The sequence below is a fragment of the Eutrigla gurnardus genome (assembly GCF_963514095.1).
Source record: "Eutrigla gurnardus genome assembly, chromosome: 8".
Lineage (NCBI taxonomy): Eukaryota > Metazoa > Chordata > Actinopteri > Perciformes > Triglidae > Eutrigla > Eutrigla gurnardus.
The window spans coordinates 20,958,926-21,246,250 of record NC_139922.1 but is presented as its reverse complement, the minus strand read 5'-3'; the positions used below and the strand labels follow the sequence as shown (position 1 = coordinate 21,246,250).

Sequence of the window (287,325 nt, the reverse complement as noted above, 5' to 3'; positions counted from 1 at the left end):
GTCCTTTTTGAATTTTATATCAAGAATTAGGCATTACCTGCCACATCCTACCAGAGTGCATCTATACATTTGCAAGTCCAAACACTGTGAATAAAACAGCCTCAGCATTATATTTCATACAGAACTCCGATTTGTTGCGATCCATTTCATGTCTAAACTAGGGGATAATCTGTACGCATCTAACCTCCTTTGTCGTATTACAAATTGAAATGTTATTTAATGGTTTCCATACGTCATCAGTGTCTATATTTAGGTCATTATTCCAAACTTTGGGCCTGAATGCAGGTTTGCTTTATCACATTTGGAAAGTTGTCTGTATCCAAGCCCCAGCTGTTCCACAGTCACTACTTCAACTGGAGGGTTCTCCCCGAACCTGGGGCCTATACTACGAAGTGAGTTCAACATACCCAGGGTATCTTTCAGTTATCCAGCTTAAGTAACCCTAACAAAGGCAATCGGAGATAAGAGATCACACGAAGCTGGTTATCAACTCGTTAACTCAACCCAGGGTTCACCTGTCCAGCTATGAGCACGTGCACATGAAAGAGGCGGCGTTTGCAGCATTTGACCAATCACATACATGGATCAGTCTACGGGCAGCGGAGCAGCATATTTCACGTACCAGAGTAACAGTGAACCTAACCTGCTCGCTGGTAGGTTTGCTTCAACATACCCTGAGTTTCTCCCTACATGTCTCTGCCTTTTTCCGGAATCTGAACCAACTCTGAAAAAAATTGCCGTCCTCGTCCTTTCTCCGGCGTTTTTAACATTTCATATCACGGACATAATGCGCGACCAGATTCTTTGCAGAGCTTTTTTTGCGAATTATGAAATGTTTAAGAACATTTCTGTGTTGAAATAGACGCTTAAATGTACTGTTTAATATGTGAAATATGATTGAAATCATATGCCTTAGTCTACGTATTTGCGCAATATTCTTATGCTTAATATTCAACTGAAGCCACTTTCTTTTTGTGCCCCTAACACCTATAGGAAAATGATTATTTGTTCACTGCGCCACTTTGTGAACTACAGGAGTTGAACCCCTGTTGCCTGTTCCGTAGGCAGCATTGCTAACCGTTACACTACAGTGTCTCTCTACAGAGAAAATAAAGACACTCAGTAATATCTAATAACGCTCTCCCGGTCGCCATGGTGAATCGTAGAATCGGAGCTCCATTGATGATGGCTTTGTAGAGTCGGCAGGCATGCGCAAAACTCAGAGTATCCCTCTTCTCAGGGTTAACAAACTCAGAGTTTCAGGAAAAACTGCTTTCTGGAACGGCCACCTGGTAAGTGACTTATGAACCAGTATTAAAGCCGTAAATTACATCTTCACAAAGGGTGTCTTATTGGAAAGTCGTGCCAACACAAAGCTCATTATCAGTTGTTATTAGGGTGCTTTGACTTATCTCCACACACAAACACACACACACACACACACACACACACACACACACACACACACACAGAGGAGCCCTGAATCTGTGTGGTGCAGATGCTTATCAATTTGTAACAATCAGCCATTATGAAAGTGACTGCCTTTAGTCGTACGTGCAGCGCATGTATACAGGAGTCAAAGTCAGCTCCTTCTGAAAACACTCCCAACACACACTGCCCTCATTTCCATCGCCATCTCCACCCAAGCTGCAGGCCTATTGTTCGTGTTTCTGTTTCTTTACTTCTCAGTGCAAAATTCATGAGAAACTGACAAACATGAAAAGGTTCTCAGCAGGTAATTTTCCTAAATAATTGAAATAGCTCATTTGTCTAATTTGTCCGGCGCTCTTTTCATTGCTTCACGATCAAATCCGTTCCACTTTATCAGTAAGCCAATACCCACAGCAGTAAGAATTCACTCCGTGTTTTCCTGGTTTCCTACACACACACACACGTGCACCAAAGTTATATTCCTGCAGCTACTTGGTCAACCAGTTAACACCAGCAACAGGGACGGACTGCACATTGGTCATATTTTAATTTCAGATGTTACATGAATCATGGACGTATTAAAACAGGTGACGTTACGGCCCTCAGCCACATGACATGAGATAATTTCAGAGGACATTATGACATCTGTGTTCTGTACATCTTGACTTTGTAAGATAGGACATGACCCGTCTTTTGTCTACAGTATTATTCCTCCCTCTTTAAAGGGAGATTCCTGCTAGGCTCAGGGTCGTTCCTGCTGACTCTGAGCCTTTTGCATGAGAAGGCAGGGGTGAACTTTTTTGGTCTACAGATGAAAATACTTTTTCCGAATAAACCTCGGAGAAAAAGCTGAAGAATGGGCAGATATTGTGCAAATATGTTACTTGGTGACACCAGCACTTTACAGAACATCTGTCAAGATTTCAATTGAGGCGTTTCAAGGAGTTCAGGTGCAGAGTTTCTGTCCCTTTGAGCCTGGACTTTAGGCTTTGCAACTCTGGATTTGCATGTAAAACCCTTTTACATGCACAACAGCAGAAGAGAAATAGATCCTCTTTAATCAACTTCTACTGTACGATTTTTCTTTCTTTTTGCCATTTGTAACAGTATTATATTCAAATATCATGTCGCTGTCAACACTTCCTCAGTTTGTGATTCAACACAGGTTTATATACGGTTAATTTATCAAAGCACGTGACGTTTAATTTTTAATTCCCACCTCTCAGCGAGTCTGCAGCAAAGAGCGTTAAGGCAAGTATCTTCCCGTTGCCATTCATCATGAGTACAGTAAGTCTCAAAGGACTTCACAGGGATCGAGCCCACCAATTAATCACACATTGTGTAAAACAGTTATGCAGCAAAATAAAACACAACCGGTACAAAGCACAAGACGCACACACAAAACACATAGAAAAGACATGACCAGACAGGAAAGTGGTAATATACCATATATATCAATGTGTTAACGCTTTTAAATGCACTGTGGGGAACCGTTTATCTGCTTATTCTACAGCACGGCATGCTGGCTTTAGGCAGCGAGACAGTTTGGACAAATGGCCAATATATGACACAGTATATTTGTTATTAAAGTGATTCATAGCATTGTTTTCTTTTAAAATGTTTCTTGTTGGGTAAGTTTCCATCAGTCACTGCTGTATTCTTGTGGGAGTCATTTCACTTCACCTGATTTGCTTGAAGACATTTATTACTTTAAACCGGTTTTAAAACAATTACTGAATTCATTGATTGACAGGAAATCAATCCCTAACTTTTTGGATAATCAACTAATCATTTGAGTAATTTTTTCTAGTAGAGATGCCAAACATTTAGCTGATTCCAAACTCTTGACTGTGAGAATATGCTGCTCTTTTGTTCATTTGTTTCATATAATTGTAAAATGATTATTGCTGAGTTATGTACGGTCACTCAGTCAAAGCCGAACTGAATTTGTCACCTTGTGGTCTGCGGAAGTAGCAGAATAGTCAGTGTATGTAATTCTGATATAGTGCAGACCTCATGCATTTGGATGAGCAACAATAACCAAACTAAAATGCTTCATCTCTTTAAGTGAGCAAATAGCTGTGGGGCTAAAGTGCAAAGCATAATGTGCATTAACATGGAAACGCTGTTTCACTTTAAATTATACATTCTGGCCATTTCTGAGTCGTATAAGCTTTAAAATTCCCTTTGCTCCTTTCGCACACATCAACCTGTTCACTAACCCAGACAGGTTGAGTCCAACGGCTTTAATGTATTTTAATGTATTAATTATGCTACTTGGCCTCAAGAAAATAAGTATTGATAAAACTTGGCTGAAATTAAATACTTCTTACATTCAGGTCTGGCCTGTGAATTGGCCAAAACCTAATGACTGGCAAAAATACAGTCGCAGTGTAAAAGTTTGATTTTATGATATTTATAGAGGGAACCACTAACTCATGATTTAAGTTATTATTATTTTTTTCCGGCTTAAAGAATAAATCAACATTTTGGGAAATTTTAAATCTATCTTTCTGAGAGTGAGACGAGAAGATTGATACCACTCATGTGTGTGTGTGTGTGTGTGTGTGTCTCTTTGATGTGAAGCTACAGCTGGTTGGCGTAGCTTAGCATAAAGAATTGACGTTTGGAACACCTATAAAGTTAACTTATTAGCATGTCATGAATTAAACGTTTTAAACCCGTACAAAAAGCCATATAGGACCCCTTGTTTCCAGTCTTTATGCTAAGCTAAGTTAGCCGTCACCTCACTGTAGCTTCACATTAAATCTACAGGTATGACATTTGCAAGAAAGCAAAAAAATCAAGCTTATTTTGACTAAATAAATCCCATACTCGGTAAGTAGACGTTACACTCCTATAAACAGTGAGCTTGCAGACTTCCAATTTAATTTGGAAAATGAATCATCACTCCTGCCCTCGGAGATGTGCTTTTCTGCTTCCTCTTTATCCGTTGCCGCAGTTTATCTCGGATCAGAGTTTTGCCTACCACACATTGTGTGAATGTAATCCATTTCAGAGAAATGTTTGCAGCTGCAGCCAAGAATCATTGTTACACACTGAGACACCCTATCTGGAAAAAGGCACCAAACCGCCTTTACAATCACAGTGCGCGGGATAAGTCATGTTTGGTTTTAATCTTCGGAAGCAGCTGCAGTCGGGAACACAACTACAATGCATTTCGCAGCAGATGAACCTGCATCTTGTGGGAGAGGAGGCTGCCTAAGATGAACCCACGGAGGTATTTACACATGAAAATGATGTTTATTCAACAGGATTATCAATGGCTAGCCACAGGGGAGGGAGGGGGGAACCTTTGAGGTTATATTAGTAAAATATGCACAGATTTAGCTACTGTCAAAATGCAAATGTAGGTGCTGTAGAATTTGCATGTAGCATCCTGTTAGAATGTACACATCATGGTCACAAAGGCAGAGTTATGGCTTGGTCTGAACACGCAAAAAATATAAAAGTACACCGAGCATCTCTCCGCTTATCTTAATTGCTTTTGCCGGTGATATTCCTCAACAGTTCAACAAAACGAAACCGCGTGTACAGTTGGGCGGCTCGGTTTGTGTTCTTGCCACATCTGCTTCTATGGGGATTAAAAACAGCTCAAGTGTGTGTTTGGTGTGCGCCAGATAAACCTGCAAACTGTGTGAGAAGGAAGCGGTGAACCTGCAAGATATTTTATTTACTCATGAAAATGTTTATTCATCCGAAATTCATGATAGCCACCAGAAACAGAAAACCCCCTCTGATCTTTGGCTTTTGCTGATCCCCCATAGCACTTAAACTGGCTATCGCTGGAAGCTGTTGGTGGAAAGCATGTGTGTGTGTAAAAGTTGTAAGGTGACACAAATTAATAATATATGAAACGAAATATGTCCATCTCAAGTTAACATCGACACAAAAATGTTTAGCTTTCTTAAGAAACCATGCTGTGATGTAAAGGTGTTCTGCACCATTAATATTATTTGGTAAATTATGTTTAAAATGTGGTGTAAATGTATGATACTATTATATCCATCCGCTTATCATTTGATAAAATATCAAACAGTGAATTACTCTGAAGAGTCTCTCAGATCACCATATGCCTTGATTTTTTTCTATATTATTTATTTATTTGTGTGTGTGTGTGTGTGTGTGTGTGTGTGTGTGTGTGTGTGTGTGTGTGTGTGTGTGTGTGTGTGTGTGTGTGTGTGTGTGTGTGTGTTTTCAAACTCTAATTAGCCCAGCTGTTCTTTTGTCTCATATAAATAGAAACGGGGATACATTTGTATGTTCACCAGCTTGTGTTCATCAATAAGAATGAATGGTTGAAACGGAAAAAAACATACATAATTTAAATGCACTATTAAATGTGTATCATCAAGTTATTATGAATCCAGGACAGATTCTAAACATGCTTTCATGAAACGTTTTCACCGCTTTTCTTCTTGAGCTCTGGAAAAGCCTGTCCAGTAGAGAAGCAATGTTATGTCAGTACAGTAGTCAACTATGAGAGACAATATTTTTATATTTGAGTTGCTCCGGGAATTGCACACGTGATTTTCGCAACTTTAAAATATAGTTTTGCGAGTTAAGAAAGTCACAGTTTGACGCACAAAGTACGTATGTAAGTATGGCCACGTTGAGAGCTGCAGCTATGTGAATGCTTCTGCAACTTTGGGTGTGTAGTCTTTGGGCGTGTAGTCTTTCACAGTAGGTATCACATTTTTATACTTAAATACTTTTACGACAAACTGTGACTTTCTTGTCTTGCAAAATTATCTTTCAAATGTACCACCAAATGGCTAAATTCTTACTCATATCGGTAATATATACCCTTCAGAATAGATGTAATATAGATATAGAAATTAGAATTATTTTGAAAAATGGTTATTAATTCAGGTATAACTAAATGTATAGGACTAGTTTGACATAAAGACTGGAAACCGCTACCTTTGCTCTGTCTGAAGGACAATTTAAAAATTCAGATATAACGTGTTAATTAGTGAGCTCCAGAGATGTTTGGGCAGAGCCAAGCTAGCCGTTTCCCCCTGATTCCAATCTAAATCCTTAAGCTAAGCTAAGTGGCAGCTAGAGAGTGGTATTAATCTGCTCATCAAACTATTTTAAGCCTGTAGACGCTCTGCCAACAAACACAACATAATTTCCAGGCTTATAAATGTAAATTATCACACACGGTAAGCAAACAAATGGTGACTCCAGTAGGCCAAACGTACTAATAGAGGAATGTGCCATTTTAATTGAATAAACATGCTCTATTTTGAACCTCATTAAATATCATTTCTATGTTAATTGTCTGTTTGTTGTTACTTACTTGCCACTGCTGTGAAGAAAAAAAATGAACAGACTTTAGCTATATTTGTTTTGTTGTTTGAAAGAAAGTCGCTGAAAGGTCCAACGTATTCCGAACCATCTGGAAGGCGACTTCTCTACCTTAAACCGAGAAGTCTTAAAGATCTGGTCTACGATTTGAAAGATTTGTCAATTGAGCCAAAATTTACGTTCTGCAGTCGGGGTGAGAGAGAAATCCGGCCGGCACCCGCTGCATTTACACCGATAATGTGTAATCATTCGTGGCCGTAATAAACACTATTACTGCTTTGTACATGTTGTGGAAGTCCCGGACACACCGGGAAACTAGACGGTGTCCTGCCTGAGTTCATACCGTTACCCGGAGGGGATGTTCCCGTTCATTGTCTATGTAAGAAGCCGTGCAATGCCATCGCGTCGCGGCGGGTTTTAAACTGAGCGTTGTCGATCTAAAATAAAGGCGGATTCAGCAACTGCATAGCCTATTTCTTGCATAAAATGTTTTCAGAAACACATTTCGGTGAACTATTTTCGTAAAATAAGAGGGAGGTGGGAGGCTGCGAGGGGAGAACGATATGAGCTCGGAGGAGCACAGAGGGGAGGGGTGTGTGTGTGTGTGGGGGGATGCTTTTTTCAAACCTTTCAACCATAGCTTTAACTCTGAAACTGAATGAAACCTTAAAACTGAAGTTAGAAATGTCACATCCAGGTTTGCCTTCACTCTGTCGCCGTAGTAACACGGGCCACACACATGCGGGCGATATAAAGAGAGAGTTTGTGATGTTCTGCACCGCCACATCTTAGATTTGAGATCGGTAAAGACTTCACAATGGCTGGTCAGCGGTTCTCCCGTTGACCAAACCCTCCAATTACTTCCTTGTCTCTCCCGTTCCTCGATTCTCATTTGTTGCATGACCTTTCTATTGAATGTGGCAGCAGTCAAACGTCAATGTGTGGGCATATCATTGATAGAAGGATGGAGGTCGTTACCAGCCGTTGTCTTGGAGAGGGCTGTAATCCCCCAGAAAGCCAAGGCCAAAGCCCGGCTGCTGGAGTTGGCTTAATTACTGACCGGGCCTAATTGGCTCCTTGTACTGGCTGTGATGAAAGCAGGATCTGACACTTAAGGCTAGACTTCCTCTGCCATCTGCCCTTTGTGTCAGTCCCATTAACCTTTCCCTTCCAGCTTCTCCTCTGCCTATTTATGTTAAATTAAAGGCACTATTTAAATGAGCTGGAGTAGTAAGACTAAGAGCTTTGTCACGGGCCATGTAAAGGAAATAATTGCATCCTAAATTACTATTACAGGCACACTTGGCATCTAGGTCTGATTGAAACCATGGAGGAGGGTGGAGGGTGGGTTCCTGTAGAGCGCAACCAGAACGCCGATTGCTCTGCTCTCTACCTTCTCAATGCACTAGCTGGTTCTGGCTGTTATGGTTGAGGACTTGTGGATGTCCATCGGGACAGTTCATGCACACATATTTGGATAATGTGAATTTCTGCCAAGGCACCTGGCAGCCAAAGCCGAGATTTGTTTCCAGTATCCAAAGCGGCTCTCCAGCATCATGACATTATTAGTGTCAGTGGATGTGGAATTGCTTGTTAGAAGCGAGCTCACTTTGTTAAGGTTAAAATGGCACACATTTCCGATTTGCCAATATAAAGCTTAGCAATTAGTTATCGCAGTTTGCCCCACTAATGGTGGAACAATTTGAATCTGTCAAAAGAGTGAGTTAAATCATTCTAATAATCCAATGCATGGCCAGTGAACAGGACAAAAAGTAACTATGTAGAACTGTGCCTGTTCTACAATGATCTAGGCGTACATCGGCTTTCCTGTCATGCTTTACAGGAACACATCAAGCCAAAGTGCAAAACTGAAGTGTGAATTTTCGCACCCAAGTCTGAAACGTGTGCACGTATGCGTTTGCTTGTTTGTGGGCGTGTGTGTGATTCGACCACTTTCATGGACACTTCATTAGCTGCTCTGTGTCAGAAAAAAACAACTTCCGATAATTACTTTGTACATTCAAAGCAAACAATACATCCAGGGGAAGCTAAGATCCGCGAAGTAAAGCTGTGCTCGATGTTTGCCCTTTGGGATAGCGCGAGCTTTGCTGTCTATTGTCAGTTCTGTGTAATTAATCATACCGCCTAACTGCATTCACAGTGTCCCCTTTGGTTAATTGGACTGCAGCTGCAGAATGAACTGAGGGATGATTTATTCAGCAGGTGGAACACCACTCTCCCCCCTTCGTCTTCCAGGTACCAGGGATGGATGGCTCACTCCTGCACCTGGCTTCTCCCTGTCCTCCTCCATCCCTCAGGCCAATCGACACCGAGGGCATATTTACAAGACGGGCTGCAAGGTGACAAATTGAGAGGAGGAAAGGTACAGTGGAATCAATTCCCCCCCCTCCTCTTTTCCTCCGACTCAAGACTAAGCAGCAGATAAAGGTATCGACCATCTGTAGAAAGATGAACAAGTAACTTCCTCACGAACCACCCCCAACCAAAGGCGAAGCCAGTTTTGCAGCCCTCCCGACTTCAAGGCCCTTTGTTTCATCTTCTGGCCACGCTGTGAAGCAGGCCGGTGGTGACTGTAACATTTCAGGCTTGTTGGCAAGCGGAGCCTCTGTGCCGAGCTCTGTTACTCTGTTTTATCTGAGGTCGTGATTATTTGGTCCCACCGAGTGGAGAGGAAAGTGTGTGTTAAAAAAAAAGAGGTCCTTTACAGGTGGAGTAACCAACTGTGAAGAGTCTTAATTGAATCGTTTAGTAAACTCAAAGCAATAGCCAATAGCACTTAACATTAACGTTTAAACACTCAAACTCATTTAAATCCAACTAGTGTTTAAGGGGAGACGCCCCCAGGTGAGTAGGGTAAAAAGATTTAACTGATAAATATCGCCATGAAATTTCCCCAGTTCACGACTTAAACTAAGAATTAACAATACTTTTTTATTTATTTTTATCTAACACACACACACCTACTGTATATACTGTATGTGTGTTTAAAAATGCATTTCTTATTAAACCTATGCTCATTTTTGCATTTGCATTTATTTCCAGAACAGAAATGTGAATGTTGCATAAAACCCGGTTCAAAATTCTTGTTTCATTTTGACAACATATAAAGAGTCAACGAAGAGGGTCCCGGGTTCGATTCCCAGGTCGGGTTCGGGTTCCTTCTGTGTGGAGTTTGCATGTTCTCCCCGTGTAAGAGGGGGTTCTCTCCGGGTTCCCCGGCTTCCTCCCACAGTCCAAAGACATGCAGGATGGGGATAGGTTAATTGGTGACTCTTAATTGCCCGTAGGTGTGAATGTGAGCGTGAATGGTTGTTTGTCTCTACATGTCTGCCCTGTGATAGACTGGCGTCCTGTCCAGGGTGAACCCTGCCTTCGCACAATGACAGCTGGGATCGGCTCCAGCCCCCCCTAGACCCTGAATACAGGATAAGCGGTAGACGATGGATGGATAAAGAGTCAACAGTTTTTACTGGGGTGATTTTGAATATTTCTTTTTATCACTCAATATATCAAAAAATACTGTCAACGGCTATAAGAAATACCAAATATAAGGAATAAAAATGATACCCTTCGGTAAAAACCTTCAGAATATAGCTATGGAATAAATTGATATATGTAGATGCTACTGAAGTAGAGATTTCTATCCTAGAAAATAATTAGAAAATACTCATTCTGAAAATTGGCTTTTGAAGATATGTATTATAAAATCCCATACTTCTTGGAAGACACTACAGGTGATTTAAGGTGATAAAATTGAATAGTCATCACCATGAAACTTCCTAAGTTGATAACTTACGTTGAGACAGTTATTTTTTGTATTACAAGTTTTCTAAAATGCTGTTTTTTATTTGCACATAATGCTAACTTTTGTTGAATGTAGTAACACAAACACCTAAAACACTGTTTTACTGTAGTGTCTTCCCTTAAAGGTGTAGCGCTCCTTTATATGAGAATACAGTGTGTAATTATTGTTCCTATGATTCCAGGCATCCATCATCACATAGATCAATGAAAACGAGTGTACTATATGTTGACCATAAAATAGTTTCATACCCGGATTACATTGTTTGAATTGATTTCCCTGTTCAAACACATGTGACGTTTCACAGATAATCAGTGCGATTGGAGAATGGACCCTATAATCTACAGAGGCAGAGCCCATATATCAACATTAGGATTACTCCACTCTCCCTGTAGTTTGTTTCAGTGCTGCCGGCGTACCATTACCCTGAGATAACCACACTTAAATAGTTAATGCAGCTGTGGGGCCCCCTCTGCATTACAAATGGGCCCATCCGTCTCAGCTACACCCCCGCGGGTGGCAGTGCCACAGTCCATCTTGGAGCAACTCAAATCATTCATCAATAGGCAGCAATGTGACACCCGCTTCCACAGGATACCGAACACGATGTGGTCAAGGCCAGAGACGGACATCCTGGTGTCAGAGAGGGGATCTGTCAACCGATATTCCTCCGGGCACCCCTACGGGGCTTCCCGGCTACAACAGTTGGATCGCAGGCTCCAAGTATAATCTAAAATGTTTTAAACTGTCTCTTGTGAGGAGTGCCTCTGTAAATTATAATTAAAGTGCCTAGATTCCTTTTCCTCTATGTTTTTTGTTGTGGTGATTTTCTTGAAAATGTCACCTGGGGAATGCCAGTCTCAATGCAATCAGTAAGACAAAGAAGTGACTCCACAGCGGAACCAAGATCCTAGTGTTGTCGAGGAGTTTGTAAACCTTTTATCCTCGACTGTAAAGCCTGGTTCTTGTTTGTTGTTTTTGGTCATCACATCAGCTTTCGGCCAGGGAGAATCTGCTCTTTCGTTCCCAATGGAAATAAAAAAAACGGTGATAAAACTGAGCCCGGATCGCCTCTGTGAGTAACCAGTGCAGATGCAGCCCAGGCTAGACGCCGTCTCCAGGGACAGCGGCTGCCACGCAGAGCTTTGACAGGCCCGAAATGGTCAGGCAGGCCCCTTCCCTATTGATCAATCGGGGAAGACAGAGAAGGGGAAAGTGTGAATTCTAAAACTCCGGATGCGGCATCACCAAGGTGACTCTCATCTGTTACCCCTCCCAACCGCTCTGAATGCACGCTCATCAGTCAGGGTGACAGAGCTCCTTTCCTTCTCTACTTTAGTTGGATTCAGACCCGGCGAGGGGGTCAGTTGAATTAAGTGGAAACTTAATTCATCTGCCGCTGATTGTCATTTCTGCAGGACAGGCTTTAAATCACACTGTCGAGTGTGGACTAATGAGGAAATGGGGGACTACTTGCAAAGCCGTGTTCCTGGGAATTGCATTAATTGTATATTAATATTAACTCCGTCAACCTTCCAGGGGTGTCGAGAGAGTGTTTTTTTTTAGTTGGAACCACTTTAACTACAATGATGCCTCGATGAATGCGCTATTGCTTCGTGTTTACTGCATCGTCTTCATTTCTCTGTGATGGCAAAACTGCTCCACCTCTACCTCAGGTGAGTAATCAGTGCCGAAACAGCTTTCCTCAGAGTAAGACTGCCCTCTGCTGGACGTAATCAGCAATGTGCTTCGACCAGAGCTGAGGTGGGACTATTAACTTTAACACATTTCACCAGAGAGTCTTCAGATAAAATCCATTCACGGTTATGTGTCATGGAAATAACCAGCGAGAAATGTTTTAAAGGGAAGGAAATTATTATTTTCTCACTCAAACATACAACTGATCATGTCCAAGTATCACCACAAGATGGTGGTATTTCTCTGGGATGTCACATTGTGTTGGCCTCAGTGTTGATTGGCAAATGTGATGTCTGTCTGCCACCTATTGGTACAGACAGCAGTGTGACTACACATACTTACTATACATCTACAGGTGCCTCAATAGTTCCACTTTAGGACATGAATTTTGCAGAGCAAAATTGTGTCTGCGCTGTCAAATATATTATGAAAAAAACGCTGCTGTGGTGAAAAATAAAAAGAATTGTCATCACATGATTGCTGTCAAGTGAAGAGGTTCTGCGCTACAGCTGACCTCTGACCTCCCCACCGAACAAAGACAGTTTGACTTCAGGGGTAAATAGATTTTATGGTAATGATGCTGAGGAAGGAGTGGAAAGCTCCACTGTATGCATGATTCTTCACATTAATATCCACGAGTGATTGGACTGGATGCGATTCAGAATCAGAATTCCTTTATTGTCCCGGGGAAATTTGTTTGCCACAGCAGCCAAAGGACAGTATGTTACAAAAAACACAATAGTAATAATAACAATAGCAAAAATTAACAATATAAATAAAAAAAAATTAAAAAATAGAATAGAAATAAGAGTAGACTTGTTATATACATATAAACATGATATTGTACAAAAAATTACCAGCAGTGAATTTTGTTTTTATTTACAATTTACAATAAAGTATAGAGTGCAGAATGAGGTCTATTGGGAGCATAAACATGATATTGTACAAGAATTACCAGCAGTGAATTTTGTTTTTATATACAATTTGTTTTTATATACAATTTGACACGATTTAACGAATAAGAAGAACAACAAATAATAATACATATGAAAAAGAGCTCTGCTGGCATGTTACGACTGCTTTTGCCAAAGGAAGTTTCAAATATGGCACTGTTTACACCCGTACAAATTTCACATGCTTGAGTCACAGTATGACTGATGCGTCCGCTAGATCTCAGTCCAAGAAATCCCAGGATGTGGATATGAAACTATTTGAAAGGGAGAGTGGAGCGCTGACTCAGTGGCCGGCGTGCAGAGGTGAAATTAGGTAAGCCTACGAGCTCCTTATGATTCCCTGCATATAAGAGTATCACATAAATACAGTGCTGGGTTCACTAAACAAGCAGCACGCGCTGCTTCCTGTGTTTGTGTGAGTCAGATACTACTCATGAGCAGACTGAATCAGCCGGGGCCCCATCCCTCCGCCCACTAACCTCCATCCGCCCCCTCGCAGAAATATAAAAGACACCCACACAAATATTCCCATCTCCGCCCACCTTGCCTTTCAACTGCTCCCACACTTTTCCTCTCCCTTCCCGATGGATTTTCTCTCTACGTCTCTCTCTCTCGTGCTCCGTTCCCCCCCCCCCTCCTCTTCAGAGGGAGGATGTGAATGCCGTGTGTGTGTGTGTATATATGTGTGTGTTAGTCATGTTCAGGCTCATCCAGGGCCAACAGCAGCACAAGCAGGGGGAAACCCAGGCGCAGGCAGGAATAGGATGTTTTGTCCACATCTGTTAGTTGGTTTGGCTGCAGCACTCTTGCGGTTTACACAGAGCCTAAAAATGGATTGCTAGAATGAGCTGGAGAGCGTGCTGGAGGGACAGACGGATGAGCGTATTGGAGGAGGGGGGGGGGAAAGGGCGGGAGGACATACGTTGGGGGAGGGGGGAGCATGCCAAAGTGGGCCAAGACCCCCCTGATGGTTAATAGGATTCTGTCTGCCCTGAGCCGCTGCAGAGTTCACGAGCCGGGAGATGGCTCTGAAGAGGGCGTCTGGCGTGGAAGTGTTTGTCTCTTGAAAGTTTTGATTGGTATTTAAATTCAAACGGACTCACCGCCGGTGTGTTTCTGTGAGTTCTCTTGATGCCACGGGTTAAACTGGTCATTCACAGAACAGAAAACGATGCATTCATCAGTCTGTGATAAGAAGCAGTTCTCTCATTCAGCCTAACTGGTGTAAATCTGTTTGATGATCCCGATATAAATGATCTCAGAATGAACGTCGTCACTTAACTTAACTGGAGGAGGAGTATTGATTGAGAATTATTTCACCAACATGTCGACCTGATTACACATAAGATAAGGCGGCCATCTCCGGGGACATTCAATTCCGTCCTGCAAATGATTCTGTCCTTGAGAGTGACAGGCAAGGCAAGAGCGTATTATATTTAAATCGCTGACTTGACCTTCAGTGATAATGCACAGTTCTCATCGTTGGGCATCATCAGAATGAAGAAAAATTATATATATATATATATATATATATATATATATATATATATATATATATATATATATATATATATAAAATTATGAGAAACGCTGCTTGGTTATCAGTTTCCAGTGACAGCACTGACTCTGCAACAGTTTAGCTTCACGGCTCAATTTTAAAAATGCTAAAATTGGTTTTGTTTAATCTCAGCTCCGTCTCATAATCCAGTCCCCTCATTGGTCTCCAGGTGGTGCCAGTGGTTGAGAAGGACAGCATTCCTCACTTAAACAGACACACACACACACACACACACACACAGAGTGGACCTACTTTCCTGTCTCCATCCCCATACTGAAGGGCTGGGTATGGCAGAGATGTGTGAGGGTGTGGGGGATGGGGCTGAAGTAGTTGTGGAAGATAGAGAGGAAGGAAGTGAATAGAGTGAGAAATAGGGAGGGAACGGGGTGGCATGCAAGGCGAGCACATGCTGAGCAGAACATTGGACTCATTGAGAAAAGCGCTCTCCCCATTCATACCCCATCCAATCCCCTTTTCAGCAATCTCCCACCCTTCTCGTCGTGTACGTACAGTGTGTTGATATCTATCTGCCGATGACAAAGGTTTCTGGCTGACAAAGTAATTGAATGTTTTTTGTGAACAAGTTATCTGAGATAAGTCCCGACACCGCGGATGGAGAGGTGAAATGCACACAGATGACGGCAAATTATCTGTTTGGACCATTTTCATGTCCCTCCTACATGATCTGTTTTCAATTGCATAGTAGAGGCAGGTCATTTACATCAGAAAACCCTCGTGTGAAAGTACCAGGGGGCGGTTTGATCAGAGGACAGTTAGGAGAGTCTACATCTCCTTGTCTCCTCTGTCTTGACCACACCCGTGCAATAGACATCCGACCCAGCAGCAACCGGGAGGCAATAACAAGAAGGGTTGTCTATATGAGGTTTCACTGTAGCAGCCCCCGATCAATATAGTCCTTAACCCCATGGTCAAATAAAAGATATGCAAGGAATATTTATTTGACGTTCATTTCTGAATTGATCATTTTTCTTTTTATTTTCTTCTTTTGTACAAATGTGTTTGTTTTATTTTGTTAATTCTCTATCTGTACATATATACATTGATCTATTTATAAATCTTATTTTGTACAAATATATTTGCTTTTGTTAATTCTCTATCTATACATATATACATTGTTCTATTTATATATATTCTTTTGAATGAATATATTTGTGGATTATTTGTATAAGAGAGGGAACATAGCTGCATCATGCTACCTTATACCTCTACCCCATTTAATGGGAAATATTGTACTTTTTACTCCTATAAGTACATTTTGCTGCCTAAAACTTACGTTCACTTACTTCCTTTGTGTTATTGTTACTTTTACGCGAGCAGAGGATCTGACTCCGTCTTCCACCACACTAGAAGATAACACCCTCAGAGGAAAAATCACAAGAAATACCCTCTTTGTGTTTCAAACCGGTTTGTGTTTACATTGGGGGAGGTCATAGTTCACTCCCCACCACCTGGAGCACACAACCGTATGCACTGAGCACACGCATACAAATAGTACAGTGTATTTTAATAATAACTATTGCTGAAACTTTTACACATGCTTTTTGGTGTTTTGTTATCAAGCCTGGGGAGTAAGAGCCTCCCACCCATGTCCTCCCACTCCCCCCGTGCTGTTGGTGGCCCATTTATCATATCTCCGCCCTCCCATGAGGGCGGCTCTTTAAATTGCCTCAAAACTCCTCCTGGCTGGCGCCTTTTTCCGTTATCTGAAGGAGACAAGACACACGTGCTATTTATAGGACGTCGTGGAAACAAACTTCTCAACCTGCTGGTAAGAATTTAAACGCGTATTTCTCTCTTCCTCGTGCCTGTGTGCTCGCGGGCTTTCTGTCGCTGCATGCGCCGGGACGTAAAAGGGGCGTGCTGCGTGTCGTCTGACGAGGAAAAGCTGGAGCCTATAGATCCGTTCAAGGCTTTTTAACCGGGTACAACCAGCCAGGCTTAAAGGAAACATTTGCGCCTAAATTCAGAGCCGAGATTACAGCCCGAGCGAGGAAAAGGGGTGAGTGCAAGGGACGCGACGGTGAGCCGGCGAAACTTTGCATGCTCGAGCGTATAGAAGCGGGGTTTTAATGCATTTTACAGAGCTGGAGCTCCGGCGAGGCAGAGAGGGGGGTGCATGCTTTAAACGTGAAGCCTTTTGTTGGAGGGGAGGGGGGTCCCGGGCTTTTTAACCCAACGCACCTCGCTTGCTCGTGTTATTTAAGCGGTCGTGCAGGCTCGGTGGAGCCCGGGAACCCGAGCGAGCGCGGCCATTGTGCGGCTCGGCGGATGCGTTCACGGCCCCGGCGTGCAGACATGCCGGGGAGATAGGCCCCGGTCGCCGGGCACAACAACTACAGCAAAAAAAATGGAGGGAGGGGGGGCCCCTAGACATGGTCCGTGCGGGTAGGGAGCGTCGGGTCTGGTTCGTGTTGCAGATTTGTGCGGCCTCCGACCGCCTGCGGAGTCCCCGGCTATATCATGCGAGCCGATTTGGTGTCAATCCCTTGTTTGTGCCGCACCGTCGGCGGTGTAACGGAGCACAGATGAGACCGAAATAGACCTGGAAATAAGCGCGGATTAATTTGAGTTAAATTCGTTACCGGTGTGCGGTCGGCGCGTTCATTTTTTTGTTTTGTTGTCGCGGCCATTGAGTGTAATTTATAGCGCTCGTGTTTTTGTGTTTGTGTGTCTGTGAGAGCACTTCACCTCGCAGCTCATCGGTGTGCTTTATCTCCCCCAGGTCTGAAAAGCTGAGAAAACATGAGCGACAAGTCAGTCTCAGAGAAGGAGCCGACGGAGAAGAGGGGGCGTGGAAGACCCCGTAAGCAGCCCCAGGTAAAGACCTCTGACGTAAGTAGTGACTCTTCTTCTTTCGTACAAGTCTGTCTTACGAGTATATCCGGTTTGTGTTTCGTGGGAATATCCCTGAGCTAAAGCAGGCATATATGTGCACGAAGATAAGGAAGCACCCTTGAGGGCCCGACACAGAAACAAAGCCCTTACATCACAGCTGTTCCGGCCCCTGCTCTGGTAGATGTTGTTGCAGGTAGAAGTGCTCATGCATATCTATAACATAAGCCCCCTGCTATTCCAGTAAGCCCCCGGTGAATCAAGATAAGGCTGCAACAAGCCCCTGTGACCTTTCACTCACCCGCATCGGCGTGAGCATGGAAGTCCACGACAAACTTCCTGTGTGCCTCACCAGTTTGTAAGCAACCTGTAACCCAACACCTTTAAACCAGCATTAACCCCCCCCCCTTCCACCCCACCCTCCCTTCAGGACCCACCTCCCGCCCGTCATGTAATGGAGGATGACAGTGTGGTAGGAGCGCTCGTATAGCTGTCGCTCAGCTGCACATGGCGCGTTTTAGTGTTGGGTTGCTCGGTTGCTATGAGCCACGGTTGTAAACACGCTCGCAATGCAAAAGGAGACAGATCTGCCATGACGGGGCTCGAGACCGCAAAAATGATTCGCACGAACAAGATGCCGACTGCACCTTTTTCATTGTGGAGTTGATGGTAATCCCCCTCGGTGTTATCTTGGACATTCCCCTTTCTGCACCTCTACTTTCGTTTCAGCGTCAAAACGAGACGCGTTTTGTCTTCCTGAACATTTTAGCTGATAACGGTTGACACAGTTTGTTTCCTATATTAGACCACGGCAACACTCCGAGCACCTGTCGGCTTTTAAAGTTCACATCGGCTGCACTGACCTTGAAGAGTGAACTTGCACATAGAGGTGTATCCGTGCTTGTGTTATTGTTGTACAAAGATCAGGCTCCTCTGCATGCTGTGCTCCGAAAAAGAAATTCAGTGTGTAAAACTTTATGTTGTGTTTTTTTTGTTTTCTGATCAACAGGAACCAAGTGGGTCCCCTGCTCCAAAGAGGTCCAGAGGGCGGCCGAAGGGCAGCAAAAACAAGGGCGCCAAGGGCAAAGTAAGTTGGTCGCTGTCTGCTTGCCGTGTTTTTCCATCATGTCGCCAAGGTTGCAATTTCAGCTAACGCACATGCTGAATCGCTACCATGCCGATAAAAAGGAAGGCACAGCTTCACAATCTTTTTTTCTTTTCTTCAAACCCTTAATTCCTTTTGGTTGATGAACGCTACGGTAGCTAACCCGCATCCTCTTAAAAGGACGTCCTGCTGCTGCTTGTGATATATTGCTTGGCTACAATTTAGCTGCTTCCCCCTCCTGGTGTCAGAAATAGCCAGGGTTTCCCATTGTAAGGACCTTGGTTTATTGCCTTTTTTTCTTTCTTTTTTTTTTTTTTTTTTTTTAAGAAAATGTTCTTCTGAGTGATGCTCACCCTGTACTTCCTGTCCTCCAGCTTCCTGCAGCTTGTCATACACTGTTTGCTGCAGGTGCAGAGGCTGCAAGACTGTTTCCAAGCTGACACTAAGCACCCCCTCCACCCCCACCCAGCACACAGCCCTAGTTCTTCTCTGCTCGTCGTCTCCATAGCAACAACTGATTTTCTCCCCCGCCCCAACCCTCCAGCTCCCCCATGCGCTCAGTCTTTTACTGCTATGTATGGGAAAGGGAGCCGGAGAGGACAAACTAATACATGTATGATATAGGTTTAGCAGCGAGGGCCGAGCCGCAGAAGGTTTGTGTCTCCGCTCACTTCCACCAGCTGTCTCTGAGCCTCAGACCAGGTGGCCAGCGAACTGGAGTGCCCTGTGTGCAGTTCCTGTCGGCCTTCCAGATAATGGCCAATGAACCCAATGCCCCCTTTCTATCCGACTCATTACAGAGGTACTACTGCCATCTGCAGGCAGTTAGCAGCAGAGCAACGTGAAGAATTGGATTGTTTATACCACAGGTTTTTGCATCCCCCCCCCCCCCCCCCCCCCCTATCCTGAAAGTCGTTGTTGTAACTGCAGCTCACCAAGCATTAAATATCCCAACGTTATGCACGCTCATGCCCCGACCACAGCTCTGTTAATGGTGTACACGCTTCCTTTGCAGAAGGCAGCGGCAGCAGCAGCCCCGGCTGCAGGGGCGAAGCGCAGGGGACGACCTAAGAAGGAGGTAAGAGTCCCTTGACAAACTGTACCATCAGTGCTCCTTTTGTTTAAACCACTCCTCCTCCCAATTGAATTATGATTGGTATGACTGTCTGCACTCCGAAATTGCATTTTCCTAATTCCCCCTGCCTGCCTCCTTCCTCCTCTGATGAGTAATTGTTACTCATCACAGCTATTTGTGTCGTGCCCCAGTGTTCATTTTAGAGCAGCTCTTTTGGCTGCATTAAGTCCATCTGGCCAAGTTTTAAAGGCATATCTGAACCTACGCGCATATTTTCCCTTTTTCCCTCCTTGTAGTAACATTCTGTCATGTGCATGAGTGGTTAGGGCGTGCTCTCGAAACGAGTCTGGATTGAATTAGTCACAGAAAGGAATGACCCGAAGTTACCCTCCTAACCAGCCCTCTCATTTTTATGAATGAACATCTTGGGCAGTAGTGAGTGTGAGGAGGAAAGGCAAAGGAGCAAAAACAGGATGCCTCATTGTGACTCACCACTCCTTATGAATCACTTTTCACTACAGATGGCTCACCCTTCCCCTGGGCGTTCTTCATGCCACAGTGGTTTATCCAATCATTTATAATAACAATTCTTTTTGTTTGGGGTTATTTAAAAGTAAGACCAGTCATGTTGAGACATCAATCACAGGCAGTTATTGGTGCTGAATGCTAATGTTTGTGTTTCTCGTGTCGCAGGAGAAGGAAGAAAAGGCATCCCAGGAATCATCTGAGGAAGAGGAGGAGGATGAAGACGACCAGTAATTCGCAACGCATGCTACCTCACTCAACATACTGACTTACTGTTAACCAGAACTGGGCTGTATCTCCAACACCAGGTGCCACCACATGACCACTGTTCACGACAAAGCCCTCTTTGCCAAGAGGAGGGTTAACACAGTACAAATATCATGCAACAGCACTGGATAGAACGATGGACCTTGCTCAAGCATAGATTTCAGAATTACATGAAAGGTAACAGCCCTTTTTCTCTACATGTCTGTTATCACAAGTCTTTTATACTGGACAAGAGTGTGCTCGAAAGGGCCTGGACATTTCTGTTTTTTCCCCTAAAGATGGTTTGTAGGACAATTTTCTCTGCTTAATGTTACTTATTTGTTGTACCTGCATCTGAGATGGTAGGGCATATAGATTTTTCTTCATGTTTTGTACTGGACAAAGGTGAATTTTACCTATACTTGCATTTTTATTTTTTTTTGTGTGTTTGCGTGAAGTGGTTAGACTATCCTTTTGCATCGTATTATCGATGGAGTTGAGCTTCAGCGTTTAGGATGAGATAACAAGCGGTAGAATTTATTTTTTTTAATTTTCATTCTCTGCATAACTGATTTTGCCCCATCCCACCAGTAGAGCAGAATCTTCACCTTTTACCCCCATCCTGTCGGGACAGATAGATAGTTGCGTTTCTCTCATTTCCATCGCGGCCCTCAGCGCGCAGTGGGGAGATGTTAAATTGTATCGTTCTGAATACTTACTGTATTGTTCCTTCGGGTTAAATATCATTTTAAACAAAAAAAAAACCAACAAAAAAAAACGTGTGCTGCTTTCATGTTATAATAAAACTCAAATCATTTTTTGTTGGTGTTTTTAAGAATAGAGTCGGCAGAATTCTAGGCAGAGAGCATCAGTGTCATTTCTTCAGGGAGCTTTTACAAATGTTACATCGCCGTCTGTCTTCACATGGTCCTCGGTTTCCCAAGCGCTCGCCCAATCAGTCGTAAGGCAAAATTGCAATCGGTCCAAAAAGGAGTTTGATTGTAATCGAGGATAGTCGGTGGCACTGCTGTCCTAACGGGGCTGTACGTCTTTTCATTCCATCTTAGCTCTCACTGCTTCACCTAGCTTGGCCCTTCTGTCATCACAGTACAGTATGCTTTCTTAGTCTTTCTTTTTTTTATGTGTGTTGTTTGCCGTCTGCTACAAGGAAAAAAAGTTGTTTGTGTATTTCTAAGTGTCAGGGAACCCGCAGTCACAGTCCACTTAACTGGGTTTTTCCACACACCTAAGCTGCTACAACCTCAGTTACGAACCCGGAAAACTGCAAGCAGGCGATACATGGCCTGGAATTTCATACCTCACTCAACAGCTTACTTAACCATATAATTGCATATAACTGGTTTTCTGTTTTTAAATGTAACGTGGCATGAGTTGGAAGACGTTATTACAAGTCGTTTTTTTTTTTTTTTTTTGTTAACCTGACTGTAATGAGGTATCTTAGATGCCGAAGTGTGCGACTGCATGTACGCAGCACACACCTTGGCTCATTCATAACCGGAGCTCGCAGACGGTTTGGGTTGAAATGTGTGAAGCAAGTCAGGGAGACCTGTCAGCTTGGCAACTGTGTTCGCTGACTGTGGTAGATTTAGCAGGTGTGTTTTTAATTCTTCTGGTGCACTGAAATGTCGGCTCGGATCATCACGGACAAACGTTTGTGATAGACTGGGCGCTCTTTCCATGTAAACCGTTCCGTTGGCCGCCGTGTGTTTTTGGCACTACCACACAAAGCCACCCTCGCCATACTCATACAACAGTCATTTCATGATTGTTTTATCTCCCCCAACTACTCTGGACAATATCTGTATCATTCTACATGCCAACATCTTGCATCCGTTCATTTATATACTGTAAACTCAATAGGATGGGATCATTCTTTTTAATGTACACCATATATAAATGTACAATGTCTATATTTCTATGGTGCCCTACAACAATTTGTATCAGAAATGGTCAATAAAGAATTTTCTTTGTCATCTTTCTGTCACCGCATTCTCATTGTAATTTCATCTAAAACGCTCGACCAAACATGCATAGTTACTTCTGGGACGGCGAGTCCTAATTTGAAGAAAATGACCACAAAGAAAAAGTCTTAGAACTTTATTAGTTTAAATCGACTCCCAAAGCGACAAATGGGTACAACAGTCTGAAGGTGAAGCCTTTTAACGGTTGCTGCCAATTTCACATTTACATCAGTAGTTCTTTCCATGTGTTTACTAGTGCAAATGTATGTAATGGTTGGATATTTGCGTATAGGTAAACTTGTGACGGCCCTATTTAAATTCTCATCGTTTAACATGAAATTAAGTCTCCAGATAATGTATGGAAAATGAATTATGTGTTGTAAAGATGACTGGGGAGCACACGGGATCATGTTCTGGAATCAACGTTTAGGTCCAGAAATGAAAAGTGAAAACATAAAAACACTTCTAGATTTCCTACCTGATATCAAGTCTAGACTTGTATAATTACAACCAATACCCTGAAAGAACGGCTCTTTTGTATTTTAGCTTGCGTTCACAAATCCAAATGGTTACAATTCAAGAAAAAAGGTTTCCTGAGTGCTTGATACAGTCAGAGCTATGGCATTTGTCTTCAGCTGGAGGTGAATTTGCGTTGGTGCCATGCTATGTAGACCGGACATATTTAGGGCACTAGTCACGGCTTGTTTAGGGGATGAGGAGGTTGGTGTTCTTAAATCCATATCTGACGTTTCATGCCATCGTTAAGAGTCATAGGATATAGTTTAACCACAAAAAGCCCCGGCTGTGTGGTGGCTAGTTAAACTCTGAGAGGGAGTTGAAAGCAAACAGGGCGCAATCAACTTTTTGACTCAAAATGAAACTGAAAATTCAACCAGTCTATCATATAAACTTCATAAATCTTAATGTGAAATTTAAAAAGCCATACTGCATTGTTCCATGTCAACAAATGTTACTATTCAAAACTAAAAGCATATATTGGTTTTTAATGGACTGCAAACAACCTCTTCACAACAACTTATCCAAGTAACAATCACAAACCCTCCCACAGCAAAGAGTGATGATTTAAAGTGGAGCAGAGCATTCATACTCTCACCACACTGTGAACACTGCCCCCAAATTAAAGCCAGTACAAATGCCTACAGCAGCCCACAGGAACACAACCGCCTGCCACACGTCGCCCACGACAACATTATGAGAGCAAACTACGGCGTAAACCCACAAGAAACTCAACTTTAGAAAGATTCCATAATTCATAATGTCATATCAGTGAATACCACAGTAAAAAAAAAAAAAAAAAAAAGTTAGAATAAATATTTTCAAATAAATAAATGGTGCTGTGTCTATTAGGCACACAGGATTGGCATCGTCACCACACAGGTGAACAACCCGTCTTCTCGTCAACAGGAAAGATAACGGCGAAGGGTAGCATAGAAAAAATCGTCTTGACTTCCAACATGGCCGATAATGTTCTATGCCACGGTTTACTGTCATCATGCATCGACATCTTTGGTCAGGAGGGGGCGTCGCTGTTGATAACTTCGGGCCCAGCCTTGTACAATCTGAGGACACAAAATGAAAAGTGCAAGCACGGTTCAGTTAGGCATGGTCATTTTCTTTTTAAGGCATAACTTAAGCACAATACTGATTATGTACAACTGTAAATCACAAAAACAAAACAGTCACCTTCCAATATCTCATGTTTCAGCTTGCTTATAAATGCAAGTGTGGTAAAGTATGGACAAACTGTCATTGAGTTATGGCCAAATTCGCCCAATGCACATATTTGGAACGAGCGATATTGAGCAATTTCAAATAAGTTTTACACATTTGGATCAACTTGGTTTTGAATTGATTGGACAAACAATTTCTGATTCATAGTCTGATTTCTGCTTGCTTTTTTGCAGTTGTAGCACCCCCTACTGGTTAGAAAAATAAAACAGAAAAATGAATTCTGTGAAATATTTGAGAGGCAAAATTCTGTGTAGAATGAAAAGTGACAGTCGGCACCACAATATATTTCATCACTTGAAAGAAACCACAACTAGGCACTACGAAGAGGGATTTGAGGCTTGCAATTAAAACAAGCAGTGCAACTTTTCTACTGCCTTACTACGGCCACTACTATTACTATACTTTTTTTGTTTTTTACTATACTTTCTACTGTACTTCCTGAACCAAGTTTCTATGTGAGGGAGGAAGTAACTGACAAATTGAGGAACTGCTGTGCAGTTAGAGTGGATGTTGCAACCAAGGACAAATACAGTTAAAAAAAAAAAAATACACTGAGAGAAAACAAGTCTACAGTAAACGTGCCTTTGGTGAAAAACATGGTCAGTTGTATTATAGATCTGGCTCGATCTTAAAATCTAACCCTTTACATTTAAAAAAAAAAAAAAAACTCCCTTATTACAATTAAAAGGTTTCTCTCATGCTAACTTGACTTAGAAAAAGAAAACTACATCTTCTAGCTGATGATTTGGCGATTGTCAATCTCATTTCACAATGACTTGTCCCACTTGCAGTAAAAAAATAAATAAATAAATAAAAAAATCAATAGTGCATCGTACCCTTGTGTCCTCTTCTCTCCACAACATCTCTTGCTCGACCTCATTCAGCTCCTCCGATGGGTCGTATGTGTAAACTGGCAACAGCTGATGCCGGAGTCTGTCAATTCTGCGGGACAAAAAATGAAAGGGGCCAAATATTGATTGAATGACTTACACCGAGTCACAGAGGTGAAGCAATCAACTTTATCACAGACAGCCACTGTGCCATGAAATCAGTGCAGGTAAGATTAAAAGCCGTACCTCCTTCTCTTACGAATATACATGACCTGAAAACAGATCCAATGGAGAGCGTTAAACACACGTACTGTGTCCACGCAGGTTATGCCATGTTTTGTCAGCAAAGTCAACAAACCCAACTGGCCACTCACCACAGCTGCAGCTATTCCAATAATGGTGATGAGGAAGAATGGCACCAACACGTAGCTGACTGCCACATCTCCATCTATGATGGCAGGGGACTCAGTGGTGCTGTTCATTGCATATGTTCAGTCAGGAGGGGGCCTTTACAAGCAGCAAACCCCCTCCCTCTGACAGACGTGCAGCGGCTCTCTCCTCAGGCTGCCCCCTAGTTGTTTACGCCTCATCCTCGTCGTTCATGTGACTACCACGTGGTGCCGCTGCCCTAATCAGCGGCCAGTCTGATGGGACACGGAATGAAAAGAATTTAGCACGCAGCGATATAACCGCATCGGGGGAAGCAGTGAGGTCGCACACACAGCTCGGTTGGTTGGATGAATGGCTTTTTTTCACAACGTATGCAACACTGAGAATGACGTGAATGCACAATCCGCCACAATACCGTTTTAATGTCACTTTTATTATTGTTGGCTTCCTGGTATTTCCACACTAAAACGTACCTACCTTTACACACAGTATATGCTTTTAACCTTAACGTATTAGCATTACTAGCTAGCTATGACGTTGTAATCCTAGCTAATGTTCCCGTTAGCCGCTCTGGTAGATGACACCGGCACCGCGCTGACAAGTTGTTTTATTGCACACAAACAAGCCGAAGCCCTCTGTGTCGAGGCGAGGTGTACTCCCATCGAGCTAATATCAACCCGTTTGTCGTTTTTGATCAATTTGAATAAATTCTCACTCACTTTGCGATGCGGGGGGGAGAAAAAACCCCGTTTGAGTGTCGTTGTGTTGTGATTGTGGCTCGTTACACGCAGGGACAGTTGTCTTCCGTTAGCAGGTAGTTCAGTGTGGGAGCACCCGCCAACAGCGCTTCCTCTCGGAGTCTGTCAGAATAAAAGCGCCGTCGAACACGCTCGTATTATTTCGTGTATGTGTGTCGAGAACGCACACAAATCGATTTAGTTCCGCTCGCGCTGCATTTGAGGTCATGGGAGATTCCAAATCCCGTTGAAACCACATCTGGAGCTAGCGTCGCATCGATTTACTCCAAGTGTCACATTGGAACACATTACATTCGGTGGGGTTTCCGCCGCCCCCCTCACTGATCGATAATTAAAAGAGATTAGATCTCACATAGCGGACTGTATCTAGACAGACGGTTAAAGACCCATCTGCTGGCAGCAAAGACGTGTAGATGTAATTATTGAATAACGTACATGCATGACTTTAAAAATGGCGGCTGCTGTTATTTATCATTATTCGACAATGTAAGGTCAGTGGTCGTTTATGATCGTTTTTAAATGGTGTTTGCGCATGCCGAAAGCTGATTGCCTGTTTCTGCAATTTGATTGGCTCTTTCCCATCCCTGTCGTGATTGGCTCATAGTATATATTCTATCTTCTAGCACAGATGTCTGTCGTTAGAAGATAAACCATAAACTGCTGGTAAGAAAATAAGCATATTGAACGTTAAGTGGTTCTCCTGTTTCAATTAAATGAAGTCTTGAAATCAGCATACTAAGGGCGCGGCCACTTTGAGTGACAGGAGTTAGCTGTTATTTGAGCTGTCTGCTGGGCGTCACTTTAACTCCAGTCACTGAATTTAACCTCACGGTTCGTGGTGTTTGGTGCTTCATTTCACCTGTGACTCCTTTAATATGTATATTGGTCTGAAGAAAAGAGGATTCTGATAAAGGAATGTGAATAGCTGTCAACAATGTTAACGTCAGTGCAAACAATTGAAGGAGTTGATTATTTTGAGTTGTAGCTTGCTACCTTGTACCTTTTCATGTGGGAAATTAAAACAACTGATTGTTATAAGAATCTTGTATAACCACATGATTTAGTGTTCTCTGTGTATGTTAGAGCTTTGGGGGTCTCAGTATTTTTACGACTTTAGCATCCACGGTGACCTCTGAGGTCCCATGTCTTAGGAGGCCCCCTTTCTTGAACTGTTAATGACTTTAGTATTTCCACTGATGACCTAAACAGGCCCTAAAGCCATCCTGTAGAACAGCTAACCGTTATCAGGGGCCCTGTGCATATGATGTCTTTGTATTCAATGACGCGTTATCTCCTGTGCCTTTAAAAGACTCAAGTCACAACAGTGATTTGAGCACTTCCTCTGTAGCATCCTCACACGTTGTTGCATTGTAACTGCTCCTCTTGTACAAGATTAAAGTCAGACATCGACTTTATGTCTCCGATCTCCTCCTTGGGTGAATTTATTCGTTTACGGGAAAATTCTTTTAACACTGATAAGTTTAGATTCCTGTTTAGATTCGTCAGTGGGTGAAATGCTAACAATACTGTTGTTTTATATGTATGTTATCACGGGGCGTACAAGACCTAATCTGGCCTCTTAGCTAGCTTGTAGCTAAGTGAGCTTGTTTCAGTCCTTTACCATTTTGGATTTGCTGGTGTCGTCACTACCAAGATGGCAACGGTGGGAGCAGCCCACTTTGGTCAAAGTACAAACCTACGGGTGGGGTCAAGGAGACTACATCCAGCTTTTTAAAAAAATAGAATTGTGTAATTGAGTGTCTGTCCAAAGTAATTGCTGTCACATCATTTTTACAAGGAGGGAAAGCAGGTTTTGAAGGGAAAAGCAGGACCTTCTGAGATCAACATCCTGCCATCCAATGAGGTCAACAACATCAACAACCTAAGAAGGTGCAGCTGCTGTGGACAGAAAGGGCCATATGGTAAGAACCACAAACACAAATGTACCATTGAAGAATTTTATGAAGAGTAATAAAGGTATATTTAAGGGTTTGTAAACCAAGTTAGGCTGTTTTTGAAAGTTGTGCAGCACTAAAAATCATTTAAATCCTTGAATACCATGTCTTCGAACATATGTCATCAATGGCACCAACATTTGTGCAACTTTTCTCTCTCAGAATTCAGAGTTTGAAGATGTTACCTCTGGCAACCATAATCGAGCATGTTTCATCCACTCAGCCATCCACGTAAGATTAATCTCTTTTCAAAAAGTGTCAAATGCTCTACAACTCTTCAGCAGCCTTTTATTTTACCCTAATCTGAGGAAGCAGTGTTACCTAATTTGGGACTAACCAATTCCCCTTTGCGTGCTGAGTTGATAGTAAACGTTTTCAACTGATACTGCCAAAAAATATGTCCTATCTACCGCACATAAAAAGCAAAAATAAATCATCAGCTACCTGTCATCAACCTTGGTCCCTGCGGTGTCTTTGTCGTTGACTGCTTGGCTCCAAGTGCTTCAGTGGCTGCAGTTTCATTGCTACCAAAGGATGAATTTAAAAACCCCTTTATGATCATGTTCATACTGCATAATGTGCATTGTGCACATTCCACCAGCCGGTAAGGGAATCTACAATGCCTCCTGTTGTCGGATAACCTGGGTGTTATGAATTATACTGTATCTTAAAGACTCATGCAGACACACTTAGAGTGCTGCTGAGGTTGAGGTAGCTCCTTGTTATGAATCGATGGAACAGGATTGTATTTGGGGTAATGCTGAGACATTTTTGCTTTGATTGAAATGTCTCAATAAGGGCCGAATTGAAAACTCAAAGTGTGAATATGTTATATTTCCAATAGATGTTACTGTGATGGCCAAATGTGCTTCAAACTCATATTGTGCTTAGTATATAGATACATTGTGCTATGCATATGAACATTTAACAACAACAACAAAAGATTGGTGTAATAAAAAATGTTGCACAATTCAGAATGAGCAACTTGACCCGTTTGCAGCAGGTCTGCTGTAAACTGTCTGTTGCCACTAGATGTCAGCAAACACCTTTCAGTATAAGAAGGAAGCATCGTTGAGGATAGAATTTGAGATTTTTCATGATCATTCAGTTTTTCATTGGACATTCAGTTAAAGTCTGTGTGTTTTAATGTAACCTAATTATCTGTCAGATGAAGTTGGTTATCAGTAGATCAAATATAAACCATAGACACAGTGGATGGCAAATCGATCACAGCCTCAGGCTCCTTCCTCAGAATGCTTGAATTCAAAGAGAATGTGAGCAGAAAGGAAGGGAAGAAGAAAAGCCTCCAATGATTTGATTTGCTTCACATTTGTTGGAGCTGCCAGTGTTTAATTGTTTGAATATACTGTAGATTTGAATGAAATAATATGCATGTGATTGTTTTGTTTCGATTGTGAGTGTTTTCTGGAGGTGAGGGGGTCAATAGCTTGTGCATGCATGGAGACGGTCACTGAGTATTTCCACATTTACTGTATATGTAACAAGAGACGGAGGTCATCCACACGTGCATCGAAGCATTTACGTGCAGCTCCGATAATGAGGTAATTTCCCCTAAGAGTCACAACAAAACCAGCATCCAGCTAATCTGGTTGAGGGCATTTGCTCCTCCAGCATCCTCGCTAAACAAACGCCTCCACTCTCTTCACCCTGTCACACTGTTTGTGTTAGAGGCCGAGTGGCGTTCGCACGGCGCTTCGCTTCACAGAGAATTGAGAGGACCATCTCAAAGAGGAGATGTTTGCTTCGGTGTTCTCATCTCTTTTTGGAGGAAACTAGATAAAGCAGATAGTGTTTTAGTCGGTTTGGACATCAATGCAAAGTGCAGTAAAAAGGGAAGGGTGAAATGGAAAGAGCCTGCACTGTGAGCATCTGTTATTTATGTGCTGCTTGTGCGTTGTCATTTCTTTACACATAGCAATCAGGAATCAGTCAATCATATTTAATTGTTCTTCTCTTTATTAAGTTCATACACAAAACTGGATTTTATTTACTAGATTTAAGAAGCAGACGTAGGATTAAAACGCTTTACAAATACATAAAACACCGTTTTTGGTGATTTTAGCCAAATTCTCACATCACAACCAGCTTTTTATCATGTATTTAAGCAAGCTGACAACTCTGAGAATACATTATTTTAGTGCTACACACCTCTTTGACTTCACCGCATTACCTAAACCATAGATTATGTTTCTGTTGCCCACCTATGGGTATCTTGGTACTCTGTTTACAATACTTTTGGCCCTTTTAAGGTCATAATGTGCCGTCATTGAGAGAGCAAATATAAGAATTTTGCATGTAAACCAGCAGACGAACAGTCAGACCTTCCTGATGTACTTGAAACAGCGGATGGAGATTCAGTAGGCCTGATAGGCAGCTGAAGGACAAAAACAATCCTAGCCCCCCCCCCCCCCCAGCCCCAGCCCCCCACCCACCGCAGTGTAGTGCAACGGGGGCGTGATTGACAAGAACAAGCGGCCACGCCCCCTCTTACATCCTCTCTCCTTATTGGTTGGAAAGTGGAAATCACAAACGGGGCTCTCCCCATTATTGGAACTGCCATATTACTTTAGAAGTCGTCCATATCTATGATGAAAAATATTTTCCCACAGACTCGAATGTGATCCAAAGTTGACTTGAGACGCTGACACGTCCGGCAAAGCTCCCCTAAGCTCGTGTCGGGCGGTGGAATTTCGAAAAGTCCTCTTTTCCAAGTTGCGTCTGCTCCCTCGTTTCCCTGCAGCCTATTTTTGTCGTCCATTGAAAGGAAATCGCTGGGCCATCCCCCCGACGTGCGCCTGTGCCGTGGAGCTCCCCCTCGCTGCGCGCGTCGTGATCTAGTGGATGCAGAGTCTTGCAGAGAGAACGCAGGGTCACCTTCTGTCACTGCAAGGGGGAATACTGAGTAAATTGCAGCACGGGCTATTGGGCAGTAGTGCACCTAAGCAGCAGCAGCGGCAGCATCTCTGGTAAGTCAACCTGTGTGCGTGTGTGTGCCGTGTTGATGCCACATTGCTGCACTGGGAAGACGAGCTGAGCATCCTTTCCAGCGAAGGGCGACGCAGGGATAAAGGAATCTCGCGTCTTTTCCCCATCCTTTGGATAATGTCTCATCCGCTCTCTGCTGCGAGACCGACCAAGTACTAAAGGTCCACCAGCAATACCATAGCCATGGCGAATTTTTTTTGAATTATGCATGCGTCATTTTAAATGGTGTACCGTTGGTGGCATACCTTTTAAAGGGTGAAGTGGACCATCTTGCATCATCTTGGTTTACTACTGCATGCTTTGCTCGCCAGCGGAAACACTATTCTTGAGTCGTTCAGTTAGGTTTTGCACAGGGGAGCTCATGTTCTCGCTTCCTTTGGAAATGATGCAGGATGTTGTGTTTACTGTGCAGCTGCTGCCCTTCGAATAGACGGATTTGAATTTGACCTCAGTGTCCGAGGTGTATTAGCAATGCCATACGAGCACATACATATATATCTACACGAAGAACACGCCATGTCTGTTGCCATGGTATGTAGGCTACACTATAGTAGATGGAGATGGTGGTCAAGGCTGGGGAGGGAATGCCATTTTCTGTTCCATCCCATGCGTCAAATGGGTAAACAAGACCTGCAGCGTGAGGTATGACGACGGAAGGTGTCCACGCTTTGTGCATATATGCTGGGCTTTATCGGTACAAAATACACTGGATGTGAGCCAGGAATCGCTCCCGTTGTATGTTTGAGGATTTCTCGGTGTTAATGGACGCGAATGTTAATGAGAGCGCTCCGCGCTGACGTTATGTAATTGGTCGTCAGAGCAGCACCATCGCTCGCGTCATTGTTTTTTTCCTTCTCTGGCAAACATAGCGGCACCACAGAGGAGGAGCGTCCTGTTTCCTACACGGGATTAGGTGCATGTGGTCTTTTTAATCATTCAGCGAAATCTGCCCCCTTGAGCTGACATGCATATGGGCTTACAGCCGACTAAAGCCCCCTCTCATAGCCACGTTTATGCGTTTAGAGATGTTTTTGTTATCGCTGCCGTTTCCGCGGCCAGTTAATGGAAGCCGAGGCGTCACGTAATCTTCTATCAACAGAGAATGATGAGAGATTTAAAGGGCTGTTATGAGCGTTTTTTTTTTGTATCCGTCGCTAATGGTGACGTTGCAGATGACAGGCAGGTCGCCTCAGCTTGTTTCGGAGTTGTCCATGGTGCTGAATTCACTGTTTGCTGGAGTGCATTTGCTGTCAGCAGCCAAGGTGCCCCCAAGAGAGCCTGACCCACGGGCTGCAGAGAGGAAGATGATGATGATACTGTCAGGGCTAATCCGATTGTCTTGCCGAAAGGAGAGTCAAAGAGTTGTTGCTATTTATTAGCAAGGCTCCACTGTGGAGACACGTTAAAAGTGCATCACCAGGATCTCCACGATGTAGAGAAATCTATCCATCTAATCAATCTGTGTTTTTAAAATATTCACTATTTCTCAAAGAGAAAAGCTAAAAGAAAAAGTAAAGAAAGTCAAACAATTATTTGGTTTTCTTTCTTGTCCTTTTAATCATTCATTCAGATTTATCATCAGAATTATTCAGATTGGGAGCCATGATCCGTAGTAACCTAATAAGTAAAGCTCAGTAGCAAACCTTAATACCTATTTGTTACAGATGGAAGTTTGTCCGCAGCACCATGAAAAATGGTCAGTTATCAAAGGCTGTCATTGAATGTCTGAGCAGAAATGTAAATCTTGTTTACTGATTATTATTTTATGAGCTATAATAATAATCCTTTATTTCAGACCCAGGGGGATCCATATCCCAACATACAGAGGAACAAACAGACAGACAACACAGAGTTACACAGCTTTCGACTATAGTTACTGATGGGTTATACTCTGGGAAAAGGAATTGTATAGAGCTGCTTGTGTTTTGGTACCAATACTGAAACAGGGCTTTAAAAAAAAATCAAAATATCCACCTGTACAAGCCTAACGGGGCCTATCACAACCGTACCTCTCTATTCCTGTGCATTTGCTTGTGTCTGACTGTGTGCAGTGCGAATACTTGTACAGTACAGAAGTGCTGGTCTGTATCCTTGAGAAGCATCAAGCTGTTAACTAAGTCAAGATATTCTCCTTCTGAAGTAAAGCCACGAGTATCTCCTCTCATGCTTCCAGCGCTTACAGTGTTTGCGGTGCTGTTCACTTCGTGTTTCCACGCTTGACTTGTTTTTTTTTATTATTATGGTGAGGCCGCTATGGCTTGGCTGTCAGAAATTAATTACCATTTTGCACTCACTCATCCGCTAGCTTGATCTGTGGTTATCTTTATCCATTATTAGAAAACAGTATGACATTAACGTTATCTACCACAGGGGACGTAGTGATCGTGGGCAGCGAGCTTAACCCAGGGGAGTGAAACCCTAATAGTGTTGAGCAGTTTTGCTAAATGGTTTTTAGCTAGTTTTTTTTTTTTTTTTTTTAATCCGACTCCTCTTCAATTTGGTTTCTTTTTAGCCATGTCCATAATAACTGACAAAGGATTAACAGCGGCGTGGGATTTGTGGGAAGCACTGCAGTTCAAGCTATTGTCATTTGGTCATTTGTTCTTCTATTTAATGTGAGATGTCAAAAATAGGCGCAGCACTTCTGACAAGGTCGCTTTGTTCGGATCACAGTGCATGGCAGTTAAAACTCTGATTTATTTTTAGCCCAGCTTTCCCTTCTCTTTGTCTATTATGTTTCATTGCAGTGCATCAAGACAAAAGCGAGGGCTAACGTAGAAACTGGTGCCGAATAGCAATGTGTGCAAATTGCTGTTCAGATTTCAAACCTGCCTCCCAAGTAATCCAAAATAGGTTTCAGTTCGATCTGATTCTTCCCGCGTTGCTCTGAAAATATCTCGCATGGAGGAATGTGTTGTTTCCTCATGTGGGTGACCTTTGTGTTGCTTTGTTGCAATGTCAGTACTTGGTGTTTGTTGATGGTCCTGAAACACAGTGTGTGAGGGAGAGATGACAGTGTGTGAAATAGTGTGGGTTGTTTTTTTTAATATATATATCCTTTTTGACTGTGTTTGTTGAGGGAAGTGTTAAAGGCTGCTGTTCCACCGTTAAAAGAGGAGATAGTGGTGTCTGACAAGGTGTTAGAAAAGAGGCAACGTAAGAACAGAGAGTCTGAAGGGCAGCTGGAGTGTCTCATTTCTCTGAGTGAATAGGAGAACACACACACAAGTCTCTATTCTTGGTGGAAGATTCATGACATTGGAGATGTTCAAAAGGATCCGCGGCGCCTTTTAATGTAGCAGACAAGAATCTCATGATGTTTTCTACCCGTGGATCTTTTCTTCATGTGTGCGGCTACACGCCAGGGAGGTAAATGAAAGTAAGATTCTGTTAGCTTTCTATTTCTTTTACGGGATGGGATACTAGCTTTAACATTTTTTGTAGCACGGTATGAACGAGGTTTGTGTTTACCAGCTGGTTTCCATGCAGCGTCACCCCCAACGTGTCACCGCTCAACCATGATCATGTAGCTGTGGCTTGGCCTGAAGCAGAGCACTGAGTCATGATCTTTTGGGCTAATTCAAAATGGAGTCCCAGCGCGCCGGTCGTGAATCGCGTGCTATATAGAGGTTGATCAATACCGGTGTGGAATGTTAAACATCAACATCAATGGGGACATTCGAATGCACCTGTGAATGCAGCAGTTTCAGGTCATGGCTGTGAACACTAGAGGGTGTGTTCCTCATGGACATATTCAAGTTGCCTTCTTGACTGGATCGTAAAGCGGTTCGTCGTGGTATTTGTATACATTTTGCAATTACTGAAAATCCTCATCAGAATCTAGCTGCATTATTCAACTGATTTATCTTTTGGTCTCTGAAGAGTCAACAGGCTTATTTTGCCTGACCGACAATTAAAACCCAAAGATATTGAATTTTGTTTATTATATATGACGAAGAAAACAAGCAAATATTCACTTTTTAGAAGCTGGCGCCAGATCATTTTGGGCTTGTTTAATTTAAAATATGATCACTTGGCAATAAATGAATGGCTACATAATGATATAACAGTCAGAGGAAATACAGCATGAAGTGATTGTGACTCAGCATTTTGACATGACTGTGCCAGAATCTGTTGCACGTGGTCATTGTCAGGCATCCCATCGTGCCCACATCCGGGTTGCTTCATGTGATGGCTTGGCTGCTTCATTGTGGGTTTTTCTTTTCTTTTCTTTTTTTTTTTTCCTGAAATCCAGAACGTCCATCTGTTACCTTAACTGCTCGTCCTGTTGGTCGGCTGCAGCAGGAGCATATCCTACATGCAGTCAAAATGACTAGAAACAGACTTCTGCTTGGTTTATGCTTGCCTTCATGACACCGGCGCATAGGGGCACGTGCCAGAATATGCCACGTCATCGCTGCTGTCATGCGGAGCGCGAAGGCACCCCGAGTTGTCGAGCTGCTTGGTCGTGCACCTCTGAATTTGTCTAACTAGGCGCCTGCTGCACGCTCAGGGCTTTTCAGACTTGACTGTCACAAGTTGTTTACTGACTATTAGTACTATTAAAATGTTTGTTTCAACCTTTGTTTCCTTATAATACATTAAATTCTTGACTGCTCTCTTTACATGACTGTTTCAAGGTGATTCAATTACCTTATTTAAGTACATGAATATGAGATTTGAGTATACTATCGATGACGAGTCCACCTCAGTTGTGGCGTTTTGCATCTTCACGGTATATTTTGTTGTGTGCCCTCTGCAGTTTTGGTTAATAGTTTCACAGAGCCCAGTGACGCCTTCAGAATGCTTGGTATTTCCTTCAAACTGTGTAATACCTAAAGGTATTCCTTTAATAATGATGTAAAATAGAGAAAAGCAGCTAGTTGGAGGGTTTTGCAATGTGACAATGATCCAAAATTCTTCTTTGAAGAATTCTTCGTCGATCAATGAATCAAATAATTGTTTTTGCAGAAGATGAATCTACAGTCCGAGCGTATCAAAGTGCATCAAACCGAAGATTATTTCAATGTAGAGTCTAGGTTTATTTTATGGAAAATCAATATTTCAAACCAACGCCAGCAATGGAATAATCAATGTAGAAAATGAGCGCTACAATCCACTGGATGATCCCACTACAAGTGCATTAAAAGCATGTCATAAAAACAATCCTGGTGTCGGGGAGTTGCACAGTATCATTTGTTGAGTTTTTCACCCTAGATTTGTCACATTTTTATCTTTACAATCCAATGAATCCTCCGTCTATTATAATACAAAACAGTGCAACAGTCGTGCAATAAGGACGCTATTATATTTTTATTCTGATCTATTACATGTGTAATATACTTCTCTCTAATACTGATTATATTGCTGTTTTGTAGTGTGGGGGATCAGTATGTGCTGATATTTGTGTGCTGTGTGGGCTGCACTCCGTTAGAATGTGGTATGTGTTGGTGAATATATACATTCTACATGATGGTACTTAGAGCAGTGCATGTGTTATCTGCTGACATTGTTCAAATATCATTGCAGAAATCCACACCCCAATCATTGCCCTTTCACTCTATTAAGTACATAATTACCTCTTACTGGATTTGAACAGCACATATAACCTTGATCCATTTTATTTTCTACACAAATACAACTGATGTATTAATAAAGAGAAACTATAAAGAAACAGAAGGGACTGACATTGTTAAATATTTTACTTCCCACAGTGCCAGAGTCTCTTACTATAATTGGTGTTTTGGCACGTGTTGGGCTGATTTCCATTTTTGGCCCATTCCATTTGAACTTACGGATACTTGATGCTCAAAAGGCCGATTCCAACATCTCATGTTTTATTTCCACAGGTGATCTCCCGCAGGGGACCAACAGCTCTCTCTAAGGTTTATGGAAACCTGACCTCCCATTGGTGGAGAAGGTAAGTTCCTGTTTGTACTTTCCCCAAAAATCTTCCCGCTGTGTAGTTTCAGGTTTCACCAGTATTTTTAGATGAGCCATCAAGTACTTTTTAAGGACCTTTTGTGTAATTTATAAGGTTAAACACACCACTTGAGGTAATTCATAGCTCTTTGTCAGCGGTGTTAATTTTTCATGAGTCAGTGAGCCAACTGGAGGTCATTTTTGTTTCTTAATTGAGGCTTTTATGTTGAATTGTTCTTTATGTGGTTTACCCTGTACAGGATTAACGTTGCGTATAGGATTTAAACGCTATACATTTCAGCTTCTCTTTGGGTCGCAACAACATTTAGACTGTCTTGGTAATTTTATGTTTTTTTTAGGGGAGGTTATCTCAGAATTTACCTTTTATTACCTCACTAAGAGCAGCTCTCAATGGAGAGAATAGTAACACTGGGGTGATTATTGATTTCCTGGTGTGACGTCTTTGTTTTGTGTGCATTACGATGGAACCTCACTGCGGCGTGAAGGTTAAGCAGCCGTTTGACGAGCAGAGACATTGTTTGAATGTGCAAGAAGGCTCATCAGATCATGATGGCCCAGTTCAGCCTTCTCCAGGGATCCTGTGTAATTCTGACTGGGAGATGAAGCTGCGTCAGAATTACATAGCCTGAGTGTTTGTACTGTTCTCTTTATTGTCAAATTCATTGGTTTAGAAAACCACAAAATGGCTCATCAGATCATGGGACGATATGATATTTTACGGACAAAATAATTGCGATTCATGATGTTATCCTGATAATTATGAAAATATGCTTAAAATGGCATTTAAACATACTGGAATCACTTAACATTTCATGAAGAACTAAAGATTTTTATTGCACACAATCAAAAAATCTTTAAAAAGATGATTATAAGGTTTGCCTGCTTAAATACAGGATAAATACTTGTATTTTTGTTTTAATGTATTTTAGTTTTAGGTCTTTTTTTTAAATCAGGCTCTATTTTTTACTTCTCTACCATGATAGCGAGCTAGACCACTTTTTCAAGTCACTCGTGATGATATTTACCATTATCCTGATAATGGAACAACTTATTTTTAGTGTTTTTTCTATTGCGAACCGCAATAAAATGTATTTTTCCTAATCTAAACGATATCTTTCTCAACTAGGAAGTCTCTTTACTTAGAACAAGCCTCTATCCAGTCATTGTCATTTACAAAATAACAGCTCTATTGAGAAAAAGGAAGTCAGGAGGAAGTTAAGAAGGTATGTGTAACAATCTGTGGTTTAAAGAGCAGGCAATCAAATAAAACCTGCCATTTTATTTAATGTATTGGTTATCTGTAAGCCACACTTTGCAGCTCGGCCTATAAAAAAGAATCTTCTAAATTCTAAAGTCAGATTTAGAGCCGATCACTGCTACATTCTCGTGCCAGCTGAGGAGGCCGGCCAGGTTTGGTGGCTTGTTTATGCCTTCAGGCTGGTTAGCCAACTCCTACATGGAATCATCTACACCGGGCTTATTTATTTTTCTTCCTTCTTTATTTGACAAACGGCAGCACTAGTTTGGCTCCTGATTAGACAAAATCAATCCATCACTCTCCACAGCAAACTAGGCAATATCTGTTGTGGAGAGTGTTATAAATAACTTCGACACAGTCTTGAGTTTTTGCTTTAAAGTGCTGAGTGCTGAGATTGCTCACCGTAAACAAGTATTGGTTCGATTTGCGACCCACCACAGTGGAACCAGTCAGTTGCACTACTTAAATGGCCTCCGGGTATTATAGGTATAAATAGGGATTTAAGGTGATTATAGTCTGGACATCCAGTTGGCGTATATCTCTGGGTTTTGTTGCTCGTATTCTCCTGTCGGTCTCATGTTATCACCATCATATTTAACTGAATCAAAGACGTTCCCATTGCATTGACACTGTGTCCAACACACCAGTTTATTTCCCTTTATACAATGGCTTGTAGGGAGATAGTTGGTGGTCAGTGTTATAAGGATCTAAGCATCTTAGATTTTGGACATTATAATATCATGATATGGTAGAAGTGTTGACCCAGGATGAAGTAATTAGTCTCCGGTGAATATATGAAGAGAAGTTAACCCTGTTAGCGCAGGGCTACCCAGAGTGTTGCACTCTATGCCACGTTCTATTTTTCTTGCTTCACGCTTTCTGTCCAAGAATGTCACAACATCTGGTTGAAAGGCACAGAAAAATAGAGCAGTTAAGCCACTGTGAGGGATTCACACTCCCGGAAATCTATTAATCTCTGTTTGGCTTTGTTTAGTTTAGTCAGTAAGACTTAGTGTATATCAGCAGCATCATCGCACCTAAGATAAAACTATGAAATTGGCGCGACTGACGTTTTTGACTCAACGTGGGAACGGGCCTTTCCTCTCTTCCATCTCACGTAGAAACAAATGCAAGGACGCATTCTTTCAAGTGCCGTCATTTCTCAAAAGGAAATTACATTTAAGTTCCGCTGTTCATAAAGGCAATAACATTTAAAAAAATATATTATTTTTTTTAAATGAAGATATATGTTTTTTGTGTTCTAATCTATGTAGTTAAAATAATCTGTAGCACTCTCTCCTTTTCAATAACTGCACCTCCCACTCGCCACACTTCCCATGGATTCACACATAGCGTGCATTTGAAGGCAGCCCATCAGTATTCAGTGCAGCATCAGGCAGCTAAACGGTAAGAAGGCGAAAAGCCTGTGTGTTTGAAGAGCAGCATTTCCAGAGTGACTGTTGCCTTGCTCATTTACTCCCTCCCTTCCTCTGTTCCCTCGTTCGGCCCCGGCCATCGGGAAAAACTGGACTGGAACCAGAGCCTTCATCTTCTCTGCTCCATCTCACAGCCACTACATTCCTTCCTCACTACCCATCACAATATGCCTGTCTCCCCCTCCCCCGCTCTGCTCTGCCTCCCTTGTCCGTCTCTTTCTCTCTGCCCTCCCCCGTTTTTTTTAACCCTGTCTTCTGTCACCAGGAGGCTTGTGGCAAGTTACATAACAACTGCAGCAGCGCTCGGGACGCTGTGTTAAATCACAGCTCGGTCGCAAGTGTGTGTGTGTGTGTGTGTGTGTGTGTGTGTGTGTGTGTGTGTGTGTGTGTGTGTGTGTGTGTGTGCATGTTTATAGGTGCTGCCTGTTGCAGAAACCTTTCTGCTCAGCAGTCAAATTGGGAGATGGATCTCTCACTCTGAATCTGTTCTGGAAGAAGGATTTTTGGTGCATGTCTGACATTGAAGGTTCAGCACGATAGCTACATGTACAAATTTACATTATTCCAAAAAACACAGGGGTCTCCTGGGTAATGTTACAGTTGGGCAGTTATTTTTTCAAGAAATTGTGTGTGTGTTTTTTTTTTTAAGAAATTGGTTTGTCATGGTGAATGTGTCTAAACAAAACCGTCAACAGCCATGTTGACCCTGTTAGCTTCGTGAGGCTCTACTTAGGCAGCTAAATGGTAACATGTTGATGTCTGAAACGCATACTGAACATACTCATTATGTGTAGTATTGTTCAGCATACTTGTGTTTTAATAAACTGTAGTATGTATGTTTTTTCGCACACACTGAATTGTAATTACCACGTCTCTTCCTTCCATGCTGATTGGAGACCAGTAACCACGGTAACCTGTGCCAACCTCATGTCATTTTTTTAAAGTATATATCATGCCTTGCCTAGCAAAGTGAAATTAGTCATTTATGATATTAATTCCAACTGCGTTCACCCTGCCTTGACATGTCAAAGTGGCTGCTGTTGGTTTAACGTGTTCACCATCGTAGTTTAGCATGTTAGCATGCTAACATCTGCTGATTAGCACGAAACACAGAGTACATCCGAGGGATTGGGAATTAGCTTTGCAGCTATTTGCTAATGAAGTGAGATTTCTCACGGATGCTTGGGATTTGTAATTCCGACATGACGTTTTAATGACCTCCTTAATGTCATCTCTGACTCTCGTCAGTGAATTGCAAAGTTCGGTCTCTGTAGTATCACTCACGTTAGTTTGACCTTGATATTTCAGTCTTTAGCAATGCTATCTGCTTGAATCCAGGCATCGCAATGACTGTGTCGACGCTTGTCCAGTGATCATTGCTGAATGCAGTGTAAAAGCTGGTCGTTTTATTTTCACATTATTATATTTTAAATGGAATGCGCGGCCACACATTTCTCCATTTATGATTATTATAATGTGTATTTTATTTTGTCCTGGTAACTATACTCTGACTTCCTGGTGGTACTTTTTCTCTTTTCAATACCCTTTTTTCTGTCTTTTCTGGGGTGATTTATCGATTGATTAGGCTCATTCTCTTGAAGAGACATTAAGAAATGATTGTGATAAATTATTTTTTGACAAACCTTTAAGAAACAAGCTTGATTAGTTCCTGTTTTCTTTCTGCTGTTTTTATCCGTCCTGTAGCAGACCATGACGTCTAACCTCCAGAAATCTTTTTTGTTGTTTACATCCCAGTGCTAATGAATTAGTGTGTGCTCTGTTGTTCTGCGAGCTGAGCAATAGCACACCTGGCTAACTGACATAGCTGCGCAACGTCGATATTGATTGAAAATAGGCAAGAGACACACACAAGGAACCAACAATGATGCAGAAACCTGATTCTTGTGCAGCCGCCCTGAGCTCCTGGCACTCTGGAGGCATTCATAATCAGAAGGCTGAGTCATCCTGCGTTTGTTTACTTGAAATCATGACCCACACAGTTGGCCTGCACAGGCAAGGGCCTCTTTGGACAAGATCTCTTCATCAAAATACCTGGCAGCTCATTAAAGGATCTGACGGTAATGCGTGTTTGATTAGTCGCTTTTGTTTTTTGTTACATATTCATATGCAGAATATCGGAGGAGTTTGATTGAAATTAACATCGTGCTAGAAATTAAAATAATCCCACACTCATCTATTCATGTATGCAATGGTGGAATATGCATGTGATGTACTTAAGTACAGATTGATGGTATTGTTATTCCCATCATGTTTACGTTGAGCATTTCCTTACCATGGAAATCCACACGGCATTGGGCAGCACATTTATCTTCCTTGCTCGGATCAGTTTTTTACTTGTTTTGCTCATCGCAATATTACTTGTAACATGTACGGCTGTTTCAGGGCCCTCTGTTGCATTGGCCAGTCGTAGAGAGAGAAGATGACACCCTATTTGGATCAACACATCAGTTTGGATTTGACTCTCCTGCTCCATGCCCCAACGAGCAGTGAAGAGGGCTCACGGCACAACACAGCTGATAAATACATCACAAGACCACCCTCAGCCTCCACCCTCCCTGGTTCCCCTTCACTTCCCCTCTGTCTCCTGTGCTGCCTCCTTTTTTTTTTTATCTAGCTCAGATCGCTGCATCTTTTTTGGATGTGTCTCTCCTCGTCTCTCGACCTCTCTATTTCGCACTCGTACGTCTCAACTTCCCCTCGTGTGTGCTGGTTGTGGTATTGACTGTCACTGCGCCACCCAACCAGCTTCTTGCTGCTGTCTACGGCATCGGTCACATGGGCGGCTTAATGACGGGCTTCGGCTGTTACGGTGCGTGTTAAATCTGCAACAGGCAGCTCTGTCTCCTGGCAACATCCAGCAGCCTGCTTATTCCGCGCTGCACCGTGAGATGAATCACATCTCTGTCCTGATGTGTTCAGCTGCCGTTCTGCCCCCGTGGCGCTCTCTCTCTCTCCCCCTCTCTCTCTCCCTCTCCCGAGCTGCCGCCTCCCAACCTTCGTCCCTCCTCTTCTCTCTCACCTCCTCTCCTGTCACGTCCCACCCTGCCTCCATCTCTGCCTTCATCTCATCTCCCCTCCCCTTCCCCTTGCTGTCTCACTCGGCTCCTCTTTGTCACTCCCTTCTTGCTCATATCTCAATGAAAGACGTCCCTCTGTCTTTCTCCTTGTGTGTCCTCTTTGACTCCGTCAGGAGACGAGGAGGACATGCTGCGCTTATCAAACACAATCCACAGAATGCATCGTAGACAAACTTTATATCAAAACATAAACCGGGGGCCATGTCACATTGATTTTTAAAGGCAGGTTACGTTGATTTCTGTGATTACTAAAAAGAATAACTGTAGTAAGTTGTGTTCAGCAACCTCTTTGAATTGCTGTTGTCTAATCAGTCAGAAGCTAGTGAGTGCTTGGTAATGTGCCGGTGTAAAGTTAGTTCATCTCTCTGAAATCTTCTTACAGTAACAAGATTACATGTTTGTTGTGGTTCCTTGTCAACGCTGGGCCTTCTGACTATGCCAGGAACAGTTGTCTCCCCTGGATCAGGGGCTCTCTTTGCCTCTCTCAAGAGCATTCATTGTTCGTCATGCAGGTAACTTCAGTATTTAGTTGAAATGGTTGCTGTGAAGTCGGTTTTAGCATCGCAGTGTATTTGTGATGAAATCTAGGCCCTTTCATTCACCGCCGCACAAACTCTCACAGATGTGTCCCCCGTGCAAAAACGAAGAGTACAACATTTGTATAATGTCATAATTGGTTTCGTATCAACATCACATTCATGTTTCCGCTGTTTGTCTACTCGTCTCACGCGTCCTATCCGCTTCTTCGCTCGTCTTCCCAGCTAGCACCCTCCCCCTCTAAAGCTATTCAAGTGGCACACTGCAGGATTATCCCTCAGCCTCTGAGACATGCTGGTTTGCTCAGACTTATCGTCCTCTCTGGCTTCACTTCGGCCACAGAGGTCAAAGCTGCAAAAATACAATTCATAATACATTAACCGTTTAAAGTAGCAGCTAGAAAGGGCACCTCTTGGATTACAAATTCACACATCCAGTCATCTTTCCAAGGAGTTTTGTTTGATTTTGGGATTGTTGTTTGGGTTTTTTTTTCAAAGATGGAGCCAACTATGGTAAGTGAATGTGCAGAAAAATATGTTTAGTCACTTACTAATGTGTCAAAGTTTGAATAATAGTATTTTGTCAGCTTCAGGCAACAATGCCGCCTCTGCAATCACAACAGACTCCTAAAAGACTTTCAATTACAAACGGGATCACTTTGACAGCAGCACATTTTGTGGTCAGGGCGTGGGTAGTTAACAGCTTCCAACTGAGAGATGCATCCCAATGGATGAATGAGAAACCAGCTGTTTCATTTATATTTGACTTATTTATGCAATATTTTTGTTTTTTGTATTCTACACAAGCCTATCTCATTATTCGGTCCAATATATATCAAATTTGTTTCCGTCTTCACCATGACTTCCTCATCACTTAATACAGAAGGGAATGGGAGGAGTGATCACAGCCATGAGGTGGATTCACCACAATCATGATATGTATAAGCCCTTCTCGTATCCCCCACCCTTATCATCTAATAGGACACACAACAATCTCCCACTATGGACCAAGACTGAGACTCATCTGTCTTTTTCTCTCAGCTAATGAGCCACACTGTCTTTGCACAAACTCAAACCTTCTTCAGATCTCATCCATCATCTCTTTCGACGTTCATACAATTAACCATGCTGCAGAATGATTCGACTACGCTCTAGTTACGCTCTAGTTGTAGATGGTCGACTTAAGAAAATGTGAGGGCGGCCATCAGGGAATTATCGTGTTAATCCAGATGCTCTCTAGACATCAATCCAGTGTCTGTTGGTTTAAATGTGTGGGGTTTTTGGTTAAACTAAGCCTCTGGATGCGTTGGTTTTTGCTACGAGCTGAGATCCTGGCAGTGTGCCGGAGATTAAGTGGCTTTGATGTCACCAGGTGTTGTAGTCACGAATGCAGAAGCTTATTGGAGGACAGGACTGATGGACAGGCAGCCGGACCAATGGCGTTTGTTTGTTGCTGGGATTAACACATGCCACTTTAGGGCCACTTAGCTACATGTTTGTTGCATCACATATTTGTTGATTTTTCACCTATAAGGTATGGAATTGAGGCTGTTGTTTCGCGTCTGTATTTGACTAATCTCACCAAGTGGAACCATTGTCGTCATCTAAATTGGGCCAACATTTTTAAATGTTCTTGTTTATTAAATGCAATCCGAATAAAAAAATGTGTAAACCAAGTAGGAGCCAGTTTATTTAACCACAATTCTCCACTACATATCATCGCAAAAGGCTTTTATTATAAGCATATAATTGGTCCCTTTGGTTTCACATGTACTGTAGAAAACACAAGCTCACCACATCCAAAGAATCTCATCATCAATGGGGGAGTCCAACTGAGGAGAATGTTGATTTGTAAAGTAATGGTTCAACATTTTGGGAATTTGTTTTCTTAATAAGCGTTGGATGCAAACATCAATACCACCCTCATGTCTCTACGGTAAATATACGGAGCAGCTAGCATACACATAGCACTTTGCTCACACTTTGTACGGATTTATCAAACAATATTGAATGTCTTAATGAATGAGCTTTATAGGTGCTGTTTGGCAGATTGTGTTATCTTCAAACAGACAGACTGTAGGCGAGTGTTATCTAGCTCCTGATCGACTTCTCAGGGTCAAAGCAAATAAGTACCTTGAGCAGAATGTCAAACATTTCCTTTACATAAGGAAAGAATGTTTCTTAACTGCCTCAAATTGTCTCTATTGATGCCAAGTGTGGGCTCTTGAATTTGCCGGGGCAGGTTATGAGGGTGGCAAACTTGCCTCCTTGTTGTGTGCTTTGGCAGAAAGTTGTCGTGTATCAACATTTTCAAGAAGTTTATTGAGAGTTGTGCCATCGGATGAAGCTGTGATGATGGTCAATAAAGTAATAGAGACCTATATATAACTACATTAGGACATTGTCGGACAATTTTTCCATTAGCAAAACCTCCAGTATTCCTCCATGTTCAATTGAATTGTCTATTAAGAGAGACCATTTCCTATACTACAAGACCCTGTAGGTATTGTAGAAGAGTACAAGACCCTGTAGGTATTGTAGAAGAGTACACAAAACCATTACCTTTTTGGCGGTTAAGCTGCCAAATCAAGAAACTGTTCTTTGGTATTTTGTGTTGTGCACTCTTGAAATAGCCTAAATAGACTGTTGGGAGCAACATAGACTGGTGTCGTGGCTGGCGACTGGAACCAAGACCCTTTGATAAAATACAGCTTGGCTAAATCAGTCAGTGCTCTGTAGAAACACTGAGTTAGCAGGAATAGATTGCCTATTCTGCAGCTGAAACCAGAACCAGTCACACTGCGCATGAATGTTCCCCTCCATGAAAACAGGGGGTGCATTACAGGAGCTGCGACTGAAAATGTTTTCCCTTCTGCAAGCTTACCTTGTACTTTCAGCACTCTTATTTTCGTCGCAAGGACAATTATGTGGTTATATGGTGTAGAAGGAAAGTGCAGCCTCAGATTGAGCCTAACGCAGAGAGTCATTTTTCATGACTCATTCCAGGGATGAAGGATGTTGCAGGAATTAGTGTGCACTTGACTGCAGAGGGAAGTCGAAGGGTGAAGCACGGAGGGTTCTGGTAATATTTGAACTAAAATATATTCCCCCCGTGCTGCAGCAGACTGTAGAGTGCAGACTCAGCTTCCAATCCGAAATGGCCACGAGTCATACTTCATCTGAATTGACCTCTATCCAGCACGCTAAACCAACACGTCATCTTGCATTGTACATTTAGGAATCAATCATGTTTGCACTCTGCTCTGAATAACATTTAAAAAAAAAAACATTTTAATTAAAAGCTATAATAAGATTTTGCAGTATTGGGCCATGTAGATAATAACCGCAATCAACTTGCAACCATGTCAGAGCAGGAACCTTATTAACAGAATGTCTTTACTATTAGGCCCATACAGTATATTTTGTTGTCTTATTGGTTGGTGCAGTGCAATGAAGAGCTCTCTGTCAAGGGAAAGCCATTAGTCATGTGAACAAAATGGATTAGGCCTCAGACAGAGTTCAATACCGATAAAGCGCCTTGCAGTCTCTTTTAACCATGGTGGTAAGATATCGACCGGACATCAAACAAATACATATTAATCACCTTGAGCGCTGGAGGAAATCTTACAAGGAACTGTATTCTGTAGTGTTTCCAGATAAAAAGCTGATGAAGCCACGTCATTAAGGGCGTAATCTGAAAACAAATCTAATGGACCGTTTAGGAGAGAATTGTTTTGTAAGTCTGTTTGTTGGGGTTATTTTTCTTTTTAAATGATACGATTTAGCATTGAATAAAGATTTCAGTAATATGACAAATATAGATGGAGCTGCTGTGTGTGTGTGTGTGTGTGTGTGTGTGTGTGTGTGTGTGTGTGTGTGTGTGTGTGTGTGTGTGTGTGTGTGTGTGTGATATGTAATGTGTCTAATGAACGAGTATTTGCACAGTGGAAGGATTTGGGGTCATGGCTGCCGTGGTGCTCCACTCTCTCTCTCTGGTATCTTTTCTAGGACACGCCAATATAAGATGCCCTCTCTCGTTCCTCAGGGCATGGCGCTGTATGCATGGCAGAGGAGACTATTTTTATCTCATTATTATAAACGTCTCGAATGGAAAACCCATGCGCGGAAAGGTTTCCTCCCGTGACCAGGAATGTTCCCCTACACATCTTCTCCGCGGCGTTGCACAGTATGGCCGTCTAATGTCTGCCCATGCACACTCACTGTACTCCTTTGTTCTCGTGTTTGTGTAACGTGTTGTTCTCTTTGTTGTCTTTCAGTGCATGAGGAACCCAGCTCTGCGGCAGAGGACAGGTTTAGTCATTAGAGTGCTTTGCCACATCCAGGAAAATGTCTGGCTCCTACGATGAATGTGCAGGTGCTGACGACACCATGGACAGCTTCTGGGAGGTACACACCAAACCGTCGTGGCTGTTCTGATGGGTTTTCAACCCAAACTCGTACCCTTTTCTTTGACTCGTGTTGATCATCCTGTGGTACTTTCTGGTCACCACTGAAATCATGAAAATGAGATCGGCTTCACCACTGAGGCTCACACAGAGGGTTGATCTGCCAGGGCTTATACAAAAATAAGCATGGCCTTACGCTTTAAAGCAAAAGCAAACTTGCCAGTAGTAAGATCTGCCTTGTTTTCAACACTTAATGCTAAGCTACGCTAACTAGCTGCTGGATGAGCTTCGTGTTTAAGAGACAGATATTAGAGCGGGATTAATCTTCTCATCCGAGCATATTTCCCAAAATGAAGGTGACCTGGTAAAGAATTCCTCCATCTCATTAAGAAGAAGTGCAGCTAAAAACTCGACTGTAAAACAGTTGCCATTTGGCAGCAGTGCCTTTATAGCTAGCTGGTTTGACACATTCAGCTTTAAATAGGGTAATAAATAGAGAGTCATTATCCAGACGCTCTTGCATTATCCTCATTTTCACATCTAAATTTGTGAACATGCTTATGCTTTTCCAGTGACTTGATGAAGCTCATTCCTGCCAGGGGGAAAAAAATACATTAAAGTGTGAAGAGATAAATATACTTATAGTACGTTAAAAGTATGAGCTAAAAATTCCAATAAATTGGATTTCTGTTAAAAGAAATCTATCAAAAACGAATTTAGTGACTAGTGTAAAAGAACTTTGTCACAGAGGTGAGTGCATAATAAGATGCTATTACAGACACTTCTTCAACACAGCCCTTTTCTTATTTAATATATTGCAGTTATTTTGTCATTATATTGTAAATCATATTTGTGCCCCAAAAACACAACATCATACAAGTTCAGTCCGTCTCCGCTTCTTGTGCTGAGATGCAGTGTGTGTGCTTTTTACCCACGGCAAATTAGTGGCAATGAATTCCCTCAGTACAGAGTCTTCTTTGTATTGTGGCTCGTCTGCCACAGAGACGGAGACAAAGAGCCTCAGTAATCAGTCGCTCTGAGGCGGCCTTTCACCACATGCACCTGCCTATCGCATCTGTGTACTAGCAACACAGCTCAGGTCAGCTCTCGGCTTATAAATGTTACCAAACATGTTCATATTTGATACAATTGGGCTCAAAACTCAACAAAACCATGATGTAATCGCCACAGCGTGCAAAATACAGGCGCTCAAGTGTGTTTTCATGTATGTAGAACCAGTCCACCTGTGTGTTGTTGTGGGTGCGACTTGGCTGTCACACAGGCCAAAACGCATGCCGTCACACACCCGTCTCACTGCCCTCCCTGCAGCTCTCTCATCTCAAACAGTAACCACACATGCTCGTGTCGGGACCAATCGCAGCGCCGCAGACAGCCAACGCATCACACAGGCTCTCATCACGAGTTATGTATTTGATGATGCGTATGACTGTATGTGTTTGCAGCGTAACGCAGTCTGTGGATTGTATGTATTTCTGTCTCTACATCGACGTTCTTCCCTGAGAATGTGTCTGCCTGCATTACACCACTCGAGAGGATTAAAGTAGTCACACACACACACACACAGTCATACACACACAAACACAAGCCCATGTCATTGCATAACTACACATGCACAGGCACGAGCAACCCCCACCCCCTCCTCACTACCCTCCCTTCATCATGCACCATGAGCTCACGCCCCCTGCAGGCACTGAGGAGGCGGAGCCACACGGCTCTGCTCTGCTCTTTTAAGGCCGCATCACTTAAGGTAGTGAGAAAAATCCGAAAGAAAAGTAAAATAAGTTATAAGCAGTAACTCTGGTATGTTTGACTGAGCAGGAAAACAAAAAAACATTTTATATTTCAGGACATATATTTATAAATATATCCAAAACAGTGCTGGTTAACATGCATTATAGGAATAATGTATTATATTATATTATTGTGTTATAAAATGGGACAATGTCAAACAAAGGAAGTAAGGGTTGCCAATTTCCATCTTACCTGCTTCTGCTTCCAAAGTACCATTTAGGTTATCAGTAAGGAAATGAATGTCAGGAACTATTAGAGCAAAATATAAACAGGTTTTTTCTGTTAATTATAAAGATGTAAAATCATTAACATCTCCCTCCACACGTATATTTTTTAACATATATAGTTTATATATATTATAATAACATTCTTGAAGCATATAATCCTATATTTTAAGTAGTATACCACTGATATATAAAAATAAAATGTATCAGTTTTAAAATATATATATATATATTGATGTAGATATGTATTTTGTTTTGTTTTTTCTCCTGTAATATAAATAAAGACAGGTTTGCTTTCTGTTCCTCTAACCTCTTTGATTCGGTGTTCTCAGGTGGGGAACTACAAACGTGCTGTCAAGAGATTTGATGATGGCCATCGGCTCTGCAATGACCTCATGGGCTGCCTGCAGGAACGTGCCAAGATAGAAAAAGCATACGGTGATCAGCTTACCGGTTGGTCCAAGAGATGGAGACAGCTCATTGAGAAAGGTGAGCACGTGGGAGTCAATAAAACCAAATAGCTAAATAACACATGAACGGACTTACGCTGTCTTTCAATTTGCACAGTTTACACAGTTTGATGTTTGCTCTCCGGTAATATCTGGCCGCGTGTCGCTGCACTAAATATTTGATCTGGAATGAATGATTTTGTGCCGCCACCAGGCCCACAGTACGGCTCCGTGGAGAGAGCCTGGCTGGGTGTGATGACCGAGGCAGAAAAGGTGAGTGAGATGCACCAGGAGGTGAAGAACGGCCTGGTGAACGAGGACGTGGAGAAGGTGAAGAACTGGCAGAAGGAAGCCTATCACAAGCAAATGATCGGAGGCTTCAAAGAGGCCAAGGAGGCGGATGAGGGCTTCAAGAAGGCTCAGAAACCGTGGGCCAAAAAGCTCAAGGAGGTGAGGGGGGTGGAAACACATTTTTCTATGAGTCATCATCCGTGTAACAGAACAGCTTGTGTTCACTTCATAACCGTTGTGATACCTATGCTCTGTCTCGATGCACTGATGTAGCAGGTTGTTTGTTCAGTGCCTTGGGGCTGGATCTGTATGGACTTAGACCCCATTAGACACAGGCCTGACTGGGTTGTCTCAACTCTCTATTGAAGACATGTCACATGGGTCTGTTGAGGAAATTGGTATTTCCCCTTGGGAAGTGTTCAAAATAAATAAAATGACATGAACTCAGTTGTTTTGTATGTTTGTACTCATTCTAGTCTTTTACCCTAATTAGCTTTAAAAAAAAGGCTCCGGTCGTGGACATAATGCTATATTTACTGATGACATTAAAATGTAGTATCGTGTCTGGGCAAGGTCACTCCTACTTTGAGATACGTCGAAGTGACTTCCTTCCTCATGTTCCCTTTTGGTCAAATTAGATAATGTATGCGAGATGCTGACGGTGCCTGTGTTTGGACCTACAGATGGAGGCAGCTAAGAAGTCGTACCACATGGCCTGCAAGGAGGAGAAGCTGGCTGCCGCCCGAGAGGCCAACGGCAAGACCGAGGCTTCTGTCACGGCGGACCAGCAGAAGAAACTCCACGAGAAGGTGGACAAATGCAAACAGGATGTGCAGAAGGTGAGAACGAGGCTGGGACAATAAGATAAAAGTCTTTAGTTCTTGAGTTTGAAAAATCAAGTTATTGCTTTTTGTACAAGAAAACAACAAAAGAATAATCTTGTCGTATCTTACTAGGCTCTTTGTCACAGCAGCTTTATATTGGTGACCTGGCAGGGGGTTAAATGGCTATTGATCAGGCTAATTAATCAGGTCATTTTGACATATTCTTATTCAAATAACCGGTTTATGGTGTTGTGTTATGATAGACTTATGCAGCGTAAAGGCAAAAGATGGTTTTCGCCTTTTATAACGTGATGTTTTCGGTTATAGAATCCGATATTTAGCCCTTTTAAAGATGAGTACATGAAACCATGGTGTTTTCTTTTCCACGGAGGCTTCAGTTATCGTTATGTGATTTTGTTTGTTTTTGTTGTCGTCTCAGGCTAAAGAAAAGTATGAGAAGTCTCTGGAGGAGCTGAATAAGTGCACCCCGCAGTACATGGAGTGCATGGAGCAGGTGTTTGACCAGTGCCAGCAGCATGAAGTCAAGAGGCTGACCTTCCTCAAGGAGGCCTTGCTGGACATCAAACGGCATCTTAACCTCACCGAGAACCAAAGGTTAGCCGGGCGGAGGCGTACCGGTTTATTTCTGTTTCATAGAGCTGCTGGTTTAGGAGCTTCAGTTTAGGACTTATGATTTAGTTCAATAAAGGTAAAACAGAAGTATTGCATATTTTACCACCATCTATATACGTTTCTTGCTACAGCATCAATTCCCTGCATTATCGCCCCTCAATCTGATGTAAATTCATAGTTTTACTGCATGCGACATACTGTGTCTTTGCTTTTAATCAGAAATAGCAACATTGCAAACACATTTTCTAATGGATGAGTTTGATTTGTTGTGTCACATTCAGCCCGCTTTGCTTCAAATTGATTCATCTCAACACACTTCTCAACCAGGCATGCATTTCTCATTAGCGTTCACTAATTGATTGATTATTACGTCAGTGACGTTTCTGCCAAACTGAATTTTGTTTGAGTTGAATGCTTGTCATATTCCGGGCTGTTTTTTAACCTGCGTGTAACAACAAAGCAGCAACCCTCGACAGAGTGATTTTCAGGGTCTCTAACCAAACCTGCCTACCTTTGGTTGGTTGGTTTGTTTATGTAGCACATTTCAGCAACAAGGCAATTCAAAGTACTTTGCATAAAGCATCAAAAGACAAAGTGCAAAAGAAATACAATATGAAAGGACATTTAAATACAATTTAAAACAATAATTTAAGAAACCAAGAGAATAGAAAAAACATATAAGCTATAATAGAATCAGACAGTTTTTAACATGCAAGAATAAAAGATACTGTAAGAAATAATTTGATAAATGGCAGAAAAGTATTAAACCAGTTCATTTAAAAGATGTAATATTAAAATGCAGCTGACCTGCAGGTTTCTGGGACTTTCTTTTCAGATATATGGAGCATAAAAAATGAACGTTGCTTCCTCATGTTAAGTTTGACTCTGGAGACAGAAAGCAGACCTCTCCCAGACTGTAATTTGGCCCTAAACCATTCGGTCATTAAAAACCGACAGAAGCATTTTGTAGTGGAGAAGAACTGGAGTGATGTGATCCACTTTCTTGCTCTCAGTGAGGACTCGAGCAGCAGCAGCAGTGCTGTGAATCAGCTGCAGCTGTCTAATTGTGTGTCCAGGACCTGTGAAGGCACAGTTACAGTAGTCGAGTGGACTGGGGATGAATGCATGGACAAGTGTTTCCAAATCCTGCTGCCACAGAAGTCCTTGATATATTTAAAGATTACTTTGTAATTGTCTTACAAACAGGCCCAGACCTGATGCCAGGGATCATTCAAGCTGGTGTACTTCATCCTGACTGGTGTCATAACGCACTTCGGATTTGTTTGATTAGAGATCTCTTCATTTACTATTCATGACCTCATTTGTCGTCTGGATTTTTCCAGTGAAACTAGGAGAAGAAATGATGACTTACTCTCCTTAATCACTCTGAATACATTATTTCCAGATTCCACTTATAAGAAGACAAATTCAGATTATTTTCTGTGAATGAATATAATTTGTTAAAACCTTAATGACTCGTATGTCAGATTTAATTTCAAATTCAACTTCAGTATGATCGTGGTCACCACCAATATGTATTCATGTACTGGCTTGAATTTAATTCCATTAAACATCAGACAGTACAATATATCATTGGCTTTTACAGAGAACATCTTTCCGAAATGTTGTTATGAAAATTGCATTTTCTGTTTTGTTTAAAATGGCCTGTATAACTCAAACCAATACAGCATCTATTTATTTAATGTTCAAGCTTTGGGGAAAAAACAATCATTTTTATGTCATTAAACAATTTCTTACTGCATTTATATATGAAAACTAGGTGGATTATTATCCTGTAATTTAATGAAAATTACATATTGCAGAGATTTGGAAGGCTCACAGCATGAACAATAATATCCTCTCAAAGGATTATTAGGAATATTCCGGCCAAATACTTCAGCTGTTGAGGACTTCGGCAGAAAACTCAGGGAGACACTTCATTCTTGTCGTGACCCCAATGTTGGATCTCTCTCAACCCAGAATTTGAACTACATTTTGGGTTCCGTTGCCAAGTTGGCAGCAGGCCCCGGGTCTCTTCTGGCACTTTTCATCCTCACCATTTGTTCCACTTTTCCCCTCTCCTCAGCTACGGAAATATATACAGAGAACTGGAGCGCACGATCCTGGGGGCAAACACACAAGAGGACCTGAAGTGGTTCAGCAACAACCACGGCCCCGGGATGCATATGAACTGGCCTGCGTTTGAGGTACCGAGCGTACACCTCCATACACAAACATTAGAAAACCTCTCCTCTTAAGTTAGTACTCTATTCTACTTCTCCTTTCATTCTCATCTCCAGGAATACAACCCAGACCAGGCCAGTGCTCCTCCAAAGAAGAAGAAACCAGACGGAGCCCCACCCACTCCGAGCACTGACCATGTGGCTCCACCTGGTGACCGCAGCAGGTTATTAATCAGTTGTTGACAGTCCCATCCCATTGGAGCACACTCTTATTTCATCATGAAATAATATTTTGTGACAAATGTCATCAGTAAATTGTACAGCGTGAACTAAAGGTCAAATGATATAGACCGGTGGATCTGATATTGATTTGTTTGTCAACAAATCTCATGAAAAGACCAAACCAACAATGTGTTAGTCTTTCTGTCAATACGTCCTGACTACAGCTTTCACTCCCAACCATTTCGTCTAACTGTACATACATCTTTAAAAATGTGTCGCAAATACATACTTTATCTCTTTTTAAATGACTAGAGTTTAGATCTGTGTGGTAGGTTGGAATTGATCGTTGGCTTTGAACTTTTCATGTGATTATTCTAAAAAATGCTTTTAGTATTTCGTTTTTTTTAACATGAAATCTCATCCTCCATATTCCCTCTGTCCTCCAGTGTGAGCAGCTATGAAAAAAACCAAGCTTATTCGACTGAGTGGTCCGACGATGAGCAGCCCGCTTCGTACTCCGGCAACGAAAACGGCGGGAACGGCAATTCCTTCGAAGACGATTCCAGCACTGGGAAAGGGGGCGGGGGCGGGAGCGGGGGCGGGAGCGGGGGCGGGGGCGCGGGCGGGGTCCGTGTCCGCGCTCTCTATGATTACGAAGGCCAGGAACAAGATGAGCTCACCTTCAAAGCAGGTAACTGTCGGTGACACAGGTGATATGATTTAATTTGCATACAGTTCATGTTTTTCCATAAGTTATTGGACTTATTAATGTTGGGACACTTGTTTTTATGATGTGTGTGGCTGTAGCTCACACAGGTGGTCAAAAATCACCAACTCTGTCCTGGTTTCTATTGTAAAGCTCCCTTCCTCTATAGAGTAGATAGCAGTGATTAGTCAATAATCGCCACATGGAAAACAAATTACAGACCGCTGCCACCAATTAAGATAAGCTCTTTGGGAAGTGGTGGTGGTGGGTGGGGGGTGCTTTAGAGGCCCACAACAACTAACCATTTAAAAACAGCTTTACACAGAAAAATAACTACTGAAGAAGCCACAGCTGTGCATCTTCATCTTGATTCCCCTACTACACATCCAGCTTCTCTTTAGAACCACGCCGTTTGAAATCAGGAGGATTGAAATCATCTCATGGATATCTGGCAATGACTTCAAAGGTCTTTAAAGACGTCTTATAGCTCCATGCGAAATGTGTTTGTTTCTTTGTTCTTTTCCGAGGGAAGAAAAAAAAAACAAAGATGGCCTGCAGACTTTTCTTGTCGACAAACAAAGTTTCTATTTACATTTACTGTTACTCAACAAAACGCATTGTGCTTGTCCTTGGGGGTATGACAAAGAGGATTTGCTTGCAATTACTCATCTTTGCGCTCCGTGAGCACCTTTCTGCTGTTATTGTCTCAAAGCTTTGGCAGGAAAATATGGCTTTTCACGTTTTCATGTCAGCCGCCGTAGTTCTCCTACACATTTAGCACACAGGAGAAGTTTCAGTTGTCCTGCTAGATGTCAGCAAATCCTACACACTTGTTCTTTAAACAAACAAAACAAAAGCATGACTTCTTTATGTCTCTACCACAGTTTAATTCCATGCAGTGTGGAGAATAATCTTAAACAGCAGAACAAGTGAAAGCTAATATTTACTGAACAAGCACAAATGTCATTTCGACCTTCTCATCGAACCCTCCCAATATGTCAAAACATTTCTACGTTTCTATATTTCTGCTTACATCACAGTACAAACACAGACATTACATCAATAAGTATTTTAATAATTCTTTAATCCAAAGAAATGTCTTCATTCTAAGTTTACATTCAGCGTTTCACAAAGGACTGCGTTGTTGATAAAAGGAGTGCTGTCTCCTTCACAGGTGAAGAACTGACCAAGACTGAGGACGAGGATGAGCAAGGCTGGTGTAGAGGTCGTTTGGATACCGGCCGAGAGGGACTGTACCCGGCCAATTACGTCGAGCCAATTTAGTCACGTTACTGGACAAGGACACGCCATTGGAGGCAGCTTGAACTGTCCCGTCCAATTGCATCGCACATAGCCAGAGACTTAAGAGCAACACATCCCTTGCCCAACAGATGCGCCAAGCAGTCTTGCCTAAATAAAAACTTAGTAACCTAAAAGACAATATATCGGTATAATATATTTTATCCTGCATTTTGGGGTGGGTGGACTTACACATTTAAAAACAGGAGCAGCAGTTATTCCAGTATATACACACTAAACTATAACATCAAGACAAGTGCAGGAACACATTGCTTCTCTGTGTAGCTGTATTTAACTTAAGATGCAGCTTATTTAAACTTGCAGTACACTGCAGTCTGTCCTCTTGTGAACATGGGAAGATAATATAATCAGTTACGCCCATTCGACAAAGACAAGCTTCTCTAAACCTGCATTGTGTATATACAGTGTGATGCCATTTTTTGTGTAGCATTTTTAAATGCTGTGTGTGGTCAGTCGTCATTCTTACATCTGGAATGCTGTGTAGTGTTAAAAGTACCACAAACAGTATCCTCTATTTTTTTTTTCTCGTTTTTTTTGTTTTTCTTTGTGATTTGGTCCGACCTCTTTTCCAGTGTGTGCAGTGCTATGTGTTTTTAACTGTTTCTGAACTTTGCATAGCAGCATGCGCTATGCAAAAAAAAAAAAAAAAAGGAAAAAAAACTTGCATTCCCTGAATCCTGCAGCCTCGTTTAGGCTACAACTTGATGCAACTGTTCAACTACAAATGCAGAGTTCACTTCTTTTTTTTCCCGCATCACGTTCTTCTGGACATGCTTCTGTTATCATGAAAGGAAGCTTGTTGAAGACCTGATTTCATGTTTGTTTGTTTTTGTTTATGATATATTTCTTTTCTTAGCATCACAAACTCGACAAAAAAAAAATCATCTCCACGCAATCCAAGGAAAGGATGTACACTTTCTGCAGAAGCTTTCATTCTTGGTTCAGTGATTCAGGTCTCGTTTCAATCCACTACCGCGAACAAGAAACACGAGTGATACTTTCCCTCAGAGCGGATCAAGTCATCTAGTTGAGGTTGCCACTGCGGTATGAGAGGTGGGTTCTGAACAATGTGTGCCGGGCACTTTTCTTCCAGGGTGGGGGTGGAGGGCATACAGGGGCAATGGAGGCATGTCAATGCGTTACTGTGCTACAGACAGTTGCCTGAAGATCGAAGCCTCTTCAACAGGACATGAATGTACTAGTGTTTGGGCTTGAAAGAGGGCATGTTGTCTGAACATGGTTCTCCACAGTCATTTAAAGCCCTACCTAGCAAAAAGCACTAGTTATGTGGCCCATTTTCCCTGCTGAGCCAAAGAATGACCCAATACCATCAACTATCTGTTTTCTCTCCATGCAATAACTCGCATATCACATGTGAAACAGCTTCAGTGAGGATCAACTTGTAGCTGCCTCCCAGTCCACCCAAACTTCATTTGTCTGCAGAAACACTGCATTTATCACCAGTGCTGCACTGACTGTAAACTGACGGCTCTGTTTAAATACTTTAACTTAATCCATAGACATTAAATTTATAGCAGCAGGTGCATTCATCAGGTGTTGATTAGTGCGTTATCATGTGAGCTGCACCCAAATCCCTGATTGGATTTGAGAGATGCTTTTTATGACTTAGTTGTCCTGAAGTTTTTAAAATTTCACCGTACCAACGGTAGTCAGATGTGTTTAGCTCAGTGTCTGGAACAGGATTTGACAGGTTTGGGTCTCACACATGAGAAGAAACACATCACCAGCTCACAAGTTGTGTCTTAGATTAAGCTGTCCAGCATAGCAAAAAGGACTCCTATCATTAACTGTACTACTTCCTCGATTCACGTATGCACACACACACACACACACACACACACACACACACACGATATTCACGGAACATGCAAGTTCAAACATAATCCACATTACCAGGTTAATATTTTGGGGGAAAAACATCATCCAGTGTGTATGAGTTGTGTAAATGTTAACAGATTTTAAAAAAAAGTTATAAAAAAAAATGCAAGTGATGGACTATTAAAAAAAGATTTAGTGTTATACATGTAAATGTGATTCATTAAAAATAACAGCAATGGAAAACATATTAAGTAATAGGTACCATATTGTATGAATTTCATTGCAATGGAATTGTCAGTGTATCATAAAAAGCGTGACGTTATCCCACGCTGTCAGATTTGTATATGATGATGTAATTTAAAGATTATATTCTATTGTAACTGTACAACTGTGTTGAGTTGAAAAATGAGACCTAACCACGTTGAGGCAGTAAAAAGGTGTACATGTAAATGCTTTTTTATGTTGATGATCTCTTCCTTATGCACACGGGGGACAGCAGCTCATGTTGCGGAAACCCTATATTAGCGGTCTAGAAGATGTATGTTCATAGTTAGTGATGTACTTTTATCTCCTAACTGGTGTAGTGCCTGTTCATCTTGATGTAACAAGAAGTTAATTTAAATATGCATAAAGATGATTATGATCACAGATAATAATGACAATAGTGATGAAAAACCTGACTCAAATTTGTTGTGATGGTGTCAATATTGCGATATTGGTCCGAAAGGGGGAAACAAGTTTGTTGAAAGAAAAAACAAAAGTGAGTGTCTGTGTGTTATTTGTACCGGCTATCTCTTTGTTTCTACTTTCACAGGAGGCAACGTTTGATAATATATTGCTTTATTCTGGATCGTGAACATAATCCCAAAGATAGAAATGTAAAAAAGGATTATAGATTGAGGCATGTTTAATAAAACATTCACTTACTTTGGCATTGCTCTGCAACTTCTAAAAATTATGACACTTGAATGGGAATAACGGAGGAGTGTCATTATTTTAAAAAAGAGGATTCAAAGGGATAGTTTGACGTGAAATAACGGAAATAACGCTCGTTCGCTTTCTTGCCAAGCGTCGGATGAGAAGATCGACACCCCTCAATGTTAAACATGTAGCTGGAGCCAGCAGCTGGTTCGCTTAGCTTAGCTTAGCACAAAAACAGTGAGCTAGCCTAGCTCTGTCCAAAGGTATCAGAACCCATAAAGCTCTTTTGAGGTGCTCATTGGCAGATTTTTTTTTTTTTTTTTCCTTTTGAAAGAGCCAGGCCAGGTGTTTCCACTCTTTATGCTAAGCTAAGCTAGTTGACTGCCCTCACTAAGTATTGTGTGGATATGAGAGTGATATCAATTTGGCAAGAATGCAAAAAAGCATTATTTCTTGTAAATGTTTCCGTAGTTGGAAGAAATACCTATCCTTTTGAGAAATCAAACACTCCAAAAAATCCATTTCAAACAAGAGTGCTAAAGACAAAATAAAAATCAGTGTTAAGAATAATAAAGTAGAGTGTTGATAGGCAGGAGTGCATAGTTAAGTAGGCAGTCTTTACAATTGAAATGAAACATCAAGTACAATGAACGAACAGGCTTCGGAGTCCGTGTTACTTCTACTGTATGACCAGCATATCTGTGGTTCCTCCTCAGCTCGTTCTCTTGGGATCAGCCGATCCTCTTCATCATATGGGGTTGACGAACTGATACACCAGTCTGCGTGAGACATCGGGCTTCCGGATGATGCCTTTCTTGTAGTACTGGCGTATAGAGCGACTCAGTTTGTCATAGTTCATAGCTGGGCGGTTCTTCCTGATCCCCCATAGCCTGGCTACGAGAGCGGAGTCCTCTATTTTGAAAATCCCTTTGGACAGGAGAAAGAAAATGTCATCACTTTCGAGTCGGTTAGCTTAGCTTAGCACAAAGAGTGGAAATGCAGGGAAACAGCTAGCCTGGCTCTATCTAAAGGTAAGTTCCCACCAACACCTCTAAAGCTCACTTTTTAACACATTTTATCTAGTGTGTTCCAAAACAAGTATAAAAACAATTAGTTGTGGTTCACAGAGGAGATTCGTGCTGGTGCTGCGAAGTGCCCAAAACTGTACTTCCTCAAATGACCACTTGGGGCTGGCTACAAACACAAGCAAATCTCCATAGAACGTTGTGTTTAAATGCTCAACTTTACAGCAGAAAAACAAGCTTACAGCCAGGTACAGAAAGCCGTTTGGTCTCTATCACTAACATCCCCATTGGTGACAACTGTACGTTATTTTATATAACTCATCCATTAAATGATATCAAGGCTTAAAGTTGCTTCCCCTTCTTCCAGTCTTAATGCTAAGCTAAAGCTAACAACCTGCTACATGCCGCTTCATATTTAGCGCAAAGACCTGTGAGAGGTATCGATCTTCTCATCAGACTCTTGGCAAAAAGACCAATGGGCATATTAACTCAAATGTTGTATGTTGTTCTTTTAAGCAGCGTAACTTTAAGTCCCCCTATTTCTAATCCGTTTCTAGCGCACTATAATGTTGTGTCACCATACCTTTCTCTTTGTTGAGCCAGCGGATGCAGCGGCTGTACTTATGAGGCTTGAGGAGCAGCTCTCGGAGGAACTGCCACAGGTGGATGGGCTGGCTGGGGTAGGTACGTATCACATCTGACCAGGAATCATCCTCCGCTGCTAGCGTAGGATTCAGAAAAGAGATGTCAATACACCTCTTTTTACATCAGCGTTACAATCAGTGAGTAGGGAGTGTTTTTAACTAGTTGGAACCAAGAACTTACCAGATTTGCTGTCCTCGGCTGGGCTGCGCTCCTTCATGGCTGCAGCTAAAAGAACAATCAAGTAGCAGTTTACATCAGGCAGAATACTTAAAGCCAAGTCTTAAATCTGCTCTTGGTCACACTACATTTGCTCCACAATGTGCCCTTCCTCATTTGGTTCACTCATTATGTTCCTGTTGTACTTACCAGATCTCCAGATGTCCAGATGAGCATACAGCACGTCTCCAAACTGGGAGGAGCGCTGTCTGAAGTCTGCTTCCGTCATGGTGCACAGATCCTTCCCGCTCAGCTCCTGAAACATGGCGTTGACCTGCGGCAGCCTGTACAGATGCTCGGTCCAGAGGAGCCACTTCTGGACGTGAACGCAGCTCCAGTCCAACGGGTCTAAAGAGGGAAACACAATGAGACAAAGGCATGTATTTTTATACAGCTCCCCACATGTTCAAACCTTAAAAAATTACACAATTTCCACCATTAATGGTCTGATAACAAAGATTGGTCACTGTTTTTTGTTTTATTCATTAATCAAGATTTTGACCCAGACTCATAATCTAGATATCTCCAATTTTGACCATCCTTTTTAAAACTACGTGTGAATCACATCACGAAAAGTGCAATACTAAATGGTTGGAGTAACTGTAAGGGATCATGTCAGAGTGACTGCTGCAGCCGGTTACGATGTTCCCAGAAGAACAGAAGAAGGTTTGACGGAAATTAATTTGACAAGTTAAACTATTAGTCTTTGAGTAAGAAATATGTAACTATATAGTCGGCAGGTAGGCAAACAGATGCTACAAGTTGACCTATGGGAAATGTAAGCACCAGTGTGTCTTGAGTTTGACCCCTATTTTGGGACAAAAAAGTAATCTGCTGCTTTCATTTTAAAAAGGCTAAAAAAAAATTATGTCACTCTAAACTGCTGGCTTTCAAATTAAATGCAGTGTTTCATACTTTCTGATCAATGCAAGAAAGTATTCTGTATCAAAGCAAATAAACACATGTGCACTGTTATGATATGATGAAGGAGATAAGAGTTCTTAAGAAGTGGAGGTGATTGTCTGTCAACAGAAGAGTTTGCACAAGGTGGGCCGGCCCTCGGATTCTCACCAGCTGTATCACTGGATGTTGATGTGAGGTTTATTTTACACAAAGAAGTTGGTCCATCCAAATATCTCTCTTCATAACAACTCTGTCTATAACAATTACACAACGTTGACCATCCCGTCCTACCCGGTGCAATGTTGAGCAGCTTGCAAGCCGTGTCGACATCCTTCAGCACCTCTCCCACCACCATGGTCTGGACCTGCTCCAGACAGCGCTCCTCCACCTGACCCTCCATCTCAGACGCGGGGGCCTGGGGTTGACTGGGCTTGGCCGGGACCAGCTCCGGGGTCCTGCAGGGGGGAGCGGCGGGAACCGGGGCCTCCGTCATCCTCAGCATCCAGGGGTTTTCCTCTATGGTGAACCTGTCGTAGCAGGGGAGGTACACCCCCGGCCAGCTGAGCTCAGGCAGCCCCAGCAGGCTGCGTGGCGGCTTGACGTCCTCGGGCTCGTCCAGCCAGGCCATCTGGGTGTCGGCGTGGGGGTGGCTGATGTAGAGGGGCGAGTGAACACTGCAGCCTGTGTGTTCGCAGCCCGGACTCCCCATGCTCATGTTTGTTTAACACTGGAAGAAGAAAACACTGCTGTCATAAAATGTCAACTAATTTACCTGACATTTGATGTCACTGACAGAGCTGCATGGCTGCGACCGTACCCAAATGCTCAAATATTTAAACAGCAGCAATCCTAAAGTAAACTTGACATTTATTCCATGGTATTTACTTTTCTGGGACTTACTTTGAAATCAGGAATCTGTCATTTCAGCTTTGCAAACTGGAGCCATTGTAAAGGCTAAACTAATTGAAGCTATTGTTTGTGCATCAATTTGTTTTAGCGTATCTCAAAAATTCAGTTGTTATTCCGACACCTGTAAGAATCAATTTCCAATTCTCTGGTGAATCTATATGTTTGGAACTATCCAGGTCAAAAGGGGTCAGCCATACTTTTCACAATATCGGAAAGCAATCTACTCCACCTTTAACTACAGATAAAGAAGATCAGAGCCGTGTGTGAAACTCCAGCTGCAAGTCAAAATGAAACGGTTTGTCGGGTTTTACTGTAATTCCAAAATGTGCACGATTAAATTCCGCTGCTATCACATTGCAACACCCACTGCCTTTTAGAAACATCAGGTCTCCAAGATGGATCGTGAGTTCATTGCCAATGAAAGCGTGATAGAATAGAGCATAAAGGGTGGGACACGTGTAATAAGTGGATAAAGGATAAGTAGCTGGAGCGTATTCATCATGGCATGAGTAAGAGAACAGCTCACCGGGCTGGGAGTGGTGCTCTGTGCCAGTGTTTGATTTGACGAAATTATACACCTGTTTCCCATTTCTAAGTGGTGTACTTGTGTATCTGTTTAATACACGATGCCTTTTCTTATCAGCTTCACCTACTTTCATTCACTGCTGCTCTCAGCAGAGTAGGACATATGTAACATTAAAAAGCATGAGAAAAGTGAGTCAAAGATATTATACTCAGGCTACCTTTGGGTGAACACTGATTACCGACAAGTAGATCCAAAACAACGGCACATGGACCAACGTGGTGTGATACGGCCGTTCTCATAAGTGCTTTTGGAGCTATAAATAACCGATCACTGATTTATTTTCATATGTTTGCAGAACAAAACAGGAGCAAAGATGACCGACTTCAATAATAATTTGTGTGTGTGTGTGTGTGTGTGTGTGTGTGTGTGTGTGTGTGTGTGTGTGTGTGTGTGTGTGTGTTGAAATGAAAGCGGCACAAGCCTATTGTTTGTAGACTCACATTCAACACCTCACTATTTACTGATATCAGGAGCATTTAGCCGATATGAAAATCTTAGGTCATTCATCGCTGCATTCCACTGTTCTTTGGACAAAAGGCCGTTTGACAACACACCTTTTTCTGTGTCTGTTCAGCAAAATGGCTCTAAGTGGCTGTCTGTATGAGCCTGTTTGCATGCACGTGTGTGTGTGTGTGTGTGTGTGTGTGTGTGTGTGTGTGTGTGTGTGTGTGTGTGTGTGTGTGTGTGTGTGTGTGTGTGTTATTACAGGTTGAAGGGTGGCAGTAAAAAAGAGAGTCCTTGCTGAACAACTACTTTACTCCGATGAGGACCTAACATTTGTTTTCTTTTGACTAATGTACTTATTGTAAGTCCCTTTGAACAAAAGCGTTTGATAAATGCCCGAAATGTAAATTTAAATGTCATGGAAAAACAACAACACAAAACAAGTCTCCAGCCATTTTCTTCTCTAAACGTGAATTTTGCATTTATCCGATTACAAAAGGAGGCTTTATCAGAGAATATCTGGGAAAACAAAGGCATTCACCGTAGTTGATTATTGTCTGCAACTCGATTTGAAATAAGTCAACATTGGCATCAGTCTCGACGTCATTATAAAGAAAGGAAAAGTCGTTAAGTATGATCAGATATTCAAATCTTATAGTCATAATGACTCTAGAGAGCAAATATGTATATTAATACATCACAGTAGTAGCACGAACTACAGCGCACACAATAGTATGAGTAGTAATGTTAATAGTAAAAGCAACAAAGAGTAGTGGAAGGTAATTTGTACATGTATTTTCATATTATGCTATATTTCATTTTATGTTCACTGTAGTTATAATGTTTACTAGTTAATATAGCTACTGCTTACTTTGCATAGAACTGTGAAATTTTACAAAATAATCCATATGAATCAATTAAAAAGTATCATCATATCATCTGGTAAAATGTGATTTTACAATCCAGCTGTATAAAACTCCACTTTGACCAGCTACAACATCAGCGAGTGTCAATACACCAATAATATAATATAAGATCCCTGATGTATTTTTAATTGAAGTATAACTTTAAAAGCAGGACATGTCTGGTATTTTTTTTTTTTACTTTTTCACAGACTACTTGGAAATGACGAATAACATTAATGATGGCTTCGTTGTAATGAAGTGTTCCTGTAAGAGTGAGCCAGCTTGCACAATACGAGGACCCTGAAAGCCACGAAATGGAATTCAGCCGTCATTCGTTTGTGTCAAAATGTCTGCTGTGAAAAATGCCTGTTAAGATATGTGTTTGATGTTGATTTCTATAGGGACAAGTATATAACATGCACCAAAAACACAACACAGCACAGTGCAATGCAAACAAACAGCACAGACACAAACTAGTTCCAAACAATTGTACAAAAAAATGACCATAACACTAAGTGCTAGATTCCTACACGTGACTGCTACTATTTAAAACTGTCATGATCCATTCGAGGCTGTGTGGGTAACTACTTTTCTGATGTCAGGTGAATGCCCTGGAGTACTACTACAGGTACTGTCCTGAGGTAGTAATAATGGTAATTTAGTAGTATTAATAGCTTAGTAGTATCAGATTATTATAGAGTATTATTTATAGAAGTCTTATTGTGGGCTGCTGTCTTACCTCGTCAGTGTTGGACTCAGTTTCCAGTGCTGAGGCCTCCGTCTGTCTCCTCAACCGTTCCTCCGTCTTGGTTTCAGCGTGGATTGAAGTCAAGGTCCCGTGGAGATTGTATCTATTGTGCCTTCAGGTGAGGATGTGCTGCACGCAATTTATTTTTGCGTTCTGTTTCTGACCCAGCACTTTAACACCCGGATCGCTCCCCTGTCCACTCACACTGTGGAGACTCCTTGTTCGACTCGTGGGCCGAGCTGAGAGGGTTTGACTAATTTGGGAGCCTTCGTGACATATCAATTCTGAAAGAAAGGGTGTGTCTGAATGAGGGAGGTTGCTCCAAGTCTCTACTTAATAATGACTTGGGGCAGTATTGCAGTATTCACAGAGAGTTCCTTTAGTAAACAAAGCAGGTGAGTCTTTAACAGCCTGTTTGAAGGGGGGGGTTACGAGCTTGTTTTACAAGCATTTTGAGAAGTTGGCAGTTTTTAAGGATAAAAAACGTTCAGGCTAAAATTATCTTATCTTAACTCCACTGAGGCAATCGTGTAAAAGTTCACCGATCTGCTGTGAGAGGTGGAGGAATAATTCATGACTATTTGGGAAGAAACCCAGAGGAGAAACGTGAAATCACACGTTATGAAGCGTTTGCATATATAGTATCTTTGCAGTGAAGTTAGGTCGATTAAAGTGAATTTCTGTTTGCCAACCCGTCACCAGCGGGCCCTTCGGGGACTCTGCCTCACATCTCTGCAGTGTGTGTTTGTATAGGCTTGTGAACTCACATGACAGCAAAATAGCTATATGATCTAGAGGGCACCAACATTCATGAAATATCAATTAATCAACCCACGGGGGAAAGTAATGGTTGTATTTGTTTTGAAAGGTCGAAAACTATTCCTGCTATCGGAGAAGTTGAATAACTGGTACGCGGGAGCGAGTGTAGGAGAGGGAAAGAGAAAGCGGGAGTGTGTAAATGTTTGCTTAGACTAAACAGCGGAGTTTGTGCGGCCGTGTTGAAATATTCGAAGGAGGTGCTCCATGTGTATCCACCTTCATAAATCATCTTTAAAGGCCTTTTTGGAAATTGTAGAATGGCAGCTTTAGCAGCCTGTTATTCCATAATGTGCTACTGCTTTGTAGCCGTTCAGCAGCTTAACATACTGCGCTGCTTTTACACATCTCCCGCGCCTCGCTGAAACGCATTTAACATTCAGTTTGAAAATGTCAAGCGAGAGTTTCCCCCCTCAGGCGGTTTGGTTCTTCTGCTTGACAGACACAATAGACCCTAATAGATGGGGAGGCACCTTAGGGAGCCGCATGCTGCTTTTTGACCAGTAGACCTCCAGGCTAACATGTAATCTGACTCATCTACAGGCCATGAGCTGTCTGTTTTCAGGTTTACTGTTTGAACTACGGTTACTGTTTTCTTCAAATAAACCCTCCATAGAAAACTGACCATGACATAATATGCATGTAAAAAAAAATGCAATAACATCACATAATGCAATTACAATTACAATTTGCTCAATTTAAAAGTCAACAAGAAAACAGAGTAGACGACACGGGGCGGCTATGTGGAAAATAAATTGTGACTGCACAAACAACACGGGGTCAAAGCTCGATCCTTTAGTTTTCAGTGATAATTTAATCATACAAACATTCATCAAACATACAGGGGAAAGAAACAAAGCTTTCATCTGCACTTCCTCATCCTCATAAATGTGCTGTTGTACGAGTCTAATGCCAACTGATTCATTCTGCAATCTGCCCAGTGGGAAACCTCAGGGATTACTCCAAGAACAAAAATACATTTGATGAAATGGCATTGGCAGCAAATACCTCCGACGGCTGGGGGACATTTATCATCGCAGAGGTAAAGCACAGGCGTCTAGGCCAGTGTAGCACTGTCACGCTGTCAAACCTCAGTAACCCGGGGCTTACAGTTAGTGCCTCAATGGAAAGGGTGTTCACCTGACGAGCTGGTAATACACACTGGTGGTGGACGATGAGATAAAATCAAAGTCGATAAACCCTTCAGGACTTAACTGTACTCGTGGAGGAGAAAGGGACGCACAGCCTCATCGCGGAGGTTGCAGCATTCAGTGCATAGATCAGCCAGTTAGCGCGAGTAAATATGCAGAAGAAATTCTTCCATTTGTCTGTCATTTCATCGTCGATGAGTGAGAGACTCTGACGCGGCAACTATTATTCATAACAACGGGAAGGAACATTCAAAACAGTAATTACACAAGCAAAACCGCCGGTTCAATGCAAATATAGAATGTTGAATCTTTGGGTAAACTTATATTTTTTTTTTCTGAAAACATTATCCTCTTCTACATTCAACAGATACATTCAACTTAATATGATAAAAGCAACTCCAAGACAGCATTCCAATTTTTCATAAAAGAGAACATTTATGTTTTCATGATGTGACGTTTGTTTTTAATGCTGTGCATATGGCTTGAATTCAATGTCTTTTTCTTTTTATGTTGAACGTAAGCATGTAAAACAAAACTTAATCTTAGCTTCAGACAACAACTGGGGAAAACTCCAATACTGAATTTATACTAATAATCCATGTTCTGCTTATATTCTAATATTTCATAGATGTGCATTACAAAGCCATCATGAGTGGAGAGAAAAAAACCCTTCAACATGTTGTAGTCTCCAGATTCTATAGCTTTATGGAAACATGTTTCTGTACAATGATTAAGACTAAACTCCGTGTTGCTCTTATCTTATGGTTTTTGGGGTTTTTGGGTGGCTGACTCCCTCCAGTGGAGAAAATTGCATTGCATCTTAAATTGCGGCGACCTTGACAGCATAGAAATGATTGCCCAGAATGCAAAGGCCATTTTGAAGGAGCGTCAGATATATTTCTGTAGAATGAGGCTGTTCCCCTTCTCTTCAAAAGTGTATATTATAAATCAGGATAAAAAAGTAAATAATGATATCCGATAGTTTGTTTCAGAGAAGCCTGCGTTATTAGATTTAGTTACAGGGAACGGGTCCAGAAGATCCATGTAATCTATATACCAAGAGTCAGAGCAGAAACCGGAGAATCAGTTGGCAAAATAAATGGCTTTTCCTCCAAAGTCTCTCTTTCAGGTTGCACAACGCACACACATATACACACACACAGTTTCACAAATACACACTCCCGCCATCGTTTTCATTTCCTGACAACTAAAAGAAGAAAATCTGAAAAAAGGAAAAAAAAGAAAGAAAGAAAAAAGAAAAGAAAAAAGAAGTTACCACTCAAAAGACTCATAGCACTCATTTTTTTCTTTTAACTTAGCATTCACGCGTGCATACAGTGGGTTGTGGGATGTTGGTTGAGCTGCACGTTGGGAGCGTTGGGTGCCTCTGGTTTCTCAAAGTGTAGCTGGACTTTGCATAAAGTGTTTTTGAATCTCCACACTCTCAACACGCTACTGATAAACCCTTATCTTTCTCTTACTGGTGTGACAGATTCCAGAGGTTTACTGCTGCTTCACTGTGACAAGTCCCGTGATTTAAGAGTTCCCAAAAGGATAGGGCTCCTGTATACCCTGTAAGGAAGAGAAATGATGTCAGTGTCGAGTTAGATCACAATACTAAGTTACTGTTTTAAACGGCGGTCTCCCTGTCCCCCAGACACTTCTCCCTTCTCCCAGGACGGTGCAATTCTGAGATGCTTTCCACACATGTCATTTTCCACCTGTCCACCAGATGTCGTCATACTTCCAAACAATTCCCACCTGCCTCTAAGTCTCTCATCAGTTGGTCAGCATATGTAACCAGCTCGCCAGCCCTTTCCCTCTACCACTTTATCACCCTGGGTTTTCAGACCTACGACGGGGGTTCACGTCGGACCGAGGTAGGTCACCATGGTAACATATGCTGCACATTTATAAAATTATTATGTGCGTTGGCTTCTTGCAGTGCGTCACGTCGGATTTGTGACCTCATGGTCCTGCAGACATTACTTTGGGTTTGTTTCCTCACCTCCATGACAGGTCTCAACTATACTTTTACATTTTTATTTTTTTTAAGCCACACTAGCCGGTTTGGTTTATGCCCAAATGCTTGTCAAATTAAAGATATTCCCAACCTGAGCTGTACTTTGTGTTTACTAGTAATGGGCTAAATTAACATGCTAAATTGGCATGGTTACCTGGTAAATGAAATAACCTGCTAAACATCACTCAATCAAATAACTGTGCCCAAGTATAGCTGAAGAAAACTTCCAGTGTGGCTGTCAACTGTTTAAAGATCAGTTTAAAATGGCAAATGGGAGGAATGAACTTCTCTCCAGCTTCAATTCAATATGGCAAAGAGGGAGTATGAGCAACCTGATTAATTGATCTAATACTGCAGCCCTGAGCAATGTTTTATATAGTCATGTTAAAGTTACTCAGATAGTATGATTTCAGCTCAGCTCTATATAAACATATTTCCTATGTGGGGTTCTTTTCAATTCACATCATTTTAATCTAAAATGCATCTTAGAAACATTAAATGTCTACAAATACACTTAATTTTGTATTTATAGATTGTGTGTTTTTTGATTATAATTATAAAGACTTACAGATTAAGTTCCATCATTAATGATGGATTTGAAGAGAATAACAGCAACCATTAAATAGCCCTTTTTATATGTCTTACCTGGTTATAAGAGACTACTGATAGATTGCTTTGTAGACTGTTTGCTACTATATCCACAGAGTTGTGTGAAAGTCCATTCTGATCTTGCTGCAGCTGGTTGGGGTTTCCCTGCCAATGTTCCTCTGCAACCATATGATCGCTGGTGTTATGGAGGCTGTTGTTGTTGCTGTTGGGGCACTTGCTCTTCTCTGGCGAGGCGAAGGGGTTGTAGTCTCCTTCCAGGCTGCGGTGAGGCTGGGTGTTGAACTCTGCTTGAAAAGAGGAAAGCTGCTGTGTGACGCCAAGGAGGCCTCCAACCTCCACACTCAGGATCACCCAAATGACATCTGTCGAAAGAAACACCATTTTATGATATACAAAGCCACTCCCCAATACAAGGTTAAAATAAAGCCACTACCACCCGATATCCTCATAGATTTAAATAGCCCCAGGTCTGCAATTCTTCTCTCTTTATGACACTAGGTGTTAATTGAGGAATTATTACTATGAACACCTAGATGAAACATTAAGGCAAAGTGCTTTTTAATTGAGTATCCCTCTGCTGCTTAATTCGTAAGTGTGCAAGTCTGGAAGCACTTCCTGTTGGGACTCCATCATACATATTTAACTTGCAGGAGGACAAAGACCAATTCAATGAATTAACCTTTAATTTGTGTGTGCCATTCAATACTATCACTTTCAGAAAATGCATACAAAATGATCCAGTACTTCTTTAGTAATGACTGTTGTTGCTGTTGTTTTAAAAGGCCGAAATAGCTTAATTTGTTTGCCCAAATATATTCAGTTTACAATTATGTAAAAAAAGAGGAAAGCAGCAAATCCTCCCATTTGAGAATCTTTTAATTTAATTAACACATTTTTTATCGAAATAGTTGCAAATCATTTTTCTGTCAATCGACTGATTGATTCATTGTCTATTGTTTCTGTCTGTCCCACTGATGTTGGGACTGTTTCTGTGGTGACCTTTTCTCTCCTCACCTCCAAAGTAGAGTCCGGTGGCTGTGCACATTCTCCACTGGCCCTGGAACATTCCAGGAGATGCAGGGCTCTGCATCTGCACACTTACATCAGCCATTTCCTGAGGTTCTAGAGACCGCGCCATCACCATGTTTACATGACCAAACTGATCTCCTCCAACATACTTCAGACAAACCCCAGGAGGCCATGACTCTGCACCTGCAAGACACACAGAAAACTATGCTGAACTCCACATGACAAGTGTAATTATTTTTGATTTTTCAGTGAATGATGTCAGATCTGTGGTCTATCTTATTATTAGTCAAGCAGGCTTACCTGTGTTCTGTACTCTCCAGGTCTTTGTGAAAGGTGTGTCTGGTGGAACCGATTCACCCTCACCAATCGTCACATCCCTTACAAAGGACATGCACGGTGCACTGATGTTGGGACTCTCAAAGTCATAGTAGGCTCCGATGGCTGCTTGTAAATTCCTGGGACAACAGAAGGCAGAGATCCAGGTGATCAGTACAGATACATATTTGACTGTAACGTGTGATTTGTGTAGGGGAAAGCCCATGATTCAACAGCAAATTACAAAGATAGGAATGAACCAATGTTAAGCCAAATATGGAGAATAATTTGCATATTGCTGTAACAAACTAGCTCTTTCATTTAAAAACAGATACATCCGCTATAATAGTTTTTTTCTATTTTTATTGTATTTTTTCTGTTATGTTGTTTCTTGACTTTTGCAGGACTTCTTTTTCATTTTGTATCCTCCCATTATGTTGATTCTTAGCTATTGGTATACGCCATGAAAGTGGTAGTTATTCAACGCTAACAAAATCATTTATTTTACTTTGGTAAAATGATCACTATAGATGTGGAAACCACCATTTTGCAAGACCAATTAAAGATGAATCATACTAAGGGCCTGAGTAGATCTGGGTCAACAACAACAACAACAAAAAAAACCCACACAATTCACGAGACAGTGATATAGTTGTACTACAATAATAATAATATTCTTAACCTCATTTTGTGAATGGTTCATAACAAGTGCATACATTGTGTGGCAAGCAACTGAGATGTCTGCAGATAAAGAACGGTTGCTTCCCGTGTCACGCTGGTCATCCATAAACCAGCAGTTTTTATTTTTAGACAGCTCGTTGCAGGGGAGCTATTGCACGGCATCACGTGTTACTACTATTGCCTGCACTGCCCATGGATCTGTTATCTTCCGCAGATCTGCGCTGGCCTAATGCTGCATATGCGCAGAAAGATTCGCTCAAGGGAAGACTTCACTATGACCTTTTTCGTCCTTTCACATTCTGTTTCACCTTCTAAATATGTCGCATTTTAAAAGCAACGCAACAACAAGAAACCAAAACAAAGCAGTGCAACTGCTGTTTGACAAGTATTCTCAATATATTCACCAGGCTCTGCCCAACTAACGTACTTTGTGCACGTTGAGCGTTGGAGCGACGGTCGGCGTGTTGAAAGGTTACGTAATAAACGGTGGTCGATAGTGAGCGAGAGCTAACGTCCACGTTTGATCGTCACGACTGTCGATGACGTAAACGCGACGGGTGTCCAACAATAAGCAGTTAACAAGACCGTGAGGGAAATGGTTATAAACGCCTTAATATCATTTCAGTGACAAACAGCTAGCTGTCTGGCGGAACCTAGCTTTGCATACAATTGGTGGTAACTCCTGTCAGCAGCCTGAACAACCACGACAAACATACATACAACAAACAAATTAGCACATTTTCGTTCAAATACCATACGGTGTGCACTCGTGTGTTAAGTGATTTTTCTTTATTATTATGATTATCGTATAAACCCGCTAAGCTACCTTCCACTGCGTCCCTGACAGGCAATCAAAAAGTCGGACACACGGTGACTCAGCTAACGCTACTTACGTTACTACAACGTCGTTAGCTGTCATTGTGCCCACGTTTACATACCTTAACGTGAACGCTATCGCTCAGTCACAACGCTGAATAACGCTTCTACCGTTTCCTTTCCCGTTTTACCGACGACACAACTTTTCACGAGGAGAAACGGAAAGCTAGCTCGTGTGACATACTGTTATCTCACGTTAACGTTAACCAAAACAGCAGGCCGCACGAGTCCTCGAGCTCACCAGTTGGTCATGTCCAGAAAGAAGGCGCATCCGGCGGGGTTTAGCTGAAACCCGAGGAGCCTCTGAAATTCCGATATTAAGATATCTTTGTCCGTTGTACCCATGCAGCTGAATTTCTGCATGAGCTCCTGGTCCAGGTCCAGGTCCATGCCCTCCATCACGGATTCACCCCGACAGAGACAGGGGCTTCGCTCCTAATTTAGTCCGAGGCCTCGACTTGTCATAACAAAACTCGACAACAGGGCCGAGTGCGCATGTCACATGCTCGTGTTGAGTGCCTTAACCTATGAGCCACGGGCCTGGAGGGGAAGAGAAAATACTACTTAGACACTAGGTGTATGGTTACAGAGATGATGATGATGTGTAATTATACATCAATAATACCATCAAATGTGTATTACATTTGTTTATGTTTATACAGTATTTTCAAACTCACCATAAATGTTTGTTAATATAATTAATTCATGTTGTTTGTCTCTTTTGCCATTTTTCTACATGAGAAAAAGGCATTGGGATCATTTCTGTGTGTTCTTTTTTGGGTCCCTTTTGTCTCCAGGTTTCCATCGAGTACAGTAAAAATGTCAGTTCCGTTATATTTTGCACCAGACCCAGAAACCAAACAATATATTGGCATCTTACCTGACAGCAGGCTTTTGGTAAAGCCAAGTTTACAAATGTAATGTGTGTTTCAACGCTACAGTAGGAAATGTGTCTTTTTTATTTGTTGAAATTCTTTTTAAAGTAGTTAATAAATGCTACGACAAATAAAAAAAACAGTATCTGTGGTTGTTGCAGGCCTGTGATCAGCTACCTTTCTGTCTGTCTACTCACTGCATTCTTTATGAATATTACTGAGCTACACTGAATAACTTTTGTTTGATTCATTCAATAAGTGAATAATACAGATGCAACACCAATATTCTTTAGAGCGGATGTCAAAATCTGTCTCCATTAATCCATTCTCAATCCTCGTCCCCTTTATTTATTTCAAGATTTATTTTCTGCGTCTTTCAATTTTGTTCATTTTGGACCTTCTCCTCACGGTAAAGTTCACAATAGGTAGACTTAAATTGGGTGAATTTGATGAATCAATATAACTTTGTGTATTTGTTTAATACAAGAATGAGATACTGCTAATGCTCAGATATCAGATACAAGATACCTGTTAAAACAGCCCACTCAAACATTTCTTCTGAATTCTGTGATGGAGCAGATCAACCACAGAAGGTGGTGCACAAAAGCAACATCATCACAACTTTCATAGAGGAAAACAGTTGGAAATACTACGATTTATAACTGCAGACATGTCTTATCGGAAAGTGAAATAGTTTCAGAGATTAGTATTAGTTAACACCCTGTTTTTAAAGAATAAATATCACTTAATCCATATCTGGATTACCAACTGGTTGTAGTTGGCTCAGCAAATGCCCTGGGGCCCCAAACACTCAGGGAGCCCAAAAGTTCCAAGGTCACCTTGAACCCGAGCACCAGATGTGTCTGCGTGTATAAGAATATACTATAAACAATTAATAAACTTAATAAAATATGTATTAATTTGAGCACACTGAATAAAAAAGGTATTTTGTTGCCAAATTTTTTAAATTTAAATTAAGTTCATTGTTAACATTGTCACAAAAGTAGCTTAAAGAAATAACAAAACAGAAATTTGTACAATTTTGTAATTTGTACAACACAATTTAGGTATTAAAGTCAGCTGCTTTATTATATATAATTACATGTGTATGCATATATATATATATATATATATATATATATATATATATATATTTTTTTTTTTTTTTGTAAATATTCAGTCGTGACCGCTGAGATTCTCCACACTGCCCGCCCAACTGTTCTCCCCTTAACACCCAGCAGATGGCGGCATTGTATCGTTAGAGCTGCTGTGCTTTTTCAATGTAGTCGCGCGCGCATGTGTGCGCGTGTGTGTGTGCGCGAGAGAAAGGGGGGTCAGTTCGTTGCTGTCCGGTGTCTAGCGAGGTAGCAGCTAGGCTGTGCTGTGCCAGCAGCAGCGGCAGCGGCGGTGGTGGTGGCGGCTAAAAAGAAAGATGCACACAGCTCGGGCTGTGTACAACATAGAGGCGCCTGGTAGCTCGTAACCTTATATGTTATCTTTCGGAGGGGAAGCTGCCGTTCAACACGGACGCTCACAGAAATGGCCGGAATTATTAAAAAGCAAATTTTGAAACATTTGTCAAGGTAAGTGTCATCTTTTAGGCTTTGTGTTAGCCTAGTTAGCCCGGCTGGGTGCTGGTTTTTGACGTTAACGGTAATGCCTACGACACAGCGAACGTTAGTTCACCAACGGTAGTTTCTGCTATCTTGCGTTACACGTAACGAGCACTTCGGTTACTAACTAGTTAGCTTAACGCTACGTGGGAATAACGTTAAGCAGCTGCATGTGTTCTTAATTCTGTCATATGGCACAGACTGCCTTTTAATGCTTGTTTTGGAAAGCTAAATTCAATGACCTTCCATTACTGTACCCCACTGCTTACTTTGTGTTTTTATTTCACTTAGTGGTGTAAGGCCCATAAATATATATCTTTTGGCAACGTGAAAAACAGCTGCATATGAAGTAGCAGATTATCTATCTATCAGGTTTAACACGTATTTCTTATGTTTACAGCTCAAAAACATTACAGACAAATATTCCAGATGGGCAAAGTTAATATTTTTGGCTTCTTGACATGACTGTGCATGAGGGTGCTAAAGGGGCCCCAATTCATATAAGTCATTAAGAAGTTGATTTTAATCTGGCACCTGCTATATACACAGATACCAATATTGTATTCCAGTCACCTACAGCATCCTCTCCAGAGCTGGCTGCAGCATGTTCTCTGTACCTGCTCTCACTTCCTCAATATGCAGTGCTGCTCCACTGGAGACACAGCCTGCTATTTTGCATCCTATTTCTAAGGTTATATTGCATCATAACGTGCTGTTTCTGTTGCTGTCAGTTAAGACACTGCTGACAGTTGTCAAGACATTAACAGTGTGTTTAAAAGGTCTCTGTTACCCTAGCTGGATGGGGTAAAGGCTGAAAAAAACAATAAGTTGTTTGTGGTGAATTTTCATTATCAGGATAATCGCAAAAATATCGTCACAAGTGACTTGAAAAGCTGTCTAATAAAGGCTGGAGTTAATCACTAGACTGGACAATAGGTGTGTGCTAAATCAGAGGGTTTCCTGTTTGACCGACTTGTATTCTCCTCCCCTCTGTTGTCTCTGTCACTGAATAATTAAAACAATTATTTGCACCAGATAGGACACAGTGGACACATAGACAAGCAAGGTAGCCATGCATGTTAATGTTTGGCTTAATAGTCCATGCATCTCTTCAAAGATCTCTTTAAAGTATCTCGGAGTAGCAGTGTTCTTGTAACAGTATGGTTATTTTAAGCCGTTTTCACCTGGATCGACCAGACGTTCCTGTTAATGGCTAGAAGTCCATCGCCACTGTACGTTTTGCTGTCAACATACAGAGTGAGCGTTAAACGTACCTTATTAAACCGCTGAGGGATTGTTGGATTTAAATTGACTACTTTCTGTTTTGTTCAGCCTAATTATCTCAGAAATAACTCAGTATTTTTTAATTGTAAAACCAAACAGTTGTGCCTTTGGGAATGTTCATACAATGACTTCTTTCTTTCCTTTTGATAAGAATTTGGATTATTGTACTATTTGAGCCATGCCAATCAGACTAATTACTTTGAGTTTTGTCAATAATAGAACCACTATTCAGTAGTCTTTGCTCTAATCTAGGACTTATTATTAATACCAGCAAATCAATCCTTTATATTCTGCCATTCCAACAGGCAACTGGAACAAAATGCATAACATACAATAGCTATTTGGTATTTGTGGTCATGTGAACTAGTGTTACACTTCAAGCATGACTCATTAAAGGCACTTTAATTCTGATGGAGTTAATATGAAATGAATGTTTTTTTTTTTGCTCAGTGACTGGATTTTTGGGTACAGGCTGTGTTAGGCCAAACAATGTCAAATATTTTGACAAATTAAAGCACATTCAAATGCCATCTAATCAGTTGAATTATTCTTATTATTATTATAATTACCCAAACTGTGAGCCAGTCTGTTTAAATAGCAGCAGACCAAATCTTGAGCAAGAGAAGAACTACAGTGTCTCTTGGTTGATGTCTGAAATGTGATGGGGATTTGCCACAACAGTGGTCAGTCATGTGGTGAATGATAAATTAAAATACTTAACAAATTGATTCGCTGTTGTAGCCTATTCCTGGCCGTTGGAGCCTGCTACATTAGCTCTCTCAGAGGTTTACCAAGAGGACAGTCGTGCGGCTCTCGTGAGGAGGCTGCTTTGGTTTCTCGGGATGACTCATTCCACTCCCCTGCCCCACAAAGCCTAACTGCAGTAACTACATTTGTGGTCGAAAATGAGTTGAAAATGAAATGAACTCCTTGATGTTTTATCTTGTGACAAAGTTTTAGATTTCAATTTGCTTTATGTCAGAGAAATAATGATATAATAATTGCAGTAACTACAAAATCCAACTCAAAACCAAAGCAGACCACAGTAAGTTCACTTACCGCTGTAATTCATTGCGTTGAATATTGGAGACAAGAATAACAAAAATTATAAGTCTATTTCATATGGAAACTATTATCTAGATAGTGATTAAGTAAAAAAGTGAGATAAAATGATTACCCATTATTAACCCCTACCTATAACCCATTTTTTCACCCATTTGATGAAATATTCAACCCATCCTAATCAGAGAGAATAGGAGGATATAAGAGAAGTCATAATAGAAATTAGTTTGAACTTTTTTGAAAAATCTTTCACTACCATGGTGTATTCACGTCATTCCAATTTCTTCCAGAATTGTTTTGTGGCAAGGAAATATCTAATTTAAATAGATTTATTCATTTTCATAATCAAATTGCCTTTGAGGGCCTTGTGGCCTTGATAAACTTGTAGAACGGGCTGCTCTGCTCTCCCCACTGAGCCCAGGCTTCACCTCATGTTAACCCATGCTGTCCGACTCCCTGAGGCTGACGCTGCGTGTATATTAGAAATCATGACGGGGGGGGGGGGGCTATGTAGTCTCCTCGAAGCTTATGACAAGCTGCCAAAGAATGAGATGCAGCAGCAAATCTTGTTGTTCCTCAGGCTTGTATACGCTGCTCAAACAATAAGAAACAGTCATGGCTGCTAGGGATGGAGACACAAAGGAAATGCCTACGGGGAACGTGTGGTTAAAGCCGCCCTTGAAACATCTTTTTTTTTTTTTGTAACAGTCAATAAAAAACAGCAAATAGTGAAGCTGATTACATTATATGCATGCAATAAATATACAGAAGTCAAGAAGATGGTCATTTGCATGAGAAGTGAAGAAGAAAAAACGGATAATAATCATCTGCTTGATTACTTTGACCCGGACAAGTCAAGGTTTCCACATTACTTCAAGAACTTCATAATTTAATTTTGTGTATATATGTCTCCCAGACCATCAGTGACATATACTAATGATGGGCCATAAGTCCTATGAGCTTCCTCCAGATTTAGGCTGTGAGTATTCACTCTTTTTACCTGTTCTCCTTTCCCAAGGTTCACCAAGAATCTGTCCCCGGACAAGATCAACCTGAGTACGCTGAAGGGGGAGGGCCAGCTGTCAAACCTTGAGCTCGATGAAGAGGTTCTGCAGAACATGCTTGACCTGCCTACCTGGCTGGCTGTCACTCGGGTCTACTGCAACAAAGCCGCCATCAGGGTATGTTGTTACTGACTTGTCAGACCTGATTGTGTTGCTGGTCTGACAGGCGAGGTTCTCTCCCATTTCTGAGAAGACTATTAAAACACAAAGAGGTACAGAAAAACGACTCATGTAATTTTGGTTATTTGCAAACGAAACAAAGCTTTTCTGTTTATTAATGCGACCGAGCTTTTGAATATAACGGTCCATAGAGTGGTAGAGGAAATGAGCAGTGGCAGCACCATGGAGATGAGCACTGCTAGAGACTGAGAAGGCTATGATACTTTGGGCCAGCGGTGGTTTTAGGTAATAGAGAGGCAGGCCATGATTCAGAGGGACACGATAGGCCAGAGTGATCCTGAGATGATCTGGCTGGTGTGCATTGAGCTGTCTTCATAGTTGGTTTATGTTCCCAATAATACCTCACCATTTTAACCTCTTGAACCTCAATTTCTCCTCGAGTTTCCTTCAAACAACCATTCATCCAACATTATACGACCGTATTGCGTAATATGATGTATGTGTATGCTTCGTTGCAGCTGTACTGTATGATGTATTCAGACCAAAGACACAATCTTTCACAGCTTCACCAATAATCTTTTAGATATTCAAGTGTTTTTATTCTGACTTGTTTTGCAATATGTGTAGCATTCTCTTTTAAACGTTATCTTATTAATGAGGTTTGTGGTTGCAGTGCAGTGTCGGCTGAGTAAAAAACCTACAACTGTTTACAACAACAAGTTGCCTTGTTCTATTTCCAGACATGCCCCGGGCTAACCACTATTTAGAAGGCTCCAATATGAAGTCCAAAATATCTATAACTGTTATACGAGTTTGGTTTATACAAGGCTGTTTATTAGTAGACTTATTTCATAAAGTAAACTTTTTTTTTGCCTCAGCACAGTAGTTGAACTACACAATTGAAAGTTGGTTGTGATCTACGTACTGTACTGTCAAACTTTGATTTATGACAAAATACTAGAGAATCTAAAGACATTCCATTGCCAAACCAGGATGCTGGCCTTAGCTTTTAGCTCAAGGCACAACTTGACAAAGCTGCTGGCATGCTGCAGAGCCTTGTTGATCTCTTGTTGAACTAACTATTTCATTATTGATTAATATATATGTATATATATACCGGTGTGTGTATGTATATGTATATATATATATATATATATATGTGTGTACATTTATATTTTTTTAATGTTAAGAGTAATTAGAAAATCAGAAAAAGTCCAAGCTGAAGCCTTTAAATGTCTTGTTTTGTGAGTCTGAAACCCAAAGATATTCTGTTTAATATGACATAAAGGATGGAAAAGCAGGAATATTCAAGAAGCTGAAAATACCATTTTAGCACCAAAAAAAAAAAAGATTAACAATCAATCGATTATTGGCGATTAATCTTCTGTCTAGAAACGAATCGATTAATCTGCTTTAAACTCTGTCAATGACAGGAATCTCAGGAATTTAAACTGCTCTTGATCTTAAAGATAGACGTTTTACTTTTAGAAGCAGAATCATGATTGATGATTTTTGCGCCTTCAGGGATCAGTGAGAGTTGTCTGTCTACATGTTATTGTTAGTCATGTACACCAGTTTTCTTTGCTATGCAAATACATACATCTCCCTAGGCTGCAGCCAACAACAAACACAGGGAGCTGGCTGCTTATATCACTGCTTTAAGGCAGATGCAGTGGAAATTCCCATCAACGTCATGCAAATGTAAATACAGTAACTACAAGCCATTGTGATTCATTAGCCCAACATGGAGTTGCTGAAACTGTGATGCAACTGTGTTCCTTTAAACAGGAAAATCATCACAGTCGAAGCATTCCCGTCTTCAGAACCCAATCAAGCATGTGAAAACTGATATTTATAGACTGACTTTTAAATAATCTTTTTTTGATACTTTTAGTCTTTTTATAATCATTTTTAAAAACCTTTTTAAATGCCAAGAATAAAGGTAATTTCAATGCACCTTATATAGTTCCTGTTTTGTTTCTTCAAACCCCCTTTGTCTCATGAAGAATTCACCCTTTATTTCTCATTTCCTCCTTTTTAGTTCACCAGTTTGTGGTGATAATATCTTAATTAATAGCTGAAGTTGAAATTTGATTTGTTGAGCAGAGATGACTCTCAGCACGGCAGTTATTGTTGTAGCACTTGTCGGTCACATTGCAGGAGGTCGTTTGCTGTGCCCTTGTGCCCAGTGAATGACAAACAGTGCAGAATGCTGTGGCAAGTGTTTGTGACTGACTCTGTGGACCTTGCTGTCCTGTCTTTTTAGATACAATGGACAAAGTTGAAAACAAGCCCCATCTGTCTGGTAAGAATGATGCTATTTTTGTCCTTTTCCAAAGTTCTTGCGCATGTCTGCAAGTAGGGCTGGGCATTATATCAATATTGTGATGTGTGACTAGATATTATCCTAGATTTTGCATTTTGTAATATATAATCCACAACTTGTAGCAGTAAGCATGGTTTGCAAACAGTAAGCATACTGTTTTGTTGCAATGCTGCTCCATAGGATGTGCTTTACCCTGTTATCATATACAAATGTTAGGTTACTTCTCTATTTATCCTTGCTCAATCGTATGCTGAGTATTACAGTTTTTTCTTCTTGTGTGCAGTTCCTGGATAAGGTAGAGGTAGAAATGAGGACATGTGAGGAGCCACGTCCACCTAACGGGCCCTCTCCTATAGCTATCACACCAGGCCAGAGGTAGGCCTGCATGAATCTTGTGTTAAGTCGACACAGCTGACGAATACTACATGCCGTGCCATGTCATTTTAATGGAGGTCAGTGCCTTTGCTCACGCTTGCATTGTGTGTTCACAGTGAGTACGGCTTTGCAGAGAAAGTGGTGGAGGGCATGTCCGTTAGGATCAACTCCATCACCATCAAGGTGCAGGCTCGGGCCTTCCACGCCTCCTTTGAACTCTGGCAGTTACAAGGCAACAGCCTCAACCCCAAATGGCAGCAGAGTGACCTCCGTTACACCCGCATCACCGACCCAAAGAGAGGAGAGGTACCGCACAGCACACTTTTGTCGTCCTCCTCACCTAGTTTCCTGTTTCCTGTCTGTTGTATGCAGTGCGCACATGAATGCAGTGTTTTACCATGGGAATAGTGTGTGCTCATTAGGCCTGCAGTCAACAATTTAATGAAGCCATTTATTTTGTTTTTGTATTAGCTGCAGGGATTATATTGAGATGAACCACCTTTTAGATTGAGTTCTTGTAATCCACTTAAAAGGAAATGTGTCCGCGGCCTTTGCTTTCTGGCCTTTTTTGTCTTTGATATGCTTATTGTTTCAATCAGGTGTTGACGTTCAAAGAAATAAACTGGCAGAGTCTACGAATCGAGGCGGATGCCATTGAGAGTGACGACCAGGACCTTGGTAGCACGCCGTTACGTCTCATCACCAACCAGGGACGCATCCGCATCGCTCTAAAACGCAGAGTAAGACTGCATTTTCATTGGTTAAACATCACCAATTTGTCCTCATCCAAATTATTTGTCACAAGTCACGTTTAATTCATCATTGTTCTATCTAGATAAAGGACTGCAATGTGCTGGCATCCAAGCTGCTTTTCATTCTGGACGACCTGTTGTGGGTGCTGACAGACTCTCAGCTCAAAGCCATCATCCATTACGCCAAATCTCTCAGCGAGGCCATGGAGAAGTCTGCCCAGCAGAGGAAGAGCAGGACTGCTGAATCCCTACAGGTCCTGCCTCCTCCCTGCTCCCGAATGTGCAGAACAATAATAATATAATTGAATTAATAATAGAAAATTAGACAGACGCACAGTTAGCAAAGTAAAGATGAATTTGACTGCACAGTATATATTGTTACAGCTATAAGAGTGTAATTACAGATGAATGGACAGTATCTTCTCAAGCTTTTAACTCAATATTGTGTTTATGTTTTCTATACATTACAGAACAAGCTTTGTTTCCCCTGTGATATTTGTGTTGCAAGGCATCTTCGTAACTTAGGTGTTTGACCTCTTCTGTGTTTTAGGCTGCTCCGCCATCTCCTGGCCTCCACAACCTTTGGACAGAGCCCCCACCCGCCCCTTCTGGCACCCCTAGCAACATGAGTCAGTACTTTGATCTCTACGATGTCAAGGAGTCTTCTTACCACACCTTCATATCCCGCTTGGACTTACACATATGCAACGACAGTTCTTCAATGGATGAAGGTTAGTTGGAAATAACTCGTCGTCTGCCAAAATGATGCTTAAGCATAAAGCCATGGTTCCATCAAAGTAATCCATAGAATACAGTCATCTGCTCGGCGTGTGAAAGATAATTAGTGTGAAGATGTTTTCATCAGCTATCATGTGATGTTGCACAGATGAGGCTCCCCCACCGGACTTGCAAGGTGCCATGCAGCTGACGTTCAGGAAGCTGGGTTTTGACTACTATCCCGTCCACCGGCCTGGTGAGTGCGCTGACTAGTCTTTTGCTCTGCCTCTAATTTTACAGCAGTTTACCCAGAGGCTGTGACCTGCTCTCACCACAGCATTATTTCAGAAGGGCTGTTAGGAGGATTTACTACTCAAGCAGACTAATGGCCAGGCAGTGACATTCTTTGTGGAATTCCTTAAGTGGAGCATGTAGAGCAGCTCTGCAGCAGTTTATGGTCAGATAAACACAGAAAAAAACTCTTATTTTGCTATTCTGTTTGATTATGAATTAAGTGAATATTAAAAGAAGAAAGATGCAACTTTATATACAGCAGGGTCTGCAACCTTTTGTACCAGAGACCGGTTTGATATTAACAATGACCGACGAGGTCATATGGGCTGTACCAAATAGTTTGAAGCTTCATTCATAGCATTAACGTTTGAATTATTATTAATAACTTGGGCTGAGCGCTTAGATTGTTATCTCTGAGCCCCGGCTTTTTTATTCTTTTTTTTTTTTTTTTTATTAAAACACTCCAGCTCAACTTTCTCTCTCTCTCTCTCTCTTACTCTCTTTTTCTCTCACAGCGAGTGATGGAATGCGTCCTCGTCTCTGTAATTGTCTGTCCGTCCTCAGTTTAAAAGTCCAAATATATTTAAAAAAAGATGGACGTAATCATTTCCAAAATTCAAAACATGTTTTTAACTGACAAAATATTTTTGTTTCAATCCATATTTGTTGGTGTTAAGCCATTCAAAAACAGCATTTCCCGTGCGGCCTGTTTACTCTCACCCTTGCCGCTGTGCACACAAAGGGAGGCAAGCACCTGCATTAACAGACATTCGCAGCTTCATTCTAAAACCTCAATAGCTTCTAATGTATAAAATTACATTCACCTCGGTCCAAGGCGGATGACACTGCTTACCCCGTCGTGTCTGTGTTTGTTAGGAACTTTGAAAAGTGGCCAAGTTTTTTGACACATGTAATGAATTTGACTCCAGTTCTCAGAAGCTCTCAATAAACTTACACACATTGCAGAGGACAAATTATCAGGGCGACACAGATATAGAGTGTGCCTCAGGTTGTCTTTACAGGGTATCAGTTTTAAGCCTACAATGGTTGTTGAATTATAACCGTTTTGCTGCTGCTCTATTACAGCTGATGGATGTCGACACTGGGAACGCCACAGTGGGGCCATGGAGGCTCAGGCCCAGTGGGCTGGGAAACTGCTGCAGGAGTACCAGAGGAGAGCAGAGGCTTCTGGGTTTCCCGGGCCGCAAACTGAGGCGGTCCACCCAAACAAAGACTCCACTACAAAGACAGTTCAAGGTGTGAGTGCAGAATGAATGTAAAATATTGTCTATCAATCTATCAATTCTATCGTGACATTTAATTTACACAGATACACAACAAAATACCACAGAGGAGCTACAAAGAATCTGTGACCCCTTTTGCCATACAAATCAACACATGACCCAGATTGTCATTTTGATGCAAAGAATGACATGAATCCTAATCTGTAAAAATATTTCTAAACACCAGTGTCATGATCTAACTAGGAAGCAGACTAGGATGTCTGCTCATCACAAAGTGTTTTCTTTCCCACGCACATAATTTAGATGGACAGACTAGTCCCAAGCCGAGCTCCGCTGACACAGAGCAGACATCCAGCAGGAACTCCGTCACAGCTCCTTCGCGGTCATCACTGAAGAGGCTGCGGTCCAGCTGTGTGGTGGTCAGGATGGATGACGTGGACATTCACCAGGCAAGATTTAACGATCAACTGATTTGATTTACCTGCTCCAGCAGAAGCCTAACTTCGATAAATGGACTGAGGGACATCTGTTTTTCAGTGTAATTAGTCAGGCAGAACCTCTGACAAGGATACAAGTCGCTTTGCATTTAGCAGTGACAAAACAGTCACAGATGGTATTGATATTGAGGAAATGGTAGTTTATACCTCCAGCCACGTAACTGCTGAATGATCATTGTGGCTCATACAACAGGGACACCTTTTATCATCTCCTAAATAAATCACACATTACTGCTTACAGTTTGTTACCATGCAAATAAGACGTATAGGCCTTGGATAATGTGTGTTTAGCATTTATTATTAGTTGATGGAAAAAATGTGACAACAAAGTGCTTGGAGACGCATGATGATTCTTGAGATAATGTGTGTATATCACTGGCTTATCTCCACAACTCTAGCTCCATGGCTTGCTAGCTGGTTGACACAAGTGTCACATGCTGCAGTGTGCTCTTAACTTGCCGTTATCTCAAACCAGAAAAGGGCATGTTCGATTAGAAGCGCTGCAGGCTACTGCCGAACGGGCCTTACAGAGAGAACAGACTCTTTCAGACCAGCTGTCTGATATGTTATATTGATGTGATGATGTTTAATTTAATCAAATTAAGCTTCTGTGAAACTCACAATAGAAGATATACTCTTGCGTAATAATTGCCATACTAACAACCACAGCCTTGTAACGTAAAATGATCCCGTAACTGTCAGTAAAATACATCGGTAAGAATAGAGAAAGGTACTTCACTTGGCTGCTCCAGTGCCTTTCATCCGAGACTGAGAAAGCCCCCGCCACTTCAAATTAAAATCTCATTATATCACTTTGGACGTCTCACACTTTCATCATGAAAGAACGTAACGTGTTTAGTGTTATTTTAAGTTCAAGACACTTGTACTTCCCCATTTCATAGAATAAGAGACACTCGGGGAATTCTCTACATGTCTGGGTCTTCAACTTCGGTTTCTGACAGGTGGTTTAGTTCTGAGTAATTGAGTTCCGATTCTTGATTTGTTATGTGTCTTGAATGGAGCAGATGAATCAAATCCCATATTTAGTGCTATTTCCACCACTGTTCTAACCTCTGCACCTCAACATTCAGGTGTCTACGAGAGGCCGTCAAAACAAGAAGACTCGGTCTTTACTATCCTGCAACCGTAAAGCCCTGCGCTTGCCAGACAACATACCAGCAATTCATCTGCAGTTCACTGAATACTACTTTCCTGACAACCCAAGTTTTTCAGGTATCGTGAAAAAGCATTTAAGCACATTGGATTTTTTATTTTTTTTTGCAACCTTTAATATGTCTGCTTTGCTCACATATTATGTCCTAAAATTACGTTAGAAGTGTTTTTCCTTACAGGCACTACCCCACTTTTAAATTACGTGTAGGAATACAGTTCTGCTTTTTGTGCCTCTGCCTTGTTACATTAATATGACAGAAATTTTACCTGCGACCTTGTACATTATATATATTTGTAATTAATTATGTATGTGTGTTCACCAAAACTGGACTTTATTTCTGAAGATTGTTCATGTATTTGCCATAGTTACAAATGATTGCATGCAAATATCCTGTATAACTCAGTGTTTGCTTTTTTTTCTTCTTCCAGTGCCCACCTCAAACCTGTATGCCCAGCTTAATAGCCTCCAGCTCTGTGTAGACCCACCTAGCGTGCTGTGGATCAATCTGTTTTCCAGAGGTCTGCTGCATACCTTGGACCAGGTCAAAGCTTTCTACCATTTGCAGGACAGCAGCATGGCTGAAGAGCATATAGACATCCGCATGGATGCATCGCAGCTTAAGGTAAATAAAACACAGCTGTTTTTACATATTTCTGGTTTGATTTTTTAAAGTATACAATACATTTGTGTAGCCTGTTTTTGTGTGATCGGACCTAATTGCATCTCTAACCGACGTCTGTGAATTGATGGCTGATGTGACTGTTTTTTAATTCCTTTCTATAGTTGATAATCCCCTTGGATTCTTCCATATTGGACCATCCGGAGCGTCCACAGTCCCTCTCTGTTACTGTACCCCAGATGGTTCTCAGCAACACGCGCCTCTGCCCTCATGGCTCCAGAACTGACCTCAACAGCACTTACGACAAGTTTGCCAGCTGCCCTTTCTTCCAGCACACACCTCCCTGCCCATACCCCAGAGACCAGAGTGCCTTCCAACCCATCCCATCCACCTTCCTCCAGCACTGTCAAGAGACAGTGCCCCAACCTCTAGACAGAAGGCAGCTACGATCCCAGGATGTCTGGTCTCTCAGTCTATCCCGTGTGACCCTAGGTTTCGACGGAGCTCGACAATTCCCCAAAGGCAGAACCCAACCCTTCGTTGAGCCCTTCGCCATGTCTGTGTGGATGTGTCAACCCTCTGCCTTTAAAAATGGATCATTGTCTTCCGCCTCCAGTCCCAGCGGAGCCCACCAGCCATCTTCAGAGCAGGAAGAGGCTTCACTTGCCTCATTCCACTTCTTGGTCCACACCGTCACCCCGGTGAAGATGTGGCTTAACCACTACCAGTATGTAGCCCTGCTTAGGATGAAGGATGCCATGGCTCGGCTGGGGGCAGAGCTGGGCCGGGATCTACGAGATGTTAAGCAGGCTCATGGCCAGAAGACAAAACCTGCTACGGTTTGTCTTGCCCTCCTGGTGGACTCTGCAGAATTGGGTCTCCTGTTGCCACCAGCGTGCACAGAGCCTGAGGAAGAAATCCCCCACACTCCAGAAACGGACAGCCCCAGCATAACAGACTCTGACATCTCCCCGACTCATCACTCTGTACTCCACGAGGACAGTGGGTTAGAAAACGGCATCTCCTCTATCAATACTGTCACTGCGCTTGATCAGGATGAGCAAGATGGAGTGGTGGAGGAGGCATGTGAGGCTGTGGAGGAGGGGGACGGTTTGACAACACAGGAAGACAACCCTGTCCTCTCATCTCCACTCTCACCTGGACAGTCCCCTGTCCTCTCTCGCGAACTGTCCAACTTTAGCCTGGAAGGAGAGCTGTCGAGCGCCATCAACGTCACCAAGGATGTGACCAAAGATGCCATTAGTGCCTCGCTGGACCTGACCAAAGGGGCGTTTTCCATAACAAAAGACGCATTCAGCATGCTGAGTCGTGGCTCAGGAATGAGCAAATTGTTCAGTCCACATGCAAGGTAAGTGCTAGTGCTCTCCTGCTGTGCTGTTGGCAGCATAGTAGTGTTGGTGTGTTTGGAACCCATACTGTGCACCGCATGCTTTTACTGGCTGCCCTTTAACAACTATGTGTGTGCGTGATCATAGGGAGCAGGTCCAGCGCTCAGAAGAGTCCGCCCCCTCTCTGGCTGCAAGCATGCGCCACCAAACCATGAAGCAGTCGCCTTCCCAGCATTCCTTTGATAGTGCTATCTTGGATGGAAGCCTGCCTGATGAACATCTCTCTGTGGATAGTGACGTCAGCGACAATTTTGTTGTTCTCATGGACTCAGGTGCTTAAAGCACTACCAAATTTCCAAAACAATTTTAGAGTTACACAAGTTACATCTACTATAAGTTTGTGTTATGTTTCCAGAGTCTGGTATGGAGTCCATGCGTCCCAACAACACTCCTGCGGGTGGTCGAGGCAGCCCAGCACCGGGTACAGAGGGAGGTTCATCAGCGGATCTCAGCAGCTCTCTGTCCCAAAGTATTGAGGACATATCTCAGGATATGGTGCGTTACTATGTTCATATAACAGATTTCATGGAGAGATTGATTTTGTCAGTGAAGTTACATTGTTTTCCTGAACACATGTTCATTTAATTAATCAAGATACAGTAGTTTAAATGTCCTTTGTTTTTACAGTCCTCAGTGTTGGTACTGGTTGTGAGTGGAGCAGCTTGTACTGTGGAACTAAAGGGAGAAGACCAAGTTGTGGCTGTAGAAACCCAGAATCTGAGCCCTGTACAGATGGGCAATATCAAGGTATCAGACCTCCTGGCTGGCCTCATTCAAGGTAACTGGGATTAGTATTGCCATGCTTATCACCAACTTGACAATAATTTTGCATTTCTGTTTACCCTTCATGTGCAACACTCATTTTCGATATAGTCGACTTATCAGTGGGTTGCTTATGCTATTCTAGAAAAGTCATTGCATAGATATGAAGAAATAAACATTAATGTAAATCAATCCTGGTCTTTTCTGAAGTTTGGTATCACCTATATATTTATTGATACCTAATCTCAGCAGTTTCAAACAAACAGGTTCTTCCATCTATTATGTTGTATAAATGCCTCTAAATCAGAATGTAGTCACTAGATGTCAGCATATTGCCTCAGTTCAAAAAAGCAACCTGATCAAGTTACAGTATGGAAAGCATGCTACAACGTGTTGCCATGTAAAATGTCCATGTGGCTTACAAATGCTCCTTCTTCTTTATTTCTGCAGCTCCGGGCGGACCGGTCCAGAAACAGGATTGGCAGGCTAGCAGGAGTTCTCCGATAATGTGCATGCGAGCAGAAATGGGTCCATCTGCAGCCCGACACTCTGCTCTGGCTGAGTCGTTGGGCTTCCTGGATATGAGAGTGCAAAACTGCAAGGCAGAGTTGTTAGCCTCCACAGTGACCAACATTGGTCCTTTTCTGGAAGATGAGTTCAGTGTTGATGGTCAGCCAATGAAGTTACACATGAGCAACATCGCCATCACTATAAAGGTGGGTTGTTGTCTGGATTTGTATGTGATTATATACAGTATGACATATTATATGATTTTAGTCTCTGTGCTTTACACCAATAATGGATGCTAGGAAAAGCAGTAATAGGTAGTCAGTGTTGAGGTATGTGGTTAATTGTCAGGGTCCCTTTTTGTTTCTTTTAGGATGACAGCCCTAAAATCTACCCCACAGCTCCTCAGCCCGTCCCAGCCTCCATCATTGTAGATCAGCTGTTCCTCGAGCGCAGTGACGATGGCATCATGAGGCTCAAAGGTGAGCAGGAAAATAACTTATTTTTTTTAAGCTTGTCAGTATTATGAATACACCCAAATCTCAGCAGGATCATAAAACAAAAACAAATACTCCAGCTTACAACATCTGCTGTTACATCTTCACAGAAAGATGAATAGAAAGTGATACTTGCCATTTCCTTCTTGATTTCAGCGCAAGGTGCAGATCCCCCTAAAGCCTCGGCATGTTCTTTTGTGGTTGGCCAGTACAACACCAACCATTCCTGCTGTGTTCAACAGCAGAGCCAGGTAGGAACCCAAGCTTGATACTTTTTCCCCACTGACTAGATACTCCATACCATTGTCTTATTTCCTATTTGTTTAAGCATAAAGCACAGGCCTTCTACACTCCGTTACATGATATTACACTGACACATTTATTTTGTATTCCGACTTCAGGAAGCTCCTTCTTTTTCATCATACATTTATTTGCAGCCCTGTATACTATTTAGAAAGTTCCCAGGTGTTTCATTAAATATGGAAACATAGAAAGTAAACTTGTTTAAAACAATGTTGATGGTGAATTATATTGTTCTACACTGTTGATTTCATAAATCAAATTTGCCATCTTCGGTCATTTAATTGCTACACAGCATATTATATACTAGATTTGAGGCCTCAATTTGAAAATAAGAGTATGTAGTCACTGATCATTAGCCTATGTCCACAAACATTTCCTCCAAAAGGTTACAAATATTAACAGGTTGCAAAAACATCCCCCAAAACGCAGAGTCTATATCACAGTCACATCTTAGAAAGCCATCAAACAAAAAGACTTGTGTGTGACTGCCAAGTGTAACACTAATAATAAGTGTGAAATCAAAATACTGCTGGCAAACAAATTCCGTGGCCATCCAAATGAATATCTGTGCCAACCATGAGGCTGTGTGTAGCTCTGTATTATGATACTTTGAAGGGGGTCAGGTCAAGATCATGAAACCTCAGCTGAGTGAGATTTGCAGGTTCTACTAATGTTTAAATCTGTGCTAATCTGCTCTCTGTCTTAAATACTGCTGCAATACTGGTGTCCTGTTACTGGTCAGCTTTAAGATACACGACACAGAGATGTCTCGGTAAACAAGATTGCGTAATGATATTGTAAATACACCTGTTGCTGTCCGGCAGAATCTGATATTAGACCGCTTGGCGTGTAGCACCTTGCCAAAGCGTGCACTAGCTATAGCTAGAACTAACCAATCCAATAATCCGTTGCAGAGTCAAACCTTGGAATCCCAGCTCTCCGATGCCCAGTCTGCTCTCACCCAGGCCCTCAGTGACAGAGAGCGCCTTCTTCTGGAAGTCAGGAAGCATGACCCCACTTTTACTCTGTGAGCCTCTCTTATCTTTCTCCTCTGAACCTACTGCATCACTGCTCCTGCAACAGTGATTGGAGGTATCAGGCTGAATGTCAGGCACCAGCAAGGCTCAATAAAAGCATGCCTGGACATCGGACATGTTTGGGGGGGGGGATGAATCCAAGTTGTTGCTTTGGGTCACTTGCCACAATATCACACTGTACATGAGATTACAAAAGAGCCCCTATAATAATTATGAAAAGGGGGACCTAGTGAACTAACTTATAGGTGCATTTATGGTACTGCTTTTTTTTTTTTATCTAGCAGTCTAGCTATTCCTCACTGCTGTACTAAACACAAATCATACTGGTTATTTCTCATCCAAATCAGTGTGGACAGTCAAGTCATTGTGTGGTTTCAGTGTTTGTCACACATCATGCATGGTTAAATATCATCAAGCTTTAATTCTCTCCAGTTCATTATTTGCGTTTCGGAAATATTAAGTTCATCACATGCCAAAACCACCTCTTCACAAGCATTGACACTGCCAGACAGCTGCTAGTCCATCAGTCACAACCTCTAGGAAACACAGTGTAATGTAAGCATGCTGTGTGAACAGAGCTAATTCACACGTAGCACATTTAGATATAGAACATCATAAAGCTAAATAGACTTGTAGATTATTTACGTTAGGTGTGCGTTCCTTTTTAGTTAAAAGTATTATGACAATATTATCAGCTGTTACTTGTTGAAAATGTGTTGTGAAGGTAGGGAAAACATTGCACTTTTTTTTTATTTTAAAGGAATTAGAACTGCACTGCTTTCATCGAGAAACGATGCATCTCAATTTGCCCCTTGGTTGCTTTATCACCAGGGTGGAATGTTACACACTGTTATCAAGTACTTGCTGTTCTCAAAAAGCAGGTTGAATCATTCCCCGGTGTTATTTGATTTTGAGTTGTGAAACGTTGATCATGCTTCTTTTGTACTGTGAAACAATGTGCTGTGGTCAAATGTCTACTCATGATGACACCACTTTCGATCTCTGCCTCAGCTGTGGAGATCAGGGCGCACGGTAGCTCCAGTATTGTAACTGGGTGAGTCTTTTCACTCTGGTGGGTGGTATAATCCCAAACCCCTTTAAACCAGAGTTACAACACATGATCTCCTCAAAACTTATTTTGTAGCTTGCCAGGAAACAACTCCGACTGCTAGTGTTATTACCTCTGTGCACATTTGTCATGTTCGGTGTTGCGGTCATGAACTCACGTCTGTATTTATTTAGATTATTTAAAAGCATGTTTTTTGAGACCAGTGTACTAAAGCCATATGAATCAAAATATATATTTTAAAAAGCTCTGGTACTGATCCTGTACTCAGTGTGTCATATATATGAACAAATCCGAAACAAAACTGACATTTTCCAGTCTGTCTCATCCTAATCTGCTGCAGATTTTATTAATGAGGCCAGTTGCCAGTTCAAATTTCTGTCACGTTCCTTTTCTATACATAAATCTGCTATATGCATGAATTCAAACAATGTTGGTTTATTCATCAAACAGACTGTTGTAACAGTATAACATTAATTGTGTGAATGTGAAAAGCCTGGTCAGCTACATTTTATGTAAAAATGTTCTCTTGTTGAATCAGTGGTTTAGCATTTTGCCTGCAGAGGTATGCTTATCTATTTAAATGGTTGCAAAGCCGTTACAGCTACATTTCATCATTGTCCCATTGTGTGCTTGGGAGACCCCTGGTGGCTGAACTTGTCAGCACATTCCCCCATTCAAAACGTCATCTTTTCTTTCTTAACTTTGGTTGCCTTGCAAGCTATGAATGACATATTTGCATTCTTAAAGAGAATAGCAAATGTTTAAGCAATAGAAAGTCAGCTGTGGTTTAACCAAAAACATGACAAAGAGTGGAAACACTACACATCTTTGATGTGGAATTCTTCAACGTTCAAGATGACTAATGTCAAAGAAAAAGGTTTTACCTGTCTACCAGGTTTTAATGTTTTCCCTTCAACTGCATGTTAGTCAACACACCCTAACTCTGTCAGTGTAATAATGCAGAGGTACTGCCCTTTAACCGCAGTATAACTTCTAGTTGTTATTTCAGCTTTTGATGTTTATTTTTTTTGCATGGCCTTGGTAGACTAAGATACAGCGGTACAACGTTGGACTGACTTCCCATACCGGATACGACATGTAGCTGTAAATCCAGTTTATACCCACTTTCCCTTTCCTCTGTCAGGCCTCAATGTTAAGTAGTATCCCTGTTCTGCTGACAAACTGGTGCTCTGAGTTCCATCTGCTCATAACCATGCAAAAAGGAAGATGGAGAATGAAGCACTTCAACCTGGCAAAATATTGCCTCTGAAAGCAAATGCATGTAGTGAGGCAATGTTGCATAGTTTATGCCTTGTGAATTACTTGCACTTGTGTGATAAATTCACTGGAAATTGCACTTGTTATGACGTAAATCAGTATTTTTTTGTCAGTTGTGTAGTTAATTGAATTTTGTATTGTCTTTATCACTTCATTGAGACTAATATAAAATTGGTTCTGTGAACCAAAGGTAGTATGTGGGAATATTTTCAAGTGTAAAGAATAAATGATTAATTGCTGAACACGTTTCAGTTGTGCCTTTAAGTTTTAATAGAAAATGCATGTTTCCGTGTAACAAAATATCTATTGCATCATGTTTTTGTTGTCATAAAATATACAGCAACGTGTACGTTCAAGTCTCACTCCAATTATTTTAGTAGTTTTATCTATAATTTGTTCCACTTTCACCTCAATAAAGTACATATTTACAAAAACAACTTGAAACATTGTAATTTATTTTAGCATTTTTAGACAAACTAAGTAGATTCTGTCAAATGTTACTACTACTCCAGAGATTTAATAATCAGAAAAAAGATCCAAACTTTTTTGAAATGTCCAAGGATAAAAATAAATGTTTGCTTGAATGGCTTAAAGAAGAAGAAAAAATAGTTTATGCAATTCAAACCATCGGAACTTGAACACCAAAAATAGCATTTCTCCAAAGTAAAGATGCTCTTTAAAATAATCGAGGCACATGACCATAATGTAAAAATAAAACAATGTATTTACAAACATAGCACATTGATATGTCATACCATTGCACTGTATGTTGCATTTACCATGACAATTACAGGTGAATGGCAGGTCAGAGTGGAATTTATTTGACTGCTGCCCTCGTGTAAAAAATGTTTTAACTTGCAGGCATGCATCTAAATCACAGGTGCCTCAGTGGAAGACAATTTGCTTGTACTTGGTGTTGGGTATCTGATCTCGGCTCTTCAACCTCCTCACTGCTTCCCTCATATGCTTGGGCTGAAGCGGTGGTGTGTCGCCCCACTTCTCACAAACATCTAATGCTGTGAAGACAAATAAAGTATTTACTACACGATAGTGAACATTTTAACTGCAGGGAGAAGTACAAATTTAAAAAGTATTTATTCATGCGTTCCATCTGCCACTCACCTTCCTCAACAATTTCCCCAGCAAAAACCTTGGAAATACCAGACATGGCAATTACCACATTCTGGGACACTGATGAGCCAGTTATGGACTGGATCAGCTAGAAAAATAAGGTTAAAAAAAAGAGAGATGTCAAACAAATAAAGTAGTTTCAGAGATTTTAAAAAATGGTCAGTTTAGAAAAGCTTACCCTCTTAATAGCTGCCTTTGGGAAGGCAGAACGCCTGTACATCTCATAGCGATTTAGCTGCTCTTCAGAAAAGGAGGATACCAAAACTCTGTAAGACAACAACAGTGGGTGATGGTGGTGGTTACTGGGATGAGACTTAGTGTTTTCTTTTTTTATTAGAATCTTCTGTTAGAAATATCAGTCTTACTGCATCTTTTGTATTTCATCCTCGTCAACCTTTTGGCGTTTCTCCTTTTTTTTCTCTGGTTCCACCTTCAGTCTTTTAGCTTGGCCAGAGGAGCCTTCTTCGTCATCTTCCCCAGCTGCCATTTCCTTCACCGTGGAAGACAAAAGTGTTTAGAGCCACTAAAAACAATGAGGTGCCCTTTGTGAAGCTACACGTTCATATTGTGCTTGTGTTTATGTAACACAATAGTATTGGTCTTTAATTAGACCTTACTGTTAAATTAAGCCCCAGAACTCACAGATGTAACCTCCTGTTTGGACGGATCTTGCGAGGATGCGTCTTTGTTTTCATCTGCAGATTTCGCTGAGGGTACATCGTCAGTTTCCTCTGATTTGGGATGCTCCTCGCTTGCAGAAGTTGTTCTTTCGGGTTTAGCTTCAGGTTTGATGCGTGCCGGGTCGGCCATAATCACTCAGTCCCCCAACTCTAGCCGACAGCTTCAGATTCTGCAATAACAACGCGGCTAGTTGATTGGCTAACACTAGTCAGTTAGCCGGCTACAGCGATACACTTACACTCGGCTTAAAAGTAACCTAGTTGATAAAGAGCATACATGTTTGTGTTAACGTTCACATTTAGAGAAAAATAGGATGACCACACAACATGCACATACCCTCTCTGCAGCTAGGCGTCAACAAAACAGCAACGACGGTCAAGCTAACGGTTGACGTAAGCTAACGTTAGCTTAGTAATTGATGCCGTTTCGCAAGGAAGTCGTCATACAATGCAACCGAGCAATTTACCGAAATGAGCACTTAGAAATAATTGCATTTGAGCAACTCTCCCAGTTTAAGAGCACCGATAGCATCGGGATGCTAGTTTTCTCGCTTTATTGATAGGGTAGTATGAGAGTTTCCGTTTCCGGTTTTGAACGAACTTTATAGACACAGGCAGCAAGACAAACACACGGAATAATACGTTTTAAAGGTGTTATCATTAAACACGGTGTTTATGGGGGGGTTTTTTTATTATAAAATGACAATGCAGTGATACGATTTATTTCCCAAATCAAACTATGTTGCAACAGCCAATTAAATTACAGTTCAGACCATACCTCCTACTGTTAAAGTTATCTGCTGTCACCTGATCAGATGTTGTGAAATGTTTCACCGATCACACCCAGGACTGTTTTCCTCCTTTCTTTCTAGCAAAACTATATAGTGTCAACGATACTTCCGAGTCATTGTTAATCCACTGTAGAGTTGTGACACTTGGTATGTTTTTGAGGAAAAATCAAAGTTTCTAATTAATTTCGACACCTTCAAATACAGACGTGCGACTGGTAACACTAACTAATTAAATGGTTAGGTTATAAATTGCTTTGGACTCTAGACGTGACAGAAGAACACTGGCTAGTATAATCCTGCCTCTGGTATTTGTCCTAATTTAGCTCGGGCGCCATATTGCTTACACCCATCCACGTCTTTTATCGAGCAGCTAGGGCGAGCGCGAGGGGTGAGTGTGTGTGTGCGCGCGCCTCTGAAGCGTTTCGGATTGGAGATGCAGAAAGAAAGGGCAGCTTCGAGGAAGTGACGGACAAGGCTCGGGGGACTGGTCGGAGGAAGTTTGCTTGATGGTGGTACCGTGGTGCTGAGCGAAACTTTTCACCGCCCCTTGAGCACCAGCGGCACCGTGGATCGGGACGGACCGATCCGGCGGCGGAGGGAGCGTTTTGTTTCCCTGCCACGCGAAGCGGCACTGAGGAATAACTTGAGGTCGGGAGAAAAAAAACGGGGGGGATCGCAGAGGAATTTCACTCCCGTAACCAAGCCCCCCTCTCTCCTTCTCTCTCCCCCGCGCCTCCTCTGATTTTTTGTTTCTGGGATCCGCGATGGGGAAGGAGCAGGAACTTCTTGAAGCGGCGCGCACGGGAAACCTGGCCGCCGTGGAGAAGCTTTTATCCGGGAAGCGACAGTCCACTGGCACCGGCGGCGGTTCGTCCGGGGCCGGTGGAAGCGGCAACAGCGGCGGCCACGGTGCCTCCTCTCATCCGCTCTCCAGTCTGCTCAGGTAGGCTCTGGGAAAGGGAGGCACAGGGGGGGATATAACTGGAAGTGAGACAGGCAGCAGCGGTTGTCCCTGGCAAATATTGTCTGATCGTTTACTGTGGGAGTATTTTAAATGTTACTGGCGAGCCACAATGCTTATTTTGCATTGCCAAACAAACACAACCTAAACCAGTGCACCGCAGAAGCAGCTGCATGCTTCTTTGTTAGCTCTTAGCTTTGCGTCTGCCAGCTCTACTGTAATGTGCAAAATAACAACGGCTTGGCAGGTAATGATGCAACTATATTACAGAAATCTGCAACAGAACAGCCACGGTTTCTTTAAAAACCCAACACGGATGCATTATTAATTGCTTACATACAGTCTAGACTTTAACACTAACTGGTGGACTAGAAAGCCGGTTGTCAGAATCAGACATTTCATTTTTAAGCAGCATCATAGTACTGTTTGCAAATATCTAACAGCATAATCATTTCCCCTTACTTCAGCCGCATAGGTGTCAGCTAGACAGGTATCTGTCTATCTGTGGCCACAGGAGGAAGTCCCGGGTGAGGTAGACGTTTGATGTGGTTTTTCACATCTATACAAGGCCTACCATGCGAGGTTAGAGACTGTGAGCTGCTCTGTCTAGGTTTTTTTTTAATTTATCTCATCATCAATACTTCCCCCTCCATAATTTGTTGTGAGTTCAGCTATAGTCTAGCTATAGTCGATATTCAGTACCTTTTATCCTTGCCCACAAGCCGCCACTGTAGTCTGTTGGTAGAGGCTCTTCTGAAAACGCCTACTTGGATTTGGAGTGCTGGTTAGAAGAGGGCACCTCTCCCAAATATGAGAGATATTGGTAAAGGCTTGTGGGACCCTGAGTCCCTGTTCTTGATAACATAACCTTGCATCAAATTCCTTGCAGTATTATGAAGACACAGCTTGCTCTGTCCTATACTATACCATCACTTTAATTTGTTTGCAGATGAAAGCTGCCAGATTATATTTAATATTAGGATTAAATACAACAGTTCTGATCAGTTCTGAGTTTAATTTCTTTCTGCAGATGTTGTCAGAATTATGGGCTAACCACAACAAGCTTTTCCCTGGGCTGAAACATATTTTTCCTGTAGATAATGCATCCATATTGTAGTTTAGACAACCCTTGTGCTGTATGCAACTGCCAAGAAAAGGGTAGAGCTTATTCCTTAAAGGTCTGCTTCTAGATACACATGAAATAAAGCCGGTCGACGTGTTAAGATCAAAGTTATGGCCAGGCTGAGTGCTGCATGTCAAAACCCTACAAGTGGCTTCTCTGCACCCATATTTTAATGTCGAACGCACGCCAGTGAACATCCGTCAATCAAAATCTAATGTTGCTCCTCTGGGAGCGGGCCCGCTGCCAGCCACCTTCATTCAAGGGACAAGTGTAACGGCGGAGCTCGAGGTGATGCATCGCTGTGTTACTCAGTGCCGACTGCACAATGTACTCAAGGTAATTACATTAAACCCCTCTAATCGGAAATCCAATTCAGAGATGTCATGCAGTCAAGGCTGGTCCCCTTCGCTCCCTCCACAGGTCTTGTGGGCGGACTGAGGAGCCCATTGTGTCATCTATTCTGACTTGAGCAATCAATGTTTGGCAATGATAGCTCGGGGGAAATTATTGGCTAGACTTTGGAGGGAATTGATTAACTACTTTTAAAAGCCTGTTGTCTGTGGACACCTGAGCTAATAGAACAGGCTCTTTGAATATTAGCCTGAGGGACTGTTGTTATTGTGTATGACATTTTATTTAGTTTGCCTAATGAGAACACAAATGCGTTTAAGGTCACCACAGTGAATTACTGCAGTGATACAGGCTTTAGGTGGTTTCCTTTGACCAGTATCGCCTTGTCACGTACTCTTCACCCAGCGTTGGAAAGTGTCCGTCTGTAATCCTGTCAAAGGGGATTTGATCCCAGGATCCGTCTTTCACAAAGTCTGGCCTCTGTTGCTTGTAATGTCAACAAAGGGATATGTGTTATGTACACTCCTGCTGTACTCCACTCTATTTCATTCGCTTACACCGCTATTTCTTTAATGAAACATCTTTGTCATTTTAGTTGCTCTTTTCCCTCAACAGTAATGCGATTGTCTAATGATGAGTCATTGTATAGATTAACCTGCAGGCGATGCAGATTAATGATCCAACTGAATCCGCTTCATCACTGCTGTTTTGAAGGTGTGTTGTGTGCGTTTCCAGTAGATTTTTGGCGTTCTTGCTCTGGAATGGGATGCATGTCAAGACTCGCGTTGTTTTTGAAACCAGGCTGTTGTACAGCTCGGCTCTGAGGAATGTCTGCTTTCCCAGGAGGCTGCATCCCAGTGGTTACCATGGGATAGACACTGACCCCGGCCTCATTTACACTTGCCGCCGCCCCAAACATTTGTTCCGTGGTGCTCCATTATCACTGAAATTAGATGGGCGGGGCTTCCTCAAGTTGGAAGGTCATGGGGTGACCTTCATAGTGCCACTGTGTGCACTTGTGCTTGATGCAGAGCTGAAGTTGATGAGTTGATACTGTTTGTTGGGATTTTTAAACTCATATTGGTGTTTGTCGGTCGTTTCGATGTTTTGCTAGGCAACAGGTTGGTAGAGATAATGATGGGTTAATGCCACTGTAACCCATCATATCGGTGTTGTCTCACCTTTGTCTGAAAAATGCTTCTGCCAAATTAAAAATAATAATAGGAAACCTTATGGAGAGAGTTGCAACACGTGAGTCCTCCTGTATTATTAAATGTCATTAACATTTAGATTAGTTAGTCATTGATAACAAAGATGCTCTATGACAATCACACACGTAGAGCACTCCCGGCTTGGCACTAATGTGGGCTCAGTGGCCTTCTGTTCCGTCTTTTATAGGTTCCTTGGTCAGCTTATGTCATTCACATTCACCGCATCGGCAAATAAACTGGGACACATTTGGAATATTTACATTTACAACTGTGAAATGGTCTATATTAGGCCCTGTTTTAGAAGATACATCTGCTGGGTTTTCCTCCACACCGTAGTTTTTGCTACGGCCCCATGACCCGCTTTGATCCCAGGGGTCTACAGGAAGATCTCTCCACTAGCACTTCCTGGGAAAGGTTGTCCAAACACAGGCAGCTGCTGCGGTCAGACCGGAGGTAAGACAAGTCCCTGGCCGAGAAAGTGGCCTGCCCACTGAGGGGAAATTAACCGAGGAATGCATGGAGTTCTGGACAGACGCTCTGAGAGCTTAGCCAGACGAGGGCTCGTCTCCCAGCATCACAGCCATGTCCTTTGTCCCACTAACAAAGCGTAGAATGATGGCGCATTATCGGTCCCTAAAGACCACGCTGGGGCTTGCCTTTACTCTTTTAAGTTTTACAAAGAAAATTGAGCTGTCATTGGATGGAAATGGACCACCTATTTAGAGTGTAGGCTATTACAAGTGGGGCTTTTATAATATTTGTGAATATCTAAAGCCGTTTTTTTTATTTTTTATTATCACCAAAGGCCTCTTGAAATGCATTTTCTCTGCAACATGTGCTTCCATTCTCTAAATGCTAGAAGAAAGCATTTCTATCAGTGTAATGACTCGCTTAGCATTTTAAGAGGCTTGGGCACGACTCCAGATCATTCCATCCCATTGCATTCACAATTTCTGGCTCATCCCGAGCAGCCCCATGCTTTCAGACTGGTGTCAGCCGAGAAAATCGCCGCCGCACTAAAATGAGCACACGCTTTCTCTTTTTTAAAAACAAATACGTCCCTGGAGCGTCTCTGTTTTATGGCTCTTTGTGCGTTTTAGAGTTCACTGAGTGTGAAGGTGCACTGTAGGACTTGGGATGGGGATGGCAGGCTCACAGCGGGAATCTGACACTCTGTTTCTAGCTGGGTGTCATAGTGGCTATCGGAGCTCATGCAAACTCTCACTGCCTGCTGGTGGTGTGCAGGCAGACGGTGTTAACAGGCCAGCTTCCATCACTTTTACAGCACTGGTAAGAGCCTCAGATCTAGGTAGCTAAAGAAGCTGGGCGGAGAGCAGCACCGGCAGTCACATTTCATCAACTGTTGACCTCTGAACTGTAAGAAACTGTAGCTGGTTCAACCCAGGAGGGAGCGGTGGAAGCTGGGAAATCTAACACCGCCATGTTAGCATTCCAGGAGCATCTGAGTTCGGGGATGCTCTGTGCGTTATGTTTACGGGCCCATGTTTGTGTAGTCTGAGAAAGCAGGCAGAAAGGCACTCGGTAGCGGTGATGAATTCCACATGTGTGCATATCTGAGGGGGGACAGAAACTGACAAATGCCGTGTCTTTTCCATGTAGTGTGAAGCCGTCTTGACTTTTCAGCTAATGTTGGTAGGATAAAAATAGATTTCATCCAAGTGGGTCAGGGGTTTCTTAATTAGTTTGTAGAAGAAAAGTTTCTGCGGACTTGAAAGATATATCTTGTAAGGATGCCAAGTAATGATGATAATAACGTTGGGCCTCATTCCATAACCTTTCTTAAAGTCGAGATGAAGTAAAAAAAAAAAAAAAATGCTTTTAGAGCACGTCCCCAGCCATATCATGCACCCTTTTAACAATATATGCTTTAAAAAAAAATCAATTTCTTGGTATTTTTATATCAAAATCCAATAACCAGCTCTTCCAGTAAAACTAAATGTCAGGTGTGCTCACGTAAGCTACTACCAACCCATTGCAACCAATAATACACTGACATTCATCCATCAATCTGAAACGACAAGCGAGTGTGACGCCACAGGCCTCTGTAGCTCCGTATCACCCCACATTCTGAGCCCGCCCACCCCTTTTTTAGCGGTCCAATCAAATGTGAAGGATTTGATTGAAATCCCTCCTGTAACTGTACACTACAGTAAAATCAAATATACTGTTTCGCTGTGGAATACACAAGCTAAAGGCTCTCTTACTTCCCCTTTAACTGGGGTTTTATTCTTAAACCCCACCTCGTTTTTTTTTAACAAAGATTCTGACATCGATATTCTTGGTAACAGAATCTGCTCGCACTCAAGAGTCAGACTTAGACACATTTTGAGTGCTAATAATTGGTTATTGTGTGTGAGGGGTTTGCAGTTGAGTTGTATAATCATATAGGAAGGATATTAATTTGAATTAAAGTATTTTACAAAGCATTATGATCTTTTAAAATTAATATACAGCATCCCATGTTATTTGGGGGTGGGGGGGTATTTTATATCCATTATTGATGTTACTAAGACTTGCTTGGGCAGTCTCATGTACTTTTTAATTAGGCTAATTAGGATCAACTGGCATGCATTTCAATTTACATGTACGATGTTATCATTATGAGAACACAGGTACAAGCAATTCTGCAGTTAAAGAATATTAGTGATTTTAAAGGCATTTTTTTGTAATATTACAAATAATTAAGGCACATTAGTGTCTCATATTTCTCCGTTATTTATAGTTTGACTCTTTCTGTGCTTCCTGTTTTTAAAAGAAACCGAAAGTTGTTTATGTTCTATTGACCCCACTCTCTGAAAACCTTATAATAACACACGGACAAATGGGGAAAGATACTGTATGGCTGCTGTGGTTACGATGCCTCTCTGTGTGTGGCGTTTGAGCCCATTTGTAGAAAGAGGCACCACAACGACAGGCGACATCAGGCCCGCCCCCCCCCCCTGAGCAGCCCTACATGTGTGTGTTAGCTCGCCGTTAGCAACCCCCGACCCCAGACATTTCCATCCTGCTGCCTGGCGTCTTCCATTCTCTCCCGCTCTGCAGCTCTCAGCAGTCTTCTTGCCCACCCGCTGGGTCCACGCCACTCCACCTCCACCTCCAGACTTCAAACGTCTTGTACTTGGAGCCAGAGTAATGCCACTGCCCTCAATATGTTCACACAGGAAGCACATTATGGCAGATTCCCTCTGCTTTGATATTTGTGATGGATCGGCAGAAGTAATGACGAAGTGAAACACACATGAAGCCTATCACGAGGTGAAACAGATGAGTCTTTAAGGTAATAGCTGTGCAAAAGTAAAAAAAAAATGACTTGGAGGATTAATTTTGTGAGCAAACTCAGCAGCGTTTTGACAAAATCTTCAACCATGCAGACGAGATCAGGCAGAAGTTGTGTGCTATTTCCAGAAGTGGGTTGTCAGCATAATTGAAAATAACTGCCCATCCACCCGGCAAGGTTTTAGTGGAGACTGCACATCAAGCTCGCTCCTTCAAACAGAAAGCACCGGGGATGCCTGTGTGAAACGGAGAGATCTGAATGTGTAGTTGTGTCGGTGAGGGAAATGCCAAACTTGTTAGAAAACAGATTGTGATTGAATGTGTTCTCGGCCCATCTGATTCTGCCTCATGGCTTCTCTTCATGCCAGCTTTTCAGACGGCCATCCGTGGTTTTCATGTCGAAGCTGTGCGCTACATTCAAATTGGCAAATGAGCGACCGCATCGACGTCCCCATTCCAATCCTTTCCTTCATGACTGGAGCTGTTCACTGTAGCACTGGATCGACATTAAAGAGGACAGCAGGACACGTTTTTATGCTATAAACACATTTATATGACTGTAATTGGTATATTCATTAAATGTAGTGCCTCTTTGCTATTTTGCTTATTTCCCAACTACTGTTACTGTCATATTTGTCACTGTGGTGAGGCTCTCCTCATACGAAAGTGGGGGTGCTTTCATCTCTCGGCTCTTTGCTCACTTCTTTTGCATTTTTTTTCAAAAAATTCTTTAGTGGGTGGGCTTCGGCTCAGATCTGGGGGGTTGAACTTCAAATTTAAATGTATATATAAAGCACATTTCAACCCAAGTTGACCAAAGCACTGTGGCTAAAATCTACAGGTAGATAAAATCAGAAACACTGACATAAACGTCAGTCCACACAGCTCAAATAAACAACCACAGAAAATAAAGTCAGAAGCAGTTTTAATGTTAGTGGTAGACTTGAAGCCTTACCATAGGTGTGTCACAGGTGTGTTATAGTCGTGTCATTGATCTAAAGTTGTTGCCTAACTTGTTTCCCTGTGCTGCCTTACTTTCAGCCCTTCAGGACATACACTACATGCACTACCCCCAGCCTTCATGATAAGCGTGCACTACTTCATCCCAGTCGTAGTTCTTTCATCACAACACGGTGCCTTGATTTTTAGCTCATTATTAGAATCCCTCAGCAGGCCTGGAGGACGCTGGCAGGCACTCCGGTCTCTCTCCGCTGAGAAGTAGGTGCTCAGGTTGGCTGTTTGGCTGCGGGGCATCTGGTTTCACCACCCGCCAGCAGTATGCAGAATAATTAAGCCCAATTTCCCTGCTGGTGGCTGACATGCGCCAGTCGCCGCTGGGCTCGGTGCCCTGGGCTCGACTAATCCCCGGTGTTGTCACACCTCTAATAGGCTGGAGGACAAATCTGTTTATTTGACACCGACTTCACATTCACCTGGCTTCTTGTTTGCTTTAACGCCAGACCGAATTTTACCCTGCTTATTCCCCAGGGCTCAATAAATAAACATGCAATCATAACTTTTGGGTCCACCAGAAATATTGTAGGCTACTGCTGAGTTGGGAACATTTGCTTTGTGTACCTGTGTGCTTGAAATATTCGGTAGTGAAACTAGTCATACTGGTTCATAAGGCACTTAATTGTCATTGTAGGCATACAATGACATGATATTTAAGTTTCAGTGACCTTCAGCAAAAGATATAAAAGCAAGATAAACAAAAATGCAGCAAAAATAATAGATTTGTATTTTATAAGATGTATTATCTTTTTAAAACAACAAAATAACAAAACAAAAATCAGCAGACTAATGCAGAGAACACATTTAAAAGAGAAAGTGTTCTCCTTCCTCCTCTCGTACTGGCCAGGCTTTGTACAACACAGAATTAGATTCACCCCCCCAGAATCTTTTTCAAACTCCAGCTTCATCCCGCTGATATTCCCTCAGGGAAATTAAGGATTAGCTCAGCCTTTCAAACAGGAATTCCTCAGTCAGTTCGCATGAATGTGCCCCATCCCAAACCAAATCAACTGTGTTTTTTCCCATTGCCCCGCTGTGAGCCTGCTAAGCCCCATCCCTCAGTTCGCTTGGTTGTGAGCCGTAGTAAGAGGATGGAGTGGATTGCCATTTGTCGAGCCACCACCCTGACTCATGCCCTTGAGTGCCGCGCTGCCAAAAACACTCAGAGGACGTAACACCCGGTCTGCACTACGACGGCAGGTTTAAACACCGTGACGGTGGAGAATTGTAATGGTCTTCACTACACATGATTTTGATAGCGTTAATTACCACCCATACCCCAGATTAGGTGTAGAATAGAGAAATAGATACCCGACTGTGACGTCATGGCTTGTGATGTGTTGCACCCCTGTTTCTGTCGGTCATGTGGTTGATGTGACACAACGTTTGGGATGTGACAATGACACCTCATGACTGCCGAGCAGCAGCCATCTGCAAAGGCGTCATACGTTTTACTTTCTTTTTTGCACATTTTCCTTTTAAATTGCTGACTTTGGATGTCGATGGGGAATCTTGCAATATGTCTCATGATACGTGCATTGTTGTTTCCTCGTGCATGACTTGGCAATTAATGCAACGGCATCACATAATCGTGTTAATTGTGTTCCCGGAGCCATGGCACGCCTTCTTGCATTACTCTGGAAGTCTTCGCTGCCCTTTTGCCCAAATTTGTGAAATTCTCCCGTCGTAGTGGCTGTTTATGTTAATTTGTTTATGGGGCTTTTTGCTGTAAGCCGTTACATAACTCTTTATCTAGGACAGCAACGAGAGGTCTGCTTCTGTCTCAGTTTCCCCCCTTTGATGTGTTCGGCGGCCCTGCACAAGGCAGCGTTGCTGTGCTCTTAACTACCAATGCGGTTGCTGGTTTGGGGTGGAATGGAGAGGAAGTGTGGATGTGTGATGCCTGACCTAATCGTAGCTCACACAGTTCCCCCTCTTTAACAGAAACGTATCAGTCCCCAGCATTTGCCCTCCGCCACATTTCCCCATTCTAGTATTTCAGTCTAGCCCGCCCACATCTTCTTCTAGCTGCGTGACGAGGTGAGATGAGACCCAGGCGGCCTGCTGTAAGAAATACCCGGCTTAGGTCCTGACTAGTGGTGCATCCCCGTGTGTCTGTGTTCTGTTCGGTTCATTGTTCTGCAGCCTATAGAGCCCTCCAAGACACTTATTTAATGAGACGGCTCCGACTGTGTAATTGCAGGCTGCTCTCAGAGTTATTATGGGAGATGTATTTTCGGGGGGTAAAACAGCCATTACTGCGACATAAAAATGAGCCGCGACCGCGAGAAGCAAAGTGGCACGGTATCATCCCGCTCCCACGCGGATCAATTCATATTGTGTCTCTGTGTGGGTTCAACTCCCGGAACTGAAACACTGAAAATATGTAATAATGCGGCTGTTCTTTTTCCTCGTAGCGTATAAAGGATTTATTCATGGGAATGACTTGCTTCCATCGAAAGCCAGTCATAATTTATGACGCTATCCTTATGTCAAAACAGTCATTTGCACTGGGTTTGAGACATATTTCTGTAATATATCAAAAGCAAAGTAAATGGTTTTGCTCCCATTCTCTTTCTGTTTGGCAAATGGCTCCAATATTTGGTTCACTAGTGCTGGGATTTCCGCGTCGCATGATTTATTTAGGATGTGTCGAGGTCTTTCAGAGAGCCCTCGCATCCAAAGTCCTGGCACTCAGTCTCACCAGACATCCTTTAGCCTCTTAAATTACTCCCCTCCATCTCCCTTTTAACCGGCCCCCTCTATCATCGCTCTCTATCCTCCTCCGCCACAGCGCTCTTTGCAAATTAAAAGAAACAAACCAATCTGAGCTGACAGCTGGGTTCGGGCTCCAGTGAATGAGAGTGCCTGGCTAACCATGGGCTACCTTACACTTTACCCCCTTCAATGGTGCTAGGCTCCGTCCAGATGCTTTGTTTGTTGCTCGTGCTGCATCACAAAGGGCTATTCTACCTCAGGACTCGAATAATCAGGCTGAGTTTGCATAAATTGCTGTAAATAAGATGTAAGTAGCTCATCTCAGCTGCCGCTCGGCGGTGATGGTGTCTCTTTTGCTTCCTGGTTGCTGCTGCTTGTCTTCGTTTCTGTCTCCTGACACATGGTTTGAGAGTAAGAGAGTGTAGGTAGGGCCGTGGTGTGAGCTGGCTGCTGCCAGAGGCCCGGAGATAACAATCACAACGGAGTCGGACACACCCACGGCTCGAGACTTTACAGAGGGGGGGGGGGGGGAAAGCCAGTGTTTGTTTGGTGTGTGTCTGCGTGCGTTGTGTGTTATGGAAGCCTAACAAATCCTTTCTATTCCGAACAGTATCTGGAGAGGCCCCAATGTGAATTGTGTGGACAGCACTGGATACTCCCCTCTCCACCACGCCGCCCTAAATGGACACAGGTAGATCCGAGATAAATAACTGTGGGAATGCTCCTTTGTTTTGAATGCATTAAAGGACGCCTGTCCTCACACACAAGTGTCCCACTGGGGAACTGAAGCTATTGATTGGCTATTTGCGGGTGTATTCATTAGCGTGGTTCACACTCTCGGCCCTGTCCCTTCCTTCCTTCCTTCCTCCGCAGCGAGGTGGTGGAGGCGCTGCTACGAAACGAGGCCTTGACCAACATCGCCGACAACAAGGGCTGCTACCCGCTCCATCTGGCTGCATGGAAGGGAGACGAACGCATCGTCAGACTGCTCATTCACCAAGGACCGTCGCACCCCAAACTCAACGAGCAGGTCTGCCGCAGCGTTTATCCTCCTCCGTTTGCGTGTTGGTGTCACCTCTGGTTTTGAACGCACGATGTGAAGTTACGTACTAATATGACCCGTTTGTGACGTGTGAACGCGTGTTTGCAGGAGATGTACTGGGTCGTTGTTTTTAAAGTAAAGAAAATTGAGCTTTTCAGCACATTTGTTGACACAAGAACAAATATTTCTCATTCTAGTGCAGCATGGCATGCTGCTACTGTATTTGAGCAAAATGAATGTTAAAAACATTGTGCATTAACCTGCATCATGAGTCTGACTTCCCCTGTGATACGTAAAGTGCTTTGACCCCGTGCTAGTGTGAGAAGTGCTTGCCCCCTAACCATTTTAACTGTTTGAAACCATTCGTATGTTTTCATATTTTTTATTCGGTTGCTTCCTGCAGAGACAGCCTCCAGAGCGGCTCCATCTCTGGTCTGTCCTGTTTGGGATGAGGAGAAATGGCCCATTATGAGCTCCACAAACGTTGCCTGAATCATAACATTTGATCAAACTAGCCCGCCCTCAAATGTAGCAAAAAAAAACAAATTATGAAAACTTGATTCAACTCATTTTGGGCCATTTCTCCCTGACATCTGACTGTTCATTAACTCAACTTTTGTTTTTTTTTCTCCTCTTGATTTAGTTTGACTCATTTGTGATCATCATTCATTCGTTCATTCATTGCTTGTCTCAACCCAAACCATTGGCCTATCTTCTCTTCCTCCCTCCCAGAGCTCTGTAGACCATAAAGAGTTCAAACGCTGTGGGCCCTTTGACCCCTATATTAATGCCAAGGTGTGTACACAGTGCTGCCAAAACAGCATTTCCTTTTGCAGTGCTCCTTTTGCTTTACTGCCGTGTTGTCTTGCTGTGCTTGAGGTTGGTGTGTCGGTGCTGCTTGTGGGTTCTCTGCTGCAGAGATGCTTTTTATGTCACCCACTCTGGGGAGATCCCTGTCCTCTGGCTTTCTGCTCGTGTTTGCTTGTGATCTCCAGCTTTATTGAGAAGCTACGTTTAAGACATGTGACACTGCATCACGACATCATGCCCACCACATAAGATGATCTGTTTCCTACATGTTATGTTCCTCTTGTACCAGCCTTTTAATGATGATTTGACCAAACACGCCCTTGGAAGTTGAGTAAACTGGACTGGATGTTTGTTTTTTTCTTTGAGTATTTTAAAGAATTCACAAATGTGCAAATGGAAACTTGTTAATTTATATGCAGCCTGAAGCAGTACAGTTGTCGGTGGCACACAACCAGCATTTTATAGAAAGCCACACCATCAAGTAAAGCTACGACAACCATTATGGCATTAAAAAAAATCAGCAGTGGACAAATGGATTAGTTTACAGGAGGTGGATTGAGCATTGCTACAGATTGTGGGGTGTCATGCTGATGGTCATTTTCCCCTCTCATTAATTATCCAATTCCTATATTTGTAATTATGCTACAAAAACATGAAAAAATGATTAACACACGTTACCTGGATCCAATCTGACCTGTAGCTACAAAGCCCATTTATTATTGGGCCTCAGTGAGCGGTGTGAACATGTTGGTCGCACCATGATTGCTTTTTCGACGGGCAGAGCTTGAAAGCCATCCAGGCCTGTAGATAAAGCTGCACACTATTTTTGAACATTGTGGCATTTCCCCTGGGATAATCTTCTTTAGCGTTTTGATGGTAAGGCTGGCTTTTCTTTTTAAAGCTGCCATATATCGAAGTGTGAATTTTTTCCTACACGGTGATCGTCCTTTAGATTTAATCTATTTGACGAATTCAACATTTGAGCTGCTGGGATTATGCAGGACGTCTTAACGTAAAGACTTTCGGAACAGTTTGGCGAACGCTACCTGGTCACGAGCCCTTAATAATTCACGCCTTGTTATGAATAAATCAGAGCGATGGGTGCATTGTGGATGCTGTGGACCCCTGGTTGTGGTCATGGTTGATGGCATCATGTGACTGAGCGGGAGGGGGGGCATCCTGCCTCCCCTCTCATCACACTCCAGGACCAGAGAGCCATCTCGGGAGGAGGATGGGAGGTTTTCAGTGTACCGATCTCTTTGCATCAGCATCAAAGAAAGATTCCCATGCCATGCTTGTCTGTGTGAGTGTGTAAATGGTTGTGTTTGCCCCTCCTCCTCATCTCCCCACCTCCCGGTTTGTGCCTGGGAGCTGGCGTTGCTGAGGAGAGGAAGAGGTGGGACGTCGTCGTCATAGTAACCGTGTCACGGTACAGTGGTGGTGAGTGACCTAGTGGAGAGATGCGGTGTTTTTGCAGACAGGAACGTGTGTGTGATGAGGTTTAAAGTGGGGTCCGGGACGGTCGGGGCTTCAGTGGTCCCCTTCAGGGACACCGAAGGAGTCAGACTTGGTCCTTTTCTCTGTCATCCTGGTCCAGGAAGCCAGCCAGACCAATGTTTATTCATTCTGTCTCGGTTCTCCCTCCTCCTGATAGAGTCCTGGGTGGGTTGGCTGCTTTGATGTTTGAAACACCACAGTAGGGGAGAGCTAACCACTAACTACAGGAACAGACCTGGACTGATTCCACCATCTGGATATCTGGGTTACGCAGGTTCACTACATACTGTAATAGAAATGTACTGAAAAATGTCAGAAACCAGGAAATGAATCTGCAACCCTTTTAATAATTGATTCAGGGCTGCGACGTAGGATCAAATTCATCCTTGGTCAATCTGGTAATTATTTCCTCAATCAATCGATTACTTTGTCAGAAAACCCTGGAGCCATTTAGCCCAAAGTGATGTCATCAGCATTAAAAACAAAACAAAATAATCAATTTACTATTCGTAAGACAAAATATGAAACCACAAAACATTATAAGACAATGAATAACAATTTAATCGGTAGATCAATCTATTATAATAATAAAAATAAAAAAGATGTCTCCCTCTTGTTCCAAATGATGCTGTATTTGTTTATATGGTGAACTATTGCAATTGTATATTTGTATATTGCAATTGTTAAATTGCAATTGTTAAATGAAAACTATATGGAAACTCTGGCTTCATTAGAGAGCATTTTAATAAATGTCTTCATTGACCTATTTTTCGTTAATTGCCATGCATTCTGTGTATTACTCCATAATAAGATCTAGCCCCTGGTCTGCCCACACTCGTATCACGCTACCTCTCACCCTCGCTTCGTCTTCCTATATAGGTCACATGTCTAATACAATATGTGTTTAGATGACTTCCTCTGACCCGGGCTCAGATGTCAGGGTGCTCTGCCGTTAACGTGAAACTCCACCAAGCACTGCTGGACATCCTGGATGAAGTCAAACTGAATAAAATGCTCAGGAGATGTCAAATAAATTACATCTCGTAAGAATAAAGCCAATACATCTCAGAGAGCCTGATGGAGGAACAGTTTCAGCAGCACAAGGAGTTTACTCCTATGGAGTTGGTCACCTGTTTCCCCTCCTTCCTCTGGGAATCGCTAACAGGCAGCACCTGGTTTATCCCCTCTGTCTATCACTTCAGTGTCCAGCACTTCCCTCAACAACACCATCACATACCCCCCTTTACCTTCCCTGGTCCCTGTCATGCCAAGAATTGGTTGAAGCACATTGGAGGAGTCCTTGAGGGGACGTGTTGTTATTTAACGGAGGGACCAGGAATTCCCATTTGCAAAATTCCAGGCGTGTCTTGTATGGCAGTTTGAGCCATTTGCTACTGGGGGAGGAGAGATATCATCTAAGAGGTCTTAAAGGCCTTTAGGTTAGTTGTGTTTGGAAAGCCCTATTTAATCAAGTGGAATATGAAGGGGGGGGGGAAGTAATATTTCCTGTATGAGGGAGAATAAGTCCACTGTACAGATAATTACAATCTGTGGCAGGAAGCCAGTTAGACATTCATCTCACTACAGGACTGTAAGGTCTGTTAACTCTGGAATGCGTGGCAGTGTCCAAATAAAACTCCACTATCAGAGTCAGCCTTTATGTTTAGTTGTTGCTGTGCATTTCATGGAAATAGGTCATTGATATTTGCAGGGCTTTTTGACAAATGAAGGGCTGTAACTTCCAAGTAGTGCTATCTCAAATAAATAATGTAAAGAATGTAACGTTGCAGATGTTCAGCATTTTACTTGAACGATTAAATCATTATTCGAGATTTGGATTCATTTTCCGTCAGTTCCGTCTAGTAGAAAATACAAAAAGATGCATTAAACCGGTATCTAATAAAATGTAGGTGTAAGCAGATGTAGGTTATTATGAAGACGGGACGGTGGATGTGGGCATGCAGCGGGCATTGGGCAGCCCTTTGGCACACTAGCTGCAACAGCTGCTCAGCCCTCCCTTCCTCCTCCTCCTCCTCCTCCACCACCTCCCACCACTACTACTACCAGTACCAGGGGCCAGGCTGACGTAACCGCCGCCTCGTCACGTGACGGAGGTCGCCAGTCAAACCGCGTTACCATCTCCCGGCCTCCAGGTTGTGAGAATCATAACATCCTCTGTTCTCTCCGTCACTGTGCGCCTCTTCCCTCCCGCTCTGAATATTCTGCAGCATGGGAACACAATGGGGTATAATCTCCAGATGTTACTGGTTAGGGCAGGGGTTACCAATCAGCAGCAGCACCAGTGGAGATCTTAATCTCTTCTTGTTCGACATGCACCGAGGTCTAAATAAGGATGATGTTTGATGCGGTCCGTAGCGCCACAACCAGAGACGGGATTTTGATAAAAAAAAACATGTACTTTCCAGGAAGTCTTGGCTGCGTTATATGAATTCTAATCTTGCTGCAAGTCATTGGTGCCATTTGCTGTAATAACCTTCAGAGCTCTGTCTTGTTAGTGCATCATTGTTTGACTGCTCTGCCGCCTGTGGTAATGCAGCGGAGATAAGGCGATCCTGTTCTTTCACAGAGACTTCATTAAGTCCTTCCTATATAAGCACATAACGTTGTTGCACTGAAAGTCGCGTTCATTTAGTCTTAAATATGTTTTCCAACTAGAATTTTTAAATGTGTCGCGCTAAAATTTCAAACATTTCCCATGTGATTTTCTGTCACATTTACACTTTTTAAAATCAGCTTAATGGTAGAATGGTTTGTCTGTGGCTATCAGACAATGCAACTCCTGGGGTTGATTTTTAAACTCTTGTTTATGAAGTTGTGGCTTCTGCATCAAAAAGTATATTTTAATGGCTTTCAATTCTGAACAAATGTAATCATCGGCAGGATTTCAGTATAGTTTCAACAGGAAAGTCACACTTACTGTGTGTTCTCCACATAAACCACAGAACTGAGCGCTATATGATCTTTAGATTCTCCTGGTCCACCCACTGTGTATCCACGTTCCACAAAAGAGCATCTGTTTCAAAAGTCAAGTCAAAAGACGAAGTCAAAACTGGAGGGATGGCGGCAGATTGGAGGGGGTGTTTGAAATTCCCAGAGAGGACCGCGTTGGAAGGCCTCCGTGTGAATTAACAACACGTTCTCACCCCAACACGTCCAAAATGCATCTTGGTCCGTGCTCCAAATGTTCAAACTATGACACTCTACAGGAAGTTAGACCAAGCTGCGTTACTTGACGCCTCGGTGGTGAGATCAGTTTGGATTTACATGTGTAGCGGAGCTTGCATCAGAGGAGGCGAAGGATGGGCTCCATGTGTCATGGCTGCTGGTTTCCCATCAGTGAGTCAAGCGGCTGCTCGGCCGTGTTTAATACGATCGGATGCTGGCTGACACACACAGCCAGAGAGCACTGACCGCCACACTGGCGTGGGAGACGCCTGGCCTTGTCGTTATCACACGCACTGAGCTCAGTATCAGCCCACTGGGTGTCCTCTGCTGCACTCCCGTTTTATATATCGTGAGAAAGGGGCTTCATGTTTGTAGGATGCGTTGGATGCTTCGTGTGAATGAGGGCATGCTGGATCCACTCAGAGTCCTACCAAAGCGGCAGACCTGCGGATTTTAAGGAAGCGAATCACACCGCTGTAATCGCGGCTCGTGCGTTCGCCTGTTGACGTCATCTAAATACTCCTAGTAAATCTCTACAAAGCTGTGACAAATGCTCGCTGGTGTGTCACAGATGAAAGGCGGCGTGCATTTTTTATTTTTTTTTATGTGCGGCCTGGTCTTTCTCTCTGTAATGGTGCGTACATGTGAGAAACGAGTGCACAAATCCCAAATGAAAACCACCCAGGCAGGGAAAAGTGAGGTCGCTTTGGTTTAGTTCTAATAGGCTGTTTTAAACCCCCTTTTTTCCATTTGTTTTGTTCAGTTAAGTTCACCCAAGGGAAAGGCCCCCCCCCCCCCCAGCCGTCCTCTGCATACCCTCTTTTGATAGGCAGGTGTCGTTTTGTTTCTCTAAGCTCCACCTCCCGTCTCTCTGCTCAAGCTGTGACCTGCTTTGCCAGTGTAGTACAATACTCTCTCTCTCTGTCTCTCTCTCTCTTTCCCTCCAACAAATGAAGGAGATACCTGCTGATCCCATCTGGTGCCAGGTCTTTGAGTTAGTCTCATTCATAGAGCTGCAGAGAAACTGTCCCATTTGCCCCACGATGTCCTGCCTTCAGTGGCACAGCTGGCATGTTCCTCCTCCAAACTGGCATCATGCATGCCCATGCGGCGGCTCCTCATGCCAGCTGTCAGCCCCTCGTAGGTGGCTCTGTGTTTCTGGAATGACTGACTCTCGGAGCACGGCGTTCCCTACTGCTGGCATGACCTGCCGCGCCCATCCGAGCACAACACGCCGACGCGGCCAAGGAGCCGCAGGGTTAGACAGGTTTTGTTTTTTTACGGATTGCCAAGGATCACATGTTTGCAATTCTGTCACATCTTGAACCAATGAGAGCAGTGATTGTAATCCAACTCGCATGCTTATCTCATACGAGGGGTCGGATGGTGTGTTTTTTTATTTATAGGTTTTTTTCTACGCTACTCTTCCCCTGTGTTTAGTTACAACCCAGCAGCCCAGTCTTGATTATGAATATCCATGTTGTCATTGTGTGTTTTGAGAGAGTATTCCCAAGCCATCAGCTCCTGGTTTGCAGTGTCTGGCCCCCTGCTGGCCGTTCATGAACATCAACAACGGTGCTGGAGGTTCTCAGCTCAGTTCCACATCGATCTTCTTGTTGCATGCGAGTCATTAGATCCAATTATCACCACTTACTGAGTTGACTTTGTAATTACTGCTTTTAATCATTGCTGCTTCGAGCTTGTTGTCGTCCAGTGAAGGATTTTGAGATGCGATCTTGGTTTAGCAGTGTGGAATGATCATAACGTGAACATTTTGACATGAGGGACGCCGGCACATCACTGGCTGTTGAAATGATGTGAGTGTGTAATAACAGTGTGTAATACACACGCTATGTTGCGGTCACCCAGGCCACTTCATGCATCACCGCTCTCTCAGCTAGGGATGGGATGATGTAAGATTTGATCACGGATGAAAAACAGTCATGGTACGTTTTCAGGATCATTGTGAATATGTTCACACGCGACTTCAAAAAGCTGTCCAGTTCACTATCATGGTGTAGTAGATAAAAAAATCCAGCCTAACCCTCAAAATACAGGAAGTAATACTAATAATAATGTAATAAAAACAGACTCACGTTGTCCCCATTTTTTAAAATATATTTTTGTGTATTTATACAGGGAGACCATATGATTGCATTATTTTTACAGATTTTTTTTTTTTTTTTTTTTTTGACTAAAATGGATGTTCACTAAAACAAAATGGCAATACAAATATTTGTTTCTTTTGCCATTTTTAAGAGATATAAGAACACATTGATGATTATCGGTATAATATTGTGAATAGCAGTGATTTCAGCCATGAGAGTGGTGACATCATGACATTTTCATATCGTCCCATGGTTTCTCTCAGCTACCCTAGAAACTCAACCGTCACAATGCAAAGCATGTGGAAATGCAGAAAGGTCTAAAACCTCCATGATTGTTGCAGATGGTATGCTCTCGTGTGTGTGTGTGTGTGTGAGCAGAAATAGCGCCTCATCGATGTGACAGCCCATCTTGACAGGGTAAAACTAATGGGCCATGTGTCACCCTTCCTAACTCTACGATGCCAGTGACGGTCTGCCATCAGTGGCCCGTGTCTCTGTTCATTCCCCACCTGTCTGGGTGCCTCTGCCCCTCTGCTAGCACCCTCCTGCCCACTCACACCCGCTGTCATGCCCAACACCTGTCCTCATTGGTCCATGCATGCCTGCTAGTCCTCCCCCCAGACCCACCCTGTCCCCCTAGGCCTCACTATAGCTTCATCTTTGTCGGTGCTGCCCTTTTCATGACCTTTCTAACCTGCTCATATGGCTCTATGACTGTTTAACCTCCGCAGGACTCCGCTGAGTCACCTGCTCTTCCTTATTAACAAACATGACTATGACTTTCCTTTATGACAACAGAACAATGACAACGAGACGCCGCTGCACTGCGCTGCCCAGTATGGCCACTCCCGGGTGGTGCGGCTGCTGCTGGAGGAGCTGACGGACCCCACCATGAGGAACAACAAGTTCGAGACCCCGCTGGATCTGGCCGCGCTGTACGGCCGCCTGGAGGTGGTCAAGCTGCTGCTCAGTGCCCACCCCAACCTGCTCAGCTGCAACACCAAGAAGCACACGCCGCTGCATCTGGCCTCTCGCAACGGACACCTGTCGGCCGTGCAGGTGCTGCTGGATGCCGGCATGGACATCAACTACGAGGTGTGTGTGTGTGTGTGTGTTTGCGTCTACATGTGTGACAACTCGAGGGCTTGCAACTATGTCTTAATGTGCTCCCATGGCTGAAATCATGTGGGGTAACTTAATCTGTCCTTGCAGCACTTCCTCTCTCTACTTCCTACTAAGGCTATGAGATTAAATGTAAAACTCTTAAGCTCTCGGTTTGCAAAGGAACTGCTGTGGTATCAAAGCAGAACTGGCCTTGCTCCCCCTGGTGGGCCCTGTGGCTCTGACTCTTTACCAAACTGTGTCATCCATCTGACTGGAAATACTTTTCCCCTTCACTCCATCCTTTTTCTCCCTCTGAATGTAGGATGGGGAGTCTAACCAGTGTCCTTCTATTCTGTAGGCTGCAATTAGCATGGCCCTCTGAGCTGGAAAATGATCTGCTTTGATTTGGCAATCACACAATTGCCTGACTGGGTGCTGGGCATAAATCCGGTAGTTGCCATATACGGTTTATCTTGCTTAAATGTGAGTGTCGCAACAGGACTGCTCACTGCTGCAGTCTGATTCACCTGGCAATAGTAGAAGGAAATACGCATATCCGTGTCAGACATTGGTGTTTTTCCTCGACTCTCTCTGTGCCTCTGGCTCTTCATGCCCTTGTTTTTTTTTACTGCTTAGACGGAGAAAGGTAGTGCCCTCCACGAAGCGGCCTTGTTTGGGAAGACGGATGTGGTGCAGAAACTTCTCAGTGCAGGTCAGACTTCAGTGGCACACCAAAAAATACACCACAATCACTCGCTGCTCTAAATCAACGCAGCTCCGATTAAGTAAATGAAATGAGAAAAAAACACACACTTGACTGTTCCTTGTGGTCATCCGCCAGGCATCGATGTGAACATCCTGGACCAGAAGGGCCTGTCGGTGCTGGACACTGTCAAGGACATGCCCTCGCAGAAGAGCAGAGAGATCGTTGCTCTCATCATAGGTGAAGAGAACGAGAGCAAACGGAGAACCTTTTGAGGGGAATATCCTCTCTGTTTCACATTTACCGGCTTTGACACAATCTCTTGTTTGTCTGTCGCAGGTCACAAGGCTGGAAAACCCCCTGACATTGACCTTCCCCCGCCACCGATCCCTCCGCCTCAGGAGAGTCCCAGCCCACGGAAAAAGAGTAAGATTTACCAGATGTCTGAGAAGTTGGGGGGTTTTGAACTGAAGTAGCTGTGATTCAGTCAGCAGTTAAAACGGGAAGCGGCGATCAGCAATAAAAAAATGCAAAAGACGGGGGTCATCTGTAATCAGTTTAGCTAAGACACCTGTGTACATTGACATTACAGGTGATCTGGAGAAGGTGAGCGAGCTGATCTCGGGGCTGGCCCCGGGGCCCGAGGAGGAGAGCCCCTACGAGGCTCTGTTTGAAGCCACCTCTTGTCACTCTCTGGACAGCCTCACCAGTGGCAAGTCCTCGGACAGGGACTCTGGTCGGCCAGAGAGCGAAGCTGGAAAGGTCAGCAGGAGTGTAACTGAAACCCCCACACACACACACACACACACACACACACGGAGGCAACGTGGGAACCTTATCAGACTTTTATAGGAGAAAAAACATGCAGAACTCCCACTAGAGGGTGATAGTGGACTGCGCCTCAAACCAATCCAGCATTTCGCTCCTCGTGACACAGAGTTCAATGTGTTTCTTAATTTAGTTCTTGCAATAAACGAATGATAGATTTATTATCAACCGTATGTTTAATCCGTTTTATATTCCGGATCATTCACAGAAAGACCGCCTGGTCCACTCGTCACATCATGGCCCTGGTCATGAAGAAGAGGTGAGGAGCTAAGATCACATGTTGCCATGTAACGACACAGATTCTCATGTGCTGCCTTCGGAAAGTGATTATCTGCTGCAGAGAAAGCCACTTTTCGTTGTGACCCCCCCTTTCCCCTCCTTCACGACTGCTCCATCACGGCCACTGCTCAAATCACACCGCTTCCTAATAAATATTCATCCGAGTGCAGCATGAGACGCAGGCAACGGGGGCGTGAAAGGGAGGAGAAGTGAAGTGGAAAGACAAAATCACAGAAACCTGTCTGGCCTCAGCGGTCACTGACCGTAGACGACGCTTTGTTGAAATAACGTTAAGGACGTTTTTGTTGTTTTTTTTCCACAACCAAAACATTTTTCCAGCTTTACGCACCAAAGATGTTTCGGATCATAAATTATAACGAGTTTTGAGGAAATAGCAAGTCACTCCAAGTTGTTATTCACCTCCCCTCCCTCTCCCTTTCCTTGCCTCTGCTCTCTGTGTGTGTTTTTTTCTGCAGGCCTTCTGTACTAACAGCAGTATTGATGAGCGAGGAGAGACGATGCAGGACGAGGATCACACATATGAGTTGTTGCTGACCGCCCAGACCAAACACCCGCCGCCCAGCCAGGAGTCCCACTCCAAAAAAGGTAATAGTGTATTTCAGGGATTAACCCTCAAGGAGTATCCAGTATTTCTTTGTTTGCATGAGATTCTTATAATCCAGGGTAAAGCATGCATATCAATGACGCCTCATCCCTGGCAGCGATAAAGCAGATCTGGTGCAGAGCTGGGGCCTGAATGCATCACTTTCCCAATCAGCAAGAGCGCCTACACATACGGTCAACGCTCACCAGGACCGTACATGAGCTGACCCTCCTTAGTCGTGGCTGATGAATGGCACTGCATGCAATTGGCTCAAATGGGATTAAATTAGGAGGCCATCTTGATCCCTTGCTGTTAAAGTTTTGAAAACCAGCCCCTCGGGCCCTCCAGCTTAGTCAGCCTCACTAGCACCATTAGAAAACGTCACTGAGCTGAAGGGTTGGAGTTTAAACGCTGATGTCATCATGCCGCCACCCCCCACCACCACCCCTCCCCTTTCACTTTATCATGTCCTCCGCCCATTGGTCGGAGAGAAATGAGAAACGATTAGTTTCTCATCCGTTTTAAAACTCCTTTATCACGTCAGCAGCTGCAGCACTGTTTAAATAGCAGGCAGATTAATCTGCGAGTCTGCCTGACTTGTCGCCATGCATAATACATGATTTTCTTTTGATTATACATCACTTTCACTTCCTTTTCAGCATAATGGCTGTCCTGACAATCAGAAGTGTCTGTGACCTCAAAGATATATTGAGTAATTGAACTCTGGAATGGGCCAAGATCATCTTTCATCCGCCCCAAACTCCGTCCTCACTCGTGTTTTTTCTCTCTCTCCTTAGATGAGAACGCCACTCTCCAGTCTTCCAACAGTGTCCTACCTCAGGTAAACGTTACATTCTTTCATTCAATGTTGCATCATGCCATAGGTTACATTTGTGGAAATACATATGTCTCATTCTTTGTTTGCTAAATCCTTTTGTGAAAACTTGCCAAAAACCCATACGAATGGAATTTTGAGATCAGTATCCCAGCTGCGATTTGAATTATCATATGTGGAGCATGACCATAAAGGGTTATATAATGAAGCTGGAGGTCTCCTCCCAGTCAGAGATTGAGTCATATGTCAGCAGGAGGCAGAGGTCGTCTTAAGCTGACCCTCATAATGACTGCGTGAAGCCGCCTGCTCTATTTATTGTCCCATCATATCTTATTTTATTGCCTTTTCCAATTTATCATCCGGTTTGCCGTTTTTATTAGTGCTGCCTAACACCCACCACCCCACCTGCTGCCCACAATATCTGCTCACATCTTTTATTTCAAGCTCCCGTCGGATTAGCTGTGCTGCTCAGCTGCTGTATCGTCATGGATGAGCAGCACGGCGTCCTCTCTGCTGATCTACAGCCGCCTGAGGCTGCATTATGGCTGATGTGGACAAATCTGCCACCAGTACCACCACGCAGGCATCAATCAGCTAGCGTCTTAAGTCGGCTCAATAATTAGCGAGGGCTGTTAATTGAGTGCAGATGCTAATATGATTGTGATTGGGCGGTGAGATTTGATTGACAGGTGCATGCTAAAGTCTTTTTCCATTCTGTCCCACATTAGCGTAAACCCACTGCCCCAAACGACCTCAGAGCCCCAAGCAAGACGAAAGACACCCTGCACCCTCCTGGACGGGTGAGCCCACGAGCAGCAGGAGGTGAGTTCCACCACGTTCCTCAGATTTTAGTAACCTAATGAGGAACAACTGCTGCTGGCAATGCTGAGAGGATAGGATGGACTGGACACATCAGAAAAAAGGGGGGGGAAACACACATAAGCCAAGCATGTCGATGAACTGGGAGAAATGCATTTGAGTTTGCAGGGTGAGCTGGGCGAGGCTCGGATTAGCGCTGCCAGGGAATGCATGATTGGCATTCTGGAGCAGCAGAGCACATTGGACTTGTCGAGAGCAGGCTGATTGACATTCCCTGGCAAGTGGAAAAGACTCATTTCACTGCCAATACGCAACCGAATTCTTGATCAGATTGTGCCATTCCTATCTCAGATCCACACGCCGCTTAGAGCTGGATTTGCCACGTCATCCGGTCAAGCATGGAGCGGAGGTAAGGGAGCATGGACTCCGGGTGTCGCCGACACGCCTGCGGATATCTTTATTGAATAATCTTTTTTTTTGGAGCATGTTTGCTGTAAAACTGTAGGAAGGAGCATGGGAGGCATGCTGAATTGATGGAGCTGTTTACAGGCGGAACCAGACAGTTTGTGGGTTGTTTGTTTAATTATTTTCCTGGATGTGGGAAAGACTTTGAAGTCCTTTTGTCCCAAATTATTTTTTAGAGGGACCGCAGCAACATTAGGATGATACGTTTAATATAACAAATCTATCATATGTGAACTTTGACGTCAATGCACACTAGGTGCAGTTAGAAAGTGGACCTCCTGATTTTAAAGTATATAAAATATATAATTTAAATTCATGATGAATGTAGGATTAAAGGATAAGTGAGTCGGTTTGACAGTTATTGCTAATATGGGCCTTTGTGTCCTTTTTCCTTGGGTTATAATCTTGTTTCCCTTTTCCAAAACCACAAAAGGCAGTTAGTTTGTGTGAAAACCACTTTGAGATTTTGCATGTCAACTAGTTAAACACACAGTTCCCCACTTCTGTGTTTTACATGAACACAGACAGCTGTTTAGTTCTGCTCCAGTGGAACGTGGTTTTCATCGGGACTGAAGCAATCTGAGGTCCCATCTTCTTGTGGACGGTCTGGGACTAGACCTCAGCACTCCGTGGCAGGTGGAGGAGATATGCACGGTCAGCGATGCCAGGGTGTTTATCATCTGTCATAAACACATTGCTGTTCTCAGCAGGAATATAGTGTTTCCCCAACAGATTTCCACCTGTGTACTGATTTATCGGATTTCCAAGCAATATAAATCTCACGAGTGGTAACATCGCATAAGTCTCACGGACAACAAACATGGGCTTTTCATAGTACACAGTTATGAACAGCGAGAGGGACGAATCCATATTTATGAAATATGATCTGCTCATGTAGTTTCCCTCAGTCATGCATTCCTTTCTTCATTATGGCTGCAGCTTTTACAGATTCAGTTCCCTCTAAAGGGGAAAAAAAACAAGTCATGGTTCATCCAAAGCACTGAATGGTTGCTTCATGGATGTGCTGTTATGAATTGCGATGACACAGATGGATGCAGGGAGGCTGAAGATGGGAAGCACCTGTTTAAGTACCATAGTTTGCTTGTTTTCATTTACTTGGTGCCTTTTACATATTTTTGAATGAATTTGATTGAATTTGAGTATGATAGTTCATTGTTCTTTATTATTTATCAATGGAACGTATTTGTTTACTGGCTTTACTGTAAATGTCCAAACATCAATAAGACACTCTTTATTTCCTTATTGACGTTCTTGCTGTGGAAGAGTCTGGAATCTACAGTAAAGCAGCGGTTTCACAGGCAGAGCACGACTTGACTTTGGACTTTGTTGGCTGTCGGATGGTGGATTGACAGCCAGCAGCGGCACTGCAGCGTCTGCAAAACGAGCCTGACGTCACCAGTGAGACACGGAGCCGCTGTTGCCAAACGAAATACACACATCCCACCTCTGTGATGACCTCACCCCGTCTGCTGGGAGTCGTAATAACATCAGATTGTGTCCATGCGCATTTTTTCCACCGTAGAACTGCGTGAGCGGAGGGTGCAGGGGTTCTCTGCGACGCCTAACACCGTGTGAGATTGTTGGAAGCGCATCGATGTGCTCATAGGGCGTTCACACTTCCCAGCTGCCAAGGGGGAGAGGGGAGGGAAGGTGTTTGGCTGTGATCCTGACATATGCGCGCAGTACACTCATTCGCCCCTTATAACACACACGCAAACACACACCCACGCACACTTTCCCGAGACGTGGAAGTGTTTCGAAACTTGTGAAAAGCGGAGTTTGTGTGTTTTTTAACACTTTCCCTCGTGCTACAAATGGTCCCTGGAATGGTAAAGGGGCAGCGTCGCCAGTTTGCGTGTTTGTGGTACACTTCCTGTCCTCGTGCACAGCAGATTTCGCCGTCTTCACCCAGCCAGCTCTTTTTGATGTTTCCGGTCTTTTGAGCGGCAGGTTGAGAGGTAGCGGAGGCGAGTTCACGGGGCGATTTTTTGCTGAAACTCTTCTGTGAAGGACGGACAACGTGTCGCAACAGGTCGCTACTTTTCCTGTGATATCACTGCCCCAGTTTCACCGACACCAAACACCGTGACCCTGTCACCCTGGCAGAGGCCGCCCACACACACACACACACACACACACACACACACACACACACACACACACACACACACACACACTACAACATGTGTCACAGGGCTAATTATCAGGAGTCTGGCTGCTTGAGGATAGGGAGATTCAAATTTCCATTCCGGAGCCACCATTAGGGGCTAGAATTAGAAGGCAGAAAAACACAGAGGGCTGCCGGTCGCACGGCAGACAACAAGCCGCTTCACCGCGGTGCAAAGGGAGATCACTACAGAGCCACACGGACTCTTTTTCCCAAAACCTCTGTCGTCCCGTGGCTGATTTGATTGTGGAAAAGAGGCTTAGGTGGAAGTAATTCCCCGGGGAGAGGGCGGAGGGGAAATCTAATTGTTTTTAATTGTCGGTCTCATTAAGGAGTTGTTTTCATTGGAGACGGCAGCCGGTGTAAGTTTCACATTTCAGTCTTCTTGTTCCTGTTGGGTTGCATATTCTGGTGTGTTTGTTGTTTCCTGTGATTGGTGGTTGTTGCATGTCAGTAGCTTGGGGGATTTCTTCATGTTCATGTAATTTTGGAGGGGAATGGACAGAGAAGAGGGCCTGTGAGGTAAGGCGAGACACAAAGATGCCCAGCATCCATTCCCTGTGACGGGATACAGCCGGGCACCAGCAGAGCGCCGTCAGACGGCTGCAAGCTGGGTTTGGAATTCTGTTCTTTCTCGAGCCAATATACGCCTTCTCCCATCTCTCCTGTTTTTCTTCTCCGTCACTCCTGGTAGGAAACAATTACAGATCTGTTTCTGGGCTTGTGTGGGCGGTTTCTTATTAGCCATGCTCTAAGGATCGGCCCCTCAGTCATAAGCACTCTATCCAGCCCTCACGACCGACTACTCTTTCTTCTCTGACTTTGTCCATTCCTTTTTCTCTTTCTCTAGATAACTCCCAGCCCAGCAAGGATCAGGGAGCAGGTGTCCCGGAGCAGTTCACTGGCCTCCTGCACGGATCCTCTCCCGTTTTTGACAGCCGCGAGGATCCCTTCAGGCTTCCAGGTGCTCCGCCATCCAACCAGAGCCAGCCAGAATTAAAAAAACCCGCCAAAGTAAAAGAGGAAGTAGCAGCCGCAGCGCCGCCCAGCCGTCCCAGCATGGCCGCCATCCTGACAGACTGTGATCCCAAAGCAATTTATGCAACTGTGAACAAGGAGCCCAGAGACTTGGGTGCCGGAGCGGTGTCTGCCGTGAGGATGCGCCCTCCTGGGGACCTGAAGCTGGCACGCAGCCTCTCCAAGTCCGACTCCGACTTGCTGGTGTCGCCCCCTAGTGAGGAGGACGGAGGGTTGGGGAACCGCAGCGAGTCTGTTTCTAACTGTAGCACTGGCAAGAAAAGGCTTGAGAAATCTCCCTCTTTCACCTCAGAATGGGACGAGGTAAGTCTTTGGTCACCTTTTATTGTGTGTATCTCTTGGTGTTTGTAGGCTTTAGTCGTGCTGGACTGTACTGTGATCATCTCTTGTGCACAATGTGTTTTTTTTTTTTAAACAATGCCCCCACTTGTTCGGCTTAAGTTAGCTCAGGCTGCAGCCATGAGACATTTGTCCACAACTACAACCTCAGAACTGGCTGCAAACAACTCTGTTGACTGTAGTGAACTTCCGCAAAGATGCTGTTCTCTTGAGGAGGACACTGCAATTTCATCTCCATCTTGTTTTCAACACAAACCGTCAGCAAACACAATGGAAAAAAAAAGTCTACATGAAAATAGGGAAGGCCTTTCAATAAGTACGGTTCAATTTTGCTGCTAATGTTGCACCCAAAACTTGCTCCCTTAAATCCTTAATTGGTGCGCCTTCATTTTTTCAATCCTGCCTCGTGTTTGTTATCACAGTGGATATTCATAACTCAATATATTCCTCCTTGCAGCATTGTAATGCTTTATCTGGCACGTTGATAAAGAGCCGAGTCGAGACGCAGAGAGAAGAAATTAGAGGAGACGAGAACGTTGGGGATAAAACGGCCGAGGAGCGGAGAGAGTAAGACAAGAGAGGCAAGAAATTGAGATTCAGAAAGAAGATATAAGCCGCGGATCCGTCTCCCTTTTGGATTGTCTCGGCTTCAAAAAGCAACCGAGTCTCTGTGGAGACGAGCAGACTTCGTACAAACAAACACAGAACAAGTAGAGGATTATTTCAAGATGAAATGAACTTAGTTTGTTGGATTCTGCTGCTTGAGATGCACAGGAAGCTTTGCATCAGCATTCTTTAGAATTATATAAATATTTATGGACCGAGATTAGAACAAATATAACAGTGTATGAGCGGAGGTATATACAGTTAGCATGGTTCCCTCTCCAGGCCTCTTCACCATTTTCCGACCACAATCCTCTTATTGTTAGTAGGATTAATGATATCCTCCAAGCCTCTCAATTAAGCGTCGCCATATCCTCTCAGCAATGTTCCTTCACATTGTTTGCATTGTTTCTACCGTCGACAACATGCGTCTCTCTTACAACTTTCCTCGCCCCGACCCGCGATCACGTTGCATTCCCGATGCAAGAGCGTCCCGAGCGAACCGCTGGCTCGGACAGCACCGCCAACGCTCGTCTCTCCGCAGTGAGATCGCATTGCCGCCAAGTGTTCCTTTACACGGCCCAGTCGGAGCAGCTCCGGGAGCTGAGATGACTCCGAGGTCGATGTCTCGGAGTTGTTCTTTCATGGATCAATAACCTCCACATTTGAGGCGGGCAGAGCAGGCCTGATTTGTGGATGTTGTGATTCTGTGCGGGGAAATTGAATGAAACACAAATATCTCTACAAATATTGTTGAGAAGCGCCGATGATACAGTTATTAGACTTCCCTGTGCTGACTTATTCTCTTTTGTTTTTGCTGCATCTGAACTACGCAGCAACAAAAACACTGAATTATGCATTATTATATGATGTTTATGACCTCCTCAATAGACGCCGTCGGACCTTCCCTCTAATGAGAGCCTTGACTCGTCTCCACTGTGATAACGCAGCTTTGTTATTTATTCTTTATGCGTGCGTGCAGCCATAAAACTGTGCCAGATGTCGTGTTTACGTCGCTGCAGTTCCGTGGTCCCGGTGTCGGGGTGCTAACTGTTGTACTAGCCCACAGCAATGAGGCCGAGTTGAGGAGAAGGTCTTTATGCATGCCGACAACTTGTGTTTGTGTTTGTTTTCTGTCTGGAAATGCTCCCGTCAACGCTCAGACGGAGAGGGAGGGGCCGGCATAAAAAGCCCCTTACAGAAGCGTGTCAAAGTTCAAAACACTTTTCTCGCCCGAAGGCAAAGCGAAGCAGCGTGACTCATGCTTGTGTACAGTCGGTGCAACCTCGTCTTTGGGGTTTTATAGGTGTGAGCACCTATCTACTTCATCGACGTTCACAAGCGTCGACCACATTAACACTTTATTGTTTTGTCAAAGCCTGCCAAGGACACACTCACAGAAAATTGAAGGTAGTATTTGACTAAAGGTACTAGCAAATAAACTGAGCTTCAGACCTTCTCTGTATGCAGCCGGTGAGTTCCAGAGTAAAGAAGCTGCATTATAGAGTAGTAAAGTCAGGCAGGTGAACACACAGCTCCTGTTAACTCATTGAGGATGTATTGGTTTATGACGGCTAATGAAAAAAGAAATGCAGAAATAAGATATTTTGTGTTGGAAACACTGTCACTATTCTGTAGTTTGTCCACCAGAGTAGTGACGTATTTATCTCAACTGTGAAGTTTTTAAATTTATGTTATCTGCCTTAAAACAAGTAGTTTCTACTACCCTGTATTGTGTTTCTATATAGTACTTCAGGCTTTTATCTATTAATGTTTAATTTTGTGATAAATAATGTTATCAACAAATTATAGCCCAGCCAATTCTGGATTTTTTGGGGGTCGATACTGATATAGATATTTGGGAGTTATATCTGTCAGTATATTGTGCAAGAATCCATTTTAACATTCTTGATACGGATCCCTTGGATTCCTTTTTTTAAAAGAGATATGAGGAATTAGGAGGAAGATACAAACCGGTTGTTTTTACAGTAATAAAACCAACATGTCAGTGCTCTCTGGTGGACAAACTGTAGAACGATAACTGTAGAACCTAGTTTGTTCATTTCTTTACTGCTATTCTTGTCATCAGCCGACATGCACACCGATACGATATATATCAGGCAATAAGCAAATATCCCAATGAAAATGTGCCAAAGTTGGTCTTATTTTAATGTCATCTATGGCTTATTTAAGTCCAACCTTCACTTGGAACGCTGAAATAGAGACAAAGCGTTGACACATGCCTGAGTTCTGAGACGTCGTGGTTCCTCTGCAGAACACTGTGGTCCAATTGAGTGACAAGGTCAATAAAAGGGAACATTTTGTCCGCTGGATTCTTTTAATTCCCCCTCCAAACTTTCGGGTCACAGACAGGCCGCTGTACTGTCTAATTATCCAGTTTAACGATCACCTCACCCCCTCACATTGTGTCTGAGGGATGTGGTCTCAGGCATTGTGACAGGATTAAGGCAGGCATGACATTACTTGGTTATTGGAAATTGCTGCTCTTCCCCCGAGGCCTTCAGCAGCTGTAGCCCTTGTCTTCTCACGGTGCTTTTTGGAACAGACTGAAGCCTGACGATTAATGTTGTTGTCAAAGAAAAAAAGGCAAAACAGAAAGTATAGTCGTCCTCCCAAGTGGCAGGAGAACAGGTTGTCTTGTTGGCTTCTCACCGCGGAGGAGATCTTATCGGTGAGAAGGGGACACACTTCAGGCGACGGCCTCATTTGCAGTGTGCTCCATAACTCGAGAGTGTTACTGAGTGAACTGGTTTAAAGTCCATCTGAATGCCTTAAAAGCTTATTTGAAATCTTAAAAGTAGGCTGCTGGCACACGCATCTCGGTTCATCTTTAATTATTCATACATCGCGTGGACTGCAGTTTATTTACTCTCCACTGTGCCCGACAGATAATGAAATAGTTTAGTATAATACAAACAATGCAGTCGACATGGAAAATGTATGGTTTTGCTCTGGTTGTCAGCAGAGTAGCCGTGATCAGTACGTGCTCCCTGACAGACCGTGTATGGACTATATTTGTGCCCGTCAGCTGGACCAACGGAGCTCATATCCATTCAATGCAAATGTGTAAGATAAGCCCTCGCTGCCTCAAAGAGGATGTGATGAAGATGCAGATCGCAGCAGCAACTCCACTTTTTTTTTTAATTGCAATGATTGCCTATACGTCCCAAATCAGATTAGGCTTTTCTCATTCAGTTGGAGCCCCTGTTGGCATTCTCGTTAGTGTTGCCTTTGAAAGGGTCCAATTTCTTTTGTCCAAATTTGGTAGCCTTCGTTAGTGTTAATGAACTCGGAGGTCTGCTTCTTCTGCACTTTGAATAGGGATTCAGATGCCTGGGAGTTTCTGCGCTGAAAGCAGAAGGCAAACGCCTGGGAAGCTTTCTTCTCCCGCTTCCTTTCAGAGAATAAGTCTGCTTGCTTGAAATGGAAATATTCAGACCGGCCGATGTAAAGTGCATCGCAAACGAGAGGAGTGTGTGGGGAACGTAGTTAAAGTTTGATTGGGCGTAACCTAGCCTGCACTCTCTTTAATGACGTTGGGAGTGTCCTGTGAAAATGAAACCCCCCTCCCCCCCTCTGTGTCTCTCTCCCTCTCTCTGTCTCTCTCTCTTGGCCAACATTGCTCCAGCTACAGTGTTTTCATTACTGTTGTTCCCTCTGAGATGGCGGCCATCTTGCTGGTCACAGCTGAATGCTCTGGAATCCTCTACTGAGCTGTGTGACAGCATTTGGGCGAGGGGTCCCAGGACGTTACCAAACCCATCCCCTAAGGCACACACACTAAAACACACACACACCCTTAAAAAAACATATTTTTCTTCTTCTCATCTGGTTTGCTAAATATTCCCGTTCACACACCCTCCTTGCTTTTCTTTCTATATCTGCCCCCCCCCCCCCCCTCCTTTTCTCCACATGAGCAACACACACCCTTGGAACTGCCTCTGGTTTCAAGACAAGGAGATTTGACTTGCATGAGGTCTTGGCCTATGCATCTCTCCATTTACGGAGTGTGTGTGTGTGTGTTTTGTGCGGGGGTGTGTGTGTGTGCTGGTGTGTAACACGCATGCTAATGTGGGTTGGTCTTGGTCGTGGGGATCAGACTGAAGATGACAATCCAGGGGGCACATTGTGTGGGCCGGCGAGCTGAGCTCCACAGATGGGAGGAGAGAAAGGAAGACGGAGGGCTGTAGACGGAGACAGAGGGAGCAGGCCGCCCATCCACGGCCTCGTTGCACTTTTCACTTCCTTTTCCACTCGTACGCCACGGATCCAGTAGGCACTATGAAACCGGCTTTTGTGAGTATCGATTCCCTTACAGGCAGCAGGTGGAGGCTCATTAATCTCGTCTACCTGCTATGAAAGAATTGAATAGGAAAATCATTGATGCTTTCTAGCATTTCTTTGGATATTTTATTCTTGTAAAGCCTGCTTTATTGGTAAAAGCTGATGGCTAAACAGAGCACAATGCAATGGGGATCGGGGAGCTTAAGCCCCTACTTTGCGTTGTTCTTCTACTTTTAAATGCGTTCTTTCAAAAGTTATTGTGTGTGGCTTTTTCAAATTTATGGGCAAGCACGCAGCATCTCTTTGTCCCCCCCCCCCCCCCCTTCTTGTGTGTTGCCACGTTCCTGAACACTGGATTTGCCGTAGCTTTGTTTTTCTCTGAGGACAAAAGTGGCCTCGCTGTTTGTTGGAGAGAGCGTGTTTGACCTGCTGAGATCAAACCAAACTGTGGCTGTGTGTCACGGCCCGCCGCAGCCAGCAGGGGGAATCTATACTCTAATCCCCACCAGGGGGAGAACACAGGAGAACCACAGGGGGGCTTAGACATGCAGGCACTCGAGTCAATTGAGAAAATAGGTGTCCTCTCTGTTCTAACTTCTTCAAAGGATTTCACTTTATTGGGAGACGTGCATATATATGTCTACATTATTTGGGAATGAGTTTTCCAAGTTGTATGGAAGGGACATGTTGCCTGAAAACACAAGCGTGACATTGGTCTATTTCTGGAGGATGTTGAAGGGACTGCTGACAGCGCTTTGTCCCACTGTGGCATTGAGGCGTTGGCACCCGCTTCAGCCGCTGGTGTGCTTGTGTCTCCCTTGATGCCATTCACTATAGTCTGTCATTTTCCGTCCAACCCTTGTTTTGGAGCCAACTTGCCCATTTGAGGCCGGTGGTCCAGGCACACTCTGCCTGCAGCAGCCTTTTGTTTCACCCTGAACAAGGTCTGCCAGACCTCCTCTAGCTCTCCCTCCACCCCCCACCCCCCCTCCCCGAGCCTCGTATTGTTCCATATTCTCAAGGCTAATAATGATAGAACATTTTCTGCTTCCAAATCACAGTCAAATTGCAGCCAATATATTGTGAGCCATCGATTAGATATGCTCAGTCATCCCGCTGCGAGGAGCATTATAAATGAGTTCCTGTGTCTTTAATCTCCTGGCCATCTCCCATCACTGCTCGCTCTTCAGCTGTTGACCTCCGCCTCGCCGCTGACTTCTGACCCTCCTCATTGTATCTCCCTTCTCATAGCGAGTCCCTTGCACAATGGACGCCTCTCCATTTCAGGTCTCTGTATTGATTCAATCCCTCCCCCCCCCTCCTCGCGGCGCCAGGCTTTTTAGTCCTCGGCCATGAAATTCAGAGGCTTTTTCTTGTTGTGGCTATGTTTTACCTCGAGGAAATCACCATGCCGTGTCCCCTGATAAGGATGTATTTACCCAACTCCAACACTATATCACACCTGCCTTTCACGGTAGCTGCTTCTAAATCTCATCGGAGCAACTATTCCCTTTTTCACTGATACACACCAAGACCGATTGCAGCTGTGTGTGTTTTTGTTGCTCGATTGTGTTTAAAAGGTGAAAAAAAACCCGCTGACCTTACCTGAAGTGCAAGTGTGTTTAAAATGCAACCCATCATCCTCTTGTTTTGTGTTTTTTTTTCTTGTTACGGCAGCTCGGGGCATTCACAACGGTACCCTGAGGTCATTGCACATGCAGCATTGGGGAGGAATGAATATTACAACCTCTGCGCTCGTGTTTAAAAGCTCGTGTCTTGTCCCTTGCGAGCTAAAGAAATAACAATGGCAGTTGAATTGCACCACACAGCCCCTTATTGCCCCCCTTCTGCTCGTTGCGGAGAAGTGATGCCACTGACAGGAGCATTATCCTCCCTTCAGTACCGACCTCGGCCCCTTTATGAGATCGAGGACTGCCGCCGTTGGGATCTTCTGGGATCTCCTCATTTAAGTCTCTGCAAGAATGCAAATTCCCTCAAATTAATTTGGAAAAAAGGTGAAATTGAGGAAAAGCTGGTAACCTCCACTCACTCCCAAAAGTACCCGATTATCTGCAAAAGGAAATGCTAATACTATTCTGATTCTCCTTAAAAGTTTGTGGAGCATATTTTCCATTTGGTTAGGTGCAATAAAACCACCGAGGCCTGCAGAGACACGCTTACAGTAGCCACCTATTTTTTTGCTGACTCATCTGGGTCTTTGTTCAGGTAGGCGAGGTGCTGCCAATTCAGCATCAATGTTCCTGTTTAATGACTGATGTAGGGAACATGTGCTGCTGATGGATGGAGCTTATTCGTCAAGCTTGTGTGACTAATCAACCATCTGGTCAACGCGCCGTAATTCTAATCAACAGTATGGAGACGTAACGTCAAGCAGATGGAGAACTAAAATGATGCGATCCACCCACACCGCCCTTCGTCTCCCTTCCTTTCCTCCAAATAAGGCGTTTTATTGTTTTTTCTCTGTGCCGAGGATTAAAGTTGGATGTGAAAATAAGAGACAAAACAGCGTACAAGTGATGTATTATACTGCAGTACAGGAGTTCAGGTGCCTGATGGATTCTCCCATCGATTCTCCAAAGATTTAATCGTTACACATTGCTCATGCACTTGACATGTTTCCCATTTGAAAGTGTGCCTGTTATATTCAGTCATTCTGGATCTTTGCATGGAAACGGGATGATTAAATTCCCCTTGCCAGATAAGAAACAAAACCCCTGAGTTTTCTCTTAGCAGAAGCCGGCGACTTCTCCTGCCACAAAACAACGAAGATCTAATTCCATTGGCAGCGTAAGAACGTCCATCCTTCATACGAATGTCTCCTGATCCTTTTTGGGGGTTTGGCTCTGTCGTCTTCTGGGGCATTCTGGGTAGAGGTAGATGGGATCTCTTTCAGGCTTCGTCAAACCCTTTTGGAAATGATATAATCGCATTGATTATTCATTTCGTCTTCTAAGCAAGTCTAGAAGCTCCAATTTACTATTAATTATCTAGTCTGACAGCAGCTCATTTAAATAGGTGCATCATTTTTTAAAGTTAACTTTCTGTCCCTAACATTTCTCTTTTCAATTAGATGTAATTTCACTGCTAAACACCCCCCACACACAGATTGATGATGAGAACCAAACAAATGTAGACTTTTGTCTCCTGGTGGCACTTTATTGCCTTTATATAATTATACTAATGGGGACATAAAACCTGTCTCGGGGCTTTTAGAGCAGCGGCCAGGACAATCGTCTCCAATGAAATGTTTCCTAAAAGCCAGAATAAAGATGTCTATTCATAGCTCGTTTTGTAAAAAAGAGTTGGAGTGATGGCACCTGACGGGTATGACAGTCCCTCCCTTTTCATTTTCCATGCTCGTCATGTGTAATGCATAGTGTGGATGGGCTGAAAAGGGGCCTTGTGCTGTGACAAGTGTAATATGGCAGCTCAATGGCCCCGTGCTTTATCGGCGCCCTTATGAAATGCATTTGAAGGAGGTTTAATGATTGTGTATCCCCTCTACATTCTGTAGAGATGCATGAAATGTTTGCAAGAAAAACATGGGAATCTGGGCATCTTTTCAGTTTTAGTCGTTTCTCTTTCCTGTCAGACTCTCTGTGTATTTAACTCCCTCTGTGTCGCCAAAGTTATGACGGATAGCTCGACTCGTTTTTTTCCTGAGAAACGAATAGATGAAAAAGCATGACTCACCCGGTGCTGTTTTCTGTTGGTTTGATTGCCCCTAAATCTTTTGCTCTGTGGTCATTTGCATCAGTCTGTAGCTGCGTCTCATCTGCCGCCTGCAGTCAAGAGCCGATAGACAATGACTGAGGCTATAAATGAGATATAAAGGCAATCAACCATGACGCAGTTGCTTAAGATGCCCTTCAACATCTTTATTTATGTTCCCCGTTAAACCACTGTGACTGACTTCTCTGCTCGCTGTAGGTACATTTAACGCTGTGGTTTGCTTTTGCAGGGTGGATTAGTGTTCATGGCATGGGGGGCGTTTCTCTGTGTGTTTTTGGCTGGTGAGAGGTGGAGGCTAAACTACGGTGGCTCCTACAGCTTCTTACTGTATCTCCCTCTTCTGTTCCTCTCCTCAGATCGAGAAGATCATGACACTGATTGGTGCGGGCATCGATTTTTCCAGAGATCAGCAATATGCTACACCAGGTAGAGTATGATCATAACCTTTGCATGCTGTTAAATGTTGATTTCAGTTCATCTACCAAGTGAATGGGTTTTTTTTTTTGTATTCAAACCCTGAATCACAGGTTAAAGGTTTGAGGGGATGTTGTTTTTCCTGAGCTCTGTGTATTGATTTGTATCTGTTTGTATAAATTTCACCTCTGTGGTTTAATTCATCTCTTGTGAATCTTGCAAGCCCTTAAGGTTCGAAGGTTTAATTATCAGCAACAGCTTATCCTACTCAGGGTCGCGGCCAGAGGGCTTGTATGTTAAAACCCTGACTCACCCGTATGGCAGTGGGCAGAGTGTTTCATTGGGCAAAGTTGGAATGTATTTCTTTGCATGCATTTCCTCAAAACCTTTAATCAGCCTAAGTATGTGATGCGTGATGGGTTTATTCTCACAGGAAGATCTTGAGCAATAGTTTATTCATCTACTACGTTTCCTGTTTGGATTGGATTTATCAATCAACCTCCAAGTTAATTGATTCCGATCAGGGTCCTCATGGGAAATCAGGTGCCTGGGACACATGGTCAGCCATTTGGAGTTATGCGAGATGTTATTGACGATAGTTTAAGTGATTTTTTTTCCCCCTTCCCAACTCGCATTCCATGAAAACCGTCCTACATTTCCTCTGATTGGCTTTCATTGTTGCCTTCTTCACAGAAGTTATTAAGTTTATTGCTGATGAGCATGACTGGTGAAAGTGTGTGTGTGTGTGTGTGTGTGTGTGTGTGTGTGTGTGTGTGTGTGTGTGTGTGTGTGTGTGTGTGTGTGTGTGTGTGTGTGTGTGTGTGTGTGTGTGTGTGTGTGTGTGTGTGTGTGTGTGTGTGTGTGTGTGTGTGTGTCAGACTGAGTACAAATATTTAAATACCTGCCGATACAGAGTACTGATACTATACTATAATAATAGCATTACAGTTCTAACAATAACTTTGAAAGCATTCAACTTTGTGATTTCCTGATACAAACAGAGCTGTGTTTGCTGTAGAGATATTAATAATTAACTGTTTGACCTGCACAAGTTCCATCTTTTTATTTTTTAATACGTTAAAAAAATTAGTGCATTAACTCAAAGAAATTAAGTTGTCATGAGAATGTAATTTATGAAATAACATTCTCCTGATTACTGGAGCAAAAATGTTTTTAATGTGTCTATGGGTGTTTGTTGGATGTCTCCGTTGCAGATTTAAATTCCGATGTGGTGTCATTATCAAACTTAATATTACCGTGGCACACTGACTTAACGAGAAACATCTAGTAACGGTGCTTCATATCAATGCTGACCCCTGCTGTAAAGTCATGTCTCCGTTAAGGATTCTGCACGTTATTCTTTCGGCTTTTCAGAAACCCGTCGTCAGGGGTTGATGGATGGTGCACAGGCACTGTAGCAGAAAACCCACAACAACTGACTCCACGCCTTCAGCTCTCACACCATCCATCATTCACCTCCAGCTCTCACTTTGGCCTCAGTCACATCTTAATGTATTTAAGCCGTGCCACAGATTAGCCACAAGTTATCCGTCTTCTCACTTAGGCCCACCTGTTTGTTATGCCCGGCACCGGAGTAAGCTGTTTAAATATTAACCGGGGGGGGGGAGAGATGAGCTCATTTTGCTTTGTGGACACGAGGAAAGCTGAGACCACTGCAGTGGAGTAGTTAGCGCCCCGTCGCTAGCTGCATCCGTCTGGTCCCAACATATCCACTGTATGTGTGAGCCGCCGTCCCTACAGCTCTGTCTTGTTGAAGCTGCTGTCAGGACCGATTAATTTGCCTTCTCTCTGTTGAGTGGACAGCAGTGATCTCTCTAGCCGATTGGCTCCGTGTCTGCAGTGTCTTGTACTTGTGTAGATGAAGTAAAATGAGTGTGCGTGAGAAAAGAAAAGGACCGATACAGGAGCAAGCAGTGAGGGTCTGTAGCTGGAACAGTTGCATGCACTGACATAGAGCAGCCACCTGCAGTGGGAGGGAGGGAGGGAGGGAGGGAGGGAGGGAGGGTCGGGGAAGCGTATGCAATGAGGGGAGAGAGAGAGAGAGTGTGAGGGAGGAAGGGAGGGATTGCAGGCAGCAGAATTGTGAACAGCCAGGACAATAGAACGCCAACTCTGCATCTGTAGGATTAGGTGGTCCGCTCCTCAGCCCAGTGGTCTACGGACGGCTTTTTTGTTTCTAGAAGTGGACTGGACCTCATCTCCCAGAATGTGCCAGACTGGGGAAAGACTCTTTTAGATTTCACTTGTCTGCCGGAGTTCATTCCCGGGGCCAGCTATTACTTGAGTGCTCTTTTGAAGTTAAGATGATTGGATCCTTGAATGGATGTGCTTGATTTTTTTTTTTTTCTCTTTTTATTTCCAAGCTTCTGGAGGAACCAAAATGGGATTTATGACGTGGGAATTTCCTCTAAGACAGGATTGCATTTGCATCGGGTTGAATAGGTGATGAGGGCACTGACGGGGGAAAAAGCAGCTTTAAAATGCGCATTTTACACATTTGTTGTAAGTTGTCCACTTCCTTAATGTGTCTAGGTCGAATGTAACGCTTTCCTATCAGCAGAAAAATGATGTTAACTTTCAACCGTGGTTATCAAGTTAGGAATTAAAGGTAATATACGTGATGCTCGGCATAGAAACTGCTTTTAGCTTTGAAAGTGAGTTGAACCGTGGAGGATTCGAGGCAGTCGTCTGTCCTTGGCTCGGGCTGCTGACAGCCGTCAGTGCAGCTTTTTTTTTCTCTCCATCAATCACAGCTTGTGACGGTCCGCAGGCTTCTGTCCGTCCTGCCGCTCTCCATGCGAACGCTGTCACGTTCTCAGGCCGATTCCTGTCTGCACCGTGCATGCTGGATTATATGCTGAGTAGGTTGGGTCTGATAGATAATTAACTCTCCTGTTTTCTCGAAGTTGCCAGAGAACTTTCCACATGGGTGAAGCCATCCCTGGAGGAAGGTGTTTATCTCCCTCTGAGGTTCTCTTCACTACAAAACTGGAGCTTAATTAAATCTTTATCACATTTTTTGGACAGAAAATGCCACCACCTGACACTGGGACATTTTGGACTTTTTTTTTCCAAGTTGGATTTGAAGTGAGGCGGCGTCTTGTTGGTTGTTAATGTGTCTGGTTTCTGGCTGACGGCCATAACTGGGAACTCTGTTTCCTATCGGCTGGTCGTCCACCAGCTCGTAGCCCTCCGTCACCTCCGTCCCCCCTGAGATCAGGGGCACCCTCAGTCATCTTGGGTGACTACGCTCCGGCCCCCGCTGCCCTGCGGGAGCTGACGCCCTGTCCGCCGAGGACGCTGTCTCCCCCGCCTTCCTGTTGCTCGTGCGCTCGGCTCTGCTGGCCGAGAATGATGTGGCAATGCCACGTCTCGTCCTCAGAGTGCCGCTGCTACCGGCTGAAAGGTTTCTCCCTCCTGAAGCACTTTCCCCTGTCGGCAGGTGCTGCGGGCCGGCTGCTGGACCAGCCCGTGGGGGACTGGCTGGAGCACGTGGGGCTGCCGCAGTACGAGAGCAAGCTGCTCCTGAACGGCTTCGACGACCTGCACTACATGGTGAGCTCCTGGCTTCTTCTATGTCACGTCCGAAAATGACCTTAATTGACCTGAGTGCTCTTGACTGTTGCAATCACTTACTTTGTCCACTTTTTTTCTGTCTCACCTGTCACTGCTTCCTCCCACTTAATTCCACGTGTCTTTGTGCATTAATCCAATTGACGCCAGCCTCCATTACTGTGAGATGATCCCATTAGCTTCGTCTGAAGTTAGCTGAAATCCTGGAATGGCCCCTCCCGCTTTTTTCCGAGTCCGACTTGTTTTTCAGCAGCTGCAAGATTTTATGATGGGAACTATTTATCCCGGTTGGATCCGGAACAAAAATTCAATATCTCCCATTACGTCACAAGCTATATGAAATTGACATTATTCTGTATATGACTCGATGACGGAACCTCTCGGCACCCAGGCAGAGCATTCATTGATGTTTCCGATATTAACGTATCCATCGCGCCGGTTGATCTGTGCTGTCAAATATTTTTGCCTACGGGGATCTTTGATATCATTACGCCCGGTCGCGCGGTGAATCGGGTTCAGGCTGCGCTCTCGGGCTCTCAGACAGTCTGTCTCCATCTCCGGAGGCCGCTGTCGTGTCCTCTCACTTACAGTCAGTGGGCCGGCTGCCTGAGAAGAAGCTGATGTCCGGCCAGAACGGAGGAGCGTCTCAGTGAGCAATGGGATGCTGTTGCCAAGCCGACGGGTTTATGGAGCCCACAGCGGGCAACGCCACCGTGAGTTGGCTCGGGTGCCTCGTGTCAGTAATGAGGACGGATGGAGAGAACGAGGGACCCAGCTGGTAGGCTGACCACACGGGCCATGTTGGAAATGAGACGGCCATTTATGTGTCAAGATAAAAAAAAAATCATATACATCACACATGTGCTGGTTTTCAACCCATCCAAACAACACATTCGATTAGATTTCACATGTTTGGTCAGAAACCGCGAATGTACATGCAAGCAGTCTCAAACACTCACATCTTCACATTAATAATTGTAGGAATTAATTAAGTTGTTCTTATTGCAATTATTATATGCAATTTATTCCCACCCCACATGTGCTTATAAGACACCACAAATCCATACAAGCCAGATCCAGAGTGCTGCATATGATGTATAAACCATACAAAAAACTAAGGACATTTATATAAAAAGAGTCATACATCAATCAAAAACTACTGATTGTATAATGTTGACGAGATCAGAGTAAATCCAAATTAAATAGTCCACCTTGCCTTCTTTTCCATAATACTTGTTGTTGAACCGTTTCATGGATGATAAACTCGTCATAGTTTATACGACACAAAAGAAACGATCTTAAAAACATAGGAAAGATGAGATGTTACTGTAGCTTTGTTTCTGTTGCAGACCTAAAGGCAGACATTCTTAGTGTAACGATGCATCGATGAATCGATTGTCAGTCCTACCGATTCAACTAAATCCATCTGCTAAAATAAACAAATAGAATGAATCGTTTTGGCTTCACCAATAATCGATATAAATGCGTTAAATCTTATGAATCGCTATTCTTAATTTTGATTAATGTTTTAGTCATTTTTACCTCTTGACTTAAGATTTCTTGAAAGTAATTTTGTTTGTTTCATGGATATAGAATTTTGGTTGAAAGTTACTGAATCGAATCGTTCCACAAAAACAAATCTGTCCTTGAATCGAATCGCCAACTACTGCATCGTTAATCGAATCGCTGTGAAGCCAAAGATTCAAACCCCTAGCAGACATGCTTCACATTACACAACAATCCCAGTATTGATCTCAAGACTGAATGAGAAGTCGGACCGCCCTTTTGTCTGTGACTCCACATGTGGAACTAGGTGGACTTCCTGCGCGATGGAGAGTGAAATAATCTTCCTTTTTCTTTACGACCAGTGCTCCTGGAAGCCAGGAAAACGTGTGTATTTAAGTGTTTTACAACTGCAAATTAACATCCACTCTAATGAGTTGGCAGGCAACGACTTTTTTTAATTTACAAGGCCCAATGTCAAACAAAGCATTTGAAACCAAGCGCTCCGTATGTTACGCCGTGATTCGGTCACATAGTGTTAACCCAGGCTTGGCGGCGCGTCGCCTCTTCAAAGGCGTTTTCTGGTGATCCGACAGATGTTTTCTGTCTGGAGAGATAAACGCGTTTGCCCCGGGTGAAGCCAATGAAATCCCATATTTCCACAGACTAACGGAATTATTATATCAAGGGTAACTAACCTCAAATAACATAACAGGAGTTACGAGCCGAACCCAAACCCACAGTGAGTAGAATACACTAGAGTGCAGTACCAACAGTAGCGAGCTAAGCTAATATGAGCCATATGGGCTTAATCTCTATTACATAACCTGAGAGGGGAGCGTTCCCCCCATTTGTCTGCCTCTCTCCTTCTCACCCGGCGTCACCCACGTTTAATTCTGTCTCCGAAGTTACTCCCTCAGTTTAATCTTCCTGCTGTCTTTTAGTCTTTCACACTCACACCGGTCTCAGCACTAAGTCCTCTTTTTTTTCAGAGAGAGCTGGCAATTTGACTATCTTTAAACACAGCTTACAGACCACCTGACTTCCTGAAAGCGCTAGAGGGTTTGGAAGAAAAAGCGTGTCCTTCTCTCAGTGAATGTCGACCTTTTTGAGAATCACAAGTTGGTCTCATTTGGAAGTGAGATCCGTTCTAACTCTTTGTCTTAATTGTATTAGTCGTGTCAGACTGGAGCCACAGATTTATGAAGCCCCAAAATGTTCAATAATAAATAAATATATAAGGACTTAGACATTGATTGCATTAATACAAACGGTAGATAATACAGTCAAATTATAAATGAGCCAATAATCTGTAAAGAAACCAAGAAAATTCAACACACGATTAATCATCTTTTATTATTTTATTATCTCTTATTTTCAATGCATTTGTGTTTAAATGTAATCACCTAAACTACAATAAAACTCAGTGTGAAAATGAGTTCATAACAAGTTTTTTAATATATTTTTTAAATAATTATTTTGAAATGTATTGCATTATTTATGTGTGTACTTATTTATTTCATTATGTCCTATTGATTTACTTTTGTAAACGGATCGACCCCCGCCGAAACAAATCTATTCTTGAAATGACCAAACTGATAAAGTTTGTCATCTTTAATTAACACAAACTCACAGATGCATTTCATTGCTGCAGAATCACGGCCGACTCAAATCTAATTACTACTGCCCTGATATCTCCTCCTGTAGTTGAGCTCTTCTGATAGACAAGAAGTCACATTCACATAGTCGTATCTTTGTCATCGTCAAACAGGGGGAAAAGTAGCACCACCTGAGCAGCACACCGTTGGCAGACTCCCTGTAGGCTTCTTTTAATCTCCTCGGGTACCAGCGGCATTGAAAAGCAACGGTTGAGAAACTGCGTGCTACTTAAACAGTGTTTGCTGCTCCAGTCAGGCCGCTGTGATCTCTGTCTGTCCTGCAGACTTCGCTCCAGAAGTGGATCAATAAGTGCAGTGATTGTATTGTGCTCAAGCACCGAAGCAGAGATGAGCCTCTTCTGAAACCAATTAGATGCTTTTTATCGACTCGCCGAGCAAACGTTCCGATGAAACGAGCTCCGTGCGGCCATGCTGCTCGACAAACCCTCGGTGGCGCCGACGATGAATGCTCCTTTCCCCCCCCTCTCTCCTCTCCGGAGCACGGCTGTGACGGGGTCGGCCAACGCGGCTAGTTCTAAACGGGGTCACCGATGCACTTCTACAGGGACGTCACTTTGTTTGAAGCAAACATTCATGGAGGGAAGAACAAATTAACTTTTAACGTTTCACGTCAAGTGAGGTGACACGATGACGTCCTTAGAAACAGCTTGGTTTTAATCTAAAAGTTGCACAGTGATGAGAGAAACATCACAGGACGCAGCATCCCCGTCTACGTCGGTGGTGCATCTATCTAATCTCAGTTCAACGCCCCCCTCTTCCCCCATTGTTATTTTCTGCCGTCGAGAGACTCGACGACACCAAAGCCTGCAGACAAATTGGAAATCCCGTAATGGCTCCGTGCGTTAGAAGCTCAATGATTGGGAATGGATGACTTGATTTTGCTGTGGGGTAATGGCGGTGATGAATCGTTGCCCGTTTGAAAAACATTTGCGCAGGAATTAAGGTGAAATGTTGGGTTCTTGATAACAAAACACGTTTTAATCATCTTTCCTCGTAGCCTTTTCCACCGGCCTCTGTGTTCTTATGACAAGCCTGTTAAGGACGACAAATAATGACTTTCAGTGCTGTCGGTTAGCTGTCCTTTAGACAGCCAGGATGAGTGATCCGTGGCCCGGAGCCCCCTGGCCTGAATTCAGAGTGCTTTTCAACATGAGGGACCGCTGTGGCAGCTCTCTAGGCGAGGCGGAGGAGAGGGAGCAGCATTTTAATGAGAGGAAAGAGGGTGAAAGCAGAGATGGATGGGCCGCGGCCAGCACAGACACCAAACCTAGCTTACATTACTCCAGGTCTATTATTTCTCCCAGGTCGGGCTGATGTCAGCTTTGACCCCGGTGAGGGAAAAAAAAGGTGGGACCACATTAGTCAAGAGTTTTCCCCCCACAGAGTTGTCACCGCTGTGTCTTTCAAGTGGCGCTGTTTGTGTTTTCAAAGTCTTTGTGGTGGGGATAAATGGCTTATCGAGATATAGCAGGGGGAGATGTAATATTCATGTTTCGGGAGATGAGAGTCTCATCCACTCTGCTGCCTTTCAAAGGCGAGATGATGCCTTTTCAAGTAGCTTTCACCTGATGAGGGTTCAGATTTAAAGTAGGGTTTGCTTCAGGTAATAAAATGTGGATTAGAGCTGCAGCTAACCGTCATTTTTATTGCATATTATGGATTGTTGTCCGGCCAGCAGTCCAAAACTAGAAGATATTTAGTTTACTATCATATATGACAAAGAAAATCACCAAATGCTCACATTTAGAGAAGCTGATCAGTCTAAAACCCCAAAAATATTTAACATGCAAAAATGTAAGACAGAGAAAATGTTTGCAGTTAGCAAATAATTAGCATTTTACTTTGCTTGACAAAAGCCTTTAAACTGTAAATCAATTATTAAAATGTTGATTAATGAATGGACTAATCCGTTCAGCACTAGGCGGCCCAAAAGGTTGATTATTTAAATGTGTTGTCACCTGTGCTCCCCTCAGTGATGGATAACATGAACTGCATCTTCCAAGTTCAATAAACAGAAACACTTTGGATGCAGCCAAGCATGAAGCAGAACATTAGACACAACAGAGCTGCAATAAAACCCATCTACTTAACGGTTAAAGAAAAAAAGTGCAGAAAAACAGCCCAAGGAATGGGAGTGTAGAGTCTGTCAGAGCTGCATGTATCGGCTCATCTCCGGTGGGATCGTAATGCAATGATCCATGCGATGTGAAAGCACTATCATCCGTACGGATTCAGTCCTCGGCTGGAAGGTGGCGATCGGCGTGTTGCTGCTCAGATAATGAGCTATCTAGGTATCTAGAAAGCAACACTATCTTATATGATATAATAATGTCATCTTCAACTAGAGGCGAGTTTCACCACATAAAACCGACACACACGTTGCTTTGAGAGCTCATTTTGCTCTTAACTTTCTGTCTTTCGGTCTCCGTCTTTTTGTTGCTGCGTAATTGTGCTGTATGTCACCGGCTTACTTGGCAAAAATTGCAATTAACACTGATTCTACAAGCTTACTCAGCGGTTTTTACTCCACCCCTCTCTTCACCTTTCCACCCCTTGTTTGCATCTACAGCGTCTGCATGAAGAACAGGCTGCCGGGTTCGACCTCCAGACAGCGTCTGTTTGTTGCTGTTCACTGTGTGTGTGTGTGTGTGTGTGTGTGTGTGTGTGTGTGTGTGTGTGTGTGTGTGTGTGTGTGTGTGTGTGTGTGTGTGTGTGTGTGTGTGTGTGTGTGTGTGTGTGTGTGTGTGTGTGTGTGTGTGTGTGTGTGTGTGTGTGTGTGTGTGTGTGTGTGTGTGTGTGTGTGTGTGTGTGTGTGTGTGAGACGCAGCATGAAGCAGCACCATGGCACTTGAACACGTTAGATGCTGACCTTTTTCTTTTTGGAAGTAACACAGTCAACGAGACGGGCTTGAAGCTCTTGCTGACTTCTAACTGCTTATCTGACGTGCGGTGCGGTCGGCATGCAGCCATCACTTACAGTCAAGTATCGATGCTCTAGCCCCCCCCACCCCCACCTCATATCGCTGACCACTCTGCAGCTCTGACATTGATTAAGCGCTGGGTTCTCCGTTATCCGTTGCCTGCCACGCGGTCCCAAAGGCGAAACGCCGTGTAACTAAAGATGGATTTGACCATCGTTCACACACAGCCCCTCCCCCCCATACACTCATTTAGGGGGTTATTGACGTGGTCCCCTTGCTGCAGTCAGTATGTTAGGCCTCGGGGAGGGGGATTGAACATCTCACTCAAGAGCAATTGACCTTTTTTTCCCTGCATGTTAGCATTACTTGTGATTAATACTCACCCTGCAGTATAGGCTTCTCTTACATAGTGATTATAAAGATTTATCCTGTTTAAAGACTTTTTACATGATGTTGCAAAATGCTTTTACCTTTAGCCTTTTGAAATAAAGCCCTCATATCATTTAATAACCGGGATCCTGTTGTTGTGCGTGTTTTCTCCTGTAGGGGAGCAACGTGATGGAGGACCAGGACTTAAGAGAGATCGGGATCACAGACCCGAGCCACAGGAAGAAGATCCTGCATGCAGCACGTTCCTTACCCAAGGTGAGAAATCATTGATTTCTACTTCAATGCTCAGCATAGCAGGACCTCATTTGATGTTTCACTTTGCTTCTGATGTTAGATCACAAGGTGCTAATCTGTCCTTAATACCAATAGTGCAGTGGCAGAAAGTTACAGTACATTTACCCATGTACTGTACTTTCATAGCATTTTGAGATACTTGTACTTTATTTAAGCATATCCATTTTTCTTCACTTAATAAATAACAAGTACTAAATATGTACTTGTTATTCCAATACATTTCTAACCTTTTTTACATGTTACTAATAACCGTTTAATTGTTTTCCCCTCTAAACTTTTCCGGTGGTTTCATTTCAATAACTTTCTGTTCTTTGAGGTCCAAATATCCAAACGCACACACACACACACACACACACACACACACACACACACACACACACACACACACACACACACACACAGAGATAAGACAAAAGCCCTGTCCCATTAATCATCTCACTACCCTCAGATATGTAGTAAACTAGCTGTTACTCATTGTTGCACGTATAATAATGTATCCGTCACATGGCGTTCTCCCTGCAGAAAAAGTACTTTTCCTATCGACGCTTGTTGCGTCAGGCAGCACATATCGGTGAATGATTACGTGTGTTACAGGTGAAGGCGATGGGCTGTGACGGCAGCAGCTCCCTCTCCTCTTGGCTGGAGAATCTGGGCCTTCACGAGTACTTGCACAACTTCCTGACCAGCGGCTACCGCACACTGGACTGTGTCAAGAACCTGTGGGAGCTGGAGATTGTCAATGTGAGTCACATCGACGTACACAGAGCGTGAGGAGAATCGGAGGGTGAAATTAGTGTTACAGCAGTTCAGGACAGAAGTTTGGCGGTTTTCTTCGATTTTAGAGGAGGCGTGAAAACTCTCCACAGAACTTTGGTGTTGGATATCAGAAAAGTAGTTTTTCCACTTCTTCCTCCTGTGCTGATGTTCACCAGATCATTTCCTCTCTCCTCCAGGTGCTAAAGATCTCCTTACTTGGTCACAGGAAACGCATCATAGCTTCCTTAGCGGAGAGACCCTACGAGGAACCTCCAGTCAAACCTCCTCGCTTGTCCCAGATCAGGGTGAGGGCCTGTTTACCAACAGTCTGATGGTTTTCCTTCCACTCAGACTGGATGTGAACCTCTGTGACGTTTATCACGGGGGCAACTAACCATGTCTGACTTTGTCTCTCCAGTGCCAAGACCTGCCTGGATCCCAGACCTCGTCCCCGCTCAGTCAGATGGAGTCCTACACGGGACGCTCGATGGACCCTCTGCTGCCAGTCGGAGAGCAAGGGAGGAAAAAAGTGCCGGATTCCGACTATGACGTTACCCAAAGATATCGCAGCGAACAGCACAGATCACACGTACGTTTAGGTCGCTGCAGCAGCACAATATGTCCTCCGGTTATAGTGGGCCTCATAACGACGCTTCATTTCTCCAGGAACGCTACGAAGAACGCCATCGAGAGCCCCGTCTGACTCTGCGGCCGCCAAGCCTGGCAGCACCCTACGCCCCCGTCCAGAACTGGCATCACCAACCTGAGAAACTCATCTTTGAATGCTGCGCCTACGAAGCTAGTGTATGTCGACGTCCGCCCTTCCTTCTGTACATGATGCAGTTTACACACCCGCCAACATTTCCTCTCTGTCTCACCTCTTCCCCCGCAGTACCTCGGTTCCATGCTGATTAAGGATCTACGGGGCACCGACTCCACGCAGGATGCCTGCGCCAAAATGCGGGTATGCTCCGAGTGTCTTCCCCAGTCTCATGGAACAAACAGGACACATGTAGCGTGTGTGAATGGTAACAGTCCCTTTTTTTCCCCTCCAGAGGTCGACGGAACAGATGAGAAAAGTCCCCACCATCGTCCTTTCCATCACCTACAAGGGTGTGAAGTTCATCGACGCGGCCAATAAGGTTAGCCGCCGCTCGTCTTTACTCTCAAACAGAACCCAGTGCAAATAACCCTGTGTTTTGTTTTGTAATATTTAGAAAGGCAAACATCACGCTGCCTCTTTTCTGTGATTGCAAATGGCATGCCTGCGAGTCAATGTCACATTTGTTCATGTGTGACAGGGAGCAAGTCTGCTCATATTTGACATTCATAAAAATATATATATATATCCAGAGCTTGCCTTAGAAGCTCCCCCCGCTGTCTCTGTTTATGCCCCATTTTCTCCTCTTTACGGGCTGACTCTTGCCATCTTTCTAAGCCTTTTTCTTCATGCATTATCACTTATAGCACGTTCTGCCATCGGTTGATACTGTTCTGTTATTTTGAGTCTGTACATACTGAGTCCTGCCTCTCCTCTCGCCGCAGAACATCATCGCGGAGCATGAGATCCGTAATATTTCGTGTGCGGCCCAGGACCCAGAGGACTTGTGCACGTTTGCCTACATCACCAAGGACCTGCAGACCAGCCACCACTACTGCCACGTGTTCAGCACGGTAGATGTGGTAAGGGCACTCTCACTATCACCGTCGACTTATCCAAACACATGATGGGTGCTTTGTGTTTGCTTAATATAGACGGGGGGGGAATAAAAAAAGGTGTTTTTATAGTCTGGAAAATTCCTGCAACATCATCCCGCGTCCTTACACTGAGCAGATGTGACGGCCTGCATCATCAACACTGTTATCTCTAGACTGCCCTATCTCCTCGAGGTGTCATGCTTCAGTCGGGGGCTGATTGCCTCCTTGAAGACACAGTGCACCTCTTACCGTGATAACTAGCATTACATACTCTGCCCCCCTCCCCTCCTGAGATCGGGTGATTGTCCCGCTAATTTACCCCATAATGCAGCCAGGGTCGGTCCAGACAAAAGTCAGCCTATCGATGCTCAGTTTCCACTGTGCTCCTCTGAGCTGATGTCCTCTGTGGGGCGGCACCTCGACAGACGTGATCAGTTCGCCTTTAACTGTTTCGACCGCGCTGCCGAGGGAGCGCAGGGCCGATCACGTCCGTCTAGCGCAGGAGGGAGGAGACGCATCGGGCCGTTGAGTAAACAGACGGCGTGCTCGTCTCAGGACTCTTCTTTCAGAGTGGCTGTGCTCCCATCACATGATTGCTTTTTCAGCTTCCCCAAGGCATGTAGTGTGAAGTGTTTGTTCATGTTTGGAAGCTGTCAGCGTAGCAACAATAGAGGGCATCTTTAAAGCGAAGCCACAGAGAATGTATCCCGTTCAGGTACAGAGGGGCGCTGCTTGCTGCTGCATAATGCTCCTGAGATTACTGCCACTTCTCCTCGTTACGCAATCTTTGTTTTGAAGAAGTTTTATGGGTAAAGATATTTTTTCCTGTCTCACCGCCGAGAGACTCAAAGTCCAGAATACTTAAAAGGGCTGCCGGCTCTTCCTCTTTCTCACTTCACAGAATCTGACCTATGAGATCATACTGACGCTCGGCCAGGCATTCGAGGTGGCCTATCAGCTGGCACTGCAGGCCCAGAGGACCAAACAGGCCCAGAACCTCCCAGTGGGACCCGACGTCATCGAGACCAAGTCCAGCCGACCCGTCCCCAAACCACGAGGCAGCGTACGGAAGTCGGCGGTGAGTCGGACCCCCAACATACACTGTGTGGAATACTTCACTGGCCACATTACATCTGAAAACCCCTGACCTTTAAAAAATACAATGTTAAAACTGAAGGAGAAGGAGGTCAGACTTTATTTCCTTCACCGTAATAAATAGGTTAAGTTGTCTTTTCGCTGTGTAAAGCTGAAGCAGACATTACTAAGTCCTCCTGACACCTGTTGTAATAATAGTGTTTTTAGAGAAACGCTATTCCAGCCTTTTTTTAAATCAAGTCCTCAAAACACATTAGAAAAGTCGTTCCGTCGGTCTACAGCTTCTCACGTCTTTATGATTACACTGTGTGGATGATTTCTCCTGCCAATTGCATTAAACCATAAGGAAGTGAGCCTTGTGCTGAATCTAAATGAGGCCTCCGGGACCAGTCGCACCACTCCGGCTTAAGGAACTCTACAGTATCATGTTAAAAATGCAGCGTTTACTGTCACTCCTCCTGTTCCCCCCCACCTTTGTATTTTGATGCGTTTATTTTCTTAATAAAATCAAATGCCTCCCACACGTACATCTGCAAGCTGCCCAGTATAACCACAGGCTGATCTGGGTTGACTGGAACCGATCACACTGCTCCCTGTCTCCTGTTACTCAAATCTATGTCAGTTTCTCTCCCTCTTATTTTCTCCCCCCCTCCCCTCCTGTATGTGCCACTTGTGTTATTTGCCTTCTTCCTCTTCTTCTTCTTATCTCTCCGTCCTCCTCTCCTCTCTCTCCCCTCCCCCCGGCGGCGTTCGTCTCTCCCAGGACTCCCCTCCTCTCGACAGTCGTTGCTGTTACTGTTACACCTGCACCACCCATCGTCCCTCCTTCCTCCCGCTGCACTCTTCCAGCCCTGCTGCCCAGGTGCTGCCTTTGCATCGTCATCTCCATCCTCTCACTCTTTGCTCGTTTTTTTCCCTCTCATTGCTTTTAAAAAAAATCCCACAATCCTCCATTTCTGTTTTGACCCAATTTTTCCCCTTGTGAGTTAATGTCTGCTTTTGTGTTTTTTACTTTGTTCATAGACATATATGTATGAGCAGCTACACTTTCCTTTATCTGGCCTACAGAATGCTTTGAATATAACTCTTGAATCTGGCGCCCCCTTGTGACATTCTGGTAACATCACAAGCAATTTACACTCCGGGAGGCACTGAATGGGCGGCCACGTCCTAAAAGTATTATTTCTGATGTTTGGTTCCAGTACAAGCAAAGAAAAAAAAGACTTTAAAAGTATTCATTCTTAAGAAACCCAAGTGTAAATAAACCCTTAAAAAAACTTAAAGAAAGGGTGATAGAGTGATTCAGAAAGCTAATTTTAAGTATCTCTTTTTACTTCTCTATGAATCAGAAATTACTGTCAACACCCATAAAAAAAGAATTCTGAAAAACATTCTGAAAAATTGAATGTTTCACTATGGAAATGAGGCATCATCCGATGCTAACTTTTGGTGAATTCAGGAGAAAACTACAGATGCAAAAAGACAAAGCACCTAATATATATATATATATATATATTTTTTATTGCAGACAAAACTTCCAAATTGACCATTGCATGGAAAAACCCAAAGGTTTTTGCCCTTCGTGTCTCACCTGTGTTCAGCCTACTTTGGGTCCACAGCTGTTTGATGCCCTCTGTTGTTGTTTTTTTGGTTTCCAGGGCGACCTTGTGGAGCAGGAGGGGGATTCTCAGTCCCAGGGCAGCGCCACGTGGCTCGTGGACCCCAAGGAATCCAAGCGCACTATCAGCACTAAGTATGAGACCACCATATTCTGAGTGGACCCCTCTTCCTCCTGACCCCCCGGGCCTGGTCTCACCTCTCTTCCCTTCCCCTCCTTCTGTGTGCCTTTCACTGTGACTCTGCCTCTCCCTTTCTGGGCAGGACACCTGCCCTCCCCCCGTCTCCCTCCAACCACCACTTGTATCCCCCGTCTGACAACGACACAGCCTGCGAGTGCTTTGCTCCTCCCTTGCGCTGCCCTCCACCACCTCTACACTTTAAATCGATTATAAGTGCACCTCTTCTGCTTCTCGACCCTTATTTTGCTGGTATCACTCACTGTTTCCTCCTCTATTCACCTTGTCTGCTCCCTGAACTCTGTGTACAATGCTTCCTCCCCGCTGTCAACATCCCGCTATGGACCTCTTGGTGATGAGCTCTACTTTTCTTGGTGCTTTTCCTGCTCTGTTAGGCGACGGCCACTCTGAGGCTTTTTTTCCGCTCTGATCTTTCAACTCCTGACTTCACCGAGTGCTGAGAGAATCTGATTTACCACAAGCCGGAGAGAGAGCCACTGCACTCGTCCTGTACCTGGATGGACGTTTTCTTCCTGGGGAAACTGACAAATGGGTCCTGTGATTCCACGCGTCAGATGGACTGTAGCCGACTGTTCAGTGGGGTCGTTGAGGTTACGCAGGATTTAATAAGCGGTCTGCTTAAAGCCAAAGGAGGCTAAGATCCTCGCACTGTGATTAAGTCCTTTATGGAGCTAATAAAATAAGCATTTTGGGGGATTTTCTAGTAGGAGGGGGCGGGATGATATGGACCCGCATGTTAGCGGTCCTCGCTGCTCCAGAAAATAGACACCCTTTCTTGGGACTGGCATGTCGTCCTCTGTCTAGCAATCAGAGCACCAGGATTCAAACCTGATGCTTCTTCTGGAGTGAACTAACTAAAACTAAGCACTTTTACCAAATCCCCAAGTGTGTAAGAGAATAAGTGCATCTTCCTTGTTCCTGTCTTTCTGTTTCTTCTCTTCACAAAAAAAAATGCCTTCTATGTGTCATCCTTTCAGCATTGCCTTTTTGTTTTGCCAATGACTAGCAGGTTAATATGTCATGGTGAAAAGAGTTAATCATTAAAGGGTGGGTGTGTGTGTGTGGGGGGGGGGGGGGGGGTAATCCATCACCATCATGCTGTTTGTGTGTCCATAAGTTTGGTGTTATTTTTTGCTCTTATTTTAACCTCACTGCTTTGTGTGCATGTGTCTGTGTCCCTCCCATGTAGCTGAACACTGTGGCCAGCCAAGAAAGAAAGGACAGAAATGAGCCCTGTTGTATGGTGGGTAGGGTTTTTTTTTTTTTTTTTTTTTTTTTTTTCGGAAAAGTGATCCACTTTCCGTGCAGCAGGATCACATCACCAGTTGGGTCAAGCTCGCCACAGTAACACTCGGGAGCCTGGAGACAAACAGACGTAAAGCTTTCAAGCCATCAGATCATCTGACCTCACCGACACACACACACACACACACACACACGCACACACACACACACACACTCCAGAGTCGGATGTATTTGCTGTGCTTTATGCATTCTGTGAATTGAATCGTTGCCTCCCAACACCTGGTTTACTCTTGCGATGTACCTGTGATGTCACAATGGAGAACTTGCAGGTAAAGTCGCCGGGATGCGGAACATTTTTTTTTCTTCGATACAAAGGTACAAACTATCCGAGACCTCACACTGTAGGTACACCTGGATCTTTCATCCTGTCTCCACACATCGTCGCTTCATGACCATCAGCTTGTCATCCACAACGTTACATGTAAAACTGTGATTAAACAATGTAATCTTGCACGGGAGGAACTCTAACCAAAATCAAATGGCAGAGGAACTGACACTACAAAGACTGTTTTTTTTAATGAGAAGAATATAACGGGGGGTGGCTTTTATTTGATTTGAAAGTCGTCAGGGTTTTTTTCTGTATGTTTTAATTGTTTTATAGGACAAAATGTGTCCTGACGCTGGAAGTGGATCACTGCAGCTCCCTCTCTCTCCCTCCCTGCTCCTTTTTGTTCAGTTAATCTAGACAAGATTAATCTCCAATCCTGCCATGCAGGCTGGTGCGTCTTTTAGATTTTAGCTGCAGAACAGAACAACGGGGTACAGCATGTTTCTCCTCGCTAACTCCCAGTATGTCGACTGTTAATGGTACTTTTGTTTATGGGTACATAGTCTGGTCACTTTTGATTTAACTGTTGTATATGTGGTATGTTGTCAGGCCAGTACGATAGCTATGGTACACTGTCTTCAGCTCGCTGGTTTCGGCACCTTCGGCCCTCAGCCTGGTCCCCGTTCTGCTTTTGCACATTGTTTAAGGATCATGAGAGATATTTAGGGACTAATCTGATGACAATGATGAGAATGATATTGTACATGAATCTAGCGGTCTGTATTTTGATACTTGAATGATTTTTGCTTTTATAGATATCTATATATATATATGTATGTATGTATATGTATGTACGTATGTAATTTTTGACGTTTGTCAAAACAGAGAAAAGGACTATGTCTTATAAAGTTAAACATATCGTGAATAAATACCCTGTGATTTAAAAAAAAAAAAAAAAAAAAAAGGCTGAGAGAACAATAACTCAGAAGAGGGACCTCACTTCAGAAAAAAAAAGGATTGTAAATAATCTTGGGCTTCCAGTCTTTTTTTATGATTATTTTTCATAATTGTACAACTAATAAATGGCGCAATTAGAAATGCTAACTCATGACTCTTTATTTGTCCAGTCATCGATCTTGTCCAAAGGTGCGGTGTGAAGGATTTAGCGGCGTGTAGAGGTGTGTAGAAGAACTCAATTTTGGCAGAATTTTCTGGATAAGAACACAAAGGTCAAACAAAAAAAAGCAAAGCTTCTTCTGTCAATGGAAAACCATTTTCTTGGGACAAGTGTTTTCTTACACACTTTATTTCCTCACAGCTACATATGATGAACTCTGTCTTAATGGGCCTCTTCACTCCATTTATCCTGATCTATATCCTTTAATCCTGTTGTGAGTCTACTTGTCTGAAACTCTTTTGTGTCCTTGTTTATTTTTTTGGGGATCAGATTTAATGAAATGTTTATCAAGTTCATTTTTCAAATTTCTCCAGGTTGTGCATAAACCTTTTTTATTTTTGTCAAAAGGGAAATTAGTCAATAGAAGATGATGATTCAAATGACAACAGTATCAATTAATCTGATAGAATAACGGTTGCTTCAAAATAATTATGAGTATGTGAATGTATAACTTAGTGGTAAAACTAAATATTCATGTTTATTAATAGTTAATATCTTAAAATAAGCCAAATACAGAGTGCTGCATATAAGTGTAGGATGTACAATTGTGTGTTTTCTTTTTAATTAAACATAAAAACCATCTTCTTAGCCAAGGTGCAGTTGGAAGAGATGTGTTTTTAGCCAGAAGATGTGAAGACTTTCTCGTCCCACCATTTGAAGTCGCTTTGAAACACCACATCTGTTATATCTGCATTACATTTATTTAAGGACCATGCTGTAGTATTCACAATCCTACTATGAATCCTCAGATATGGATTAATAAGAGTGTCTGTACAGTTATTTTTATAACGGCCCTGCATCACTTCCTACAGCAGCACAATTTAGCAGCTGGAGCAGTGTGCAAAAGACCGGAAACACTTGGAAAAAGAGGAACTAAAGCGACCTCTGCTGGTGTAATTATGTTATAGACACAGTAGTGTGTTTTACATTATAATAGGAGGCTGCTGAAAAAATGCAAACCACTCATAATCATTCAAATTTGGCCCCTAGTTTATAGATTATTTTTTAGAAACCCTACAACTTTAAATGAATGGCTTTCATTGTTTTTACTCGATGCAAAAATGGCATTTATCGTTGTATTCGACACAGTGGAAGTTCTGTGTAGTCTGAAACATGTTTATGCTTGACAGAATTATTATTGCCAACAAATAAGTGTCTGTACGTGAATCATTATGGAGGACATTGAGTTGCCTGTAAGGTGGGAGCTTGTTGACTAAATGATTACAGGGTGTCCAGAGACATGGAGGCGTACAGACGGAGCAAACAGGGGAGCAGTGCACAGGCAGTCACCAGAACCACAGTTTCCACCTTCTGTATGACATCATCTGTCTATCTCTGCACACATTTTAAATGCAAATGTATGTACACACATTGCACCTTGTAACTGTATTCCATACTTCCTTTATAGGTGCTCAGTGAAAAGCGGATGCATAGGGTAAGAGGGTTTTTTTTTTTGACGTGTGAAGACACCTTTTGGTCCCATTTGCAGTCTTTTGAGATGCTTAATGCCGTCACAAACACACTGCAGGTGAGGTTATGTGCAAGAGCGACTTTTAAAAGAAAATGACCACTTTCTGACACATTTTTCATGTAAAAAAAATATATATATTTTAATTCCATTTATCGTGTTTATAGCTTTACTTTTCAGTTGACAACTATGACTGGTTAGTCAATGGAATTAATCGGGCCAGAGTTGGTGCTCTCTAATTATTTCTGTACCCGTCAGAATGAGTTCTTTGGGATAAAAATATTCACATGTGGATCATGGTGAAAACCAGGTCATTTTGAATGAATACAGGAACCTTACTTATTCAAATCTCTTGCTTTGAAACATTTGCATCTCCATATAAACGACTCAGTGTTTTTGTATTTGTACTTTCCATTTCAGTATGAAGTTATATTTTGTATGACACCCCTCCTTCTCTTACAGGAAGCTCTTGCCTTCTCCCTCGTGGGGTCTGTGGGTGGTAGCAGAGAGACGTTGAGTGAGTTCTTCAGGGAAGACAGAGGAACATCCTATAACATCCTATCCCTGCCACCGTGGGGAACCGAGAAAGGACTGGTGGATGACTATTTCTATAAGGCATTGTGTAATTACACTCAGGGGATTTTCACTTTTATTTAAGTCAGTGAATCCTACTGTAATCTCTGTTTTAAAACAGTTTAAAGGAAAAGGCGGCTGAGTTCACTGGAATGATATATATATATATATATATATATATATATATATATATAATCATATATACTATTTATGGCACAAAGCTTCCGTTTCTCTGCTGAGGCCTCTCGTGTTTGTTGGCCCTACTGGAGCTGGGAAGTCCGTGTACGTGAAGGAGAAGTTGATGAACTATCTGGACCAATGCGTCTGCCTAACAGCTCTCCCAGAGGCGAGAACGCGTGGTTATTTATAAGTGGTTACATAATTGCAATTATGAGTCCTTAATTACACTGTTGCTGTCATTTCAGATTCCTCTGAGAGCTAGATCACCATGATGACGTGATGATGCCTGCATCCTACCTGGAGCTGATTGCAGCTTAGAGAAACTGTCATGAAAGCAAAACAGCGGCACTTTGCTGAATCTCACATTCACAACCTGTTCTACCACAATTACTTTGTTTTTCTTTATTACAACTGTGTCACAGTTTTTTTTCTGCAGGTCGGTGAGATGAAGAAGGAGCTTGTTGACCTGCAACCCATTTTTTTTAGAAATGACAAACTGCCCGATACAATAGGTAAACCATCCATTTGAAGAGATACACCCTTGATAAGTCACAACTCTGTTTGTATGCATGTGTTATTGAAAATATGATTCAGTTGTTCCCCTCTTACCAGTAAAACAAACAGAATCTGCTAGCATTTAATGTTAGATTCAATGTTATAAATAGGCTACAATTATCACCATTCAAATGTGTACTGCAGATATATATTTTAAATACAAAACTATGGAGGAAATTCCGTAAATGAATTTGATGACTCTTGACCTGTAGGCCCCGACCCAGTCTTTGTGAATTACTAATGTAGTACCAGAGTACCAATGAACATACTGAATGTAAGTGTTTAATGCGATGACTCCCAGGTGGTTGAAGTGGACTGGAGGTGGCAGCCAAGAGTAAAAGCTGTGTGTGTTGATGAAGAGGCAGCAACTATAAAAGCCAACGAGGCTGAGGCCCTGAAGAAGGAGTGTGAGAGTGACTTGGCTGAGGCCGTCCCCGCCCCGGAGGCAGCTCTCTCAGCCTTGGACGCTTTAAATGTGAGCACCCTTCAGCTGCACTGCTTCCTTGTACCAAGTTCAGCCGCCCGGGGAGAGTCTTATTGAATATTGAACTGTCCCTGCTCAGCTTTAAGATCACACCAGAGGGTTTGGAGAGAGCAGCTGCCAAGGAGAGGTGTTTGAAATTGTCACATTGGTATACAGCTTCAATACTTCACATCACTTCTTGAGAGTATTGTCTTCCGCTTCGCCTCCTCTGCAGACCAGAACTGGAAAAGGAGACCAATCCTGCAATCGGCTGCCAATAAGAGGCAGCTAAAGGAAAATCGAGCACGAGATCCTGGAGACACTGCAGTCTTCTGAGGGAAATATCCTGGCAGATGAGAGCAACATTCAGATTCTCTTCTCTGCAAAGATCACATCCAATTAGATTAGCAAGAAACATCAAGCGTGCACAAATAACTCTTAATTGTTCTCTCGAGAAAATCAGACCCAGATTGTGAAGATGATGAGAACATGCAAGGGATATTTTTAGAAAAAAAAAACAATTATATATCATTGTAATAGAGAAGTGCAAGGAGACTTGATGAACCAGTTGTTTATGTCTATCAGTGGAGTTCTGTCTGAGCAGCACCCCAAAGTCCTATTTGACGTGGTGCCAATCATTTGAATAGAAGTAAATTACCACAATGTTTTGAGGTGTTTTAAGGCCTCCTCGCCCGGTGGGAAGTACCGAAGTACAAATGCTTTCTTACATTTGCAAAACAGATTTTGGTGTGGACATTTCAGCTTTCCTTAAAGTTGGACACCATGCCTCTACCCCTATGCCTAACAGCCTCTGTGCACATGTGCTGAATGGCGGCCGTTGCTGAGCTCAGTGGGTCAAAGCTCCAGTAGGTGCCGGCTGTGACGACCCCGTGATCTGATATTTATGGTGGGAGGGATATAAATAGCTGCAGTATGTGTGCGGGGACTGAGGAGCCGACTGGCTCCACTGTTGGAAAAAAGCCGCCGAAGTCGCACAGCTATTTGCCTGCAGGTAAACACCAGACAGTAAATAAATAATGCCTCTAGAGGTGAATAAGTGTGGAGCTAGCTGTACAGACAACCTTTAGACACAACTTTATGAGTTATAGCTGTTGATTCTTCCAATGTCATGCTGTCGGATTTCCGGGTCGTTTAAAAGCACGTGTTTTCCCGTTTAAAAAAGAAAGTCTCCGTTTTATTTATTAAATTTCCTCTGCTGCTTTAAGATGAGTGAAATGCTCACAAACATTTGTTGTGGATAGAAAGGAGGGACGTAACCTTGGGAGGAATTTGATTTCATCATTCAAAAGATTAGCTGGCAACCTTCTCCAGTTCTGTGGAGAGCCGAAGTCGCAGATTGATGGATGAGTGTCATAATGTCATCGGTTGGAACTAGCTGATGTAAGCATGTTGAGAGAATAAAACACTATATTTTCAGCATATATTGTTAAATCTGTGCAAAATATGACTGGGAACATGATCTGGATTAAAAAGGTTTTTAAAAAAACACTCGACGAAATAGGACTGCTCACTGGAATCATTCATGTCAAAATCTTTGAGGCATTTTAGTGTCTAGACTGGCAGCAACCATGCGGTGCTCAGCAACGCTGTGCTGTAGCCCCCCCTTGTAGCGTTCAGGCCAGTTCTCAGGTGTCTCCAGGGTGTTTACAGTGTTGTCTCCCCAGAGCAGCCCCCTTCCTGGACTAACAGATGAACACGGAGACAGAAGACGATGTTTACGAATCGGAGGACAGCTTGGATGAAGACGAGGCCACGCAATATATCATCGAACAAAGTCTGATTGAATATAGAAAGCTCAAAGGACTGAACCCGAGGTTAATCTCTTGCCACCAAACTATTGAATCTTTCTCTCTGTATCGCGTGTCTCGCTTTGATCATCTTACGTCTCTTTTAGTGATCTGAAACCCAGCGAAGACCCTGATGAGATCTTCAAAGCAATCAAGGAGGGTAAGCTCATGTCATTATTTAGCCTGTCATAAGGGATGCACGTCACTTTGTCAGAAGTTCTGGTACATTAAACACTGTCTTCATGTTTAGGTGATGAAGATGCACTGAACAGACTGGCAGTGCACCCCGAGACTGCATCCAGAGTTGATGAGCGAGGATGGATCCCGCTGCACGAGGCCTCAGTGCATGAGAATAAAAGGATACTAGAGATTATCTTCTCAGGTAGCGATCTTATTAGAAGTTTCCCTGTGATCTGTGACTCTTTTTTATTTTATTCTGAGGTTGTTTTTTCCCCCGTGTCCCAGCATCACCCCCGGGTGCAGTCCAGTGTCGCACTCTAAAGGGCGAGACGCCACTGTTTCTGGCTGTGGTTCATGGACTCAGAGAGAATGCAACATTCCTGTTGCAGAACGCTTGCAGCCCAGATGTCCAGAACGATGAGCAGGATTCTCCTTTAGTGGCAGGTAGCTGACATCTCAATGCAAAATGCACCTCATTGTACATTTGACCTAATTCTGAAATCTCCTGCTGCTTTTTTTTTTTGTTTGTTTAGCTATTCTGAATGACCAGTACGACTTGGCCACGCTGTTGCTTCGCTACAGTGCCAAAGTCGACCAAACCGGACCACTAAACAGGACGGCGCTACACGAGTCGGCCTTTTTAGGCCTGGAGAACTTTGTCTATCTGCTCCTAGAATCTGGGGCCAACCCAAACGCATGTGACGTCAAAAAGAAAACACCGCTGGCTCTGGCCGCACAGAATGGACATCTGAACGTGGTGGAGGTCCTCTTACAAAAAGGTATATTAGATGAAGTGATTAAAAAGCAACTTATAGCAGGGGGAGAAAGAGAAAGAAAGCCCAGGGAGAGCAACAGAGGGACCCCTCTCCCAGGAAGGACAGAAGTGAATAGATATCATGTGTACAAATTAAACTATAAAAACTACAACAACATCAATCCATGTGACTGAAATTATACATGTAATAAGAGCAGAAAAAGCAGTAGTAAGTATAATATAATATAATATAATATAATATAATATAATAATAATGCAGAAAAAGTGTCATTGTAATAATAGAATTATGGGTGGTTGCCATGGCAGCGGGTACAACCACGATTCAGCTGCACCTGCGAGGTGAGAAACCACAAAGACTCCTGGGAAGAAGTCAAATTAGTACAACTCATTAATGTATCATACAGATGGAGAGAGGAGCTCGGTGTATCAGAGGAAGTTATAGCAGCTTAACTAAGGGCTGGTCCAAGGCGAGGCTGAGCCAGCCCTGACAAGTTGACCTGACCACTAAAAAGTGATTATCTTTTCATACTGTTTTCCAGGTCTGGTTTTACGTCCATCCTTATAGTAGCCTCTCTGTGTTGGATTTGTAGGAGCTCATGTGCGGTGTGAATCCGAGTCCGGCGCTATCTTGTTTGATGCAGCGGCATCAGGACATCCCGACATAATCTCCTTGCTGCTTGACCACGGAGCCGATCCCAACCTCCCTCTTTACAGCGGACACCTGCCAATTCACCGAGTGGCCTACCACGGACACATACTGTGAGGAACTGCTACGACATCTAGCGTCACCACTTTTCATATAGAGTCTGAACCGCTTTGTTTGTGTGCTTTAAATGAGGACTTCTCTTTGACAGGGCACTGGAGCGCCTCATCCCAGTCACTCTACCGACAGCCGTAAAGGAAAGTGGGATGAGTCCTCTCCATTCTGCCGCCGCCGGGGGACATGCCCATTGCGTGGAGACACTGCTCAAGGCCGGCTACGATCCAAACACCATGCTGCACCCGAGGGTGCGCCGCAACTACGACGACGAGCGCAGGTCTGCCCTCTTTTTCGCTGTGTCCAACGATGATCTGCAGTGCACCCGCTTGCTGTTAGAGGCCGGGGCAATGGTGAACCAGGATCCTATCAACTGTTTGCAGGTGGCTCTTAGACAGGGCAACTACGAGATGATCAACACGTTGCTCAAGTTTGGGGCGAATGTGAACTACTACTCCCGCGTCAACACCACTCACTTCCCCTCAGCGCTGCAGTACGCCTTGAAGGACGAGGTCATGCTTCGAATGATCCTCAACCACGGGTACGATGTGAAGCGTTGCTTCGACTGTCCGTACGGGGACAGTTCCCATGACTACGCTCCGTGGACGACCTCCATCATCAAAGACATGGTGGTAAGGCGGAGCTCGGCTTGCTCTATTGAGAAAACGAGGTTTTGCTTTGACCAATGTGTGTCTTTGTTTGTGTCCTTCTAGTTCTGTGAGGTGATAACGGTGTCCTGGCTTAAGCACGTATCTGCTCAGGTGGTGCGCATCATGCTCGACTATACCGACCAGGTCTCTTTCTGCACCAAACTCAAGGACACCTTGGAGGAGCAGAAACAGTGGCTGGAGATCTGTCACATTCAAAGTGAGAGCTGATCCAGCTTTTAGTTATTTTCTAAAGGGGGCGGGACTTTTTCAGTTCGGCCATGCGTTCAAAGTCAAAGTTTCTGTGCTTTCTCCAAATGACCTACTCTGCCTTTAATATTTTCCTCCTGCCTGAATTAGAATATTTAATTGAGTGAAGATAATGTAATTGTGCTTAGAATTTAGCAAACTGAAGTTTTGGTGATAAACGACCTTCAAGTTTTCAAAATTGTATACAAAGATATATATATATATATATATATATATATATATATATATATATATATATATATATATATATATTGCAATCACAATTGTGTTGCAACTTAAAGGAGTCATCACCCGGAAATCGCAATTTCTCTTGTTAAAAGATGCATATCTGTGTTTGACCTCAGTTGAAACTTGCCTGAAAGGCTGGAGTTTGAAAGTGGCGCCGTTTTTTCGCTTCTGCTCTTTTTCCGAACAGGAATAGCACACAAGGGTGTGCATTCCTAAAGCACGAGATTTTGATTCTGCGCCTTCGGTGACGTCACCGTGGCGGCTACTTGCATAAGCCCACCCCTCTTTCACCACCCAACCCCGCCCCGTCCGCTACCTGAAATCGCCGAAGCGCCGCCATTATGTTTTGGAGTCTGCATGCAGGCAAGCCCCCCCGGCTCTGTCCTTCCTGCGGCGAATCAACGCGCGCCTCATTACATATTATACAATGCACATCCGGACCAGTCAAAACCTCGCGCGTAATCTCGCGTGATAAAATCGCGGTACGAAAAAGGGTCAGAACAAGCTCAATGTTTGATTACATTTTTTTTTTTTTTTTCTAATAAGTTTTACGAATTGATCCAAAGCGATCCAAGGGGGGCTGGATACGTATAAAACCAGGTGATGACTCCTTTAACAGACATTTATTTAAATGAAAAAGCCACTTTAACAGAGTTTATTCACACTCAGGAAATGCACGGAGCCTGAAGCACCTGTGTCGGTTGCGGATAAGAGAGAACTTCCGTCGCCTGCGCTTGAGAGCTCCCCTTTTCATCAACTTCCTTCCTCTTCCTCAAAGGCTGAAAGATTACCTGCGCTACAAGGAGTTTGATGTCTACAGCAGGGGCAGCATGTTTAACCCCCAGTGAGAACATATTTTGTTCACTAAAAAGGATGTTCACTAAACAAAAGTTGTCTCATTAAAATATTTGTTTCAAAATGCAAAGTGATACCAGTATGTTTTAGCGACAGCTTAAGAGTTTTAAGCATATTTTGATGATTATTGGAAATAATAATGTGAATTATTTTGGCCAGGATAATCGTGAAATTTAATTTTTGTATCGTCCCATGAGTAAGGTGCCATTGTGATATAGGGAAAAGTCTGTTTACCTTGATACTGTGTGTTTTGCAAATGATGTACTGAATGCCTTGCAATGTTATTTAGATATTAGTGGAGATTCCCATAATAAATGGGTGCCAAAGAAACATATTTTAAAAAAAGCTGCAAATAATGCATTATAATTACAAAATAATAATGTTTTGTCCTATTGTAATGAGAGTACTCAATTTTATACTATGAAAACAGGAAATTGAAAGGAGAAATGGCACGAAAGCATAAAAGCAGAATGCAATTAAAACGCAATAAAACATTTAAAATTGCACGATTCTTGAGTATTTTTTGAGAGATGGACACATGGAGGAATCCCCGTCTCTTTGTCGTCACCTAGTGGTAAAATGAAGCATTACAAGAGTGGGATTTCCTCTGTAGGTTTGACAGTAGGTGTGCATATCAGTTTCCAATCTAGTGTGTGGGGATAAACGCTTTAAATATGTGAATAAAAAAAAGTTGCATAGTTATACAAAAATAAGTTTGTTTACATGTAGTGATTGTGTCCAGTAAGGGCACCCGTAGCTTCATGACATGATTTCCCATATTTGGATGCATCCCACATCGTATCCATCGCTATACATTAAGTATTGCAGTATATCCATTCGCCGCTGGGTGGCGCGGATTTTCTAATATGTAAACATAGTGACGGCAGCGTTTTGCAGTGGTGGAGAAGAACGTGTACGTCATTTTCACAATGGCGGAGGCTGGGTGAGGAGGAGAGAGAGAGAGAGTGTGTATGTGTGTGTGTGAGAGAGAGAGACGCGGCGCCGTAATCACTGCAGCTACAACGCCCGTTATCCGTGCACGGTGCCCCGAAAATGGCCCTGAACCCCAACGCGGCGGGGAAAAGGGACTCAGAATGTAACGAGACGGACGATCTCCACCCGGAGGGTGGCGAACCCCCGAAGAATTCAGCCGCCACCTCGGCCGCAGTCAACCAAAATGGCGATCAGCCTGGATGTGGAGACAGTGTAATGCCCGAACAAGAAGCCCCTGAGCGGCGAAGGAGCGTGCAGGCAGACGCCCGGAGCTCCAGCGGCTCTTCGTTGCCGGGCCAGAGACCGAGCGAGGAGCAGCCACGGAGAAATTTCCAGATCCCGAGGAAGATAAAAGGTGGTGCCATGTCGCTGCTATTTTGAACAGAGCCTGTCCTGTCTTTCATAATTCTGCTGCTGCATGTTGCTAACCTGCTAACGTTTAACCGTTAGCTAACAGGCTAGGTTCGTTTTACGAGGGTTTTATTTTAAAGTAATATGTCGACCGACATGTTACGGTTTAGCTCAAACCGACGTCATGCCGTACGGGCACAGTGAATAGTGTTGACTAATGTAGTGTTGCTTTAGCAGACATGGCTTTGGTTGTCCCAAGTTACAGGAGAGCAGCAGGCAGCTAGCTAACGTACCTTAATGTGAAGAGCCTGAAACGCAACACTTAATGCCCGTCCGACAGCGCACCTTGTTTGGCCTCTTCACCTTTTAACGTGGGACCGGCAGTCTGGTCGGGTAACGCTGCCGGTGCCGTGAGTGTGTTGGTCGCAGCCATCACCTGGCAACATGTGGGTGTCTCACTGACCTCGGTGAAGGGCACGAATCTGTCCACCACATTCTTCTACGTACACCGTTTTTAACCGGGACACTCTTAATGACATCTTAGGAGGGGGGGGGGGGGGGGGTTTGCCCAGGCCTGGTCCCGGCTTGGTGTCACCGTTGTGTCGGAGTATCCCATTCACACATGCTCCTCAGAGTACCACCACAACCACACTGGCCCATGTACATCAGTTAATTTGTTTGCAGATAAAGTGTGTGTGTGAGATATATATATATATATATATATATATATATATATATATATATACACACATCACATGTATGTGTCAGCCTGCTTGCAGTATCTGACTCAGCAGGTTGCATATGTCATGTGCACATTGTATTACTGTATGCAACGACATGTGAGACAGACCTGGCTGCTTGTGCATTCACATGTATTTGGTCTCCATCCAGTAGTCAGCTAGTGGAAGGTTCGTATTGACATAATACCTTACGTAAGCACAGACGGACACAAGGCTTGGTAACCTGTGCAGCAGTTTGTTGACATGAGGGATTCATTGTTACTATTGTTGATCGATGTTAAGTTCTTAATTTTGAACGACACTCCAGTAACCTGTTGTGATCAGAGATGGGTTCAGTAGGATGCTGCAGCGCCACTGAACAAAGAGTTCTTGTCTGCTAGGACATCACTTCCTCCTGTACCCGATGCCCTGTCAGATCGCAGTGTTCCCTCTTCACTCGATATATCCATGCCGTACGTTACCCTATAAATGCGAGAAGAGGGTCGGGCGACGTTGCTGTCTCTTGTGGTTTGACGTAAACTTTTGACAAGACTACTTTTTGTACGTCTACGCTGCAGATGTTATGTGCTAATCCATCGTTTCGCCCCTCTCCATGTGCAGGATTGTACCAGTTTCTGCCCCCTGACAGCCGGGAGTTCGAGGAGCTCGTGAAGATTGTCTCCTCGTTTTACCTCGACTCATCATCGCGAGGAACCTTCTCCTACTGCAAGGCCAGGCTCATTCACAATGAGCTGCTGGAGAAGGAGGTCAGTCGTCGTCTTCCTCTATCTGTAACGCATGGTGTCAACTCGCATATTTCACTTGCTCTTTTTTTGGGGGGGGGGGATTGATGGAACCTTTTTGTAGGTGGAAACTAAGCACGGTAAAATCCTACACTTTTAGATAATCAGCAGTTTTCACGGCTGAGCTGTTAAAACAACTCAGCATTGCTATGATTCCAACAATGCTTTTGTAGCTCACAGGACAGGAAATGACACACGCTCAGGGTAGGCTGCAAAAAGGAAAAACTGATCTTCCAAGTTGCACATCCTACCAGAGAAGCACATACATGTATATAAGTTGACCAGTACTGCCACACAGGTATTGTTTTTCAAGTTTCACACGGCTGTATTTAATTTGCTGCTCATTCCCTTTTCTTTTGTGCCAGTTCATCGAGAAGCGGAGAGAGATGAAGCAGGAGGGCCGGACGGAACAAGAACTGACTGAGTCGTACTGCTTCCTTTTTCCAGACAAATCCAAGGTATTGATGAAACCATGAGGCTCCGAGGACGGAGGGCGTTACAGACTGTAAACCGAGCCCGAGGCGAATTTGTGATTCTGGGCTTTATAAGTAAAAGTGACATGATGTGATGCACGAATTATGAAGCATGATGTTTTTGTATTCGCTGAAAACGCTGGGCTTTGTGCGTTTCTTCTTGTCCAGCTCCAGTGGATCTGCGAGAAGGGTCTGTCGGTCGGACACTCCAGGATCACTACACTAGGAAACCCATCAGTGGGTAAGTTAGTCTCTGCCATGTTGCTGCTGCCTCTAAAGGAGACCGTATTGTCGCAGATGGATTGATGGTTTTTTGGATTGCCGCTCTTGTGACATTGTTTTTAGGGCTACCAGCTTAATAGCATTTTGACCTGATAAACATGCCACTGTAGATAGCCGTTAGATGCCATATCAACAGCTGGGAATGGCTCCAACATATGCAGCAATGCATCACTCAAATGTTGGTTCACAGCTGGCCACCCACACAAGGAACGAAGGTTTTGCCTTTGTCTCAAAACATCAACCGTGTGCATATGATTGCTTAAATGCAGTATGATTATGATGCTTTTCCCATAATCGAGTTCTCTTCTCATTGTAGGTGTTTATGTCTCCAAGTATTCCGATCTATTACAAATCAATCCCTTCGAAGTGGGCTCGTCTGGGGACATGATCGTTTTTAAAGTTATGAGGGTATGCCTGCCAGTCTACGTTTTCATTTTGTGCTGTTTGACAGATTTCTCATTCTTGTGCGACATTAAGCTCACCAGTGTGATTTTTGCCTCTCAGGGCCGAATAAAGCACATCCACGAGAACATGCCTAAGAACGCCATGGAACCGACCCCCAAATTCGACTGTCACTTGTCCAAAAGTGCCAACAGGGTTACGTCTTTGCTGTCTTACAGGGCTTTTGAGCTCACGCAGGTAAGCGAGCGTTCTTTTTGAGGTACTTATTGTGTTAATTGTGTTTTAAGTAATGCTAGTTCCAGAGCGTGTACATTTTAACGCATCTTTCTTGTTGTCTTTTAGCAATATTATTTCGAGTTTGCGTTTGATGAGATAAAGGCACGGCCCAGGCACGTGTGCCCCTACGCTGTGGTTTCCTTCAAGTACAAAGGCAAGGAGGCTGCAGCAACGCCTATGTCTTCACACAGGTACACGCTCCTGCAAGAAATATTTGTCGACGTTTTGGGGAGGTTTCCAACTGCTGTTTTTGTAAACTGGCTTTTTTTCTCTCTGTTTAACAGGTTCAATACCATTTCCTCTGAAGGAAGTCGAGGTAAACATCTAATATTTTATATATATTTCTGTTAATATCGTATGAAATGAATAGGCTGTCGTCTTGAATTAGTGTCATATCTGTTTGATATATATATATACAGTGCAGCTGCTCTAACTAACTACCCACGGTCTAACTTTGGTTTGGCATGCACGCGGCTAGTCAGCTACAGAAGAGTGCGTTTTGAGTGCTGCACCCTCAAAAACGATCCAAAATAGACTCAGCAACCAGTGCAAACATTTCTAAAGAGGAGTACGTGCTTTTTCATTGACCAACCGGCAGTTATGAGCCCTGCTTTCTCTTTGTGTTTCGTCTGCCGTTTGACCCGTGCTGTTGATACCATTGCAGGGAAGAGCTGCTACACTGTGTGGAGTGGTCCACTCGTCAACAAGGGCCAGGAGTTATTCCCAATCTGTTTACGATCCTCCACACGCCCCTACCTCCCTTTCAGACTGTGAGTAAACCTTTAGTCTGCCACACACGTCTGTAAACCGCCACAGTGCTACGAGAATTTCCACTTTTTTTTCCTGGAATTTGTTCTGATTTTGCTCTTGGTGTTTCCCTGAAGGCCCGAGAAGCTGGAGATGAGTAGAGGCATGCAGCTGGAGCAGGCGAAGCGAAAGATTCCCTCTGTGCTCTTTTCTTGGGACACATTCAGCGCATCACGGGAAGGTCAGTCCAGACCTCACATGTACACCACGTCATCAAGTGACATTCAGTTGATGAATACCTCATGTATTATAGAAACCTGTAGGCATGAGCCTTTCATATCACGATTATCCTGGCCAAAATAATAGAGATTCACGTTATTATCCCCATAAGCATCATGATGTGCTTAAGCAGAATGAACAAATATTTTCATTGTGTCACAAATAAGACGTACATCTCTTTATCCTGAACATCCTTTTTAGTGGAAAGTGCAAAATACAGGATGAATTCACTTTAAAAATGTCTTCTTTATTAGCAGGCTCTATTTTTCACTTCTCTCCCATGATAGTGAGCTAGACATCTTTTGGCTGAGCACACAGAAAATAACTACTACACGGAGGAGTAATGTTTCTGCTCTTCTCTTCCCGCAGTGATGAAATGTGGGATGTCCTGCAGCCTGTTCGAGGTGTTGGATGGAAAAGGCAAACCGACCAGCGGCAGCTTGGCAGCGCTGGTCAACAAACTGGAGAGGGACAGGATGGTGAGTCACCTCGTAGCTGTTACCTACTACGCTCTTGTGCATGAAAATACATGATATGGAATCGGTTTGTCAAGGCAATAAACTATTTATTGAGATCTTCTTGTTTCAAAATCTGAGAAAGAACACAGAGAAGAACAAGAATCAAGTTTGTTAAGGATGGAAGATCAAAATCACAATCATTTTTGTCCAAATACCTCGGAATTTATATCGCGATGATGTCGAAGGGTTGTCCATTGGTTCTTTTGCAAAATATACACCCAAGTTTTATGGTAAATAATTATCTGTGTTGTTGAAATAAAGACTAAGTGGGTAAAGGCAGATAATATAACAGTCTGATAAGTTATAAGTTACTTATGCATGCACTCATGCCATATTACGATATACAAAATCTAACACGCATTGTCTCATATCATGTTTTAGATATAATATCAATACAATATAGCCCTATATACACATGCATTAAGCATAATCATGTGATAGGTAGACTTTATTCCGTAAATGTTTCTTTTTCCTTTTTAACAAGAGAGCGGTGTCGGGAAAATATCTGTTAAACTGTCATGCTGCTTTTTAGGTTTTTTTTTTAAGTAATTATAAACGTCCTCTAAATCTGTGATACAAGTGTACAAACAGGAATAATTCCAAACAAGCTGATGTTGTGATCGCTCGCATGATCCGATAACGACGCACCCTGTCGCTTCTGACTGCAGCTTCTACTCTCCTTCTCCAGGTGCTGGTGAAGTCCTTGTTTGACAGGGGCTTTCTCTTCCTGCTGTCCTCAACACAGATGGTCGAGTCCAAAGGTGCGGAAAAAAGCTTTTATTCTGCTCTTAATATTCTCTGTTGTGTCATCCGAACACCTACTTGTTGCCTTTTCGATGAGGGTTCAGCTGTAAAAATAAATAAATGAACAAATTGTGCTTTCTAGAGCGGCGGGGGCGCGTTGAGAAGAGCCTGCAAGCATTATTCATCTTTCAGGAGTCAAGGATGGTTGTCAAATATTGTAAGTATTATTCACTCTACCCGTTCTTTCTTCTTTCCCCTCTGGGCCCAAGTGGCAGCATCTGCATGAATGTTTTATCAACAAACTAGAGATGTCCCCATTTTTTACCTGAACTTGCGTATCTGCTGATACCCAATACAGATCCTATAAAAATCGATTGTTAAAAAAACAAGTCCTAATTTCGTCTCGAATATCTGTTTTATGTTGCTGTGAAAACAACTTAAGCAATTTATTCAAGCACATAAAACTAAATTTTACAAGATTTCATTTCAACACGTAATGATTTACCTTCACCCAATATTCATATTAGCCATCGGGACTGCACTGCCCACCAGCAGCTAGCGCTAGTAGCGCTCTGGGCGATTTCAAAGTTGTTGTTCTCAATGGTGCGTTTTCAGGGGAAGAATAGAGTTTAACCACAGGTGTGTAGTACTAGTTTGCACATGTGCCATACTGATCAGGCATGATGTGTTGTTGTTCCTGTGTAGCGTAGATGGGCTGATATAACGTGATATCGGATCGATGCAGAGACTCATACACTCGCCGATACCTGATACAGTATTTGAATGCTGTATCGGAGGTATTTCCGAGACTGGTATCGGTATCAGAACAACTCTATACCAAACGGAGAATGTTTGGATACCAGAAAGATCTTTCACTTTTACCTGCTGAATGCTGCTCCATTTAAAAACAGACAGAGTTGTTAGACATCTTTCACATGACACTAATGTGTGTCTTCCTTCATAGCATCCAGACTGTTCGAGCCAGAGCCTCTGACCACAGAACCCCAGCCTGCTATCCTGTCCTCCGTGGATCCCTTCATCCCCGCACTGCACTACGCACTGTTCAAGTTGCGCCCCAACCCAGGCAAGGACATGAGCACCGGGGTGGAGCGCCAGGCCACCGATTACCTAACCCGTATGGATTCGTGCACGGTGAGGCCGTTCATTCTGCCTGACTACAAATATAACGTGGATGATAGGACCAACCCGCTCCTAGTGCCCAGGTCCAAATATAACATGGATGCCATGCTGCGTACTTACGTGCACAACCCTGGCAACTATATTTTACCTCTGAACAAGACAAAGGACATTATTGATAGGATACGGAACCCCGTACCTGTACCTGTACCTGTACCTGTACCCGCACCCATACCCGTACCTGTACCCCCACCTGCGCCCGCACCAGCCCCAGTGGAGTACAGCCCCGTGTCGGACTGGGGCGGCTCGGACAGGGGCTCAGACAGAGCTGAGAGACCGGCAGAAAGGCCGCCCAAGGAGATGCCAGCTCCAGAGAGGCCGGCACAGGAGAAGCCACCCTCAGATAGCAGCAGACGAAGGCAAGGCGTGGCCCATTCTAACGGGGCCCAGCCGCAGCACAAGCCCCACATTGAGCCCCAAGCTCAGCCCGCTCAGAGGTTGCGGCTGTCCCAGAATGAGTATGACAAAGACAAGATGAAACAGCTGCTAAAGCTGATTCAACTCCATAAGAAAGCACTAGTGAAGGATCCTGGGAAGGAAAGGGGAGAGGACGGGGCTTGGGACGCCAACAGTCTGAAGAGGAAGTTGGAGGGAGACGACAGGGGAGGCACGAACAAACACCAACGCACAGATCCGCTTAGCAACGGGGAAAGCAGTCGAGGTGAGGAGGGCTGCAGCTGTTTATGTGGCGTGATTCAAATTGTGTGATTTTAATTTGAGTTGTTCTGATAATTTCCGCCTACTGTCTCGAAAGTCAATTCCTCTGAAGTAATGAATATTTTATTGGTTTCACAACACAGTTTGATTAGTTCTCAGTAATTGCATAGCAAATTACGAATAAAACACTGCTGCCGGTTGGCACTATGTTAACATGCAGCCGGTGGCTTCCGGATGAAATTACTTTCCGTTTGTTTAAATGTCGAGATGCATGCCTTTTGTTGCCAACCCTGATAGCGGTTGATATTCCCAAGTGCCAGTTCAACAGGTTCTACCACAATTGTAGAGAGTTAATTGCACTAGAACCTGAAAAAGATAGCGTCTGTTTCCACCAAAATGAATATTTAATTAATTTGTTTTATTAATTGTGTGTATGCTGCTAGGAGCCCAAGCAGAGGAAATGGGAGATGAGAGTGGACACAGCGACAATCTGACAGCAGTGATGGAAAGCATGGGCATCTACGACACTGACCTGAGGGCTCACAGCAACACCAGCTCCTCGCCAGTCAACGAGACCCAGCGGCTTCTCAAGATCCTCCTGGCTACTCTCAACAAAGCCGTGGCTCAGGGTTCAGTACCGGCTCAGGGCTCGGTGCCGGCGAACCAGGCGAACCACGGAGAACCGTCGGCGGGTTCAGGAAGTGGGGAACCCACCTTCCCTGAACCAGATCTGCAGAAGCAGAGTGAGCCTGCATCGCAAACTAACTACACAGAGGTGAGACATGCTGATTCTAGTGTTGTTTTTGACAATGGGTTAGGGTTAGGGTTAGGGCATTCTCTATTTGGCAACAGACATGATTAGGGAAGCTCTAAAGGCTATATATAATTCTTTCCCGTTGATCTCATCCATGACTCATAACTGTTAAATGATGAGTTTTTGTTTGGAATATTTTATCTTGAATCAAACGTATCTAAAAATATCTCCTGGTGTTTTCTCTCTTTAGGAGGACATGGACTGTAGCCCTGGTAGTCCACTCAGCGCTGGCTCCCCAATAGAGCAAGCTCACACCTCAGACATCCCAACGTGGGTTAACCCCGCCAATGAAGGTACCTCAAAGCAGTCCGTACATCCAGACCTCTCCCTTTGTAGGCATGCTTAGATGTGGTTCGCAAGGTTTCTGTGTGACAAGTCTCCTGTCTTCTTCCCTGCAGTCGAGGCACAGCCTTTTCCTGAGCCAAAGCCCGAGCCTGTACCAGAGCCGGAGGCCGAGACGGCAACAGACAGCTATCCAGAGCTGAAATTGCCTGCGGCCGTGGAAACGCAAAAGGCGGCAGCAGCGCCAGCAGCAGCTGCGGCAGCAGCAGCAGTAGCGGCGGCGGCATTACCTACGCCACCAGTCGTAGAGGAGGTTCCCTTCAGGCCCTCGATCAGCCTGGACACCATACTCAACCAGGAAGTTCACAGTCTCACCTCTGACATTAAAAACATCATGCAGACTCACCAAATCTGCTATTCTTCACCGCTGTCGCCGCGGTTGCTTCCACGCTACAGCTGGCTACCCAACAGCTGTTTCTCGGCCTTCGTTGTGCCCTACGTCTTCCCTGTCCCCACTCAGGGACATGTCAAAGCACTGTGTGAGAAGATGGACACGTTGATTCCAGTCCCACCTGTTCCCTCCAAGGTCACTTCTCCCTCTCCCCCAGTGACAACATCTAATCTTACAACCCCACCCCCTACCCCCATACAGACTCCCAAACCTAAAGTGGACCCCTCGCTGTCAAAGAGCGCCCCCTCCTCTCTGACTGGTAGAATGGGCCCTGTCAAAGGGACGGGACCCACAAAGTCTAAAACGGAAGGCTCGTCGGCAGAATTAGAGGAAGATGTCTATTCCCCTTCTCAAGTCACAGCAGAGTCTGCAGAGCTCAAGTCCCAAACCCCAGGCCCTGCTTCTGGGAGCGGGTCCGGCCTGCTGGCTGGCAGCCTCATCGGTCAGCTGAAGCCCGAGGTTTTCAGCAGCCTGGTGGAGATATTTAAGGACGTCACTAAGAACACGGTCAAATTCTACATCTACTCCGGAGATGAGGGAGAGGAGAGCACCGTCTGCAAAGAGATAAAGGTACAATAACAGGTCTCAGTGTGTGTGTGTGCATTAAACCTATTTATACATGTATATCCAGCTGTTTTGCACAGCATCGCGAAGCTTGCCGCAGTTTGCCGCCGCCACAAATCTTCTACGTGCGTGTCCAGCTGTTTCACTTCAAAGCAAATTAAGGAGCAACTCTTCTGATCAGACTTGGCAAAATGTGGCAATAAACTTCAGCAAAGCCAACAGAAAATAAAATAAGACAATTGCAATATAAAGCTGGATTAAATGGATATAGAGCTTTGAAATGTGGCAGCAAAGCTCATTGAGTCAACCGAGTGCCAGAGTAAAAGGATTGAGGCTCTTGCAAAGTTAAGTAAATACACATTTTTTATTGTTTTTGTTTGATTAAAATGAACTGGTTAGTTTAGTTATGGGTGTCGGGGTTTTACGAGCAAACTGAAATTAAACTGAAATCTTCAATAATTTAATTGTTTAGTCAAAAAAAATGAAAGTCACAAGTTCCCAGAACCCTCTGGGACGTCTTCAACTTGCTTATTTTATCCATTCATTATCCAAATATTTTCACTGTACACCTAAACGCCTCGTATTTGAGAAGCTGATACATTTTATAAACTACCTCAACTGTAACTGGGTCATCAAAATCTCTGCCTGATTCTCTGTGACTCATTTAATCAAATCATTTCAGGACTAACTCAGGGTGTTATGATTGCTTCGGATTTTACAGAGTTGCACATCCATTATCTGTCATAAAGCTTCATGAGGTAGTAAATTGCAGAGGTATAAACCAGAGAAACGGCAGACCGACAGTGAATGTTAACGGCGACACTATCTCCTCTTTGTCACAAGTTGCACCATGTCTCAGTGTTTGTCACTCAGTATTTGTAAGTGTAAGAAAGAGGGACACTTTCATCTGTCTGTCCCTAACAATTGCGCCCTCCCACCCCTCTGTCTGTCTGTCACAAAGGCGTACTTGAAAAGTCTCGGCAACAGTGAGTGCAGTCCGCAGACGTTTCTGGAAAACAGCGGCAGTTTAGATAAGCTCCTCATCATCATTCAGAACGAGGACATCGCTGCACACGTGCATAAGGTACGTTCACCTCCCGTCACCCTCTTCATCTCGGTCTTGGTCTCATGGCACCAGCTCATCCAGACAATGATCAAACAGAAATTATAGCATCCGAGTTATTATTTTAATGGACAGGGTTATATGCATTTTGTATCAAGACGTGTCTTTTCACCCTGCAGATCCCGGCTCTGGTGTCGTTGAAGAAGTTACCTTCAGTGAGCTTCGCTGGTGTGGACACTCTGGACGATGTCAAGAACCACACTTATAATGAGCTGTTTGTGTCCGGAGGCTTCATGGTGTCTGATGAGTTCGTCCTCAACCCTGACCTTATCACACAAGGTAAGTTTTAAGTATTTTTAAACTTTTTTTTTTTGTGTGGGAGCTGAGCTCAGTTCATAAACATTTCGGTTGGACGAAACTTCAGAGCTTGTCGTTGCTTGTTTTGTCCAGATCGTCTGCAGGGCCTGCTAAAGTTCTTGGAGGAGCAGAGCACCCCTGAACACCCCTGGCAGTGGAAGGTGCACTGCAAGTCCCAAAAGAAGCTCAAAGAGCTGGGAAGGTCAGTGTCTGAGCTGGAGATCGGTAGGGGTGGGGATCACCAGAGGCCACCTGATATTTAAGTCATGATACAATCTTGTGATTTTAGAGAAAAACTGAAGAAGCCTCTTGGATGAGTGTCTTCAGAAGCCTAAAGCAACTCCGGTTGCCTACATAACGCTTTTAAAGATTACCGTTACCTGGACGACTGAGAATCTTATTGCCCCACCACTATAGCTTTCCCAAAATAGTAATGAAATCAAAGTGATTTACCAACTCTAGTCAGGCTTTAGCCGTAAATAAATCTCTCCCCACTGTACGGACCAACTTTTTCTGTTCTCTCACAGGTTAAACACCAATGCCATGGGGCTGCTGAACCTTCTCACAACCTATCAGAAGAAGCACCTAGTGGAGTTCCTCCCTTATCACGAGTGTGACACCCAGTCACGCCAGGCTCCGGACCTGGAGTGCCTGATCAAGCTCCAAGCTCAGCACACACAGCAGCGGCACCTCATCTTCCTCACAGGTAGCTTCACTCACATCACCATCAACTTGGGCTACATTTTTTCCCCCCAGTCTTGTGACATGAGTTTGTGTTTGTCGGTGTTATGGTGTAGTAGGAGGGAGAGCCCTTAAATCATACATCTTCTTAGAGTGACAATAAATTATGTGCATTCGTTTTGACTGCTGACTTTATTTAAAATGCTCACTGAATTCTGATTGTTGTGATTTTATAAATTTTTTTTACAGAGAGGCCATTTGAGATGTTCCTCCAGTACTCCAGAAATGGAATAGTGATCGGGAGCATTGACGACGTTATGAGTGGTTTCCACAGTCTGATCGGCTCCATCAATCAGAATGAGCTTCCGACGCCGCCCTCTACAGGTGTGTAGCGTCAACAGCAGGACATGACATCCAAACACAATAGCTTTGCCAAATTGCTTTTTGTTCCTTACAGTTCCCTCAACGGTTAAATACATCTGCAGCAAAGGTTTTAAAATAACATTAGGTTCTGTCAGTGCATCTGTTACACACTTGTTTTATAATGCCTTCCTTCTTCTCTGTCTCTCTCTCTCTCTCTCTCTCTCTCTCTCTCTCTCTCTGCCCACTCCTGCTCTCCCAGTAGTGAATGACGAGTGTGTGGAAGAGGAGGACATGTCATTAGACTCCGATGATGATGGCGAGCCAACCAGCGTATCGGACCCGCCAGAGCAGAACCAGACCCTTGTGAAGGTGAAGCCTCCGCTGCCGCCCCCACCAGATATGGAGGAGTTTCGTCCTCCGCTGCCAGACCACCAGGCCACCCCTGACGGAACACTATGTGACTACAGTGCTCTCAAAACGGCCATCTCTCAGTTCAAAGCCACCAACCAGATGGGAATTGGCTCTTCAGAGACTGGCAGCTTGTCACCGGGAGGTTTTCCTGTGAATCCCCACCAAAGCTTCCTGTGTCCTTCCGCCTCGTGGTCATCCTACACCGGCTCTTCAAGTTATGCGGCCTCCCCGGCCTATCCGGCCTCACCCTGCAGCGGCAACCAGGAACAGGAATACCGCCCCCCAGTCCCAGCCATGGCCTCTGCCACCATCCCAACCCAGCCTGTCATGGCCACAGCAGGACCTCTCGCCAACCTAGCTTCCCTCCCCTTGGCAGTTAAACCGCCCCCTCCACCTCACCTCATGATGCTGGGCCATACGTACAGCTCAGACACTGCAGGGCCCAGGGCTGCTGGGAGCTCTCCGCTCACCACCTCCCTCCCTTACACAGACCACAATGACTCAGCCCAGCCAGGATACATGGCTGGCATTTCTAAAAATGCTTGCGGGACCCCCACACATGACAGGACACTCACTGGACCTGTGGAAGGTCTATGGGGGGCAGCAGGGACCAGCACTTGTCAGACTGCGAGCAGCCAGGGTGTGGTCACATGTGGCCCAGTGGACCCCAGTGGGGAAACCCACAAAGGCAGCACGCCTGGTAGTCAGGGGGGCAGGACTCATGTGAATTGCGCTAACAACCGTGGAGCTTCTGTGGGCATTCCCACAGTGGCCACCAGGGGGGGCTCAATAGTCAGACCTAAGATGCCTCCACATCCTATGTGTGGTGTTGGCTATGGTAGTATAGGTGGCAACCCCGGACAGATGGATCATGGGCCTATGAGGGGTGCTATGGGTTTTGGGCCCTTGGGGAACTTTCGGGGGAGAGGAGTAGGACTTTGGCCTCGGCCAGGACGAGGACATGATCGGGGGGGCGGAACTGGAGGTGGTCCCTGCTCTTGGGGATACCCAGCAGGCAGGGGTGCACCAGATTACTACTCGGACTACACATACACTCACAGTTATGCTCCTGAATAGACAATCAACGTGGTCAAAGGGGCAACACAAGCGCCATACTCCAGAGACTATAAGAGCTGGCTGAATGTAAATATTTCCTTGTCATAAACACATTGATTTGAATCAGTAAATAAGGATCCTGGTTTTCTACATTAATAAAAATTGATACAGGCAGTGCCGAGTGTCCTACTGTCATGTAAACTGTATGTACACTCTTTCCATGTGAGCTGTTTGAGACCCTGTTCAAACCACTATATTTATATTTGCCAACAAATGATAATGGCCTTCCAGCTTCTCGGAATTGAACATGTTATTTCTGTTTGTCCAGGTTTTGAAACGGTTTGTGAACAAGGGGAAAGGCTGATATTTTTTTAAGGAAAAAAAAAATCCAAGTGAATTCAATTTCACTTTTGCTGTTGGTTTTTTTTCTTTCTCTTTTTTTATTTTACATATTTGGTTGTCCTAAATTCTATTAAAATAAAACATTTCAAATCTTGTGTGTGTCACCACTTTGATGACGGTGTCAAACAAACTATTAAAAATATAAATCACAGCTGTCTTTACTGTCCTTTCACTCAAACTCTACTTAATTCGGCTACCTGCATTTTTTTTTGGTTCAATATGAAGCTGGAGAATTTGACCATAAATAGCAATAAACCAAAAATAAAGCATAATATAGCACACCTAAACTAAAAATGATGAAATTAAGATATTCTAATAGGAATCAAGGTCAGATTTAGCTGGGAAATGGTTTGTTGGTCATCAGAAAACCAGTGTATTAAAAAGCCTTTAAATACTTTGGATTATATCATTTTCGAGCGTGTCGGAAGGCATCGGCCACTGCATTTGAAATCAAATCAGTTGAATCTATGTTTTCCAGCAGGGTAAACTGTGGAGAGCGGTTTAGAAGGAAATGCATCACTTAAAAGCCTTTTGAGACTCCATTGCTGAGTGCCACTGTCCCCCCCCTCCCACCACTGTTAACCCAGTGGCGTGTCTGGTGGAATTAAACACCAGGGGGCGCCATTTACTGTTAATGTGGAAAATAGGTTAAAGCTTTATCTGCAGAGCCCTCTTCCAGTGGTGCAATAGATGTGCCACAGTAACTGGAAACTGTGAGATCCCCCCAGTTGCAGCTAAGATATTTAACACCAACACTGAACAAGATGGGTTTTTTTTAGCAGCACCCATAGTTCACACAGTAGGCTAACATTTGACTGACAAGACACTGTAATTTGGATTCAAAGGATATTTATTATATTTAATTTTATTTAATAATATATATATATATATAATTTTATATATATATATATATATATATATATATATATATATATATATATATATATATATATATATATGTATGTTATTTCATATAATGCAATGCAAATAAATAAAAATAAATAAATGAATTTGCATGTTGTTTCTTTGTACATTAAAAACCTGTAATCAAGAAATTAATAGCATCACCTCTGTGTCTAATAAGTAGCATGCATATACAAAGGTCACTTGAAATACATCTGTAGGAACTGATTTTCTTCCTTTCTTTTTTTTTCGGTCACTTGGCGGCAGCGGAAACCGTCCTTGAACGCATCACCCCCATATCACGTTTGTTGACGTCAAATTAAAAGAGGACAAGCGGTTAGCGAGCCCGTTCACACATCCGGCCGATAGGGAGCAACATTTGGAGTGACGCGTTTTTCTACCCGGTGAAGGTAAGTCCATTATTTACTCTTCAATTATTGCTGTTTTGTTCATCCATAAACTCGCGAAGGACATATCTGTCTCATTAGGCGCTAGCTAGCTAGTAACTATTCACATTCTAGCTTGACTAGCGTTAGCTAGCTAGTTGCTAACTTTAGTTGCTACCAGCTGTTGAGCAGGTAGCATAAGGCGGGTTTATCTGAGCATTCGCTGACGAGGCTGGTAAGAACTACATCAGTGAAACGAAACAGATAGTTTTTTGCTAGTTTTAGTGTTGGAAAAACAACTGAGAGCGACTAAGTAACCACGTTAGCAGTTACTGAAGGGCTATAACGGTACTTAAATCCAATATTTTAATCACAAGTACTTCTATTTTGCTTTTTTTGTATTTTTACTCCACTACATGGTGTAGTTATGCTGCCTTTGCGTGCTAATCGGAAGATCCAACTTCCCACTTAAATCGGAGCTACGACAATGTCACGTTCAAGTGCTTTGGTGTCAGGATGAATCGAAAAAAATGTCTGACATAAGGTTTAATTAATGGATCAGCGTTAATTAATGAATGTAAATATCTAAAACTTTAATAATGTAAACCATTGACAGAATGTCTTTATTGTTATATATCAAGTAAAGTGTACATTAGATTACAGATTCAAATCATGTACACAAGCAACAGCTAATACTTGTTGAGTTGTTAAAAAACAGAATTTACATACCATCGCTGAATCTTTCCTCTTCTCAGCCATGTTGAAAGGTTCTTTCAATTCGGGAACTCCGGCATCAAAATAATCTCCGAGTTACGACCTGAGGGGGCTTTCATGTGCAATTTCCGAGTCCGCAACTGGTATTTACCGTAATTCCGATACCAAGGGAAGGCAGCATTGCTAATTGACATTTTACATCATGAAAAGACAAGAGGTGAATATGGCTAAAAAAATAAAATAAATAATATCACCATGAAACTTCCTATTGTGAAAATGTATGTTTTATATATATATATATATATATATATATATATATATATATATATATATATATATATATATATGCAAATGATTCATTATCTTATTAAATGTGCACTTATTTGCTCGCAAACAAATATCTGAACACAGTTCAGAATTCTTGTTTCATTTCATCGACATATGTCAAACGTTTTTTGATTTCGTGTTTTACCGAGGGGAATCTTGGATATCTCTTTTTATTGCTCCATAAATCAGAAAATTCTGTCAACAGCCATAAAAAAAATCCACTTTCGCCATTTTTTTTAGGAATAAAGTGTTCTATAAATCAGGCTATGGAAGATATATGAACCAACCTTTCTGTAAAAAACCTCCAGAATACAGATTGGAATGAAAGTGGGAAGTTTGGTGGATGTAAGCGATACTGAAATGGAGATTTTTGTCTCAGATTCTGAGAAAACTGCCTTTAAATATATGAATTGTAAAATCATATTGAAGACACTAAAGTTAAAAATAAGAATGAGATAGATATCATCATGAAACTCCAGTTATTTTATGTTTGAATATGCAAACCAAGTCATTATCTGATGTTGTCGGTTGTTTTTTCTCCACACAACCGGAAGAGCTTTTTACTGATAATACTTCTGTACTTAAACTTAAAGTTAACATCATTTTTCATGCACTGGTCAATTTTGAGATTTGGGACTTTTTCAAAACACCATAATTCAAATGAATGTGTTATTTCAGACTACTGCAAATTTTTCCATTTGATGCTGAATGCTCACTCAACGTTGAATAATGCCTCATTTGCATATTTTAACAGAATTTAATTCTACTTACATTACAAGTTATTATTGTCCTTATGTCAGAAATCAGCTGCACGGTGGTGTAGTGGGTAGCACTCTCGCCTCACAGCAAGAGGGCCTCCCGGGTTCGATTCCCAGGTCGGCCCGGCTTCTGTGTGGAGTTTGCATGTTCTCCCCGTGTAAGCGTGGGTTCTCTCCGGGTTCTCCGGCTTCCTCCCACAGTCCAAAGACATGCAGGATGGAGATAGGTTAATTGGTGACTCTAAATTGCTCGTAGGTGTGAATGTGAGCGTGAATGGTTGTTTGTCTCTACATGTCGGCCCTGTGATAGACTGGCGTCCTGTCCAGGGTGAACCCTGCCTTCGCCGAATGATAGCTGGGATCGGCTCCAGCCCCCCCCGCGACCCTGAATACAGGATAAGCGGTAGACGATGGATGGATGGATGGATGGATGTCAGAAATCAACTGGGTGTTTCACAATATGTTATTTTCTTTGACCTAACCACCCGTAGTGTCTTCAAAATGTGTAATTTGACAATTCAGCAGCACTTACATTCACCAAAACGTGTTCTGTTTCATTCCTCTCTATATTCGGAAGGTTTTTATAGAGGGGTTTGGGTGTATATCATTCTTAGCCTGATTTATAGAGCATTTTATTGCTAAAAACATGGTGAAATGGAATTTTTTTGTGTGGCTATTGATGGTATTTTCTGATTTATGGAGTGATACAAAGGCATACTCAAAATTCCCTCAGTAAAAACAATTTTACACACCTGACTTTACCAGTGTTCAGATTTGTCTTTTGTAAATGTATGCACATTAGCACATATTTAATAAGGTAATGTCTGATTTACATATTTAAGCATACATTTCAAAACAAACTTGAAATATAAAAAAAAACTGTCTTTAATGTAAGAAACCAGCAGGGGAAGTTCATCTATTAGTTATTCAGCTTGGGTATCCCCTTAGATGTACGATTTTGAAAACTACTTTCTCACCACTGACTATAAGCAAGCCCTTTCACATACACATTTGTTTCCAGTTTTGAAAAAAAATTGCATTAGGACATAGAGGGCATGTCATAAACAAGTAAAAAAGAGCATGTTTGAAAAACTTTGTGGCCTTGGAACTATGCACAAAGCAACTGAGACCAGTGAGCTGGAGATTCAAGGTGCCTTTGCAGGATGAAGGGCTATAGACTGGAATGAAATGTATCTCTGCTCTATTTTGAGTGTAACCCGAGTATCACTTCTCTTGTTACGTGCCTCAACACCTCAGATACTGGAAATCCTCCAGTTTCCAATGTCTTCTTCATTTTTTAGTTTGCAGCCTCATAGGCAACATTGCCTCTGAATGGGGCATGACCACAGTGAGGTTATATAGCTTATGTATAGCTATATCTCACAAATATGAGTAACTTAGTTATACCGTATGCAGACCAGGCGGCAACCTCCATTTCTGAAAGGTGAAGCCAACTCTGTGGTGCTGTAAACTTGTATTCTCTTTACTTTCTGGGCTCCTCTGGTTGTGAAAATAAAGGACCCTAATCCTGACTTGATTTATTATCTCATTAACATTGTATACATCAGTTTTGGTCTCGATCGCTAGTTTCAAGTCTTCTCCAATACAGCATGATGTCCATTTAGTAAATTCTGGTCCATTTAGAGTCAAGTAGACCATAAAGCAGGGTCTGCTTAATGGTGTGGCTACTTTTGTGATTGAGAGGTTGCTACCAATGCAATTAGCCACCAAGATTACTTTTAACTCTTGGCTTGTAAAGTTAACCTTGAATTATGAAGCTAACTTTGCTAACAGCTTCACACCAGGAAACCAGATGGATCCAGATCCGGTAAGGTTGCTGCTCATGTTACTGCTTGTGTTCATCAGATCCACCTGTCGCTCCTCCACATTCCAAATATGGTCATTTCTGTTCATTGGTTGCACAAATTCCATGATGGTGAAGGCCAAAGCAATGGATGACGTCACCATGACTACATCCACTTCTTATAGACAGTCTATGAACATGCTAGTGGCTCTGTGAAGCTGATTGTAAATGTAACCAAGACTGATGGGGATGTCGAAACTATAAATGTGAGTGTCAGAGGGGCACTAGAGGAAGTCAGGAGATCAACGTAGTCATAAGTACACATCGCCTGGGAACGATGGATGTCTCTACCAACTCCATCCGATAGTTGAGAAGATATTTTATTAAAAGCCATTAATGTCAACCTGCTGGCTGTCCGAGATGATTCCCAAAGTAAGCGTGTTCATCCTTTGGGGACCATGAAAGTCTGTTTGAAATGTCAAGGCAATCCATCATCTAGTTGTTGAGATAAAACGGACATTAGAGCGTCTTAGGCTTCTGTACTGTGCTGTATTCCCGAGTGAAACAGAATATTTGAGGGATGTACAGTAACGAGGGATCTAAATGAAATCCTTCACATTTGACTGCACCACTAAAAAGCTAGGCTCTAGTGTGATACGTAGCTACAGAGGATCCACACATCTCCCTTGCCCACGGTGCTGGGTTGCACCAACAATACTTAATTGAATCCGAGATTAATTCCAACCAAAGTTTAGCAAAACTAGGTTTAAAATGAGTGAATCCAGATTTAAAATGAAGCTCTGTTGCACAATTAAAAATCAATCCGTTTGGTTTGCTGAGTTTAACCAACATGGAGATGCTTGCTGTTTACCAGAATTAGGATGAATAAATGCATGTATTTGCTTGCTTTGGGGACCTAGTAGGTAGTCTGTTAACAAGAGAGGGGGGGAAACTTTGTTTGATAGCTAAATAGTCGGTAAGTTAGCCTAAAATGTACTCATGTTGGCTCTCCAGATATGTTCTCATTTCTCCTCCTTTGAGAAAAACTAGTTGGCTGAATGACTGGAGCGATACGGCCAAAAGCGCCACAGTAAGGAGAAAAAAAGAGTTGATTCAGTCTTTCTGTTCTGCTCCAGAACCGTTTCCTTGCTGAACTGGTATCTTGAGAGACATTCAGCTGCATCATAAAACTCAGTTGGGTTGTCTGTCCTTTAACTTTCTTCTAGGAACTTGATTATTCTGCTCAATCTTAAAAAGAAAAAAAACCTCAAGTTTAAAGTTCACACTGGATCACAGTTTAAATTGGAGTTTTAAGTTTTGGTGAAACAGAATTACATTTTGGTTTAGAGTAAAAACTAAATTTGACGTTTAAATGTCATCTTAATGTTCAGTTTTTAAAGTGTGGTGCCACGCGATTTAGAGTTAAAGCATGACTTCATCAGGTTTAAAAATGAATCCTTGAAATTGGTCGGTACTAGAAACGTTGATCTTTTTTGCATATATTGTTAAACTGTGCACAATATAACTGAGGATGGCATCTAAAGGGGTTTAACAGGCTTTTTTCATTTACTCTGGAATAAAGTGGTGGACCAACTGGCATTGCCTCCCTAGAGCCATGCTGCTAGTATGGTTAAAAACGGAGATAAAATGATAGATAGGTAGATATATAGATAGAGGACTTTTTAATGGAAATATGTCATCAGAGTTCACTGTTTTAGTGGACAAATGTGACGGATAACAAGGGAAGCACTGTGAGCACGTGATGCAATAACGCTAGGGGGAAACGTGACACAAGCTGAACACGGAGGAAGAATAAAAAGAGAAGAGGATGTTGTAGGAAAGGGGTCAGGAGCCACATTATGAAGGTTAAAATACTTTGAGTCATTGTGCTTGTCAAATCTCGTAATGTCCAGCTAGATTCTACGCAGCGAAGCACATAATGGCGCCACAAACACGGCGAGCCTGCGGACGCTGCTTCCAAAATACTACAATGGCTCAGCAAAGGGTGCATCACTGCATACGCTTCCTCAATTGTTTGTCTGTTTGCAATGAAATGTGATAAATCTATACATAATTGATGAATGAGGCATTCGTGTGCAATGTGCTCCACAGTGAATCCGGATTGAGACTAGAATCCTGTTTGACATCCCGGACGTCCAGCTGCTTCGTGGTGTTTTGAAAACGCAGAAAACCAGCCTGCCTTCATTTTCGAGAGGTATGATAAACCGCCTGTTGTCTGGTGTCTGGTTGTCTGGTGCACCACAGTCCATTTATTTCAGCCCTGTAATTTCAACCATACAGTATAGCCGGTTGGTGGACTGTTCTGAAACTACTGCTGCGTGTGTGTTACTCCAGCACACGTCCCAAGTAAAGTGTCCAATTAGAATAAAATAAGGGTTTTAGAGGGTTTGGTGGTGTCGGGCCTCCATTGAGGTTCTGTACGTGGGCCTCACAGCGCCTGAAAGACACCGGCCTATATGTATCTGCCACAGCTGGATGCCTCCGCTCCTGCCTGATGACTGTTTTGACAGTTCGGTAATAGCCCCCGTTGTCAGTCAAGGCAGCCCTCCGCGAGTGGAAGCAATTCAACTCGTGCTATTCGGAGTAAAACACCCCTTTCCCAGTAATTAGATTCTTGAATACGATGATTTCAAATCCCTTGGAGCCCAGACGAACAAGGGGAAACAATTAATCTGGATAGGGAAGTGCATGCTTTAATTAAAGCCTGGTGGAGTGTTTTGCTTTGCCGAGGGGGCATCTTTTAAAGCATCAGCAGCTCTTTCCTTTACATCTGGGTAATTTGTTTGAGTGGTTCTGGATCATTGGCAGATAGACTGGAGCAGTGCCACCTTGCACCTGAAACTCGGGTGTTATTTTAAAGGGACAGTTCACCCCAGAATCAAAAATCTATTTATTTTTCCTCTTACTTGTAGTCCTCAATCAATCTAGATGTTTTTTTTGGGTTGCCTGTCTTTCCCTTATCCGATGAGAGGGTCCCAGGACAGAGGATTTTGTCTGGTGTACAGATTATAAAGCCATCTGAGGGAAATGTGTGATGTTGAGCTTTATAAATATAATTGTATTGAATTGTAAAAAAATATCTTGTCTCCAATGTGATGGTAACATTACATGGAGCCTGGCTGATGGTGCTCAAAGCCCAAAAAATACATTTGAAAAACTCAACATCTCTCCAGAAATCATGAGCATAATAATGAGTATAGTCCTATTATAGTTCCTTGTAGTCCCATTACGTGGAGAGAAGGCAGACATCTCTGTGCCCGATATCTCCAAAAGTATTCAAAACAACACTAAACAATCTAGAGTGACAAATAGCACTGCAAGGTAAAAGGAATAATATTTAGATTTGGTGTGCTGTGTTTTCTCTCTCTAAAATCCCTCATTATCAGTAAAGTACTGGCTGTCACAAGGTTAAAAATAAAATGCTGGATAGCGAATGGCATCAGGGCACTAACTCCCCTCTGACTCTGACATGCTGCCTACACTGAGTTTGATTCCCTAAATCAGCATTGTGGTTACATAACCAGGGTCACCTGTGGACCCCTGCGTGAAACAGACCGCCCCAGAATAGAAACACTCACATCGTGTTCTCTGCGTTTTAACTAATCATATCAGAAACAATAAATCCCGACCCAGCTGTGTGCGCTGTGACAGAGAGTGGAACCAGATTAGAGGGATTTAAAAACACTAAAATTGACAAAGCACCTTGTTTTTTTTTTTTTTTTTTAATCTCCTAAAACCTAACCCCAAGTAATCAGACCATGTGATGTCTCTAATACACTGTCTCTGAAAAAACCAGCGGGTCATGTCTCTGATCCAAGATGTTACATCACACACATGTTGTATAATCTTTGCTCTGAATGTTACTTAGCACTGCGAAAAGTTTGCTAAATATAACAACTCACAATACAGCCCTCTCTCAGCGTAACGGTTTTCTGCTCAGCCGTGAGAGTTTAAGAGTGATGAAACTGAGCGTGGTCAAAGAGCCCGTCTGTCCCAGTTTCATGCATGGCTACTTATTTGATTTTTAGATATCCTCTTTTCTTTTTCCCACAAATTTACATTGAAGTTCCTCAGCAATAGTCCTCTCAGGCTTGTAAGAAGTCAAGTTTTAATTAAGGATTTAGAAATAATCAAAGGCCCCTCATCTAATGACGTGCTCGCCTTTTGTGAGAAGCGCCTTTACTGACAACTTCTCTTTGACATTATATGACGGATTACATCTAATCCCATTCAATCTCCCTGCAATCCTTAGTTCTGTTCGGTGTTTGCATTGAGATTAAACAACAATCTCAAAAACATTATGGATGCAGGGATTTAAAGAAATTGATTTGTTTCTTTTGAGGCTTCCGTTTGTCTCATCAGGTTTTAAATAACCCTTCATCCCCGACCACCCATGTGTTCTCTTTGGTCTTTCATGGATTTAATGTTCTCATCCTACACACTTATGTTCCTTCATTGCAGTGCATGCGAGTCCTTCTCCAGCATCTTTCATCTCCGACGTTGCGGTGTGTAATTCTGTCGGTTTGAAGTATTTTACATTTGAAATGAAAAAATAACAAAAAAAAGCCATACAAAATAATGCTCCCTTCAGGGTTTGCATCAGAGCTGCTTCAAGTATTTGTCACTTCAGCTCCAATTTTTTGTAGTTGCGTTTGTTCCGGGGCGTGCAACGTGCTCCGCTGTGTTTGATCAAAGCGATGCCGTCTTTTGAAGAGCGGGCCAATTGCTGTTTGTTTTCGGTTTGTTGACACTCCTGATTTCTGTACTTCACTATTTGCCAGATAAGCAGAGCGTGCTGATAGAGAGTCATTGTTTTCGGCCTGCCCGGTTAATGCAACAGGTTTATATGTACAGTGTGATGGATCACTGCAGGATACACCTCTGTTTTCTGCCAGATAACATTTTTTTTTTATGACAATCTTTGCTGAAGCACGTAGCTTCTGCACAGAAACGTTCATTTGTATATGTAATAGACTTGCTAAAAAATGCTTTCAAAACCAAGAGCGGGCAACGGATCTAAAGGGAATCAATCCTTTATTAGGAACACAGGGAACAGAAGTTTTCAGGAGTTGGTATAGAGTTTTAGGTGCTTCGTTTTCATATTATATGACATATGGGCTGTATATTATAAGTTATCTTTAGCTAGTGCAGTGCCTATCTCTACCCCCACTAATTATCGAGCCCTTCAGCTCAACCAAGACACAGTCTGATCTTCTTTCCTGCAGTCCGTCACAGTCATGAACTTGCAGCGTTTTTTCTGGGGGTTTTAATCCTCGTTAAACACTTTCTGTGAAAAGTGAGCCAGATTCACTGTCTGATCCCGGGAGAAATATTTCCCCCCCAGTGCCGTACCTGAGTACACAGAGAAGTTATTAGCTGATTTGCCAGGCTGATAATGGCTCTACTGTGATTTAGCAATGTCAGTATACTGAGGGTAATAAACCAAAGTTGAAACTTTCATTTCGACTACTGAGCCGGATGACAGAGAAGAGCAGAATTGAGGAGATATTACTTTTTTTCTTTTCTTCAGGAGGCTCTTTTACTGTAGCTGTCAGGAAAGAGACATGATGTTCTTTTCCCCCCCATTAACAGCATTAGCACTCACTTCTCATTGTATCCCATCGATAAATCCTGAGTCAGGAGTTTTGCTTTGTCCAAAGGTTTCTTTGAAAAACAACCTTGTTCACCATCAACTTTCAAGTGTCCATTCCGTTCCTTCACTTCTCATTGGCTCCATGAACGCCACATGCTTGTCGGTTTGGATTTTGTGCTGGTGTCTCGTGGACGGCGAGAAAACAGAATTCAGGGTGCTGGGGTCGTAGGTCGCAATGGGGATACCTGGATGTCTGGGCTGTTTACAGCAGCTGCAGCGACACGGTGTCATGTAGAGGTATATGAGGATGCAGATCGTGGTCACCGCACAGCCCAGCAACGTTGTGTAGCCGGTGTTGAATGACGCTGCCGGAGGCAGCAGCACCGTCACGTTCACCTCCCGGGTCGCATTCGCTGCCTGTTTAATATCCACGGCTGTGCACGTGTACAAGCCCGAGTCGTTGACCTTGGCTGCTTGGATCTCCAAGGTGCCGTTCGGAAACAGGCTAATTAGGGTGTCATCTGTGCTACTCTGGGTGATGTAGCCCTTGCTGGGGGAGAGCCATGTAAATGAGAGGTCCATGCTACTCAGGGACGTCTTGCAGTCGAGACGCACCCTCTCGCCCTCCGAAACCAACACGCTCGAGAGGAGCACCGTCACCGGCAGCGAGACGGCCCTTTCCACGGTGCAGTTGTGGAAGAAGCGCGAGTGTCTCAGGAACCGGATGGCGGCCCGCGGGTTCCCGTAGACGGTGCAAGTGTGCTCATCCGTAAAGTCCCTCAGCGAGTCGTAACCCCTCAGATCCCAGTGCCAGAACACGCTGTACATGGAGCAGTCGCAGATCAGAGAGTTGTTGTGGAGGTACAGCCCCCGCTGCACCAGCCCGGGCAACGCTTTCACATCCTCCCACGGCAGACGACTCATACGATTGGACGAGAGGTCCAGCATGGTCAGGAAAGGGTGGCTGTGGTCTTGGATGGAGAAGAACGGGAAGTGTGTGATCTGGTTGATGCTGAAGTAGGCCTTTTTCAGGCTGCTCAGGCCGCTCAATGCGCCGGCCTCCACCTGCGTGATCTTATTATTGAAGAGAAGGAGCTCCTCCAGCCTCCACAGGCCCTGGAAGTAGTGTTGCTCCACCACATGCAGCTTGTTGGAGGACAGGTCAAGGTGCCTGAGGCCGGAGGCGTTGCGAAACACCCCGTGGGCCAGGGAGCCGAGCTGGTTGTGGGTCATGCGGAGGTTTTCCAATCTGGGCAGCCTCTTGAAACTGCCCGGACCCAACCAGGACAGATGGTTGTGGCTGAGGTCGAGGGTGACAGAGGAGGAGGGCAAGGACAGAGGCAGCTTGGTCAGGCCACTGGAGCTGCAGCTCACTGTGTCAGATACACAGAGGCAAATGGAGGGGCAGGTCTCCTCGGAGCCGGGGAGGAGACAGAGCAGCACCAGCAGAGGGCCTGGATGCAGTCCGGAGGTCATCTTCCTGGAAGTCGAACTCGTCAAGGTTTCTCTCTGGCTCTCCCTGGTCAGATAAGAATCAAATGAGAAACAGCAACAACGATACATTGGAATGCTATTCTTTTTCAACTAACCCCCCAACCCCCTGCCGCATTGAGCTGTAACATAATATGGCTACAAGGTTAATGTCATGCAGGGGACGCTCCGTATCTGTCATACGATCGAAAATTGTTAAAATAATTGCATTGTAGGGCTCCAGCAAATGATAAATTCTATTAGCAGTCGACACAAATTCCCATATACACATGCATTGTTTTGTTGTATCTGACAGTCCAGTACCTAAGATATTCATTTTGCAATTATAGAAGATGACAAAAGAAGACTCGTATTTTAGATGACAAATGCAGAATGATTATAATTAAATCATCAAAAGAATGAATTAATTTCCCTCCGATGGACTAATCCTTGCAGTTCCAACACATTGCCCACAAAATTGCAAACTTTTTCAAAAAGTTCCGAGAGCACATGGGGGAAATACTTCACCTTTTTTTAACGTTTCTTCTCAGTTATTATCAGATGTCTTGAAGTCGAACATAATCAGAGATCAGCTCAAACAGATTTCCTGCTACCGACTGTATGAATTTGAGGCAGAAAGGGCAAAAGTTCATACCACTTCCAGACAAGTGAGCATTTTGGCTCACTCACTTAATCCCATTCTCAAGAAATGGAAAAAAAAATAAAAAAACCCAAAAAACACTTCACACCACTCAAAGTAGACTGCTTAGCAACAACATGAGACTCCCAACTTTCCTGCGCGTTTTCCTCTTCAAAGCCGCTTCCCATCAGCGGATACCGTAACGTTGCTGTCTAATCCTTATCTCATTTTCTGATCCTCCCGTGGCGCTCGAGCAACAATACTTTCGCCTTGCTCCTCAGCCAAGTTTTAAGGTCTCCCCTACCGGCTTTCTCCTCATCCCCGAATGAGAGTGTCGCTCAACAAACATCCTGCAGTGCTTTGCAGTGTATATCAAACAGCGCAGAGCTCACTTAATCTCCCACAATCCCCTCCTCCTTTCTCTGTGTCATTTAGAGACCAGCCTCATGTCTCCCTCGCTCATCATTCAGTAATGATGCTGGTGGCTGCCCTTCCTTCTCTCTGTCTTTCCCTCAACAATATCAGTTTTCACCACAATATTCTATTAATATTCCATCCCATTAAACTTTTAAGTGTCTCGCTTAATAACCGATTAGTAGAAGCTCATGAATATTACATGCGCTATCCGGTAACCTTTCACCGATCCTCCCATAGGACTGAAACTTAGCTGCGGCTTCTGTATTTTTCATTCTATTCTGCACCCTTGTGTGTGTGTGTGTGTGTGTGTGAAGCTCCGTCTGCATGTGCTTTTATCGTTTTAAATTCACATTTTTAAGAGGTCTTGAATTTGCCGAATGCGGTCCATCCCTCTTCATCTGGGTGTAATTTGTCAGCTCCCGTGTTGAAAGTCTTCCTGCTTTTGAAGGTGTTTTCTTAGCTGTGTGCCGCCTCCTCAGGATTTCCATTTCAGTGGCTTTTTGAGTGGATGCATGCTGTTTGCCCAGAACACACACACACACACACACACACACACACACACACACACACACACACACACACACACACACACACACACACAGACACTTTATCTTATCTAAGTGCCTTAATCAGTGCATCCCTCCCTTTCTTGCTGAGCCCCCTGACATCCCTCCTTCCCCTCGGCTGTGGGTTTGACTGGATATATGCTGTCCACGCTGCTTGGTCATGGTGGCCCCGACAGCTCTGATTTCTGTCACAGTGAATTAGCTTTGCCTCCAAGCAGCCACCTCCTCACCGCTGCCCCCAACCCTCCACCACCTTCCTGTAACTGCTCGGGGCTTTGACTGACTCCCACTCGTTCCCTCACTCGCTCTGCGGAGGCACATCTGTGATTTCCCCCCCGTGGATTTCAGGCCCACTGGACAGGGTTCGCTTCTCCTGAGGTGGGATGATGGCGAGTCCACAGGAAGATGGTTGCAGGGAACTTAAAGGGGGGATAATGTGGTGGTGGAAGGCTTCGGTCTGGGAATAGAGTTTAAGGGTAATAAAACACACGGGTGTATTTGTCATGAAATGAGCAAGCCATCACCATCTTTTGGCATTGTGGCATTACACACAATCTTGTCCTAAGGCTAGTCATCAGCTTGGCTGGAGCATGTAAGAACGCCCACACATGTACATCTGAGATATGCTGGAAAAGCATCCTAAACAGGCCATCCTCCAAGTGTAATGTTAGTGTGAGCTTTACATTGCGGCTCAAATGGCCTCCAAGTGATTTTCTCGTCTCTTCTTCGTTGCAAATTGATCTTGGTCCCACCGAAGAAAACCTTCCCCCGAGTAGCTTTTTATATAAATACATGTTTTCATTGATTTGAAGGTATTATGTAACACTCCTGTTTGTTCAGTGCTCCAATCATGTATATGATGGGGTTTTTTTTCTCAGTCCCTAATTGTAAAAGGATCACATAAGACCTTCATCTGCATAAGCTGGTAATGATTCATGGTTTGTTCCGCTCGGAGTAATATGAGAAGCAGTTTGAATAAAGTGCTTCATCGTGCCAGCATGTTGTCAGTGGCTGTGTTTTTGTTTATGAGCTTACCGTATAATTGTGCGGGGTTACATGTTGTTTTTCTCAGTCAGCCCTCGTGCTGCTGTTGATGTAAAAATGACATACTTGAACTTTTCGGTGCCTCATTATTTCTTTGTAAGCAAATTCCGTAAAGGATTCATCATTTTCGAGCGCGATCGTTTGTCACCGTTCTGAGGGATCAATTCAATGAAAGTATGAGCAGGTAAACAAGGTGGAGAGATGGTGGAGTTTCTCTGCAGAGTAGAATTTGTTTGAATTTGCAAGGCAATTATGTTTGTCTTTTACTGTTAATTGCCTCTCGTTATACAGTATTAGTCCTCTGGCGTGTCAATTCTAACACCTCCTTCATTTCTTCCAGTCAGTGTGGACTGAACATCTGTCTGTGAGTCTCTTTTTGTTTCTGCATGTTCCTGTTTGTCAGACTGGACTCTGTGGCTCCAGCCTGCTGTTCTGTAAAATCCCTAATCTAATCAGTATCTCTGTATCAAGCTGCTTTGCAAATCCCGCCTTCTTCTCCTGCATATATTTGATTAGACTCGGGCGGTATGCAAAATAGTCCCGTCAAATCGGCCAGGTTCAGAGTGGACCTCAAAGATTAAACCCTGACCCCGATGCATCCTGCCCCCAGCAGAGAGTGATTTTCTCTTCACCATCTGCTGCAGAGGAGAAGAAAAACACACACAACAGCAAAGGGAAACGTCTGCTCTTATCTTGCCCTTGAGAAGCAGCGAAGCTTTCTAAGAGTGGATAATATAAAGCTTTATATTCTCAGATGCAAGAAGATTTTTTTCTTTTCATAAGTTAAACCACTGGAAAGGATGAATGCAGGCATATATTTATGCCTTCATTTGGGTATTATTCCTCCTCTGTACTTAAATAATGCTAGCCTCATGAAGAGCGAAATGATTTAAATTAACAATATTCGCATTAGCTGAATACCAACTAGCTGCTTTGTCTTCTTTTAATAATGTACTGTCATTTTTAAAGATGCATTGCAACAGAAGAAAAGGAAATCCATTTTTTTAAAAAGCTCTTTGTATATTATTGAATATGAATGACAGGGCACACACTGAAATACCTTGCATTACTAAAAGCAACTCTGTAAACACGGCAACTCAAGACTTTCCATAACCTTTTGTCAATGCTGAAACCCTGAACCTGAACATACACACCCCCTGTTCAGGGTTCATTCTGCCCTTTCAACAGCTTTTTGTCAGCATGGCTGTCAGCCAGTCTCTCAAATATGAATGAGTCAGTGCCTGTATAAAGATTCAGAGGATTGAGTTTTGTTTTTTTTCTTCTTTCTCTTTTCTCTCCGCGGGTGAATTTGCAGTCTGGATGAGCTCTCCGTTGAAAAGGAGTTTCAGACAGTGCAGGATTGTTTGCTTGTCACGAGGAGCTGCTCGGCTGCCCCATTTCTGCTGTGTATTCATAGAGATCGCAGTGCATTATTCGAGAATGTCTGACTCAAACCCCCCACAACCCGGTGAGATGGAGGTTTCATATGTTGCATAATACTTGAAGACAATAGGAGTCTGTCTTCTCCACTTAGAGCTCCATTCAGCCCATCTGGTGGATGGAGTACACAGTGTGAAGAGACGAGCACCCCATCTAGTGGTGTAACACCCAAGTGTACCGACGCAGCATCCAATGCACTCTTTTCCCATCACTGTTAGTGCTACATAAAGGAATAGGAATGACTAGAATTAAAAATACATTTTAAGAAATACTATAACCTCTACAGTTGATACAATAAATGAGTGTGATAATACAAAAATAATGAGGGGGAAAATCTGTCCTGAGGATGAAGACAATCTGAAACAAGCCAGATAGCTGTGGGAACCTGGTCAGAGCTAGCCCATGCTACGCTATGATTGGCCAGTCTGCGTTAGAGGGCAGGACTTGGCAAAGGGTCAGTCGTGTAGTCAAAGCTGAAGGCCGTTCTCAGTAAACACTCTTAAAAGAATAGCTCAACATCATAGGAAAAAGGATTACTTGCGGTCTTGCCAATAGTGGGGGAAATATGAAGCTACAGCCAGCAGACAAACAAGATATAACATTTGAATTAGTAGACTATACAGGTGTTGTTAAATGTGTTTTATACAGCCCCACTTCCAGTCTTAATGCTCTGCTAAGCTTACCAGCTGCTGGCTGTCCCTTCATATTTACAGACAAATCTCATCTACCTAAACATATTTCCCAAAATCAATTGTAGCTTGACAACATTGATGTTTGTAAATCCAGCTGATTTCCACTTTAAGGCGGGCAGAGGCCAGAACCTGATTTTAATTTGAAAAGTGCTCACATGTGCTGATGTCGCGCGGCTATGTTGACGCTACCCGCGAGCACAGGAACCATGCATAACTCTTATTACATATTACAATGCAAACCCACGCCTTGGCGTGTCGGTACACAGAGAGCGGCGTGCTGGAAAGAGGGCTGTGGGTATGAACAGCCCCACGTCTCCCGGCCTCCATCATCTCGGCTGATTGTTAACGGATTTCAATTAGGGCTCGCCTGAGTTAATATGATTGCTTGCTGTTTACCCTGCCTTGCTTCCTACCGTGGAAGCCAATTACGCATGAGTAGCCGACGATGAGAACTGGACACTGCTAATGGCTGGGCTTCTCCCTTTGTGTTCACATTACCGAAGGATATGGGTTGTGAAATGAGATCACTACTGACTACTGTGCTATCAGTGATTGTGCTATAAAACATTATGGGCCAGAACATAGTAAATTGTGTGACGTGACTGTGGGGTGGCAGTCTGTCTGCTCTTTTATCTGTTATCCTCTCATCTTCCTTTCCTCTTCTTTTTCCCATTTTTTTTGTCATCGCTTGTTTCTTTACCCTGCTCTCCTAGCTCCTCTTCTCTCTCTCTCTCTCCTCATTGCTCACCCAACCTTCCTCCCATCGCTTCTTCCTTTAGTTTCTCACCGTCTACTCGTCTCTTCTCATTTATCCTCTCCACTCTTATCTCCCCACATCACTTTTTTTCACCTTTTTTATTTTTTTTACACCTCTCCTCTCCACCTTTCATCTCCTGCCCCTCTCGTTATCAACAGAGACAGCCAGGACATGAGCCTAGCCTCGAGTCCTTTTCCCCCCCTTCCAGATCACCGGTAGATTGAAGCATCTTAGAAAATCCATTATGTCCTAATCAATAAGGATTAATGTACATAATATAGAGATTTCATATAAATTACAGCCTTGGAGTTAATCATTACCTTATTACTCAGGGAATCCATTGCCCATATATCATCTGATATGCCTGATTGTGTGCGCTCGTGTCCTTGTGCGTGGCCATGAATGCAGAAAATTTACTGTGCTGCTCTCTAAAGAATGAGTGAAGTTGAGAGAATTGTCTAATAAGACAGGTAGGCCTGCAGCTGGGTAGAAACGTCCTCTCCGCGGTGTAATACTGCAACCGAACCCCCTGTGTTTAACTTTTACCTGCGCCGATGAGGTCGTATTCTGTGCATTTAATTTGTCTGTCTGTACCCAGGATTACAAACAAAACTACTGGCCCATTAAAGAGTGGATCCGAACCACAGGGCAAACCCACCAATTTAGTTGACTTTTGTTAACATCACGTCCTCCAAGTTTCCTTCTAGTTCGTTAATTTCACCTTATTTGTTCCTTTTAATATCCGCAAATTGTTGAGCTGAAGAGTTAAAGGAGTTCAAAATAAACACAATTAAAAGAGACTATTTCTGCTAGTCATGATGATGTGCAGTCGTGAGGATTCGTTGCGATCACTAGTCAAACGGCCACTTAAATGTTGCGTGTGTCGTTCACATTTATTTGAATGCAAACTTTACTCATTTACCTCGTGATTTCACTGTCTGTCGTGTCGGTATGGGGGCTTAACGTTCCCCAGGAGAGCTCCTCGGTTAGACTGGTTAACTGCTTGTTCTGGATTGATTTGATTGCTCAGGAAGGTTACAATGACGTGATGCACTTGCTTAATGTTATGTGTATGTTCAATGCAGCGTTTAGGATGTTTTATCGTTCGCGTGTGGAGACATACTTGCAGGATAGTGGTGATATGGCGATGGTGCGGTTATTTCTGTAGCCCTAACGACAGGAAGTGGCTGGTGTTCGTTTCATGATCTATACACTTAAAAAAGAAAAGGCACGTTGAGAAATGGAGCACAAAGAAGAGAGACACAAAAGCACCAAAGTCTTTTGCATAGTGGGTTTATCTGACTGCACTCCGCTGAGACATCTCGCCGAGATGGTGTGATGGCTTTGCAGCCAGCTGTCTTCGCCACCTGAGCCCCGCCGCCGTCGCCTGCTCTCTGCTCAGACGGGCACCGTGGGACACGAAGGGTGATGAGCAGTTAGCAGTTCCATCAGGGATCTCCGGGGCCATCCGTAGAAAATGAAACCATCTCTGAACAGGTAACTCAATTTAACTTGTGGCCGCCTTCTCCGCAGCTACAAGCAGAAATACTTTCCCAGCTGATGAGATGAGGTAACAGAGCGTGGCCGGAGTCACTGAGTGCAACAGGAGAGGCCCCACTCCAACCAAATTGCCTGGACAATGGTCAGGGGAGGCTTTTCCACCACTTTTACAGATGGAGAAGCGGAGAGCGAGAAGTAGAAAGGCTCTGGGTTTTCTTTCCTTCCTTTTCAATCAATAAAATAGACTGGCTTTAATCATGGAGCTATTGAGTGCTGAAGCTAGCAAAATGGAGAGTTGCTCTTCTGGAACCTTTCCCAACTTTGCCCCCCCCCCCCTTGCCTAAGGCATTTGCCTGAACAGGGAAAATGCTGTATTTGTAGCAAAGCCATTGAAGTGCCATAACTTTGAAAATAGACTTTTCAATTCCACTCTGTGCTCCACACACAGGAATGAAATATCTTTTTTCTAAAATGATGTGGAATGTTGTCCTCATGGTCTTTACTTTAAGACACAGGTGTCTGTTGTTGTCTCCTCCACTGGTTGAGTTCACTCCCCCTGACCGTGTTTCGTCATCCACAGATTCACCTTTGGAGCGAGCCTTGTCCGCTGACTTGAGCCATCGCTAGATTTGCTGGCTTTTTGGAGCTTTGTGCTTATGATCTGGCATCCGGCCATGCTACGTTTTTTATAGAGGTAGGCTCCCAGAAACGTACCGAACACAGCAAATAAAAAATAAAAAGGTTATTTATTTTCTTTAGGAATGTCACAGCCTTTTTTAAATGTGTTATGTAGGTAATGTGTAAGATATGGCCAGAATGTTGGCTTACATTATTAACAGGATGTGAAGTGATTACAGTGAAGTTAATTCAATCTATTGTGAGATGAGCATGGCAACTGACTAGCCTGTCTTGTAATATCACTTGTTCCTCTGGAGTCACTGAAGAAGTAAAGCACCAAGGGCTTGTTAATAATACATCCATGTGCCGTGTGTTTTCACAGATTGTTTATTGAATTAAATTCAAAGAAACGATAATATGACCCCCCCCCCGCCAGGAGGCTCCTTTGTGGGGAGTAGAGTGTGTGGCAGCTTCAGAAGACTGACCCACGTTCTGTTAGCAGTTACCCCGAGTTTATCCAGAGCAAACCCCAGCTCCAGGGTTCTGATCTCAGGGGACTGTTGCCCCGACTCCCCGCCTGATATGAAAGTGTAATGTTTTCGTTACACGGTTGAGACCCAGTGCTCCACTTAGGCAAATCTGAGCCGCCCCCCCAGAGGGCAGATCCCCGCTGCACGCTCTCCTCCCGGCCAAGCAGTTACCCGTCGGCGGGGAGGAAAAAACACAAGTCGCTCCGGTGTAGCCAGCAGATATCCGGGCCAAGACTTCCTTTTCTGTGCACCGCTCGATGTTCGCTGTACAATTAGGGACTTGAGATGCAAGACTGGAGTTCGAGCTGAGAGACAACATGTAAAACCTGGATTGTTTTACAAGTTAATTTTAAACCCAAGTAAAATGTAAATTGTCAGACGGTAGCTCCTGAGTTCCCAGATTGCATTACGGCTGCCTCTTTTGCTCTCCATATGGAATGTTTACTTGCTTTCAATTAAAGTAAACACACAGATGGTTAATGTAAACTACAAGCCGACGCCACGCGGAAGATTATAAGACAGCATTTATTTTGAGCGCTGCTCAGAGTTTCAGCAGTTTGGTTGGATTTGACTTCTTGCTCTGCGACTGTAAATTCAGATTGTTTGGACCCAGTAGTGAAAGTGAAATGCTGCCCCCTACTTAATTAATGATTAAGTGGCTTGGTTTTACACATTGCACCTTTACTTTATCATAATTATACTGATGCATCAATCTGCAAGTATCATTTCACTGTTTCAGACAGTCGAGGAGGAGATGTATTACTTTATATCCAGTTAAGTAGTTTAATCAAGTATTCGTAAGATTATGAGTTTTGCTTGATACATTTTTATTTATATTTGTTGCCTTTTTTTTCTAATCTTGGCTTTCTGTGGGCTTCAAACAGGGATTTGAATAAAAAATTAAAAAAATTGAAAAATGTAGAAGGAAATTTCGTGTAGGTATTTTTGTTGGGGCGAGACAAAAAGGTTGAGCACAACTGGTTTAATCTCTAACAATGAATTATATTTTTTAAGTGCTTCAATATAAAAACTTAATCTGTAAAGAAACCATTAATGTCTGTCTGTAGTGGAGTAAAGAAATTCCACCTTTTATTCTGAAATAACTCTCTAACTCTTCTCCATCTGAAATGTAATGGAAGTATAAAATAGAGCAGGCAAAATTAAAATAAAGTTAATTAATTAAAGAAAATTCAGCTTTAAATTTGGGAACCAACAAAGGTTACACTTCTTGTTTTTTTTTGCATTCAAGCTCTGAAATAGAGCTTCACATTTTGACAATTAGCTCATGGAAAAGGAGGTGTGCTCAGAAAAAGCATTAGAAATGACTCCTAATAACCCATTTCATAATTATTCTCCAGCAAAATTTTATAATGATCACACTGACCTTTCCACGGTCCTGCTTAGTAGTCTGAGTCGGTGCGTTCCGAAAAGTAAATTTAATGAGTGCAGTTTAATGCGAGCTCAATAATGCTATCTTCTTCCACATTATTTATCACAATAAAAAAAGTTAGCTGTGTTAATTACAACAAATGCGTTACAATAAAAATGCCAATATAGACTGAAAGCCTCTAGGTATTTTAAAGGAAGTGATGTATTGTTTGCGCTGGAAGAACTCCAATGAACTACAATGGCAGATAGATGGCTTTAGATGTACACCGTCTTTCACTAAATCCTGTATGACTCCATTAGAACACATCAAATGAAACTTTAATGTTCCCTGTGGGCAAATTGGGTCATTACACCTCCATGTAAGTGGGAAGCTCTGAACGTATACCATGTACTGCCACTCTGCATTTACTATAAAGGAGGAGGGGGGGGCATAATGATGGAAATGACTTTCCTTTTAATGATGAAATCCAGGTTCAGGCCTCTTGTCACATCTTTCTTGCTGAAGTGTCCTTGAGCAGGACTCTCCACCGGCTCCAGGCCTGCTAAGATAATGGAATAGAATAAACACAATAAAGCAGGGAGGCACGTGTTGATCACCCGTAGTGATCATCATTGATTATTCACCAAAGCAGACACAAATTCTATTAGAGAACACAACGTATAGGAAACCTGATGCGGTGCTGCGGGTTCTTAAACCGTGCGAGGCAGTGGTATATCTTGCCTCTCGCTGTCAGCCGCACGCTGTGATAGTGAGGCAGAAGATGAAAAAGACGTGGGGGTGGGAGGGGGGGGCGCAGTGGGTACGAAAACAGGATTGAGTGAGACTGATTGCAGCCTGCAGAGGGCAACCATTAAGCTCACCAAATATCATTATCAGATGTTCAATAAGGTTGCAGCCGTCGGATAGTGATAGTGAATGCAGCCCGTGTTGCCGTGTCGCAGTTGCTCCCGCTGCACCAGGTGCAACATGTTTTTTTGGTGTTTTTTTTTTCCCAAGAACAAATAATAAGCCCAGCAAATATTGAAGGGACGGGCTGCCCGGGGAGTGGCTGGTGGCCGGGGCGTGTGCATTGTTGTTTGAGTGATTACACAATGATTAGCACCCTCTGCGCACTGTTGTGCTGTATGAATGTGGCGAGACGAGGGCACTTGGGGGATTCACAGTGTTCTTCATTATCAAAATTTAAATTACTTTGCTGATAAAGTCTATCCAAAATGAAACCATATTTGAATAGATTATTCCCCAACCCCCGCTGCAAAGCCCCAACACTCATCACAGGCCAACGCTAATGAGAGATAAGAAACTGGAGATAAGTTTGGGCTTGCAGGCTGTTTTTTTTTTTTTTTTGCTTAGCTTTTATTGTGCAGAAAGGTTATGAAGGGCTAAATAGCCTCCAAAATGCAGCACACATCAACAGAGAGAGGTTTGTTGGTTTGGATAAAATGAGAGGGGAGGGGTATCAAAGAATAAACGTGGGCACCCATCTGTCAGTGCAGTCTGGCTGAAGTTGGCCCACGTCTCTCTGTTTTGATTATTTCCTTATCTCTCGCTCTGACTGGCTGGCAATGAGTAACGCTGACCCGTTGGATTGCTTCCTCGCCCATATTTCCTAGTCTGACTCCTGCATCGCAATCCATTCTTGATGCAAAGCAAAAGAGTTATTTGCCAATAATGGGGGGGGGAGATGAAATACATTACCATGTTGAACACGTAGAGAACATGCAGCCATGAGAAGGCTAAATGTAAAGGGAATGAATGATGAAAATGACGAGTTTGACAAATTGTAATTGGTCTATTTGTCAGATCTCAGCCATAGTCAGACTTCTGATAGATTGCACCAAGCTGTTTGTTCCTTACTATCTCTAGTAGGAAACGTTTGACATCAATTCTTAAAGTCAGTCTCAAAGTAAAAAAATCATGGCTGACCGAGCAACCACGTCCCACCAGTCAGCCCCATTTACTCCAACAGGAAATGTTTACCTCCTAGAATAAGTCAACAGTTATACATTTAACTGGGAAAATTGAGCTGCCGTGGATTCTTTTAAGTGGCAGGCCTCAGTGCTTCTGCTAACTCTTTAGTCACACTAATAGTTTTCTTGCTCAAATGACTATTTTTAACAGCTTGCTGCAGTCTCTAAAAACTCTCTTCTCATGACTTGGGAAACCAGTTATTTGGTACCACTGGTTAACATCACGTTACCGTATTTGTTACCTTTTCGGTCTTTATTACTGAACCGTGCGTGGCCTAGACGGAGATGCACTCATCATCGGAGAAGGGAGGAAACGACATCTTCCACCGGCTAGACCATTCAGAACCAGCGCCAGTGAGGGTGTGAATGATGTGACACCGGGAAGAGAGCCGGGATAAGAGCTAGCACCCAGGGCTGTTCCACTACCCAGCATGCTCCTGGAAAGTGGAGTGGATGAAATAGCACTCTGGCTGGCCCAGCAATGGGAGATCAGGGACTGTTGCGCTCACATCTTGCAGAGACCTCCATCATGGATCGGTGTGTTCCTTGCCGGCAGGATGACTCCAGTGGGACGACGGCCGCGGGCTACTATGTATGTCAGTTGATGGAAACTATTTAATATTAAGATGCCGGCCCTGTTATCTGCCCAGAGAACCTACTAGTGTTTTTGTTCTTGTGTAGCATAGAGGGTCTGCAACTGCATTTCGTTGTGCGACCTTGTGTTATGCTGTGACAATGAATGGACCTTGAACCTTTGGTCAGCGGGTGTTACTGGGTGTAACCATGGAAACAGTGGTCAGCAGGTATCAAAGTTTGTTACCATGGAAACACGGCTCTGAGTTAACTTGGGGCAGGGTGACTGACGCTTTAGGCTTAAAGTTTTTTTTTTTGAACAGCCTAACTTGCACCAGACTAATCTAAGAATAAAATGAAGACTGGCCGTAAGCCGAGGCTCCCTATAGGGTTTTATTCCTGACAGAAAAGTGCTGGCAGGGTGTTAGAGAGCACTTCATCCACATTGACAACCCCAGCGCTGTCTGCAGCCACTTATGCTCTCTCCTCTTTAGGAACAGTTGAACAAGGCTTTATGGACATTCAGCCCAAAGGCCTTTTACACACACAGGGAGCGTGATGAATAAACAACTGGAAACAAAATACGAAAAACTCACCTGGGAATATTTCACATCAAAACTATTCATACTGGCAGCGATGCAAATTTGAGACCGGCACAGTGTGTGTGCTCGCGCTGCAGGTCATTGAATTACCAAACTAAAATGACAAGCATCTGCCATAAAGGTGACAGCTTTTCAACAAATCAATGATGGTGTTAATATTGACCTTTTTTTTTCAAATTTATAATTTGTATATCGTTGGTTCCAAATGGCTCAACACACTCCTGTAAATCAGCCTTGAACCTTGAACCTTGCAAGCCAATGGTGACATAATGTCGACCGGTCAGGACTTATCTATGTCATAAAATATATCTAAAAATAGAATGTTAACGCCCACTGAGCAACTTCTGCCTCACACATACATGCCCCCCCCCCCCAGAGCCTTTCCTGCTTCTTCTTTTTTTAATATAATTTTTTCATAATTGATGCGGTGGGTGGAGTTCGGTTCAGGGTGAAGTTACACTGTAATCATTTTGTCACAGCATTTAATTAAAAGCTCAAACAAAAAACACTTTTAGCATTTGTTAGCCTCTCAGTAGGCCAGCGAATGTTATTTCTTGATTTAAAAAAGAAAAAGAAATGCCCATTATAATTTACAAGGTGACATTCTTATTACTTGTTTTATTAGACCAAGCACCCAACCCCCAAAGAGATTCCGTTTACTTTCATATATTTGGAAGAAAAGCAGAATATTTATCGAATTCATTTTTTTAAATTTGGCATATTTCCTTGAAGAATCACTGTAACAATCAAATTCGTTATCATAATATTTGCCAAAATGTAATTTTGGCAATCAACTATATAATAATTTCAAATGTAACAAAACATTAAAAAATATAAGTTGCTTTGTCTTTTTAATAAGCAGATGGTTTTGTTACTAATACACTATACTGCTATTGCACAGCAATACCTGTCTTTCAGAGACTGTACAGGCATCTGTGAAACACACAGCACACACAAGCCAAACAATCACTCTTCACCTTGTTACTCTACCGCTGTGATTTTTCCCCCTCCACCCGTATTGTGTCCTGTCCAAGTAAACAGTGTCTTTGAAGTATTCCCCCAATGTTAATAGCCACGGTACCTTTAATGATGAGGCAACAGACAAGGCCTGGGAGAAATATTAACTCAGCAAGGTCAAAGCAGACAAGGTCCCATCTGTCTCTGTGCAGCCTCGGTGGGCCCTTACATTACTGTGGCCCCGGGTGCAGGGAAAATGGATCATCAATCTGATTTAGAGAGACTCTGGACAACGCTGTCATTTCCAAGCTGAATAATACTAGTTTCTTCTCCCGTCACCTTTTTCACAGGTAAATTCATGACTTCTAGTGATGTTAAACTGTCTCATGTGTGGCGTCGCTGAGCCCAGACCTTCAGAGAGCTTCACATGGCATTACATCACACCAACACACCACACTGCAGCGGACATGGAAATCTGGGTTTAGTGCAACACTGCAGTAAAAATAAAGATGGAGCAGAAAAAGGGGAAAGTGTCCGTTAATTTTTTTAATACGGCGGTGAATATACCGCCGTTATGTATTTCAGGGTAATTCCCTGCCACGGTCACAAGGTTTAAGTCCGTCGGTAAACTCATTGGCGAGTCATTTTGCTCTCCAACTACAGGAATGAGACACCGTGTTAAACCGGATCAGTCTTGCCTCTAGTGCAGGCGCTTTTCTCTCACAAAACTACCCCCCCAACGTAGAATGTCATTTGGGGTGAATACGACATTCTATGACCACGCGGCACTCTTGATAATGAGTCTGTAATCCATTTGTTAGCCTCCAAACAGGGTGAGATTCTTATGAGCCCCAGCCAGAAAAGGCGGCCAAACAAACCCCTTAGGTAGACATTACCATAAAGAAATAAGCATGAAGAGGAGCAGCGGTCTAGTGCGGGTCGGTCACCGCTGCTCAAACCTCTTCCCCCCCCGTTGGTGGATCTTTGCGTGAGGCATGTTTTGAAAATGAAAAATGGGTGGGAGAAATCCTCCCCCCTCTTTGTTATTTTGTCATCTCCTTTTCACGCTGCCTTTCCATGGCCTCCAATCCCAGCAGTCATCTCATCAGCCTTGCCCACCTATGAAGCCTCCGCATAAGCAACTCCTGCACAGTGTCGCATTTGACTGTCATTGTAAATGTGCTTATCTTCTGCTGAAAGGAGGCCGTGAGAGGAACGAGAACGGGTTTTCTTTGGCCTCTTTTCTTTGGTTTTTGACACCATGTAGGGTGCTTTGATTTGATAATTTTATGTGTATATGCGCAGTGCATTTTATGTATTTTACTTTTATCTCTCTACGGTGTACTTCTTCTTTTTATTGTGCTTCTATTGTGTTTTTCTATTGATTGTGTTTTACCTTGTTGTGCAGCACTTTGGAAAATCTTGTTAGTCAAAATCGTGCTTTATAAATAAAGTGGTTTGGATTGGTATTGGTTTGAAACCCAGCTCTTTTCTGCTCAGCATCCCTCTAATGTGACACAAATCCCTCCAACAGAGGAAAAGCTTCCCTATTCTCAGGTTGCTTCAGGTATATTAGTCGTTTTCTGCGGGGGTTTTTTTCACCCTGCGTGTTATGTGTTGCGTTCAAGCACAGCGGCGAAAACGGCAGGGGAACCCCGGCTGTTACTCCTGGCTGGGTGCTTTAAAACCTTGGCAACTGCCCAAGAAGCAAGCGGGTGGCCAGGCCAAGCTCGTTGTGCTCCCACGGACTTTGAACCTGATTCCTGCAAATCCACACATTGTTATTCACCTGGAACTTGCTGTTTGGTTGACTTCCAGACCCAAACAGAATTATTGCAGGTCTGCTTTGCACATCCACAATAGCTCTGCCTAGCTCGGGGTCTTTATTCTCTCCGTCACATCACACTTTCATGCTGAATCCAAACATCCCTGTAGAGTTCCCTCCCTCTGCACGCCGTGTGATAGCGCACTTTGTTCTTTCTGGCAAGGTGAATATTGTCAAGGGATCATTTAATAAGAGAGGGATTGCTTGGAAAGGACAAGAAAGGGCCTCAGGTGGAGAACCTCCCCCTGATGAGGATTAGTTTTATCCTGCATATGCAAATTACATTGATTAACCCATAGACGGCTCTTCCCCTGCTTCGGTGTGGCATTCCTCTACTGCAGGTAATCTCTTGAGAAAGCACTGCAACACAGCCGCGGGAGACGACGCTAATAGCCAAAGATGAACTGCAGTCATAACGATCATCATTTGTGGCTCAGAGACAAGAGGGGTGACGGCAAATTACATAGACATGTCATTGAACAACTGGTGTTTGTTTTCCGTGATCCGCATGCTGATTAGCATGATAAAAAACATACTTCCTCTGTTCCTAAAATGCACTGGATGCTCCTTGTAGTCCATGACTATACAGAAGCTTATCGTCTTCCCATGCGGGGCCTTTTAATGTCTTAATCCCTCAGCATATTGCAGGAGATTATCTTTCTAAAATTAACTAGCCCTTTGAGACTGCAGAGATAGCAGCTGCTTTTTTTTGCCACTTGGCGAGTTTTCAACAAACAAAGTGGCTTATTGCATATAGGAGAGCACGCTCACATTAGGTTTAGAAAAGCTGTGAGATTATGGGACCGTTATACCGTTTCCACTGCCGCTTGATGCATTTAAATTAGAGAGAACTTTTGTGTGCAGGTTGGAGGATTCTTAAAGGTTTTTTTTTGGGAACATATGTGCTGCATGTTGCGCTGGGAAAATAAAGATGGAGAGAATCTAAAGGGCTGCCAATCCCACTCCTGACATTTATGAGAAGTTATCAATCTAATTTACCCAATGCTAAATGTGTTGGAGGGGACAAACTATAGATTAATCATGCTTATGGCTGCGAGAAAACAAACGTGTAATTAAAGCACCTTGATTAATTCTAGTTGTATTATTGCCAACAAGCACCAAGTAATCCTCCAGAGCCAGGTTTCCAAGAAAAATACATGACTGCACTCAGTGGGTTATTAAAAAAAATCTTTACTCATCTATTGTTGTGGAGGAAGATCAATAAGACTGAATCAGAATTAGACATAGCAATACACTTTCTGCACACTGCGTTAAAGGGATAGTTCAGAATTTTGGACATAAGACCTATTTTCCAAGTGAGCCGGTGTGTTCGAGACGTCTGGAGACGTTTTCAAGAAATTTCCTTCAGTTCTTCTAGTTGCCGAGTTCGCTTATGCTATAGCTAGCGCGAGTCAATGGTTCTTAGCTAGACAAGCATTAAAAACAGTCTTGCCCACTCCACAGTGCACCCGAGGCAAATCCATTAAAACACTAGACTGTCGGTGTACATGTGTGTGTTGATAGAATAATATTTGAAACAAAACTAACCTCGCATCGCATGAATCATCCATTTTTTGAGGAAGTAGTTTCTCAGCAGCAGCGGAACTTTACTTTACTTTACCGTCGGACTCAAAACTCTAAGACGCGCAGCCCGAAATACTGCCTGTAAATAGGCAATCGAACCGGGCCAAATTGTCGGCACTTATACCCCCAAGGCTGTCTGAAAAGCCCTCGGAGCTCACTCAAACACCGGGCAGCCCACGGCCACGCGAAGCTACAATTACGCACCGCAAACCTGGTCCGTCCGGAGAACCGTAAACCCTCGGACGCGTTGCGGGGATTCCCTCCGGTAAATAGACACATGAACACCGCCGAATATTCGGGCCTCGTGCCCTCAGAGCTGGGTGAAAAGCCCTTGGTCCTCACTCAAACACCCGGCAGCCCACGGCCGCGCGAAGCCACAATTACGCACCGTGAAGCCGGACCTCTGCTCCGTCCATAGACCCGTAAACCCTTGGATGCGTTGCGGGGAATCCCTCCGGTAAATAGACACAAAAACACCGCCGGACTCTCGGACCTCATGCCCCCAGACCTGGGTGAAAAGCCCTTGGACCTCACGCAAACACCGGGCAGCCCACGGCCACGCGAACCCACAATTACGCACCGCGAACCTGGACCTCTGCTCCGTCCGTAGACCCGGAAACCCTCGGACGCGTTGCGGGGGATTCCCTCCTGGCACCACCAGTCTCCGTTTGTTCGGTCCCGGTTCTCAGCTCCAGCTATCTCGGTCTCCACAGACGCTCGTTCACGTTCTGCCCTTTGAGCATCCCTCTCGCGCAATTCTTCCTCTGTATATTCAGGCTCGTACAGGTACGGTTGGGTTTGGGTGGAAAAAAACTCCTCATCAGAGTCTTCAAAAGTTTCAGTATATTCTCCAAAAGTGTCCATTTCTGTGAGATTGAAGAAACTACCACTGCAGGCTACTCTGCGTCTGTAGCAATGACAGCAGGTAAACAAACTATTATAGAACCGGTAACTTATAAGTGCTAGGTGATATCACTCCGCCGCTGCCATAGCCTATTAGGAAGTAGGACACGCTGCTGCTGCTGCTGCTGAGACATAAATCCTTAAAAATGCAAGGTTGGTTTTATTTCAAACATTCAATCAACACATATGTACATCGATAGTCTGCCGTTACAATGGATTTGCCTCGGGTGCACTGTGGAGTGGGCAAGACTGTTTTTAATGCCATGCTAGCTAAGAACGATTGACTTGCGCTAGCCATAGCATGAGCGAACTCGGCAACTAGAAGAACTGAATTAAATTTCTTGAAAACGTCTCCTTACGTCTCGAACACACCGGCTCACTTGGAAAATAGGTCTTATGTCCAAAATTCTGAACTATCCCTTTAACAAAATGTTAGGAGCAGTATCTCTATGTATGACATACAACGGTAAACGGATAAATAAAATCCCAGATTACAAAGATAATGGTTGCCGCCATGGCATTGTCCAATCTCTGTAACTGTGTGTTCTCCGTTCAGCAACGTTAATTATAACCTTTAAAGTCATCTGGAAATGTCTTATTCAGAATTAATTTAAAAAAACTAAAACTAACTTTATTGATTTATATTGTGCCTTTCATACAAAATAGCTGCAATACAGGGTGCTTAACAATGCAATTCAAATACAACAATACAGGAAAATACAGCCAAACAATGAAATAAATAAAATATAATACTAAGCTCCACCCTCGTGTGTCACTGGTGGTTGCAAAAAACCAAGATGGCGACGGCCGGACACCAAAGTAGCGACAGTCAAAACTCGAGACTTCAAAACTGTAGTGCACAAACTAGTGTGTGACTTCACCGGGACTATGCCCACTTCTTAAATACAGTCTATAGAAAGGAATGATGTCAACTGTTGGCCTGCGGGGAGAAACTGTTACTGAACCAATTTTAATATACCTGGAAAACCAAACCAAAACGTATGACTACATAGACGGCTATTGTTTTACCTTGTGTAGCCGAGGTTTATGTTATGCCTGTACTTTGTGAAGGTAATAAAATAATAAAACATGCTCCGTAGTAGACGCGGGACAATATGAATATTTCATGTCACATTATCCTGGCCAAAATAATTCCTCTAACCGAGGAATAGCTTCTCCATTCTCAGGTTGCTTCAGGTTAGTTGTATTTATTTATTTATTTGTTTAAATCCCCACACACATACACTGGAACACTGCACACAAGAGGGAACTTCAGGTCATTCAGTGAGAGGCAGAGCAACAAAATGGCTTTGTGGCAACAATGGTGGATGACAGACTTTAGAGATCATGTTTGTGTTGGTTGAACAAGTGTAGTAATGAATTATCGGCTTTATACTTGCAAAGGTTTTATTGCGCTTGCTTACAATTACAAGCATTGTTGTCATCAAGTCGAGTAACCGTTAATCTCCACTTTCTCCACTGCGGACTCTGTGTGTGTGTGTGTGTGTGTGTGTCTGTGTGTGTGTGTGTGTGTGTGTGTCTGTGTGTGTGTGTGGAGCTCCTCCACAGAGCAGGGGAGAGGCTTCAGCGTGATAATAAATACACTGGTCTTTAGCCCCGGGGCCCATTTAATGCCAGGTTTTGCTGACCATCCCTGAATAAAATGATTTTTATTATTCAGCAGGTTTTAGGCAGTCTTTTGTGATGTGTTCATCGTACGTGTTCATATCGCAATGACCATTAAACATGTCATCTATAAAGTATATATATGTCAGTGCTAATGCTGCCTGTGTTGGACGTCCACTCCAGGCCCTGGGAGATGGTGGATCCCAGGAGCCGGAACACTGTCCTGTAGTCGTTTAATCCTGTAATAGAGGCTTTTTGGGGGACTGGGATTTTGGAGCACCGTTGGTCTGTTGAAGATCTGTGTGAAGAAGGGGGGCCACTGGTCAGCACCATAGACTGTATAAAACAAGTGGACATAGTCATCATGACTTCATCCATTGATTTGTCGACTACGGTTTTGAAGCCTCGAGTTTGGCATTTTGGCCATCGCCATCTTGGAATTGTTACAACCAAAGCATTCACTGCTTTATGATTAATTTTACTTTAAATGGGACCATGATTAACCTAATAAACATTGTGCTGTATTGAAGAAAACTTGAAGATTGAGACCACAAAGTCAATGACTGAGATAATGATTAATTGTATTCATAACAAATAATGAAGTAGAGTAATTTTCTTACAGACTTCCTTGGAGATTTATTTTTCCAATCAGAGGAGTCGCCCCCTGATGGCCAGTAGAGAGAATGCAGATTTAAGGCGCTTAAGAGTTGGCTTAACTTTTCAGAACCGGAAGTTTTAGGAAGAAGACAGACACCATCTGGGGCCCGGTGCATTCCTGATGTTCTGTTGATAAACATCCTCTTCACAGATCCTCATTGCAGGTGGGGGTCAGTGGGGAGCGGTGAGGGGGCTCAGTGGGGAGGGGTGAGGGGGGCACTGGGGGTTCGGGTGGTTGTTTGATGTCGATGTGGGTGAGGGATGTTAATCAAACCTGCAGTAAAAAAACATTCAGGTCAGTTGTTGGGTTTCCACAGTGGGGGCCGAGAGGATGTTTTCCTGTAGCTGGAGATGTTCTGCAGGCCTCTCCACAAAGACGCAGGCTCGTTGGCGGAAAACCTGCTTTTCAGCTTCTTAGAGGAGCCCCGCTTTGCTACTCTATGTATTTTCTCAGTGGGTTTCTCACCTGGTTGTTCAGGATCCTGCCCCCACTGCTGTACACAACCTCTTCCTGGATTTCCAATTTAACTGTAAACCAGGATTTATTGTTGCCGTGCAGGCGGTTTTAGTCTGCACACAGGTCAGGTCTGGATGAACCAGACGGTTATCAGAGATTCCCAAAGCTGCCTCGGGGACCGAGCGATAGGCATCCTTTAATATTGTGTGGGAATGGTTACACCCGGGGGGCCACTTAATGTTACCGGCATTTTCTACAGCTCATGACTGAGGTTTGCTCTGTTGAAGTCCCCTGCAGGGAATATGTCATTAATACTGCACATGGTCATGAGTCAATTTATGGGTCACCACGTCTGCCGCTAAATATTCACTATGATAAGACATTTTGAAGTTGTAATGTGAATGCATTCATTATAATTTGAAGGTTTTGTTCCAGTAAGTGGTCAATTGGTCCATTGATGTGTCCTTGTGAATTAATTTAAAGGGAGCTAAAATGACAAAGAAAGTAGTTTTGTAATATTAGTATAAAATTGGGGCACTAGGACCCAGAAGAGATTCTATCAGTCAGTCTGAAGGTGCAATCACACCGTTACTCGCACGAGTTTGACCACAACATCGTTTGTTCTTTTTGCATATTCGCCTCATTCGTGTCCCGTCATTCTTCTAACTCGTGTCTTTTCGCATATAATTGCGTCTTTACGTGCATATTTGCGTCTATTCTAAAAAATTCATATTTTGTGTGAACACATCTTAAGTTATGCTCCAAGAGGTATAGGCGAAACTCATAACCCTCACCTACACTACGGTGAACTTTTGGAATTCGTCCATTCGGCATAAACTAATTAGTTGGTGCCTTAATTCAGAGTGCGAAATTTCAGGGGAAAAAATCACGTAGCTTTGTCACCGCAGAATATTTGCGTTCTGTATAAAAGAACTTATGGCAAAAACAAAAGTTAGAAAAATCTGATATTGACGGAAAAATTAATCGCATGAAAAAACCGCCTCTCGGTGTTTAAAAGCATTCGTGCACGAGCCAGAGGAGTCTTTCGCAGCACACACTGCATATAAAGGCAGGAAAACAACCCTTACAGGCTGCTACAGTTCATCACGATGACAATCACAGACTCGCATAATAAATCTCACATACACCTATGGGTAATTTAAAGTCATTACTTGTCCTGTTTTGCATGTGTTTGGAGTGTGGGAGGAAAGCCTCAAGAGAAGGCAAAGAAATAATGTGTGATGTTATTAGGTGACAGTGGCTCAGATATGGCTCAGGCACTTTTTAGACATTATAAACACCACATTTAAACTGTTTGGTAGAGCTGGGTTATTTAAAATTATACTTACATCACTAATAAGTCCACTGTACAATAGATAATAGCATCTAGCTCTCACTCCTCTTTTCCCACGTTATGGGAAAACAGCTCTGTGAGAGTAAACCATGTTTACTTGTTATATTTTCAGTCATTTTCTTACTCACTCTCAGTGACATTTTCAATACAGGACTTTTACTCACAAAAGAGTGTTTCTATAATGGCAGAAGACATTTCATGGAGCCCACACTGTCACTAACTGCACTCTCTGAATAAACATCAAATATTTGGGGGGAAAAAGATTTCAGAGAAAGCAGACAGAGTGGCTACAGTATGCATTTAAAGCATATATCCAGGCTGTCAAAATGACTCGGAAGTGAAAACAGGTTAAAAAGATGAAGATGGAAGCTGAAGCCAGAGATCACAGTGTAAAAATGAACCACCACATCACCTGGTGACGGAAGACGATGAAATTAATGAACAATACTGTTCCTGTAAAGCCGAGTCTTATTCATCCGTCAAAATGATTAAAAATCAAAAGCAGCAAGTTTACACATTCAGTGCATCTTAGACGTGGCATGGTTGGTGATTCTGTGTTCAGGGGGCGGGTCAGATGTAGAATACATCCCCCTCCACTATTAACACGATCTAGCAGTAGAACAAAGCCACTTGCCTCCAGGGAAATATGTCTATGAATATTTGTTCCTGCAGTGTCATTTCAAGCCCCATATTATTATTTTTTTTATTGCATTTGTAGTCGTAGATTCTCAGCAGGACAGAATACCCTCCTCCACCTCCTTCACTGCAAACAAAACACTTTAACTCACAGTCAGATCTGTTGTTACTGATGGTCTGGAGTGGCCACTTTAAGACGAGGACAGAAGTAAGATACCGAAGCCTGAGTACGACACAAATGGCCGTCCTTTCCAAGAGTAATGAGGGTTTCTATGGCTTTTTACCTGTATCAATGCCTGTGTGTATTTTACAGAATTATGCTCATTATTCACTATTTGGTGCTGAACTCTGTTCCGCTTCAACTCACTCCTTGGTAATATAAGCTTTTTTATAGAGTGCATCTATTATCTGTAATCTGATAAAGATTTAGCAGCAGTGTATGGCTGCTCCGCTCCAGCCTCCTTTGTGGGCAGTAAAGCCGACACTCAGACAAGTGAGTCATGTTGGAAGTGACAGCAGATATTTATCACTGCCACTGTTTATGGCGCAGCCTGCATGAACACTTTTTTCCTTTTTTCTTTTTTTTTCTTTTTTTCCCCCCGTCAATCTGAAGGCCTGAGCCGAAGAGTTAAGCACTAATAAGACAGCTTCAGTGTTCATCTCTCACAGTGCCCTTCTCTCTGTCAGATGAAGGAAGAGATCTGAATGCGTCCTGCAGAGCCTCCCGAGTGATCGCTGGCTAGGAATAAAGCCTATTGCTTAAATTTGTAAGAATAACCACCGCCGACTAACTGTCTAGATGTGCTGTAGTAGTCAATTTTTGCCCCATCAATGTTTGAATGTGTAAAAATTCGAAAACAGTTTAGGTTTTTCTTCATGTACACAGAGTGGAGGCAACTGGGTCGCTGCTGCTGGATGCTGGCAAGCACTCACTTTTCAAAATAAGGACTTGCTCCCGTATCAGCATGCCCCCCCCCCCCCCCCCTTCTCCCTCAGAAAACATGATGAATTATTAAATAATAAATGGTAGAAGCAAGGAAAATGTCATCAGTGCCTCAACATGATTTTTCCTGAAATAATGAAGGAGGAAAATATAATCCAGTATTCAGTTTGAACAACTTGTTCTGCGTTTGAACGCTTAAACATCCACTAACCGATTTCTTTTTATCCATGTTTGTGCTTGGATTTTATAGGCAAGATTAATAAAAGATAATGTTGTTTACCTGAACTCTCCGCGCGAAGAGCGTTGCATTCAGGGCAAGGCTGCATGCTAAGCATGCCTCTTGAACAGGTTTAAAAAAAAAAACACACACACACACTGAAAAAAACATTTGCAAAATGAACCGCACAGAAAATGACTGACCCCCGATGGGAATGGATTTCTATTTGCTATGGTCTCAGTCTGCGATCATGATATACCCACATCCCTGCAGCGACGCTGTGATTGTTGAGGTCGTCTCCTAATGGTTTGCTGTTTACTTTCGCTGCTCTTTCAAAATCACTTGTATCACCTTCACGTTTTCTAAAAGCATCCGGAGAGTGAACAGGGGATGATGGTTCCTTTGCTGGACCTGCCATCTCCCTCATGCACCGTCGTGTCTCTGAGGCTTTCATCAATTACGTCCTCTAGGCTCAATCTACCAGCATGTTTCCACTTGCAAATGAATGGAATTCTGTATTATTCAGCGATGGCTCCTGATGGCCCCTAAAGTCTGACAAGATGGGCTCATGTCTGATGCTTTCCTGCACTCTAGACGAGCTCCAACACAAAAAGGGGCTGACTCTGGCCACGCTGGTCATTTTATCTGTTCTCCTCGTTTCCTGCTCCTTGCATTAGCCTGCCCTCTGGGGTTTCTTTTGGCACATTAAAACAGATTTGGGTTAATAATTGATGCTGCGATTTATGGACTCTAGTGCCTGAGGTTCAATTGTAAGCCTCCACTTAAAAGGAAAGCATGCCTCTCATTCCAGCCTTTGCCTCAGAGTGCTGTGATTTATAACTTCAGTTTGATGGTGTGCAATTTATTGTTTAGGAGCCTGTTGAAGAAAAGGACCCGATGTATCATTTTTCATAGAACAGCTTTTTTGATGTGATTATGTTTGAGTTTCGGATTTCTCCACACATCAAGTCAAGACAATGAAGGAAAAAAAATATCGATCTATGCACCGGGAGCAGTAAATCTATTTGTATTTGTGCAGTGCTGAGCTCCTGGGTCTCATCTTTGATTAAGAAACTGCCTGAAATGAATGTTCAATCCCGCGACTGGTCTGGACTTTACGAGAAAAAGATCTATAGGATGTTGATCAATAGAATTACATAATTGATTGAAGAAAGTGTGATGCTTGTTGAGACATTAAGCTTGGCTTTCATCAAAATTTGAAGGAGGTTGTCAAGAAATGATGTCTCATAATATTTTCCTGTGAAAGCCTTTCCTCCTACACGAATGTAGACGTGAGACTGATATATTAGAGTCAAATAGTTGATAAAGCAGGGTTTGCTTGGGGCTACCTGACAGGTCGCTACTGCAGCCTCACTACCACACTACCATTGTAATTAGCAACTAAGATGAATTTCACACTAAGCTGCAAAGTTGACCTTGAATAATATTCAATATTCGTTTTGATATATTGCTTCTCTGATATATTGTAGTCCACAAATCAATGGGTTACGACTACGAGCACAGTCTGCGGTCCAAGGATTTCATTCAGATCCCCAAAGGGCTGGGGCTGATGTAGTTGATTGAATGACACATGAACAGGCACAAAAATGTCAATCATCAACATATTGCACATGTAGTGGAGGGAGGAGTTGCTCTGTGCATCCAATGACAAGCGCATCCAATGAGCTCGCATTCAGCGTGGACTCCATTATTTCCTCCTATATTTCCACACAGTGCAGCCTAAAAAGACAGTATAGACCTACATACATAAGGCTACTATTTTGTTCAAATGCACTGTTTATTTCTCCAATCTTCCCACTACTGTGGGTTGAGGGAGAAAGCGAGCCCTCTGACAGCTCCTAGATGCCCCTAGCAGCAGGATCAGCCCCTTGGAGAGCTCCGCAAGCTTAATCCTGACAATTGTGCTACTATAATGCATTCGGCTGACTGTTTTACGGGTCGGGGTCTCGTAACGAGTTGGGTGGATGCCGGTGCTAGAAATCCCTGACTAGCACATTAATACAGGACACAGCTCGGCCCATTGCAAAAAAAAATGTTTATAGCATAAATGTCACGTTTACGCACGTATTCCGGAAGCGTAAATAAACAATTCAGTTCAGGTTGCAGTTACGTGAGAAACGGCTGCGAAGAAGCCATGCAGACAGCTGGCTGCCCAAATTAAATTGAAAGCGTATCTACGGATAGACGTGCGAGTAATATAACACTTCAAGACACGCATCATCATTGTCTAGACCTCTGGTCAAGCTTCATCAGCAGGTCTAAATGTTGTCATATCCTTTTTGTTTATGACAAAATACTCGCATGACATTGACGTTCCATCATATGCAGTTGTGTGTTTACTGTGTTGAGTGCTAGTTGGCAAATGAAAGCATGCTTACCTGCTCAACTCAGATGGCAAACATGTAAACATGATCTGCTAAATATCCACCTGGAGCCCTCATTCACTAATATGTGCATAGAAATGTTCTTAGTTTGTGCAAAAAATAAGCAATTACCCTTGTATTCATGATGTGTGCACCGGCCAATTTTGTTCTTACTACCGTGAAAATGTTAGTGAATCGGAGTCATTCATAATCAGCATACCGCCACGCCCCCATTGTTACGGCTGCCTAGAGGTTTATCATTAAGAAAGCAGCGAAGTATGGGCCCTAAATAAATAAACTACTGAAGAAATCAAGACAATATTGCCCAAGTAGGAAGGAAGTGTTTCCGTAGCCGTGACAATGATAGAATAAAGAGCAGCGAGGCGGTAAATGTTGTGTCCCCTGAGATGTGGACAGCCCAGCTAAAAAAAGAAATGGTTTGGTATTAAAGTTAAGGCGGAAAAAAAAAGAAAAAAGGACAAGGACCCACCTGATCTATCAGCGCAAGATCCGAAATGTGTCACAATTAACGGACTAACGTTAATAAGTGGGTTGTGTGCAGCAAATGAGGGTCAAAGTGATGACATCCAGCTCAGATTTATGGATATGGTAATTTTCTCAGTGGTGGCCACCCCATGTCTAATCATATGCTTTTATGCAAATTAAGTTCAACTGAAGGTCAGCCAACTAATTTTTTCAGCAGCAGGATTTCAGTAAAACACAGAGCCAGGTGAGCAGACTCAGTTGCAGGGTAATTTCAACCTGATGACATACCGTAGAAAGACCGAGCCGTATGGGATACAATTTAAGAGCACCTTGGCACCAGAAGGATTTTGCATATTAAGCATGACAACTTCCTTTTGTGAAAAAACAACTTCAAAAAATTGAGCAAAAAAGAATCAGGGTGAGAATTTTTTTTCCATTTCTAGTGTTTCACAAAGACTATAATTCCCTTCCCCTTTTTCAAGGAAATTAATAAGGGAGATGAGGATTCATTCCCAACAGAGCAGAATATAAAGCAGGAAGAAGCATTAAGAAATACACCTGGTTTCAATCCCCTGAAAAGAGGGATTTAAACCATTTCCAGCTCCATTTTAATTTCCTGTTTATTTCGTTCTCTGGAGCTTTGGGAACTCTGAAAGGATTTAAATGCCCTTCAGTCTCCATGTCTTTTCCCCATTGCCTTTGATTTATAGATTTGATTTTCAGCTTGAAAGCAAAGAGAAAAAATGAGAAATTCCAAAAAGGGGGGAAAATACACACCGTAACGACATGGGGGAGCTTAAAGCAAGCTGAAAGGTGGAGGAAATGGTAGGGATATAAAACGGCCATTGCCAGCTCCACGGATGAAATATGAGGAATTGTCGAAAACCATGTAACAAAACGTGATATGTAGCAAATGAACTGGGCTTTATTCAATCCCCGAGCAGCCGTAAGGAGCCCCATTCTGCTCTGTCTGCATTGTGCTGTGCCCCTGTGTCGACAGGACTCGCTTCCACGCAGCACTGCTGTGCACCCATTAAATGCTACAATTCACCACCATTCCTACCTCCAAACTCTGTAAACACGGTGTGCTCCCTGTAACTCCCTTACACTTTTGAGTTGAGATTCCTCACAGGGGTCAGTTAGGGATCGGCACCCTGATTTGACCGAGCCTCCACAGTGCATTGAAAAACAAGCCATGGCTATTGTAACCCAGCTGGTATGAATATATGCATTTCCTCACCTCGGCTCTCTCTCTACATATATATATTCGAGAGATCAGCTGGGATGACTGGAAAAAGTCACCCAGTGTTGCAGCCCCCGGGGGGGAAAGGCAGCTTTTGTGACCAACAGTTCCAGCCTCAGTGCTCCTTTGGGACCACTGGACCATGGGGAGCCCAAAGGGAGTCAGACCATGGCTGAGAGACGGGAGGGATGCTGGGGAACCGCGGAAGCACCGAGCTCACTGAACAGATGAACCCAGGGGATTACTGTCAGCCTGCACGCTCCTCAGGCTTGCACATTGTCAGAGTGAGGAGCGGTTTAACTTGAACCTCTTTTAATTGAGTACGGCCTCCAGCTAAAGGAGGTGACGCACAGTGTATGAGGCGGCGGCCATAAGCGTAGATGGCTCTTAAGCATAAACGCAGTGATTTATTGTCCCACCTTCTGTGATAGCTATGTGCGGCAATTTGTAACGGCGTTAATTTCTACCTAATGAGTGAGAGAGATTAATTCATGTGCATGATGAATTGCACAGCGGCGAGCAGTCAGGCCAAACAAATTCTTGTTAAAGTGTGCGTGTGTGTGTGTGCACCTTTTTTTGTGAATGCTTTTTAAAGTCTGGTAACGGCTGCAGGGGCACTTATCTGAAATAAGTAGGCCTGCCCTCCGACGCGGTCCTCGCTAGCAGCTCCATATGGTAATGAGCTGTGTAAGATGAAGAAAATATATTATTTGCAATACAAACAGCACCGCAGTTAATTCAGGCAGCATAGGCATAATCCACTCCAACACTTTCAACACTTTCCAGCTGTGAAGATGGTGTGAGAAATGAGAGAATGAGCTCATTTGTGTTGCACTGATACCGTGAGCATTTTAGAAAGAAGAAAAAAAAAAAGACATACTTTTGATGAAAGACTCGTGCGATGCAAATGCATCACTGTGGTGGTACGAGGCCAGCTGGCGGTCGGGCTGGGCGATAATTCAATGTGATAATTTATCATCCTTCAGGGGAATCATATTGAGATATTGTGATACACAATTACATCGTCTAAGTGGATAATAACAAACGCAACTCAAGTTCCTCAGAAAATCTGATTCATCTGGTGACATTTTTCTTTCATTTGAAACTATTATCGGAATTTTGCACTGACGTTCTTAATTAAACGAGAAAATACTTTTTAATAAAGACAAATATTCATTTGTCAAGAATTGGCTTTAAAGTGTGGTCATTTAATTTATTGAATGACGAGAAGTCATGCGGTCAAGATTTTGGCCGTATCGCACAGCTGCCAGAACACGGAAGTGAAAGGAATAATGAACTAGAAGGCGGGCCTGCCAAAGTGAAAGGGCTAATGAGGTCATGATGTCCATCTGTCGTAGGCCCGTGTGCAGTGTCTCCTTGTTAGCGTCCTCATTAACATGAAGATTGTTTTAATCTGCCCCAAATTGGTCAGTTTAAAACACTTCGGCGTGCCTCATCGCGAGTGCGGAGCTTGGAGATCTTTGGAACCGGCGTCTGAACTGGAACAAAATGCCCAGATTGCTGGACGGTGGTCGCCGCGGAGACGGGAATCAATTCAAAACCAGAACAAACCACTGTTTGACTAAAAATGGTAATCACAGATCAAAACACTTCAGCTGCACACATTGTACTAAGAAAATGTCCCGATGTTTATCACAGTGCAGGTTTTTATTATCTTTTTGTTCCTCCTGAGTCTCTGGTTTGTTGTGTGAGTGGACACAAAAGATGAATCGTGACAGAATGATTCACCCCTTTACTTGAGAAGGCATGAAAATAGTAACTTTAATGTAAGTAGAAAGTATTTTTAAATCATTCGTACCTGATTCATTCATCCCTTGTTTCTTGGTAACTGCTATAGAGCGGTGCAGTAATGAGTCCCAAAACACAGGAATGAGTCAGAAGTTTTTCACTCCCAGTTCTCTCATCGTGAAGTCAATGTTTTTTTTTATTTGTCTGTGCTGAACACAAGCTAAAGAGATTTAAATGTTCTGTTTTATATATAATACGGCGGTAACTGCAGCACTTGTGAATTTTGAAGCTTTTATACATCTCGAGGCTGCTAACAACTGCTAAATGAGACTAGTAACCGCTAATCCGCCTTTACAGCCGCGTGTAAACTCGCGCTCATGCGACCGCAGTTTAACTCATTTATTGCCCATTGCTTTTTACTTGTGCTCGTAGCATTCAGGCTTCAAAAACCATAAAAGTGGTGTTCATTTTGTAAAGATTTAATTTTCTGCAATCATCCAAAAATCCCATCGGCTTTTCGTCGAGGGAACCGGTTCAATGCTGCGGGCTTGAACTACAAATACACACCTTCCCCTCTGCTGTATTCTATTATAAGTTACCGACTAAACAATTATTTGCAGTGGAAACATACATTATTTATCGGGGATAATACGCCATTGTTGTATTTGTTTCCTTTTTGTTTTGGCAGATGAATAATGGACACTTGTGATAAAAGATGGCACGCGGGTCCAGAGCCGCTCCGAAGGTCGGCTAATTACCGGGCGCCAGGCGAGAGGCATTTGCTATCGCAATCAAATTTGTGGCTGAAGGCCTCCTGGCTAACTAACACAGCTGCACCCACTTATCACATAAGTCCAGTGGACCATGAGGTTAAGCCATCAAAACAAAAGCCCAGTCACCCACTAATAGGGCTTCTGGAAGATTCCAGGACTGTGTGGTTGGGAGGGCAGCACCTATGGGTCCATTAATGTCATATACCTCTGATCATTAGCCAGACGGGGCTTCCAGACAGGAGCGCATACTTTTAACATCCGAGGGTTAATATTCCTTTGGCTTCCCCTTTTTCCTCTCCTGCTCGTCTCATGTGCCACATCATCAGCACACTCATCGTCACATCGCAGGCGGGTTTGAAAAGTAGCCCGGGGAGAAACAAAACCTCCCGTCACCAAGCCAGCCAGGTTATGTATTCCGGTGGCCACTTGTGCATTATCTGTCTATCTTTCACATTTCAGAGTGCGAATGGGGGTGCCGAGCTCACGGCTGCAACTTTACAGAGACATAATTAGAAGGGAGCTGGTATGACAGATGGATTACAATCATAATTGAGAGCGTGGAGAGTCTATCGTCCTAGCTGCAGTGCACCTGCTTTGTCTTTGGCACAAACAGCAGAAGAGGTAGAATTTGTCTTCCCATGCAGCGCGCCTGTAGAATTACAATTCATTTTCCCGCCGTCGTCGTCGTCGTCCCCCCTCCTCAGAGCCGCTGATATTCTGCTTACATTGACGGAGAAAAGTGTAGATAACCTGATTTTATTATTCCGAAGCAGATGGTGCAAAATGACAGATGACCTTCCCGTGGCTAATCTAACATTGCCCCCACATTGATCTAACATTAACACCTCACCCTTCACAGAATATGCATGACTCCGAACGGGCCTGCTGGCCTGCTTGCTTCCGAACAAATCACCCCGACACGCAATTACCTCCCGAGCCGGAGTTATTTCTTTCCCGTTGATGCGACGACCCTTTCATTCCAGTCTGGGAATTAAACTGGTTTCCAGGTTAATTAATTTGACAGACCCCATTGTGCCTCGTGTCAACCCCCCCCCACCCCATCCCCACAAGAAGCCTCATTGCCTCTTGTCCTGAAGGTTGACTTTTTATTGTTCTTTTAGTCTTCTTTTCTTGAGAAGAGCACAAAGTGCCGTCCCTGTAATTGACTTGAAGAAGACTGCATCAAACAGACGCGTTATTGAATGCTTGAAACAAAAGCTCTCGTCTCTCAAAGGAGCTGGTAATTCATCTAGCGGGATGCATTGAAATGTTGTGTGGCCATGGCATGCGTTCGGTCAGCCATGTGCTCAGCCTCTTCCAGGATACATTCACATACCTCCTCGCTCGTTGCTTCCTACTTCATCCCACGATCAAATTGAAATGGAATTTATGTGTGTGTGTGTGTGTGTGTGTGTTCATGCGAGTTTCTGTGTGGGAAAATGAGGAAGGAGAAGGAGTGAAGATCCGAACCAAAGTGTAATCTCAGACTAAATCACAGAGTCTCCCCCCGGGGGAACGACCCCTCTTCCTGGGGTTAGTCAGTGAATTAAATCGTGGTGAGGGCCCCATTTTTCAAATGTAACCTTTCCGTTGACAGCGTAAGTGGGAGTCTGGCGCTCACCGCAGAGTCCGAGCGGTGGAATTAGTGCGGTGCGTAGCGACACCAGTCTCTCAGGGTGTCATTTGTAGGGACTGTTGCTGCATTTTCTCCAGACCTGCCTGCCTGTCTCCCTGCGCTCACAGCGGAGGAGGCCATCTGCCTCCCTCCCGTCTCACATCCCTCATTTCTCTCCTCAGCATTCTCTTCCCAGCAGTTCCCACACACAGTATCTTTAGTGTATTTTTGGTGCAGCCTCATGAATTTTGGCCTTGACGTGCAGTCTGCGCTCCCAAACCCACACTGACATGCTTGGAGTTGGGACATGCACGATCTGCCCGTTGAAAGATATTCGTAGGAAAATGGTTGCGGCTGATGGCAATAAACACGCCACACGGCAGGATTAGACTCGAATTAATCTCTATTCAAATTAATTAATTAGAAATTTGTCCATCCAAGCCTTTAATGTCAATAGGACATGTTTCAATTAGTGCTACATCGCCTTTTCTAATCTTTTAATTGAACAGAAACGAATGGAACGGACATGTTCGGAAAATGGGATGCCTCATAATATAATTTTCCCGATAAAGCCACTCTCGGAGGCTGTTTGTTACTCGATGATCAAGCAACTTAACTGACTCATCCCATAATCCGTTTCCTGTTTGACTGTTTCCCAGGGTGCCTGCTGTGATTCCTTAACAACAGCATGCCTGTGGATGCTATTGTTGGACGCGTGACGGGCGGCGGGTTTGGAAGCGGTCAGTTTCCAGAACGAAGGCGTACGCATGAATTATGTATCCAAGTTCTCAGTCGGCACCTTTCCTCAAACTCGACTAACATATTTCTTTTTTTATACGAGATTTGAATTAACAAACTACCTTTTTACCGTTTTAATATATTTTTTTAATTCATTCCACAAATTGCCAAGTGCAGTCCCTGGCTATTGCATGCCCACTGACTGCAAATGATCATAATCTGCTTGTGTGTAAAAGCACCATCTGTGCAATTAAGTAGTTTGGTGATGGTGTTTGGTTGGGAGGATGTGAGGGTTCCTCTCTCCTAAAGGTGTGGTTAATTCTCTCCAGTCCTGTGTGCCAGCGTGACGCGCGCGGGGCGTGCGCGATCACGGCGCACAGGATGAATTTCTTCTGAAGAAGGGTTGCCTGGGAGACCAGCCTGGACCCCTCCAAACGTGTATGTTCTCTCTCTCTCCCCCTCCCTCCCTCCTCGGCTTTAAATGTGCATCAGTAATGAATCCAAAACTATTTCAGGAAAGGCACTTTTGAGTCGGCGGGTGAAGCTCTGCTCTGTTTTCATGCCACAGATCTCCGTTTCAAGCCCGCCACCGTCAACATCAAAAGAAAAGAGGGAAAACACTGAGAGTTTGGCGTGTGCGTGTGCGTTTGATGGGGATCACGGAGGGAGGGGAGGTGAAGAGGGAAAGCGATTATGAATGCGCACCGAGAGGCACTCGGAGGAACAATTGCCTCACCATTCATGTCCATGAGTGCGTTCGTTCGCTTTGTTTACCTTGAAGACAACTTCCTGAAATCGTTGCCCATGAAGTGATCCTTTTTTTTTTCTTTCTTTTTTTTTTTTCTCCCTCGCCATGCAGCCGAATGACGTCTCGCACGGAAAGGGGGCTGAGAACTCCGCGCGCACAGTGAATCCCTCGCTGTGACTCATTCATTTTGTATAAATGCGAGCGGGTTGGGTTGACCGAGAAAGAGACGCGCGGCTTTAATTAGCTGAGGGTTTTTTCCCCCCCTTCTTCTTCTTCTTAGTCCTCCGCTCAGCGTACGCACATTTCAGCGCTCGTTCTCTTTTCTTTCTTTGGGAGGGAGCCTGTGGAGAGGATGATATGCACCCCTGGGAGACAGACACCACAGCGGACCGAGCCATCCCTGCGCTCCCGTGGAGTTGGTCTGAGCAAGAAGAATGTCACCCACTTCTGCCGGCCCTAACATCTAAGTATTGCTTTTGATAGATAATCCTCTAAAACCCCACTTGGTGTTTCTGTGTGTGTGCTTGTGGCTGCTATCGCTGCTTGTGAAGATCCTCGGCGACGGCTTCGTTGTCTTTCGCGCTTTGGATTCCGCGTAAATGAACAGAATTAGGCCAGCTCATCTGCGCCGGGTGATCATCTTCTATCAGTAATATTTTTTCCGGCTAATGGATGTTGCGTCTCTCTCCGAGGGAACCGAATTGCCGCCAGGAGCCTCACTATTCAACAAGCTGCACCGCTCACTCCGGGCTGCAAAGCGATGGGCGCAGTTTGTCTGAGCCCTCTCCCGCGTCTCGGCTCTTCAGCCCAGCTTGTTGAATCTCCTCCTCGCTGACAATTATGGATTCGTATTAACTAACTTCTTCGCCTTTCCCCCCCCCGGTTCTCTCTCTTTTCGGTGGATTTCGGACTCCATCTTTCCTAAAAGTTGAACCATGGCGCGTCCTGGTTTGCGCGCTCTGTGGAGAGCGTTTTGGCTCATGAGGACTGTGGTGGATTTCGCGCTCCCTCAGGAGACTTATGCGCCCCATTCAATACGGACCGACGGGCTCCTGACCCTCGGCGGACTGTTCCCGGTGCACGCCAGAGGGGCCGACGGGACGCCCTGCGGGGACCTCAAGAAGGAGAACGGCGTCCAGCGGCTCGAGGCCATGATGTACGCGTTGGACCAGATCAACCAGGACGAGCAACTCTTGCCCAACATCACGCTCGGCGCCCGGGTGCTGGACACTTGTTCGAGGGACACCTACGCGCTGGAGCAATCTTTAACTTTCGTGCAAGCCCTGATCACGAAGGACACGTCCGACGTGAGATGCACCAATGGGGAGCCGCCGGTGTTCGTCAAGCCCGAAAAAGTGGTGGGAGTCATCGGAGCCTCGGCGAGCTCAGTATCGATTATGGTCGCCAACATCCTACGCCTCTTTCAGGCAAGTCTTTTGAGTGTGTGCGTTAGTTTTCTGTGGCTTTTCCTTCAGGGATGCATGCGGTGGAGCCTCTGCTTCCCACCCAGTAACGATGAGAAACAGGGATGACATAAGTAGCAACCACAAAGACAAAAGCCTGATCTCACAGGGTAATAAAACTAATGCTATTAACAAAAATAAATATGCTACATCCAGTACATCCATTAAAAAAAAAGCACGTTATGACTAATTTCATCCGTTTGAAAATGCAGTGATTTGGATTTTTTTTGTTGTTGTCATTTTATTCTCCTCCACCACACACTGTGAATGAGACAGCTGACTGTGCTGTTGCTTGTCCCCGGTGGTGCTGAAAGAACAGCTCCCGTCTGTTCCAGTCTCCCCTCCGGAGTCTGAATGAGTGGGCACTGACAGCCTGACACAATCACACCCAAGCTCAACAGCCCCCTCCAGAGAATAACGGGCCCGCTTCATGTGATTGCACATGATTATATGAACCTCTTGTAGGGTGAGACTGCAGGCATTTTTTTTTATGAATTGTTGTGAGCCCTGATTTATGTCGGTAGTTTATCAACAGCCCACCCCCTTCCCCCCCCCCTTGCTTTGAATTGAGTTTGTTCCAAACTCTTTTTTTTCCGCACTAATTGAGCTCAATGGCTGCGAGTAAATGACATGAATTTGCACATCTCTGTCCTTGTTGGCGGAAAGACGACTGATGATGTTTGCCCACTGCCGGTGCTGCAGTGGAATGGGGGGGGGGGGGGGGGGGGTGGGGGGCAAACGCAGCAGGGCACCAATACAGCAGATGAATTATTAAAAATGCATCTCTGTAGCAAAATGGCTAATTACTTGAAATACCACGTGGATGCAAATGTGCAGACTTCTAGGCAGTGAGGGTCGTCAGAGCTGCAGTGTGTCGTGCTTATGATTTGTGGTTGCAGATTGTAACTCACAGTCTTGTCATCTTGTGTTTTGTTTCAGTTAAATTAGACAAACGGCCCTGGCTCTAAGTAGCTGTTTAACTGCAAGTGTAAGACCATCAAAGTACTTAACATGCTTTTAGCCCCCCACTTCCTTTTTCGTTTCTCACACACACACTTACACATGCAACACTCTATTTTTTCGTTGTTTTTTTACAGCAGTTCAGCCTCTGGGGCTTTTTTGCCTCCATTGGCTGGACGATCAGATGCACGGTTCCATCCGCAACCTTCAGCCTGCCTTTGCCTATTATTTACTCTGTGTAGGCTGAGTAAACAAATACACATTTTATTATTCAAGTTGGTAAAAACCCTCCAGTGATGCTTGGAAGCATCCTCAATACACTTATTTGTTGCATAGTGCAAGGGTTGCAACACTCTTTCCCCCCACATGCAAGCTGTGTAGCATTATGTAAGCATTTGGGAAATTCAAAGGGTTTGTGGGGGGAGAGAAATTATTTCATAATTCCCTCTCCTCTCCTTCTCATACCAGGTTTACCAGCAAGTGTAAAGCGGTGGAGTCCAATGTGCAATGTTGCACTGTAGCTCCAACACGAAGCTCTGTCCGACACCCTGTATTTCTTCTCGTTTCCCTGAAGCGTTGCCAGGAAGGCGGCGTTAACCACCACAGTCACATCTGCACACGATAAATCCAGCCCGGACCTGTTTGCCCTGCAGCACCCTTTTATTTATTTCTATGGTACCAGTGGTGGCGATGATAGCACTGATAATAAACGATGATGAATTAAATGTGAGGCCACATGATACTGTATAATCAATACTTACCAGAAATGAGATCTCCCAGCCCATCCACCCTCATTAGCTTTACAGCTTTTTGATTAGTGCGTGGCAGCCATTACACGTTTCTGAGATTGTTTGCAACTGCAATCCATCAGGTATCAAACGAGTCCCTGCAAAGGCATGGGAAGCGTGATGCACCACCTGTTCAGTTATGATTAATGAAGAGACACAGATTGTTTCCTGAGATATAAGAGCACGTGTTTAATTTCTTGTCAATTTCAATGATATTGGATTGTGGGACTCGGTCCATATCCAAGCAATCTAATTGCCTTTGAAGTCAAATCTTAACACTTTGAGCATTAGGTCAATGACCTCTCCCCGAGCACTCCTTTGAGCCCCTTTGTTCTCAGTGGATATCATCAGGTCTCACCCCTGCGATAAATGAATCATCAGGGCAGCTAAATAGTGATTGTAGATTTTATTGCCATACACTAAATATCATGGCTGTCTATTCAGGACATGAGTAGCTGCTGAACTGTTAATGCTGGGAAATTGACATCGGGGATAGATTTTTCTGAGGACCTGGGAGGGTTGATCAATACTGTTGCCATGGTGAGGCCGATTTGCCGCTAAGATGTTTTTATTTCGCTCCCTTTCATGCTGTGTTGGAAATGAGCGGCAACAATGCCACAGGAGGGAGAAGAAAAATCAATCAGCCAAACTTTTGAATTGTTACCAGGAGCTATGACTTTGTGTGCGCCTCCTTTTCTTTGAGAAATCATCCAGTCCGTGCTGTCGAGCTCGTGAGCAGCCAGTCATTCTCGGGGAGGACAACACTGTAGTCGAAATGACCGTTCAACTCTGTCCGTTGGAAAGGCCTGGCCTCTTAAATGAATCACGAAATGGATTTTTTCCCCCCAGATGACATTTACATCAGGGAGTGCAGCTCACGATTCTCTGTCACATCTCCTCAAAAAGCGATGCAAAACTTTGTATTGAATGCAGGTGAACTCTGTCTTGTCCTCCTGTCTAGGGAAGCGGCCCCTTCAGACTAGCTGTCTAAGTGAGGCATTGACATCGCCCGCTCTCATAGCCCTGACAGGCTTCAGTCGGCTTTTTATCTCTCCTTTTTTTTTTCACAGAATCATCGGCGTGATTGATTTGAAGGAGATTGAAGCCTTGCAGTGTGATCTATTCAGCTGACAGTGGTAAAGGCAGACGCCAAAGGAATGTAAAGGCCACGCGTGTGTTACGTAACAATAAGCCCTCCAAGTGACACGGAACGGGCAGAGGTTAATTATGTCTGTTTTCCTGAATGTCGTGGGCATTTGTACGTTGAGGCATGCAGTTAGTCACAACGCTAGCACTGATTTGAGCCCAGGAGATGGGCACCATGTGATTAGACACACACAAACATTATATATATGCACACAAAGTTCCATTACCATCACTGCCATTGCTGAAGGAATGAAAACACAACTGTCTCATGGATATTTAATGATCAACACCAGTGGTTGTGGCTCTTGTATTTTCTCCCCATCGCTCGCTAATTGGCTTTTATTCGGTGTGACACAAAGACCCGACTCTGTACATTATAACAAGCATGTGGAAACGCAGATAACACAGAAAGTAAATTCACTTTCTCATCCAACTTTGACGCTTCTATCCAAACCAAGGTTCAGCCTCTTGGTTAATACATAACTAAACTTGTGCGAGAGCTATATTATATGTATTATTAAATTTAGTTCTTTCTTGATTTATTTTCTCAACGACCGTATGTAGCTAAGAGAGCAGTCGGGCAGGCTAAAAGTTATGACAATATATTTATATAGGAATGGAAAAAGATAAGGTGAGACAGGCTCAGAGGGATTTACCTAGTGAGAGAAAATTGAAAACTTGGCTGAATATGGACGATGTTAATAAACTGTCAAACCTCCAACATCCATTCCTCTCCGGAGTCGTGAAATATTCATAATACAACTAGAGAATTACTGAATATTACAAAATGAGTCTGTCTGGCTTTCTAAGGGGTTTTGATGTAAGCTTGATTTCGCCCCAATCCTCAAACGGTAGACAAACTGTACAATTAAATCGATCGTTTTCATGCAGCAGGCACACGCAGCACTAAGTGGGTAGCAATAAGCTGGGCCAAAAAAAAATACCTGCGCAGTTCTATCTCGCTCCCAATTTCCTTTTTATTCTACACGGACACGACATCAAGTAAGAGCGAGGTTTTGAGCTGCCTGTATTTCTAGATGAACATGTGTCCTGCCAGATGTGGACTCAATGATTGCACCGAACCTCCTGTGAAAATCCCATAAACGTGACATTAAAAGTACAGCACCTGAGGCCCAGAGGGAGGCCATTTGTGTCTGAAACATCGCCACATCCGTGTGGAATAAAAGAATAATTGGTAACAAGATCGCACTGTGTGGGTGTTTTTTAGTTTGTCTCACTGTTTTCATGGAAAACACTAAAACAACAGAGTAAATACCAAACTCTCCTTTTACTTCAACATAAAGACTTTTATTGTCACACAATATCACATAACTCAAATGACATATTTGTGCTGGTTTTGTAGAACAATTGGTTTAGTGGATCAAAATGATACAAAGACACAGACATCATGTATCCCCTACATGAAAAGGAGACAAAACATTATCATATTATACAATACTCACAAAGACATACTGTGTAGTGATGAGCCTCCTGAATTTGCACCCAAAATGCTGTCGGAACTTACATTTCTTTATTGCCAACGCAGCCTACATGGTTCTCGATTGGAAAAGAGGCAAAAAAAAAAAAATGACAAGACAAACGGGACATAGTGGACCTAGTAGATTTGTACAGAATTAAGATCACAGATGACCTCCATAGACCCTTTAAGTCCGGTCCCCCAGAGTGCAGATTGGCCAATCATAGCGTAGCATCAGCCATCCCTGACAAGTATCGTGCAGTATTTCTCCACACTTTTCATAGTAAATAACCTTCTGTATATAATGTACATAGCCCATTGCTTCTCTATATCTTTATTAATCTAAATCCTCTTGTCTTTTGTCTGTCTATTTTTTTACACCAGTATTTTATTGTTTTTATTGTGTCGTTTTTTATTGCTTGTACATCTCTTGCTACCGTGACAAGTGAATTTCCCCGATGTGGGATCAATAAAGTCTATCGTATCGTATCGTATCTCTCATGCCATCGACTTAGAACTGGTCGTAGTTAAACGTTGTGTAAAAGTGATGCTCGCCAGCCAGAGAGGTTGGAAGTTGATGTACGTTTCTACTTAAAGACCTCTGGAACAGGTTTGCACATTAGCAGAATACGTGAGCACATCATTAACTAGTGCTAACACTAGCTAATGAAGGTGTACTGAACCTATAGATGTGTTGCTTTTGCTTTTTAATGATTTTAACACTGACTTAAGACCAACCCGGCTTAAACGGTTCACTTTTAAACTCCATCTTTATCATCTTAAAATGTTTTCGCTGCTGAATCAGTTTGATATCGTAAGCAATAATGAGAAGATGACGTAAAGAGTCATGAAATGATAATAATATAATATGCAGGGAGTGCAGTTAGTGACAGTAGGGTTCCATGGTAGCTCTGACAGCTTGATGGAGAAGCAGCAGGGGGCGGGGCTTAGGAAAGGGCTAATTGTTATACATTACTAGAGGTCCCCAGTTAATGACTTCCATGTGAATGAGGCCATTGTGACCATCAATGTAATGTTGTTTTAGGGGAGTCTAAAGGGTTAATATTGTGCCTACAATATTGGTGAAATAAGTATGTCATGTTGAGTATGTGTGTTGAAAAAAGGAAGGAAGGCAAGGAAACTTAAAAGATAAATGTATAAATTAAAGTAGAGCACTAAGGGACTTTGAATGAATGTGTTGTACTTTTATTATTCCCGTGGATATACTTAATACATTATCTATAGTCCGGTGATTTCATTTACGGTCCTTGGGATTCAGAGCCCTGCCGCTTTTCAATCCAGCCCTTTAATTGGATGCTGACTTATGGCCCGATCACAGCAGAATTGGCAAGATGAAATTTATTCTCACGTTGCAGCTAAAAAGCAGGTGGGACAGGAAATAATGCGGGCAGAGTTACCAATCATAAGCTGCAGTTGTTAGCATGGCAACGGGGTAAGAGCAGCATTCTGCAATTTGAAAGAAATACACTTTTTAATAGATTTTTTTTTTAATACTCTCCCCGCCACACTACCGTTGTACTTCTACTAATGGACCTTCTTCTTGCTGCTTGTGTTCTTTAGGCATGGCGTTGTAGAAACAAGGATGCAAACAATCAATATGTGCTGAAGGAGAGGTCAATCCCTCCTGCCCTTTCAAATTGGCTGCAGGCCGTTGAGATCCACTGTCACGCAGGTCAGAGTTCAATCAGATTGAACTCTGCGCGACGTGAACAAGGCGGGATCAATCTGTGACAAGAAGCGAACGTGTCCCCCGCCCCTCCTCCGCGTCACCGGAATGATCGGGGGTGAATTCCGGTGCGAAACGCGGCGGTGAAACTGTGATGCAGATGAATGCACAAAGTGAGGTGATGTGGTTGGACTGAATGGCAGCAGTGCTCTGAGTCTGAGCGCTACCATTAAGCCACAACGTGCATAGATTTGATGTTGGCATTGGGATGAAATGCAGACACAGACACACAAAACAAAACAGACATTTTTGTATTGAGATTTTTGCAAAACAGTGTTTGTTTTCAGAGCAAGACCTGCACTGCAGGAAAATTCAGACCTGCAAAGACAATAATTAAACTGTTGACCACAAGGAGTGGTTGCATGAGACGCACAGATTTTTCAAATTCCCATCCTTTTGGCCTTTTCGGGACGAGCAGCGTCGTGAGGCAATCCTGTAGCGCCGCTGTTCAGTGATGCGGGTATATATCTACACACACAAACACAACGCAGTGTGAGCAGCTGATGCAATATTAATAGAATGAATAAAATATCCTTGTATCAAACAAGTTGTCAATGCGCCTGACACGAGGTCATCAGGTCAGCAGCCGACCACGGGAGAATATGAGAAACCATGCACTCCCGATATTAAGGTCTTGGCTATTCCCGCGGGGGGAGGGGAGGGGGGTGCACACTTTATTATTCAGCGACATAATTGTACGCTATATGAATAAATGTTTTTCAATGGAAACACAGCTGGTGCGTTCTTGTTCCATTTGTTTTGAGACGCATTCCAGTTTGTGTTGGGATTGCACTTTAATTATTTCATTATCTTTAATGGGATGCCATCCCTCATTTATACGAGGCTCTGACTTGACTATTGCAGCAGTTTGACTCTCCAGCCTGACTATTACCCCCGTTTTCTCCCAAATGGCTGGGAGGCGAGAGGGGCGAGAGAGGGCACCTGCTTTAAAGCTTAGCTCCGCTCACATTGAGGTCACACCCAGTGTTCCTTCAAAACTTATCATCGGTATGACTGTATAATGCGACAAGAATAGCACTCTTAGACTTTGTTGGAAGTTTTCTGCACTTTATCTGTCGAGCAGAAGGAGGCAGAGAAGAGGAAACCCCATTACGTCCGATCCTTTTACGGGGATGAGTGGAGAAGCTTGAGGAGGTCTCTGCTGGCTGCTGGTCCGGCTTCTCACTCATCTATCCAAAAAGGACAAATGTCCCTGTTGCTTCGGCTGAAAAAGATCCGGTGTGGGCTTGAAAGGCATTATAACAAGGCGAACTGTAGTTTTAGTAGTTCTGAGCCTGAATTACAGTCACTCTGCAGTCGCACACGTCTGCGCTGTATGACTAAATAACACACCAGGCTGTTTTCATGGTAGAATACTTCATACGAGCACCAAACGTTTGCATTGATAAGGATATTGCCTTTAAATATGATTTGTTTTTACTAGGCAAAATTCCTCCCCTCGCTGTTCCTCAAATCCTGCAAAATGAGTTAAGTGAGTTTGCTAAAAGGCCACCTTTAATGCTGCCTGTGATTGTGTCTTCAAAAAGAGGAACGCTGTTGTTGAGGTCTTTGGTCTGTTCTCTGTTTTATCGCTTCCTCAACACTTTCCCCACCCAGCTCTCAAAGCACATTGCGCATTAAAAATTATATTGCAGGCTAATCCTCTGGATCTACTTGTCAGGGAGAATCCCCTCGCAGCATATAAATATCGTTGCATTTTTATGAAAAAGGGGAGAAAAAAGAACAACAGGACGAAGAATCATAGTAGTGGCTTTGTGAGGCTTTGCTTAGACACAGGGATACCTTGAGCCAGCATGCTAACATGCTAACGCAGTGGCACTTTCATGCTCATCCAGTCAATAGCTGTTGAGAAATTTCTCTCTCAAATCCGCAAATGTCAACCCTAGATGAAAAATCAGGATCAGTCGATTCATCCTCTGGGGAAGATATTTCAGCCCAAAGCGGTCGACCAAAAGACAGACTTTGCTGTGAATTCCTGGCAAAATTAAAGTTAGAGCTCCCCTGGCTTCTCTAATGTGACGTATTTAATTTTAACTTTGTGCAGTGAACTGTTACAACTGAACAAATTAGACCTCCACCGCATTATTTAGGACAAATAAAAACGTCTGTCCGTATTGCTCTGTTGGATACTTAACTCTTCAAATGGTGAAGTGTTGTTTTATATGACCGGTCGGCTAGTCGCCCAATGTCTTTATTGATTAGATGATTTTTTTTGTAAACTCCTGAGAGCAGGATGAGTCATGAAACATATGAATCTGTTTTCCAGAAGAGAAAAGAAAGGAATATAAACAACTGATTCAGATATTTTAGACATGTATTTGACATTATTCAGAGAAAATGGACATACATTTATAATAAATGATAATAGGGATGCAGGATTTCAACTGACAATGTGTATTTTTTCATTTCACTGGCTCTGCAAAACCACATCACTAGCATGGCTTCTAAACAACAGCTTCATATTCAAGCTCGTGTGTGGATGATGCACTTCACACAGCCGAGGGCCACATGTATGCAAAAAGACTAATGCGGCCAAACTTTTAAATGTGCAGCGAATTTAGATGGGGGCGGAGGTGCCCTGTTCACATGGCGGTCCCGAGAGGCTGGTGGCACGAGGCTCCGCTTAGACTACATGCCCATGTGAGAGCTCTAATGTAGACAGGCATGCCACTGAAGAGCAGTGACAAGTAGGCAGGGAATCACTGCACGCCACCAGGAGCTGCGAGAGAGGGAAGAGAAAACACAATGGTCCCTCTTCTACAGTGTTTGTATTTTTCTCAGCTACATCTACTGCTGTCGAGTCAAGCAGACACAATCATTTTTACATTTAAGGTTCCAACATCGGCTCTTCTTAGTTGTTGATTATATTGAAGAAGGGATCGTTTAATACAGATTTTAGTGGGGGAAGAAGCATTCACATCCTTTACCCAAAGCAGCAATTCCCACAATGCAAAATAAAAATAATGTTCTGCATTTAAAATCTTATGTCCGTTAAACTACAGAATCGTAAGCAAAATATTGCAAAAGCTGCAAAAAATATTCACGCATAAAGTACTCACAATGCATAAAAACGGGCCATTTAATGTGTATTTAAAGTAGCATTTTACTGTTTTAACCGGTCAAGCTAATTTGAACTGTTATCATTTAAGACAAAAAACAAGCTGATTATGTGTCTTGTGTGTAAAATATTCCCCAGTTAAAGGCAGAGGAGGTCATTGAGAATAACCACAGAGCCTTTGAACACATCGCAAACCGGAAAAAGTCCCGCCCCCTTCGTTCAGACCTCTGTTCAAAGCCGCTCCACCAGAATCAGGAAGTCAGCATTGACAGACAGGCAGGCCGTCTCATTTTTTTCTCTGGCCCAACTTTTTTAATTGGACGGGGGTTTTACACTCCTGCCACGGCCACAGATGTCATTTACAAAAAAATAGTTACGTCGGACCGTGTAATGTATTAATTGCTATCGGTAAGTTACAAGGATTTCAAGTAATATAACAGAAAGTGTTTCTGAATAGAATCACCTACTCAACCTTTAAGTATCTAACTCGTAACTATCAAATATATGCAGCAAAGTAAAAAAGTGCAATTTGACCCTCTGAAGGTCGAACTGTGTAGCAATAAATGAAGGGGGAATTCAAAATGTCTATACGTTATTACAGTACAAGTAGAAGTGAAAGCAGTTGTAGCAGCAAATGAATGTTGAAAATAAAGCAAATGTAGGGTACAGTAGACCGAACCTTTGTTCATGGCTCGATACAGCTGGAGGTAGGCGACGCGATCCATTCAAAATGGGGTAAATTCAATGTGTGTGTGTGTGTGTGTGTTTACTGTTTGATCTCAGGGACGTCAGGGTCCAGCGTGCTCTCTCACAGTATACATAATAAACTGTCATCGGGATTCATTTCTTGTCCTTCAGTTGTGTTATTACAGCAGGGCCTGAGGGGTGCATCAGAATGGTTGCTAACAACACATAGCAATATATAACCATTATATCAGCCAGAGCAGAGCCAACCTTTTTATAGGGAGACTAAATTATTAGAGTGCAGCATGGGCCTCAGGTAGTTATGCTAAAATACCTGTTGATTTTACATGTGAAAATGAAGGAGTGGAACTTTGGCGTTTCATTAGCTCCAATTTCATTTTGTGTGTATTTCCCTCGAGATGATGTTCGGCTAGTTGTATTATTCTTTTTTTCGTCCTGACTAGCCGTGCAGCGGTCTGTGAGCTCTGTTTGAACAAATTTATGTGTCTTAGCTCGTTTTGAGCTTAAAAAACCCCCCCAAAAGTACACTGTGCCGCAGCAGCTGGAGCATACATGGGAAAATTCGTTGACAGGGTAACTGTTTTCAGATGCAAATCCTGTGGGATTTCAAAAGTGCTCTGCTGAGACGCTCGCATGTGGTGGTTCCATTGATTTGGGGGAAAGACCTCAATCGGCGCTGATGTTTTGAAAATGAGGCGAAGCTCTTTCTTTTCAAATAGGGTAGCTTAAAGAACGATCAATTAGAGGACGGGAGCAATCACTGACAGAATATGGTGTTTTTTAACTGCCTTATCAGTGTTGGAGGACTCACATGTGGCCGGAGGATCAATACCGTGTCATTTATCAATGGATTATGCATAGAGCTGTCAGGGGCTCTCTACCTGGAGGTCGAAGGGCAATACAATGGGATATTTGCCAGTACATATATTGAGGGAAGTGAAGCAATCTGTATGTTGCATCAGCTGGTCAAACCTCATTCTCCCTGCATTCCTGCCAGTGGATGCAACTTAGAAAAAATAAGTGTATAAGATATTCATCTGTCAGTTTTGGTCCATTTTTTCAAAGCAGGAAAAAAAAATGATGAAATATTTCCATTATGGTGACTTGACCTCAGGGCGTTGTTTTGGTTCCTGGTTGAGATGGCGGTGAGTGTTGGGTTAAGAATGTAGAGATTAAGGTTAGAACAAGTCTCCAAGGAATTCATATTAACAGGAGCTCCGCCATGTACGCCTCCAGCATAGGTTTTGATTTCACCTGTTTACTGCACCACTAGGCAGATTTATTGTATGTTATTAGGCCACGTCTTGCTTTATTTATATTCCCCACAGTAACTTGTTTATATACTTTCATTCCCTTTGTGATATAGAGCGACGGCGGGCTACGCAAATACTCATACAGGAGATTTCAATCCAGGTTGAATGCCTTTTTTGCCTTGTCCCTGTCCCTGGGGGAGGGGGGGAGGGTTATCTACATTTTCCTTCACTACAGGGGGACCAGAAGCTCTCTGAGCATTTTATTTAAGGCTCATACCAATGTTACTAAATGTCATTTTTCATTGACAACATCAGCCACCTAGTTTACATAAACCTCTACCATGTTTACCAAATATATTAGATCTTGTCAGATTGTTTGTTTGTTCACGTACCTGAAAATGTTTGTCAAGGTTATTTAAAACTCACTTCATGGTTAAAATCCTCCTTCGAGCTCAACTTCCAGTTCTAAATTCAGTTCTTGTAGGGAACTATTTTTCCGGGCATAATAACATTCGTTGCAACAGCTCTGCTGTGAAATTACTTAACATTAATGTTGTTATTTTGATTTACCTTAGATTATTTATTTTTTTTTATTGTCAATTTGCTTTTTTGATTGATCAATCCTCACCTATTTTGTTTTTATGTATTCATTTATAATATAGTCATCTTTGTCTTTCTTGCATTGTTGAGAAATGCATTGTTTTTTGTTGTTGAAAACTTGACATCCAAACTGGCCTATCACAGTTTGTTCAGGTCTCCATATGGTATCTCCAGCTCCTTGGATTAATAATCTGATTGTCTCACTCACACACCCTCTCACATCTTGTTAACTCAGTCTTCCGTAAACATAGAAATCAACAGTAACGTATCGATTCATTGATTTTATTCCCCCATGGTAGTGAAACTCAGTCTGTGAGCCTTGATCAGTCGATTCAAGATTGATTTGAGTAAAACACATATACAGCGGGATGTTTAAGTGATTTAAACAGCTGTCTATGCAGATTATGCTTCAATGAAGGTGACAAAAATACATGGTTGTGGTGGTGGGGGGGTCTCCAAGGAAGTGGAAAACTGCTTCTTAAAATGCTTTCTGTGTGTATTGGCCACCATCTGCCGAATCTCACTTTGCTGTGGCCCTGGCGTGTTTTTAAATTCTTGAGGAGGTGCATGTCAGATACAGCATCGCCTACAGCGTAGCTTTGACGGCGACATGCCAAAACCCCTTAATGTACAGCAATAAATCAAGCTTACGTCAGGGCTAATGACAAAAACATGCAGGTTTGTGTGTGTGTGTGTACATGCATTGCTTTTTACTCACATCTCTGGGGACAATAACCTAAAGGATAACCATTAGATTTAGTGTGTGGTAAACGAATAGGGACGTGGGTTGCATAACATAACATAAATCATTACATTCTAGTGTGCAGACTTGACTTAAGGTTAGGTTTATGTTGAGGTTAGGGTATGGGTAACCATTAGGCTGGTAGCAGTTATGGTAAGGCTATGATAGTGAAAAGACATGAAAACTAAATTCTGCGTGTGCATTTTAGATGGCAATAATCCTACACTCTCACAGCTCAAGCAACATCCCAGTTCTCGTGTACAGTTGGAAACACATCACACCTTTTTCATTTGGAGAAACCTTCCACACAGAGGTTATCCTTTGAACGTGCTTTAATTCGCATGAAATGAAGAAATAAATAAACATTTAAGCACTTAAATTCCACCACTGTGTTGGTCGTAGCAGAAGTGGATTTTTACACACCACGAGGATAATGTTAACGTTTTGTCTGTTTAGACTATTTGCAGTTCACATTATAGTGTTTTTGCTTCTGTGCTCATAAGTTTAGCTGCAATAACGCTGCATCATTGGACGACTAGATTTTCTTGAAAGCACACAATGTGTATATAAACGCTCAACTTAATAATTTATGACATAAGAAATACCCCATGCGCATTTCATATTTCTTTCTCCCTCTCTCTCTGGATGATCACTGAAGCAACACGTCGGGGTTTCAGATCAGAGTTGTTTAATTTCAGTTCATTTGACAGATTGTGTTTTGAGCTGACTTGAGATCCACATGAGTTGCTTTGGGAGAAACGCATGTTAGTGCTCTTGTTGAAAATGAAGATAAGCCTTCAGTAGCGGTGGGTGACAGTTCCATTGTATTCGATGGGCTTATTCCCGTTTCAGCTGGTTAACTTGTCTGAGGGTAATTGTCTGATCTGGCGTCTGTTTCGCATCTCTGATTCTGGCTCTAAAATACATGCCAGTGTGCAGCCTTCTGACACTTTGCTTCACTGCGAGTGGAAGCTATGTGCAATGTGCGTGTCACAAAAACACATTCCACATAAATCTTAATCGGTCCATTAGTCCGGACAGTTGCTCTGATGAATCATGATCTCACTGGGAATGAGTTTGTTTACACAGAATAGCTCCATCTGAAAAGACTGTCCAGTCCTTCAACAGTTGGCTGGTTATTCAGTACGTTTGCTGGACAAAGCTTTTCGTAGTCACTGAGTTGGACGATTGTCCATTGTTCTGGCTGTGCAGCGGAGACCGTGTGTTGCTGACAGATTTACCTGGTCAGGTGCCCTCGGGGATGCACTGCACCTGCTGCACAGAGCAGAGTGGAGAGTCCATGAGTGGCCCGGTCACAATACAAATGTGAGCTTAGGGGAAGATGGCAGACATGCAGAGACTTTAATAAGCTTTACATGAAGGCTTTTCTATTATACAACAGGCTTTCCTACCTTTATTTAAACCTCCCTGCCCATGAGCACATAACAGTATATGGTCAAGTGTTAGGTAGTAGTAGTAGTAGTAGTAGTAGGAGTCGTAGTGCAGACCCTATGTTCACTTTAAAGGTGTGTTTGGTTTGGCAGCATCTAGTGGTGAATTTGTTGATTGCAACTAACTGAAACTTCTTCCGTGTCCCAAGCGTGTAGGAGAACTAAGTGTAAAAACAAAAATATTTTTTTAAGTGAATCTAGAGCTAGTGTTAGGTTATATTCCATCTCTGCCAATAGATCCCCATTAATGCTACACAATGTTCCTTTTAATAGTTTCAAGAGTCTTCTGCTATATTTTCATACTATACGGAAATTAATAGTGGACTATGGATATCATATATATATAATTGTAAACATTTAAAAATGTCTTAAGCACAGCAGCCTGTTCAGCTAGATGTTTAGCTGTAATATAAAGTGCACATGATTAGTAGTTAACAGACTGAAATGTGCAAAAACAACTGCACAACACATTCACACACTGGTTAGGAAGCTATAACAATAACAGCGTAACATGCAGTTGAAAAGAAAACTCAAACCGAATTCATTGAATGTTCAGTTACATTACAATGTACAAAGTTCCATCCGTCCATAGTTTTCCATCTACTGAGATCAGCCATAATGTGTTTAAAAAACAGCATCACTTGAGATCATTGATTGTTCAATAAAGACTTTGACTCTGGTTTTCCACCAACCAGAACAATCTCCTCTTAGAGTCAGTAAAAGTCTCTTTAAAAGGTCCGTACATAACTGACTTCATATCAGATTGGATGTTTAAAAAACCCACACTTGCCATTGTCCTTCTTATCTCAGTGGATCCAAAAGGAGGTGCTGTAAAGATTCATCATGGGCACATTTTTTAACGTAACATCTCCACTGGACTAAACGCCCCGACAGGAAGTCTGTTTACAGATATCAGCCACGCTGTGTCACATAGATTTTTTTATCAGTTATGTGTTCTGTGATCTGGCTCATGTTTGAATTTTACCAGACTACCATTGACATTCTCATTGTTCTTTCTGTAAATCTCTTTCCTGGTAGAGACAGTCCACTTCAAGTTCAGATGCGTATACTTGCTTATAAAATTACCAAAAATGTATTTATCCTAATTGAATGAATTTGCCCAAGTGGAACTAATGCTTGGTGCATTAAATACATGTTTAATAAATGGAATATTTTAAAAGAAGATTGAGTTCAGGAGCTCAAGTGCTTTAAAGAACAACAATAATTCACAAAACTAATCGGGACCACATATTTGCTTCTTTCACTTTTCTTGTTCTCGCCTCGAGCATCCGAGTCATTAAAAGCGTCGCAGTCCAAATATTGATCCATTCAGGGACCATACGTTCTCGATGTTGGCTTCAACTCATCAGCGACAGGAATGATGTCCAGGTCACATTGAAAACATATAGCTGTGGTTTGACTCTCAGCAGATCTTTCATTTCCTCATGAGTCACATTCAGGTCCTCAGGCTGTTCTGACTGTCCCCTGTTCTTGACAGAAGAGGAACTGACTGCTCTTTAGCCATTAGGACCCAGAGACTGTGGGAGAGAAGGGACTTTAGTGCCCTGAACTGAGCTGAGTGTGTATACTTCCACCAACAGCGTCCAACCAATCAAAAAACTTCAGGTCATATTTAATGTGAGGGCCGGTTGGAGTCCTCCAATCCCAGCGAAGGAGGCGAGATTTGTTTAAAGCCTTGGAGGAAGGTCTCCCTCTGCAGCTAAACAATAAAGTCCCATAGTTGACTGTGAAATGCCCTACCTGGAAGACTTTTTCTCTCTTTTTTTTTTTAAACCACGCTCAAGGTTGTCTTTTAAATCGCTTTTATTACCCTCTGCTGCACACAGATTTCGCCTGCTTGCAGTTCTATGCTACTCTCTTTTGATTGTGTTTCTATCAGTTTCTGTATTTGTTTGTTCATGTGTTCCTTCATTTGTTTGTCCATTTTATTTTTAACTACTTTTGAATGCCTTTCCGGCTTATTATTGCCTCTTTTATAGATTTGAACGTTCTTTTGTTGCCATGCCATTGCAAAGCCCCACTCGACGAGTGTGAATACCTTGTTGTGAATTAGCAGTTGGAGCAGTTAATTCTGCCTATTTCCCACAACAGAACAGTATCAGCTCTATATCACACTATGGAGACTCCAAACACCTCCTGTGATAACCGTTGCAGTTGCCATAGTAGAAAGACAGCAGGCATCGCCTCAGTTTTTTAAAGCTATTTAAATATGCGCGTGGGTCTTCTGCAGGAAAGTAAATTCATCTGTGCATTCTTGTTAACGTTTGCAACGTCCCCCTACACTCAGATCCATAACGGCTTATAGTGAATTTGGCATGTGGTGGTGAATGCAGGTGTTACTGATAAGATACTATAATCTCAACCCAGGGAGAGAGGCTCAAGGCAGCACTGCAGGCAATGCCAAGCGTGCCAGCAACCGCCTATTATGGCGTGCTCTGTTCTCAACCAATGCATATATCTCAAGAGCATAGCATCGAGAGAGGGTTCAGACTCACAGGCGGGGGGGAAGAGGATATCTGTGATATTTTCCACTGCGGTTTGTAATTTCATGGCCACTACTCAAGAATTCCTATTGAGGAGGAGAGGGAAAAGATGAGATCGAGACCCGCATTGTCTACGCTGTTAGGGGAGAAATGGGTCTGGTGATGATGCTCTGTGGAGTCGGGAGAGATGGGGGATTGTACAGAGGGAGTCATTGGGATGCAGGTCGGAGTGTTGCAGGTGCACGGCTGGCAGTGGATGTGTCAGAGCATGCATGCTCCAGGTGTAGGTGGGAGGGAAATAACGCACACACCTATGCTGTGTTTGGTGACTAATATGTCAGAGCCATATTAGGGCCGGACATGGCAACGAGGCAAAGCAGACACACACCAACAATTCTGCAAAAGCACATCTGTCTTCATATGTTACTCGTGAAAGAATATTTTTCTTTTTCTCCACCCGCAGGCAACATAGCGTGCACATTTCAATCTTGCTTTATTGATATTTCATATTTCTGAGAGAGCGAAAAAATAAAGAAGTTATCACGCAGGCTGTAAAAGAAAACGGTAAAAGAAAACAAAGCGGTTGTCCAGTGCACTTTGCAGTTGGGAAAAATCAATACAGCCATCTGTAATGTGAGACCCTGCGGATATCAAGGAATGCATTTTATAACACTTAGTCATAAACCTGCAGGCTGCGTTTTTGTTCCTACCATGAGTGGAGTTTATGTCGCACCTGGAGAGAGACACAGCACAGCACCGCCGCAACGATCAAGGCTGCTCTGCTGAACTGCATTGTTCTCTGCAGGGCCTTGCTTTGTCTGAACCCTGAGTCGAAAGAAGCGTTTACAAAATGACAGACACGGCACCTGAACAAAATTACATCTCATGAGTGACGGCGTAAAAGTTTGACTGTCATGTCAGCCTGAAAGGTGTGAATCTTTAAGTCGCGATGATGGACTCCGTTTGTGACGCGCGCGAGCTTGAAGCACTGCGCCTTTTACCCTGAACTTCGTAGACGTTCAGGGTACACTCCTCGGTACACTCTTCTCCCGATGAGCGCTATTTGGTGTTTATTTCTTTAAAACGCCAAATGGAGTTGAAATAGCAGTCTGTTTACCAGATGGGAAGAAAAGAGGTGGGTCGGCTTCCCTTTGTGAGCTATCCACACTTTTCCTCCCACGCCACGGCTCTACTCTACTGTGTGGCTCTCCTGGTCAAATATCTGATTTGTGAGTCATACCTAGCCTCTGTACCCGTGGAGAAACACGCTGGTCGTCTTAAAATAAACCCTGGCAGGGCAGCCACGCAAAGAGCTGGGGCCCCGGCACAGAGCACTGGAGCTGCCCAGGGGACGGCACGGTGAGCGGAAGAGACGGAGGGTGAGGGAATCGACTGGGAAAAGGGGGATGTGGGTGGAAACAAGGAGACGGTGGAAGGTCATGTTAGATAAAGGCTTATGAAAGCCTAACTTTCTGTCATGTAACACAGAGTCTACTTCGGCACGTAGGTAACACTAAAGACGTGGTGTTTGCGAGTCCACTAGCACAAAGCTGCAGGTGAAACACTGTTCGGGTACGGCCTTTGTAGAATAGCTGCCTGGAAAATTGAGGAGAGATGCAGTGGGGTGTGATGTGAGGCTGGCCTTGGCGAAGAAATTATAAGAGTATAGTTTCCCCTCCAAAGACTAAAAAGAAATCTATTTGCATCTCGTTTTCTTTGCCAAATACGATATGGAGGAAAAAGAATCGACCCTTGTTTCCTCCACGTCCTCTGCATCAAAACACCCCCAAGAAGACAACAGCAACAACAACAAATATGTAAGCCTTATAACCTGGGGATATCTAGTAATCTGTAATCATTGACCCCTCGCTAAGTAAGTAATAAACATGTTTTTGATGAAGTAAATAAGTCCGGATGCTGTGTTCTCTGCTAATGTCTTACCATTAGCTCCGAATCCACTAAACCAGCTGAAAATGAAGGAAATCTGGTAATGCTGGCCGATGCGTCGCTATGATTGTCCAGTCTGCGTTCAAGCGGGACTTAGTGATGGGTCAATTGCTGCTACCTGGGTTTATATTCTCTTGTAACCCTTTCTCCAATATGTAGAGTCAACCAGGCTAGCCTCTTCGAGCCTATTCGATGTATGTGTGTGGCGTCGGTGAAACACCGACACAAAAAGCACAGGAGAGAAGCAGCAACCCAGATATTTTATCTGTCAATTTGGCTTAGGTGTGTGTGAAAGAAATGTTCAGAATGGTCGGGGGTTAAAAACCTTTTGTACAGCATGAACAACTAGCCACTGAGCATTTAGCAGCCAAATATTTCCCTGAGGAGTTGGTGGGGACCAAAAGTAGAGCTAAAAGTGTTAATTTTGGACATAAATTCCTTATATATGTGTAAATGAGCAACTTAATAGTGATAATTCTTCAACGTTGTATTTACAGGCTGTTGCTCCCATAGCACAAAAAAGAAATCAGTTGATTTAGGTTGAAAGAAATGCAAACATACAAGATAAGACTTTTCATTGGCAGTGAACAATAAGCAGAAGCAACATCAATAATGACCATAACATCATAACACTGGCTGCATTATGGTTCCGACAAAAAGTTTAGGATAAAAACAAAAAGCGAGCAAATGACTGAGGGCAGATAGTCTGGGCGCCTTCTGGGCAGGAAGTTTCTGCTGATCATCTGTGTGGGAGTGTCTGCATGCAGATGGATGACAAGGAGGGAGGGATGCACAGGGAGATGAGGCCCACTCGTCTCCCTCCTTCCATCTCCGACGCCGCTCAAGCACACAGAGGGGCGGAGAACGGCGGCGCGAGGCTGAAAGTCGCAGGTTGTGCGAGGGCACCGTGATGAAACGCAGCCCCTCACAAAGGGAGAGAGAGTCTCCGAGTGAGAGACACAGATGGGCAGGAAGAGAGGAGGGGAGAGTGACGGGGAGAGGGAGGGAAAGCTGTCGGTTTCCTCCCTGCCTCCGCGGCTGTTCTTGGCGGTGCCGCGCTCTGGTGAAGAGAGATTACCAAAGCCCGGCCCGAGGTTGCATGTATGGACACAGTGATTACCTCTGCCCCTGCTAGCAAATGGCACCGCTGTCTGGATGCAAACCAATGGGAGCTCTGATCCCAAACTTGTCACAGAGCTGCTGGGCCTTGATTTAGCAGGACAGATGTAAAACTTGATAACTTCTCAATATCTTTATAGGCCCGTTTATCGTACTGTATTATTTTGTTTATTGGATATCGACCGTGTCTGTCTTTTACAACGCCGGGCAGTGGAGCTGCAAATAAATCATCTGACTAGGGATGGAGTTGTTTTTTTTTTTGGTGAGCAAATATTTATTCCATCATGGGTGGGGTGTGTAGTTTTTCATTTGCTTTCAAAATGGCTCCTTGGCCGCTCCATAGGATCACACTTGCAGTGTGTGTGTGTGTGTGGGTGTGTGTGTGTGTCATTGTGACACTGACACGAGGACAATCTGTGCATTGGCGTCCGGCCACAGACGGCATGGGGTTAGAGTCGGGTCTGTCAGAACCCGCTGCCGTTTCCGCCGTCGCCGTGGAGATCGCTGCAAACAGCCTCGTGGTGCTGACTGATGTCAAGATATACTTAGAAGCTAATCATGCAGCAAATAGAGGCGCTGGGATTCCAGCAGCAGGAACCGCCTGGCTGCCCTCGCCACGGTTCGAGCCGTCCGTGGGAAACATTTCAGCCTTGTCACAGTCCGTCCGTTTTGAGTGTTGCCCTCAGATTAATGGAGTCGGGACAAAACTCAAATGTTCCGTGCCTAGTTTTGGATATTTTCACGGTGGGGTGGAGAAAAAAAACTCTGTGTTTAAAAGATGGCCTTTGTTCTGGCCTAAGTTTTTGTTTAAGAACCCGTGGACTGTCATAGCCCTCTGCTTTCTGCGGAGACAGCCTGTCTCTGCATAGCTGCAGATCTCCCTCCTCTCAGATGGCGACGATAGATGATTGCCATTACCCCAACCCGAGAGTCGTGCGGTGCCATATGCTGCCCCGTTTCTTCCGTTCTGCAGCGACGGAGCAGAGCAGCCCCGGCTAGCTAGCTGCAAGTATTGCTCTCCACTCGTCGGAATCGTCACCTTTTGCATTAGCGGAGCGGGGCGATTAAAGCACAAACATGACAGACTCTCACCTCCCTTTTGGAGCTGCCCGAGGTGCTCGTGGGCTCTGCTTTATGTGAAAATGCAACAGAAAGGCCAAGGCACTCTAATTAACTTCCCCTGGCATTCCCACTTACTGCGAACGTGTCTAACCTTTGCACAACCTCGCTCAGTCACCTCTCTTCTTAAACACGCAGGTTGAAATTCTCATTTAATGTCAGTAAGCAGATAACCACCCTCCCCCTACGTAGCATCACCCACCCCTGCCTTCCTTTTTCTCTCCCCTGAACCTTCTTTAGACGTCAGCAACAGACTTTTATTCAGGGCGGCCGCAGCACTTTGTGGTGGTAAATCAATAGAACAGTGTCCCCCATAACAGACCTCTGTGTTTTCCTTCCATCGATCCTGTCAGCCCAGATGCATTCAAGAGCAGGCAAGGCGATTACCCTCAGCAATCCTATCTTTGATGTAAACAGCAGATGACAGGTGCCAGACATCAACTTTGGGTAATTGTGATACTGAGAGGGGGCATCGTTAATCATTCCCCCTTGGCCTGAACTCAGTTGCTCATGATTGGTTCGCGGTTAACGTGGTTTCGATTCAGAACGCTCATCGTGTTGCCACTAGTTTTCACATGTTATAGATTTAAGGTGCCTTAATGAAATAAGGTGGATTACAATGGTGAAATGGCAACAATTCCTAATATATATATATTCAACAATGTTGTTAAAATATCCATTCTCCTCACGTTATTATCTCCGCATTATGAAGAAATTGAAATGTACTGCAATTTGTCGCAGTGAGAGCGTATTTAGTGTTTTCCATTCTGGGAATTAATCATGCAACTATGAAGTGGCAACGCTAAACTTTGTTGCTTACAATAAATAATCCACTGAGAAATACATAATCAAGTTTTGACGGTTTTAATTCAATTAACTTATTTAAAAAAACAAATTGATTTGATTCGTGGGGGGAAAAACAAAAAGGTGTCGGGTTGTAATTAGCATCAGTTAGTCAGCATCTCGATGCATCTCGACTCCCAGCAGGTTTAACCCTCACACCTCGGCATTTGGTCAGTCGAGGTTTAGCACTTTTGTGTAACCTGGAGGTCAAAGTGGTAATTAGAAAAGCACCGTCTGAAATGATAGATGTTTTGGATTCCTGGGGAATATGGAGCCGGCGACGAAGTAAAAAAGACATTGCCATCTTAAATGGTTCCCTGCAGCAAAAAGCTCCAGAGACACGAATCTTCAAGCAGCTTTCCACCCCAGCTTGGGCGAAGATGGGATGTGATTCAACAAACCTATAACACCTTTCGGCTGCGTAGTATCGCTACAGCCGCTCTGGTAAAATATGTCGGCTATCAAATGTTTCAAATAGATGCTTCACTTTTTAGAAAGAAGGGCCTTTTTTAAATGCAAATCACTGCTGCTGTTGCCTTTCCATTACTTTCCATCGCTCCCTCTTTGACCCGCTACACTCAATTTAGGCAGCCCTGAAGTGATTTAACAGGTGGCATCGCAGCGGCATTCCCACCTGTGAATTTGTTTAATCCATTTCTGTTTTCGCTGGTTTCGTAGTTAGTAATTTTTTTTTTCTTTTTCTTTTCTTTTTTTGGTGACTGGAAACGTATTGAGCCGTCTGGAGCTTGACTCCTCAATTTGTCTGCTTTGTGCGGTTGACCCCTTTTGGGTTGTGGGTCAAAGCTATAACTCACACTCTGTGGCTTGAAGCAATCCCATCAGCCTGCCGCCGTGTCCTCATTCCTGTGTTTCCCCAGCGTCCGGCTGCTTTTGATCACTCTAACAGAAATGGATGGCATTCATACGGCGCTTAGATTAGACTGTGTGATGAGGTACCGCGATGGGTTGGAGAGAAAGTGATGCACATCTCTGCCTGGGTGTCCACCTGTCTAATGGGGGGGATGTTTAAGTCTTTATCAGGTGAGCAACCTCATACTACATCCCTTTAATAACTCATTGACTTTCTACTGGGTTTTTGGATGCTGTCAGATGGATAGCTTCCCATTTGCCAAAAAGCAAAAGCGACTCCTCTGGTTGAGAAAATGACACTACTTCTCACTTGATTTACTGCCTCAGTAAACATTGTAAACTTTATGGTCTCAATCGCTAGTGTCAAGTCTTCTTCAATATGGCAGCATGTTCATTTAACAAATTATGGACCCATTCAGAGCAAAATAGGCGATAAAGTAGGGTATGCTTCAGGGCACAGCTCAATGTGAACATCAGTTTGTCACGGTCAGCCATGGTTTTTGTTTACTTATGGCATCGTGCACCTGGAACGCTTGGAGGGTGGAAGCTGCAAATTTCAACCGAGGACATTTCCAGCGAATGCAGCTCGTGACAGATGACGATCCCAGCTGACGGCTAGTTGTTGAAATATCTCACTCAAAACCCACAAATGTCCACCTTGTGGTGGCGCTAGAGGTGAAGCGGACAGACAGCAACTCACACATCACGTCCTCATCATCCGAGCAAAGCTGCTTGCTCGACTGGGAGTCTGAGCAATAAAAAGGGGTGTTTGGGAGTTAGAAAACACCTCCAGACTGTTATAGTCCAGCTGAAATTGGACATTACGTTACGGGAGGAATTTGATTAGATTGTTGAAAAGATTAATTTATGACCTTCTTATAGCTCTGTTCAGAGCTGCAAATGCAGATTAATTGATGGATGGACGTTATTGGTTGAAATACCCGCTGATGTTAACGCACAATATTTTGTTTTGTTTTCCATGATATTTTTTTATTTTTCTATTTTATCTGCATTTATTGTTAAATCGGCGAACAGTATGACCGAGGATGTGATCTTAAACAGTTAAAAATGTCAGCTCAAACAAAACAAACCGTGGATGGATATGGCCTGTCGCATCCACCACTAAGTATTCTACATGTACGCTGCTCAGTTGACAGCATCTCAGTCTCACACAACTGGGATCATTAAGTGTTGTAACGCTGCTCCCTTTCCGTATTACTTTACATGTTTTGATCTCCATTCACACATTCCCCACAAACATATCAAACAATTGAGCATGAGTGTTCATTCTTGACCTCGGATACAGTGGCGTGACAAAAAGATGAAGGTAATCTTTACTCAAGGTCCCCTCTCTATTTGCATGGAACAAAAAGCACTTGCTAGATTTGATGAAAACAACTCTTTAAACTCGAGGTCTACACTCGAGCCTTTCATTTCAACCGAATCTCACTGTCTTCCTCAGCAGAAGGAACTTTCTCACTCACAGTTTTACCCTACAGTGGAATGTCTGTGACATTAAAACCCCTGTCTTTCCTTGAAAGCTGAGGAAGATTGTGAGATGCAATAGGAAGCTGAATTCTAAAGGTTTAATATTTAGATATGCTGTCGGGTAGCGGAGACAGACCGAGGTCTCACCAGGAGGGATGTTTAAGAAAGCGCTTACAAGGCTGAGCTGCCAATTCATAAAAAAATTGGTGCCACAAAGACATTTCTGCTGTAAGTCCCCATTGATATGTTGAGAAGAAAGTGACAGCACATCACGTTGCCCAGGTAACAGAGCCGATATAGGCTCTGTAGAATATTGCACTACAATATGTGAGCGTATTCTTAGATGATCAACTGACACCTCGCTAATTGACGCCCACGAACGCAGACATCTCCGGGAGATTGGAAACACTCCCTCGTCTGTATATTTAAAAGTTAGAGCCAGGAGGATGTTAGCATAGCTTAGCACAAAGACAATTCCTTCTGACAATCCAAGCTAACCAGCTGCTCAAAGTTATGTATGTAGTGTGTAGTGTGTCATATATCTGACCCTGAATTTTATGCATTAATCATATATGACTCATTGCATTGTGGGATGTTTGTTTTAGCACACCACATTTGAAGTTAAATGTTTGTACATTTTATTCTCCGAATTTAAGCACTCATATGAGTTGGCCCTTATAATAAACCGGGGGCGATTTTGGGCACAGTCAATCAAAAATCAGATTTGTCAGAGCAGTCACCATAGCAACCACCCGTGATGCTGCACCAGAATAGCACCAACACATGAGTAAACCTTTGCCCCCCCCCCCCATCCCCACTTGTTCTCTCCAAGATCCCACAGATCAGCTATGCGTCAACAGCCCCGGAGTTGAGCGATGACAGGCGCTATGACTTCTTCTCGCGGGTGGTTCCTCCAGACTCATTCCAGGCCCAGGCCATGGTGGACATTATCCGAGCCCTGGGCTGGACCTACGTCTCCACCATCGCCTCAGAGGGCAGCTATGGAGAGAAGGGAGTGGAGGCCTTCACGCAACTCTCCAAAGAAGCAGGTATGGAACGAATAATAATCTTTTTTTTAAAGATTTATTTCTGTGATTCAAACTTTTTTTGGGGCATTTCGAATTCATCTTAAAATCTGTTTTGGTTGGATGAATTATTGATCAGTTACTAATACCACAATAATGAGCATGACCTTTACCCATGTCACTGTCAATGTTTTTTGCTGAGTTTGTCTTCTCTTCAGCCAGCAGAGAGGCAAGAGAGAATGGTGTGGCAACTGGACATTGGGGGGGACATGACTTTTGTTGTTACACTCTGACTCTCTTCCACTCATTTTCTTGAGAGTGAGAGTGCAGGACTCATAAGATGGCAATGACGGTCAGTCAGCCTTGTGGTCAGTCAGTTCAAACCCACCCTGAGGTGTGCATGAAGCAGCCGGGTTTTAGATATTAGCCTGCCCTCTTTGGTGAATGTCTCGGAAACCGCATGATTAAACAGAGAAAGATCAACAACCCAGAGGTCGTTCAGGTGTTTGTTTAGCCTAACTTTATGGTGATTGTTTAACGGTGTAATTGTCCTTTTCCAAGTGAAACAGCTACATGGCTTTCATTTGGGTTTTGAGAGGTTATAAGCTTGAAGAGCATGTCAAACAGAATTTTGCAGTCCGAGGAGTTCTTTTGGCCGCAATCGGGTGGAAAATTGTGCACATGCTTGACTCACCTGCTTTTTTTTTTTTTCCCACGTTGATGCTGTTGTTGGCATGCGGCGGTACATGTGAGTCGGCAGCCGCTGCTGTCGTGAGGAGACACTCGGCTGCTATACAGTACAATGGGTCAGCTGTCTCTGTCAAATCATGTGGAGCGCAGTCTGCTGCTGCAGTCTTTCTGCAAAATGAGGACAAGGATACATTTTCATAAATCAATACAGTGAGTTTGAACTGACTGGCTGACCATGATTGCAACAGTGTTTTGTGAAATAATGAGTGCGAGAGTGATGTTGCCTGGGATGGAAAAAAAAAAAAATCTCCCTCCATAATTCATGACAGCACATCCATGCAACCGGCGACAATTGGAGCAAGTGTTTTTTGCAGCTTCTCACCTCGACCTTTTATGGATCTCGATGCATTTCCTGTAAATCTGCAAGGAGTGATCCTTGTCTCTTCTAATGTACGGAAACCTCTAAAATGAGGAAAGCTAATGATATCCCACAGGAACCGATCACAAGTCCAGCTCGCATTAATATTTCATCTGTGTGTGCATTGGTGTCCAGTGTGATCACTCATTAAAGCTCAGGAAAGTTGGTTGTGGCTGTGTAATTTGCATCGACACAGAGAGGAGAAGAAGGAGCAGCCAGTATTGGAACAAATAAGTAAAAGTCACGATTCAAAGCTTAGTTTCAGTTCAACTTGTACCCCGTGGATAAGCCCAATTTCTTCTGGCTGGTTCTCTCAGATGCATTTCCCGCTGAGGTTTCTTTTTTCTTCTTTTTTTTTCTTATGCAAAGAGCTGTAAACACACTTCTATGACTATGACTCTCTAACACACAAGGAGTATGAAATTATAAGCCATTGTTGTTGTTGACTCATCCTATTACTACTGAGCTGCAGTCACTTTGCAATAGTTTGTATTCATATACAAATGGGAATGATTTCCTCTAAAGGAAAAAGCCTCCACTACTCGAGGCATCTTATCTTTAATAAACACATTAATTATGTAACAGCATAACTGTACATTCACAGGATTCATTCAAAGGCCCCGGTTCTGCACCAGAACCCACTGGAATGGATTGGTTTGAATAAGAAGCCCTGGTGAATATGGAAATAGAGAATATCTGGGAAACACTGCATGTGTGGCGAGAGCGGCGGTATTAAATGCAGGCGCGGCAGCAACATTTCGGGATGGCTGTTGTTTGTTGCAGCATCCCTGCGAGCTGATCCACGAGGCTGGGAGACTTTTTTGTGGCTGCGCTGTTCGGTTGCAGTGAAATGTCAGATGCATTAGTAGGATTCTCGCTTCACCACTTCAAGGAGAACCATCTAGCGGACTAATGCAATATGGCTACCCATTACCCCAAGCTGAGACTGGAGTGATGGTCAGCCTGTATTGATCCTCTTCTGCTTTTCTATTCTTTCTCTCTCCGTGTTACGGCACCGTTCCCATTGTGCACCTTCATCCTGGCTCCAGGTGAAGCTGGCAGAGATTAATCTTGTTTGTGTTTTCTGTGTCTGTCTGGACTCCGGCCAAAGCGACAGAGTTCAGTTTTCACATTTGATAAAAGAGACTCGCATTCGAGGAAAACCTCCCACAAAGTATCACTGTGGAATTGATTGCAGCTGAGTTGCCAACACAATGCATTCTGGGATCTCGTCTGAGCCGTTAGGAGGGGAGGGGGGGAAAAAAATCCAGTTAAGAATAGCACTCATGTTTAACAGTATAAGACTGGGGAGGAAGCGTGAATTAAATAGACGGCGGTACTTCTGCATGACCCTGCAACATTGGCGAGTCCCAGACCGCCACACTGATGTGGAATATGAATGTCAGACACATATCAGCCCATTTGCATGTGCTCCCACGTGTTGAGACGGGGAGGCTGGAGAGAGAGGGTCCGCCTTTTGGACTGTCGAGGTGATAAATATAATTATGGATCCCCCGGAGGTTTGGGTATGGAGGCCGGGGGGGGGGGGGGGGGATTCATCAAGAGCCTCTCATTTAAAAGGATTTGTATTTCACAAAGTAAAATGGCGAAGTCGGATTCCTCGCCTTGGAGTGCATTTTGAGGCCGAGGGCATAGAGGATGAATAATTGAAGCAGTTAATGCAGTGCATGACCTATGGCACTCAGACAGATAAGCGGAGAACTTCCAAGGGCCTGATGGATTTAGCCATCGTGATCATTTAATCATCATTTAGCTGTCTTTGATATATTAATCAAATGTGGAGCAGAGGGGAGGGGTTCACGGTGCTTATAGTTTTGATATCGTGCTGAGCATCATATAGGTAAATGAATGAAATGCAGCTGAAATGCTCAGTGTCACAATGTATTGATATCGAAGACATTCTTTTCAGCCTCCTCACTGACTTTTTACTCCCTACGTTTTAAAAACAAATGGGAAGGGAATTATTGATTGATACGACTCAAGATTCAGTGAACCTTGTAGAAATTTCATTCATAGGGATACTTTTGACTTCATACTGCGAGTACATTTCACAGCCTTTACTTTTTTTTACTACTTGAGTAAAGAAGTTTAATCTGTACTTTTACTTGAGAATAAAATGTACTTTTGACACCTGTGATCTTGGTATCGTAAAGGTTGAAGATTGCAACCGACTGAAACTATAAGCCAAGCGAGCATGAGAACTATAGTGGCTGACACGAAAACGCGACTGGTCGTATCTCAAAACCAGTGTTGGCGGCGTACTCCACGAAAAAGAAGAATAGTCTTAGGAAGGTTCCTAACTGAAGTGAACTGAAGTAAACAAGTGGCCGCCATGATAAGAGCCGTTCGGATTCTCTAAATGCAAAGGGAAGGAGCTCCAATGCTTCCTTTTAGAGCTCCTTTAGCATAGGATGCAACGGACCTTCCTATGCGAGAGGAAAGGAGATTACACCGACCCACAATTCTTTGCGAGAGCAACATTTAAAGTGTCGTTCACCTCGGGCCGTTCATGAAAACAAACGATATGTGAACATCAGTGAACGAGCCGTTTATAAAACCAACAACATGGGAAAGAAGTGGATGACACGTTTTTTGTAGTCCATTATTGTAGTTTCTCCAGCACAGACGCACGTCAATCCCCAGTGCTGATCATCAGCTGTCAATCATCAGCCGCCGCGTTATAATGACGTAGCTTAGTGAAAGTCCGGTCGGATTCTCTGAGCACCGCGGTCGTCTTTTCCTAAATCCTTTTGTGTTCTCCTATCGGCTTTCCTTAACCCCGTGACGTTTTCCCCAGAGGTCAAGGAATAGGAGTTAGGTCCTTATTTTTTGACTATACGACTGCAACCTCTGTATGCAGCCTCACCCTGAGGTTACAAAAACAAAAGACTTACACTAAAGAAAAATATGATATTATTATATAAATAATATCATATTTCATTTTTGCCAATAGATCTCCCTCAATGTGACGCACCACTTCTTTAAGTGGCAGCCGGAAGGTAAAAGCAATACTATATAATCCTATTTCTTGGATAAGGTTTCAACGAGTTGAAGTAAAACCCTGTTTTCTCCCAGAGCCTGACATTTAACCGTCTCACATCACACATCTCCAGCCAGCACAGACATGCAGCACTTCTTTCAACCCACTGTGTGAGTCGAGGACTCTTTCAAGTCCAAACAGTGCCTTGCAGTGACAGGTGAGGGCGTTCCGACCCGCAGCGCAGCGCTCTGCAAGTATAGATGCGATACTTGCACTTCCATCAGGCCTGCCTCTTTGACTACCTGACCATCTGACTGACTGACAGATGAGGTATTCTGCAGGCTTTCAATAATTTAGCCACCGCTGCTCGACCGCTAGTCCGCAAACCGTTAGGGGATTCTTAAGTCCGCAGCACGTTCAGCTCTCTCGAAGATGGGATCTGCTCCAAATGCTCCTTATCGTCGTCGGTGGCTCCTGTTGTCTCTGTCTGGATTACTGTATTGACTGTTGCGACCTATAATGTGTCTCTGATCAAGACAGACTATTATAAGGTTTTTTTTTTTTTTTTCACAAGACTGAAAAAAAGAAGAGATTTTTCTTTCTTTCCTCTCAACGTAGACACCTACCTACAGCCATACAACCCCCCGCCTGGAAATGAAAGGTGCCACTAATAAGCAAGAATCTGATATTTTACAGTGCCGGAAACAGAATCTAAGAAGTGCAGTGTCAAACTGTGTGCTCTCTGGCTGATATCAACTGAAATCTTGGTGCTGAAAGGGAGCTTTAGTGTTGTTCCTTGGAGATCTGCAGCACTGGCTGCTCTGCACAAATGACACCAAGCATGTTACACTTTAACGGGATACCACATCCCCCTTAAGCAACAGCTAGACCACTTGCCGCATCTCCATTTTTATGTTTAGTCCACTTAGAGAGGATAACAGCCGCCATCCCAGAGGTCTGCTGGCACATACAAAATGTTTTTCTCACATCGAGAAATACGCCTAGTTCTGTCTGCTCATACTTGTAAAAATGGATAGTTAAGGGAAGGTTCAGCACTTGTCATTTTTCTATCTTCCCGCCTGTAGAAATGCCACAGCAAACCGTGACTGGAGATGTGAGATCCGACGGCTAAAAGCTGTTTATATCAAAGTAATGAGCCTGAGGAGACTGGCAATTAGAAGATCCCTTCCTTTTCTCTGTCTACTCAGGGAAACTCAAACTGAAAGGTTATTGGGTAGGCTATTAAAACACTTGAGTGGGAGAAATTTTAATTGGTTTGGGTAGAGCTTTGCTGTTGACTCAGGACGCTGCTGCCTCAAATCTAGGCCTACATTAGATTTTACGCGCAGGTGATCATATTATCGGTTTATCCAAAGTGCCTCAAAGGTTAGCTTGTCCTCGACACCTGAAATTACCACAGTGAAGCGAAACTTCGTCCTTTTTGTTTAATGAAAGCTATAACTTTGCTTCTCCAACCAATAATGAGCTGCTCAATCTAACCCCCAAAGACAACAAAAGCCCATTTTGATAATATACTGTGCTAAATACGCTATTTAGCAATGCGCTGCAGAAATCAGTCCCCTTCATCCTGGACAAACTCATTAGTGGGTGACCTGTCTGAGAATGATATATCGTCAGTATTAATATCCTCTTTGTTTGTTATTGTCGGTTGTGGTATCTGATTGGTTCAGAAGGAGATGTTTGATAATGAATTTAAATGAAAAGTCAATGGCGAGCTGTTGGATTTTCTCAATTCCATTATACCAAAATCAGTAACTTTATGCCCCGGTCGGTGCGATTACTGGATTTGTGTACAGCCGATATGTTTATAACTCAATCACAAACGACGGCGGTGCTCAGCCGGAGGGCACAGTTCCAGTGTTGTACTGCATCGCCGCTGTGGTTTTCAGACCATTGCCCAAATGTAAACGTATACGCTGTAAGACGCATCATTTAGACTTCATAGCAAGCACGACAACATCATCAATCATCATCGTCTCACTGTTGTGTTTGCATGTTTTCCATTTCCATATGGGGAACAAAAAAAAGCAGCGTGTGTGTGTATATGTGTGTGTGTAGGTGTGTGTGTGTGTGTTCATCCCTGAGGCCTTATCATTTCTTACTCCTCTCACATAAAAAAAGGTGGAATCTGCATCGCCCAGTCTCTGAAAATTCCCCACAACCCCAAGCTGGAGGATTATGACAAAGCCATCCAACAACTGCTGGAAACGCAGCACTCGCGGGCAGTCATCATCTTTGCCAGCGAAGAAGACATACGGTGAGGAGCGCCGCTCGTTCTGGCGTCGCCCTTTATTGTTCAGGCGCGTTGATGTCTTGCCATGTTGATGTCTTTAATCTCCGAGCTGCAGCTCCTGAAGACAGGCTAGCGGCACAGATTTACCAATGCACACAGGATGTCTGCTACGCAAACACACCTCCAACAACAAAAACATAGTCATGCCTCGGAGGGGAAGCGTAAAAAAAACAAAAGATCGCAACAAAGCAACAGCGAGATGTCGTTTCATTTACAATGCCCCGTGGGAAATCTGTATGTAAAGGAACAAAGATTTAATACCTGTAAATTACCTGTGAATTTAGAATGAATGCTAGCAAACGTGAAAGGCAGATATGGAGATTAATGACTGTAACTTCCTGTTATCTTTAAATAAAACAACCCTGGCATGGATAAACAAACACAGTAACAATAGTTCTTTTTCTCTCCCACCTTTAATGAAATAAACTGGAGAACTGTACATGGCAGGGCTGTAACTCCTTATAGCTAGCTGTGCCCTTGTGTAATAGATACTAGATTGGACACACCCCCTGTGCTGTCTCCTAATTCACACATGGATGTCCTTGCAGGGGAGTTCTCAATGCCACCAAGAGGGCCAATCAAGTGGGCCATTTCCTTTGGATTGGATCCGACAGCTGGGGGGCCAAGAGCAGCCCGATCCACCAGCTGGAGGACGTCGCGGTGGGAGCAGTCACTATACTGCCCAAACGCTCCTCCATCGAAGGTATACACACACTCGCTCTGCATGCTTCACTACAAAGTGTCACACCCTATTGCATTGTCTTCTATTTTACTTTTAATTTAAAAGTGATTGACCCCTGTAGTTTGTTTCAGTTTTTTTCTTTTGTTTCAGTTTGTTTAAGAAATTCTTGAGTCGAGTTTACTTGAATCTATAAAACGAAGATTCTCCACAAACAATCAGGCAAAAGCACAACTTTACCACAGATATAAGCCATTCAGCAGCAAGTTTTTTTTTTTTTGTTGAAAAAAAGCATTAAAATATGCAGCGGATGCTATTAGCACCGAGGTGTCATGAGCCAACAATACTATTTGCACCCAGGCGGAATAGTTAATGTGGCTGTTTACACCTTGGTGTATAAAGGCCATCTCTGGCAGAGATGAGCAGACATTAGATACTCTATGTGTTATATTTTTCCTCGACCTAACGACTTAAAGACCAAAGAAGTCTGATTGTAAAGAAGTCCATGAGCAAATGACCCAAATTCTCCCTTGATTTATTATCTAAGTGAACTTTAGAAACATGAGCTTATGATCTCGATCTCTAATTTCAAGTCTACTTCATTACAGCATGATGCTCATTTAGTACATTATGGTCCATTAAGAGACAGACGGACCATAAAGGTCATGAGGGTATGCTTTAGGGCGGGGCTACCTTGTGATTGAGGGATCACTTTCACGGCCGATGCATAGTTCATGAAAGTTAATCGTAAACTTTTCGGTCACCTAAAGTGTCTCATTAAGGGTCCTTAGCTCCACCCTCAAGTGTCACTTATGGTTGTAAAAAAACAAGATGGTGACCACCTGGAGGCTTCAAAACAACAGTCCACAAACCAGTGGGAGACATTACCATATACAGTGTATGGATGCAGGCGGAAAAACCAAAACAATGCTAAAAGATGTTAAAATGCTCCATAGAGTCGAGAGGAACCGCAGAGTCGGGTGTTAATTCTCTGCGGGTTGATTGCTGTGAATGACCTCTGTCACGTTACACAGACATTCTGTGTAGCCATTTCCCCCTGCTTCATCAATTTCTACTTCACTTGGCAATTTTCTACTTTTCTCACAATGACTTTCCACAATCCTCCGAGAACAAGTGTGACCTTGTTGTTGCATTTGGCCGTGAGTTGTTCACGACCACACCGAAGTCGCTTTTGACAAATTGGCTGCCTCCCAAGGTTTTATTAGATACAAGAACAAATAAGTAAATCTTTGTCACCTTTTGCTGTCATCGCAAATATATTCACTTGTGTGGTTTTACTCATTTGTTTTAACAATAAATCTCTGATCTCAGCCTGCTGTCTGTGGAGCAGTCAGCTCTCTACTGTAATATTGGTGAAATGGTCGCAAAAAGGGGGGTCCGAGAAAAACATCTAGTCGTTTTAACATTTTCTGTCACTGCAGCTCAAAACAAATATTATTATCGGATTGATTTGTAGGATTTCTCTAAAGAAAAAGGACACTTTATTGTGCAATGCAGAAATTAACCACAGAAGTAGAATATTCACGGCATGTCCCTTCTATTTTATTTGATTTCTGTTCCTTGTCACAACCCTGATAAACCACTAGTCATTACAATCGAGGAAATTTGAAAGTCTGAGTTGTGTGAAGCTTCCAGTAATTAGGGGAGGTCTAGCCAGGACAAACGTACACTCTGCAGGCAGCGAGGCAGAATCTGATTAATCCACCATGCATCATTGATGGTCTTTTTTTAAAACAAAATCAGCCGAGTCATTCAGCTCTGATTAGCCATTATCACCTCTACCCACGACTCATCCGATGCCACTAGATACCAGACAGGGAGACTTTAAAATGTGAAATTCAGATTATTCTCATGAAAACTGTGAAACAAAAACTAAAACATTACTGCACCACAGCAAATTTTGTCCCAACTCAGTTCCCTGACCCACATTGGGTGGTAACAAACAAGAGAACAAAATGCAGCATACAAGCTTTTTTCCCCCCCTTATGTTGCAGCAAGTTGCCTCTCCTCAACCTTCTGCTTCACACACCCACGTAATGCCGCTTGAAATGAGTGTTAAGCTAATACATCAGTCTTTTTCTATTGTATTGAAATAATGAAGGGAAGAAAACCTGTTCGGCACCTGCAGGACCCCGAGGCCGGAGGCAACAGGCTGCAGCGCCACTTACAATTCCTGCGTAATTTATTATGCATCCTGTTTTTTAATTAATGTAATTTCCTAGATGAAAGAAGTGATTAAAGTTCCATGGGGCTTGAGAGGAAGAGGAATCCACCGTGGTCAATATTTGATGAAGTAGTGCTTGCTGGTGTGCTTCCAACACCTAGCGGCCGCCACCGCCGCCGCGACACCTCTGCAGCAGTTTTCCCTTCGTTTCCTCCTTGTTGGAATTGCTTGATAATTGGTGTGGAACTCATCCATTCTCCTCTTTCCTCACCTCCCAGGGTTCGATGAATACTTTACCGGACTCACCCTGGAGAACAACCGCCGGAACGTGTGGTTCGCCGAGTTCTGGGAGGAAAACTTTGACTGCAGGCTCCTCAGTGCCTCGAAGAGAGAGGACACCAGCCGTAAATGCACAGGTACACGACCTTTGGCACGCATTTAAGTGGGAACATTTCTGTATTACACTATGCGTTTTCTTTTTTTTTTTCTTCTTCTTTTTTCACCCTCCCTTGTCGGGTCGAACTTGACCTTTTTGTTCGCATTAGTAGCTGCAGATCAATTTCTGCTTTTTTAAAAATTCAGCCCTTCTTGTCAACCAGAGAGTCCAACACCAGGTGTTTCTACCCAGCGGCTGCAGGACAGGCAGCCAGTTTATTATTAGAATAATAATGCACCGTGCATCTTAGTCATACTACAGTTACAGACTCCTGTGGCTAATGTCCTGTAACTTTTGCATCCCATATTCCCCTCTCTTCCCCTTTAAGCCAGTCACCTTGACAGCTCAGCAGAGTCGTGCCGCGTGTACCAACTGCATAAACCGAGAGTGCACTTCATTTAGGTTGGAAATTGCAGGCAAAATGACAGAAAATGAAGTGAATGCAACGCATGCCCCCGTTCTGCTTTATTACCATCTTTGCGGCCGCGTTAATGATAGCGTTGTTAACAGTGATGCAGTCTCACATTACTTAAACTCTGCCTGTCAACGCTGTGACAGGCGTTGCGCTGCATTCATTATCCACGAGGATGATGCCTGTGATGTGGGAAGCTGTATTAATCTCACTCATACGTGACAACGGTAACGGCGGCGTGACACAAATTGCTGTTTGCCGAAGGATTTTGTTTCCTTTATAATCTCTTGTTTGCCGTCTTTTACCATGCGTCAAAGACGGAAGATGCTCGTCCACTCTGGTGAGCCCCACAATACCTCTGTAAAATGCCTGTAAAATGTCCTTTCATGTTTTTCTGGCTGCCTCTGTATTCCCTTCTTTGTAAACCTCGGGCCGAGCTGATATTTCTGAATGTTGAATACAGGGAGCCGTTTGCATTCAAAGACGGTCGGTTTAGCCTCCGATGCAGAGCTTCGAAGGTTATGTGTGGGTTGAAATGCATGTTAAGTTGGGAGAGATGGCCTGAAATGTCAGCACAGATTGCTTTTGACCTCCTCCAGTTTATGCAAGTCTCCCACATTCTTCTGTGTGTCCTATTAACACCATCTGCCCGTCCACTCAGCTCTCCATGTGAGCCGAGAGCAGCTATCGCTGAGGAGGAAATCTGGAGTTATTCCCTTGATGCATTTTTGTTAACTGGGAGCTTGAATATTGAAATTATGATGATCATGATGATGATTATGATGATTAGTATTATTGAAAGTAATGTAGTAGAGCATATTGAAGATCCGTCTGCCCCTGCAATTTTCCAAAATATGTAAAAAAAAAGAATTAACTTTCAGGCGAGGCATCTTGATGAACATTTTTAGGAAAGCATGCAATACAGGAGTGGATAGATGCACTAAATTACATTTATTATATATTTATGTTACTCTTTGTCTTGATAAAATGTGTTCATTGAACTCTGGACCAAGTGGGTGTGGTATGTAAGGCCCTTATGGCCAGATTTTGTGGAGGTATGGAATGAATGACCCTGTAGCGTTGTTCTAGTTTAGCAAACCTCATTTGTTTTTCTTCCATTTCCTTTCAAGTCTGCCCCCGACATATTTCTCATTGCTCTTGTGTGCACAATTTATCTCTCCCAAAATGTACAAAGTTACTCAATTCTGAAATGCGAGCACACCCGAGGAAATAAAACTGCCCCTGTGCTGATGTACTTTTTTGTAATTTAAATTGCTGTCCTAAAAATAAAGAATTTAGCAAATAAATGAATACATAATACAGTAGGGTTAACGTTCGTTCACTCTTTGAAATGTGGCTTTCATCTACCAGGAGAATAAAAAAACTAATTCTAACAGAAACCGAATTCCAGGGGAGCGTGTACATTACGTATTCAAGCAGAGTATCAGCAGGGTGAGGCAAAACCTTTACAGCAGTCCATAGTGAAAGGGCAGTGCACTGGGAGGAGGATGTAAAAGAGCAGGAAACCACCGTGGAAGAGCACGTTGCTAAAGTTCATGTGATCTTCATCACCTTGCAGATGGGACAAGTGAGGCCCGTTCTTACTTAGGAAAACAACGCGGTTATTCAATGTGAGCCTGCCGTATTCGTCTCACAGCTCTGCTTGATATCTTCCACTTGGGAATAAAGTGATCTCCTTATTTGCTCTGCCGCATCGTCCCCGTAGGTGTAATTTTCTACAAAATCACGATTGAAGTCAACAAACGGTAAACGGCGGAATGAAACAAAAATGAAGCTGGGGATGAGGGCGTGTGTTGAGACGATGCGATGTATAATGGCTCGTGATGACTTTGCCCGCGAGTCCTCCTCTTTCCTTTTCTCTCCCCTCTCAGGCAAGGAGCGCATCGGGAGCGACTCCAAGTACGAGCAGGAGGGGAAGGTGCAGTTTGTGATTGACGCGGTGTACGCCATGGCCCACGCTCTCCACAACATGCAGAGGGACTTGTGTCCCGATCACCCGGGCGTTTGTCCACAGATGGATGCTGCCGACGGAAAGACTCTGCTGAAGTACATACGGAACACCAGCTTCAACGGTGAGCAACACGTCATCCGATGAGTGTGTGGGCAAGAAAGTCAAACTAATGGCTAATTACTTCATTATTCCAGACATTTTTAATACGGTAGAATTAACGGATCAGAATAATATACTTGACATGGATGAATCACTCTTCTTCAGTTTGTACACATATTAACAAGTTTATTACACAAGTTTAAATGAGCCCACTAAATTAATTAAAGGAACAGTCTGATGTGCAGAGTTGGAGGCGAAGATCCATACCACTCCGTAAGCTGAATTTAAAGGTACAGCCAACAGCTGGTTAGCTTAGCACAATGACTGTAAATGGGAGGAAAACACTCACTACATAACATGTTGAATCTCGTTTGTTTCAGCCGAATAAAATGCATGAAATCACTGTGAGGATTTGTACCTTTGAATGTTTCATGAAGTGGAGACGTCGTCGTTTTGTCCACGTTGAACAAACAAGCTAGAATCTGTTCATTAATTAGCTTGAAAGGTGCTGGTTGTCTAATTTGTATGCCTCCGTGCTGACTACAGCCGTGGCCTCAGGCATGTTGTTTTTGGGTTGTGTGCACGTCGGGTCCCTACTTGTGAACATATTGTGGACGGACACGAATGTCAACAAATAACTAGTTTGAATTCTTGGACAGAGCCAGTCGAAGTATTTACACTCGTTTCCATATTCTCACCTTACTCTTGGCGAGAAAGCAAATAGATGCCTTTCTTGAAATGTCGAACTGGTCATTTAGCTCCTGAGTTATTCCCCCAAGTATTTACTCAAAGCTGCCGTGTCCACACCAATCCACAGTGTCAATATAAAAAGCAATTTAGAGGGAAAAAAACAAAAATGGTGGACATATAGCCAGAGTGATCTCTGTCTCAGACTATAAAACGTAGGCAAATGGGTAATAAGTCAATACCACCACCCCTGTTTTATGCACCATATGCAGTCTTGTGAACAATTTGAATCTACATCCAATTTTGTCCGTAGCTCAAAACATTTTCTGGATCCGTGTGATAGTTTGAGCCAATATGATAAATTAAGGGTCTGCCAGCACTTGAATCTCTACATTATTCAACCCTGTACAGAAATAAAGTGATGGGGGAAGATACTTAACAATTAATGACACACAGCTATTAATGAGAACTGATCTGAAATGCAGAAGTGAGTGGAGAAAGCCTGATGGGAGCTGAGTTTAAAACAATAGAAACCTTCGTCGTTTCAAATGCAGTGGCATGTATCTCAGCCGGTGATCAGCAGCGGCTCTTCTGAAGAACGTCTTGTCTTCACAAAATGTTCTGGATAAGATTCAGCTGTTTAAAGTGGGGGAATCTGCGTAATCTTCTCACAAAACTGGCCTACTTTTAGAGGTGGACCCGGCTCATGTCTCTTTTCTTGAGTATTAAACACTCCATTGTGATGATTCATTTGATCAGATATGTGGGAAAATGAGTCACTAAAGATCTTGCCGTTTCATTTAATATCATTCTTTATTTCCTTTTTTTTTCTGTGCCTCATTTCAGTGTATACTTCTCACACGAAATTTCACACCACATATTAACTGCAGTCTGATAATATTACGCAGATTCCATGCATGAAAGGGAGCAGGGGGAAGGAAAATCTTGCTTCTTCGCCCGGTTAAATGAATAAATGAAAGAAAAGCACAGACGTGCTATAATTCAGAACATGTTTTTGACATTTAGTATTCAAAAAAAAAGATTTACTTGTAGGTAGAAAAACAGATAAAGGAATCGAGCTGTTTTTCCTGCAGCACATCTCTAGTGCCATTAGTCATTAACTGGGGAAGAACTTGAGGCATTCAGCTTATTAATGAAACACTGATACCCAAAGCCCAGGTATCACTGGAGGTGTGGGACCTGGAAAAAATTCAGCAGTGGGCAGTGATTCAGAAGTCTGGTGATATATCTATGTTTTTATTATTCCAACACTTTCTGACTACACTATATGTGGCTGCCTCAAACCCATTCATTCCCACTGAAAATGTAAATCTTTAGAAACGGGTGGTATGTGCACAGTTTCATATTTTCTAAAACAGCAGGGCACTACAGTTTTTGGCAAACGATGTTCCAGCAGGAGCAAATAGTGCTTTTGTTTGGGACTATTTTCAGCTGCTGCAATGCACATTTGCAGCGCTAGTATTTCCAGCAGCGGGGACGGCGAACGTGGGATCAAAATAAACAACAGTGCCCGTGTTGATCATAATTAAGCAGCATGTAACCCACTGTGGGGATTTTTGATGTGTTTTTAATCGTTTTTGGACAACTGAGGAGGTCTGTGGTGCAGAATCAGGCTTCGACTCCACAGAGAGCACTTAGTGATTCATTCACTCCTGGTTGTGCTCTTTTCTTTGGATTTTGTTAACAAGAATATAGAATCCCAGCAAAATAATTGAACAGAAAAATCTATTGATCCATTAAAACTTTGTTCACGCCCACCCACGGTGATCATGTTTAACAGCTCGATACATTCACTTGTATACGAGAACGTGTGAAAACAAACTTCTGTCAGAGAGTTAAAGGCTAAAGAGCTGCCTGCCTTTCTCCAACACTGTCGCTATGGCAGCAGTGCAGAGTTCCAGCAGGCTGGAAGCCCTCAGATTTTAAGGTGGACCCGAAGAAACGGAATATATGCATTCGCCTTGTGCGCTGCTAAAATTTCAAGGAGACCTTAACTACGTGCAGATTCATGCATGGGATTGAGAATCTGCCGTCCAATCTCAATAACCATCTGGCCTTGTGCTGACTTTATTTATTTTTATCGTTTTTACGCTTCTGAAAATTACTCACCTCGGCAACGACAAAAGAAAAGCAGATTTCACCCGAGCCAGAAACAAGATCATTACCTTCTCCACCTCCGTTTGCTTCTTCCTGCCTTCATACTCTCAAACCTTTTTACCGGCAGGCAGAGATTGCGGTGTTGTGGCTGCATCAGGCCGATATCACCGGCCTTTATTGCGTTAAAAGACAGGAACCACGCACGTTATCCTGTGTATGTTCCGCTGCTAATGTATGTGTTTGAGTGCGAAGGAGTGCAAAGCCTCCTTTGTTGATCTCCCCACTGCGCCGGAGTCACAGAGCTGTAGAGTGAGAAGCACCAAAAAAAAAGGGGAGAATAATGATGCGATAGAAACACAGCAGTGGATCCCCAGTCCACCCACACTGCTCGGCACAGCGGCAGTGCATTTTTGTCATGTCTTAGTTCAGAGCCACATGCAAATGCATAAATCTTTCATCTTAGACAGCGTTCTCGCTAAGGAGCCTACACAGACCATTTTGCTCCCTTGAAAATATCAGGCAATAGAAAACAAAAAAAGGAATTTCTAATGCCCTTTTTATCTGCACACGCAGAGACGCCGCTTAATTATTTGCTCTAAAGCTGAAGAGCGGCAAGTGCCCGATCACTCGTGTCATTTCGCCGAGCGACTGCGTGTTTGTTTGTGTGTTGTTGTGTGTTTTTTCGCTGGCGCGTAAAGTGAGAATGATATCCCTGTCATAGCTTTTGCTCAGAGGAGTCAATACCTTGTCAACATCTTTATTCGCCATGTCAACGAGTCTACTGTCTGTTTAGTGGAAGCAGAAGTGACAGGACGGCGACTGCCACCCTAAGAGTTTTGATTTTTTTTTCCACATAGTTTTCACTGCGAGCGCATTTCAGTCGATGCTTCATTTTTATGTCTTGAAACGTGGATGCCTATGAATTAGTGTTCTACTTTTAAACCGATGCCGCCGTTTATGCATTGTTAATGTGGAATATATGAACCCGCACTTTGCATAACAGCTCCACGTCGTCGTAGAAATGGACACTTATGGTCCTATAAACTCACGTTTTTAATGCACGGCGGTGTCGCAAAGTCAAAACGGAACATTGGAGTGCTTGTCGGTGTTTTATTAAACCGGCCCTATATGTGCTTTTTCCTCTCGCTACCTCCTGTTTTACAAGAGTCATTTGGGCTGGAACTTTTGTAGAATGTTCAATGACAAACGTCCTTGAAAGAAGAGCTGGAGGGAGATGAAATTCCCTTCTGGCTCAAAAGTAAGAAAAAGGTGAACTGGCCTTCCATCCAAAAGCCACGAGCTCTGTTCTAGATAAAAGAGACAACATGTTCCCAAAAGTGATTTGGACACTCCTGGTCCCCTCTCGACACTTTTTTTTTTTAAATAGCCACAGCTATTAAAGTCCTAATCCCCATGCCAAATGTCATCAGAATCCCCCCCGTCCCATTTCAAAAATGGTATCTCCGTTTGTGCTTACGAGCTACGATATGCAGTGCCAAGGTGAACGCTTGTAAAAATGCAGCAGTTTCCTCTCGGCATTGTGGGCTGGTTCAAAAACGACCTCATCAACAATGCAGAGCTCATGTATTAAATAGAGAACAACTGTTTCGTCCCATTAATGCCATTCAACATTCACTCCAGCGAGGGGGATGACATCTGCATTAACACACTATCTCACGCACGGCGACACAACTGACGGGCTCGAGAGCTCGCGCAAACGCGCCTTTAAAGAACCTCGTCTTCCTCGCATGTAATGTTTCAGGTGTCCGCCGTCCTCGCCGAGCTAATTAGTGAAATCTTCAGGGCTCGGCTTGAGAGAGGCTGCTGCACACTGAGAGCAGATGGGGACCGTATGATGCCTTGGCTGACCTGTTTATCCTCCCTACATCTCCCGTTGTTGTCCGCCGTGTGATTGCAATGCATTGCTTTTAACCCAGAGGAGCTGTTTTGAATCCCTAAAAAGGAGAGCACTGTTCATACATCCAAGCATGTTTCGAATATGAAAATACATTCCCTCCAGAGGCCGTCGTGCAGCCGTGATGATGCATAGGAAGCAGGTGAGGATGTGTTATGTTGGTCAGTAGGGAGCTGGCTTCCCCGTGCGTGATTATCATGAAGGTTGAAGATGTAGGTCATTGTGTTTTTGGAGGTTTTTTAAATGGGAGTAACACACTCACTCCATGTAGGCCACCAACCAAGGGGTTAAGAGTTCATGTTTTTCAAGAGGTGCTGTCCTCTGTCTCACAGCTTCTAACACTCACTCTCTCTCTCTCTCTCTCTCTCTCTCTCTCTCTCTCTCTCTCTCTCTCTCTCTCTCTCTCTCTCTCTCTCTCTGTACAGGCAGCGCTGGCACATCAGTTGTGTTTAACAAGAACGGCGACGCTCCAGGACGCTACGACCTGTTCCAGTTCCAGATGACCAACTCCTCCACGCCAGAGTATAAGGTGGTGGGACAGTGGGTGGAGAACCTCCAGCTCAGGGTACGACCACTTACTGATACTGGGAACACGACAAAAATGTAGTTTAAACAGGATGACTGGGTTCAGTGATGCGAGAGGTTCACAAGCATGAAGGCACTCTGTGTTCTCCAAAAATGTAAATCGCTTATGTGACAAGCAGGTGCACATTGTTTGCATCCAAAATACGGAGAGGGCTGCAGACGTACGCATTTTAGGTGCAAAAAAAATGTGTCTATTGTGCAGTTTAGCAGGAAATAGGAAGTCTAACTCTCTACCCAGAAGAAATTGCAACAATAAATAGAGAAACATGACGAAACATTTAAAAATCAGTGTGTGAAGTGTGATACTATGTGGTTATTTTGGTCCGTTATTGCATGCTGTTAAAAAGAGGTCTGATATGCTTCCACCTGTAAAAGGAGGTCAGAGCTAAAGCATTAGGGAAGGCTCGATTAGGGAGTTCAACATTAAAAAGAAATAAAATAATTACTCCATTGTTCTCCCACTGCGTGGGTGTGGAGGAGTGGGGAGCAACACGACATGTTGGGGGTTTTTTTTCAACCTAGGTGTCAAATCTTATATGTTCAGTGTTTGGGAGCACAGAGCAGAAGAAGGCGTTGACGATGCTGCAAACGGACACCTAAGCAAACACCTCCCCTGTTACTCCTGGTGCTTGGTGGCTTTTCCTGCAGGTTTTAACTTGATGGAACCACGTGGTCATCACATCACAGCAGATGGACTTTAAAACACATCCAAGGATTTTAATAGGATAATGTGTAAAAAGAAGAAAAACAATTTATATTTTTGGTCAAAAGAGAGCCGAACCCATGAGATAACATGGATTTGATGTTTTTGGTTTCATGCAAGCTATAAATATATAAATAAATACCTACAAACTAATCCACAGTATGTCTAATATCAGATTAGTTGTCGAGCTGGGAGACAGCTGCTGTGCTGCTTTTATAGGTGCAAGGTGTTGGTTTGTAGCGACTATGATAGATCTGACTGTCACAACACACCAATGGGCTTGGGTGATTCATGTGGACAATAAAGAAAGTGATGAGTTTTATTTTATTTCAGGGGCAAACACGGTTTGGAACTGCCCGTGCCTTATGATGGGATGAAACCAGAGGCGAACATTTCTACGTGACACAGATTACGCGTCAAAAACGCCAGATTTACATACAGATGAGTTAACATTTGCATAATGTCTTTCTGGTTCACGAGTTAAACGCACTCGCGTGGATTGGACGGCACAGGTGGAACGACGTCCGCCGAGCTCCGTTTTTAGTGTGATTACAAACCAAAGTGCTGTTACAGTTCAATTATATCGCAGCGCAATAGCTTTCACTCATAAGCACACGAGGAGCACAGTAAACGAAGGTCCTGATACACTTTTCAATTATCTATAGTTCAATTTAACAGAGTTCCAGCTCACAAAAGCTCAAATTAACTTGAATGGAGACATTTCACGCTCATTTCCAGGTTCACACTTGTGTTTGGGCTTTCTACTAGAACATTTACCTGCTTTAATGTTCAAAAAAACGTCTAAAGATACTTGTGTTCAACCGATGTTTTTCAGCGCGGTTCAATCAAATTGCGTTGCTAGGCAACAGCTTGTGTCCCTGTTTACGTCCTGTCAGTTGATGGCATTCACATCCACTGCAACAGGAAATAAACTGGGACACATTGAGAATGTTTCAAGCTGTGAAATGGTTGACATGTCGTGTAGTTGTGAAGTGAAATCCTGAGGGATCGTTTAAAGGCACAGATTCTGTATATGAGCTGTGTGTATTTATTTTTCAGAATAATAATAATAATAATAAAAGAAAACATGGAAATCTCTCTTTCCACAATGTGGGATCTCGAAAGATTAACAACCAAAGCAAAACCCACATGAAAACCGTGGCAATCCTATGAGTCCAAGGTGTCAAAAATCTTGCTTCCGGTCTCCATGGCAACAGAGCTGTTGGTCTCATTACTGTTTCCACACTGTGTGTAATCGGGAGGTTTTCCAGAGAGCCACCATTCATTGTCCAAATAACAAATGGCACCTTCATGCCCCCAGATAAATGGCAGATGATAATCTGTCCAGACACCACAGCAACAACACATTTGTCATACAGGTACACACGCTACACACACGTGACACATACACACACACACACACACACACACACACACACACACCCCTACAGTGTGTGTGTGTTTGTGTGTGTGCGCGCTCATGTAATTATTGGCTGTTGCCATATTTGGGAGGAGGTGCTGCTGTTTGTATCCTTGGCTGGATTCCAATTTATGTGATGCTATTTGTACTTGATGGACTTTTGATTTCTTAAAAAGACGTTTGTGTTACATGAGTTATGCGCGCGTACAGGTGTAAGTGGTGGGAAGGTGCGTAATTCTGTCACAACTGCCCCGTCTTTGATGTGTGCTCGCGTCACTTTAAGTTCCATTTCACACCATAGACATGAAAAGAAGAAAAATTGTTAATTTTTAAAGGAATCTTTTTTGACATTTTGAGGAATACATTTATTCTCTTTCTTGCCAAGATGACTTAGAGATGAGAAGATGGATGCCACTCTCGTGTCTGTGTGCTAAACGTGAGCCAGCTAAGCTTGACAAAAAAGAAATCTGCCAACCAACGCCCGTGAAGTTCTGGGTTTCCAGTGGGGATATGTGCCAGACTATTAAACTTCCTTGAGTCTAACGGTCACTGTGACATTGCCAGGGAACGAGCGGTCGGTTTTTATATGGATTAAACAAACTAGCTACAACACACTAATTAGTGGGATGGGAGGGGGTGTAGCTCCATATTTAACAGGCAGACATGAGAGCCGTATCAGTCTTTTCATCCCGCTCTCAGCAGGAAAACGATTACGTTCCTTTGGAGGTGCCCGAGGGAGCGTTACTCACTGAAGTGCATTGTGTGAATCCATGGCGTCAACCAAAGGTGTTGAATGCACGCCCTTCCTCCTGTAACATTTGCAAAGCCGATCCATGGTTGTGTTCCTTTTATTTTACTTTTTTTTTTACCTTTACCACATGCTGCGCCGCCCTTACAAAGTACATACTTTTGGGTGCAGTATAGTACTTCATACCATAGGTGTATAGCCTGTTTTTATGGGTGCTTTAGCCCTTTTAGTCCTAGCACCCCTAAAAATATTGCATAGATAAATCCAATATAAAAATAACAGTCATGTTGTTGTTTTTTAAACGCAAGTCCGAGTTTGACAGCTTAAATATGGTCAAAAAACCATAGACATTACTTATGGTTTACTTTAAACAAAACAGCATAGCATCCTGGTATTTTTGGCATAAACACTTGACATACTATATATTGGGGCATACTAAATCTTTCCCTGGCATACTAAATACTAGTATGGGTCCTGGAACGCACAGCACGTTAGCGAGCATGCAGTTTTCCTCTTCCCTGCCGCTGCTGCTGCCACGTTGCTGTGTGTCTTGGAGCATCACTGCCACCTGTAGATCGGTGTAATAGTGTGAGAGCACGGCAGGACTGTGCGTCACGTGTGTGTGTGTGTGTGTGTGTGTGTGCGTGCACACACATGCGTCCTTGTGATCACACGCGGGGACACATTCGTGACAGAAATGCTCCAAAGCTCTGTCGGAGTTCTGAAACTCCACAGGAGGCCTTTAAGTCATCAACTCGGTTCACATCAAGGCAATTAATTCCTGTTTATTTCCAATATAGTTTTATGCGATGCGTCGATCATTTCAACGTAGGCTGTTTTACACTCATCGTCTCAAAGCACCTTTTAAATCTGTCATATTCAAGCAGTTTCCGAGGACAATAAAATCTGTTCGTACCGCTAGAATATGCAGTTTGTTATGTTTTTTTTTTTTCTCTCTCTCTTTGTTCGTTGGACTCTCCTGATTTATTTTGGTTACTTGCCTCGTACCGTATATATTGCTGTGAAACTGCCTTGTTGGAGAATCATTAATCGTCTGGTGCTTTTTAAAGCCTTTGGATCAGTACACTTTCATAAATCAAAAGATCAGCACCAAGTATTATGGAAGCTTTCTTCGCACCCTAACAAAAATATGTAAGAGCCCTAAAAAAAATTCAATTTCTTCACGGCTTTTTTAAGGCTGACTTATACATTGAGATTATAGTTTGAGCTTAAACCATGAAACACCTCGGGGCATTTCCTTGGATGGGAGTTTCAGATAGTTGTTCAGCGTGTCTGTATACCGCACTTTTCATTTTGATGACACGATCATAAATAGAATAGCTCTGCAAAGTCTAAAAGAGGCACTCTGCAATCCCAAAGTCCCATTCTCCTTCCTTATCATCACATATTTCATACCTCACTGGCTTCTTGTATTAAAACATAATGTCTTTTTGCGTTTTCCCCATTTCTTCATTTTTTATTCCACTGAACAAAAGTAAGATCTGTTGCCATGGTGATTTCAATTACTTTCAAGAATAAAGAATTTTGCAACAAATATGTTGTGCAGTGGTTAGGTTAATTGTTTTTTTTTTAACCTACTGCCTTTACTTTTGCTTCAGCTGTTTACAAAGATTGCATTGTTTCTGCAAAGGATGTAACTGCATGAGGAGCATAATATAGAAGTAAAGGGCTTACAGTCAGGATGAAATGGAAAATGCATTATCAACCCTTTTTAGATGATCACATCTCCAGGCATATTGTGTAAATATTTAACAGTATGCGTACAAAAGAATCACTGTCTTTTTATTTTGATACTAAAATCCAATTATCTTCTCTCCAGGTAAAACAAAATATGACATGCTTACTTAGGCTATTAACAACCAGTTTCTACAAATATGAAATGACATCCATCCATCAATCTGCATAGTACAAGTACAGACTCAGCCCATTTTTAGTGCTCTAATCAAATACAACGGATTTGACTTAAATCCCTGTTGTAACTGTAAACTGCTGAAATATTCTGTTTCACCGGGGAATACATCAGAGTACAGAAGCTAAAGACGCTCTCACTTCCGTTCCACTGGGACTTTTATTACTTATGAAAGTTGAGGCATGCCCAAAATTCAAGCACTTTTCACGATCCACATGTTTCTTTCATATCCAACGTTACCTCCGGCTTATCGCTCCATACATATAACCCTGTCTTCCTGTGCTGTGTGTCATCCCTCTCTACCAGCTGGAGGAGCTGCAGTGGCCAGATGGGGAGCAGGAGGTGCCCATCTCCGTGTGCAGTCTGCCCTGCAGAACCGGAGAGAGGAAGAAGAGGGTAAAGGGCATGCCGTGCTGCTGGCACTGTGAGCTCTGTGACGGCTACCAGTACCAGTACGACGAGACCTCCTGCAGACTGTGCGCCTACAACATGAGGCCCAATCCCAACAGGACCGCCTGCCAGCCCATCCCCATCGTCAAGCTGGAGTGGCACTCCCCGTGGGCCATCATCCCCGTCTTCCTGGCCATGCTCGGCATCATCGCCACCATCTTCGTCATGGCCACCTTCGTGCGCCACAACGACACGCCCATCGTGCGGGCGTCGGGCCGCGAGCTGAGCTACGTGCTGCTCACCGGCATCTTCCTGTGCTACATCATCACCTTCCTCATGATCGCCAAACCCGACGTGGCCGTGTGCGCCTTCAGGAGGATCTTCCTGGGCCTGGGCATGTGCATCAGCTACGCGGCGCTGCTCACCAAGACCAACCGCATCTACCGCATCTTCGAGCAGGGCAAGCAGACGGTCACGGCCCCGCGCTTCATCAGCCCCACCTCCCAGATCGCCATCACGTCCAGTCTGATCTGCGTGCAGCTCTTGGGCGTGCTGGTGTGGTTCGCCGTGGACCCTCCCAACACCATCGTCGACTACGATGAGCAGAAGACCATCAACCCCATGCTGGCCCGCGGCGTGCTGAAGTGCGACATCACGGACCTGCAGATCATCTGCTCGTTGGGCTACAGCATCCTGCTGATGGTGACCTGCACCATCTACGCCATCAAGACGAGGGATGTACCGGAAGACTTCAACGAAGCCAAACCCATTGGCTTCACCATGTACACCACTTGCATAGTCTGGCTGGCCTTCATCCCGATTTTCTTTGGCACAGCTCAGTCGGCAGAGAAGGTGAGTCATTTCCTTCTCTTTTGCTTTCTCTCTCTCTCTCTCTCTCTTTGTCGCCACCCGTCTCTCTTTCCGTCTCCCTCACAAATTGTCCCTTTCATTCTATCGGCCCCTGTTTTTTTTTTTTATCTTGTCCAAACACATGCACACACGCGCATATTTGTAGAAACACAAAATACAAAGGGTACATAAAGGGAGCGCCCACACACACGCACGCCAACAGTTGGTGACTGTATAAGTTATGAGTTCATTTTTCTTTTGATTTGGTATTCACGGGGCTCCGACGTGCACGGAAAGCCACACTAGGACCGCCACGGATAGAAATAGGCATAGAAAGGCGGAGGTTGATGTTAAACACCAGAATCCTGCAATGCCTGAGGAGGGATACGGGTCGGGCTGCCGGATGCTATTATCCAGATGCTATTATCGCAACTGTCACACCCTCGACTCGACATTTGCTATAATACCTCATGCGGGAGAGGGGAGACAGGTGGGTTGAGGAGGTTGGAGGAGGATGAAGAGGAGGAGGAAGGCCCGGGGAAATTGTGGGGTAAGTAGATGTTTGATTCAACACATTCCATCTCTGCGGCTGGGCTCCACTCAACAAAGCAACTGACATTGGGTGTTACTGGACTTGATTGAGAATATGACATTCTGACCCGACGCGCTGGTTATTGCTTATCTGGCGAGCGCCGGGCAGAATACAGACGCCTTCCTCGACGGACTCTTGAGCTCAGCGGGGCCCGTGTGTCCGAGACGCGTGGGAGGGGGAAGTTTTCCCACAGACAGAATATCAATGCTGACAGGAAAGTGTTACTCCTAACCTTTTCACAGGCACACCGTTCAATATCTGTCCTGCAAAAGCTACGGCGTGAGATGGATCAGGAACTGATTTTCCTCATCTCAATTTGCTGCTTATTTCATAGATGAATTACACCCTCAGCAGCGATTAGGAGTTCATTATGTTACTCTGGGCGACTAGCGAGGCAGTAATGTGTTTATCTTTCCCCTTTATGCAGTTAACTCTTTCTTCGCACCAGCTCCTGCTCTTACACTCGCCTGCAGTTCACACCGCAGCATCCTGGTCTAATAGACTTTGTGGGCGCAGTTCCTGCTCGCTCCCTAGCCACCGCAAGTGAGAAGTGCCTTCACATGTCTAGAATCTCCTTTGCAGAAGCTGCGGTGTATTTAAAGGGAAACGAGCCTACATTATTTGAGCTTACTCGGTACATGAACACACATTCCTCACTGACATCGGTGTCATCGGAGAGAGAGACGGAGCGTTTTAATAACATGATGTGATATCGTGGAATGGGGATCCATCGGAAAGCTATGCAGTATTTTGTTGGCAAGCCCTCGCCCACAACAGCAGCTTGCTCGCCAACAGCTACCGTTTCCCATCTTTATATGTATCAGTGCACCCCTGGTCGACAGGATGCTAACATAATCCTTTAACAAAACTGCAATCTGGTGGGAAATGTGGTTTTCACATTACGTGCTCTGTTTCTATAGATGAGATCAATGCTGTGTGTGTGCATGTTAATGAACTGCTGGAGGCTAAATGGGATATATTTAACTATGCCTTCGCTTCATAAGTGACTTGACCTGTTGTGTTTTTAAGCGTGCTGTAGCTAAAAACTAGCGTGGATTTGAATAATCGCTCTCACCCCGGGTTGTCTGATATTTAAGATTTATGATAACACCGTGAAGATTATGGTGCCAGCTGGCTGTGATAATCCAAAAAGATTCAGATTGCTGTCTGACCTTCTGTTGTTTTGTTGTATTTTACTGTCACAGAAGCTGTGGCTGTGAGTGGGATTTTTTAACTCAACACCAATTATATGCCCTTATTTTCTACACCTGCGACTCGCTGACCTTCTCCTTTGTTTTGCCCGTTCAGACTCATGTCGAGGGAAACCATGCGAAAAATGTTAACAGAAGATCAGAGAGCCACAGATCAACCCCCCCGCTGCCTCCCTGTGCACCTGCATGTGCTCAGTCAACTACTCCACACTCTTCACGTTAATGACTATAAGAGTCCCCAGCATCCAAATCCAGCTGTCCTCAGGCCTGGAGATCAGCGGACAAACTCCAGGCCTGCGTGTCACCATTCAAACACACCTTCGAACAATCAAACCCATAGAAATGTGCAAAAAAAAAAACAAAAAAAACTTTAAGAAGTCACACGTTTTTTAGTTTTTAGTTTTTTTTAACAACTTTTGCTGTCACCGAACACGAGAAGTCTCTTATTCTGTAACATCTTCGACTGCAATGCAGAATGTTTCTCACAGTTCAGAAGAATAGAACGACGATATCATGAAACAATTTATGTCAGGTGGAAGCGAACTAGACAGCGAATCCCCCCCCCCCCCCCCCCCCCCCCGTGTCACAGTCACGCATAAAGGAGAGCTTCATGTCACGAAAACGAACATACTACTTCAATACGTGTATGGAAACCACTTAGGTTCATGTAAGATGTCTCCCGCTCCCCCGAACCTTCTGGAAGAGAGACTGTGCTGCCAAGAATCATTAGTAATGACTAACTATACCCGGGGAGGAAAAACCTCTCATTCCAGCTTTCAGCAGGTAAAACGAGCATTTAAACTTCTAATCCTCTCTCTCTCTCTCTCTCTCTCTCTCTTCCAAACAACTCCGGTTGACGGAGACTTATTGTGGAGTCTTTTGAATAAAATAATGTAGAATTCTCCCGCCGATCAGTTGTTTCATGCCTGAAAGTTGAAACCCCGAGCATATTGCACCGGAGGCAGTCTGCAGGCAAAAAGCTAAAACCGGTCAAGTGTTATGGAAAGAAGGAAAAGTTGTCTGTTTAGGTTTGAAAATTAGATGTCGAAACATCTCTCAAGATGAAGAGGGATGTTCAGCATCTATTATTTATTAAGTGGGAGAGAGTGGTTGCTGGTTTACAACGTTCAGAGCCGGATCGGACGAAAACCCTTAATGGAGAAAATCAATACGTGCAGGTAACTTTATTGGCAAAAATGTGATGCAAAAAATGATTTATGTAGCACCATCAGATGGTATTTACCAAAAGGTAATTAAAGCAGCTGGCTTTTATGTAAACATTGCCAATATGCAAATTAAAATGGCATGCAATTTGATTCAGCGGCGTGAAATTATCATATCAGCCGTATCATTTTTACAAAACATGCCACACGCACAGACTGCATGTATTGTTCAGTGTGACGCACGCAGCAGTGATGTTGCTGTGACACGCCTCCCCGCTGCCAACATGAAATCTTCCCTTACAGGTGGGAGGAAATCCATTCCTGTAATGTAACCCGCTCCTTGGCAACTGAACTATCTCTCTATTATAGCTCTGCTTTAATTTGAAAGAGATGAACAATTAGTAACATAATAAGACCCTTTATTAGACTTCACCTCATGAAGATCATGCTTGTTATTTATTTTTTACTTTATGGTTTGAAGTCACAGTGCTCATTAGTAGACACTTCTGTGGATTTTCAGCATGGCAGCTGTGAAGACGGCTACATACTTGATTGCCTTTACCCAAATACATTTTAAATGATGGTTGTTGGCAGAGCGTTGTGTGTGAGCTGCTCTCACTGAAAGCGCTGACTGTCCAAAGGCCGTCCTCCTCATAGGTATTATACAATCCCCGCTTGCCACGGATCTAGTCCACTGCTTTGTGCTTAATAAAATTGAATGATTTGAGCAATTAAAGTTTTGATACATAACTGCCAAAATGTTCCGACGGAGTTATCGCTGACACAAAGCTGCGTTTCCTCCCCGTAGGAAAAGCAGAATGTTTGTGAGAACGGTGGTTTCTGCAGAAAGTCAAAGAAATGTATTTTTTTTCATCAGCTTATTGTCATCACCTCTCCCCAAACATCGCCGGTCATTTCTTAAGTTAGATTCATGTTTAAAGGGGCGATACGGGAGAGATCATTCTGTCAGACTTTACAACGCTGCTCTTTGCACAGAACATTAAATAACACTTGACTCATTTGGAAAAGCACAGTGTAAATCTATCCATCCATTTATGGCGAGTCAGTTCCGGCTGTGATGAACGAGGCGTGATGAATGCAGGCCCTGATTGGATGAACAAACATCACCACGGCGACTGGTGTCGACCGTGTATTACAACCGATCGCGTCGAGGAAACGTAAATAGCGACATCCCGGGATTGCTTGGATTATTGATGACCTGTTCTGACACATGAAGAGGAGCTGTTACGTGTCACAGCCGGTTTACGCTGAAGCCCAGGAAGTGTGGCGTCAGAATGAGGGGAAGACACGTCCACAATACGGCACAAAGCCAGACAGTTACTCATGATAGGAGCCCGCCGAGAAAGTAGGCCACCCAACACATCGAGACATCCAGGTAGTTGAGAGGAGCCCGCAAATCCCCCGGATCCATTATCGAAGGCATTCTCTTACAGGGCAGAGAGCATCCTAATTGTCACTTACTGACTCAAGTCCTTATCGCTGTGTGCATTTATAGTACTCCACCATACCCGGCTAAATTGCCCCGCAGTAAGTATATCCCTGGTGGGTGTAATTATGAGGATTACCCTCAACAGCTTTTTTTTTTTCTTTTCTTTTTTTTTGTCTAAATGGAAGACGTGTCGTTTCTCGTGGCAGGATGTCGGCGTTCGGCTTGTCAATGAGATTCAGAAAATTCAGAAGCAAAAACCGGTTTGATTTGATTCTTGATGAGGAACGTTAATAAATCATTACCGCGGCTAAAAATAGAGCGTTGCCAAGCAGTTGTGAAAATTACTTCATGTATTTATTTATGTTAAAGCAACAGGAATTAATTATGAATGCGCTGTGACAGGCTAAACATTAGAGTGGTGGGTGAGAGGGGCTACGGAAATTGGGTCAAGCTCATCGAGAGGCACAATGGGGAAAACCCCGTCTGGAAAGAGGATTCGGTGCGTTTGTGCTCACATGTAGCTGCGTTAGAAGGAGTGAGAGCCTTAACGTCTTCACATTGTGTGTGTGTGTGTGTGTGTGTGTGTTTTCTTGTGTGCGACCAGTATGAGTAAGCACCTAATACTTATTGTGTACCGAGTCAACTCTCCAGCATGGTCAATAAATCAGTTGGGGTAGGGTCAGCGTCGTGGCATGGAAGGATCCAGAATCTCATTAAAGGCTTATTCAAGCCGTGTTTAGTTGCGAGCGCCAAACTCTGTGGCGTTGCTATGGATACAGACAGGTTACCAGCTACCAAACGTGGGCTCAGGACGGATCCTCTCTGGCGATTACATTTGACGCGTGTCCTCTTTTGATGGGGTGCCCCAATATCGAATCACAAACGCTGCAAATACACAGACAGGGGACTAGAATAACCCCCCCCCCCCCCCCCTCCCATCTTAGAGTGGCACAGAAGAGGAGCATTGTGATATTCATGCAGTTATTAATGCATGGTGCATCAGCCAGATTACTGCCTCTGATGCTGCTTCACACAGAAACAGCAGAGGATGGAGAGCCGTGTTGATGATATCAGCCGTCTGAATGATTGTTGGAGATCTGGAAAGGCAAAGGCGACACCGGCATGTTAATGAGTCCCGTCTCGCGTGAACGAAATCACCATCAGTCGTGCTATTTACTTACCAAGAAAAAACTGTATGCAAATGGTGACATTTTCTTCTTCTGACTGAGTCACCGAGCATCTCGGCGCTCTGCAGATAAACTCTGGTGGCTAATGTGTTTACGATTGTTTCCCCTCCCTGTTGCCGTCACCGGCGGCCGCCAGCATAAAAGTGACATCTGATGCTTTTCAAGTGCTGTAGATTAGCGAGGGGGCGCGTTGGTGATCTGCTCTTGAAACAATAATGTCCCCTCTTGTAGTCTTTCTTTCTCCTCCCAGACCCTTAAATAAAAATAGGCTCTTGCGTGCCAAATTACCGGCTTCAGTGCCTCTTAGTGAAATCACCTTTTGATGAAGCTATAAAACTGGCGTTAACATACATCTGGGTCACGTAAGCTGGTAATTACAGCATTTGAATGCGAGAGGCATTGCATAAGGAACGCGATGGAGAAACCTACCTGTGTTGGGCTCACATGAATGGAAATCGTGTGAATGATCTCACCACTTAATGCAGTGAGAGCCTTTTTTTCGAGGGCTGCACGCCACTGTGTGCAGAGCTGCAGCAAAACAAATTCTCACTGTTGTTCTGAGCCCAAGGATTTCACGGTGAAACGCTACAGGGACTACCGGCGGGCTGTAGATTGGTCTGATGAATGCTTGAGTGGTAAGATAAAAGATTTGATGCGAGGGGGAAAGGAAAGGTGACTGAGTGTAGTCTATCAATCTAGTGGAGGGTCCCGGGTGGACGGGCAGCGAGAGAGGAGGCCGTGTGAGGACATTTTTGATAAAGTCGTTGGTGATGCTTCTGCTGTTGTCATTAATACGCTTGAACCGTCTTCGACCCAGTAGCTGCAGGTCAGGCTTTAATAAACGCTGCTAGATTTTGTTACAGTACGCATGGCTGCCGCTCTCCCGACAGCTACACACAGCAAACCCCCCACAGCACCTCGGTGTGTCAGATTATCAAAGGGAAAGTGTTGTTGGTGGATGGATTTATCAGAAGGTTTTGTGGTTTATTAGTCAAGCAAACATCCTATAATGATACAGGCCCGTAACAGATGAGTTCCTCTCATCTCAGGATTGGGGAAAGACGACCAATGAACTTCTTTCACTAGATGCTCATATTGTGTTATCAGGCGATGGTTATTATTAGGTTTCGCTTCATCACTGTTCTCAACAGGGTCACTGTTCCGTAATTTGCCACAGATGTTAAGCAATCATATCTGTCTTGTCGCTCATTTTTCTTGACACGGTTTAAAGCTTCGTGTGTTTCTGCCTCATAGGACCAAAATCTCACAGAAAGGAGCTGCATATTTATATTGTGTTGGTTGCTTATTCTCTCCTGTGTTAAAATCCCTCTTTTTTTTTTTCCTTTTCCAGCTGTACATTCAGACAACCACCCTGACCATCTCCATGAACCTCAGTGCCTCGGTAGCACTGGGCATGCTCTACATGCCCAAGGTGTACATCATTATCTTCCACCCTGAGATGAACGTGCAGAAGAGGAAGCGTAGCTTCAAGGCCGTGGTCACAGCTGCCACCATGTCATCGCGTCTGTCCCAGAAGCCCAACGAGAGACCCAACGGAGAAGCTAAGACTGAACTGTGTGAGAACCCCGCTGCTGACCCCATGAGTAAGTACGATAAGATAGACTTTATTGTCTCCAAGGGGAAAGTTTTCTTGGTTTATTCGTGCTGCACTCTCTAATGTATATTACTATAAAGCGTATTTTCTGGTACGTCAATAAATAAGCCTATTTTTAAATACTCTGTGAACTACGTTGGGTAATCATTAAGAACAAAACTGCAATGTTATTCCCTTTTAAATATTTCACATCCCATTTTCGGAGAAATTTGGGTCAGTATCAGCTTTAGACGACGTCATTTTCTATCACAATATCTCGTAAAATCACACAATATGACTACTTTTGAAAAACGATCAATTATCATATTGAATAATGGCCTTGCCCTACGACATACAGCTGCAGAAACCTGCAACCCACAGCCAAAAATATTTTGAAAATGGCTGAAAACACCTTCTACTGCTGTAAATCAGCCCTAACATTTCGAGGCCAATTCCATTTGTTACTAATTTACATCACAAAATGAAAAAATGTTAAAGCCCCTTTAATCAAGACCTCACTCCTCCCCTCCCCCCACCCAGCGTCTTATCGGTTTGTGTAGCATTAAAACACAGCTCAAGTCTGTTCTGTGCTTTCTTTGGACTGGAAATGGAGCTCTCAGCACATCAGCAACATCTGGCGACTCAGTGTTAATCTGGCGATAGCAATGTGCTCTCCTATGCTGTGAATGAAGTTTAATTTTTCTCATTTAGCATCTGGCTAGTTAGCTAGCTCACATTGGGTGGCCATTTCCACCATGCTTTCATGCTGACGTTACAGCGGGTTCAGAGAATAAGCGGTGGATTCACGTCTCACCCCCTTTCCCCTCCCTTTTGTTGCCTTTTTATAGGTTCAACAGTGGTTTAGTGCAGGCTCAACCTGGGGGGCTACACTGATTAAAATGTATTAAAGCCATGGATTTCATATCAACTGTTTCTGGGTTGGAGTGGGCACAGTCCCTCCATGTATGTGAGTTATTAACGCTTATATAGAGATCGGGGGGTTCGACAGACCAGAGTCAGGAGTTGAGATGGACATGTATCTCCCCTCCATGGGGGCTTAGAGGGGTTTTAAATCCTTTTTCACAAGAAGGGCGAATGAGATGTCTCCCTCCCTCTCTCTCTCTTCCACATATTTCATTTCTTATACTAGAAGGTTCAATTCCAGCAATTTAATTGGTTGGCTACTTGGGTAAAAAGAAAGTGTAAAGTCCTATAGAACGGAGCCGGTTATCGCAGGTTCCTGATGAACTGTGAGACCTTTAGCTGAAGGGTGAGCGAACGAGTGATAGAAGATGGGGAGGGCTTTGTCGCCGGGAATGGAAGGAGATAATCTGACTCTGTGTTACTCATAGCAGCCTTCATCTGAAACAGCAAGCATGATCCTGTTAGCAAAGATAATACTGGGTATTAGTACGTGAGTGGGGAAGCCTACATTCTTCTATCGTTAGCTGATATAGCATTTGTTTGGGCTGATAAACACAGACACTCTTAAAAAAAAAAAAAAAAACGCAAAAGCTGGAATTTAGACCAACGTTGCCATGGAAGCCCTTTGCTCTTCTCGAGTTGTCAGGACGGAAACAGATGATTGACAGCTCATGCAAATCACACATCGCAGTCCCCGAATTCCTGCTCTCCCGCAGCAACGCTAATTACACAGAGCCATCGTGGCACCCACAGGTGCACCGGAAACCTCAGCCCCTCTTTGAATTACGCCAGCGAGATGACAGATTTTTTTTTTTCCAAACACCCAAACGTTTGAAACACTCATCTGTCAGGGAACTCACATCTGTGTGTGTGTGTGTGTGTGTGTCTCTGTGTGAGTTACGCTACATATAAATGCGAGAGCTGATGCAAGTGCATCAGGGGATGAGGAACATATCCTTGCCTGCACACATGTGGCTCAATGAGCAAATGCACTCCGCAGCGAGGGTGAAACCTCAACATCTGTCGCAGCGGCGCATCGAAAGTCCCCGAGCAAGGCACGCGGCCGCGGTGCAGAGGCCCTTCCCAAAAGTGCACAGTGTGTCTCTCACCTTCTGTCTCTCCTACACCAATGTCTTCTCGCTTCACGCCGCTCCCTCACAGCACTCTCTCCCCCCCATGCCCTTCTTTTTTTAGCTGTAGACGAAGTGACATTTATTAATGGCGAATTTATGTGCATGACCGCCCCGAAACCTGAGCTGTGCCTCGACCATCCCTGGAGACTGACCGTCAATTCCTGTAACCATCAGAGCGCCAAATACCTCCCTTTCAGGGCCCATCAGCACTGCGTGTGATGACTCGGAGTGATTTATGGGATTAAGAGCATTAGCAGTTCTGCAGATTTACACTGGCACTGAAACAGTGTCATGTCTTCACGAGGACGCCTCTAGAAGACATTTCAAATGCTTCCGCTGTCCTGTTTTGTTTGTTTTCCCGGTATGGATCAACCCGACAGGCATGCGTGGATTGGATTTGATGCTTTTCAGATCAATTTCATTTCATTAACAATACATACTGGGGGAGGGAAACGGAGCCCAACCGCAGAACAAAATACAAGAAAAGTTGTGGGATGAATAATAAGCTATCGATATTAAAAATTAAGATGGTAGCGTAGGGAGACATCTCAATCCCAGACAAGTAAACACACACACACACAAACAGCATCTAGCTGAAAAAACCCAACAACACTGTTGTACATTCACTAATGTTTTATTCATCACACTTGCTGGCCAAGATTACAAAATGCAGCTGTAAAGAAATGGTGCGACTTTAATTGCATAGCCCATGGGAGCTGGTCGCCATAGCAACATTAAAGCAGTAGAATGAGGATTTATAGCAATGTCTGTGATTAAGACAATGCACTCGTCTTTTCCCAACACAAAGAGCATGCACACGCACACACACACACACAAGCGCGTTGGTCCACTGACTAGAGCCACATTGTCCTCGTCACCGATGGCGCCCTCAAACGGCCTTTCGCAGGAGTCATGGCGAGCCAGAGAAAGCTTCGGGCTGAAGGTTTGAAACTGGAATCAGTTCTCATAACGATGTAGACACACAGGAGGACACACACACGCAGCGCCTAGGCACTCAGCCACATTCTGATATGTTTCCATGGCAATGCATGCTGGGATCACATTGCATGCCCTAGCATTTGTTCGGCGCTCACTGTGTGTGTGTGTGTGCGTGTGTGCGTGTGTGTGTGTGTGTGTGTGTTACCACTAGTTAACATCTGAAAATAGAAACTAAGGCTGTACACGGGGGCATTGCGAGTTGAAATGATACAGTGGGCCAGAAAATATTGCAACTGATTGCACACAGCTGGTGATATGAATGCACAGCACAGTAGGATGAGTTTACCGAAGCAGATTTCTTTTTCCTTTTTTCTTCTTAGCAGCACTCAAATTAAATCTCTTTTTTTTCCCTGCTCTGTTCTCAGGTCAAGCAACCAAGAAAACATATGTGAGTTACAACAACCTCAGGATCTGATCTGCTTGAAAAACGAATGCCGTTTGTCCTTTTATCCGTGATTTTGAAAAAAAAGGGAAGGGAGCTCGTGACGAACAGAGACAGGAGAGCGAGCGCAGGCATCGCAGCACCACCTGCAGTACCGCTGCACTCCAGGAATGTGGATAGCATCCAACCTGCATCCAGACATTAGACACGAGTCCTGACAGAGACTAGCTGTAGGCCGGCGTGGGCCGGGTCGGCCTTGCCCTCCAAACCGTAGGTTTTAAACTTGTGTTGTGCCCCCCCTCCCCCTCCGCTCTGACAGAAAACAACTTGCCTGCTAAAAGGGGTCACTGTGAACGAGGACAAACCGAGAGATGGAGAGAGAAAAGAAAAAAAAGGACAGTGGATCTGCTTTCAAGATATTTTCTTTTAAAATGTCATTAAAGCCATATTCTCTTGGGGTTCCCATTAATCTGATTTCTGTTTTGTATTGTTTAAGTGATTTTCTTCTGTGCCTCTCATTTTTCTTGCAGTTGATTTAATTACCTTGAACAGCAAACTCTGCCGCACGCAGTACTTTGTTTTACTGAAATCAACTCAAATCAGTCCCCGACGATTATTGCGTTACACTGATGGGCATTGTGAGTATATTTTTTTTGTAAATATTTTGAGAGTATTTTCATGTTTGGAGTACAAAAATAGATATCCAGTCTTTGTTCAATTGGATTTGGATGGTTATGAAAAAGCACCACAAAGTGTTCACTTTGCATGTGCCAATGTGTCTGTTCTATTTGATGTAAACAAAAACAAAAAAAAAGCAGAAAAAGAGAAATAAATTCTGAAAAAAGATGATACGCTTCAGCATCCTTCTGCCGTTTGTTTTCTTTACCTGACCTGAGCTGCATTAAAAGGACAGAATATGGCTTTAATCTGTTGTTGGACTACCCCCCCCCCCCCCCCCCCCTTCCTGTATCTGCAAGCATGTTTGTTTTCTAGAGTTTCGTACTTGGGTACATTATGCCTAATTATGGTGTGGGAAACGTCAATATCAAAGCAATCATGCAAGTATGTTGTGATGTCTGTCAAATTCTGAAGATGTAATAAAAAAATAATTTTGTTATCTTTTATACAATCGAACCAGACAGCATATCATAGTTATTTCCGTTGTTAAACTGCTGTACGAACACGTACAGCAAGCGTACAGCCGTGTTGTTTATGGCGCTCTGTAGACTGATGAAATGTCATGTGCCCGTTTGCCGACTCGGGGCACATCAGCGAGCTCACTGAGCGGCGGCGTCATGCGGAGGAGAGGATTTCCACCAGCTGACTCCCTGAGCTCACCCTTTGCTCTTTTCTGTCACATCCGGTGTTTCTCTCCCGCTGATGCTCCTTTCAAGTCCCCCCCCCCCCCCCCCCCATCCACCCCCCCCACAAACACACACATTAATGTGAATAATCTAACACATCAGATCAATTTGTCCTGCTGATAGCCGAGCCTTTTACGAGCTAACCGCTCTTTATTCCCGCCTGCAAGCATAATATAGTTATATTCAATATTGATTATTACATAAAAACATGAATAGGCCACGCATGAGAGGCTTCTGTTTCTCCGTCCAGGCTGTTACGTGGGGAAGTAATCATGACCAAGAGGATGCTGCCGTGTGTGTGTGAGGGAGGTAGTGGGGATGAAACCCACACAGGTTTTCTGTTGTTACTCTTTTCATTTGTCTGCCATCTCTCTTAGCTCCTGTGGGACCAGATGGTCTTTACTTCTCATACGCACAGTCTGTCATTTTCTGTTGCACACAGCCAAGAAAAATCCCACTTATGTCCAATTAAGACTACCCTCTCCCTCCGCCAAATTAATTGCCTGTGTCAGTGTCTGTGTGCAAGTAATCAGCAGGGGCTGAACGGAGTTTAGATCCACGGCTCAGCAAAAAAAGAGTCCTATGTGTGGATGTTGATTTCAAGCCAAAACTTTAACTTAAATGTGGCATTATGCAAGTGTGTGTTTTCTTTTTTTAAACCAGAATAGTGTAAAGTATGGTTTACTCCGAGCTCGCGGGGCTCCTACGTGGCGGCCCACCTGCTCAGTGTGCACCTGCTCTGTAGGCAGCAGTTTCCTGGGAAAACATCAAAGAGAGGAAACTAATCATGGCGGACTGGAAGCGAGGCGGACTCCACCACGAGGATGCAACTTTCTCACCTCTGCCTGTCAATCACATTATTATGAGTGGATGGATTGTAAAATGTACACCGGCTTTCCAGGAGGTTCTGAGACTCCAATAGAATGGGATTCAAACTTTACTCCTGTTGTCATGTACATACATTTGCATACATGAAATATGACCTCTGGTTACCCAACCCTAAGCCTGTAGGAGCAGTGAGCTGTTATAAGACTATATAACAAGATATTGTTGAGTTTTACAAAGTTATTTTTTGGGGATGCTTTAACTGTCATATTGGAGAGAAAGCAGGCATCTCTTAAACCAGGCAACTCCCACCAGAACAATCCAGATTGATAAATGGCTCTACTGTTAAGAGGAAGAATATTTCTGATTTAGGGGTGAACTGTGCCTTTAGGAGCTGTCTCGTTATAAAGTTGTCAGACGTGTTTTTACCGTGTAAGAATTGCACAAAACTCTGCGTGACCCAATTTGGATGACAAGGGAACACCGCTGCTACGCGATGCACGCCTCGCGTGACATGGAAAAGTCGCGGCGGCGAACGCCGAGACTTTCTTCCATCATGAGTCTTCATGTCACTCTGGTCCAGCTCTTGCTTTTGAAGAAAGCCTTCCTTATCTTGTCAGAGCTCCTGATGCGCTCTTTCACAGACAATTTACCGATGCGGAGTCTAGATTAGCTCTGTTTCATGGCTCCTGGGCTCTGGGCTCCCCTATCTCTCCATAAATGTCCAATTATCCAACTGCAGCCAGAGTGAAACCTTATCTGCTTCCCGTCAGTGACCGACTGTGGCCTGATGCAAACACAGGATGGACGAAGATGCTCTTCTTACTTTTCCTTTCCTCCTCCTCCTCTTCCCGCCTGCTGCATCATATACTCAAATCCTCCTCATGATGCTGTTTGTTTATCTCCTTTTTTTTTTCCCCCTCTGAAGAAACCAGGCCAGTTGCTGTTACCAGCACATAGTGGCATTGAGATTTCATAATTAGTGCTCCAGTAAGAGCATCGGTTAGACGTGAATCATAACATCCGCATCCTCTTCATAGCCACTAATTAGCATCTAAAGGGAGATCACGAGTGCATTTTGTCAACAGGCTTTGCCTGTTTTGTATGCTTTACTGTGAGTGATCCACGGGCTACATTTGTGTGGGAGGGTCACCGGGTGCCGGTTCTTATCTGCCGGTCCTCAGACCTTCTCCTTGCTCTGCTCAGGCTGCACAGTGAGTGTGTTTGTCACGGCGCTATATTGCATTTTTAATCAGCGGAAGAGACCAGGCATCATTCTCATCACATTAGTGTCTCCTGGTATTTATTCCTCCTTCTCTCACCGCTTTTACCCCTGGGGGAGGGGGGGAGGAGGGGGGGGGGAGTTGAGTGGGTGGAGAGAATACATTTGAATTTGCTCATTTGACAGTCGTTGCAGATATGGATTCTGACAGTACACAATTAGCTCAGTCACCTCCTTTATCTTCACTCATCTTTGGCTGGGGGATTGAGACTGTGTTGCCTCCACCGTGATAACTGTAATACCTCTCTCGCTGTCGCACCATCCCATCCCTAAGGTATCCAAACTTTTGGATACCTTATTTATCATTATCATCATTAAATGACACATCTGACGTCATGGGTTTTAATTGACTGCTGTGCATCTGTGTTACTGACGAATGCTCTGCAGAATTCCAAAGCCGAGTGGGTGCACTAATCCCCTGCTTTCCCCCCAATTTCTCCTGTCAGGGAAAAAAAGAAAAGAAAAAGCATTCATTCACAGAGAAAGCACTAGCATACATCTTGTGAATATGTTGCATATTTGTTATAGGCTGCATTAACAGACGCATCTCACTTCTAGATGGCTTGTATAAAATAAATTGGTACATTTTTAGCATCCAATCACAAGCTCGGGTTGGCGGCACCAACGGGAGCCAACAGCGTTTAAAGCAAAGACACATCATCTGCGGCGTAAACGGGAGTTGACAGAGATAAGTGCTGGCTGGCTGTGAAATTTAACTAGAAAGCTAAGCCCTTGATTTCAAGGAGCACAGCATAAACAATGCATTTCCACATCCCACACAGATCACTGTTATTTCAGAGAAAAGTACATGCCTAAAGAGAAACCAAAATCCTGAAATGGAAATGAATAGTTGAGGGGAGAGTGATGGAAATCCACATCAGACCGAGATGAAATTGCAGAACTCGGAAGGTGCAGGGAAGGGATCACACAGCACAAGCGCTGGCTTGTTTGGGAGTGACAGCTGTCTGATGTTTGGCTTTCATTCAGCCTTCTGAAGACGGATCCTTAATTCAGAAATCCTCCACATGAATCCACCTTTTTAAAAGCTGCGAGAATTTGCTTTGGGCACCGTGCGGTTAAATGATTATAAATCACTTCAAAGTGTGAATTATAGTCTTGCCAAGCACGCTACATTGCCGAGGATTGTGTGTCTCATTTTTCAGCGTGGAGCACACTCCATTTGATTAAACTCTACCCAAAGGCTGCATCAATTATGTATCTTCACAATGGAGTTAATGGACTGCAATAACAGTTGAAGAT

The 287,325-nt window shown here is 43.5% G+C and overlaps 12 protein-coding genes across 22 annotated transcripts; 7 read left to right on the top strand and 5 right to left on the bottom strand.

The window, feature by feature from the left end:
• Positions 1-16,444: 16,444 nt before the first annotated feature.
• On the top strand, positions 16,445-22,595 carry LOC311017388 (high mobility group protein HMG-I/HMG-Y-like). 2 transcript variants are annotated; one of them, XM_084015687.1, is made up of 5 exons: positions 16,445-16,586; positions 17,541-17,650; positions 18,660-18,737; positions 19,771-19,833; positions 20,524-22,595. In XM_084015687.1, exons 2-5 carry the CDS (start codon positions 17,561-17,563, stop codon positions 20,587-20,589), a joined length of 297 nt encoding a protein of 98 aa, XP_083871813.1. In that variant the 5' UTR covers positions 16,445-16,586; positions 17,541-17,560; the 3' UTR covers positions 20,590-22,595. The 2 variants fall into 2 exon arrangements, with proteins under 2 accessions (XP_083871813.1, XP_083871812.1); XM_084015686.1 differs by lacking the exon at positions 16,445-16,586 and adding an exon at positions 16,680-16,817.
• Positions 21,139-26,489, bottom strand: smim29 (small integral membrane protein 29). Its single transcript, XM_084015685.1, has 5 exons — positions 26,275-26,489; positions 25,540-25,809; positions 25,412-25,437; positions 25,172-25,277; positions 21,139-24,163 (listed from the first exon to the last, which is right to left on the bottom strand). The coding sequence occupies exons 2-5, from the start codon at positions 25,645-25,647 to the stop codon at positions 24,095-24,097; spliced, it is 309 nt and encodes a 102-aa protein (XP_083871811.1). The 5' UTR covers positions 25,648-25,809; positions 26,275-26,489; the 3' UTR covers positions 21,139-24,094.
• A 4,630-nt stretch (positions 26,490-31,119) lies between these two features.
• pacsin1a (protein kinase C and casein kinase substrate in neurons 1a) lies at positions 31,120-59,134 on the top strand. 3 transcript variants are annotated; one of them, XM_084015658.1, is made up of 12 exons: positions 31,120-31,255; positions 37,124-37,194; positions 47,823-47,952; positions 50,320-50,476; positions 50,651-50,886; positions 51,411-51,566; positions 51,991-52,166; positions 54,271-54,391; positions 54,485-54,591; positions 55,036-55,180; positions 55,217-55,280; positions 56,470-59,134. In XM_084015658.1, exons 3-12 carry the CDS (start codon positions 47,893-47,895, stop codon positions 56,577-56,579), a joined length of 1,332 nt encoding a protein of 443 aa, XP_083871784.1. In that variant the 5' UTR covers positions 31,120-31,255; positions 37,124-37,194; positions 47,823-47,892; the 3' UTR covers positions 56,580-59,134. The 3 variants fall into 3 exon arrangements, with proteins under 3 accessions (XP_083871784.1, XP_083871782.1, XP_083871783.1); XM_084015656.1 differs by having other exon boundaries at positions 55,036-55,280; XM_084015657.1 differs by lacking the exons at positions 31,120-31,255; positions 37,124-37,194 and adding an exon at positions 43,915-44,058 and having other exon boundaries at positions 55,036-55,280.
• Positions 58,858-65,968, bottom strand: LOC311017376 (SAM pointed domain-containing Ets transcription factor-like). 2 transcript variants are annotated; one of them, XM_084015666.1, is made up of 6 exons: positions 65,748-65,968; positions 62,456-62,891; positions 61,412-61,609; positions 61,226-61,270; positions 60,984-61,121; positions 58,858-60,302 (listed from the first exon to the last, which is right to left on the bottom strand). In XM_084015666.1, exons 2-6 carry the CDS (start codon positions 62,877-62,879, stop codon positions 60,124-60,126), a joined length of 984 nt encoding a protein of 327 aa, XP_083871792.1. In that variant the 5' UTR covers positions 62,880-62,891; positions 65,748-65,968; the 3' UTR covers positions 58,858-60,123. The 2 variants fall into 2 exon arrangements, with proteins under 2 accessions (XP_083871792.1, XP_083871793.1); XM_084015667.1 differs by having other exon boundaries at positions 60,984-61,118.
• Positions 65,969-69,148: 3,180 nt separating this feature from the next.
• LOC311017378 (protein ILRUN-like) lies at positions 69,149-73,756 on the bottom strand. The gene is made up of 5 exons (XM_084015669.1): positions 73,498-73,756; positions 71,685-71,839; positions 71,370-71,567; positions 70,392-70,717; positions 69,149-69,295 (listed from the first exon to the last, which is right to left on the bottom strand). Exons 1-5 carry the CDS (start codon positions 73,653-73,655, stop codon positions 69,260-69,262), a joined length of 873 nt encoding a protein of 290 aa, XP_083871795.1. The 5' UTR covers positions 73,656-73,756; the 3' UTR covers positions 69,149-69,259.
• Positions 73,757-75,541: 1,785 nt separating this feature from the next.
• bltp3a (bridge-like lipid transfer protein family member 3A) lies at positions 75,542-91,912 on the top strand. Its single transcript, XM_084015619.1, has 21 exons — positions 75,542-75,714; positions 79,109-79,271; positions 81,541-81,579; positions 81,884-81,975; positions 82,092-82,281; positions 82,575-82,715; positions 82,811-82,981; positions 83,278-83,458; positions 83,614-83,700; positions 84,825-84,995; positions 85,286-85,431; positions 86,571-86,712; positions 87,082-87,275; positions 87,437-88,641; positions 88,769-88,953; positions 89,037-89,176; positions 89,309-89,459; positions 89,894-90,159; positions 90,324-90,432; positions 90,604-90,698; positions 91,665-91,912. The coding sequence occupies exons 1-21, from the start codon at positions 75,671-75,673 to the stop codon at positions 91,779-91,781; spliced, it is 4,029 nt and encodes a 1,342-aa protein (XP_083871745.1). The 5' UTR covers positions 75,542-75,670; the 3' UTR covers positions 91,782-91,912.
• A 2,656-nt stretch (positions 91,913-94,568) lies between these two features.
• On the bottom strand, positions 94,569-96,522 carry taf11 (TAF11 RNA polymerase II, TATA box binding protein (TBP)-associated factor). The gene is made up of 5 exons (XM_084015672.1): positions 95,908-96,522; positions 95,631-95,755; positions 95,444-95,531; positions 95,257-95,353; positions 94,569-95,150 (listed from the first exon to the last, which is right to left on the bottom strand). The coding sequence occupies exons 1-5, from the start codon at positions 96,073-96,075 to the stop codon at positions 95,020-95,022; spliced, it is 609 nt and encodes a 202-aa protein (XP_083871798.1). The 5' UTR covers positions 96,076-96,522; the 3' UTR covers positions 94,569-95,019.
• A 587-nt stretch (positions 96,523-97,109) lies between these two features.
• LOC311017359 (ankyrin repeat and SAM domain-containing protein 1A) lies at positions 97,110-152,755 on the top strand. 5 transcript variants are annotated; one of them, XM_084015624.1, is made up of 28 exons: positions 97,110-97,679; positions 108,022-108,102; positions 108,285-108,441; positions 109,186-109,248; positions 116,853-117,149; positions 117,795-117,870; positions 118,000-118,101; positions 118,201-118,287; positions 118,454-118,623; positions 118,898-118,948; positions 119,445-119,574; positions 120,370-120,413; positions 121,136-121,229; positions 124,730-125,220; positions 132,916-132,972; positions 134,274-134,343; positions 137,795-137,907; positions 144,575-144,673; positions 145,307-145,453; positions 145,666-145,773; positions 145,887-146,057; positions 146,135-146,272; positions 146,361-146,432; positions 146,524-146,610; positions 147,014-147,151; positions 148,068-148,244; positions 149,920-150,014; positions 151,268-152,755. In XM_084015624.1, the coding sequence occupies exons 1-28, from the start codon at positions 97,501-97,503 to the stop codon at positions 151,269-151,271; spliced, it is 3,498 nt and encodes a 1,165-aa protein (XP_083871750.1). In that variant the 5' UTR covers positions 97,110-97,500; the 3' UTR covers positions 151,272-152,755. The 5 variants fall into 5 exon arrangements, with proteins under 5 accessions (XP_083871750.1, XP_083871749.1, XP_083871746.1 ...); XM_084015623.1 differs by lacking the exon at positions 151,268-152,755 and having other exon boundaries at positions 149,920-151,134; XM_084015620.1 differs by lacking the exons at positions 149,920-150,014; positions 151,268-152,755 and adding an exon at positions 149,025-149,261.
• Positions 152,756-155,951: 3,196 nt separating this feature from the next.
• Positions 155,952-162,064, top strand: asb14b (ankyrin repeat and SOCS box containing 14b). The gene is made up of 10 exons (XM_084015641.1): positions 155,952-157,079; positions 157,753-157,902; positions 157,983-158,035; positions 158,126-158,257; positions 158,341-158,499; positions 158,589-158,834; positions 159,421-159,589; positions 159,685-160,219; positions 160,301-160,454; positions 161,402-162,064. Exons 2-10 carry the CDS (start codon positions 157,778-157,780, stop codon positions 161,578-161,580), a joined length of 1,752 nt encoding a protein of 583 aa, XP_083871767.1. The 5' UTR covers positions 155,952-157,079; positions 157,753-157,777; the 3' UTR covers positions 161,581-162,064.
• Positions 162,065-162,515: 451 nt separating this feature from the next.
• On the top strand, positions 162,516-177,226 carry tasorb (transcription activation suppressor b). 2 transcript variants are annotated; one of them, XM_084015618.1, is made up of 23 exons: positions 162,516-162,935; positions 164,272-164,417; positions 164,819-164,911; positions 165,095-165,167; positions 165,525-165,616; positions 165,713-165,847; positions 165,953-166,077; positions 166,171-166,202; positions 166,551-166,656; positions 166,771-166,874; positions 167,282-167,391; positions 168,119-168,191; positions 168,317-168,391; positions 169,139-170,032; positions 170,472-170,803; positions 171,033-171,135; positions 171,241-172,145; positions 173,101-173,223; positions 173,382-173,541; positions 173,653-173,761; positions 174,087-174,265; positions 174,490-174,624; positions 174,866-177,226. In XM_084015618.1, the coding sequence occupies exons 1-23, from the start codon at positions 162,641-162,643 to the stop codon at positions 176,089-176,091; spliced, it is 5,625 nt and encodes a 1,874-aa protein (XP_083871744.1). In that variant the 5' UTR covers positions 162,516-162,640; the 3' UTR covers positions 176,092-177,226. The 2 variants fall into 2 exon arrangements, with proteins under 2 accessions (XP_083871744.1, XP_083871743.1); XM_084015617.1 differs by having other exon boundaries at positions 174,863-177,226.
• Positions 177,227-186,415: 9,189 nt separating this feature from the next.
• LOC311017371 (amphoterin-induced protein 3-like) lies at positions 186,416-189,472 on the bottom strand. The gene is made up of 2 exons (XM_084015653.1): positions 188,977-189,472; positions 186,416-188,497 (listed from the first exon to the last, which is right to left on the bottom strand). Exon 2 carries the CDS (start codon positions 188,452-188,454, stop codon positions 187,075-187,077), a length of 1,380 nt encoding a protein of 459 aa, XP_083871779.1. The 5' UTR covers positions 188,455-188,497; positions 188,977-189,472; the 3' UTR covers positions 186,416-187,074.
• A 32,552-nt stretch (positions 189,473-222,024) lies between these two features.
• On the top strand, positions 222,025-282,972 carry LOC311017364 (metabotropic glutamate receptor 7-like). Of its 2 annotated transcripts, none has more exons than XM_084015638.1 (10): positions 222,025-223,509; positions 248,216-248,432; positions 254,660-254,795; positions 255,380-255,534; positions 257,974-258,111; positions 260,436-260,636; positions 265,760-265,899; positions 271,027-271,962; positions 278,914-279,170; positions 282,688-282,972. In XM_084015638.1, exons 1-10 carry the CDS (start codon positions 223,018-223,020, stop codon positions 282,797-282,799), a joined length of 2,784 nt encoding a protein of 927 aa, XP_083871764.1. In that variant the 5' UTR covers positions 222,025-223,017; the 3' UTR covers positions 282,800-282,972. The 2 variants fall into 2 exon arrangements, with proteins under 2 accessions (XP_083871764.1, XP_083871763.1); XM_084015637.1 differs by having other exon boundaries at positions 222,027-223,509; positions 278,914-279,166; positions 282,578-282,778.
• Positions 282,973-287,325: the final 4,353 nt, after the last annotated feature.

Bases quoted from the DNA above. Each gene is read 5' to 3' on its own strand.
- LOC311017388 (XM_084015687.1), top strand. From the start codon at position 17,561: ATGAGCGACAAGTCAGTCTCAGAGAAGGAGCCGACGGAGAAGAGGGGG. The intron at 17,651-18,659 runs GTAAGTAGTGAC...TCTGATCAACAG, and splicing joins CCCAGGTAAAGACCTCTGAC to GAACCAAGTGGGTCCCCTGC. The intron at 18,738-19,770 runs GTAAGTTGGTCG...CTTCCTTTGCAG, and splicing joins ACAAGGGCGCCAAGGGCAAA to AAGGCAGCGGCAGCAGCAGC.
- smim29 (XM_084015685.1), bottom strand. From the start codon at position 25,647: ATGAACAGCACCACTGAGTCCCCTGCCATCATAGATGGAGATGTGGCA. The intron at 25,438-25,539 runs GTGAGTGGCCAG...ATCTGTTTTCAG, and splicing joins TTGGAATAGCTGCAGCTGTG to GTCATGTATATTCGTAAGAG. The intron at 25,278-25,411 runs GTACGGCTTTTA...TTTGTCCCGCAG, and splicing joins TATATTCGTAAGAGAAGGAG to AATTGACAGACTCCGGCATC.
- pacsin1a (XM_084015656.1), top strand. From the start codon at position 47,893: ATGTCTGGCTCCTACGATGAATGTGCAGGTGCTGACGACACCATGGAC. The intron at 50,477-50,650 runs GTGAGCACGTGG...TGCCGCCACCAG, and splicing joins GAGACAGCTCATTGAGAAAG to GCCCACAGTACGGCTCCGTG. The intron at 51,567-51,990 runs GTGAGAACGAGG...TTGTCGTCTCAG, and splicing joins GCAAACAGGATGTGCAGAAG to GCTAAAGAAAAGTATGAGAA.
- LOC311017376 (XM_084015666.1), bottom strand. From the start codon at position 62,879: ATGAGCATGGGGAGTCCGGGCTGCGAACACACAGGCTGCAGTGTTCAC. The intron at 61,610-62,455 runs GTAGGACGGGAT...TTCCCTCTTTAG, and splicing joins GCTGCTCAACATTGCACCGG to ACCCGTTGGACTGGAGCTGC. The intron at 61,122-61,225 runs GTAAGTTCTTGG...ATCCTACGCTAG, and splicing joins AGCCGAGGACAGCAAATCTG to CAGCGGAGGATGATTCCTGG.
- LOC311017378 (XM_084015669.1), bottom strand. From the start codon at position 73,655: ATGGAGGGCATGGACCTGGACCTGGACCAGGAGCTCATGCAGAAATTC. The intron at 71,840-73,497 runs GTGAGCTCGAGG...CTGTTGTCCCAG, and splicing joins TTTCTGGACATGACCAACTG to GAATTTACAAGCAGCCATCG. The intron at 71,568-71,684 runs GTAAGCCTGCTT...TGTGTCTTGCAG, and splicing joins CTGGAGAGTACAGAACACAG to GTGCAGAGTCATGGCCTCCT.
- bltp3a (XM_084015619.1), top strand. From the start codon at position 75,671: ATGGCCGGAATTATTAAAAAGCAAATTTTGAAACATTTGTCAAG. The intron at 82,716-82,810 runs GTAAGACTGCAT...TGTTCTATCTAG, and splicing joins GCATCGCTCTAAAACGCAGA to ATAAAGGACTGCAATGTGCT. The intron at 90,160-90,323 runs GTGGGTTGTTGT...TGTTTCTTTTAG, and splicing joins ACATCGCCATCACTATAAAG to GATGACAGCCCTAAAATCTA.
- taf11 (XM_084015672.1), bottom strand. From the start codon at position 96,075: ATGGCCGACCCGGCACGCATCAAACCTGAAGCTAAACCCGAAAGAACA. The intron at 95,756-95,907 runs GTGAGTTCTGGG...TCCACGGTGAAG, and splicing joins CCAAACAGGAGGTTACATCT to GAAATGGCAGCTGGGGAAGA. The intron at 95,532-95,630 runs GTAAGACTGATA...GTTGTCTTACAG, and splicing joins GATGAAATACAAAAGATGCA to AGTTTTGGTATCCTCCTTTT.
- LOC311017359 (XM_084015620.1), top strand. From the start codon at position 97,501: ATGGGGAAGGAGCAGGAACTTCTTGAAGCGGCGCGCACGGGAAACCTG. The intron at 97,680-108,021 runs GTAGGCTCTGGG...TATTCCGAACAG, and splicing joins CCGCTCTCCAGTCTGCTCAG to TATCTGGAGAGGCCCCAATG. The intron at 146,433-146,523 runs GTATGCTCCGAG...TTTCCCCTCCAG, and splicing joins ATGCCTGCGCCAAAATGCGG to AGGTCGACGGAACAGATGAG.
- asb14b (XM_084015641.1), top strand. From the start codon at position 157,778: ATGAACACGGAGACAGAAGACGATGTTTACGAATCGGAGGACAGCTTG. The intron at 157,903-157,982 runs GTTAATCTCTTG...CGTCTCTTTTAG, and splicing joins CTCAAAGGACTGAACCCGAG to TGATCTGAAACCCAGCGAAG. The intron at 158,500-158,588 runs GTAGCTGACATC...TTGTTTGTTTAG, and splicing joins GGATTCTCCTTTAGTGGCAG to CTATTCTGAATGACCAGTAC.
- tasorb (XM_084015617.1), top strand. From the start codon at position 162,641: ATGGCCCTGAACCCCAACGCGGCGGGGAAAAGGGACTCAGAATGTAAC. The intron at 166,657-166,770 runs GTGAGTAAACCT...GTTTCCCTGAAG, and splicing joins CCCTACCTCCCTTTCAGACT to GCCCGAGAAGCTGGAGATGA. The intron at 166,875-167,281 runs GTCAGTCCAGAC...CTCTTCCCGCAG, and splicing joins ATTCAGCGCATCACGGGAAG to TGATGAAATGTGGGATGTCC.
- LOC311017371 (XM_084015653.1), bottom strand. From the start codon at position 188,454: ATGACCTCCGGACTGCATCCAGGCCCTCTGCTGGTGCTGCTCTGTCTC.
- LOC311017364 (XM_084015638.1), top strand. From the start codon at position 223,018: ATGGCGCGTCCTGGTTTGCGCGCTCTGTGGAGAGCGTTTTGGCTCATG. The intron at 258,112-260,435 runs GTACACGACCTT...CTCCCCTCTCAG, and splicing joins CACCAGCCGTAAATGCACAG to GCAAGGAGCGCATCGGGAGC. The intron at 260,637-265,759 runs GTGAGCAACACG...CTCTCTGTACAG, and splicing joins ACGGAACACCAGCTTCAACG to GCAGCGCTGGCACATCAGTT.